Source organism: Euleptes europaea, chromosome 18, assembly GCF_029931775.1.
Source record: "Euleptes europaea isolate rEulEur1 chromosome 18, rEulEur1.hap1, whole genome shotgun sequence".
Classification (NCBI taxonomy): Eukaryota; Metazoa; Chordata; class Lepidosauria; order Squamata; family Sphaerodactylidae; genus Euleptes; species Euleptes europaea.
Genome location: NC_079329.1, coordinates 20,699,471 through 20,980,524, shown reverse-complemented (window position 1 = coordinate 20,980,524; position 281,054 = coordinate 20,699,471). Strand labels below are relative to the sequence as shown.

Here is a 281,054-nt window from a genome sequence, read left to right as displayed (position 1 = left end):
GCTTTATTTATACCCCACTTAAGAGCCCTGTGGCACAGAGTGGTAAGCTGCAGTACTACAGTCCAAGCTCTGCTCACGACCTGCTTATTACTGCTGTTTTTTGATTCTCCAGTACCAGTTACAGCAGACTAACCTGTCTTTTGTCAGTACCTGGAGGTTTAGCAAAAATAAAGCACCGATACTAAATAGACAAGCTGTGTGAAATAATAGTATCAAGCTAAGTTATATGCAAAAGTGTGATTATATTATATACAAGTGCAAGGAGCCAACAATGATAAGGATACATACATGAACATATATACAAAGATAGACTGTAGCTAGCAAGCTACCAAACAAGATGGTCAGTTTCAACAATTTGTTTCAACAATAGAATCACACTTTTGCATATAACTTAGTGAGCTTGATACTATTATTTCACACAGTACCTGGAGGTTGGCAACCTTATGCATGGAGGCAGCGGGGAACTCATTTCCCAAGCAACGCAGCGGCCTGATTCGGATTAGGGTTGCGGGGGGTGGGGGAGGGAAGCCGTTTATGGCAAATTATGGCCGTTTTGGTTTGAGAAAACAGCATGGGAGGGGGCGATTCTCCCATTTCATCAACAGAAAAGTGACTTGGTGGCGGGGGGGGGGGGCGGTCTTTAGAGATCGGGCCTCTCCACCAGAAGCCCCGCCGCCTTCGAGGAAAGGAAAGGGCCATCTGGATTCTTTGGAGTCTCTGGAACGGCTGCGGGATCACAAGGTCAGAGAAAGAAGGGGTGAGGGTGGCAGCCCCATTCCAAAAAAAGGATTTTTAATGGCTTTCAGTGCAGAATGAGACTGCCCCCCCCACCCCGCAGGTGCCTTCTGAGATACTAAAGGAAAAAGAGACAGTTCCTGCAATCTCTGACTCCCTCAAGTGTTTAATGGGGGAACTGCAAGCCAACCCAGGGCCAGGGCAGCCATAGAACTAGCTGCTAATAAAACACTGTTAATTAACACCACCGTGGTGTAGTGGTTAAGAGTGGTGGTTTGGAGCGGTGTGGACTCTGATCTGGAGAGCCGGGTTTGATTCCCCCCTGCTCCACGTGAGCGGCGGAGGCTGATCTGGTGAACTGGGTTTGTTTCCCCACTCCTCCACATGAAGCCCGCTGGGTGACCTTGGGCTAGTTGCACGCTCTCAGCCCCACCTATCTCACAGGGTGTCTGTTGTGGGGAGGGGAAGGGAAGGTGATTGTAAGCCGCTTTGATTCTTCCTTAAGTGGTAGAGAAAGCTGGCATATAAAAACCAACTCTTCTTTTTCTTCTTCTGTATTCCGATGCCAGGAAGGAAGGTGGCATGGTACAGCCCGATCTCATCAGATCTTGGAAGCTAAGCAGAGCGGGTAATTGGATGGGGACCACCAGTGCCGGATTTACGTATAAGCTAAACAAGCTATAGCTTAGGGCCCCACTCTCTTGGGGGCCCCCAAAAAATTTAAAGAAAAAAAACCCTGGATGTACGTTTCCAAAATATAAGATAAAAAACAAATAAAATAAAACCTACATACAGCAACAGTGTTTGTGTTGTGTAGGCTCCTATGATGTAAGTAATGGGCCCCACCTGCTAGCCTGCTCCCTAAAATATCACTGGTTTGCTCATTTCTATATATAGGGTGCCTACATTCTGCATAACATATTTTGTTATGTGCAAATGGCTTTAGATACCTATTAGGTCCATAAATTACCATATAGCATATATTCAACACAAAAAACAGTGACAATGTGTTGTTGACAAAGGACAGCTGGACATATAAAGGGCCCACTACCTTCAATAGCTTAGGGCCTCATCAAACCTAAATCCGGCCCTGGGGACCACCAAGAAAGACTCTGCAGAGGAAGGCAATGGCAAAGCACCCGCTGGTTCTCGCTTGCCTTGAAGAGCCCCTTGCTTTGGTCGCCATAAGTCAGTTGTTACATATGTATTCAGGTGTCATGAACAAATTTGCTCAGGATGAAAACAAGCTAGTAGGAGTTTCCCCTCTCTTGGGCATGGATTTAAGCCATGAAGAAGAAGAGCTGGTTTTTACATGCCAATTTTCTCTACCTTTTTAAAGGAGAATCAAACTGCCTCACAATCTCCTTCCCTTCCTCTCCCCACAACAGACACCTTGTGAGGTAGGTGAGGCTGAGAGAGTTCTGAGAGAACTGTGACTAGCCCAAGGTCACCCAGCAGGCTTCAGGGGGAGGAGTGGGGAAACCAACTCGGTTCACCAGATCAGTCCGCCACTCATGTGAAGGGGAATCAAACCTGGCTCTCCAGATTAGAGTCCACTGAACTCAACCACTACACCACGCTGGCTCATGCTGAATTAAACCCCAGTTTGCAGGCAAATAATCCCCCCCAATCTGTTACAGTGCCCCAAGTACAGACAATAACAACAAATTGTGGTTTGGTTGAAGACTTTTCACACCAGGACGTTTTTAATTTCTGCTCGATGCACTGCAGGGAGATGGGTGGGGAGCTTGAGAGCGCACCGGCCTTGCTTTAATCACAAACCAACTCTGGTTTGTTCATGGTGCCGGAACCTGCCGAAGCGAAGGAGTGTGGGTCAAAATGGGGGTAATGCTCTCTAAGCAGTTGTGTTGCACACTTGGGCATGTGCGCTTGGCCATGTCCCTCCCATGCTGCCGAAAGAACTCACAGTCCCTGGTGATGAAGGGCTGGAGACGATGGCCTTAGTCTGAGTGAACACTTTCGACTACGATGCTGGGCTTGTCCCGCGCTGGAGGGTTCTTGTTGATGTAGATGTTCAAAGTCTTCTCCTGGGAAAGCAAGAGAGCAGAAGGTCACAAGTGATTCCCCCCCCCCCCCACAAGACCCCCAAATGTCTCGGTTCCCAGTGCCCACCTCGAATCCTTCTCTGAAACCAAAAAGCCCGAACCGGGGACCCACAAACAGTTGCTCGGTGGAGGGAGCAGAAACAAAATAATTCCTAGACTAATCGTGCTGGGGTTGGAAGAGTGGCACAGAGTGGTAAGCTGCAGTACTGCAGTCCCGGCTCTGCTCACGACCTGAGTTTGATCCCAATGGAAGTTGGTTTCAGGCAGCCGGCTCATCCAACCTCGGAAGGATGGAAGGCTGAGTCAACCATGAGCTGGCTACCTGAAACCAACTTCCGTCGGGATCGAACTCTGCTCGTGAGCAGAGTTTGGACTGCAGTACTGCAGCTTACCCCGCTGCGCCACGGGGCTCATTTCAATGGGCTTAGACTGGAGTATCTCTCATTAGGAATGCGATGTTAGACCAGAAATGCCACTGAGGACTAGAATCATAGAATCATAAAGTTGGAAGGGGCCATGCAGGCCATCTAGTCCAACCCCCTGCTCAATGCAGGACCAGACTAGAGCGTCCCTGACAAGTGTTTGCCCAGGCACTGCTTGAAAACTGCCAGAGAGGGGGGAGTTCACCACTTCCCTAGGCAGCTGATTCCACTGCTGAACTACCCTTACTGTAAAAAATGTTTCCTAACGTCCAGACGGTACCTTTCCATCCACAATTTAAACCCATTGTTCCAAGTCTTACCCTCTACTGCCAACAGGAACAGCTCCCTGCCCTCTTCTAAGTGACAGCCTTTCAAAGGATAGACTACGACAGTGTAGTCTAAGTGACAGATTACAATGGTGTGGAACATTAGTAGCTTTTATGACTGTTCCCAATGCACATTTCCTGCAGAAGTCCTAGCTAGAGTTGTGTGTGTGTGTTAAGTGCCATCAAGTCGCTTCTGACTCATGGCAACCCTATGAATGAAAGTCCTCCAAAATGTCCTATCTTTGACAGCCTTGCTCAGATCTTGCAAATGGAGGGCCATGGCTTCCTTTATTGAGTCAATCCATCTCATGTTGGGTCTTCCTCTTTTCCTGCTGCCCTCAACCTTTCCTAGCTAGAGTTACCAGTTTTTAAACTGGTCCTTTAGGTCAGTTTGATTGGCAGCTGTTCTTGGGGGACGCTGTTTACCTGCAAGGCGTGAAAAACGTCAGCTGCCCTTTTCTACACATTCGGCCTCTATTAAAGGGATCGTTTGGCTGGCCAGTTGGGAACCCTAGTCCTCACACCCCATTCTTCTCCAACCCATTATGGCTCAGGATCTCTAGGGCTGCAGCTCCCCACTTAAAGCACTCCTGATGCAGGAACCCACTTCCCCTCCCTGCCCTCTCACCTCCACCAGCTGGTGCCAGTGTTCGATGGGTTTACGTGGATTCGCCAGCATCTCGGCCCAGTGGTCTCTTCCTGGTGCGTCGGCGTCGCTGCCCACGCGGTACATCCCGATGACTTCGTTGTGCCCGATGCTGTGGACACAGAGATAACAGTGTTGCTTACCTGTAACTGTTGTTCATCGAGTGGTCTTCCTTGCAATCCCACATGGGAACTGCGCATGCACAGTTACTATTACTGTCACCCAGCAGGCTTCATGTGGCAGAGTGGGGAAATCAACCCAGTTCACCAGATTAGAGGCGGAGCAAGAAATCGAACCTGGTTCTACAAATTAGAGGCCACCGCTCTTAACCACTACACCAAAGGAAACCAAACCCAGTAGCGCTGCTCCTGGAACTTCTCACCAATCAGGGAAGTGGGGAGCACATCACAATATGCACAGTCCTTTCAAATGGCTCCCACTCCACCCATTCTTTCTAGCTTTCTGGTGCCCAGTACCCCAACTCTGTGCTTGAAGCTCCGTCCCTTGAGAGGAATGGTGGCTCGCGGCTTCGCTTCCTACATGGGTTTGCTGAAGTTTCCTTCTGACATCTCTCAGGGCCAAAGTACAGGTTAGTGTTTTTTAAGGAGCTGGGCCTGGGACGCCGGACTGGAATTCATTCCCTGCCTTTGCTGCTCCATTTGGAGTATTCCGTGTACAAGAAGTTGCAAAAATGGGGAAATAACTCCCCTACCCCAGGACTGTTTCTGCCCAGGAAAATGGCTCCTGCCTTCTCCCCTGGTAGTGGCTTTCTCAGCTTCTTTGAGAGCCACCGTGGTGTAGTGATTAAGAGCAGTGGTTTGGAGCAGTGGACTCTAATCTGGAGAACTGGGTTTGGTTCCCCACTCCTCCACATGAGCGGCGAACGCTAATCTGGTGAACCGGGTTGTTTCCCCCACTCCTCCACATGAAGCCAGCTGGGAGACCTTGGGCTAGTCACAGCTCTCTCAGCCTCACCTATCTCACAGGGTGCCTGTTTTGGGGGGGAAGGCGATTGTAAGCCATTTTGATTCTTCCTTAAGTCGGCATATAAAAACCAACGCTTCTTCTTCTTCTCTCCTCTTTTGTTCCAGAAGCCATTCCCTGCAGCTGCTGTGTGGTTTTACCGAACCCGAGTTGGGTCAGGGGAATCCAGGCCCGACTGTTTCAAACCACTAACATATAGTTTGACCCTCTGAAAAAAGTTGGAATTCCCCCCGCCGATTCAGCTTCCTGCATTCACCAGATCCCCTGCTCTTAGCAAGCCGGTGAGCCTCATCCTGGCCTCCGTTCTGATTTTGCGGCCCCGACTCCCAGCATGTCTTAGCTTAGAATCATAGAGTTGGAAGGGTCCACCAGGGTCATCTAGTCCAACCCCCTGCACAATGCAGGAAATTACAAACTACCTCTCCTCGCCCACACCCAGAAGATGGCCAAGGTGCCATCCCTCTCATGATCTGCCTAAGGTCATAGAATCAACACTGCTGACAGATGGCCATCTAACCTCTTCTTAAAAACCTCCAGGGAAGGAGAGCCTACCACCTCCAGAGAAAGCCTGTTCCACTGAGGAACTGCTTGAACTGTTAGAAAATTCTTCCTAATGTCTAGACAGAAACTCTTTAGATTTAATTTCAATCCCTTGGTTCTGGTCCGACCTTCTGGGGCAACAGAAAACAACTCGGCACTATCCTCCGTATGACAGCCCTTCAAGTACTTGAAGATGGTTATCATATCCCCTCTCAGTCTTCTCCTTTTCAGGCTAAACACACCCAGCTCCTTCAACCTTTCCTCATAGGACTTGGTCTCCAGACCCCTCACCATCCTTGTTGCCCTCCTCTGGACACGTTCCAGCTTGTCTACATCTTTCTTAAATTGTGGTGCCCAAAACTGAACACAGTACTCTAGGTGAGGTCTAACCAGAGCAGAGTAAAGCGATACCATCACTTCGCGTGATCTGGACACTATACTTCTGTTGATGCAGCCCAAGATCGCATTTGCCTTTTTAGCTGTCGCATCACACTGCTGACCTTGATGGCGCAGGGTCTTGATAGCACTGACCTTCCTGTTGGAAGGCCAGAATCCAAGGGTCCCTGTGGATCGACAGTATTTCCAGGACATTTGTTGGGAATCGTCACTGCTCATGCGGCATTCCACATGCTGGGGACTCCCGTACAGTCATGGTGCTGGAGGGGGCGTGGCACCCACGTGCGACTCACCAATCGTAATCCATGACTGCCAGCGTGATGCTGACGTGCTCCATGCTGTCCTGGGGGATGTCGAAGACGAGGGCCTCGTTGTAAGTGGGGTTGAGCGTGTTCTTCTTGATGGACGTCTTGCGTTTCTTCAGCCTCCTCCCTTCGCACATGAGGGACGCCTTAACGTAGGGATCTGAAGAGAGGCGGGGAAAGGGTCTCAATGACAGAGGGCAGGCCTGCCTGGGTCTACCCTTCTCGCCACCCCTACCTGTGGATATCAATACCATGGTGGCAGTTTCAGCCCCTACTGGCCCTACTGGAACCAACTACCTTTGCCTGTGGTTGCCTAGCAAAGGCAAGCTACTTCCCCCGTCACCAATGCCATGTTGCAGATGAGGGAAATCACATTTTTGGTGGCTCTGGTTGGGCAGGAAGGTGGGATATAAATGTTGTACATAACACAAATTAATTTTAAAATGGAACAGAGTGTTGCTCCCTGGACTCATCAAATTCTTCTACTTCCAGGAAGCGTTTGACACGGGGAACGTCAAAAAGTGGAATCCTCAACCCCAAACTGCGGCCTGAAGTGCTATAAGTCCACTTTACCATCTCAGCCACCTTCTGTGCCCCCCATGATGAGTTCTTCTCACTGACAGGTCCTGATCCTGTCTTACTCATCAGGAGACCATCCCACCACAAGCGCAAATCCCCAGCGTTCCCCTCGCTCGTTGGGGGTTCCGCCCACTCAACCTACTCGCTGCCACTAGCCAGGTTCCCAGGACTCATTTATTTCACTCACCATCTTCCTTACCCATAGAATCATAGAGTCGGAAGGGAGCACCAGGGTCATCTAGTCCAACCCCCTGCACAGTACAGGAAATTCACAACTACCTCCCCCACACACCTCCAGTGACCCCCTACTCCATGCCCAGAAGATGGCCAAGATGCCCTTCCTCTTATTATTTGCCTAAGGTAATAGAATCAGCACTGCTGACAGATGGCCATCTAGCCTCTTCTTAGAAACCTCCAGGGAAGGAGAGCTCACCACCTCCTGAAGAAGCCTGTTCCATTGTTCCATCTCCTCCTCCTCCCCACAGGCCCAATGCATTACCAAATGCTGATGATGGCCCTTGGCCAACCCGCTTCAGGAGCCACCCCCCACCCCGGTTTGACGCTCACCCTAAGGCGCTAACCTCTCGTCAAAACATACCACCCTCCTCATGTGCACACTCCCTCCCCTCTCTGCTCACCGGAGAAACCAGTCAGGTCCATGGCTTTGAGGTTGGAGGCCTTGATGATTGTGACGGTGAGACGCCCAGCAGTAGGCAAGTAACAGAGGGAGAAGTTCAGCTCCCCGAGATCTGCTTTTTCCTATGAGAGATGGGGGGAAAAGGACACAAAAACTTGGTCAGGAGAGCCAGCGTGGCGTAGTGGTTAAGAGCGGTGGCTTGGAGCGGTGGACTCTGATCGGGAGAAGTGGGTTTGATTTCCTGCTCCTCCACGTGAGTGGCGGACGCTAATCTGGTAGACTGGGTTGGTTTCCCCACTCCTGCGCATGAAGCCAGCTGGGTGACCTTGGGCTAGTCACAGCTCTCTTAGAGCTCTCTCAGCTCCACCAACCTCACAGGGTGTCTGTTGTGGGGCGGGGAAAGGAAGGTGATTGTAAACTGGTTTGATTCTTCCTTAAGTGGTAGAGAAAGTTAGCATATAAAAATCAACACCACTTCTTCCTCCTCCTCCTCCTCTTCTTCCTCTTCCTCTTATAGATCTACACTGAAAAGGTTCTCAGGGGAGAAGAAATCCCCAGAAACAAGGAGAAGAAGAGAGTTGGTTTTTATATCCTGCTTTTTCTTTACCTTTAAAGAGTCTTAAAGCGGCTTACAATTGCCTTCTCTTCCCCTCCCCACCACAAACACCTTTTGAGGTAGATGGGGGAAAGAGAACTGTGACTAGCCCAAGGTCACCCAGCAGGCTTCATGTGGAGGAGCAGGGAATCAAATCTGGTTCTCCAGATTAGAGTCTGCCGCTCTTAACCCTTGTCTATAGCCCTTGTCCCACATGGCTTTTGTCCTTGCAGGTCCCCAGCGCAGCCTTTTAAGGCAGTCAAAGGGAATGCCCTCCTCCCCTTTTCAGCAGGGGAAAAAGTTGACCGGATCCAACCCATGAGCTATTACTGAACACACGAATTCTCCCCAAGTGGGAAGCAGGATATTCCCCTTCAATGGCTTTTTGGTGACCATACCTGTCCAAGATCAATGTGAAGCGATCCAGACCTCCATGGCTTACCCACCCCCCATCCTACGAAAACACATCCATTAAAATGCATATCCATTATGTAATATTTGCGTAATGTCCTTCCTGGCCATTTTGTCCAGCTCCTCGGCTACCCAAATGGATTAATGTGTTCCCGTTACAAAGAGAACAAGATTTTAAACATATGCAATTATCCAACGACAGAACACAACTGCAGATCAGCAGCTGATGCGAGAAAAATAAACCCCAGCATCCATAGTACACTGTCCGTCAAATACAAGGAAAATGTATCAGTCTCTCAGTTCAGACTTCATTTCAACATATGGGATAATTAGAATATTAATAAACACATTATTATTAACCAGTTATTACTGTTCAGTCAGAGTATTTCTTCTTCCACCAAGGTGGCTTTGTTTTAAGAACATAAGAACAGCCCTTCTGGATCAGACCAAGGCCCATTAAGTCCAGCAGTCTATTCACACAGTGGCCCACCAGGTGCCCCTAGGAAGCCCACAAAGAAGACGATTGTAGCAGCATCATCCCACCTGTATTCCAAAGCACCTAATATAACCGGCATGCTCCTCTGATCCTGGAGGGAACAGGTATGCATCATGACTAGTATCCATTTTGACTACTAGCCATGAATACCCCTTTCCTCCATGAACATGTCCACTCTCCTCTTAAAGCTTTCCAAATTTTGGTGCTGTCGACTGGCCCAAATGTTCTGATTTTGCATGTCATGCAAGGATACACAGGGTTTTTTTAAAAAAATGATGCTGAAGATCATAAATCTCTGTCTGTACAGGATAAACTGTAGGCATATGTCTCCGATTTAGGACCTTGGCCTCTTGGAAAGGAGATGCAATCCTTCAACTCCTTCTTGGCTATGCTAAGCAGAGCCAGACCCCCTAGGCTGTCAACATTTTCAAGGGAAAATATGGGTTTTTTAAAGGACACGATCGCTTTCCTTGAAAACAGTCCTAAAAGTGAAGGGCGGGGATTTCGATTAGCAAGCCAGGCTGAAAGATTGACTCACGGCTGTGTGTGCACCCAATCAATCTGTCCCATTTGTTTGAGCCCAGACACATGCACCTATCGCTTCCACCCGATGATACACTTGCCACTCTGATTGTCTTCTGCCTAAAAACTAGCCTGAAATCAAACATGCGCTGTAAAGCACATAAGGTTGAATCGGGATCGTAAATCAGCCTTCTTGCTCGGCCACGGATGGATTCAAAATCCCCCCAAGCCCTGCTTTCACAATGGCTTGTTTTTCACAGGAACCCGATACTTGCGCATTTGAAACTGCCTTTTTGTTTTTCAGACACGGACCCCCACAACAGGGGAGGGGTCGGAAAGAGCTCGCTGCAGCGAAGTCTGTTGAAGAAGATAAAACTGGCCATGTTTTGCTTCTTCCTCCTGACAGTAACAGGCAAAACAAATCCCTGCACTTGCATTTTTAACCCTGAGATGCACCAGGGACCTGCCGCATTTCAGAATCTTGCTATTCTTCAAAGGATTCTCACCAAATCTCACGGGGCATGAATACAGAATGGAAGGAGGCTTTGGACTATCTTTTCAACTGAACATATGAAGCTGCCTTGCACCGAATCAGACGAATCAAACCCAGTTCTCCAGGTTAGAGAGACAGCATGGTGTAGTGGTTAAGAGTGGTGGTTTGGAGTGGTGGACTCCGATCTGGAGAACCGGGTTAGATTCCCCACTCCTCCACATGAGTGGCAGAGGCTAATCTGGTGAACTGGATTTGTTCCCCACTCCTACACATGAAGCCAGCTGGGCGACCTTGGGCTAGTCACACTCTCGCAGCCTCACCTCCCTCACAGGGTGTCTGTTGTGGGGAGGGGAAGGGAAAGTGATTGTAAGCCGGTTTGATTCTTCCTTAAGTGGTAGAGAAAGTTGGCATATAAAAGCCAACTCTTCTTCTTCTTCTTCGAGTCCACCGCTCTTAAACCACTACACTACACTGGCTCAGAGAGCAGTCCCATTACGTTATCATGCTGGCTGGATGAGAAGGTTTCCATTTTCAAAGGTCCTGCCCAAACTGGTGCTTTCCCCCCTTCCATTAGCTCCACACAGCCCCATTTAGAACCATAGAGTTGGAAGGGGCCATACAGGCCATCTAGTCCAACCCCCTGCTCAATGCAGGAGCAGCCTAGAGCATCCCTGACAAGTGCTTGTCCAGCCTCTGCTTAAAGACTGCCAGTGAGGGGGAGCTCACCACCTCCCTAGGGAGCTGATTCCACTGTCAAACAACTCTTACTGTAAAAAAATTCCCCCTTAATATCCAGCCGGTACCTTTCTGCCAGCAATTTAAACCCATTATTGTGAGTCCTATCCTTTGCTGCCAACAGGAACAGCTCCCTGCCCTCCTCTAAGTGAAAGCACTTCAAATACTGCAAGAGAGCAATCAGGTCCCCTCTCAACCTCCTCGTCTCCAGACTAAACATTCCCAACTCCCTCAGGCTTTCCTCGCAGGGCTTGGTCTCCAGGCCCTGGATCGTCCTCGTCACTCTCCTCGGCACCAGTTCGATTCTGTCCACATCCTTTTTGAAGCGAGGCCTCCAGAACTGCACACAATACTCCAGGTGCTGCCTGACCAATGCAGTGTACAGCAGAACTATGACATCTTGCGATTTGGATGTTATACCTCTGTTGATGCACTCCAAGATTGCATTCGCTTTTTTTGTCGCTGCATCACACTGGCTGCTCATATTTAACTTACGGCCCACCCATACCCCAAGATCTTGTTCACATGCACTGCTGCCCAGAAGTGTATCCGCCATCCAGTATGCAAGTCCCTCGTTTCTGTTACCCAGATGTAGAACTCAGCATTTATCCTTGTTGAATTGCATCCTGTTCACATCCATCCACCAGGGACCACCAGGGTCATCTAGTCCAACCCCCTGCACAATGTAGGAAATTCCAAACTACCTCCCCCTACATCCCCTCTGACCCCTATTCCATGCCCAGAAGATGGCCAAGGTGCCCTCCCTCTCATGATCTGCCTAAGGTCATAGAAGCAGCATTGCTGAAAGATGGCCATCTAGCCTCTGCTTAACAACCTCCAGGGAAGGAGAGCTTACCACCTCCTGAGGAAGCCTGATCCATCGAGGAACCACTGTTAGAAAATCTCTATCATTTCTATCATTTTCCCTTCCGCATCGCCGAAAGGCTTTCTGAGGGCTCAAAAACATCAGTAATTTCTGCAGCATTGTAAAGTTATAGCGGTTTAGCAATTCCCAATTAAAATAAAACAAAAAACCTCAAAAAGCATTCCAGTGGGGTGGTGCAGGAAAAAAGGCAGCTGACGGAGAAAAGTGTGCAGAAAATTCCCACGCGGATGCTCCATTGCCAGCGCACACGCCTCTGCCGTCGCAGGGATGATGAATGCGAATCAGAGAATCCTTGCCACGTGGATGCAGCGTCTGACTTCTATTAATCTATGTGAAAGGATTTGTTTTTAACAGAGGAGCTCTTTAAAAAAATATGGAGGAGTTATGTGAGCCTGCAGTATGAAGGAGGACAGCCTAGATCAGGGGTGTCAAACGTAAGGCCAGATCCGTCCCCTTGAGAGCTCTTATCCGGCTCACGAGCCAGCCACCACCACCCCAGTCCCAATGTGGGCTGACGAGGCGTGGCCCGGCCTGACCAAGTGACATTTATGTCACATCTGTCCCTCGTAACAATCGAGTTTGATACCCCTGGCCTAGATGCTGACTTGACCCATCTCAGGGGGAACGAAGCCTTAGAAAAGAGGCCGCAAAACAGAATTCTCCGGACAGAGAATGTGGCAGATCCCATGGTTATTTTATCTTCCCTGGGTTTTGCATGCTAGATTGAAAGGGGAACAGGAGATCTCTCACCATGGAGAAGCGGTGATGGGCAAATCTGCCTCTGTGGCATTTCCGCCTGCCACAGTTCGTTAAAAGCACAGAATTAGAAAAAGTTTAGGGATGCTTTCAGAGGAGAATTGCTTGGGGCTTTTCATATTCATTGACAATCTGCTTAGAACCTCCCTGTCTACACTTTGCAGATCAAGGAAAATAAGGCCTGAACATCCCCCAAGCAGACGTGGCACAAAGGCAGTGTGGTGTAGTGGTCAGAGTGTCAGACTAAGATCTGGGGAGACCAAGGTTCAAATCCCCACTGTGCCATGGAAGCCTGCTGGGTGACCTTGGGCCAGTCATTCTCTCTCAGCCTCACCTCTCTGCCGCAGGATGTGGTGATGGATGCCAACTTGGAGGGCTTTAAGAGAGGAGTGAACATGTTTATGGAGGAGAGGGATATTCATGGCTACTAATAAAAATGGATACTAGTCATGATGCCTACCTATTCTCTCCAGGATCAGAGGAGCATGCCTATTGTATTAGGTGCTGTGGAACACAGGCAGGATAATGCTGTTGCAGCCGTCTTGTTTGTGGGCTTCCTAGAGGCACCCAGTTGGCCACTGTGTGAACAGACAGCTGGACTTAGAATCATAGAGTTGGAAGGGACCGCCAGGGTCATCTAGTCCAACCCCCTGCACAATGCAGGAAATTCACAACTACCTTGCCCCCCGTGACCCCCACTTCATGCCCAGAAGATGGCCAAGATGCCCTCCCTGTCATCATCTGCCTAAGTTCATAGAATTAGCCTTGTTGACAGATGGCCATCCAGCCTCTGCTTAAAAACCTCCAGGGAAGGAGAGCTCACCACCTTCCGAGGAAGCCTGTTCCACTGAGAAACCGCTCTTACTGTTAGCAAGTTCTTCCTAATGTCTAGACGGAAACTCTTTTAATTTAATTTCAACCCATTGGTTCTGATCCGACCTTCTGGGGTAACAGAAAACAACTTGGCACCATCCTCTATATGACAACCCTTCAAGTATGGTTATCATCTCTCTGTCTTCTCCTCTTCAGGCTAAACATCCCCAGCTCCTTCAACCTTTCCTCATAGGACTTGATGGACCTTGGTCTGATCCAGCATGGCCTTTCTTATGTTCTGACCACACAGGGGTTGTTTTATGTGAGGACAGAATGGAGGGAAGGGAGAATGATTTTGCAAGTGGCTTTGGTCCCCGCTGGCAAGAAAAGCAGGAGTAGAAATAGCTAAACAAATAAACAGTCACATCAAAAAAAAAAAAAAAAAAAAGGGGGGGGGAGAGAAGCCAGGAATTTCAGCTGTTAGCCATGGGGGAGAAGAGGGTGCCAAGCCTCCCCATGTTACCAGGCGGCGAGTTGTTTCCTGCGTGAATATTTTATGCCCTTTTACCAGCTCGATCCCATTTGCAGCCTCATCAATATTAATACAGCTTTCTCCCTCCTTTCCTGCTCCCCCCCTTCCCCGAGCCCTATGGTTTGCTCTGCCAACTGACTCGTTATGGGGCAAGGGAAGGGCTTTGCTGGACGCAGGCCGGGCTAAATCCCACCGGAGCCCGAGGCTGAGAGAACGAGCAAGAGTGAGATCGGAGAGCATGACGGTGCATGGACTCATCAGAGGCAGGAAGGAATAGCTGGAGTAGAAGAAAGAGAGGGGTGTGCGTGCCTGACAAGTTGGTACCCAAAGAGAGCCAGCGTGGTGTAGTGGTTGAGCAGTGGTTTGGAGCGGTGGACTCTGATCTGGAGAACTGGGATTGATTCCCCACTCCTACACATGAGTGGCGGAAGCTAATCTGGTGAACTGGATTTGTTTCCCCACTCCTACACATGAAGCCAGCTGGGTGACCTTGGGCTAGTCACAGCTCTCTTAGAGCTCTCTCAGCCCCACCTACCTTATAGGGGGTCTGTTGTGGGGAGGGGAGGGGAAGGTGACTGTAAGCTGGCTTGATTCTGCCTTAAGTGGTAGAGAAAGTGGGCATATAAAAAACAACTCTTCTTCGTCTAATCTGGAGAACAGGGTTTGATTCCCCACTCTTCCACATGAGCAGTGGATGCTAATCTGGTGAACCGGGTTGGTTTCCCCACTCCTACACATGAAGCCAGCTGGGTGACCTTGGGCTAGTCACAGCTCTCTTAGAGCTCTCTCAGCCCCACCAATCTCACAGGGTGTCTGCTGTGGGGAGAGGAAGGGAAGGTGATTGTAAGCCGGTTTGATTCTTCCTTAAGTGGTGGAGAAAGTCGGCATATAAAAACCAACTCTTCTTCTTCAAAGAGGCAGGGATGTAGGTAGGGTCTCTGGGTGGCATACGTTATTCCTTGATGTACTTCATTTTATAGCCCACCATTCTCCCTAATGGGGATCCAAAATAGCTTAAATTGTTCTCTTCTACATTTTATCCTCACAACCACACTGTGAGGTAGGTTAGGTTGAGTACGCATGACTGGCCCAAGGTCATCCAACAAGTGTCCACGGGGATTCGGGGCTGGGTCTCCCTGATCCTATTCCAACACTCTAGCCACTATGCCGTGCTGGCTCTGATCAGAATAAATGAGCCCAAGGCACTCAAGGCAGCAGACGCCACTTTCCTCATCTTATTTTATCCCTGCAACAATCCTGTGAGGTGGGGCAGGCTGAGAGAGCAAGTGGCCCAAAGTCACTCAGCACAGTTGATGGTCAGTGATTCCATGGCAGAGTGGGATTCGAACCTGGGTCTCCCAGATCCTAGTCTGACACTCTGATCACTACACTAGGCTGGTTTTTAGCACATAGCCTAATATCAGGCTCAACAACCGCCTGCAGGGACAAGAACAATTGCAAAAAATGTTATTGATGTACCCATCAGTGGCTGCATTTGCTTCATGTAGGAAAGTCTCCTTTCTCTTGCCCATCTAATTTGCATGCCTCACCTATAGAAAGGCTATAACAGAGGAGCAGTGAAACTGACCAGATTTCCCTCCTTCAGAGGTGAAACTGGCAAGGTTGTTTTTTAAAAAAAAGCCATTGTGAAGTTTTACCTTTTCAGTGAAGGGTGTATATTCCTGACTCATTTTAGAAGTAGGAGGAAAGCTTCGCCGTTTCTAATGTCTAAAGACCCTCTAGATTCCCAAAGGTAGGCAGTGGAGCAGAGGCTGGCCATGCTTCAAGACACAAGTTCAAGATCGGCCAGGATCTTTAAGGCCCGGGTGTAAAATGAAAACGTGGACATTTCTTCCAGTCAGCTTCTCTCCACAATGGGGGCTGCAATCTGCCCAGGCTGTCCAGCCCTCTGGCTTCTACACCTTTCTGGCACCAGCGAGAGGAGAGATTGTAGGCAGGAACACAGCCAAGGAGTCAGGCTCAATAGAACGCAGGCTGCTTCTTGCATTTTCCTCCCCCCACCCATTCATAAGTCACAGACTTGATTTTAAGGGAGAAACAAAAAAACAACCATCCCTAAAGCAGCATCAAATTTCATAGCTGCAGGAACCCAATAAAAGCTAAAATGACTAAACTGTGGCTGTGGCACTTTGGTCACATTATGAGAAGGCAAGAGTCAAAGACAAGAAGACAAGAGTTATGAGTTAGACAAGAGTTATGAGAAGACAAGAGTCACAAGACAATCATGCTAGGAAAAGTAGAAGGCAGCAAGAAAAGAGGAAGACCCATCATAAGATGGATTGACTCTATAATGGAAGCCACTGCCCTCAGTTTGCAAGATCTGAGCAAGGCTGTTAAGGATAGGACATTTTGGAGGACTTTGATTCATAGGGTTGCCATGAGTCAGAAGCAACTTGATGACACTTAACACACACACACACATATAGTCTCAGTACTCCTTACAACAGCCGTGCAAAGTGGGACCTTGTTACTTCTATAAGAAATGGCATAAAGAGCCTTGTTCACCCAGTAGAAATGGCTGGCAGCAGATTCCAGATGAACAAGCAGACGTTCTACTGAACTCCACTGGTGGTTGACCTGTGGAATTCATTGCCACGAGATGTGGCAATGGCCACAGCTGTGTGGGTGTAAAGTGCCGTCAAGTCGCAGCGGATTTACGGTGTTTCCTTATGGGGTTTTTACAGCAAGACTCTAACAGAGGCGTTTTCCAGTGCCTTCCTCTGCACAGCAACCCTGGTCTCCCTTCTTGGTCTCCCATCCAAGTACTAACTAGGGCTGACCATGCTTAGCTTCCGAGATCTGACGAGATTGGGCTCTCCCACGCTGCCTACCCTCCCTGGCCACGGTTTTAGGAGGGTTTCAAAGAGGGTTGATTACAGGTGTCTGGCTGGCCAAGAGCGGAATAAAGCCTCCAGGTTCCGGGCATTTTTGGACTGCTTCTCTGACTGACAAGATGCCGGGAAGCGTCTGAATGACAGATGCTGTCGCCAGCCAGGCCCTCTGCTTGCGGCCTTCTCTGTCTGGCCACTATTGGAAACTGGATGCCAGGCAAGATGGACCTTTGGTCTAGCCCAGCATGGCTGCGACTTTTATGTTTTTTATGCCCAGAAATATTCTCATGCACGAGCAGCTCTCTTCTTTCCTTTCCCTCCCTTCCTCCTCTCTCCTCTCTATTTCCGTTCCCTCCCTACCCTTTTTCCCTTGTCTTTTTCCTCTTGTCTGCCCATCTCCTCCCGCTTGAAGTATAATATAAATCTGGATGGTTGGGTCAAGGTTACCTTGTAGAAACATTCCTCCCTCTGGTAAAATAGGGGACACGGTGGCAGCCATCCATAGGAAAATGTGATTGGTTAGCATTGTTTTAATTGTACTTTAAATTCGCAGTTACTGGGTATGTATATCTATGATGTTAGCTGCCCTGAGCCCAGTTCTGCTGGGGGAGGGCAGGGTATAAATCCTATTCCTATTCCTAATCCCATTCCTTGGCATGCTTCCCCTTGGAACCCTCTTTCTACAACGCCTAACCCTGGAGAGGAAATTGTGGAACTCCCTGCCCCAGGACGTGGTGATGGCTGACAACTTGGAAGGTTTTAAGAGGGGAGTGGATATATTCATGGAGGAGAGGGCTATTCACAGCTACTAGAGCCAGCATGGTGTAGTGGTTAAGAGTGGTGGACTCTAATCTGGAGAACCGGGTTTGATTCCCCACTCCTCCACATGAGCAGTGGACACTAATCTGGTGAACTAGACTGGTTTCCCCCACTCCTCCACATGAAGCCAGCTGGGTGACCTTGGGCTAGTCACAGCTCTCTTAGAGCTCCCTCAGCCCCACCTACCTCACAGGGTGTCTGTTGTGGGGAAGGGAAGGTGATTGTAAGCCAGTTTGATTCTTCCTTAACTGGTAGAGAAAGTTGGCATATAAAAGCCAACTCTTCTTCTTCTTCAAAATGAATACTAGTCATGAGACATACCCATTATCTCCAGGATCAGAGGATAATGCCTATTATATTAGGTGCTGTGAAACACAGGTAGGATAAATACTGCTGCAGTTGCTAGTTTGTAGGCTTCCTAGAGGCACCTGGTTGGCCACTGTGTGAACAGACAGCTGGACTTGATGGGCCTTGGTGTGATCCAGCAGGGCTTTTCTTATGTTCTTATGGAGATCAAGCAGCTGTCTCTGTTCTCCAACCTGCACCCTTTCCCCCTTGCTGATCCTTATCATTGACGCCCAACTCTCACCCCTAGGGTGGAACCACGGCTCAGTGGTAGAGCATAATCTTTGCATGCGGAAGGCCCCAAATTCAATCCCTCACGCCTCCAGCTGGGTAGCAGGTGATGGGAAAGACCTCTGCCTGAGACTCTGGAGCGCTACTGTCAGTCATAGTAAGTGCTGACCTTGGTCGGCCAAGGGTCCAACTCAGGATAAGACTGCTTCATGCGTCCACGTAGAGCTGTCAGAAGGGTCATCAAATGTTCCTCGGAAGGCTTCTACCCTTGGCATCTCTAGCTGAAAGGATCAAGTAGTAGTCGCTAGGAAAGACCTCTGCCTGACACCCCAGAGAGCTGCTGCCAGTCAGAGTAGACAAGACTGACTTTGAATGACTTAATCGAAGGTAGTTTCCTGCATTCCTGTCTTATTTCATTCAAGCACTTTTTTAAAAAAACGATGCATCTATTAGGCTTCTCCCAGCAGATCTTCCTCTCCTTTTTTAAATGTTTTATCTGCCCCTAACTTTAGGTTGCTCGTTCTGCCTGCTTTATTTTTAATCTCTGAACAGAACTGGTGGTTTTAGGGCCCATCTATAACTTGGAGCGGCTGTTTGCTCTTCAAAGAGGAAGACGTACTCCTGGCTCCTCCTCATTTTATTTTTGCAAACCTGCTTATACCGAATCTGACCATCAGTCCATCCACCTCAATGTTATCCATTCGGACTGGTCAGAGAAATACCGGGGGGAAAGGGTCGTGTCTCATCAACTGCTACCATTTAACTAAAGATGCCGGGGATTGAAGCCAGGACCTTCTGCATGAACTCCAACACTGAGCCACAGTCCCACCTCACCATCTGAAGCTACCTTACACTGAGTCAGACCCTTGGTCTATCAAGGCTGGTATTCTTGACTCTGACTGGCAGAGAGCAGAGCTCTTTCCAACACTTACTACCTGCTCCTTTTAACTGAACATGCCAGGGATTGAACTCTGGACTTTTTCCGCAAAAAGCATGAGCTTGGCCACTGATCCTCTCCGTCTGGGCTCGGGCTGCCAGCAGGCCTAGAGAAAAATGTCCTGTCCCTTTGAACATGTGGAAATAGGCTGCCAAAGCTTTTTGTGGCATGGAGGCTATTAACATGGCATGTGTAAAGCACTGTCAAGTCGCGGCCGACTTATGGCAACCCAGCAGGGTTTTCAAGGCAAGAGACTAACAGAGGTGGTTTTGCCAGTGCCTTCCTCTGCACAGCAACCCTGGTATTCCTTGGTGGTCTCCCATCCAAGTACCAACCATGGCCAACACTGCTTGGCTCCTGAGATCGGATGAGATCAGGTTAGCCTGGGCCATCCAGGTCAAGGCAAGAGACGTTCACAGGAGGTTTGCCATTGCCTCCCTTTGTATAGCAACACTGGACTTCCTTGGTGGTCTCCCATCCACGTCCTAACCAGGGCCAACCTTGCTTGGCTTCTGAGATTTGACGAGATCAGGCTAGCCTGGGCCATCTATGTCAGGGTGGTTACTAACATTACCTGGTAAATAACACCCAATTAAAGAGGCAGGACACTTTTTTTCTCCAGGCAGTTGGCAATCCTAGTTTGGGCCAGGGCAGAAGGCTCCACTAGCCCATGAAGACATCCAGCAAGCTTCTCTGCAGAGAAGGTGCAGAAAAGAGCAACCAAAACGATTAGGGGACTAGAGCAACTGCCCTATGAAGAGCGGTTAAGACGCCCAGGGCTGTTTAGCTTGGAAAGGAGGTGGTTAAGGGGAGTCATGATAGAGGTCTATAAAATTATGCACGGTTTGGAGATAGTGGACAGGAAGAAGCTTTTCTCCCTCTCTCATAATACTAGAACACTGGGTCATCTGCTGAAGCTGGAGGGGGAGATATTCAAAATTTATAAAAGGAAGCATTTCTTCACACAACGCATAGTTAAATTGTGGAACTCCCTGCCCCAGGATGTGATGATGGCTGTTAACTTGGAAGGCTTTAAGAGGGGAGTGGACATGTTCATGGAGGAGAGGGCTATCCATGGCTACTAGTCAAAATGGATACTAGTCATGATGCATACCTATTGTCCCTGGTATCAGAGGAGCATGCCTATTACACTAGGTGCTGTGGAACACAGGCAGGACAATGCTGCTGCGGTCGTCTTGTTTGTGGGCTTCCTAGAGGCACGTGGTTGGCCATGGTGTGAACAGACTGCTGGACTTGAGGGGCCTCGGTCTGATCCAGCAGGGCTTTTCTTATGTTCTTAAGCTTTTAACCTTGACAGCAATGCACACGGAAGAGGCCATGTTTGACACACACCGCATGTATCAGTCAACTGCATTTCAAGGGCACACTGCGCCACAGTGGAGGGAAAGGGATTTTCTGGCACCTTGCAAGCACGGAGGCCACATCGTTCTCGCCTTTCTCAGAGGAAGGAATCGAAGCATGGAGATGGCAACATAGCCTCTTCCAAAAGGCAATACGCAGCACCCCTCTTATTTTTTTTAAAAGGTCCTAAAATATTGATAAATTGATATAGTGTTGTAATGATAATTTTAATGCCAAAGTGATAATTTTAATGACAGTGCCAGAGTAGTCTATGTGGGCCAAGTGACCTTAATGGAAAATCCATTCCGCATTTTCTTTGCAACTGTTTTTGTGCTGTAATGTATTTCAATGGAGCCCATGCAAGTCAATTGGCAATCCTGGCTCCCATGATCTTCAATGGGCCTTCCAGCCTCCCCCATTGTTCCCAGTGGGCAAACCTGTCATTCCTTTTAGCACATCCCTTTGCATACTACAGGCAATTACAAAGCAGTGTTTTCAAGGGGCAGGGACTCAAGTACTCTGGGTTTGTGGTGGTGATTCTGCCGCACAGAAACTTACTCCTGATACTCCAGGACTTTCTTCAGGGCAAACAACCACCATGCAAATGATTTTGAGAATTCAGATCAGAAAAGTGTGGGTCAAGGGAGTGTCGAACCCAAGGTAAAATTCCCATTTCCTTTCCTGCTTGTTCGTGAAAACCCTCTCCACTCTTAACCACAGGTGTGTCTCATCTCCAGACGGAGGCCTGCGACCAAAGCCCTGTGTACGCTCTTCTCTAAACGAATCAAACAGCCAATGCCTGTTCCGCGGCACATCAAAATATTTAAATGAAGGAAACTGCCATAAACGTTCCATATTTAGCACCGTTAATCCTTCGTTTCTATTTTTATCCTGCTTTTGCAAGTCACGGAGCTGTGCGGGGCACTGAAACCCTGCCTTGTGGAAAATGTAGTTCGCAATGCCGGCGTTCCTCCCTCCCTTCTTTCAAACACACGGCATGAGGGCTAGGAACCCGAGGCACAATCTAGCCAAAGTTAATCATTTTATTTGTTTAGATCTTTCTGGACCTGAACTCTCCCTAGAAGCTGAAATGGCTAAACTGAATTTATCATCGTTTGGTCTCATTATGAGAAGACAAGAGTCACTGTAAAGACAATAATGCTAGGAAAAGTTGAAGGCAGCAGGAAAAGAGGAATCATAGAATCATAGAGTTGGAAGGGATCACCAGGGTCATCTAGTCCAACCCCCTGCATAATGCAGGAAATTCACAACTACCTCCCCCCACACCCCAGTGAACCCCTACTCCATGCTCAATAGATGGCCAAGATGCCTTCCCTCTCATCATCTCATGCAACTTGACGGCACATGCGACTTAACACACACACACCACGTTTCTCCCCAATGGGAAAACAAAACAGTTTACAGCATTCTTTACGTGTCCGTTTTATCCAGCGACAGGCTCATGATCACCCATCAAGCTCCCATGAAAAAGTAAGGATTTGAACCTGGGTTTCACAGATCCTAATATGACACTCTAACCACATCGGGTCTCTCTTTTTTGTCCAATTGGATTTAGCACACGGGAGTTTGTGCATGCTGAGCTTTACCCCTGTGGTCGATGCCGCAAACAAGCGCTTGAATCTTCAGCTGGATCGAACCCTTCCTTTTAAAAGATTAAATTGAAACATACACGCATGGCTTGCGTATTTGACCAATCCATTCCCTAGCAGGGACTCTATGTGCTCGTCACTGGTATGCCCAGACACGCACATTCAAGGGATCCCCCTTGCCCCTTCAAACGGAGTCTCAAAAGGAGATGCTAGAAAACCGGTTCCAAAAGCGACTCAAAATAAATCAGTTTGGCACACCACATCCTCGAAAACCGGCTTCCCCACAAGACATATTTCGCACCCCCCTTGCCTACACAGAAGATTTTCTCATAATACCAGAACACAGGGTCATCTGCTGAAGCTGGAGGGTAAGAGATTCAAAACTGATAAAAGGAAGTATTTCTTCACACAGCGCATAGTTCAATTGTGGGACTCCCTGCCCCAGGATGTGGTGATGGCCGCCAACTTGGAAGGCTTTAAGAGGGGAGTGGACATGTTCGTGGGGGAGAGGGGTATTCATGGCTACTAGTCAAAATGGATACTAGTCATACTGCATACCTATTCTCTCCAGGATCAGAGGAGCATGCCTAATATATTAGGTGCTGGAGAACACAGGCAGGATGGTGCTGCTGCAGTCATCTTGTTTGGGGGCTTCCTAGAGGCACCTGGATGGCCACTTTGCGAACAGACTGCTGGACTTTATGAGCCTTGGTCTGATCCAGCATGGTTTTTCTTATGTTCTTACAGGTCTGTGATAGTTAGATGTTGTCTCAGTTAGTCTCATTTGGTTTTCAGAAGCTGCCCTGTCTGATCACCTGGGGGAAGACCCTTATTTGCCACTGGTGACAGAATATGACTATTTACAAACTTGAGCTAAACTCTGACATATACAACCTCACAGGTCCTGGACATGCCCAGCTCAACACCCTCTTGAGATTCAACACTCCCCATTATTTATTTGTTTAGAAACTTAACACCTTGCCTTTCTCCCAACCCAAAGCAGCTTACAATACCCCTTCATCTATTTTGTCCCCACAACAACCACCCGGTAAGGTAGGTTAGCTCGAGACAGAGAGTGACCTGCCCAAGGTCACCCAGTGAGCTTCTATGACAGAGTGGGGATTTGAACCCGAGTCTCCCAGATCCCTAGACTGATACTCTAAGAAGAAGAGTCGGTTTTTATACGTGCACTTCCTCTGCTACTTAAGGAAGAATCAAACCGGCTTACAATCGCCTTCCCTTCCCCTCCCAGCAACAGGCACCCTGTGAGGTAGGTGGGGCTGAGAGAGTTCTAAGAGAGCTGTGACTAGCCCAAGGTCACCCAGCTGGCTTCGTGTGCAGGAGTGGGGAAACCAACCTGGTTCACCAGATTAGCGTCCGCCGCTCACATGGTGGAGTGGGGAACCAAACCCGGTTCTCCAGATCAAAGTCCACCGCTCTTAACCACTACACCACCTGGCTCTCTGACCACTATACTACACTGGCTTTTGCCACTTTAGAGCTATTAGAGGCAACAGGAGGCTGGAATTGGCTTTACTTGGGTAGTGGGTCAGCCTCCACCTCCCCCATTCCGGCCACCCCGCTGACAGAGCTTCCAGTGCAAAGATCTACAGTCTTCTTTACATTCCTCTTCAGTTCTACCGCTCCAAAACGGAAAAAAAAATCAGCTGATTTCCTGGAGCTCCATAATAAGATCACGATCGATTACAATTACATTCAATTTAGGGCTTTGATGTGGGGGGAGAGAGAGAAGGCGGCCACAGGTTCGGATCAGGTGGGGTGGAGGGAGTCATCGGAAGGGCTGACGCAGCCAGGGGAGGAAACACAAGGTTGAGAAGGGTGATCTTGCCAGGTGTCGTGAAGGGCCGGGGCCAGCGACCGCCGCACACCTGACTGCCCTAATTAGCCGCCCGTTTCACGAATCGCAAACCCAGCTAAAAATATTCCCCAGAAGGGGACCAAAAAAAAAAAGAGAGAGAGTCTATTCGTGCCAACGGCGTCTCTTTGAGCTCCAGAAAAAGAAAAGAGTGGCTGGCAAGGGGAGGAGGGGAGCAAGGAGAAGCCGACAGGTACGCAGGTGGGTGGGTGCGCAGGAGGAAACGGAGCTCTCTACAACTCCCTGGAATTCTTGGCACTTTCCTGCGCCCTCCCCGATGCCAGAAGCATCTCCACCCCACCCACATCTTCCCCAATAGCTTCGCCTGCCAGCTCTTCTTCCCATTCACACATGAACACACGAAGCTGCCTTATACCGAATCAGACCCTTGGTCCATCGAAGTCAGTATTGTCTACTCAGACTGGCAGTGGCTCTCCAGGGTCTCAGGCTGAGGTCTTTCACATCACCTACTTGCCTAGTCTTTTTAAGTGGAGATGCCGGGGATTGAACCTGGGACCTTCTGCATGCCAAGCAGATGCTCTACCACTGAGCCACGCCTCCTCCCCAAAGACATGAACACATAAAGCTGCCTCATAACGAATCTGATCCTTGGTCCATCGAAGTCAGTATTGTCTACTCAGACCGGCAGCAGCTCTCCAAGGTCTCAGACAGAGGACTTTCACATCACTTACTTGCCTAGTCCCTTTAAGTGGAGATGCCGGGGATTGAACCTGGGACCTTCTGCATGCCACGCAGGCATTCTACAAACTGAACCACAGGCCCTCCCCAAACACTATACTCCACCTCACAGTCATGCTTCAACAGGCATGCTGTCGAGCAAGCAATATCTTTGACGGTGTACTGTGGCTCAGGGGCCAAGCACACATAACCTTGCAGGCACCAGGTCCCGGGGATTCAATCTCCAGTTTAAGGATCTCGGGCAGGCAGGTGCTGCAAGGCAACCCTGAGACCCTAGAGGTTGGCTGCTAGATAGACCAATCATCCAACTTGGGCCAAGGCAGCTTTTAAGCTGTCTCAAGGAGGAGGAGGAGGAGGAGGAGAATGAAGTAGAAGAAGGAAGAAGGAAGTAGAAGAAGGAAGAAGAAGAAGAGTTGGTTTTTATATGCCAACTTTCTCTACCACTTAAGGAAGAATCAATCCGGCTTACAATCTCCTTCCCTTCCCCTCCCCACGACAGACACCCTGTGAGGTAGGTGGGGCTGAGAGAGCTCTAAGAGAGCGGTGACTAGTCCAAGGTCACCCAGCTGGCTTCATGTGGAGGAGTGGGGAAACCAACCCAGTCCTCCAGATTAGCGTCCGCCGCTCATGCGTAGGAGTAGGGAATGACACCCAGTTCTCCAGATCAGAGTCAGCCGCTCCAAACCACCACTCTTAACCACTACACCATGCCGGCTCTGGTAGCCATGAATAGCCTTCTCCTCCACGAAAATGTCCACTCCCCTACACCACCTTGGCACTCCCATCTGCAGTTTTGGATGGGTGATGCAAAAAGGTCCCCTAAACCACAGGTTGAAATTACAGAACATGTTTTGCTTTGTTGCCCTTTTTATCAAGAGGTTCCTTCTAAGTTTATTGTTCCCTTGCTGAGCAAGTATCCTGGTCAATCAGACTCAGCTTACGCTCATATGTTACTTATTGATGAATTCAGCATGCGCTGCGAAGTTCTGTGCGGCAGCCTATAAAATTCGACAAACGCTGACCGTTGGAATTTGTAAATATTACAGAACTTTCTAACAACCTTATTTGTTATTTCATTTAACTTGATTTCCTCTTAGAGTATAAGCCAATTTACGTGTGGGAGTTAAAAAATAATAATTATTTCTTTCACTAATTTTGCATGTTGCTGTGATTTGTGCTGGTCTATGGCCATATCAGGAGCCCCGTGGCGCAGAGTGGTAAGCTGCAGTACTGCAGTCCAAGCTCTGCTCATGACCTGAGTTCGATCCCGACGGAAGTGGGTTTCAGGTAGCCGGCTCGAGATTGACTCAGCCTTCCATCCTTCCGAGGTCGGTCAAATGAGGACCCAGCTTGCTGGGGGTAAAGGGAAGATGACTGGGGAAGGCACTGGCAAACCACCTCGTAAAACAAAGTCTGCCTAGTAAACGTCGGGATGTGACGTCACCCCATGGGTCAGAAAGGACCTGGTGCTTGCACAGGGGACCTTTACCTTTTACCTATGGCCGTATCAATAATAAATAAATGGGGTAGGGAGAAGCTTGTACATCCCCCAGAAATTTTCGGAGGAAGGGTGAAATAGAAATGTACTAGACAGACAGACCATACTAGGATAGGTGGAGGAATGTTCTGACTTGCAGCAATTCACGCTCATTATTAGATGTGCTCCAGCAAATAAAAGGATGAACGGAAAGCGAGATCTTCAGGAGGTCTTTCATCCCCTTGGACAAACCCAGTGTGAAACCAGGCCTCATTATCGTTGAGGGCAATTTAGGAAGTTGAGCTGACTGCTCGGGTACACTGTGACTTTTTTATGCATTATCGGGATGTGTTGTAGCGCTGGACTGAGTTAAAATCACTGGGTTGTTCTGTTCTGATGTTAAACAGTCCGTTATAAATGCTGCCCTGAAAAAATGTCTGCAAGAGAACGGTGTTGGCATGAAAAGGGGCGGGTTTTGCTGGGGCAACAGATAAGTTTTTGACCCTCTCCCTCCCCCCCCCAGCTCTGCCGCTTCAATACCATTTTGTTATACTTGATTTTACCAACCAGGATCTTCCTTCTCCGGAATTGTGACCTCGTCACGTAACCAAGCCGATCTAGCTAAGTGACAATGCCCTCGAGGGCAATGAATCCTCCTTCATATTACCTCCCCCTGACTGGAGACACACATGAAGCTGGCTTCTACTGAGTCAGACCTTTGGACTGTCAAGATCAGTATTCACAGTGGGTAGCCGTGTTAGTCTGTCTGCAGTAGTAGAAAAGAGCAAGAGTCCAGTAGCACCTTAAAGACTAACAAGCTGTGCCAACTTTGTCCTCATATAGATTCTAGGAACATCATCTCTGGACCCACCAGTGTCAGCCATACTATCTCAGGTTCATACTCCTGCTCATCTTCTAATGTGATTTATGCCATCACATACCAGCAATGCCCTTCCACAATCTGCATTGGACAAACAGGTCAGTCTCTTAGACAAAGATTAAATGGACATAAGTCTGACATCAGAATCCACAATATTCAAAAACCAGTGGGAGGACATTTCAACCTTCCAGGACATTCTGTTGCAGATTTAAGAGTAGCAGTTCTCTTAAAAAGGAATTTCAAAGGGAGATTGGAAAGAGAAACAATTGATATTCAAACTAAAGACAATGCATTTACCTGGGCTGAATAAAGACCTTGCATTCATGTCTCATTACCAATGCTGATTTTTCCACACCCATCTCTCCCCTGGACATCACAGACTCTTCTGCATACCACACCTAATCCCATCACACCTGCTATTCACATTTACATACTGTTAACATTTACATACTAATGCTTGTCTGAATTCACTCTCCTCTACTTAAAGACAGATGGATTCACATTCTAGCTGTATCTGAAGAAGGGAGCTGTGACTCACGAAAGCTCATACCCTGCCAGAAAATATTTTTGTTAGTCTTTAAGGTGCTACTGGACTCTTGCTCTTTTCTGCAAGCTCAGTATTGTCTACTCTGGCTGGCAGCAGCGCTCTAGGGACTCGGGCTTTCACAACCTCCGCTGCTTTCTCCTTTTTGACTGGACGTGCTAGGGATTGAATCTGGGACCTTCTGAGAGCCAGCGTGGTGTAGTGGTTAAGAGTGGTGGTTTGGAGCGGTGGACTCCAATCTGGAGAACCGGGTTTGATTCCCCACTCCGCCACATGAGCAATGGAGGCTAACAGGTTGGTTTTCCCACTCCTACACACGAAGCCAGCTGGGTGACCTTGGACTAGTCACAGCTCTCTCAGCCCCATCTACCTACCGGGTGTCTGTTGTGGGGAGGGGAAGGGAAGGTGATGGTAAGTCGGTTTGATTCTTCCTTAAGTGGTAGAGAAAGTCGGCATATAAAAACCAGGTCTTCTTCTTCTGCATGCAATGCAGCTGCTCTATCACTGAGCCATGGCCCTTCCCCAGATGAGAAGTGGCATTTCCTGAATGACACCAGGGAGGGAAGCACAAAGAGGTGCTATGGACAGGAGCACAGCTGTGCTGTGCATACTTCTGACCCCCTTCCCATATACTGACAGAAAGGGGATTCTTTTCACGGAGTATGCAAGAAGTGCTTTGCTATTTCGACTTAGCCCCTAGTTGTAGAATCACTGGGGTAGTCTGTGATAAAGTTCATTATTTTTTTCTAATTAGAAACATTTATTCTTATAATAAAAGGAAAAACCTAGATATATCATTACTTTGAAAAAACCAAATACTGGTGATACAAATTATTTAAAAAAACAACTAAAACAGCGCTAATATAACTAAAATACCCATAGCACTTAATCAAATAATACTCTATTTGTGTATTTAACTAAAATCCGCATTATTATGATAAAGTTCATTATTTGTAGCTGAAGGCCATCACAATCTATCATACAAAACATTAAAATAACATTAAAATAACATGAAATAACATTTTATACTTAATTGTATACTCTGTAGGGGCCCTAGTTTGTTCATAAGGGATTTGTGTGATCTGTTTTCGATCGTGATAATCTGTATGAGCTGTCTTTTGTACTATGCCTATTGTCTGTGTGTGTGTAAAGTGCCGTCAAGTCGCAGCCGACTTATGGTGACCCCTTTTGGGGGTTTTCATGGCAAGAGACTAACAGAGGTGGTTTGCCAGAGCCTTCCTCTGCACAGCAACCCTGGTCTTCCTTGGTGGTCTCCCATCCAAATAATAACCAGGGCTGGCCCTGCTTAGCTTATGAGATCTGACGAGATCAGGCTAGCCTGGGCCATCCAGGTCAGGGCACTATGCCTATTAAAGGTATTGAATTGAACTGAACATTGAAATAACTTTAAAACAGCCTGACCCCCAAGAAGCTAGTAATTAAATTTGTTCCCAGATTAAAAATAACTTTTGCTCGGATTTTCTTGGCTGCTACAGCAAAGAGTGACGCTCTGAAGGAAACATCAGGATTGGCGGCTGATAGCAGAAAGGGCAGCTTCTCTGGATCTGGAAAAAGATTTAGGCCCTTCAGAAATGCTCCAAGAAATTTAAATCTGGGTTCTGTATAAAGCGGGCAGAATAAGGTGTAATGAATTAGGTCCTCTGGAGCGATTGGGGTAGTCATGATTATCAAGCTGAATGGCTTCGTAGGGCCAGTTTAATTGACAGACTGGGCTGACTGCAGTGGATTTAAACGTCAAGTTTACAGAGTCGGGTTGACAAACTAGAGAGGGCTTAATTGCCTGGCTGATCGATGGGGCTGGACGGACATGACTTTGATGCGATCGCTCCAGAGACCGATCCCGTTCCTCCCCCCCACCCCAGTATAACCTCCACTCACCGAGCTGGCCTCCATGATGTCTCGCCAGAGGGGCGAATCGCACTCCCGCTCGGCGAGCTCCAGCAGGTTGTCCAGCACCACCTGGCCAATGAGGTCGTGACGGGTGAAGCGGTCGAAGTCGTAGACGCTGAAGTGCAGCTTCCGCGAGGGCAGTTCGGCAAAGGGGACGTTGAAGTTAAAAGTCTCGTTGAAGACGGGGTTCAGGGTCTTGCGGTGCACCTTGGTCTGGAATTTCTTCTTGCGGTCGGGCAGCAGGTACATTTTCACGTAGGGGTCGGAGAAGCCGTTGGCGTCTTTGGCGGGCAGGTCCACCCCCCGGAGGATCCTCACCACCAGCTGCTCCGTGCTGTAGGCGTAGCGCAGGGCAAAACTCAGCCGCCCACAGCTCGCGGCCTCCCCTTTCTTGGAGTCCGACTCGCCCGAGCGCTGCTTGTATAACTCCGGTTTGATCTGCCCGATGCTGGTCACCTGCTCCACCTTCTCCTCCCCGACGTGGACGCCAGTGTCCGGGCTGCTCAACTGCTGGGTCATGGGGCGTGGCAGTGTATTGTACCTGCAGGGAGAACAGACGTCAAACCGGTCTCTCGCGCAATCATCTCCATCCCCTGACCGGCCAGGCAGGGGAGGAATCCTGCATCCACAGCGAAATGGGCATTATTTAATTACTTTTAATCTGGCCCTGAGCCCCGTGGTGCAGAGTGGTAAACTGCAGTACTGCAGTCCAAACTCTGCTCATGACCTGAGTTCGATCCCGGCGGAAGTCGGTTCCAGGTAGCTGGCTCAGGTTTGACTCAGCCTTCCATGAACACATGAAGCTGCCTTATAGTGAATCAGACCCTGGGTCCATCAAAGTCAGTATTGTCTACTCAGACTGGCAGCGGCTCTCCAAGGTCTCAGACAGAGGTCTTTCACATCACCTACTTGCCTGGTTCGTTTAACTGGAGATACCAGGGATTGAACCTGGGACTTTCTGCATGCCAAGCAGATGCTCTACTACTGAGCCACGGCCCCTCCCCAGTATTGCAGTCCAAGCTCTGCTCATGACCTGAGTTCGATCTCGACGGAAGTCGGTTCCAGGTAGCTGGCTCAAGGTTGACTCAGCCTTCCATCCTTCCGAGGTCGGTAAAATGAGCTTGCTGGGAGTAAAGTGTGATGACTGGGGAAGGCAATGGCAAACCACCCCGTCAACATAGTCTGCCTAGTAAATGTCGGGATGTGACGTCACCCCATGGGTCAGTAATGATATGGGTCAAATTTTCTACACTCCTATGTAGAAAATGGCCTGCATCCCATTGCCAATGACAAAGGCACATGGGGCTATTTTGTCACAGGTAAATGGCATAAGACGTTGGTTCCAGGCAGCCAGCTCTGGTTGACTCAGCCTTGCATCCTTCCGAGGTGGGTAAAATGAGTACCCAGCTTGCTGGGGGTAAAGGGAAGATGACTGGGGAAGGTAATGGCGAACCACCCTGTAAACACAGTCTGCCTAGTAAACACTGGGATGTGACGTCACCCCATGGCTCAGGAATTTACTATATATTATTCCCCAAATCACTTGTATCGATATTATAGAATCATAGAATCATAGAGTTGGAAGGGACCACCAGGGCCATCAAGTCCAACCCCCTGCACAATGCAGGAAATTCACAACTACCTCCCCACTCCACACCCCTAGTGACCAGAAGATGGCCAAGATGCCCTCCCTCTTATCATAAGCCTAAGGTCACAGAATCAGCATTGCTGACAGATGGCCATCTAACCTCTTCTTAAAAACCTCCAGGGAAGGAGAGCTTACCACCTCCCGAGGAAGCCTGTTCCACTGAGGAACCGCTCGAACTGTTAGAAAATTCTTCCTAATGTCTAGATGGTTTCATGTTGATTCCTCTTCCTTGGTGGTCTCCCATCCAAATAGTAACCACGGTTGACCCTGCTTAGCTTCCAAGATCTAATGAGATTGGGGTAGCCTGGGCCACCCAGGTCAGGACCCCCGCACAACAACCTCCTGCATTTCACATACAACTGAGCATTCATATTTAGAAAAAAACAAAACACCAGATGTTCCCCCATCGTCCCGCTCACCTGGGCGTGGGTGCCAAGCTTGCAACCTGCTGGTGGGAGTGGGCATTGGGCATGTTGCCCTCCTTGGTGGTAACCTGGCCTTCCACGGGCAGGTCGGGGGAGGTCTGGCTGACCTTGAGGTTGGCCTCGGGGTAGGAATCCATATCGAGGTAGGACCTCTCCGGCATCTCCGGCCCCAGCTCCACCCGCTCGGCCAAGAGGTCCCCAAAAGGTGAATGGTGGAGGTGAGCGTGGAGGAGGTGCTCCTTGCGCTGGGTCTGCGAAGAGGAGCCTTTATCCCGCCAAGGGATCCAGCAAAGTTTCCACGAGACAAAGAGGGAGACGCCCAGCAGTACGATCCCGCAGAAAGTCACGATCACCGACAGGAGACTGACCAAGATTTCTAGAAGGGACAAACAGAGAGGCTCCAGTGTCCCACCTTCGTTGTTGAGACATGGCAGCTCTCCCTCCAGCGTGGTGTAGTGGTTAAGAGCGGCAGACTCTAATCTGGAGAACCAGATTTGATTCCCCGCTCTGGGTTTGATTCGCCGCTCTTCCACATGAGCGGCGGACTCTTATCTGGAGAACCGGGTTTGTTTCCCCAGCTCCTCTACATGAAGCCTGCTGGGTGACCTTGGGCCAGGCACAGTTCTCTTAGAACTCTGTCAACCCCACCTACCTCACAAGGTGTTTGTTGTGGGGAGTGGAAGGGAAGGCAATTGTAAGCCGCTTTGAGAGTCCTTAAAGGTAGAGAAAGCAGGGTATAAAAACCAATTCTTCTTCCTGCTCCATCCCAATCCTGCTGTACCCCACAGACATGAGGTCCTCTCTGGCATAAACCTGGTACCCTGAAAATTCCCCTATTTCAGAATTACGGTCTGACCTGAACTACCCTGAATGCAAGAACTGATACATTTTCGTTGCAGAGTCAAACCATTTACCACAGATATCCTGGCACGTAGTCCCCACCAACAGTGAGGACTAGAAACATCTCCCTTTCTAGAATACCATAAAAATTCAGACTGGCAGGATCCTGTAGAATAATACCTTTTTTTCACAATTTATGGGGCAACAGGAGCCATGATAATACTCTTTGCCTGCACACTAGCATGGAAGAAGAAGAAGAGTTGGTTTTTATATGCCGACTTTCTCTGATACTTAAGGGAGAATCAAACCGGCTTACAATCACCTTCCCTTCCCCTCAACAGACACCCTGTGAGGTAGGTGGGGCTGAGAGAGCTGTGACTAGCCCAAGGTCACCCAGCTGGCTTTGTGTGTAGGAGTGGGGAAACAAATCCAGTTCACCAGATTAGCCTCTGCCGCTCATGTGGAGGAGCGGGGAATCAAACCCGGTTCTCCAGATCAGACTCCACCGCTCCAAACCACCGTTCTTAACCACTACACCATGCTGGCTCTCTTGAGAGACTTGAGATAGTACATGGTTTGGGTTTTCCTTGTTAACACACGTGATGCCTCCTACTGAGTCAGACCACTGGTCTATCAAGGTTGGTCTTGTCTGCTCTGACTGGCAGCAGCTCTCTAGGGTCTCAGGCAGAGATTTTTGTGTATAAGAAAGAAGCTATCTGGCCTTGAGAGTTTCACGCCCTAGGGAATTGAAACGGGGATGGTTTTGGGAACAGCTGAAACGAATGAGCATCATATGGTGCCAAATTTGGCCACATTAAGTGGAAAAGGGAGGTTTTCTCACAGAGGGTAGCTTTCAGGTTTTCGTCTTTTGCTACATGGACTGGCAGTAAGAGTGAGTGGGATCAGCTCTGCATCGTAAGTACCGGTAGTTAGAACAGCTATTTAGCTGTTGGTTTTTTAAAAAAACTTTCTTTTTTACTGCCTGTGATGACATGAGAGTTTGCTTTTCTTCTACTCTCTCTGAAATCAATAAACTTTGTTGAATTATTTAAGCAAAAGGTGTGAAGCGACTTTGTGCGTGGCTCTTCCCCTCCTAGAAGAAGAAGAAGAGTTGGTTTTTATATACTGACTTTCTCTACCACTTAAGGGAAAATTAAAGCAGCTTACATTCACCTTCCCTCCCCCTTCCCACAACAGACACCCTGTGAGATGGGTGGGGCTGAGTGTGACTAGCCCAAGGTCACCCCGCTGGTTTCGTGTGTAGGAGTGGGGAACAAATCCAGTTTACCAGATGAGTGTCTGTCGCTCATGCAGAGGAGGGGGGAATCAAACCCGGTCCTCCAGATCTGAGTCCACCACTCCAAACCACCACTCTTAACCACTACACTACACTGGCTCTCACGAACCTCAGGGCTGGAGTAGTAAAGCCTGAGCATCGGGAAATGACTGGGCTAAAACAAAATAGGTCCAGGACTCTCTCTCTCTCTCTGGTCTGTGGAGTCAAGGAGAAGAAGAGTTGGTTTTTATATGCCGACTTTCTCTATCACTTAAGGAAGAATCAAACCAGCTTACAATCACCTTCCCTTCCCCTCCCCACAACAGACATCTTGTGAGGTAGGTGAGGCTGAGAAAGTGTGACTAGCCCTAGTCAACCAGCCCGCTTTGTGTGGAGGAGTGGGGAAACAAATCCAGTTCACCAGATTAGCCTCCGCCGCTCATGTGGAGGAGTGGGGAATCAAGCCCTCTCCTCCATGAGCATGTCCACTCCCCTCTTAAAGCCTTCCAAGTTGACAGCCATCACCACATCCTGGGACAAGGAGTTCCACAATTTAACTACACTCATAAGGAATGTGGAGGGGGGACAATCTAGAAATCCCCCACCCCCAAAATCTCCCCTCCAGGATTCTTGCACATGTTTCCCTCCTTCCAATTGTTCTCAACAGAGTATCAGACCAAGGCCTATCAATCCAGCAGTCTGTTCACATAGTGGCCAACCAGGTACCTCTAGGAAGCCCACAAGCAAGATGACTGCAGCAGCATTATCCTGCCTATCTCCGAGGTATGCTTGAATAGACTTACCTGAATAAATTAAATCATAGACTCATAGAGCTGGAAGGGTCCACCAGGATCATCTAGTCCAACCCCCTGCACAATGCAGGAAATTTACAACTACCTCCCCCCCACACACACCAAGTGACCCCCACTGCATGCCCAGAAGATGACCAAGATGCATTCCCTCATCATCTGCTTAAAATTATAGAATCAGCATTGCTGACAGATGGCCATATAACCTCTGCTTAAAACCTCCAGGGAAGGAGAGCTCACCACCTCCTGAGGAAGCCTGTTCCACTGAGGAACCGCTCTAACTGTTAGAAAATTCTAATGTCTAGACGGAAACTCTTTTGATTTAATTTCAACCCGTTGTTTCTGGTCCGACCTTTTGGGGCAACAGAAAACAACTCGACACCATCCTTTATGTGACAGCTCTTCAAGTACTTCAATAATTAGAGATGCTGGGAATAATTAGAGATGCTGGGAGCTGAACCTGGGACCTTCTGCATGCAAAGCAAACACTTAACAGCTGAGCCACGACCTCAGCAACTTTGGAGAGCAGGACATTATTCCTCTTCCACCTCTTTCTAGATCAGGGCCATCTCCTACCACCGACTACCTCCAGGCTCCTCACCTGAATTGATGGGACCCACATGGCCGGTCAGTTCCTGACACTTCTCCCGTTCCTGGGCAGCACATGTGTTGGAGCACAGCACCTGAAGGAGCTCCATCGCTTTGCGGTGCCTCTCTTCGTCGTAGTCTCCAGACATGGTGCCTAAAGGGAAGGCAGATTACGTAAGAAAAGCCCTGCTGGATCTGACCAAGGCCCATCAAGTCCAGCAATCTGTTCACTCAGTGGCCAACCAGGTGCCTCTAGGAAGCCCACAAGCAAGACGACTGCAGCAGCAGCATCCTGCCTGTGTTCCACAGCACCGAATATCATAGGCATGCTCCTCTGATACTGTAGGGAATAGGGATGCATCATGACTAGTATCCATTTTGACTAGTAGCCATGAATACCCCTCTCCTCCATGAACATGTCCACTCCCCACCTGAGAGCCAGCATGGTGTAGTGGTTAAGAGCGGTGGTCTGGAGCGGTGGACTCTAATCTGGAGAACCAAGGTTGATCCCCCACTCCTCCACATGAGTGGCAGAGGCTAATCTGGTGAACCGGGTTAGTTTTCCCACTCCTACACATGAAGTCTGCTGGGTGACCTTGGGCTAGTCACAGCTTTCTCAACCCCACCTAGCTCACAGGGTGTCTTTGTGGGTAGGGGAAGGGAAGGTGAATGTAAGCCGGTTTGGTTCTAGAGAACCACTTAACCACTACACAATGCTGGCTCTCCAGAAAAGGATGAAGGGTTATAGGCCCAGCAGATCCTCAAGGGAACCAGGGAAACACCCGCCTCCTCACCAGGAAGGGAAAAAGGAAAAGGAACACAGCAGGCCAGTAACAGCAGACTCTCCGGGTGAGGAGCTGGAAACTTTCTTCTATTCCTGAGTAACAGAGCCCCTCAAAACCCCTCTCACCTGGTCAGCAACTGGTTCAGGATATGGCTGTCAGGTTGCTTCTGTACTGCTGAATCCAGGATGCCAACCGGTCCAGGTCAGTGCCACGCAGGAGAGTAGCGGGAAGCCAGCGCCAAAATCCTGGTGAGCCAAGTCCGCGCGTGAGCAGCAACCAGCTGGGAGCAGGGCATGCAATCTGCCATCCGGCAGGGTGAGGGCAGCAGAACCCTCTGCTGGATGTTTGAGGGAATGATCTGCAGGTGGGGCCACCAAAGTGGAGTCAGTGGTTCTGGCTGGCTTTGTGGGACCGCGGGGGGATGACCCTGGAGGGCTTCTTCATGGCGACAGGGAGCAGTTTCCTAAATCTTCAAGGAAATTGCTTGCCAGAGGATCCTTCTCCTTCTCCCCTCCAGAGTTACGCGGGCAGCTGCAGTGGAGGGAAAAGCCAGTTAGATCTGGGCCCAAGATTGCCTTTCATGCATTTTCGTCCTCATTTGATAGGCTTGCCAACCTGGAGATCTCCTGCTATTACAACTGATCTCCAGCCGATGGAGATCAGTTCACCTGGAGAAAATGGCCGCTTTGGCAATTGGACTGTATGACATTGAAGTCCCTCCCCTCCTCAAACCCCACCCTCTTCAGGCTCCACCCCTAAACCTCCCGCTGGCTGCAAAGAGGGACCTGGCAACTATCATTTGAGGGAACAGATCATACAACACACACACACCGGTCATCCTTGATCTAAAAAACCACTAAAGAGCCTATGGAGGGGTTATCCAAAGACTGCCTACTAAATCTCTGAATACTGGTGCCAGGAGGTGACTTCAGGGGAAGGCCTCGGACTCTATGCCCAGTTGTTGGCTCTCCAGAGTTTCTGGTTGGCCGGGCAAGATGGACCACCAGTCTGATCGGCAGGGCTCTTCTTACGTTCTATGAGCCTATTTGTTCCGCAAAGTCATCGCTGGAGACTCTCAGATGCCACCTCAGTAGATCAGAGGTCATGGCAGATGGTTACCAGAGATGGGAGTTCTCTGTGGAACAGAAATCTTGCTTTTTTAAAATTACGAACGTATCTATGAAAGTCAGCAAGGTGTAGCGGTGATTCACCATCTGTGGAAGCTTGCTGGGTGACCTTGGCCCAATCACTCTCTTGCTCAGCCTAACCGATCCGATGGGATTGCTAATGGGAGGATCCATCGGAGGAGGGGAGAACAGTGTTATAAGGCACTTTGGGTCCCCTTTGTGGAGTGGGGTATAAGTATCTAAATAACACAATAGAAACATACGAAGTGTTTAGGTAAGAGTCAGACCAGTGGTCCATTTCCAAATGGCAGTAGGTCTCCAAAGTCCCAGGTAGAAAAAGTTCTTCTTGCTGTGCTACCTGCTCTCTAAGACGCCTTTTAAAATTCAAAACAGCAGCAACTGGACCTGGGACCTCCTCCTCTGAAAGCCTTTCTCACATGTTAAAACTGTTTTATTTGCAAGAGATTTTTTTTATGACGCATAACACGTAGGTGTCCTGACATGGATGGCCCAGGCTAGCCTGATCTTGTCAGATCTTGGAAGCTAAGCAGGGTCAGTCCTGGGGAGTATCTGGATGGGAGACCACTAAGGAAGTCTATGATTGGCCCTGATTAGTATTTGGATGGGAAACTACCAAGGAAGTCCAGAGTTGGTAGGCAGAGGGAGGCAATGGCAAACCACCTCTCTTCATCTCTTGCCTTGAAAACCCTGTGGGGTTGCCGTAAGTTGGCTACAACTTGATGGCACTTGCCACTACCAACTTATGGGTCCTTCTACCACAATTATCTGTACCTTTTATTTAAAAAATATTGAATTGCATTTCATATATTATTTGTTTGTAGACCATACTGTGGAAAGGCAAGATATAACGTTTTTTAAAGATCATCAGCAGTGTATCCCACTCAAAATTCACCACCCCTGAAGACTGCCAAAGGAAGCGGTGGTCTCCAGGACACCTGGGATCCCTGGGGAAGGGGTGTTGTAGGGCTGGGTGAGGGGCAGAAACCCTGGATCTCTCAGTTCTCTGTGAAAAAAACTGAACATAGAATAGGATGATGATGATGATGATGAAGAAGCAGAGTTGGTTTTTATATGCCAACTTTCTCTACCACTTAAGGGAGACTCAAACCGGCGTGCAATCACCTTCCCTTCCCCTCCCCACAACAGACACCCTGTGAGGTAGGTGGGGCTGAGAGAGCTCTTAATAGAGCTGTAACTTGCTCAAGGTCACCCAGTTGGCTTCGTGTGGAGGCGTGGGGAAACCGACCCGGTTCACCAGATTAGAGTCCACTGCTCATGTAGAGGAGTGGGGAATCAAACCTGGTTCTCCAGATTAGAGTCTACTGCTCCAAACCACGCTTTAACCACTGCACCACGCTGGCTGGCTGGGTTTAGATTCTTGGGAGAGAAATATTATTTAGAGATGTAGAATAATGAAATGGGAGCTCCTGCTAAGAGCCATGTTCTCTCTATTCTTTTGGACAGGTGTGTGATTTATTTTATGTATTTATTAGATATTTGTTTGTTCATCCCATCCTTCCTTCCAGGATCTCAGGGCTACAAACATGGCCCCCTCTCCACTTTCAATTGTCACAATAACCCTGTGGTTTGATTGACCCAAGGATAGCTTTGTGGCAGAACAGGGATTTGAACCTTGGTCTCTCAGCCATAGACTGCCACAACACCACATTTGCTCCCATAGGTAAGCAATAATTTGGGCTAGAACTGAGGACATTTTTTACTTCTTTGAGTAGGCAATAAGGCAGATCAAGGAGCACCTGGAGGCTTGGATACAAGAAGCTGCTTTCTACTGAGTCAGACCCCTGGTCTACCAAGTTCAGTATAGCCAACTCTGACTGGCAGCAGCTCACCAGGGTCTCAGGTGAACGTCTTTCCCATCACCTGCTACCTGATCCTTTTAACTGGAGGTGCCAGGGATCAAACCTGGGATCTACTGCACGCAAAGCAAATGCCCTACCACTGAGCCATTACCCTGCCCTAGTCAATCCAGAGGTCATGGCTCTTAGCAGATGTTAACAGCCTGCCCTCCCCCAATATGTGGAGGTACCCATAACAGCTGTCATGGAAAGTCCCTTCTTGCCAGATCTCCTAGACTGGGTGAGTAGGCAGTGTGTGATAATGGCCTGGAAGCATTAACTTTGTAAAAGAGGAACCCCCCCTCTTTTTCTCCTGCTCTGTCCTTTTTGTGGGAAAGAAATCGCAAGATGTCATAGTTCCACTGTACATTGCATTGGTCAGGCCACACCTAAGAATATAAGAAAAGCCCTGCTGGATCAGACCAAGGCCCATCAAGTCCAGCAGTCTGTTCACACAGTGGCCAATCAGGTGCCTCCAGGAAGCCCACAGACAAGACCACTGCAGCAGCACCATCCTGCCTGTGTTTCACAGGACCTAATATATTCGGCAGGAGCCCCATGGCGCAGAGAGGTAAGCTGTAGTACTGCAGTCAAAAGCTCTGCTCACGACCTGAGTTCGATCCCGACGGAAGTCGGTTTCAGGTAGCTGGCTCAAGGTTGACTCAGCCTTCCATCTTTCTGAGGTCGGTAAAATGAGTACCCAGCTTGCTGGGGGTAAAGGGAAGATGACTGGGGAAGGCACTGGCAAACCACCCCGTAAACAAAGTCTACCTAGTGAACGTCGGGATGTGACGTCACCCCATGGGTCAGGAATGACCCGGTGCTTGCACAGGGGACCTTTACCTTTATCTAATATATTCGGCATACTCCTCTGATCCTGGAGAGGATAGGTATGCTTCATGACTAGTATCCATTTTTACTAGTAGCCATGAATACTCTTCTCTTCCATGAACATGTCTACTCCCCTCTTAAAGTCTTCCAAGTTGGCACCCATCACCACATCCTGGGGCAGGGAGTTCCACAGTACCTGGAGTACTGTGTGCAGTTCTGGAGACCTCACTACAAAAAGGAGGTGGAAGGAATCGAGCCGGTGCAGAGGGGAGCGACAAAGATGATCAGGGGCCTGGAGACCAAGCCCTACGAGGAAAGGCTGAGGGAGTTGGGGACGTTCAGTCTGGAGAAGAGGAGGTTGAGGGGGGACATGATGGCTCTCTTCAAGTATTTGAAAGGCTGTCACTTAGAGGAGGGCAGGGAGCTGTTCCTTTGGCAGCAGAGAATAGGACTCAGGGGAGGGGCCATGCCTCAGTGGTTAAGCATCTGCTTGGCATGCAGAAGGTCCGAAGTTCAATCCCCGGCATCTCCAGTTAAAGGGACTAGGCAAGTAGGTGATGTGAAAGACCTCAACCTGAGACCCTGGAGAGCCGCTGCCAGTCTGAGTAGACAATACTGACTTTGATGGACCAGGGGTCTGGTTCAGTATAAGGCAGCTTCATGTGTGTGTTCATGTGACTCACAATAAAGGGTTTAAATTGCAGGAGGAAAGGTACCGACTGGATATTAGGAAAAAGTTTTTTACAGTAAGAGTTGTTCGACAGTGGAATCAGCTACCTAGGGGGGTGGTAAGCTCCCCCTCACTGGCAGTCTTTAAGCAGAGGCTGGACAAGCACTTGTCAGGGATGCTCTAGGCTGCTCCTGCATTGAGCAGGGGGATGGACAAGATGGCCTGTATGGCCCTTCCAACTCTATGATTCTATGATGCCAATGGAGACCTACGCGGTCCTGAACCCCAAGAGAGGAACAGGCTGCAGAGGCAGGGGAGAGGCTAGTTCTTGCGGCTCGGCCCGCCCCGAAAGCTTCTGCAGCCTCCTTCGCTGCCATCGCTGCATCCCTGCTGGAGTCGCCAGCGTTAGTTCCTGCCCAGAATAACAAGTACCAGGGCTGGGAGGCAGCGCACAGACAGCCTCCTCTCTCTCTCATCGTCTCTTTTTCTGGGCAAAATTATCCTCGTCGGCCTCCCCTCCCAAACTCAACGCGGCCTCTTTTTGCTCCCCCAACAAGCGATGTTATTTTCGGTTAAGTAGGTAAATGTGACAGCCTTTTGAAAGGAGGGAGAGGGAAAAGTCTGCCCCCACCTGCTCCTGTGCCCCCCCCACTTTCCAGAAATATGCTTTAAAGGGCTGCCCTGGCTTGTTAGCATCTCTCTCTGTGATAACATTTTTATCCTGCCCTCTTTCCTAAGAATTCAGGGTAGCATACAGAGTTTTCCCTTCCCCATTTTATCCATGCAACAATCCTGGGAAGTAGGCTTTTAATTCTTGCGAGAATCCTGTAAGGTAGGGCTAGGCAGAGAGAGTGAGAGCGAGAGAGCGAGAGCGAGAGAGATTGGCCCAAGGTCACAAAAAGAGCCTCATGACAGAGTGGAGATTTGAACCTGGATCTCCCAAATCCTAATTCCATAGAATCATAGAGTTGGAACGGACCACCAGGGTCATCTAGTCCAACCCACTGCACAATGCAGGAAATTCAAAACTACCTCCCTCCTATAGCCCCCCAGTGACCCCTACTCCATGCCCAGAAGATGGCCAAGATGCCCTCCCTCTCATGATCCGCCTAAGGTCATAGAATCAGCATTGCTGACAGATGGCCATCTAGCCTCTGCTTAAAAACCTCCAGGGAAGGAGCGCTTACCACCTCCCAAGGAAGCCTGTTCCACTGAGGAATTGCTCTGTTAGAAAATGCTTCCTAATGTCTAGACGGAAACTCTTTTGATTTAATTTCAACCCGCTGGTTCTGGTCCGACCTTCTGGGGCAACAGAAAACAACTCGGGACCATCCTCTATATGACAGCCCTTCCAATACTTGAAGATGGTTATCATATTACCTCTCAGTCTTCTCTTCAGGCTAAACATACTCAGCTCCTTCAACCTTTCCTCATAGGACTTGGTCTCCAGACCCCTCACCATCGTCGTTGCCCTCCATCTTCGTTCCCCTCCACACTCTAATGACTAGATCACACTGGCTATTTTTTCCTTATTATCATCCCCTCCTCTCCACCCAATTCTGCTGGTTCCTCCCCACCTCCCCATTGACAGCTTGTCCTTTGTCCAGGCTAGAAAGTTCCCTCTTGGCTGTAGCAAATCTTTTGTACAGCACCTAGCTTTTTAAAGGGTTTCACAATACAAAAACAAAACCACCTCTCTCTTTCTACCCTCAATTTTCGCCGGCGAATTTCCACAGTGCACACTCCCTTTCTGGATGTCGGTCATCAGACCCACAGGGAATGGCTGTGCTCGGCTATAGGGAGAAGGGGATCGGGGAGAGCATCTCCCAGATGCCTCTGGGACGGGAGCACACCTGCGGGCCAGGATCTTTCTTCCAAATACAATCTCCCACAATGCCAAGCTCTTCACAGGCCGCCTCACCCGGGGGGGGGGGACCCGGAAACCTCCGCTCCCTCTTATGAAGGAACTGCAGGGCCATAAACAAGGGAGACCGAGCGAGCCAAAGGGATCCCCGAAGGAATTCGGCCTGGCCTGGTTACCGCTCTGGAAAACCCTCTCCCCCACGGCCTGGGTCAAACCGCCATGTCAGTGCCAGGCATCCAGATGCTTGCTGCCACATTGTGTTAGGGAGCCCAGCGCAAACAAGGCTGCAGCCTGCCCAGCCTTCTGGCAGCGTGCTTGGAGATGATGCCGGGGCAGAAGAAGCATGCAAAAAAAAAAAGTGTGCTAGCAAGCCAGCTGTCTCCAAAGCTAGCAGAGATCCTCTACCGACACATACAATCCACAAACACACACACGCTTCTCGAGCAGGCACCCATACAGATGGCGCAAACAAGCGTTTGCTGCAAAACATACATGCTTACGTTCCAAACATGTGCGCTAATTGATGCGCTCGCCTGTCCAGTATATCTCGCAAACATGCACACTGTTGTTGTTTTTTGGCCAATCCGGTATCTACCGGCTCCGGAGCACCGAAGCGCAAAAGTGCACGACCAGAGATGCTCGATTGGGTTGTCACCCAAACCAGCTGCGAGCTGGGAGAACACCAAAGAACAACGTGTGCCGCTTCATTTGCGCAACACTATCTACAGAGCGAAATGAATGTCAACATGCTTCACGCAGGCAGACAGCATTAATTTTGGGAACGGAGGGCACGAGGTCCATTTTCTCCGCTCGTTGTGTTCCCTGTCCCAGATGCCCACAGACATGGTAGCAGGCTGCGGCAATGGCCCTCTGCACATGATCAGAAGCAACGTTCTCTTCGGCCAGCCTGCCGATGCGGTGAAAAATGATCCCAGATCATTCACAATGTTAATGACACCATTTCTAGAGATAGCCAGTGACATTTAAAGTAATTTGTAAGGCCTGGCTAAAATGACGCCTAGCTTAAGAAAAACAACCCTGGTCCAGTAGTGTTCCACTGTGAAAGTAGTGAGCCCACATTATTGTAAAAGGCTAACAATGTGACCTGAAGAGAGCGCTCCCCTTCACACTACTTATACATTTATCAATTGAAAAATAAATATAATGAAAATCTCTCCTCGGCCATAAACTCAGTATGTGGCAGGCAAACCAGCCTCAATTTTCCCCATCTATAGTGCAAGGTTTATCGTACTGGCCTACCTTACAGGGCTATTGTGAAGATTACTGATATTGCGAACAACAGGCTTATCGTTTGCCCGGTTATGGCAGGCAATTGCTTGCCAATTAACCGGGCTGACTGCTGCCCCTCAGCTGACCAGTGGGAAGACCCAGGCTAGCTGAAGCGTGGGGGCCATGATCTGCGCGACGCGATGACATCACTTCCAGGTTTCCCCCCAGAAGCGCCAGCATCACGCTGGACGCTCTAGTACTCAGTTTTGGAAGACAGTGCTAGAGCGTCCAGCGTGATGCCGGCGCTTCTGGGGGAAACCAGGAAGTGACGTCATCGTGCCGTGCACAGGCGGATTACCACCCCAGCCCCACCCCCATGAAAATCCCACCGATGGTGAGGGGGAACCTGGCAACCCTGGCGAACAATGGCTGACTGTTCCAAACGTTTCATATAAACGCTAAATATTACTCAGTAGGCTTTAGTTAACGCACAGTTAAACTGTGGAACTCCCTGCCCCAGGATGTGGTGATGGCTGCCAGCTTGGAGGGCTTTAAGAGGGGAGTGGACATATTCATGGAGGAGAGGGGTATTCATGGCTACTAGTTAAAATGGATACTAGTCATGCTGCATACCTATCCTCTCCAGTATCAGAGGAGCATGCCTATTAAACTAGGTGATGTGGAACACAGGCAGGATGGTGCTGCTGCAGTAGTCTTGTTTGGGGGCTTCCTAGAGGCACCTGGTTGGCCACTGTGTGAACAGACTGCTGGACTTGATGGGCCTTGGTCTGATCCAGCAGGGCCGTTCTTATGTTCTTAATATTCTTCCATCTTGCTCATGTGTCTTCAGAAGAAACATTGCTCTTGAATGCATACAGGGATTCAGTTCTATTCAGTTTAGCGTTCCCCGAAACCCAGCATGAAGGTCAAGGATTCAACCCACAAGTCTTCTCTTTCATGTCCCACCCCCAGCAGAGACCCAAAGCAAGCTCAGCTTGTTTCTTATGTGACATGCAGCGAGGGGAGGGGTCGACACTACGGAGCAGAGCCCGGCTTCGCAGGTTCAATCCCGGACATCTCCAGCGGAAGGAGTTCATGAAGCAAGGCCTTTCCCTGTATGAGACCTCACAGAGCGGCTGCCAGTCAGAGTAGAGACCGCATACTGAGCTAGCTAGCTGGACCAGTGACCTGAGGGTTGCCAAGTCCCCGCTGGTGAGGGATGGGGGGAGGGGGTGAAGGGTTGCCAGATCCAGGTTGGGAAACTCCCAGAGATTTGGGGGTGGAGCCTGGGGAGGGCAGGGAACTCAGACTGAGGTACAATGCCATAGAGCAAGGGGTGTCAAACTCAATGGTTACGAGGGCTGGATACAGGGTTGCCAGCTCTGGGTAGGGAAATACCTGGAGATTTTGGGTGCGTAGGGTTGCCAACCTACAGGTAATGCACAACAAAATAACAGCAGTAAAAAGGTGTGCTACACACAGAATTTTTGAAAATGCTATATCATATATCAAACAAGTTGCATATATCAACATATTACATATAAAAGAAATTCAAGCAATGACCATGGCTAGTGCCATAAAACTCCTTGAGACCAAAGTCCATGAGGCTGATCTCCCCAGAGTAGACAAATAAATGCAGGGCTTCCAATCAAGGTACAATGACCACGTAGTGGTATCGATAAATCCTAGTAGGATTGGTATGGTAACCTCCAGGTAATAGCAGAAGATCTCCCGCTATTACGACTGATCTCCTGCCAATAGAGATCAGTTCACTTGGAGAAAATGGCCACTTTGGCCATTGGACTCTACGACATTGAAGTCCCTCCCCTCCCCAAACCCCACCCTCCTCAGGCTCTGCCCCCCAAAATCTCCCGCCGATGGCGGAGCCTGAGGAAGGAGGGTTTGGAGAGGGGAGGGACTTCAATGCCATAGAGTCCAATTGACAAAGCGGCAATTTTCTCCAGGGGAACTGATTTGTATCGCCCGGAGATCAGCTGTAATAGCAGGAGATCTCCAGCTACCACCAGCTACCACCTAGAGGTTGGCAACCCAAGCTGGATAAATGTCACTTGGTCGGGCCGGGTCATGCCTTGCCAGCCCAGATTGGGAGTGAGGGGGGTGGCTTCCTCGGCTGGCTCGTGGACTGGATAAGAACTCTCAAGTGGCTGGATCCAGCCCGCGGGCCTTATGTTTGACACCCCTGCCATAGAGTCCGCCCTCCAAAGCGTCCATTTTCTCCAGGGGAAATGATATGCGTAGTTTGGAGATGAGCTGTAATCCCAGGAGACCCCTAAATCCCACCCGGAGGTTGGCATCCCTAGGCCTGAATTACTCTACAGCAGCTTTGTACGTTCGCACGGGCCCCGGTTTGAATCCAGTTCAAAAAACCGCTAGGCTTTGTTAAATTATGGGGGTTTGGGATGGAGCTCCGTTAGGCCAAGCCAGCTTGTCGAGGTTGATTAACACCTCTCTCACCAAGATTACTCTGGCCTGTTTTGGCCTCATTCTAACAAGGCTTAACATCTTCTGAAAATCGGGCCGGCTGCAGAGAAAGCACAAAAGATGAGATGGAGATCGGAAGAGCCCACATGAAGCTGCCTTAAACTGAATCAGACCGTTGGTCCATCAAAGTCAGTATTGTCCACTCAGACCAGCAGCGGCACTCCAGGGTCTCAGGTTAAGGTCTTTCACATCACCTACTTACCTACCCCTTTAACTGGAGATGCCGTGGATTGAACCTGGGACCTTCTGCATGCCAAGCAGATGCTCTACCACTGAGCTACGGCCCTTCCAGGTTGGGAAATAACTGGAGATTTTTGAAGTGGAGCCTGAAGAGAGTGGGGTTTGGGGAGGGACTTCAATGCCACAGAGTCCAATTGCCAAAGTGGCCATTTTCTCCAGGGGAACAGATCTGTCGGCTGGAGACCAGTTGTAATAGCAGGAGATCTCCAGCTACTACCTGGAGGCTGGCAACCCTACCCAGAACCTCTATCGGGGGTCTGGCTTTGCCTGCGAGGTGACCCAGTGACGGACACCTTGCCAAGGGTCACCCAAATCTGAAATTGGTCTGGACGGGGAAGGCTCTTTGCCCCGCTGCAAAGCACTTTGTGCCGTTTAGAGCTGGTCACCGTGAAGATACGATCACAATAATCACCCTCTTTTCTCATTGTCTGCTAGATATTCACCAGATATGGCAGAGATAACATTCTCAAGGCAAATTAATGTTTCTGTCCGCTACAGGCATTCAGGAAATTTCAAAGCAAGGCAGTAGAAAGATTGTCTGCTGTTTTCTTAGCATTTGGGCAAAAATTAAGATCTGAGGCCCCTAAAAGATGAAAAGGTGACTGGGCTATGTGTTTGCACAGCCAAAGGTGCCAGGTCATCTGACCGGCCTGAGAAAATTTCCATCCCAGTATTTCTGTTAGAAGAAGGAGGAGAAGGAGGAGGAGGAGGAGAAGAAGAGTTGGTTTTTATATGCTGACTTTCTCTACCACTTAAGGGAGAATCAAACCGGCTTACAGTCACCTTCCCCTCCCCACAGCAGACACCCTGAGAGGTAGGTGGGGCTGAGAGAGCTCTAAGAGAGCTGTAACTTGCCCAAGGTCACCCAGCTGGCTTCATGTGTAGGAGCGGGGAAACAAATCCAGTTCACCAGATTAGCCTCCGCCGCTCTTGTGGAGGAGTGGGGCATCAAACCCGGTTCTCCAGATCAGAGTCCATTGCTCCAAACCACTGCTTTTAACCACTACACCAGGCTGGCTCTGTTAGTGTGGGAGAGGCCACAACTCTCTCTGCGGCTTTTGCGGCAACAGATGAACATGGCTACCCACTCTGGAATGTACTTCTTAGAAATGATCCTTCAGAGATTTGGGTACCATTCCAACGTCAGCAGAGAGAACAATAGGTTCTCTCTGTGCATTGGCCAATTTCCACATTTTTTTTTAAATCGTGGCATTTGGATTTCTTTTCTTTTTACAGTTTTGAGAACCGCACGGTTTAATTGGTTATATTAATCATTTAGAGATTCGTGACCTACTCGAAACGTGCCCCCAATTAATTACACTGCAGAGCTTTTAAAATTGTGCTCTTGTTGGAATATAAGAACTGCAGGTAGCGAGACCGCTTTTTAAAAAGAGGCATGCGTTCCATCCCATGGGGCATGCAAGAAGTGAGAGAACGCCTCTTCTACCATGGTACCTACTTCAATGCATGTGAACCACCTCGAGGAACACTTATGCTCTTTTCATAAGAACTATGGTGTACATATGCAGATGTATGCAGATTCAACTGCTCAACACAGACGAATACAATGCGTCGACTAAGGAGGCCTTTAATTGGATGACAGCCCTAATTATTATTATTAATTTTGAAATCACCCTGAACGCGCAAAGGGTTATTTATCTCGTTCAGTCACACAATAACCCCTGACAAAGATCACCAATGTTCCTACTTCAGAGAGAAAGAAGCGAGGCCAGAACGATGCCTCTCGCTGAAAGCAACCCAGAGTTTTAGCCTGACCGACTTGTACAATTGCCTCTTCACAAATTAAACGGTAAAGGCAGTCCCCTGTTCAAGCACTGGGTCATTCCTGACCCATAGGGCGACATCAGATCACAACGTTTAGTGGGCAATCGATGTTTACGGGGTGGTTTGCCATTGCCTTCCCCAGTCATCTTCCCTTTACCCCCAGCAAGCTGGGTACTCATTTTACCGACCTCGGAGGGATGGACGGCTGAGTCAACCTGGAGCTGGCTACCTGAAACCAACTTCCGTCGGGATCGAACTCAGGTCGTGAGCAGAGCTTGGACTACAGTACTGCAGCTTACCACTCTGTGCCACGGGGCTCCTTCACACATGACCCACTACGTAGGTCAGGTCTTGGGTCCCCACCCTGTGTGGTACTTGCCACACTCACACGTGGTGCAGGTTCTCCACAATTCCGGAATGTGCTGTGGAATAGGACCACGGCACACATATAGAAAGGGGCTTCAGCTTTCTGCCTGCACCAGTACCCACCCCCTCTTGTTGACGAGTATTCTGCACCCCCTCCTGAAAATGTAAGAATCACCTTGTTCGATCACACCAAGATCCATGTAGGGAAAGATTTCGTTTTCAACACCGGCCAGGCAGATGCCTCTGCAAAGTCACAAGCAGAGAAGAAATCCCCTGTTGTGCGCCCCCAAGCATTTGGTACACTGATGCTGTTCACATCGCATCACAGGTGGCCCCATGCTCATAACACACATGCTCATTTGCTATTCAGTATCCAACGAGCACGGAAACGCACCTCCATCATTCAGCCCCACCTCTCCCAGCATTTCGCCACAGTCTTTGCGCATTCACCCACCCATCCCCAAAATCCTGTGCCAATGCCCAGGCAACCTGGCACAGACACTTCACATCCATACCTCTGGCGTCAGCCTCTCTTGGTCAACCTGCACACTGATTTCACATGCAATTTCACACAAGCAGCTTGCCCGCATACCCCAAAGTGCAGCCGCTGCAAAGATTTCACACCCCAATTTGATGTGCAAAGTTGCAAAAGCGCATGGCGCGCATGCTTTCGGACCCACACCTGTGGCACGCTCCTCGAGCCTGTACCTGCTTCCCAGCCTGTTGGATAGGAGACAGAAGGAAGACAGCCAAGCAGAGAGGGGTGTGAGCGAGCAGACGCATGGGGAAAGACACCAGGATTTCAGCTCTCCGGCTCCCCGCATCAAATCGACTCGCCACTTCAATCACTTGCCATTCCCCACCCCCGCACACAATGAGTCACTGTGCAGTGTATGGAGGAGAGGCGGAGGAAGGGGGGGTTCAAGGGAACCTCCAGGAAGGGGGGGATCTGTGCTTTGAGTGCCACCTCCATGCTGGGAGGAAAGCACAACACAAAAGAAAAAGATCCCCCCCTCCCAGGGCTCTCCAAGGTTGAGGGAGGAAGGGAAGAGGGAGAAAAACCAGCAGAAGCTGAAGTCAATCAAAATAGCTTTCGTTTGAATCTGTGAAATGCAAGGACCGTTTTCTTCCAGCCCAGTGAAGGAGGGGAAGCAAGGATAGGGAAGGAAGGAGCCGACGCCATAGATCAAACACCACGCCGACGACAGAGAACATAAAACGGCGGGAGTCTCTGCCCCAGAGGCCTTGCAATTCAGGCAAATTCGGCGGGAGCGGCTTCTCTGCTTCGGCGGTGCCACAACCCCTATGCTCAGCTTGAAGAAGAAGGCATGACTCATTGAGACGAGACGGGGGACTCCCCAGGCCTCTTCCTGCGGGGAGGAGGGAGGAATAAAAGGATATACCTTCATGGAGTCAGTGAATCACATCAGCGGAAATAAAGAACAAGGGGCCTGAGTTGGTGGGAACTGCCACCCCCCCCCCCCGCTCAGGAAAAGGGGTATTAGCAGGCAGGCAAACAAGATGGGGAGGGTGTAACCCCCTCCCCCGCCCACCCACACTAAACTCTCTTCCTAGTTCCTCCTAGCTCTTCCTAGCTCCTCCAGCCTAACCTTTCTCCCCATCCCAGGAATTCTGGCTCTTCTGATTCACTAGAACACTACCCATCCGGCTACCCGATCCTACCCAGGGCCCATCTTCAATATCAGCCTGCAATATGGGAGCTTTTGGGCACCACAATTTAAGAAAGATGTAGAGAAGCCGGAATGTGTCCAGAGGAGGGCAACAAAGATGGTGAAGGGTCTGGAGACCAAGTCCTATGAGGAAAGGTTGAAGGAGCTGGGTATGTTTAGCCTGAAGAGAAGGCTGAGAGGGGATATGACCACCATCTTCAAGTACTTGAACGGCTGTCATATAGAGGAGGGTGCCGAGTTGTTTTCTGTTGCCCCAGAAGGTCGGACCAGAACCAACAGGTTGAAATTAAATCAAAAGAGTTTCCGTCTAGACATTAGGAAGCATTTTCTAACAGTTAGAGCGGTTCCTCAGTGGAACAGGCTTCCTCAGGAGGTGGTAAGCTCCCTGGAGGTTTTTAAGAAGAGGCTAGATGGCTGTCTGTCAGCAATGCTGATTCTATGACCTTAGGCAGCTCATGAGAGGGAGGGCATCTTGGCCATCTTCTGGGCATGGAGTAGGGGTCACTGGGGGTGTGGGGGGGGAGGTAGTTGTGAATTTCCTGCATTGTGCAGGGGGTTGGACTAGATGACCCTGGTGGTCCCTTCCAACTCTATGATTCTAAGTCCCACCGAAATTAATTACCAAATACCCCTCTTTCTCTCTCTGGTAAGGCAGGTTGCCAAGAGACGCAGGTGCTTGCGCTGTTAACAGTTGTGCCACAGAGGTTTTTTTGTGTGCGTCAAGGGCGACTTCTCGCGCCAGGGGTAAGCACAGTAGCACCCGCCAGAGTCCCGTATTCCACAAAAAAATTTCCAGGCACAAGACCTCCACCTGGTTTTGCATCTGGTCATTCCCCCCTCCCTTTCTCCAACTCTGTCACTACAAAATAGTGGTGGTGCCCCAGATAGGTGGCTGGCAACCCACGGGACTAAACTCCGAGACAGAACTCTGAGCATAGTATAGTGCAGAGGTTCTCAACCTTATTCTGACCGTGGCCCCCTTCCTTCCCCCCTGTCCTACCAGTAGAAAGGTAGCTATTTAAATGTTTTGTTTGCAAATAGCCAAGGAACAAAGAAGCATAAACAGCCGCACAAAATGCACTCATGCAGTTCTTATTGGGAAACTGAAATTTACAAAAAATACCCCACAAAAAGGGAATACAACACACTAATACACAACAATGTTCACATACAAGGGAGAACAAAGCCTCTACCACTGTTTTCTATTTTCTTCACTTCTCTGTTTTCTGTTTTCTTTTCTTGGTCACTTCTCTGTTTTCTTCACTTCTCACTTTCCTCTGTGGCCCCTAGTCTCATGCCATGCCCCCCCCCATTTATGCAATTTTCACCTGTGGCCTTCCCCCGGAATATCGGGGGGGGGGGGCGGGGGGGGCATATGGTTGAGAATTACTGGTATAGTGGATAATGTCCAAATCGCAAGATGTCATAGTCCCGCTGTACACTGTATTGGTCAGGCGGCACCTGGAGCACAGTGTGCAGTTCTGGAGAACTCACTTCAAAAAGGATGCGGACAGAACGGAGGATGGCCAGGGCGCAACTTTCTCTTGAACTGTCTCTGTCTGATCACAAAATGCTTTACTGATGGTCTTTTTGTGCCAAGTGTGCTAGGATGGAGACAAAGGATTCCAAGAGGACCCTGGAGATTATTGTACCAGAGTTTGTTTTTTATGGGAATGGTCGTTGCTTTAAACCAGAAGGCATCTTTCACCTTGGTCTCAGACCTGGTGATGCTATATAGGTGCTGGATAGCATGTTTCCTCAGCTGGTCACCCTCAGCTGAGGGACTTGGGACTTGGCTGAGGGACTTGGGGATGTTCGGTCTGGAGAAGAGGATGTTGAGGGGGACATGAGTGCTCTCTTTAAGTGTTTGAAAGGCTGTCACTTAGAGGAGGGGAGGGAGCTTTTCCTGTTGGCAGCAGAGAACAGGACTCACAATAATGAGTATAAATTATGGGTGGAAAGGTACAGGCTGGGCATTAGGAAGAATTTTTTTTACAGTAAGAGTAGTTTAGCAGTGGAATCGGCTGCCTAGGGAGGTGGGGAGCTCCCCCTCGCTGGCAGTCTTCAAGCAGAGGCTGGACAAACATTTGTCAGGGGTGCTCTAGGCCGATCCTGCATTAAGCAGGGGGTTGGACTAGATGGCCTTTAGGGCACCTTCCGACTCTATGGTTCTGTGATTCTGAGTGTCAGACTAAGATCTGGGAGACGCAGGCTCGAATCCCCCCTCTGCCATGGAAGCTCGCTGGGTGACCGCAGGCCAGCCACGTGCTCTCAACCTAACCTACCTCACAAGGTTGCCGTTGTTGTGAGGATAAAATGGAGGAGGGGATAACAGTGCTGTGAATGGCTTTTGGTCCCCACTGGGGAGAAAAGTGGGGTATACGTATCTAAATAAGCATACAACAATTCCCGGGAACTCCCTCACTCCTAAGCAATCCCCCTTCCCCAGTTGTCAAGACCTTCAGCGGGGAACTAGACCCCCTTCAACCCACGCCCCCTCCACACCTCTGTTCACTAACCCATTCCCTAGGATATCAGTTGAGAGGCAGCATAACTCATTAAGAACGGTGGACTCTAACCTGGCGAACTGGGTTCGATTCCCCACCCCTCCACATGAAGCCTGCTGGGTGACCTTGGGCCAGTCACAGTTCTCTCAGAACTCTCTCTGAGCACGCGAAGCTGGCAATGGCAAACCACCTTTGAACATCTCTGTTCTTGAAAACCCTCTGGCCTTGAAAACCCTGTGACTTGATAGCACTTTACACACACACACACACACACACACCACAGAGAGTTGTCTGGAGGATAAAATGTGGTAAGCGAGAACCATTTATAGCAACGGTGTTGAGCTCAATTATTATGAGGGCCAGTTACGACATAAACGTCACTTGGTCAGGACGGGCCATGCCTCGCCAGCCCAGATTGGGGGGAGGGTGGCTGTCTCAGCTGGCTCATGGGCCGGATAAGAGCTCTTGAGGGGCCGGATCCAGCCCTCAGGCCTTATGTTTGACCCCCCTGATTTACAGTACCATGAGCTCCCTGGAGAAAGGGCAGGATTAAATGGCATGGATGGGTTAGATGGCCATCTGTCAGCAATGCTGATTCTATGACCTTAAGCAGATTATGAGAGGGAAGGCATCATGGCCATCTTCTGGGCATGGAATAGGGGTCACTGGGTGTGTGTGTGGGGGGGGAGGTAGTTGTGAATGTCCTGCATTGTGTTGGGGGTTGGACTAGATGACCCTGGTGGTCCCTTCCAACTCTATGATTCTATGACTCCAGGATTCTTTAGGATGGGTAACACCCGACATCCCTTACACATACCCATTTGGGGGCCCTGGCTCCCAGCTAAACCACATGGCCCCGTATGTAGAGGAGGCAAAACCACTCGGACCCTTTGTAGCCAACCCACTGCGTCTTGGTCCCTTCCTTCAAGTCCCAGGGATCTGCGTCTGCCAGCACACCCTGGCCGAACACCTTAGGCCTCAGACCACAGCTGGAGCAGCCAGGCCCCTGGTTTCCTTGCCTCTCCTGCTCTTCCCATTAACTCAGGCTTCCTGGGAGCCCTCCCTCTCTAGCCATTCAGGCCTCCAGCCCCACAGGACTGAGCTGGGACTTCCGCCTCTTCCTTCCTTCCCCTCCCAATTCCTCAGCCGTCTTTCTCCAGAGCTGGCATCTCTGGGTAACATGAGCCAGCCCTGTTGTGACCACAGCCATGTTGGGTCGATAGGACGTCTTGTCACGGCTCGGAGGAGGAACTCCATCTCCATCCCGCAAACTTTTCCCGCCACCCTCAACAGAGAAGAGCCCCGACTGATCGTCCCAATGAGGGGGGAGGCCGTCCCAGCTACGGCAGGGTTGAAGAAAGGGTCCGCACTTTCAAATATTCTCTACCGCGCTATCCTTTACTATTCCCTGGACTTTCCTTCTCCCCACTTCAGCGTATAATTTTTTTGGTTTCACCCCTCCCATAAAGGATTCCTTCATCCTCTGAAAGGAAATGGAGAGGAAGAGGAAGAAGAAGAGGAGGAGGAATTGGTCTTTATACCATGATTTTCTCTACCTTCAAGGAAACTCAGGCTTACAATTGCCTTCCATTCCCACAAAAGACACCCTGTGAGGCAGGTGAGGCTGAGAGAGCTCTAAGAGAGCTGTGATTAGCCCAAGGTCACCCAGCTGGCTTCATGTGCAGGAGTGGGGAAACCAACCCGATTCACCAGATAGGAATCCATCGTTCATGTGGAGGAGTGGTGGGGAATCAAACCCGGTTCTCCACATTGGAGTCAACCACTCTTAAGCACACTGGGAGCAATTGGAGCTAGGCATAAGGGGGAGGCATGAGGGGGAGGTAAGAACCAAGGGTTGTAGGATACCTAGTAGGTTAACTGAAGGGGGCAGTGATACCTAGTGGGTTAACAGAAGGCGGAGAGCAAGAGCGACCATTAGCACATAGGAACGAAAGGAGGTCTAAAGCCAAGCTGAAAGGGGTGGGCCTCGGACCAAATCCCATTTTCTTAACTGATTGGGGAACATTTTTCCACTGGTCTCTTTTGGTCAAAATGTCCAGCATCATGCTTACAGGCCCAAATCAGAGCATCCCTCTCCAGATATGAGACAATGCAATGGGAAGAAGAAGAAGAAGAGTTGGTTTTTATATGCTGACTTTCTCTACCACTTAAGGAAGAATCAAACCGGCTTACAATCACCTTCCTTCCCCTCCCCACAACAGACACCCTGTGAGGTAGATGGGGCTGAGAGAGCTCTAAGAGAGCTGTAACTTGCCCAAGGTCACCCAGCTGGCTTCGTGTGGAAGAGTGGGGAAACAAATCCAGTTCACCGGATTAGTGTCTGCCGCTCACGTGGAGGAGGGGGGAATCAAACCCGGTTCTCCAGATCAGAGTCCACCACTCCAAGCCCTTGGACAATGTATGCCATACTTTCTTCAAAGTGTTTAATTAATTAATTAAGGATATTTTTACTGCTGCCTTTCCACTCAGTTAGGGTCCCCAAGGCAGTCTAGGGTCATCCAGGTGCACTAACGCAGCTTGCACGCAAACGTATGTACAAGCGCACAAAGCAAAAACTCAAAGGTCCCAATGACGCACAGATTGACAGGGACACATCAAAGTGTGGTTAACGCAAGACCCTTTCCCCAGGCAGATACTGCTTCTGCATAGGAAATGGTGCATACTGGACGTGTATACTTGCGTTGAAAACACGTGTCCATTTGGCCCTGTGGTGCAGCCAGTCCAAAAAGGGCTTCCTATGCCATTTAAAGGTAGAGACAGTCCCTTGCGCAAGCACCAGGTCATTACTGACCCATGGGGTGACATTACACCATGATGTTTACAAGGAGACTATGTTTACGGGGTGGTTTGCCGTTGCCTTCCCCAGTCGTCTACACTTTTACCAACCTCGGAAGGAGGGAAGGCTGAGTCAACCTTGAGCTGGCTACCTGGAAGTAACTTCTTATGCCATTTACCTGTGGCAAAGTAGGCCCATATGCCTTTGTCACTGGTGATGGGATGCAGGCCATTTTCTACCCAGGGGTGGTATTTGTGCCAGAAATCCGTCATGTGTGAAATGACCATTAGGTACTCCATGGGAGCACCTCTGACCCCCCCCCACGCTCATTTCAAAGCACAGGCTGGGTATGAAAGCCACTGCTCTACCACCTAATAAACTTCTCACATCTCTACCGGTGAGCTGAGGTGCCGCGCCACTAGCACACAGAGTGTTACTAGAATCCCCGTCAGCCACGCCGTCACGCTCTGCCCTGCTCCCAATCCCGGTGCCAGAGTGTTACACACGCGCCCGTCGCCAGAAAGCCTTGCACGCAGGTCTCCCGCCCCCACAACGTCAGGGGCAACAGCGAGGTCCACGAATGCTCCCCTTGATCCGCAGCCCCCCTTGCACAAAGCGCCTCCTCCCGTCTGCTCTGAAGGTGAGAGCGCACACCCTTAGAACACACACACACACACACGAAGCTGCCTTATACTGAATCAGACCCTCGGTCCATCAAAGTCAGCATTGTCTACTCAGACCGGCAGCGGCTCTCCAGGGTCTCAGGCAGAGGCCTTTCACATCACCTACCTGCCTAGTCCCTTTAACTGGAGATGCCGGGGATTAAACCTGGCCTTCTGCATGCCAAGCAGATGCTCTACCACTGAGCCACAGCCCCTCCCCATGGCTCTCCAGGGTCTCAGGCTGAGGTCTTTTAACATCACCTCCTGCCTGGTTCCTGTAACTCACTGGTTCCCAACCGGGGGTCCGCGGACATCCAGGGGTCCGTGAGAACTAAATTAAGGTCTGTGAAACAAAGTTATAAACCCATAATAAATTAATATTTTCAATTAAAAGTTCTCTATTATAAAAATATATTCAAATATTATTCTAAGTTTAATGTTTAACTAACAGTTATGATTAAAGATTATTTTCAAGTTCTCAGAATTTTTGTTTTGAACCTTGGGGTCCCTGCACCGAACAAAAAAGTCCTAGTGGTCCCTGGTCAAAAAAAGGTTGGGAACCACTGCTGTAACTGGAGAGGCTGAGGATTGAACCTGGGACCTTCTACAGGCCAAACAGATGCTCTACCACTGAGCCACAGCCCCTCCCCTAATAAACACATGAACACATGAAGCTGCCTTATCCTGAATCAGCCCCTCGGTCCATCAAAGTCAGTATTGTCTACTCAGACCGGCAGCGGCTCTCCAGGGTCTCAGGCTGGGGTCTTTCACATCACCTCCTTGCCTGGTCCCTTGAACTGGAGATGCCGGGGATTGAACCTGGGACCTTCTGCATGCCAAGCAGAGGCATGAGCCATGGCCCCTCCCCAACATTGACCTTTCTCTCCCTAGGCTCTCTCGCACACCCAGTCCCCCCTCTGCCTCACACGTGCCCCCCATGCCATCTTACACACTCAGACACGCGTGCCACCGCGTGCCACGGAGGAGGCCGGGGGCTGGCTAGGAGATGCTCCCCCTAATCACATTAGCAGTGTGTTGGCACAACAACCGCCCCGGGGGGAGGCATGGCCATTGTCTGTGCCCTGACAGTGCCGAGCCCTGCCAGCCGCCTCCTAATTACACCCTGCGCCAGGCGAGGAGCGGGTGGGTGGGGGAGGCCCCGTGCAGTGAGCAGCGCTGCCCCCCCCACAGCTCTGCCCCCCCCACCTCAGTGCCCCTGATGCTGCTGACAGCATCCCTATGCAGTTCCACAAGCGCAGGCGGGGAGCCCACCTCCCTCCTCGAAAGCAGAGCAGGCTGCGGGGGGCAGCCGCACCCCCTGATCCCCTGTGCCCCCTCCCGGATCCATCTCCCCTCCTAGGATCCTCCCCCACACCCCTCTCCATCCACCTCCACCTGTGCCTCGACCCCCCCCCCCACCGGGCTGCAGCCCGGCTCCCCGCATTTTTTTTTTTGCCAGCTGCCCTTCTCCACCCCATGCCCCCAGCTTCCCCCCTCTCCTTCCTTCCACCTGCACCCCCCCCCATCCAATGCACCCCCTTTTCCAGCCGCCCTACGCCCAGCCCTTCTGCATCCCCCTCCGTCCTCCAGCCCCATCTGGGCGCCCCCCTTTCTGGGCACCCCCCTTTTTCTCCTCCCCGCCCCCCAGGCCGGGGATCAAGGCCAGGCCCGCTCCCCCCGAGGCGGCTCCCCTACCTGCAGGAGGGGGGGGGAGACCGGAGCGAAGGGCGGGCGGGCGAGCGAGGCAGGCTGCCGGTTCGCCGCCTCCCTCGCCGGCTGGCCCCGGGAGCGGCTCGGCGTTGCGGGGCGCCGCCGCTAGAGGGCGCTCCGGCCCGGGAACGGAGGAGGGGGCCGGGAGGAGGGAGCTGCGGCAGCCCCCCTCCCCAGCCCAGCGGGGAGGGGTCTGGCTGGGAGGGAGGGCGGCGGCGCTTGGGGAGGGGGCCGAGGAAGGGCCGGAGGCTGCCGGGGAGGGGCGTGCATTTGCTGGGGGGGCTGAGCAATAACCCCCCCACACCCCCCAAACCCAGGACGGCCGTAGAGGGGAGCCCGGGGATGCTGGGGGTCTGGGGAGAGGGGAGGTGCGTGCATTTCCTGGGGGGCTGAGCAATACCCCCCCACCCCCCAAACCCAGGACGGCCGTAGAGGGGAGCCCGGGGATGCTGGGGGTCTGGGGAGAGGGGGGTGCGTGCATTTGCTGGGGGGCTGAACAATAACCCCCCCACCCCAAACCCAGGACGGCCGTAGAGGGGAGCCCGGGGATGCTGGGGGTCTGGGGAGAGGGGGGGTGCGTGCATTTACTGGGGGGCTGAGCAATAACCCCCCAAACCCAGGACGGCCGTAGAGGAGAGCCCAGGGATGCTGGGGGTTTGAGGGGGGGCGCGTCCTGGAGGGGCTACGAGGTGGGTGATCGGCGCGGCTGCGGGGTGGTTGCCAACGTATGGAAGGGGCCCTGCCGCTGTGCCTTGGATCGGCGAAGGGATGCGAGGAGACGGCGTTTTCTTGTAGTGGCCTGGCCTCAGGCAGGTGCTGACAGTCACCTGGGCCGGCTAGGCCGAAAGTCTTTGCCTCCTTTCCAAGCCAGGTGGGCAAACCCATGCAAATGCAAAGGAAATTTGGGGGGGGGGGGTTGTGCGTAAAGTAGGTAGGTAAATATTTTTTTGTAGATAGCCAAAGGCCTTTACAAAGTATATTAATAGCGCTTAACGTAGCCCTTTCCCTTTGCAGCTTTGCACAGTCGCTTTGGCGCGTGGGGCCTGGATATATTTATTTTTAGGGCCGTATCCCCCCCCCCTTTAGAATCCTAGGCCATTTATGCACGGGAGGTTTTGCCTTGGATTTGCCATTCTTTAGATGCACATTTTCCCCATCCGAATTCTCAAAACTCTACATGGGGGGGGGGCTTTTTGTTGCGTTTTGAGAATATGGGTGGGGGGAAAGTGCATCTAAAGGGTGGCAAATCCAAGGCAAAACCTCCCGTGCATAAATGGCAATAGAGTTGGAAGGGATCACCAGGGTCATCTAGTCCACCCTCCTGCACAATGCAGGGAATTCACAACTACCTTCCTCACCCCACATACCCCCAGTGACCCCTACTCCATGCCCAGAAGATGGCCAAGGTGACCTCCCTCTCATCATCTGCTTAAGATCATAAAATCAGTGTTGCTTCCCGTCCTCCAAGGAGCTCAATGTAGTAGCAGGTCAAGCTTTTCCGGGAATCAAGTCCTGGGTGAAAGCGTCATCTTGCAAAAGCCAAGTTGGTTTTACAGGTGGAGGGGGGGGGCGAAAATGGGGAGGGGCACCCCGGTGTGCACAGACCGCATTTGGGGCCTGGCTTTGCTTCCAGAGGATTAAGGCCAGCTGATTTGGGCTGCCAACTTCCTTTTTAAAAAAAATCTTTGAACAGCTTAATCTTAAACCATTAGCAGGTAACAATGCTTATCTCGCTTCTGGGAGAAGAGCTTCATTGGATTAAAGTCACTGTTAAGGACAAGCACCTGTTCTCCCCCCCCCCCTTTTCTTTTTCTGGCTTGTCGATCACTCTGAGTGGGAAGAACCGTGCCATCCAGGCCGTGCAATTTAGGGTCCCTTGCAGTTTCACAGTGGATGCTGCGAATGTACCTTTTTAGATCATGTGTTGCTCTGCTGACATTATCTAAAAAAAATAGTGAATGCACCCAAATAGACTCGGATTTCGCCCTGGATCCTTTGGTAGAAGAAGACGACTTGGTTTTTATATGCCGACGTTCTCTACCTGTTAAAGAGAATCAAACCGGCTTACAATAGTTTTTCCTTCCTCTCCACAAAACAGACACCTCATGAGGTGGGTGGGGCTGAGAGTTCTGAGAACTGTGACTAGCCCAAGGTCACCCAACTAGCTTCATGTGTAGGAGTGGGGAAACCAACCTGGTTCTCCAGATTAGAGTCCGCTGCTCTTATCCACTATGCCACTCTGGTAGAGGATGATGCTGCCTGATAGGACGCAGAGAAGACAAGGAAAGCTGAAGAATGTGTGCTGAACACATACGTGCAATGTTCACCCCTATCCTAGAAGTGGCCCCCAAACGTGGTTCCTAGAAAACAGGATGGCCCAGGCTAGCCTGATCTCATCAGATCTCAGAAGCTAAGCAGGGTCAGCCCTGGTTAGTATTTGGAGGGGAGACCACCAAGGAAGTCCAGGATGCTGTGCAGAGGAAAGCACTGGCAAACCACCTCTGTTAGTCTCTTGCTATGAAAACCCCAAAAGGGGTCGCCATAAGTCGGCTGCGACTTGAAGGCACTTTACACACACAGAAAACAGGAATGCATACATTGTACACCAAATATTATTTATTTAGAGCATGTGTGTCTTGACCTTTCTCCAAAACCAGACTCAAGAATAATAAAAAAAATTAAGTGTTTTTTTTAATAAATCCTAACATCGAACAAACATCTGAACAATTAGGTGGCTGAGTCAAAAGCCCTCCTGTATTGTTCCACTGTGCACAACTTAGCAAACCTCAGCGAAGCAGAACCAACAACTTCAGGAAGGCTATTCCATAGAATAGGAGCCAACCTGAATATTCCCTAGCTTGTGTAGGGACCACACTATCAATACTTTTTTTTTTTTTGCCGTCAAGTCACAGCTGAATTATGGCGACCCCATAGGGTTTTCAAGGTAAGAGATGCTCAGAGGTGGTTCACCATTGCTGAACTGGGGAGATCTGAGGTCAAATCTCTACCTGGCCAGAAAGTCTCTGTCTTTTTTTTTGCTGACTTATGGCAACGACGTAGGGTTGTCAAGGAAAGAGAGGTGGTTGGCCAATGCCTGCCTCTGTGTCATGCCCCTGATATTCCTTGGAGGACTCCCATCCAAGTACTTTCCAGGGTCGAGGCTGAGAGTGTGTGACTGGCCCGAGGTCACACAGCAAGTTTCTATGGCAGAGTGGGGGGATTCGAACCTGGCTTTCCCAGATCCTAGTCCGACACCTTAACCACTACACCAAGCTGGATCCAACAGGGGATTCATTGGCGTGGAACTGTCACACAAAGGCGGTCCCGGAGGTCGGTGGATCCCCAGGTGTGAAGGGTTTCCAAAGTAACAACCAGCACCTTGAACTGGACTTGGCAACAAATCTGCAACCATTGCAAAGATCTAAAAAATGCCTCGGGCCCTTCCAAATGATTGGGCTGCTGTATTTTGCACCAGTGACAGTTTCTAAATTTCAAGGGAGCCATTGGCATGGTTTGGAGAGAATGGACAGGGAGAAAAGCTTCTCCCTCTCATAATACTTGAAAGCGGGGTGATTTGCTGAAGCTGGAGGGGGAGAGATTCAAAACAGATAAAAGGAAGTATTTTTTCACACAACACATAGTTCAATTGTGGGACTCCCTGCCCCAGGATGTGGTGATGGCTACCAACTTGGAAGGCTTTAAGAGGGGAGTGAACATGTTCATGGAGGTGAGGGGTATTCATGGCTACTAGTTAAAATGAATACTAGTCATGATGCAGACCGATTCTCTCCAGGATCAGAGGAGCATGCCTATTATATTAGGTGCTGTGGAACACAGGCAGGATGCTGCTGCAGTCATCTTGTTTGTGGCTTCCGAGAGACACCTGGTTGGCCGCTGTGTGAACAGATTGCTGGACTTGATGGGCCTTGGTCTGCTTCAACAGGGCTTTTCTTATGTTCTTATTTATTTACTTCATTTATACTCTGCCTTTCCCAATGGGAAGCTTTCAACGTTTCCCTCTCCTCCATTTTATCCTCCCCATAACCCTGCGAGGTAGATCAGGCTGGGAGTGTGTGACCGGCCCAAGGTCACACAGCGAGTTTCCACAGCAGAGTGGGGATTCAAAGCCAGATTTCCCAGATCCTAGTCTCTCTAACCACTAAAGAAAGCTGCCTCTCCTCTTCATAAATCCAGTTCCAAATTTAAAATCTCTCTTGTACAACCTATAGAAATGATACAGTGATCAAATGTGCAAAAGATGTGCATCCTGTTTTTGCACAGTTGATTACATTCCAATTTTGGTACCTATGGGGCAATATGAGGAATTGACCCTCCCTCAACCCAATGGAAATTTAATTCAGCTCCCCCCCACCTTTCTGCCTTCCAAGATTTCAACAGACACAACCATAAGGGCTAGGAACTTTCTCTTTTAAAGGAAAGGGGGAAAGAGATTCCGAAAGCTGAGTTTGGTGCTATGTTCTGTGAGAGTGGTTAAGAGGGGTGGAGTGGAGCGGTGGACTCTGATCTGGAGAACCGGGTTTGATGCCTCACTCCTCCACATGAGCGGCGGAGGCTAATCTGGTGAACTGAATTTGTTTTCCCACTCCTACACGTGAAGACAGCTGGGTGACCTTGGGCAAGGTACAGCTCTGTTAGAGCTCCCTCAGCCCACCTACCTCGCAGGGTGTCTGTTGTGGGGAGGGGAAAGTTATTGTAAGCCGGTTTGAGTCTCCCTTAAGTGGTAGAGAAAGTCGGCATATAAAAACCAACTCTTCTTCTTTTTCTTCTTCATTGATCAGTATTTGCATAGGAGGAGGAGCCCCATGGCGCAGAGTGGTCAGCTGCAGTACTGCAGTCAAAAGCTCTGGGATGAGTTCGATCCCAACGGAAGTTGGTTTTAGGTAGCCAGCTCAAGGTTGACTCAGCCTTCCATCCCTCCGAGGTCGGTAAAATGAGTACCCAGCTTGCCGTGGCTAAAAGGTGGATGACTGGGGAAGACAATGGCAAACCACCCCGTAAACAGAGTCTGTCTAGTAACCGTCGGGATGTGATGTCACCCCATGGGTCAGGTTAGATGGCCATCTGTCAGCAATGTCGATTCTATGACCTTGAGCAGATGATGAGAGGGAGGGCATCTTGGCCATCTTCTGGGCATGGAGTAGGGGTGGAGGTAGTTGTGAATTTCTTGCATTGTGCAGGGGGTTGGACTAGATGGCTCTGGTGGTACCAACTCTATGATTCTATGATCATGAGAGGGAGGGCAACTTGGGCATCTTCTGGGCATGGAGTAGGGGTCAATGGGGGTGTGGGGGGGAGGTAGCTGTGAATTTCTTGCATTGTGCAGGGGGTTGGACTAGATGGCTCTGGTGGTACCAACTCTATGATTCTATGATCATGAGAGGGAGGGCATCTTGGGCATCTTCTGGGCATGGAGTAGGGGTCAATGGGGTGTGCGGGGGAGGTAGCTGTGAATTTCTTGCATTGTTCAGGGGGTTGGGCTAGATGGCCCTGGTGGTCCCTTCCAACTCTATGATTCTATGACCCAGGGCTTGCACAGGGGACTATCTTTAACTTTTTTTAGGAGACTGCCAAGAAAGCCTGGGGTTGCTACTTGGAGGAAGGCCATGGCAAAACACCTCTGCTCCTCTCATGCTTGGAATGCCCCTTGGAAGGGTTACTATGAGTCGTTTTCGACTCAACAGCACGTTCTTTTTTGTTTGTGCTGCTGGGAATTGCAACACACAAGAGAAATGGAAATCCTATTACTTATATTATTCCTTACAAAATGGGGAGCAGAGAAGGGGGTTGTCGAAATGATATATATATGAATTCTTAATCATTCTCTTGATACATTGTGTTGGAAAGGCGGTAAAAAGGGAGGAAAAGGTTTCAATATATTGTGGCTGGATCACAATAATATGTGAATTTAATTTTCAACACTTGGGAAGTATTTTTAGAAATTTATAATAGTAATCACTGCTGCAAGTTTTTAAACTGTATTTCATTTCATTACAGTTCATCTTATAATATTGTTTAACATCATTATCAGCTTAATCAAGTATTGGATAGAGTATCCTGTGATTTATGCTAAGATTATTATGATAATCACTATTTAATGCTTATTATATCACCGTTGACTGTACATAACTGCTATTATCATCTATTGTTTATATCGTTGTTTACTATATGTATTTTCTTGTTTTTGCCTTTTGATAGAAATGTAATTTTTTGGGGGGTTGGGGGGAAACATACACTGCCCTACAAGAGACTTGGTATGTAGTTCATTGGTGTGTAGTACAAAAGAGACTTTCGTTGTTCATTGTGAATCGCCTTCCAGTAAAATTGTAGTTTGGGACAAGTCCACCAAACATGAGTTATGCTATATAATATTGTTTTTCCCTATCATCAGACGGATTTCCCTCCCCTATTCCCCCCATCCCTCTTTTTCCTTCTGTAACCATACAAAAAAGACAAGTAATAAAAAAAGAGACTTGGTGTGCATATGGTGTGTGTGTGTGGGGGGGGCAACCACCTGTGCTACCATCGCATGCTGCACTTTTGTGACATGCTGAGATGACACCAGCGTGTCTTTACGCCATGGAACAAGCTGCAGTTAGTGTTTCCCAGCAGGGAAGGTGTTCTCAGTTGCCTGCTGAGAGCCCGGGAAGCAGCAGGCAGTGGGAGCTCAGCATCTGCCCATGCACAGCCAAAGAAGGTACAACACACGTGTGAAGGGTGCGTGGACCCTGGCCTGGGAGGCATGTGGCCTTTCGTATATCGAGACTCCACAAACATACAGTTGATTCTTCACTGGACACAGTAGGAAATGCATGCAGGTTCTTTATATGTGCCGGTGTGTATGCGCCTATTCATTTGTTTAAAATTACATTTTTATTTTCATTTTCCTAACAACATAAAATGACACGTTCAGCATACAACATACACTCCCTATCAGTGCTCCATGCCTAAAACAAGATCTTCATCCACGACCCTGTGAGTGGAGAAATATCCTTCTATACTATCTAGCATTAATCTTTAAATCTGAAAAGTAAATAAGTCTCTAAACAAAATGAGGGCTATATATAATTGTCCTCACACCTCAGCAGATTAACATAATTACAAAACTTGATAACTATTGCATTATACTCATATATCTTACTATATCATCTACTGTAATATCTAAAAAGTAACTGATTATACAAATTTGGGTTTGCTCCCATTTTCCACCTCGTTGACCCATATTTATTAGACTACTTAACATTATTATATATTAGCAATAACTTTTCCTTCTGAAAGCTTACTACATGGGCACTAGTTTGTTGTGTATGTGCCTATTCAATGTACATCTACCCCTTGACACTGCATTGTTCACAGGCTTGTTCATACTGGATAAGTCAACACCCAGAGTGGAATCTAACTTTTCTACAGTCATTCAGGAGGGGTATCCATGTTAGTCGGTAACAGCAAAACAGAACAGGAGTCCAGTGACACCTGAAAGACTACCAGCATTTATTCCGGCATACATTTTAATTGTTCACACACACACACACACCCGCATCTAAACTGCATTGTTCGTTGGATGTACTATACTGTCTTTCTTCTCTGATTATTTAATCCAATGTTATTACGTTGCTTGTTGTATCTGTTTATTGGTCTTTATTACAGTTTTAGGAGCCCCGTGGCGCAGAGTGGCGCAGTCCTGCAGTCCAAGCTCTGCTCACGACCTGAGTTCGATCCCAACGGAAATTGGTTTTAGGTAGCCGGCTCAAGGTTGACTCAGCCTTCCATCCTTCCGAGGTCGGTCAAATGAGGACCCAGCTTGCTGGGGGTAAAGGGAAGATGACTGGGGAAGGCACTGGCAACCCACCCTGTAAAACAAAGTCTGCCTAGGAAACATCGGGATGTGACGTCACCCCATGGGTCAGGAAAGACCCGGCGGTGCTTGCACAGGGGACCTTTACCTTTACCTATTACAGTTTTATAATTTTGTGATCCGCTTAAAGCCTCCATGAGAAAGGCAGACGCACAAAGGAAAAGAAAATACATGGATCCGTGCTCATGTCAGCAGGTACCAGACCCCATTTTTTGGGTGTGCTTGACCAAGTGGGCTGTGGTTCAGGAAAGCCAACACCCTAGAAAATATCTTTCTCTTTACATCGCTGCAGGACTTTATTGCTTCAGCTTCAACTAACATACACATCTGCTCCCTGGGGATCAATATATATATTTACCACACTAGACATACTGCCAAGGCACCCTTGCCTAACTATACCCTGCAAAATACGGTTGCCAGCTCTGGTTTGGGAAATACCTGGAGATTTGGGGGGCTGAGCCTGAGAAGAGCAGGATTTCGGAAGGGGAAAGGCTTCAGTGGGGCAAAATGTTATTGAGTCCCCCTTCCAAAGTGGCCGTTTTCTCCAGGTGAACTGATCTCTGTTGCCTGGAGATCATTTGTAATAGCGGGTAATCTCCACCTACCATGTGTGTTTGCATATATGAAGGAGAGATATGAAAAGTAACTGAAGAAAACCTCAAAACGGAATATAATAATCTCGAGAAGAACCGTCTTCCGGATTCTCCTGGACCTTCTCCTGGATGTAAAGAAAAGAAAATGGAACATTATAAGTGTGGACTATTGGTATTATGAACTCGTTGTACTGTTGAGCTTATGACTCATATGGCTTATTTTGTGTATATAATTGGGGTTGAGATTCTTTAATTTGACAATATATAGAGACTTTAGGTATCTTTGCCATTCTGTGTTGATTTCAGGTTTAGCTATACTTTTGAACCCAGAGGTGCCATATTTTGTGTAACCACCTGGAGGTTGGCAGCCCTACTGCAAAACCGTCCATCTCCCAAAGTAGCTGTTTTCTCCAGGGGAACTGATCTTTGTCGCCTGGAGATCGGTTGTAATAGCGGGAAATCTCCAGCCACCACCTGGAGGTTGGCAACCACACACCAAAAGCTGCCTGCCCATTTGATATGCGCACAGCCTTTCCGTGCATACTTTCCACACTCAAGCGCTGCAAATTGCATCGGCTCAAACTCATGCTTCATCCCCTTCCCCGCTCCTCCTCTCCCCGGTGTCAGCTTGCCGTTCCCCATGCTAGGAACATTTAAATTGTAAGCTCCTCGAGGCGAGGACCTGTCTCTTCCCCTCATGTAATGCTGTGCGCTGATCGTGCCGTAGCAAAAAAAAAAAAAAAAATCGGCCGAGCAAAGCAAGGCCTTGTAACATGCGTGCCTGCTTCCGGCTGTAGGCCTTTTGACTTGCCTGTCACTTTCTTCACTAAGGCAGCAATAGCACTGAATATGGCAAAGCATGCAATCATAGACGTGCTTATCTAGAAGTAGATCCACTGAGCATTGTGGGACTTTGCTTCTGAATAAACATACATTGGACCAGGCCCTCAGTATAATTTATTTACAAACTGGGGGCCTGTGTGTGGGCCGTGGCTCAGTGGTAGAGCATCTGCTTGGCATGCAGAAGGTCCCAGGTTCAATCCCCAGCATCTCCAGTTAAAGGGACTAGGCAAATAAAAGGTAAAGGTCCCCTGTGCAAACACCGGGTCATTCCTGACCCATGGGGTGACGTCACATCCCGACGTTTACTAGGCAGACTTTGTTTACGGGGTGGTTTGCCAGTGCCTTCCCCAGTCATCTTCCCTTTACCCCCTGCAAGCTGGGTACTCATTTTACCGACCTCGGAAGGATGGAAGGCTGAGTCAATTTTGAGCCAGCTACCTGAAACCCACTTCCGTCAGGATTGAACTCAGGTCGTGAGCAGAGCTTGGACTGCAGTACTGCAGCTTACCACTCTGCGCCACGGGGCTCCTTACTAGGCAAGTTGATGATGTGAAAGACCCCTGCCTGAGACCCTGGAGAGCCACTGCCGGTTTGAGTAGACAATACTGACTTTGATGGACCCAGGGTGTGATTCAGTATAAGGCAGCGTGTGTGTGTGTGTGTGGGGGGGAGGGATGACAATATGAACATAAGAAAATAAAAGCCACACTGGATCAGACCAAGGCCCATCAAGTCCGGCAGTTTGTTCACACAGTGGCCAACCAGGTGCCTCTAGGCAGCCCCCAAACAAGATGACTGCAGCAGCATTGTCGTGCCTGTATTCCACAGCACCTAATATCATAGGCCTGCTCCTCTGATACTGTAGATAATAGGTATGCATCATGAATTGTATTCATTTTGATTAGTAGTCATGGATAGAGGAGGGGCTGTGGCTCAGTGGTAGAGCTTCTACTTGAATGCAGAAGGTCCCAGGTTCAATCCCCAGCATCTCCAGTTAAAGGGACTAGGCAAGTAGGTGATGTGAAAGACCTCAGCCTGAGACCCTGGAGAGCTGCTGCTGGTCAGAGCAGACAATACTGACTTTGATGGACCGAGGGTCTGATTCAGTATAAGGCAGCTTCGTGTATTCATGTGATAGCCCTCTCCTCCAAGAACATGTCCACTCCCCTCTTAAAGCCTTCCAAGTTGGCAGCCATCACCACCACATCCTGGGACAGGGAGTTCCACAGTTGAACTATGTGTTGTGTGAAGAAATATTTCCTTTTAACAGTTTTGAAACTCTCCCCCTCCAGCTTCAGCAGATGACCCCACATCTTGGTATTATGAGAGAGGGAGAAAAGCTTCTCCCTGTCCACTCTCCATACCATGCATAATGTTATAGATCTCTATCGTGTCTCCCCCTATCTGCCTTCTGTCTAAGCTAATATGGAAATCCGACCCCCAAGTTCTCCCCTTCTAGGATCCTCTCTAGGACCCCATACCCCCCACCCCAACTGACTCTGAGCTGCTTGCAACATTTCATGCCTCCTGGAGCAGATTCGGTTTTCATTAGGCCATTTTATTTGTTTTCTGCGGGTTAATTTACAAAGGCAGATTTCTCTGCATACTTGAGTGGGTCTCCCGAGCGCGACTGTGGTTGGCCGGATGTCGCTGCTTTCGTGATCATTAATGGGTGGCCAGGCAATTTTTCTATTAGGAGAAGCAGTTTGTTCAATTTTATTTTTAATCCTGCCCTTTCTGCCGAGGCATCCACGTGGGCTTGCCACTTAAAATATTGTGAAGTACAAAATTAACAGAAGAAGAGTTGGTTTTTATATGCCGGCTTTCTCTACCACTTAAGGGAGACTCAAACCGGCTTACAATCACCTTCCCTTCCCCTCCCCACAACAGACACCCTGTGAGGTAGGTGGGGCTGAGAGAGCTGTGACTAGCACAGCTGGCTTCGTGTGGAGAAGTGGGGAAACAAATCCAGTTCACCAGATTAGCCTCCACCGCTCATGTGGAGGAATGGGGAATCAAACCCGGTTCTCCAGATCACCACTCCAAACCTCTGCTCTTAACCCCTACACCATGCTGGCTCCCCAGAAAACCGTGAATGCACTCCAGCTCTTGGTCATTCCTTAGGTGAAGTGAGCTCCCTGGCCTGGCCTTCTGTTCTTTGGCCTTGTCACAGGGCATTCGTATTTATTTAGATATCTGTTCCCTGCTTTTCTCCCAAATGGTGATCCAAAGTGGCTTACAACATCCTTCTCCATCCTTCTCTGGTGTGGTGTAGTGGTTAAGAGTGGTGGTTTGGAGAATGGGGTTTGATTCCCCATTCCTCCACATGAGTGGCGGACTCTAATCTGGTGAATCGGGTTGGTTTTCCCACTCCTACACATGAAGCCAGCTGGGTGACCTTGGGCTAGATACACTCTCTCAGCCCCACCTACCTCACAGGGTGTCTGTTGTGGGGAGGGGAAGGTGATTGTAAGCCGGTTTAAGTCTCCCTTAAGTGGTAGAGAAAGTTGGCATATAAAAACCAACTCCTCCTCCTCCTCCTCCTCCTCTTCTTCTTCTGGACACAGTTATAAATGTTCAGATCCAGGTTCGGCCCCCTTGTTTGGTTTTCAAGAGAGCCAAGATGTCCTCTGTAACATGTTTTGCTTAGATAATGCTATGTGTGTTGTCTGTACACCTATTTGTGCACTATAAGCAGCTCTTGCCTTGTGAGCCAACAAGACATTGTCAGATCCTTGCAACATTGAAATCCTTATGTGCATGCCTACACATGTCTTTTGTGTTTGTTCACTCACACGCACTGTGGATCCACTTTGGATATAGCTCTTATAATGCATGAATAGTTTCAACGCAGATATGTATTTGCAATTCTAACTGGCGCAAACAGACCTATAGGCACTTGGCAATGTACTCTGCCCCCCTCCTCATACATGCGCCATTGCTCTTTATGTACAGACGCATCAAATTGCACTCCCTCATCTATCCACAAATGCCATATCCATCCATTTCCCTTCAAATGTCTCTCTTATGTAATCTGCCTTTATTTCCATTTATCAGATGTTATGGGTATCCAATGTATTCTTCCTAGTGATCCAGGAACATACATTGACCTGTGATTTTTCTGAGCCCGCAGAGCAGATGAGCTATCCACTAGCAATTCATGGATCTTTCTACAGGTTTGTGCCTGTATGTACTTAGAGGATGAAACTATGTATGTGGTTAGAAATTCTATGATCCTTTTTAGCCTACAGAGTGACACATACATGTAGGTAATAGAGGAATCCTTTCTATGATCATGCCTACACAAACATGCTTGCAGAATGTTACTCTTCCACAAACTTGCTGCATGAACACAGAAATGATATATTCTCTTTGCATCAGCACAATGCAGCCATGTTAGATGCTCTCGGCTATATGTACATTCATATATCTGGGTCTTATGTATAGTCTAAGCAAAATGGCTTAGCTCATCTCCTCCAAAGAATCCTGGGAACTGTAGCATTGTAAAGGTATTGAACATACCCATTGTTCTTTGAGGTGTGCCCAGGACAGTTACACTGGTGTAAATTCCTCACAACACAAGATAACAGACATCTTGTAGAGATGTGCACTTGGAATATAATGAATCAAAATCTGGGTTGAGCAACCAGTATTTGTTCCCTTTGGAAGGGTAACTAATCCAAATGAAATTAGCTCTAGTTTTGGGGCCTAAACTGCTTAGGCCAGGCTTGTCCAAACTGTGGCCCCCGGGCCGAATGCGGCCCAGAACGGCTATGAATGTGGCCCAACAAAAAAATTGTAAACTTACTTAAAAAATTATGAACCAACTATTGTTAGTGTTAGTGTATTTTATGTGCGGCCCAAGACAATTCTTCTTCCAATGTGGCCAAGGGAAGCCAAAAGATCGGACGCCCCTGGCTTAGGCTAAAGCTGTGCTTTGCTTTCCATTTCCCCATGCTATCTGTAAGTGTCTGTTTCCCAGGGTGGCAAGGGGTACAGAAAAGGCACTGAGTTGGGAACATGACTCAACAGATAGGTGCCTGGCAGCAACCTTGTCCAACCAGAGCATTTAGCTCATGTTCACACCAAACAATGGCCCTGATTGGAGTTTCTGTGCACCCCCCCCCCAAATCACAGTGCTACCTTGGTAAGAGCTGTAGTCCTAAAAGAAGAAGAAGAAGGGTTGGCTTTTATATGCTGATTTTCTCTACCTTTTAAGAAGAATCAAACCGGCTTACAATCACCTTCCCTTCCTCTCCTCACGACAGACACCTTGTGAGGTAGGTGGTGCTGAGAGAGTTCTGAGAGAACAGTGACTGGCCCGAGGTCGCCCAGCAGGCTTCATGTGGAGATGTGGGGAGTCAAACCCGCCGCTCTTACCCAGTGCACGGTGTGGCTCCAGAAAAGAGCGCTTCTAAATATTTTATTTCTTTAGAAAATTTATATGCTCTCCAGAGACCAGCTGGAGGCAGCATATACGCTGGCATTCTTCCTGTAAAATAGGGATAGCGGCAGTGCTGTTTAGTGAGGCGGCTAAACTGCAATAGGCCCGTCTTGCCGTATTCCATTCCTCCCTGCGTTGTAACAGGCAAGCCGCTTGCTTTTCAGAAGGGAAGCCATTGAACTTCCATCCTCTAACTAAACCCATCAGGATTCTGGCAGGAAAGGATGGAGAAAACTCAGGCTCATTCCACTGCATCTGCGGCCCGTTTTACGAGGCGGAATTTTATTGGCCTGTAAAATGGGGGCACTTTCTCCTCCCTGTGATTTGGTATGGAAGCCAGCGTGGTGTAGTGGTTAAGAGTGGTGGTTTGGAGCGGTGGACTTTAATCTGGAGCGGTGGTCTTTGATCTGGAGAAACGGGTTTGATTCCCCACTCCTCCACATCAGCGACGGAGGCTGATCTGGTGAACTGGATTTGTTTCCCCACTCCTACACACGAAGCCAGCTGGGTGACCTTGGGCTAGTCACAGCTCTCTCAGTCCCACCTACCTCACAGGGTGTCTGTTGTGGGGAGGGGAAGGGAAGGTGATGGTAAGTCGGTTTGATTCTTCCTTAAGTGGTAGAGAAAGTCGGCATATAAAAACCATCGCTTCTTCTTCTGCATGCAATGCAGCTGCTCTATCACTGAGCCATGGCCCCTCCCCAGATGAGAAGTGGCATTTCCTGAATGACACCAGGGAGGGAAATGTGGCCACCACAGCACAAATAGGTACTATGGACAGGAGCACAGCTGTGCTGTGCATACTTCTGACCCCCTTCCCAGACCATGACAATTTCATCCTAGTTGGGTATGGGGCAAATTACAGGTGGACATGTTTCCTTCCTTCCAAGGTTGCCAACCTCCAGGTACTAGCTGGAGATCTCCTGCTATTTCAACTGATCTCCAGCCGGTAGCGATCAGTTCACCTGGAGAAAATGCCACTTCGGCAATTGGACTCTATGGCATTGCAGTCCCTCCCCTCCCCAAACCATGCCCTCCTCAGGCTCTGCCCCAAAAATCTCCAGGTATTTCCCAACCCAGAGCTGGCAACCCTATCCGACCCCCAATGAAACCAGTATAAACAACACCGGATTGTGATAATGAACAATATTTTTAACAAATAAAACAAGCCAAAGCGAAATAAGATTCTGCGTACATTTTCTGTGTGGATTTCCAGTGAAACACAGAGCATCCTTTACATGCACGCGATTATCGTGTTTCTCAGTTCTAGATACTTATACACATATGGTTGGATCCAGCCAGATTTTAACAATCAGACTCACCCAATATCCCTCTTAACAATAGCCCCCATTCTGCATGCCTTTAGTATGTGCAGGTCTCATGATTAGGGTTGCCAACCTCCAGGTTATAGTTGGAGGTCTTCTGCTATTACAACTGATCTCCAGCCAATAGAGATCAGTTCCCCTGGAGAAAAAAGCTGCTTTGGCGATTGAACTCTATGGCATTGAAGTCCCTCCCCTCCCCAGACCCTGCCCTCCTCAGCCTCCACTCCAAAAACCTCCTGCCAGTGTTGAAGAGGGACCTGGTAACCCTACTCATGATCCCCAGCATGGTGGTCAAAGAAGGTCCCTTCTTCCTTTTTTCACCACTGGAAAAACCAGTTGGATCCAACCCCTTCTCAACTCATACGCATACCAGTGCATCTCATGCGTGACGTTCACAGTGCATGGATCTACGTCAGTAGGAGCTAAATTCTATTGGAAATGCATACACTGGGTTCAAGTAAAGAAAGGCGAATTCTTCCAATTAGATCCAAATTTTACCACCAACGCTTCAGTTTCGTCCCAAGATTGAATCCAGATTTTGAGTTTTAAAATATACAGACAAGATCAGAATTTCTCACGTCCCAAACATTCTCAAATGTTCCATCAAACACATCTCCCATCTGCGTACAACATTTTGAATATTGTCCTTGATATTATGAGTTTCAGTCTTGAAATTTGGAAGGTTTTGGGGGGGAACTTTCATATTCAAATTTGTAACCTGGAGTGTCCTTTTTTGAAGCGGTTTCAGCTCTATTGCTGCCTAGAACACTCATCACGCACATGTTCAGCTGGAGAGCATGCTTGCAGCTACACTACGCATGCATCCACTGTTTCTTGGCATGCACAGGCTCACTGGAAGCATCTCTCGCTCATGGTTGTTCTGTCACTCCTCACTCGCTTGCACGACAGAGCTCCTGGCCTGTGTTGACTCAGAACATATGGTCTAGCTGTCACCTGTACACTCTCTGAAGTTATGCACTTTGTTGTATCCAGAAGACATCCTCATAGGAGGCACACTTCCTAGGAAAGGGGGACCCCTCACATTCCCATTGGCAATGTTTCTGCATGCATGTGCATATTATCTAGGGTTGCCAACAGACCTGAAGAAAAATGACCTGTCCGTTTAAGAGAGGCATAATGTGTATGCATGGACATAGCGTTGCCAATCTCCAGGTGGCACCTGGAGATAGGGTTACCAACTTCCAGGTACTAGCTGGAGATATCCAGCTATTACAACTGATCTCCAGCCGATAGAGAACTCCCTCCCCAAACCCGTTCCCCCCTCAGGCTCCGCCCCCCAAATCTCCAGGTACTTCCCAACCCAGAGCTGGCAACATTACCTGGAGAGCTCCCGTTATTACAATGGATCGCCACATGATCAAGATTGGTTCTCCTGGAGAAAATGACTGCTTTGAAGATTAGAGTCTATGGCATTTTGCTGGGGGAGCTGCTTGGAGCTGCCCACCGTGCAATCCTAAATAGAGTCACACCCTTCCACGCGCATTCACTTCAATAGACTTAGAAGCATAGAATTCTCCTTAGGATAGCACTGGTAGGCAGGGGATGAAAAACTTTCCACAGGCTTTGAGTCTAAACTCTTCCTAAGGAGGAGGGGGGGTTTAATTGGTGGTGTTAATGTTGATGTATAGCTCACCCTCTCGCAAGGGCTCATGGGGGAAGTTAACGATCTTTTCAATGTCTGAAAGAAGTTTCCAGGGCTGTATTCTCATGCCGTTAGCGCTACTGAACTCTGCTCACTTCATTTGCCCGGTTCTTAATTGCAACGGCCCATCTGCAACGGCCTCATTTCTCAACAGCTTCTGGATCATCGATTTTCATTCCGGGTACCTGACAAAGGGAACATTGGCGGAAGGAAGGTTAGGCCCAGGAAGAGATCTAAGTAGGGTTGCCAACCTCCAGGTACTAGCTGGAGATCTCCTGCTATTAAAGCTGAGGGAGAGGAGGGACTTCAGTGCCATAGAGTCCAATTGCCAAAGCGGCCATTTTCTCCAGGGGGACTGATCTCTGTCGCCTGGAGATCAGTTGTAAAAGCAGGAGATCTCCAGCTAGTACCTGGAGGTTGGCAACCCTAGTTCAGAGGGAAAGCTGAAGCCACCTCCCTTCACAAGCCATGGCCTGGATCCAACTCAAGCCCCTGAATGCCTGGGAAAGAAGAAGAAGAAAGAAGAAGAAGAGTTGGTTTTTACATGCTGACTTTCTCTACCACTTAAGGAAGAATCAAACCAGCTTACCATCACCTTCCCTTCCCCTCCCCACAACAGACACCCTGTGAGGTAGGTGGGACTGAGAGAGTGTGACTAGCCCACAGTCACCCAGCTGGCTTCGTGTGTAGGAGTGGGGAAACCAATCCGGTTCACCAGATCAAGTGGGGAAACTTGTACAAGTGGGGAAACAATTCCAGTTCACCAGATTAGCCTCTGCTGGTCATGTGGAGGAGTGGGGAATCAAACCCCGTTCTCCAGATTCACTGCTCCAAACCACCGCTCTTAACCACTACACCCAGTATGGAACTCATAGAATCATAGAGTTGGCCATACACCCCATCTAGTCCAACCCCCATCTCAAAGCCTAAAGCATCCCTGACAAGCGTTTGTCCAGCCACTGCAACCAACAGACTCATTTTAAGGACTGCTGACCGGGAGCCAGCATCCTGTCCTTTTAAATAGAGGCTTAATGGGATGTGATTGACCAGGTGATGCGATTTACCTGCTATGCCATGAAGAGCTTCAGCGGCCCGTTTCCCTGCCTCCGTGAAAGGGACAGGACATTTTGCTCCAGGCTTGTTGGCACCTCTAATTCTGGAGGTTATGCAGAGGGGGTGGTTTGGACCCTCAAGGAACACCTGCCCAGCCTCCGCTCCTAAAGACCTGCCCTAGTGAATCGGCAAATCCGCCGCATATGTTCCAGTGAGCAAGTATGGCCGTGACTGCAGGCCTGCATAATTCCAAGCGTGCATAAAACCATTGTGTCAGAAGAGGGGGCAGCGAGCTGACTGGGGGGCACCCGCCTGTCACGGCCCTTTGCTGTCATCGTGGCTGCCTGGCACGCTGTCAGCCTGTTGCGGGCTAATCCCAGATGACAACCATGCCTGACGGGCGAAGCCACACCGGAAAGAGCAATTATGTGGATCACGCGCGGGAACGCCGGGAAAAGCCAAGGGACGGAGCGTAGCCGGGCCCAACAGGACATGTTCAGATGCAGGGTGCAAAAGCCTTGGAAGTATTCCGAGGATTTTCCCTTGGAGCTCTTAGAGCTTTCTCAGCCCCACCTACCTCACAAGCAGTGCCGGATTTACATATAAGCTAAACAAGCTATAGCTTAGGGCCCCACTCTCTTGGGCCCCCCCAAAAAAAATTTAAAGGAAAAAAACAACTGGATGTACATTTCCAAAATATAAGATAAAAAACAAATAAGATAAAACTTACATACAGCAACAGTGTTTTGTTATGCGCAAATGGCTTTAGATACCTATTAGGTCCATAAATTACCATATAGCATATATTCAACACAAAAAACAGCAACAATTTGTTGTTGACAAAGGACAGCTGCACATATAAAGGGCCCCATTACCTTCAGTAGCTTAGGGCCTCATCAAACCTAAATCCGGCCCTGCTCACAAGGTGTCCGTTGTGGGGAGAGGAAGAAGAAGTTAGGGTTGCCAAATGAACTGCAATAAAAGGGATCTGATCCGCTCTGGTACTTTTAAAGGAGGAGGAGGAGAAGAAGAGTTGGTTTTTATATGCCGACTTTCTCTACCACTTAAGGGAGACTCAAACTAGCTTACAATCACTTTCTCTTCCCCTCCCCACAACAGACACCCTGTGAGGTAGGTGAAGCTGAGAAAATGTGACTAGCCCAAGGTCACCCAGCTGGCTTCATGTGGAAGAGTGGAGAAACCAATCCAATTCACCAGATTAGCCTCCGCCACTCATGTGGAGGAGTGGGGAATCAAACCCGGTTCTCCAGATCAGACTCCACTGCTCCAAACCACCGCTCTTAACCACTATACCACGCTGGAAGGGAAGGAGATTGCAAAAGGTATTTATTATGGTCAAAGGTATTTATTTTGGCCCATGGCCAGCAAATACAGTAAAAATATTAAAAAATGGGAGCAATTAAAAATAATCACAGTACATATCAACCACAAATACAGATAGACGTAATATATTTAACATATTAACACTCCTTAACGAATACTAAATATAAAAACACCCCAAGGATTTAAAATCTGTACCACTCTTTAGATTAAGAACACTTCTTAGTTTTTTTGAAGTTATAGACCTGGGCACAAAACCTGGCAACCCTTCATGTCATTTGATGTTTTTTATCCAATAGGAGATATTCTGATTTTAAAATTTTGATTTTATTAGATCTCCCTGGATTCCTTAACTGGTAGAGAAAGTCGGCATATAAAAACCAACTTTTCTTCTTCTTCCTCTCCCTGCTCTAGCTCCTTTAGATGCTGTCTATCTCCAGGTAAGCCTCCACCGGGGACTAAACTTAGGGCCTTATTTGTGCAAAAGCACAAAGTTTGAACCCCCGTTTTGCAGGGTGACATTAGGCCAGTCACACTCTTAGCCTAGCCTACCTCACAGGGTTGTTGTGAGGATAAAACGGAGGGGAGGAGAACAACGTAAGCTGCTTTGGAGACTGGTGGCATTTTGTGATATTTATTTACAAATAGGCAAATCTAACTTGCCCTGACCTGGATTGCCTAGGCTAGCCTAATCTCGTTAGATCCCAGGGGCTAAGCATGGTTGGCCCTGGATAATATCCGGATGGGAGACCACCAAGGAAGTCCAGGGTTGCCATGCAGTGGCAGGCAATGGCAATCCACTTCTGAACTTCTCTTGCCTCGAAAACCCTGGGATGGGTTGCTATAAGTAGGGTTGCCAGGCCCCTCTTCGCCACCGGCGGGAGGTTTTTTGGGCGGAGCCTGAGGAGGGCGGGGTTGGGGGAGGGACTTCAATGCCATAGAGTCCAATTGACAAAGTGGCCGTTTTCTCCAGGGGAGCTGATCTCTATCGGCTGGAGGCCAGTTGTAATAGCAGGAGATCTCCAGCTAGTCCCTGGAGGTTTTGGTATTCAATAGAACAACTAGTGTTCAAGACAGAGTTTTGGAAATCAAATACAGAACACTTACGGCATGCATGTGCTATTAAGCCTAATACAAACTGTTAGACAAGGCAGTATTACGCAGCAATTTTATAACAAGTTTTCATAGAATTACACAAAGTTCCAAATTAAGCAAAATTCCACAAAATTCCACGTGTGGAATTAAGTACCTGGAGGTTGGCAACCCGAGCCATAAGTCAGCTGTGACTGGACAGCAAAAAAAGAAAGAAAGACTAACTTATGGGAAAGTAACTATTCGCTCTTGAAAGTGGCAGATCCACCATCCCACATATGAACCCCAAACAGTGAGGGAGAAATAGGCTATGCACGCCAAAATGTTTCCCCTCCAGCTTACTCACAGCTGTCTGCTTCTCTCTCAGTTCCCAAACCCAACGTGCTGTTCCTTCTCTCACTCATTCACCTATGTCCCTCTTCTCCAGCTAGTGGAGAGACCTTCTCCAAACACTGGCGGAGAAAGGCCTGCGGCTCATGGGTAGAACGTCTGCCTGGCATGCAGAAGTTCCCAGCTTCGATCTCCAGCCTCTCCAGTTTAAAAGGATCAAATCGTCGGTGATGTGAAATACCTCTGCTCGGGAGGCCGGAGAGCAGCTGTCGGTCAGAGGAGACTCGCCTGACCTTGATGGACCAAGGGATTGACTCATTAGAAGGCAGCTTCAGGGGAATGTGTAGAGTCCTTGAACGGAGTTATGAGAAGCTAAGATTAGCTCCCGTGGAAGAAGCAGCAGCCAACCGTTCTGGGCTGGGAGCCTAACACAGGGACGAGCAGCCAGCCGGAACAGCTCAAGATCCCCAGCTCCTCCTGTTCCCTCCCAGAAGACCCTGCTCCTTTGCAAGGAAAGCAAACGTTCTGCTCTCTGTTCCTTTGGACCCCTTTCTCCACCCCAAACTCCATTTTTGAACACACGAAGCTGCCTTCTACTGAATCAGACCCTTGGTCCATCAAAGTCAGTATTGTCTGCTCAGACTGGCAGGGGCTCTCCAGGGTCTCCGGCAGAGGTCTTTCACATCACCTACTTGCCTGGTTCCTTTAACTGGAGATGCCGGGGATTGAACCTGGGACCTTCTGCATGCCAAGCAGGCACTCTACCACTGAGCCAAAGCCCCTCCCCTCTCCTGCCAGTCCCATCCCTTCCCTCTCCCTCCCGCCAGTCCTTCTGTTCAGGCTTCTTTTGGAGCCTCTTTAATTTATTGCTCTGATCCACGGCAACCAGGCCGTCCTCCCTGCTCAGAATACCAAGTTCTCGGCCCTCCTCCCGCTGTTCATTAATTCATTTGCTCCTCTCCCGGCCCAGAGGGCTGCTCACCCCCCCAACCCCCCCACGCCCTTGCAGCCCGAGTCCATTCCTGGAAGGAGCAAGCATCAAGGGGCCAGGGCAGGAGTATGGATCCCTGTTTCCATGGTAACAGTATCCATGGCGATGGACCAACGAGTCAATCACTGGTCCCCATCTTTATTTGGCACATCTGGCTGATGGGGATAGGGAGGGGGGAGCCCGGGTGGGCAGGATGCTGTCCTGTGCCATGTTTGTAATTGGGGGGGGGGATCATCTTCAAAGGATCAAGAGGTGGAGGCACTTTTGCGCCCGAGAGAAGCGAGAGGAGCGGAAGCAGACAGGCTGTCAGAGAAGTGTGTGTCTAAGACATCAGAGACAAGAGCCGTACTAAACAGAACGGTACCACGTGGCTACTGGAAAGCATTAACTAAGGGAGATTGGTTGCTAGGGTTGCCAAAGCTGGCTTGGGAAATTCCTGGAGGTTTGGAGTGTGGGGATCAAGAAGGTTGAAATTAAGGGAGGGGAGGGAGTGCAACAGGGATGCGATGCCACAGAGCTCACCCTCTGAAGCAGCCGTTTTCTCCGGTGGAACTGAACTCTGTAGTCTGGAGATTAGTTCCCAGAGAACTCCAGGCCCCACCTGGAGAATGGCAACCCCCATCGGTTGCTTACCAGGTAGGGGGTTCGGGCTGCCCTCAAATGTCCAGCCTGAGTGGGGAAACGCCCTTCTGAATGTCCACTGAAGAAGGGAGGGGCTGTGGTTCAGTGGTAGAACATCTGCTTGGCATGCGGAAGGTCCCAGGTTCAATCCCTGGCATCTCCAGTTAAAGGGACTAGGCAAGTAGGTGATGGAAAAGACCTCTGCCTGAGACACTGGAGAGCCACTGCCAATTTGAGTAGACAATACTGATTTGTGAGGGGCTGTGGCTCAGTGGTAGAGCATCTGCTTGGCATGCAGAAGGTCCCAGGTTCAATCCCCGGCATCTCCAGTTAAAGGAACCAGGCAAATAGGTGATGTGAAAGACCCCTGCCGGAGACCCTGGAGAGCCGCTGCCGGTCTGAGTAGACAATACTGACTTTGATGGACCAAGGGGCTGATTCAGAATAAGGCAGCTTCATGTGTTCATGTGTTCAAGAGTATTACTACGGAGAAGCAATATTTTGTAGTGGTGTGTTGGGCTAGGATCGGGGAGACCTGGGTTCAAACCCCCGGCTGCAGTGACACTCACTGGGTGACCACAGGCCAGTCCGTCTCTCTGGCTCTCAGCTTAGCCTACCTCAGAGGGATGTTGTGAGGATAAAACGAGGTGGGAGAGAACAACGTATGCTGCCCTCAGCTTTGTGTAGGAATAGTGAGATAAACCTGCATAGATGGTGGAGAGAGAGCAGCACCGAAATGGGTGTGTTGAGACAGTGGGTCAGCAGATCCAAGCCAAGTTGTGCAGCACAATTGCAGAGATAGGGTTAGGGTTGCCAGCTCTGGTTTAGGACATTCTTGGAGATTTGAGAGTGACCCCTGGGTGGGTGGGTGGGTGGGTGGGTGGGTGGGTGGGAAGGGGAGCCATAGAATCCACCCTCCAGAACAGCCATTTTCTCCAGGGGAACTGATTTCTGCAAGCTGGAGATCAGCTGTAATTCCGAGAGATTGCCTGTCCCCACCTGTAGACTGGCAACCCCAGATGTACCCCAGGGTCCCTTACGATAGTGCAAAGGATGCTGGGGCGGAATGCCACGAGTTCAATCCCAGCATCCTCTGCAGTACAGAAAGGGAATCTGTTGTGTGCTTTACAGACTGCTTGATTGACACCCTGAAAAATATTGTCACCCTGAGCAACAGCTTGTGTGTTCAGGCGGGTGGGCCCGATCTGCCGGCAGGCGGTGAAATGCCTATGTGAGCCAGCGTGGCGCAGTGGTTAAGAGCAGGGATTTGGAGCGGTGGACTCTAATCTGGAGAACCGGGTTTGATTCCCCGCTCCTCCACATGAAGCCAGCTGGGTGACCTTGGGCTAGTCTCAGCTCTCTTCAAGCTCTCTCAGCCCCACCTACCTCACAGGGTGTTTGTTGTGGGGAGGGGCAGATGACTGTAAACCAGTTTGATTCTTTCTTAAGTGGTAGAGAAAGTCAGCATATAAAAACCAACTCTTCTTCTTCTTCAAATGTTGTGCAGGGGCAACTGTGCTGTCAGGCCTCTGCCTTCCAGCAGGAGCAAGGGCTCTTGACATGAGCTAGGCCAGGTTTGGCTGCGAGTCATGTCCTTGGTTCTCATGCCTTTGAACGCCTGTGTACAGTTTCGCTCATCCTGCTTTCTGCTGCTGAGATAATGTTTTGTCTGCCTTTCCTGGTTTATGTCGGGGTTTCTTAGCAATGTTTACTTTTTCAGTCCGCAGTGTCTTAAGCATGTAACCTGTCTGTTTTCCCCATTACTGGCCTCATCTGCGTAGTAGGCAGTCAGTTCTTTAATCTGTCTTTTTGCTCCTAATAAAGTATTACTGCTTCAGAGCTACCTGCCTGGATGCGTTTGCTTTTGGGATGCTAGGGACAGATGCCTGATCCTGACATTTGCCTTTAGCGCCATCCAAAGTGGGCCAAACAATGTCCTGGCAAACCTGGGTCCTCTTGCGAGCCGGCCACACAGAGAAAAGTCGTGCAATCACCTCCATTGTGTGTGCGACTCGGCACAAATCCACTAAGGCTACGTTTGCGACATGGGGATTCAAGACGTGAGTTGGCTTCAGCACAGAGTGGTGAGAGGTAAAGTTGGCAGCGGGGGAAGAGTTCAGTGCCAGCAAATTACACTTGATCAATAGGACACAGGCTGTTGCTTGCTACGGGGCGAAGCAGGGTTGCCAACGCCAGCTCGGGAAATCTTTGGGGATGGGGCAGGTGGTGCCACAGGAGGGCTGAGTTTAGGAAGGGGAGGGTGTTCAATGGGCATGTGATGTCACCACATTTTTTTTGCCGTCAAGTCACATCTGACTTTGAACACATGAAGCTGTCTTATACTGAATCAGAGCCTTGGTCCATCAAAGTCAGTATTGTCTACTCAGACCTGCAGCGGCTCCCCAGGGTCTCAGGTAGAGAAGAAGAAGAAGAGTTGGTTTTTATATGCCGATTTTCTCTACCACTTAAGGGAGACTCAAACTGGCTTACAATCACCTTCCTTCCCCTCCCCACAACAGACACCCTGTGAGGTAGGTGGGGCTGAGAGAGCTCTAAGAGCTGTGACTAGCCCAAGGTCACTCAGCTGGCTTCATGTGGAGGAGCAGGGAAACCAACCAGGTTCACCAGATTAGTGTCTGCCACTCCTGTGGAGGAGTGGGGAATCAAACCTGGTTCTCCAGATCAGAGTCCACCGCTCCAAACCCCCGCTCTTAACCACTACACCATGCTGGTAGAGGTCTTTCACATCACCTACTTGCCCAGTCCCTTTAACTGGAGATGCCGGGGATTGAATCTGGGACCTTCTGCATGCCAAGTAGATGCTCTACAAACTGAGCCACGGCCTCTCCCTTCTGGCGACCCCGTAGGGTTTTCAAGACAAGAGACGTTCAGAGGTGGTTTGCCATTGCCTGCCTCCGCGTCATGCCCCTGGCGTTCCTTGGAGGTCGCTCCTCCGAATACTGGCCAGGGTCAGGTCTCACGTAACCCCCCTCTCTCCCCTTGGTTGCTCTTCTGTCCTGTCAGAGCACTCAGACATCCCCGCACCCAGGCTTTTTGGCACGGAGACCAATGGGATCAGGACTGTGGACATTAATTGGGTCTTTAAATAGCTCCCTGTCTCTCAGGATTGTACATCTCAGCCTGAGTGGAAGGTGGTGCAGCAGAGTCAGACCCGTCCAAAGCTTAATTCAGTCCTATGCAGTCTTAGCTAATGGCCGGGAAGGAGATGACCTTCCCTTGGCTGGGGTTGTCTGGAGGTTGTAGGGGTGTGTGTTACTGAAAAGGGAAATAGATATGTTCCAGCTAGGATCGCCAACTCTGAATCGGGTTGCCAGGCTCCTCTTTGCCACCAGCACGAGGTTTTTGGGGCTGAGCCTGAGTAGGGCAGGGTTTGAGGAGGGGAGGGACTTCAATGCCATTGAGTCCAATGGCCAAAGCAGCCATTTTCTCCAGGGGGGCTGATCTCTGTGGCCTGGAAATCAGTTGTAATAGCAGGAGATCTCCAGCTAATACCTGGAGGTTGGCAACCCTAGGGTTGGGAAATACCTGGAGTTGAGGAGTGCCTGGGGTAGGGTTGCCAGCTCCAGGGTGGGAAATACCTGGAGGTTTTTGGGGTGGAGCCTGAGGAGGGCGGGGTTTGGGGAGGGACTTCGATACCATAGAGTCCAATTGCCGAAGCGGCCATTTTCTCCAGGTGAACTGATCTCTATTGGCTGGAGATCAGTTGTAATAGCAAGAGATCTCCAGCTAGAACCTGGTGGTTGGTAACCCTAGCCTGGAGAGGGACCTGAGCAGGGTATAATGGCACCGGGTCCACCCTCCAAAGCAGTCATTTCCTCTAGAGGAACTAATCTTCATTGGAGATCAGCTGTATTTCCAGGAAATCTCCAGGGCCCCACCTGGAGGTTGGCTTTCCAGCAGGGGGGAAATATAGCGATACCAACTCCAGCTTGAGAAATTCCGAGAGATAGGGAAGAGGAGCCTGGGGGAGGACGAGTTTGGGGAAGGAGCTCAGCAGGGATGTGATGGCACTCTAGGACTTCCATGTCTCCAAAACTCTGTAGTGTACCCTAGCGCCCTCTCTCTGAAGCTGCCATTTTCTCCAGGGGAACGGATCTTTGTAATTTAGAGAGAATCCCAAGCCTCACCTGGACGTTGCTAACCCTAAGAACCTCCTCCTCCTTCCTCCGGCGGGGATTCAGAACCAGAGTTCTGGAAGCTTGGTTTGAATTGGGGCAGTTGGCCTGCAGAAAAAGCAAAATCCCTCCTCAAAAGGAGCCGCTGAAGTGAAGTGGTAGAGAGACTCTAACTTGGAGTAACAAGAAAAGGACTGTGTGGAGCATCTATATTCAGAGGGTACCAATTTGTGACGGGGGATTGAACGCGTCAGAGAGACAGCAGGGAATGCCATGGAGCGGCTTCTACTGTGCCTTCTCCCTGTCTAGGGTTGCCGGCTCCAGGTTGAGAAATACCTGGAGATTTTGGGGGTGGGGCCTGAGGAGGGCGGGGTTTGGAGAGGGGAGGGCCTTCAATGCCATAGAGTCCAATTGCCAAAGCGGCCTTTTTCTCCAGGGGAACCGATTTCAATCGCCTGGAGATCAGTTGTAATAGCGGGAGATCTCCAGCCTCCACCTGGAGGTTGGCAACCCTACCCCTGTCCCCACTGCTTTCATTTCGTGGCCATGGCTTCCTCTTTCCAGGACCCAGAATGGGTAACTTCCCCAATCAAAGAGCTAAAGAAAAGGAGAAATTGGAAAGGGTGACCTTCCCAAAGCGGCTGATTCCTGCCATAACATCTGGATGTATGTATCATGTGGCTCAGGGCCATCCTATTGAGAGTTTCCACACGTGCCCTCCTGGCTGCTGAGAAGGTGGAAGATTCAAAGAGCCATGGCTGTCATCAACCACCTGACGACTACTCCCAAATATGAGGTGGGAGGGGGAATTGGTTGTGCAGAGAGGATAGGGTTGCCAGCTCCAGGTTGGGAAATTCCTGGAGGTTTTGGAGGTGGAGCCTGAGGAAGGTGAGGTTTGGGTAGGGGAGGCATCATGCCAAAGACTCCACCTTCCAAAGTGGCCATTTCCTCCAGGGGAGCTGATCTCTGATGCCTAGAGATCAGTTGTAATCCAAGGAGATCCCCAGACACCACCTGGAGGCTGGCAATAAAAAAATTGTTTGGTGGGTATAAAAAAAGAAAAAAGAGAGTTTTTGGGCAAAAGTCTTATGCAGATTCAGGGTTGCTTGGGTGAAGGAGACAGAAATCAAGCTTATGAAACATTTTTTAACAGGGATGGATTAAGACACACTGAGGCCCTGAGCTGTGTCAAGTTTAAGAGCCAGCATGGTGTAGTGGTTAAGAGCAGTGGTTTGGAGCGGTGGACTCTAATCAGGAGAACCGGGTTGGATTCCCTCCTCCTGCACATGAAGACAGCTGGGTGACCTTGGCCTAGACACAGTTTTCTTAGAGCTCTCCCAGCCCCACCTACCTCACAGGGTGTCTATTGTGGGGAGGGGAAGGTGATCGTAAGCCGGTTTGATTCTTCCTTAAGTGGCAGAGAAAGTCGGCATGTAAAAACCAACTCTTCTTCTTCAAGAGGCCTTTCTGCATTACCTCCCCAAAATGTGTATTATTCCAACAGGGTTATTTTTGTATTTACAGGCCCTTTGTAATCACCTGTGCACAAATTCGGAGCTGATTTTTAACTATCTCCCAGGATGCAGGAAGAGGAGACGGATGGTTCCAAGCTGCGGTCTAGTTCCAGCAACCACTGGGAATCAGGTCAAGATCCGGAGAGACAGAATCCTCCTCCCTGGCTTGCCGACCCCCTTTGTGGTTTGGGACTGCCAGGCCCCACACCCTCTCTTTAACCCCCCGCCCCCGCCCCACTTTTCTCCTGCACCATCACTTTCGAAGATGCTGCTGCCAGTACGGGGTTTTAACATAATTAGCCAGTCAAATGGAGTCGAGCTTGAAAAGATGCCAAGAGGGGGGGAAAATGCGGGAACGAAACAAGGAGAAGGGAGCAGGCGGGGGAGAGAGCAGCTATTCTGCAGGGCTGGAGGAGAGGCGGAGGCTCATTCTTGGTCCCCAACCCCAGGCCGCAAGCAGCCTGCGTGACAATGCAGCATAGAAATGGAGAAGGCACTAGGGGTGCCAGCCTCCAGGTGGAACCTGGGGATCCCCCTAGGGTTTCCAGCTCCGGGTTGGGAAATACCTGGAGATTTTGGGGGTGGAGTCTGAGGAGGGTGAGGTTTAGAGAGGGGAGGGACTTCAATGCCATAAAATCGCAATTGCCAAAGCGGCCTTTTGCTCCAGGGGGACTGATTTCTATCGCCTGGAGATCAGTTGTAATAGCAGGAGATCTCCTGCCACTACCTGGAGGTTTGCAAACCTATGGGTGACCTTGGGACAGTCACACACCCTCAGCCTTGATTCTGGCAAGTATTTGGATGGGAGACCTCCAAGGAATACCAGAGGTGTGACATGGAGTCAGGCTAAGGTTGCCAACCTCCAGGTACTAGCTGGAGATCTATTACAACTGATCTCCAGCACTGATAGAGATCAGTTCACCTAGAGAAAATGGCCGCTTTGGCAATTGGACTCTATGGGAGGGCATTGAAGTCCCTCCCCAAACACCACGGAGGGTGGGAGGGCATTGAAGTCCCTCCCCAAGCCCCACCCTCGTCAGGCTTTGCCCCAAAAACCTCCCGCCGGTGGGGAAGAGGGACCCGGCAACCCTAGTAAGAAAAGAATCAGGGTTGCCAACAGGCCTGCAGACAAATATCTCATCCTTTTAATAGAGGCTCAGTGGGTGGACAGGGGCAGCTGAAGTATTTCATCCCATGGAGGCCACCTAGGCAATAACGTCCCTGTAATCCTCCTCTCAACAACCCTGTGAGGTAGGTTAGGCTGAAAGAGAGTGACTGGCTCCACATTATGTAGCAAGCTTCACGACAAAGCAGAGATATGACCCCCGTTTCCCGAGCTCCAGTCTTCATAGAATCATAGAGTTGGAAGGGACCACCAGGATCATCTAGTCCAACCCCCTGCACAATGCAGGAAACCCACAACCACCTCCCCCCTACACCCCCAGTGACCCCCACTCCATGCTCAGAAGATGGCCATGGTGCCCTCCCTCTCATGAGCTGCCCAAGGTCATAAAATCAGCATTGCTGGCAGATGGCCATCTAGCCTCTGCTTAGAAACTTCCAGGGAAGGAGAGCTCACCACCTCCCGAGGAAGCCTGTTCCACTGAGGAACCGCTCTAATGGTTAGAAAATTCTTCCTAATGTCTAGATGGAAACTCTTTTGATTTAAGTTCAACCCGTTGGTTCTGGTCCGACCTTCTGGGGCAACAGAGAACTACTCGGCACCCTCCTCTATAATGACAGCCCTTCAAGCACTTGTTGCATGCTAACCACTACAACTCGTTCTCTTTTTTAAAAGTGGTTGCAGAGCAGAATACTAACAGCCCTTCTTCTCTGCAGTCCCATCTGTGCCGGAACTGGAGGCTGAGGAGAGAACCTCGTCCCCTTTCCCAGAACTGGAACAGCACTGCCCACCGCCACGGAAAACCTCGTGAGTAGTTACTGCTGCCGGCTGTGAAGGGGGCCAGCTGGGGTTGCCAGGTCCCTCTTCGCCACAGGCGGGGTTTTTTTGGGGCGGAGCCTGAGGAGGGCAGGGTTTGGGGAGGGGAGGGACTTCAATGCCATAGAGTCCCATTGCCAAGCGGCTGTTTTCTCCAGGGGAACTGATCTCTATCGGCTGGAGATCAGTTGTTTATTTGATTTATTTAAATAAAATAAATAAACGAAAAGGGTAAAAAAAACCCAGAATAATTATAATCTAAGAGAGCTTTCACCGGAGGCCAACCACTGGAGGAGGGGGTGACTCACAGGAGATGGGGGTGGTGGGTATATTCTATATTTCATTTTGCTTTTGCTTTTGGATATAATATTATAATGTATACTAAGTTGTTATGTAAATGACTTTTATATAGATAAATTATAGGTTATTATAAATTATTAAATAGTACAGATGATAGAGAGTTGAATTAGACTCTAATCGGGATAGAAATTGTTAAAAATATCAAATGACGTTATATTGTATCCTATACTTATCCTTTTTCTTTTTTTTGTTATCACTTTTTGAAATAAAAAAAAATATATTTTTTAAAAAAGACCAGTTGTAATAGCAGATCTCCAGCTAATACCTGGAGGTTGGCAACCCTAGCAAAATGTCCCCTATTAAGGAGCCTGGCTCCCATCTCTCACTGAAGCATAATTGCGTGGCCAGGAAGGAATGGCTTAAACCAGTTCAATCTAATTTTGTTCATTTAGAGCCGCACAGAGGCCTTTCCCCTTCAGCTAGGGTTGCCAGGTCCCTCTTTGCCACCGGTGGAGGTTTTTGGGGCGGAGCCTGAGGAGGGCGGGGTTCGGAGAGGGGAGGGACTTTGATGCTGTAGAGTCCCATTGCCAAAGTGGCCATTTTATCCAGATGAACTGATCACTATGGGCTGGAGATCAGTTGTAACAGCAACCAGTGGCGGACCTACATTTTTGGGGCCCTGAAGCTTGAACTGTTATGGGGCCCTCTTCGCAACCAGCAACAATAGGGCAACATCCAGCAAAGGGCCTGACTGCCCTCGCAAGGACCTTGAGGCCCAAATGGGTGGAGAACATGGTGGTGGGGTGGAGTCCTTGAAAACGGGCCATACAGTGACAAAATAAAACTACAGAACTATTAAGCCGTGCATCAACGAAGGATTTGAGGATCCAGTTGCCCAAATGTAGGCTGTGAATAGATTCTGGTGAGCTCAGTGAGCCCTTACAGCCGGGGTTTCGAGAGCTGCAAGCCCCAGAGAAAATTTTGAAATTTGACCAATTACAGGGACATTTTCAAGCCACGTGAAATGGATTTTGGAGCATATCCTGAAGTCAATATTAACTACTTCCACCCATTGGCTTATGATTCTATCACTAAAAAACTCCCATGTTGAGAAATTCACTCATTAAAAAATGTTGCTTCCTGGGCCCCCTCTGGGATCAGGGGTCCTGAAGCTTCAGCTTCATTAGTTTCACAGTAGATCCACCTCTGGCAGCAAGAGATCGCAAGCTACTACCTGGAGGTTGGCCACTTTCAGACCTTTTCTCTCTTCCAGAAGGCGTCAATACTTGAAGAAAATCATTGCTGAATATGAGGCTCTTGACATGGAAATGCCTTGTATACGGAAGTTCCCCAGGCCTCCACCTGCCCGCCCCCTTTGCCTCTGTATGGAGATTCCGGTCAGTTGGGCTTTAATGCTGGGAAGGAGAGTTTGAGGCATTTGGCTGAGGTGTGTGTGTAGAAGGTGGTGGAAGAGGCTCAAGACCATGATGTATAGAGTCATAGAGTTGGAAGGGGTCTCCAGGGTCATCTAGTCCATCCTCCTGCACAATGCAGGAAATTCACAACTACCTCCCCTCTCCCCACCTCCAGTCAACTCTACTCCATGCCCAGAAGATGGCAAAACACTACCCCAGGATTCCTGGCCAATCTGGCCTGGAGGAAAATTGCTTCCTGACCCCAAAGTGGCGATCGGCATTTCCCTGGACATGCATGAGAGCCAAACACCGACACAACCCTTCCTGCCCTCACTCTCATGATCTCACCGGGTGACCTCAGGACAGTCCTGCTTTCTCAGCCTAACCTACCTCACAGGAGTGATGTGCAGATAAAAAGGGGGAGGGAAGAATTGTGTATGCTGATCTGAGCCCCTGAAATGAAGGGCAGGATGAAGAATGTGACAGATAATGAATGGGTCTATTTTAGACGTTTATCCACGATAGTTAAAGGAAACCTCTGCTTTCCTGAACCTCTGCACATGATCAGAGGATGGGTATCCTGTTTGTGAATTTGATGAAGGACACCAATTGGTTGCTGCTAGATGCAGAAAACTGAACTGGATACATCTTGGCCTGATTCAGCCAGCAGTTCTTCGCTCCTTTTTAACCTTCCTTCCTTCCTTCCTTCATCCCCACCACATAGGGTTGCCAGCTCCAGGTTGGGAAACAACTGAAGATTTTGGAGGCGGAGCCCGAGGAGGCCATTTTCTCCAGGTGCACTGATCTCTATCAGCCAGAGATCAGTTGTAATAGCTAGTACCTGGAGGTTGGCAACCTTACCACCACGGTTTAAGCACACCCCTGAACAGCTCTCAAACGGAGCTCGGGAGTGCAGTCCTTAATTCAACCAAAGGCTGTGGAAGAAGGTTCTTTTACTTCCCCATCATGTAGAGGAAGTCATTCCTAGTGGGTGGGTTGGGGGGGGGTTCAGAAGCCTGCGTGATGAGCGAGCGTGGTGTAGTGGTTAAGAGCGGTGGTTTGGAGTGGTGGACTCTGGTCTGGACAACCGGGTTTGATTCCCCACTCCTCCACATGAGCGGCGGACGCTAATCTGGTGAACTGGATTTGTTTCCCCACACTCCTACACATGAAGCCAGCTAGGTGACCTTGGGCTAGTCACCGCACTTTTAGAGCTCTCTCAGCCCCACCTGGCTCACAGGGTGTCTGTTGTGGGGAGGGGAAGGGGATTGTAAGCCGGCTTGGCTCTTCCTTAAGCGGTAGAGAAAGCTGGCATATAAAAACCAATTCTTCTTTTCTTTTTCTGCCGCCAGCCTGAAAAGGAGATGACCCACGCCGAGGTCCTTGCGGCTGTTGAGGTGGCCATTCCCGATGCCTTTGAGGCGGGCCTCTTGCGCAGCATCCAGTTCGAGAACACCAATGTGATCTGTGGGACAGCTGGACGGAAGAACAGGTTAGACCTGCCCCAGCCTTAGACTTACCAGGTTGCCCACTGCGGCGGCAACCTCCTGACCTAGGGTTGCCAGCTCCGGGTTGGGAAATACCTGGAGATTTGGGGGTGGTGGAGCCTGAGGAGGGTGGGGTTTGGGGAGGGACTTCGATGCCAAAGAGTCCATCTTCCAAAGCGGCCCTTTTCTCCAGGGTAACTCATCTCTGTCGCCTGGAGTTCATTTGTAATAGCAAGAGATCTCCAGCCACCACCTGTAGGTTAGGAAATTAGTACAGGAGCGAGAAGCTAGTAAGCAAAAGTGCAAAAGTGATTTTATAAGCTACTCAATTACATACAAACACATTAAAGTGAACATACATAGACATGACCTACAATCTAACAGACAAATAAAGTGACTGATGTGCAGATCTGCTACACAATGTATCCTTACCCCGTCAGGGACGTGTGATGTAACCTACAACCTATTGATGAATGCATAGAAATATAAGAAGATCATTGTTTGAAGGACTGATGAAGAATTATTAATTAAGAATTTGAAACGGCCGTATCCTCATCAAGATTCTGGCTTCTACAAGACATGATATTTAATTTCAAGAAAAATTACTGTACTCTTTCAATAGACATTTTTGAACTTTTCATCTGCACTGCACATTAGTCACTTCATTTGTCTGTTAGATTGCACTTTTGCTTACTAGCGTCTCGCTCCTGTACTAATTTCCTAACCTTTTGATACCAGTACAGTGGTGCCCGTCTTCTCCCCACCACCTGTAGGTTGGCAACCCTATCCTGACCCCATGCTTGGCCTCAGTCATTGTTCAAGGGAACAACAAGAGCCAAAATGTGTGTGTGTGGGAAAGACGATGGTGCTTGCAGGAGTGAGAACTCTGGGTTGGGTGATTCCTGGAGATCTGGGGGTGGAACCTAGGGATGGTAGAGTTTGGGGAACGAAGGAGCTCAGCGGGGGCACGATAACATAGAGTCCTCCCTCCAAAGCTGCCATTTCCTCCAGGGGAACCAATCTCTGTAGTCTGGAGATCAGATGTAATTCCAGGGGAACCCCAGGCCCCAACTGGAGGGTTGCCAACCTCCAATAGACCTGCTAACACGACCTGTTGGAACACTGACTGGTGAACACGACCTGTTGAACCTGTTGAACATGACCCATTTGAATTCTTATTGAATTGCACCACCTGTTGAAAACATACTTGTAAGATTACTTCATATACTGTTCTATGAGCGGATTTTGTATGTTATATCCACTGTTTATTTTTGTATATTAGTTGTGTTGAAATATTTTTTGATGAATATCTAACGGTGAGTTATAACCTACTTATGTTGAGCTTATTTAAAAGATCATATGTTTATAATCTATGAGTGTTGTAATATTTTATTTTAGGAGGTGCTATCTGACTATAAGAGCCCCGTGGCGCAGAGTGGTAAGCTGCTGTACTGCAGTCCAAGCTCTGCTCACAACCTGAGTTCAATCCCAACGGAAGGTAGCCAGCTCAAGGTTGACTCAGCCTTCCATCCTTCTGAGGTCGGTAAAATGAGTACCCAGCTTGCTGGAGGTAAAGGGAAGATGACTGGGAAAGGCACTGGCAAACCACCCTGCAAACAAAGTCTGCCTACTACATGTCGGGATGTGATGTCACCCCATAGGTCAGGAATGACCCGGTGCTTGCACGGGGGACTACCTTTACCTTTTATCTGACTATAGTGTGTCTAACCTCCAGGTTCTAGCTGGAGATCTCCTGCTAGTGCAACTGATCTCCAGCCGATAGAGATCAGTTCCCGTGGAGAAAATGGCCGCTTTGGCAATTGGACTCTATGGCATTGAAGTCCCACCCCTCTCCAAACCCTGCCCTCCTTAGGCTCCGCCCCCAAAACCTCCCACCTGGGGCAAAGAGGGACCTGGCAACCCTACCCACCTGGAGGTTGTCCAGTGACTTGCTTTTAATGACATTGTGGTGATTTCAATTGTAAGCGGCTTCCAGCAGGATTCTAAAGAGGCAGCATAGAAACCCCATCCGTAAGAAAACGACATTCCAAACCCATCTCCTTGGAGGCGGTTCCCCTGCCAATTGTCAATGTCTCTGTCCCTGCTGCCGCTTTCTCCCCTGGGCCAGCTTCTTCAATGAATTTGGCACTTGTCGGCTCTTTGGCCACTGACACACAGAGGCGGCAGAGCTCTGCCCGAACGGTGATAAGGCCACCTCACTGTTCCACCCGTCCCCCACCTCAACGGGGTTGCCAGCCTCCAGGTACTAGATGGAGATCCCCTGCAATTGCGGCGGATCTCCAGCCGATAGAGATCTGTTCACCTGGAGAAAATGGCCTCTTTGGCAATTGGAGTCTATGGCACCGAAGTCCCTCCCCTCCCCAAACCCCGCCCTCCTCAGGCTCTGTCCCAAAAATCTCCCGCCAGTGGCACAGGGGGACCTGGCAACCCTAGCGTTGAGTAGGGGGTCGCTGGGGGTGTGGAGGGAAGATAGTTGTGAATTTCCTGCATTGTGCAGAGGGTTGGACTAGATGACCCTGGTGGTCCCTTCCAACTCTTATGAGTCTATGAATGGTATTACCCAGAGGAGGTAGGGTTGCCAACCTTCAGGTAGCAGCTGGAGATCTCCTGCTATTACAACTGATCTCCAGCCGATAGAGATCAGCTCACCTGGAGAAAAAGGCTGCTTTGGCAATTGGACACTGAAGTCCCTCCCCTCCCCAAACCCTGCCCTCCTTAGGCTCTGCCCCAAAAACCTCCCATTGGTGGCCAAGAGGGACCTGGCAATCCTACATCTCGATCTCCCAATGCAGGTGGCTGCTCAATGTGTCAGATTTCCGGACCCGGAACCAGCTCCTCCAAACAGACTTGATGGTGGAACAAGACCACTTCCCGCTGAGACGCTGGGACGACCTGGTGATGGAGGACTATCGTATGCACCTCCGAAGGGCACTGGCGCGCCAGCGCCTTCTGGACACTCTCAGCGACTCCTGGGAGGCAACCAATTTGGACGGACTGTGAGGTCCAGTTAAGAGTCAGCAGCGAAGAGAAACCTGTTGCTGATCTGTTTGTATGTCTTTTGTTTGATTTTAGAAGAGAATGCCTAGGCCATTATACCCACTGGACAGGATGGGGGTAGGATCCAGCCCCAATGGCCTTTCCTTCAAGAGTTTACATCCAATCTGGGTCTTTTGAGGATGCAAATATGGGGAGAGAGTGCCCCCTAGAGGCAAGTCAAGGTACTTCCTCTAACATGTTACAGGTTGGATCTAGCCATTTTTTCACTAAATCTTGCCCCGTTCGTCCGATTACTGCAGCCCCCACTACACATGGCTTTTCTTTGTACAAGTCCTCATCATAGCCTTTTTCACCAGACTCCCTTTTGTCACTAGGAGAAAAGCGGGCCAGATCCAATCCTACATTTGTACCGTAGGATATTCTGGGGAAGGGAGTGTAATTTTGCAACGGGAGAGGCCCTACAGCTCAAGACGGTATAGTCTGCAAGCCATTTCTCCCCATTCTAAAGGAGAGTCAGTTTGTTGTGTTACTTATGGGATCAGTGAAATGCAGATGCACTTTTCCTTCTTATTGCTGCCTGTGTTCTCTGGCCCGGCCCTGCAAAGAGATTCTGGGACTAAGCCTTGGGATACTTTAGTTGAGAGAGCGCTTGACCTCCCAGGAGAGATATTGCAAGTCACTGCTACTACCACCCTTGCCATAGCGATCCTGCCTCTTTCCCTGAAGAATGTTTGGTGCACCAGAACATGTCATGGAGTGTCTACGTTTCCCTCATTGTGTGTGCCTTTTGTGCGCCCTGTAGCAGCACCTTCTTCCAAAAAGCAGCAAAAAAACCCCCAAACCATTATGGCAGCTTGCAACCAGCTGTAGAACTCTGTGACTTAGCTGAGGGCACTGACACATGGATCTGAGACCGTCGGAAAAGACAGGACTGAATTAGGCAGTCTTACTGGGTTGGACCCAGCCCACTTTTCTGCTGTTGAAAAAGGGTTCCCCTTTGACCATCCAAAAAGGCTATGCTGGGGATCACGGGGACAAAAGCCACATAGCACAAAAGCCATGCGTGGACGAAAGCAGTATGGGACGGTGGCTGTAGTAAAGGGGTGGGGGATGCTATTAAGCGAGATTGAATGAAAAAGCTGGCGGCACGATCCAACCCATGATAAGGCACTTTGCTTGACGGCAGGGGTGCCTAGCGCCGCTCCCGACACCATTGTCTGAAAACGAATCACCTAACATGCCCAACTTCATGGTGCCCAGGACCCCCCAGGTTTTGTCCCCCGACACCCTTGTTAGTTTGGTATCTTCCTAGGCTTCCCTTAAAAATAACACCTCTTGCAAAAGCTGTGAGGGCACACTTCACAATACCAGAGAAAAGATGCCCCATGTGTGTGTGAAGTGCCGTCAAGTCGCTCCCGACTCATGGCGACACTATGAATCAATGTCCTCCAAAATGTCCTATCTTTGACAGCCTTGCCCAGATCTTGTAAACTGAGGGCTGTGGCTTCCATGTATTCCATGCCCCATGTATTCGGTGAATAAAGGGGGTGAAGACAAGAACTTGGACTTCAGTCATCCACAGTGTGACAACCAGGAGTCAGAACCCAGAAGTCACTAACTGTACATCTGCCAGGCGCAAGGGATGCCACTGTTGCCCACGAGATGCCCCGGGTCAACTGGGACATCTTTATAACCCTTGCTGGTTGGAACAATGGCTGTCCTGGATGGGCAGAGCCTAGCAACCGTTCACTGCCCAGGGAACATCCTTAGCCATAGCTCTGGTAGATCATCCTATATGGGGCCACGGCAGTCTGAAGAAGAAAAGTTGATTTTTATATGCCGACTTTCTCTACCACTTAAGGCAGAATCAAACTGGCATACAATCACCTTCCCTTCCCCTCCCCACAACAGACACCCTGAGAGGTAGGTGGGGCTGAGAGAGCATGACTTGCCCAAGGTCACCCAGCTGGCTTTGTGTGTAAGAGTGGGGAATCAGACCCAGTTCACCAGATTAGCCTCTGCCGCTCATGTGGAGGAGTGGGGAATCAAACCCGGTTCTCCAGATCAGAGTCCACTGCTCCAAACTACTGCTCTTAACCACTACACCATGCTGGCTCTGTCTGTTCTAGTCTGGATGGTTCCTGATGATAAGTTATGATGTCGGCGCTGGGAGGACTGTGCCCCACCACATCCAGCTGGCCACTAAAGGACTAGAGGTGTGCTCTGTCCTCAAATGCTCTCCTTCCACGTTTGGATCGAAGCAGCCCGATCTGCAGACCCACCGAGTGGGCAGAAAAGCGCGTCCAATCAGATGCAAGTCCCAAGGATGCCAGCTGACCAGATGAAAAGCCTACTTGGTCTGCTGCTCTGCTGAAATCAATAAGCAAAGCTTTTCACGGCACAGATCTTAAGCAGTCATCACTTGATTTGATGTGTTTGCTGTGAAAGGGACAGCTGGGGGGCATGGCCCAAAAGTTGGCAGCCCCCAAACACAACAGTCCTGGCTCTGAGTGACAAAGCTGGGTCCAGATTAATGACGACATACGTCGTTCGCCGAAGACGCGCAAGCAATTATTGAACTAAGTAATGGGCTTAGTATTTAGGACAGTGTGGGCTTTGCGAAGGCCCAAGAACCCACCTGAAGGACTGGGCTACTGGGCAGCTCCCATTTCCCTGCCAATCTCGTTGGGAATGTGGTGTCGATGGAGTGGGACTGTGGCTGTGACAGAGCATCTGCTTGGCATGCAGAAGGTGCCAGGTTCGATCCCTGGCATCTTCAGTTAAAGGGTCTAGGCAAGTAGGTGATGTGAAAGACCTCTACCTGAGACCCTGGAGAGCTGCTGCCGGTCTGAGTAGACAATACTGACTTTGATGGACCAAGGCAGTACAAGGCATCTCCGTGTAATTAATTCTGGTCCAATCCAGGATAATTTGGTTGCCATCCTGTACACGTTGTTCTCTGAGCAGCAGTTTGTGCAGTCATACCTGTAGGGTTGAGCCAACTCAAGGCACAATCTTCTAGAAAGCTCTAAAGGAGACGCCAATCTCTGCCCCCCTCCTTGGCCACGCACCCAGAGCACAAAACCCAGTTCAGTAGTTTCTCCCAGCGGGTGTATATGGCTTAATTCCAAGGAACCCTGGGAATTCTAATTTTGTCAGGGTGGATAGGAGTCCTTAGCATTATTCTCCTTGGGTTCCCATGGTCAGGATGTTAGGTGAGGTAGGCTGGCTTTACACAAGCAACATGAGCGAGAAGGTAAAACCCATTCTTCACAAGGGAGATCTATATTCAAATGTGAGCTGGTTGTCACCGTTTGGAAGTGGCTGTGTGGTGCAGTGGTTGGAGTAGCAGGCTGGGAAACCTGCATTCCAATCTCTCTTCTGTCATGGAGCTCAGTTGGTGACCTTTGGCCAGTTTCCCACCCACCCCAGCCCAACTTACCTCACAGGGTTCTTCTGAGAATAAAACGGGGAAGGGAAACTCATCTGCGCTGTCCTGAACTCCTTCGGAGGAAGAGCAGGATAGATAGGATGGTAAAGAGACCCCAAATATGCTGCCACCCCCCCTAAAATTTTGTTCCTGAAATGGCCTCCCTTCTGAATTATGGCAGGGAAGGATTTTGGGTTCAACTGTGGTCATTTATGAGTGGGTACTTTCACTCACTTTCACCCCCGGTCTGTCTCAGTTGTTCCTTGGAGTTAGGCATGAGTTTTCCGTCCATTAGAGATGACCTCGCTGCCAGCCCTCACAAATCCCAGACCTTCCAGTTCCTCTGTTAACCCGATTCTTTCCTCTCCTGAGCTCAGCCCTGGTGAAATCCCCATGCATAAGGCAAAGTGTGGGACATGCAAGCTTGGTTTCCCTCACAGCCAGTTACAAAGCAGCGTGAAAAGAGGTGGGGATTCAAATGTTCCCTGCTTCCTTGGAGCTCTTTCAGAGCAGAAGAAAGGCTTTTTAAAACTGAGACTTGGATTCCCCCCCCCTTTCAGCTTGCTTCATTTTTCTTAAAATGCTTTTTTATGCAGCCATTGGGTTTTAGGGGAGAATTTTCTCTCACAGTAAGCTCTACAAAGTAAGCCAATTACATAGCAGCATTTCAAGGGGCAGGGACTTGATTTGAGCTTGGAGACGGCTGGCGCATAGATTCCCAACAGGAAAGTGTGGGTCCAATCAGCAACGAACCTCAGGTAGAACTCCATGCATAAATGACCTGTCTGGGAAAAAAGAGAGAGCATCGCAACCACTTGATTGTGGGCGTGGGACAGATCCTGCGGCTGCATGGCAGACGACAACGAAACCCAGTCGCCTTTCCCCTCTCGAATGACGGTGGTGTGCCCACAGGAGAAACTGGCAAAACTCCGGCAGGCTCTCACCAAATGCTCGCCCACACCTCTTGCTTTCCTTCAGGACCCGTAAAACTCTCGCCGGCCCGAGAATGGCAGAGTCCTTCCTCTGCTATGCTCGTTGGAAGTCATTGCACACTCTCTCACTCTGACACACACACATACCAGAGATCCAAAAGCACCTAGGAAGGGTCTCTGTATCCCATAGAGTTTATATTTGCAAATAAAATCATTAAATTACATTAGTTGCTCTGCACAGGCATTGGAGGCAAAGAACGGGCCTCCGGCCCAGGACAAGGGGTTCGGTAGAGGAAGATACAAGGGGATGGGGTGGGGAAAAGTGTTTGTGTGTCTGGGAAACTTAGGCAGACCTGCCCGAGCGCCATAGGGTGGGCTTAGGCAACACAGGGTTTGTTTACATTCATCTCCAGAGCTCCTGCCCACCAAGTGAGGTTTCCTAGAGGTATGGTTTCTTGCCAGGCGAGGGAGGGGCATGGACAAGAGAGGAGTGGGAAGCGGAGGTCACAGGATTCCTGGGTTCAGGAGCCCCTCTGGGTTTTAAAGTGCAGGTGGGCGTGGAGAGCCAGCCGTTCCGCCAAGAGGAAAGGACTGAGCTGGGTTCTAGAGCAGGGTTCCGGAACCACACGCTCTACAGCATGTGGGAGAGGGACAGGGTTTCTGCAATGACAGGGTCTGGTCCTCCCAGGGTAGAACCCGATGGGATTCTAGAGCAGGGACTATGGGGCAGCGTGAGAGATGGGGAGTGGACACTACAGCCTCTAGGACCAGGAGCCAAGCTGTACTGTAGAGCAGAGATTTGGAGCCAGGCTGGGTTCTGGAGGACGTGGGGATTTGGGTAGGCTTCTAGAGGGGCGGTGGCGGGGGGGGGGGTCTATGCCTCTTGGCACAGGAGCAGCTGTGGGTTCTAGAAATGGTGGTGGTCTCGGCCGGAGATTAGGATCTTGGAACCGGACCTCCTGGGTTCTCTCCAAGTGTGTGTGGGGAAGGGGGGGCAGGAGGGAGAAGTCTATGATACATCACACCCGGGTGCTACAAGGCCGGGTGCCAGGGCAAGTATAACCTTGGGAGACCCACACCATAGGAGAGGGTTCAATGGGGGTGTGGGGGTGGGGAGAGTACCGACCCCCTTCCCTGTAGCCCGTTCCACCCAGCAACCACAAAAAATCAAAACACAACCCTGTCGAACGCAGGCATTACCATCCCCCCTCCCGCCCACCCCCACCCCATAATCATTCCCAGGGAACGGGTCCCTGAATCACAAAGTCAACGTCACATACTTCAGTTCGTTTCAGGACATTAAGGCAAGAGGAGTCAATGCTGCGGTTCTCGATTCTTCCTGGACCAGCCTCCACCCCCACCCCCCCGGCTCACGCTGGGTGACTGACGTACTGCACTACTCTCCCAACCCATTAGACGTCTCCTTAACCCTCTCTCGGAGAGCACAGGAGTCCTGCCTCCCTCTCTACCCCCCCATCAACCCACTAGACCAAAATATCTAGCATCATAGAATCATAAAGCTGGAAGGGACCACCAGGGTCATCTGCCTGCCTCATGATCTGCCTAAGGGCATAGAATCAGCATTGCTGAGAGATGGCCATCTAGCCTCTTCTTAAAAACCTCCAGGGAAGGAGAGCTTACCACCTCCCGAGGAAGCCTGTTCCACCGAGGAACTGCTCTACCTATTAGAAAATTCTTCCTAATGTCTAGACTGAAACTCTTTTGATTTAATTTCAACCTGTTGGTTCTGGTCCGACCTTCTGGGGCAACAGAAAACAACTCGGCACCCTCCTCTACATGACAGCCCTTCAAGTACTTGAAGAAAAGTCCTTGGCCAACTCCTAGATCTTCTTGATTTGATTGACAACCGCTTGACGTTGACGTTCTAGAACGCCTCTGGTCTGGCCCACAGATGTCTTAGATTCCACCCTCAGTGCCAAAACTTCAGATTCTTAATGACAGCAGCAACGTCCCCCCCCCCCATATTTCACCTAACAAGCTTGAAGCGGCCTTCTACTGAATCAGATCCTTGGTCCATCTAAGTCAGCATTGTCTACTCAGACTGGTGGCAGCTTTCCAGGGTCTTAGGCAGAGGTCTTACCCATCGCCTACTGCCGGAAACTTTGACTGGAGTTGCCGAGGATTGAACCTGGGACCTCTTGCCTGCCAAGCACATGCTCTGCCAGTGAGCCACAGCCCCACCCTCCTGCTAGGAATCTCAGGAAATGTGCCCTTGGCTTCCTAGGGTTTCTAACCCCATTCCTGTTGTCCACTATTCCTTACCTCTCCCAGTGCTGGGACAGGGACGGGCAAGCTCTCTCCCCTTAACTCTAACCTTAACCCTGCAAGGGAAATCTGTTAAGAGCGATGTCAGTAGAGACTGAGCACTCTGCCGAAGGTGTAGCCACATAGAGGGGCTTGATGCACTGATCTCTTCCCCTGTTGCACAATCCAGAAAACAATTCTGTGAGGTACCAGGACTAATGGCTTTGAGAAATTTTAATATGGTGCACAGTAAAGGTAAAAACATAAGGCCTATATCATAGGCGAGTCATTCAGTCAATAAATACCTATAGAATCATAGAGTTGGGACCACCAGGGTCATCTAGTCCAACCCCCTGCACAATGCAGGAAATTCACAACTACCTCCCCCCACACCCCCAGTGACCCATACTCCATGCCCAGAAGATGGCCAGGATGCCCTCCCTCTCATCATCTGCCTAAGGTCATAGAATCAGCATTGCTGACAGATGGCCATCTAGCCTCTTCTTAAAAACCTCCAGGGAGCTTACCACCTCCTGAGGAAGCCTGTTCCACTGAGGAACCACTCTAACTGTTAGAAAATGCTTTCTAATGTCTAGACGGAAACTCTTTTGATATAATTTAAACCTGTTGGTTCTGGTCCGACCTTCTGGGGCAACAGAAAACAACTCGGCACCCTCCTCTATATGACAGCCCTTCAAGTACTTGAAGATGGTGATCATATCCTCTCAGAAATTTTAGATGGCCAAGATGCCCTCCCTCTCATCATCTGCCTAAGGTCATAGAATCAGCATTGCTGACAGATGGCCATCTAGCCTCTGCTTAAAAACCTCCAGGGAAGGAGCACTTACCACCTCCAGAGGAAGCCTGTTCCACTGAGGAACTGCTCTAATTGTTAGAAAATTATTCCTAATGTCTAGACGGAAACTCTTTTGATTTAATTTCAACCTGTTGGTTCTGGACTCATACACATTTGATGTAAAATCGTACAATGACCAAAGCAGGACCAAACGCGTTTCAGCCTCAAAAAGGCCTTCTTCAGTGGTCAAATTAGAATTGTAGTCTGGTATACATCCTAACAATATAATATCATAATGCATGGTAGACTACAATTCTATGTCTGACCACCGAGGAAGGCCTTTTTGAGGCCGAAACGTGTTTGGTCCTGCTTTGGTCATTGTATGATTTTACATCAAATGTGTATGAGCTTCATGTTTTTATTGACTGTGAATGACTCACCTATGATATAGGCCTTATGTTTTTAACTTTACTGTGCACCATATTAAAATTTATATATTTGTAATTTTAGTATTTTCTAGCTCAACCTTTTTGGTTTGGATTCAACATTTTGGTTGAGTTTAATTTGTCCCCCCCTTTATTGTTGTTTGAGAAACAAGCCCCACCAACCAACCGCTCCCCTTTCCTGCTCGTCGAAACTATTCCAAGTCCTCTCTGCAAATCCCACAAATTCGCCAGCCCTCCTTCGGTGATCCTAAGGCATCTGTCTGGCAACTTCCTTCCAAAGCACCAGTCCTTCTACTCAAGAACCCAGGAGATCGGGCATTTTCTCCACACCTCCATAACCCCTGGCTCTCCTACCCCGCCCCCTAAGAAGTCCTTCCCCTCTCTCCCCAACCTCACAACGCTAACCTTACATCTTTCCCCAGAATAGGAACACGGATTCATGAGGCTGCCCGAACGAAGAGCAGAGAACAGCAGCACAGGCCCCGGCCTGTAATGGAGAGGAGAGCGTGTTTTCCCACCTCCCGGCAACATCGTCATTTTGGAAGACATTCTAAAGTTTTTTTGTTTCATTTCGCTCCCTCGTCGGGGGGTCTAGGAACGGGAGGGGCCGGCGTGGCCAGTCCGAGGAGACGAGACAAAAGCCCTTTTTTTTTGTTTCTTTAAAAAGACGGCTGCTCAACCCGCAGCGCTCAGGCGCCACGTCGGCAGCGCGTGTCATCACCACACAGTGAGGTGGGAGGGGAACGCCACGCGGCACTGCGGTGTGGCGTCGGTGGCTGTCAGGACACAGGGGGGGGGCAGGCGACAGCCACGGGTCCGAAACTGGGGCCTGGGGAGGGAGGCCACGCGGTACTGAGTTGTGGCTTCGGAGGCACAGTGGGAATAGCCACGTGGCACGTCGGGATGTGGCGACGACAGAAGAGGGGCACCACGGGAGAAGGGAGGGCAGGGGGGATTACGTGGCAAAGAGGCATCCTGAGAGGGAGGCACAAAAAGCCACGTGGCACACAGCCATGGCACTGGAAGGGTTAACCCAGCCATGCAAAGAGGGCATGGACGCACAGCTCTGTTCAAAAAGGTCGGGAGCCCTCCAGTTGGACAGTGCCTGCGGCACAGGTACTGCCCAATCACCCCTTGACGTTTATGGAATCTTTTACACTTTGCCCAGGCTCTTGCACCCAAACGGCTCGCTGGCTGCTTCATTCAGTAAGACCCACTTGTAAACCTACTCTTATGTTTTGGGACCCAATGGGCTTCTGGGTGATGGAAATAGTTTCCCCTTTTGACACTCCCTGTCACTGGGGAAAGGAAGGGGGGTGAGAGAGGCTTCTCTCCTAGCTTAGGAGTTTGAGCCTCATGACCCACATGGGAGTTGCAAACCGCTTTTGGTTCACCAACCACAGTTGGGGTATCACAAGCAACCCCTCCTATCACCCCCTCACCTGCCTCTATCCCTCGGCGGTTGCTGCCATCTCCCTACACTCCTCAAGTCCTCCGGGTTCAGATCCTGCACCCTCGAGGTCACAAACAGCCGCGTCTTTGGCCTACCTGGGACTCTCGTATTCTGAAGTTGGGAGAAGGGCAGCAGGAATGATTGCTGAGAAAAAGGTGTGCACAGGGGCTCCCCCTTGTGGCTGTGACCTCCCGCGGTCTCGACTGCATCTTGCGAGAAACGTCGCTCCCCCACCCCCGATAGCGAAGGGCTAGAGATCCCCTTGGTTTGAATAAAAGCAAAGTCAAAACTTCTTAAGGTTCTGTGAAATATCCTGGCTGCCCGCGTAAACTTTATTTGCCTGGGGCCTACCACCAGTTTTTTTTAAAAGTTAATTAATTAATATTATTTTTTTTGCATGCCTGGGTTAATCTTGTGGTCATGAAGGGAAAGGGTACATTGCTGGCCTTGACAAGTGTCAGATTTGCAAGGTAACCCGATGGGGAGCGTGGGCACATGGGCGACGGGAGCCACGTGGTACGGGAAACGTGGCGTGGCTCAGAGAAGCAGCGTGCTGCGCCCCCATGGTCATGGGAAGGAAAAGGGCTGAGCTGTATGGCACAGAACTACGGTTTAGGGGGAGCGCGGCTGGCTGTGTGGCACAGCCGTGGGGGGTGGGTGGGTTGGCGGTGGCTAGCTGTAAATCTAAGAGTCACAGCACAGGTGAACTGGTGGTCGGGGGGCCAGCCACGAGGCCTACAGTCGGAGGATGAGCCCCCCGGCCTACTTCCCCACAGCTCATAGATCCCTGACGTAGAGATTCGGAGAGGGAAGGGGGTCAGGAACGCTCCCCCTTTCCACTCCCCTTGGACGGAGCATCACGCCGAGGACCCCCGACAACAAGCAGCAGGGAGAAGCCCTCCCCTCCCTGGGTAAAGCAGTCTGCGAACCGGGCCCTGGCGTCCAAATGGCTGCGACGGGGAGGGCACATTGACAGAGCGTTCCCATTTGATGCTGAGCTCTTTTTGTTTCTTTGGCAGCTGAGCACTGGGGGGGAGGGACAAGGGAAGCTCCATCCACAGCACAGGTATGGTCAGTACCCCAAGAACCCTCCCCCCACAGGATCAGGGCCAGCAGGGGCGCACGACAACGCTGGCGGCAGGAGAGACCCAGAGTGAGGGGAGCACCTATCCGCGGCTTGCTCTTCCGCGCTCCCACCCCTCTCGGCACGAGCCAAGGTTTTGGGGGGCCGGATCGTCCGTTTGCCACCATCTCTACCCAGCAGAAGAACCTAAAAGAAGCTCCCCAAATTTGCAAAAGAAAGGCTCTTTTGCCCGCTCCCAAGGGACAGAGATAAGGGCTGAGCGTGTATATACCTGTTGACGCATGGAGGCCGTGAGCTTCTAAAATGAGGATAAATGAAGCTTGTTGTGAAACCTGAGCATGGAAAGGAGGTGCTAGCATGGATCAGCAAGCATGTATGCGTGGACCACGCTATAAGTGCGAGAAGCCATAAATGCGAGGAGCATGCCCCGGGGCTGTGTGTACTCTGTGGCGGAATTGAGGGCCGTTTGATCCTCAGAGGCCTGACCGGCAATGCGATTCTGTCTCTTCCACAAGGAGCTGGGGCGACCCAAACTATCTGGCTCTGCCTCTAAGGGAATACCACCAGCTACTTTCCTGCACCACGTGTTATCGCAGAGACAGAAAAACACTCAAACGACATGCCGCTGTTAATCCCGCTTGGCATTTTTGGACTTAAAACGGATTGCTTAACTTTCAACACAAAGCCTAGAGGTTTTTCACCAGAGACGGCGAGAGGTAGACACCCACACCTGCGCTAATGGAGAATAATGACCAACAGCAGCTGACCGGCTCAGGCTGTGCACCACTCGAATCTTTCTCCCTGTGGCGTGAAAATGCAGGCTTGCAAATAGCTACTTGCCTGGTTGCCCGTGGAAACTATGAATCACTTTTGGCTGTCCAAGTAAGAGCACCTCTGCAAACGTAAAATGTTCCGAGTCTTCTTTCAGGGCTAATCAAACAGAAGTCCAGCAGTACCTTTAAAGACCGCCAACATTTGTTTCTGTGCAACCTTTCATGCATCACGGCTAGCTTCGCCTGAGGCCCAAAGGAGATGCTGGACTTCTGTTTGGTTTCGCTGCTGCAGCCGAACTCAGCCACCCAATCTTTTAGGCTGCAGTTGCACATGTATCTTCGGTGGGGGGGGGGGACAAGACTTTTTTTTGTAAGTTGATCCCTTTCCAGGAAGGCTAAGAGTGCCCGACCCTGCTCGGCCCAGAATTTTAGAGTGTGGCTAAGCAAACTTTCCGGTGCCCTGCCGTTTGCATTCCACTTGATACACCCAACATGAACACCATTGTCTTTGCAAGGTCGCCCCTGGAAGCCTAGTCAAAAAGGGATCTTCAGAAACACACAAGGTTGGATCCCATCTAAAAGTCCTGTGCGCAGAAGGGCTTTTGTGCATGGAAGCATGACTCCCCTACACCCCATAACCCAAAATTTTGCTCCTGGGGAACAAGAGATCCCACGTGAGGGGGGCAGTTGGAAGGCTGCCACGTGAGGGGGGGATCAGAAAAATCCTTGCATGCGTGGTCCTTTTTGATGGGATCCAACCCTGACTCCCACTCCTGCTTTTAACACCTTTATTTAGTCTGATTATAAGACAGGGGAGGGGATTCTGCTCATTGACTTTCTCTTTGTTGGCCCTGTGTACCGGATACTCCACTGAGGAGAGCCCCTTTTTTTGCATTTATATATTGATTTATTCTGATTTCGACGATTATTTAGGGGGCTGTTTTATTATTTTACTATTTTTGTTATTATACTAATGGTTTTAATGTATTTATTGAATTTCATGCGTTTTGGTTTTATTGTGAGCTGCTCTGAGCCCAGCTTTGCCGGGGAGAGCGGGTTATAAGAATGATAAATAAATAAATAAATAAAATAAAACAATCCTTGAAACTTGGCTTTGGTGGACTGACTAAGTGGGCTAAGCTACTTTACCTTGAAAGAACAAAGCAGCCGTGCTAATGAAAGGTTACTAGAGAGCGAATAAGTGATTCAGCTACTGCAAATCAGCCCTGGACTCATCTGAAGAGCGCTCGCCTGTTCCCACCAACCTCCACCACCTGCAAATAGCTCACCAAATGAAGAATCAGGGTTGTCATCTCTGGAGCCACCTGCAATGTCAAATCCTGAGGAAAGGCCATTGCAGAAGTAGAGATGGTCCATATGGATGACCAAGGAGGGGCCTCAGGCATTTTCCAACAATAGGCAAAATGGCAGCATTGGGGGGCAGGGAGTGAGCCATTTTCTGCTTCATCTCAAGGACCCAGGAGTACCAATAGGGTTGCCAGCCTCCAGGTACCAGCTGGAGATCTCCCGCTATTACAACTGATCTCCAGCCGACAGAGATCAGTTTACCTGGAGACAATGGCTGCTCTGGCCATTGGACTCTAAGGCATTGAAGTCCTTCCCCTCCCCAAACCCCACCCTTCTCAGGCTTTGCCCCAAAAACTTCTCGCCGGTGGCAAAGAGGGACCTGGCAACCCTAAGTACCACTATGTTCAGAATATAGACGTATCATGCTATTTCTTTTCACAATCTGTGCTATGTCCTAGATCTAACAGGCATTTCCCCATGAAGCACAGGATGTCTACTTGTGCTCTTTTCTCAACACAATATTTGGGACCATTTCCAAAACTTAAGATGGGTGCAAATGATCAAATGCCAGAGTGATGTAGTGGTTAAGAGCATGTAGTGTTTAAGAGAGGTGATGTAGTGGACTCTAATTTGGAGAACCGGGTTCGATTCCCCACTCCTCCGCATGAAGCCCACTGGTGGACCCTGGGCCAGTCACAGTTCTCTCCGCCCTCTCTCAGCCCCACCCACCTCACAAGGTGTCTGTGGTGGGGAGAGGAAGGGAAGGCGATTGTCAGCCGGTTTGAGACTCCTCAAAGAGAAAACTGGGGTATAAAAACCAACTCTTCTTCTTTTTCTGGCTTTCTCTCTGGGCCTAACCTACTCCCGAGTCCTCGAGATGAAACAGCAGTAGAAGATCACTGAGCAAGGCTCTCTCTCCCTCTCTTCCTGAGTTGTAGAGCTGTGAAGCTCCCACAAAGCATATTGCTGGAAAATGCAGTATCTGTTCCAACAGGAGCTGCCGCTGACTAAAACTATGCTCACACAGTGGAGTGGGGAGTTAAGATTGCAGGGAGGCTGCAGTCACATTTATAATGTTCTCCTGTGTGGTATCTTGTCTCCCCCTGAACACCATTAAGCATGGATCTAACCTAGTCCCTTGTATGCTGGGCTAGTTTCCCATCTACAGGTCATTATCGATGCAGGAGAAGGGCCGTGGAGCATCTGCTGGGCACGCAGAAGGTCCCAGGTTCAATCCCCGGCATCTCCAGTTAAAGGGACTAGGCAGGTAGGTGATGTGAAAGACCTCCACCTGAGACCCTGGAGAGCCGCTGCCGGTCTGAGTGGACGAGACTGATTTTGGTGGACCGAGGGTCTGGTTCAGCATAAGGCAGCTTCGTGTGTTCAGCTCTGAAAACAGTAACCTCCCATCTACAGTTGGAAGTGGTACAGTTTGTTCCACCATTTCGTTCTGAACTGCGGTCCTAAGCAGAGTTACACTCTTTCTTACACTGTTAACTTCCATGGACCCAGAGGGGCGCAACTCTGCTTAGGAACGAGCAGCAGGCCTATCGGGGTCCGTGACTAAAGCGATTTCCTATGCAAGATTTTCTGCTTTGGGAAGCCAGCTGCCGCTCCACCATACGGGCCCCACTGCTTGCCTCTGGGTCACGCTGGAGCTTGCGTGCGAATAGAAACTACAGCAAGCAATGGTCCCTTGAGCCATTGTCTGGCATGAGCTGCCACTCAGGTCTACCTCCCGATTCTTTTTCTGGTAGGCCCCGGAAATTGCTGGGCCGAATGGGGCAAAATAAAGTCAAGTGGGGTATAGCCAATTTGTTCCCTGAGCCATCACCTGATAGCTCCAGCAGCATGTCTTATGCTTCCCCATGATCTGATTTCCATGCAGCTGAAATTGCTGGGGCAGGTTGATAATGTGGGTACCACTCGTGCTTCTAGAAGAAGAGTTGGTTTTTATATGCTGACTTTCTCAGGCACTTAAGAGAGAATCAAATTGGCTTACAATCACCTTCCCTTCCCCTCCCCACAACAGACACCTGTGAGGTAAGTGGGGCTGAGAGTGTGTGACTAGCCCAAGGTCACCCAGCAGGCTTCATGTGTAGGAGTGGGGAAACAAATCCAGTTCACCAGATTAGCCTCAGCCACCCATGTGAAGGAGAGGGGAATCAAGCCCGGTTCTCCAAATCAGACTCCATGGCTCCAAACCACTTCTCTCAACCACTACACCATGCTGGCTCTATTGTGTACCTTTGCTGTAGCAGTGAATAGCAACCTTGCGGCTGAGGCAATGCCCATGCGTTTCTGGCCTTTTAATGCCACAGATGTGGGATCCAGCCATGTGATTGGGGGTCATGCCACAGCTCCTGTAACAGAGCCTTACATTGGCAGAGCAATCTGTGAACTGTCTGTGGGATGAATCAGCTGGAGAAGTCCTCTGCCACTTGAGCCAGGATTTGCCATTAACATCCTGTCCTAACACAGTCATGTGAATCAGGTGCACCTTTGAGGAGTGGAAATAGGAAGCTAGTGCGCAACATGACAGCTGCAGGTGGTACCCAGCTGACATAACAGAGCAAGCCATTAATTGGCTCAGGTCCATAGACCATTGCCCTATAGAGCAATCCAGCACCTTCAAATATCTAGGGGTAACGTTCAATGAAACTTTAACCTGGAGGGCTCATTTGGCAATTACTAGAGCCACAGTCTTAAGATCCATAGGGGCTATTCCGAAATTTTATTATACAAAAGGAGGAGTTTTGATTGACCCAGTTCTGAAACTTTATCAAAGTAAGGTGGTTCCCTAACCTTTGTATGGTGTAGAGGTTGGGGTTGGAAGGATAGCCTGGCCACAAAGCTGGAAACGATCCAAAACCACTTCTTGAGGAGAATTCTAGCCTTACTCAGAGGCACCCCTGATGCGAGCAGAATTCGGTTTGCCTACTGAAAATCTTCGCTTTAATTTCTAAAAACGGACTGCAAGTTTCTAGCCCCTTTGACTGCGAAAAGCTCGGAAGCTTTTCGGGAACGAAATCTCTACAGCCAGGCCGAAATTTATGCAGGTAAACCGAATTCAGCTTTGCTTGGGTTTTGTTGTGGTTGTTTAAAATGCAGAGTACTTAACAACCCTGGGTAATTGCGAATATGCACAGGGCAAGCTGTTACTGCGGCTGGATGAGTTTTAACGCGCAAGCACGCCTGAACGGCAAAGTGTGAAATGATGGCCACGAAGCGACGTGGTGGGGCGGGTGTAAGCTGCCGTACAGTTTGAAGGGGGGAGGGGAGGACTGACACCGGTGATACAAGCAGCGGGAGTGTGGAAACAAGCTGTTAAGCTGATGGGAGAATGGATTCTATCGAGAGTGCCTGGGAAATGACGCTATGCACACAGGTCCGTACGCTGTGCCGGGGGCCAGCTACGGGATGAGCAAAACCAGCAAACTGCTACATGGCGACGCGAGACGAAAGTGCGCAGAAGTGAGGGCGCGCAGGCAGGCTTTGGTGAGCTTCTCAAAGCATCTTTCTGCCAAGCAGGGGGTGGGGGGATCCTTACCCTGCCCTACCTCACCCTCACCCACAGGGTCTCTCCTTACGGCTTCCCCCGTGCCCAGCCCCGCAGCCGCATCCCCCTCCACCTCGTTATTTCTGTTCTCCCCGGCGGTGGAGGTCCATTGTACATTCAGGCGAGAGGCTCCCCCAGGGCAGGGCCATTTCCCCCATCACCTCTCCAGAAAGAACTTGAGGGCTCGGGCGATGTTCATGCGGTGCCCCACTCGCGTCACGCCCAGGTCAATGAAATCCTCCTTGGTGAGGGACGGCAGGTGGGAGCCGTCAATTTCGTTGTCCAGGAACCGATCCCGGTGCTCCCCCAGCTTCAGGTACTCCAGCCAGTCGGCCACATCGTACTTGGTCCAGAAAGGCAGAGGCTTGGAGCCAAACGGCTTGTCCGTGGCGGGGGGCAGGAAGTGGGTCGGAGACAGGGAGCGGCTGCCCGAGGGGAAGCCAGGGAAAGGGTGCTCGCCGCTGGAGGTGGGCGAGCCACGGAGATCAAAGACGCCGGTGTATATGGGCACCGAAGGCAGGATGGGAAGGGAGGACGGCCGGGGAGCAGGGCTAATCTTGTGCTCACTGGGCAGGGCGGCCGGACTCGGGGCACGCCGCAGGGCTGGGCGGATGTCAAAATCCACACTTTTGGGGTGCTTGCCCTGGGGGGACTTAGGCCAGTTGTGGAAAAGGCTGCTTACAGGCTTGGAGGAGATCAGTGATGGGGACGTCTCATCGGGGAGCCTGTAGGGAAAGAGATAAGGAACAAGAGAGCATTAGAACCCACAATATTCCCTGCTGGAAAGGTCTGGAGATGGAGTAATCCTGCACGCTACCTTAAGCCAACATTTCCTTTCTCCTACAACACAGCCAAGTATGATTATGGTTAAGAAAAAAGTACAGGATGCCAAGCATATAATAAACTCACCACAATTATATTACTTACACTATATAAACCCAAAACTTGCATACATTACACATATGATAGAGTGAAAACTCAGCAAAACATGGGATAGTTATCGAATGTACAGTCCATATATAGTCCAAAGAAGAGTCTTCCAAAGCAAAGTGTAGCTTGGATGTTCAAAACAACTATGGTTATTTCCAATTTGAGACGACCTCCATATACAATGGTAAATATCCAACCACCACAAGTCCACTGCACAGATGGTGATCTAGAAACAATTGCTCTCTTAGAGCTCTCTCAGCCCCACCTACCTCACAGGATGTCTGTTGTGGGAAAGGGAAGGGAAGGTGATTGTAAGTCAGTTTGATTCTGCCTTAAGTGGTAGAGAAAGTCAGCATATAAAAACCAACTCTTCTTATTATTATTTACACCCATCACAGCGAGTCCTATCCTCTGCTTCCAACAGGAACTCCTTGTTTTAAAACAGTTTATTTTAAGGTGCCTGAGTCCTCATGCCTCAAGCTTGACCAGAGGGTGGTTCGAAAGGGTGAAGGATGGGGGATACTCTGGGCTCTTGTTGGTTCGAATCCCAAACCAGAGTGGTGGCAGGTAGTTAAAAGACCTTGCCTGCTCCAGAGCTGAAGGGGACAGTAGGATGTGTGTGGGGCTAGAGGGCTTCTGGGAAGGGTTGCCCATCTTAGGCTCCTTGCACCCGTGACAAGTGATCCCATGTGACCCCTCGCACCTGTGGCAGGGGGCAAGAACACCCATGTAGGCTTGGCGGATTTCATCCCCGGTCTTCCCTATCTTTGTCCAACACTTAAACACTACACTGCTATACTGGCTTTTCCTGCAAGTGCTAACAAACTGCTTCTCATAGAAGGTGCCATGTAAATTGTGGGTAAATTTGTAATTTCTACAGCTCCTAAAGGTAAAGGTGCAAGCACCGGGTCATTCCTGGCCCATGGGGTGACATCACATCCCCATGTTTACTAGGCAGACTATGTTTATGGGGTGGTTTGCCAGTGCCTTCTCCAGTCATCTACACTTTACCCCCAGCAAGCTGGGTACTCATTCTACTGACCTCAGCAGGTCGGAAGGCTGAGTCAACCTAGAATCACCCTGAAACTGACTTCCGTCGGGATCTAACTCAGGTCATGAGCAGAGGTTTTGACTGCAGTGCTGCAGCTTACCTCTCTGCGCCACGGGGTGGCCTCCTTTAATTGTACTTAGAAAATGGTCAGAGCTCTCCAAGGTGCTGATTCTGTTGGCAAAGACCCATTTGGTCAGTTTCACCTCCGTGGCTGAACTACCTGGGGAACTGCATCTGGTTGGAGCAGCTCCCACGCAGCAAAGCATGTTGCGTGAGGACAGCCTTGTATTTCCCAAGGTTGGGATTCCATTCAGAAACGTCTTGCTAGTTCCCATGATGATCCTGAGCTTTGCCTCAGAGAAGAAACAAGAGACGCTGGGTCAAAACAAGGCCTTGCAAACAGGGCACCGACCCGGGGGCTTTCCTTTGATTGACCCCCAGCACCTTCTACTGAGATAGCCTGCTATGGAACAGGGATGTTTTAAGTGTCTTGGCTCACAGCCAACAGTCCCCTTTGTCCTCCAAGAATTGGTCTAAAAAAGACACAGAAGATGGCTATTGTCACTACATGTGGTAGCAAATTCGACAAACTGCATACAATGTGGGACATTCTTCCCACACTGTGTTGCCTGGTGGCTAGTACTTTTAAATTTTAAGAGCCAGGCAAAAATATTTCACTTTTTGTTCGTACTGATGTATTTTGGGATCAAAATACTGTTGTTTTTTGCAAGACTTTTTTTTTTTTTAACCACGGAGACTGTTGTCAACTCCCCATGGAATTGGCTGTTTGTATTTGTTTCAGGCTATTCTTTTAGCCTGCTTTTTCTTTATATTCCCCCCCCCCCCAATGTTGTTGTCAACCGTTTTGGGCATATTTTATGGAGAAGCGGGGGACAAATGGACTAAATCAACCAAGATGTACTGTGTGAAATTGTTCTGTTCACTGTAGGGCCTGAAATGAGTACTACCAACTTCCTTAGATATTCCTCAACTCTAGTGGTAACAGAGGGAGAAAAAGCTTCCTTGACTCTTTCCTCCATCCATTTCTTCTTTTGTAAGACTTTGTCACACACACACACACACCATTTAATTACCTTTCTTATGTAACGAAAAAGCCCAAATCGTTTCAACTTTTCATCACTGAAATGTGACCAACTTTCTGCATTTTGTTCAGTTCTCCAACCTGCCTTTTTTAAGTGGGTGGTTGTTCGCAGCATCCTAAGGGTGGCCGTGATACAGATTTATGTAGCCTTATTCTTGATTTTATTAAACTTGTATTTTGTATTCTTACTATTCAAAATTGCCAATGTAGAAACAAGGCTGGTCTGGAGAGTGGGATATTAGCCTTACACAAGAGCACATTTATTTTTAAAAGTTTTCTCCCACAAAATTAAACATTTCTCCTTGAATTTTTGATGACAGAAATTACACTGAAATGGTCAGAAGAACAACAGAACTAGGATGTATTCAGGTCGCACATAACTGATATGAAACCAACATGTACATGATCCCACGCATACCTCCATCCTTCTCTCCTGCATGGATCTTTTTGCTAATAACTAACCCATTACCTACGACATTCAAACTTAGGTGAATGAGTCAAACTGAGTTAGAATCCCACACAAAACCTAGATGGAAGTCTCACAGCATCCCGATTGGCATGTGTGAGAAGGGAAGGCATTCTAGTTCACTTGCGCACCCGTGTCTGTATGTAGCCAAACGGGACTGGCAGCTGTTGGACCCGTCTGCAAACTCATCTCATGGAGACACCAGCAGGATATAACACAGTGGAATTATCAAAACCAGTACAACCAAGAGAGGGATGCATTTTTAAAAGCATATTTTTCAGAGCTGGAAGCCTTGTTTTGAATTTTGGGGGGAAACAGAGCTGCACATGACATTAGATCCATTCAACCATGCCTCATTTTTGTAACTAAATAGAAAAAAATTGAATTGTACCCATGGGATTAATTTGGAGATTGTTAAGGTCACAAGTTTGTTAAGGTCACAAGTTTGTTTATTTGCTTTATTTATGTCTCGCCCTTCTCCCCTATGGGGACTCAAAGCAGTTTTTTCTCCTCTGTTCTAATGTCTTTGCGATACTGTTGTTACCGTTTTGTTGTGATGTTTACTCATTTTATTTCTTCATAATAAATATGAGTTGGAAAATAAAAGGAGAAAAAAGTGACAAATATTGTGAGATGTTCTAAGTTGTAACTTTTTTTCTTTTGGGAATTTTTTTTTAAAGAACTGAGCTGTTTGGACGAAGGAGATCTACCAGGTGGCCTCTGGGGAAAAAAAAGACAGGTTACAGGTAACAGATTCCTGCCTTCCCCTTTCTGCTCCAACCAACGCATGAAGGTTTCTTCTCACTTGCCTAAGTTCAGGTGTTTCCCACTCCCACTCCAGAGGACCTGCTTCTAGCTTGCTGTCATCTGTTCCTCCATCTCAGAGAGCCCAGGAGTTATCATTCTTCTTGATAAAACCCACTAATCCTGAGGCTGCAATCCAAAACACACTCACCCTATTGAATGAAATGGGACATTGCGTAGACCTGCCTAGAATCGGTCCGTGTTATCTTGTTTTCTCTTTTCACACACACAGCTCCCTCTCTTCCCCAAACAATGTACTAGACCATGGGTTCTCAACAAGAGGGGAATTCCCCTCCGGGGAAAATTGGGACCACTATTCAGCAAAGTGCAATGTTCTGTAGACTAGGGATAATCTGGAAAATTGTAGTTTTTTTTAATTTAATGTGCAACATTCAATATCTTGGGAAGGGGGGGAATTATATTCTGAACAATGGTGAAAGGGGGCGATGGAGCAAAAACCGGTTGAGAACCCCTGTACTAGACCATACCCTCCATTCACTTTCCCAAAAATTACTGGAGACCCAGCCAAACTCACTGCCCAAACACAAATCGCTTTGATTACACGGGGCTGGTCATGGACGTCCCAGCCTCTTCTTGCCCAATCCCACTGAATCTGGAGGAGCAGCAGCCATTTCTCCTGGTGGCACAGATGGAGCTACAGATGAATGACGGAATGGAGCAAATAAAAGTCAGCAATGGGGCTGTGTTGAATGGAGGGGGCCGTGAACCCACACTGCAGACACCTGCCTGCCAGCACGGGTATCATTGTAGGATCATGGACACATGCAATGTCTACGGCTCAAGGAGCCTGCCCCGGCCTGCTCTGGGGGTGCAGGATGCCAAGATGCAGCAACCACAGCAAGGAAAAGACAAACATGGCCGTGGTACAGACAGAAGGGTGTGTTGCGTGTAGGACTTTGTAAGGTTGATAAATAGCAGGGGAGCAGACGACTCGATCCCAGACTTTCTCAATCCAGCAGACCGCACGCTGCTCCTTTCCCAGGGAGCCTCAAAGACACAGGTCCTCAGGGCGTCACCCATTTGGATCAGCGGTTTTTCAGGTTTTGCTCCGGGGAAATTGAAACCAATCGAGGATTTCTCAATGCAGAGAGCAATAATGGACACACTTCCCTCATAAGCAAATCAGTCAGTCATTAACTCTCCCCTGTAACAAGCAGCTTCAGGGAAATTCTGGAAGGTGTTTTAGAACTTATTATTCATTTCTGAGAGTTGCTGGCAAGTCCCCGAGACCCTCTCCAAGACCCTACAGAACCCTGCGCCAAACACGTACAGATGCATACCTTGGTGACAAGAGCATATAGCACAACTACCCAGGCAGACCAAATTCTTTTTACGCTGCCCTTCTTCTTGCCGACTGCTTGAATGAAACTACCCTTAAGGTGGCAAAATGTTGTTCACTGGCATGTCTAATAAGGTTGTAGAAGGTAGCCGAAAGGTAAAGGTCCCCTGTGCAAGCACCGAGTCATTCCTGACCCATGAGGTGACATCACATCCCGACGTTTACTAGGCAGACTTTGTTCACGGGGTGGTTTGCCAGTGCCTTCCCCAGTCATCTTCCCTTTACCCCCAGCAAGGTGAGTACTAATTTTGCCAACCTCAGAAGTATGGAAGGCTGAGTCAACCTTGAGCCGGGTACCTGAAACCGACTTCCGCTGGGATAGAACTCAGGTCGTGAGCAGAGCTTTTGATTGTAGTACTGCAACTTACCACTCTGCACTACGGGGCTCCTGAAAAGGTAGCCTAAGTATTATTATTGTTAAATTCTTAATTTAAATTTTAATGGGTAAATTCTTTGTGTATTTAAATGTATTTTTTGTTAATATCCAGTATAAATGTGTGTGTGTTTATGTCTCTAATGTTGGAGTAGCACTTAATAGCCATGTATTTAGATCAGGGAGTTATCATTTTATTGTAGTAATAATATTTGATAGCTTTAACATGTTTTTGGTATTACATCAGATTTTGCAGGTCTTTGACTGTAAATAAATTGAATTGAAAATTGAATTGACAAGAGCATATACCACAAGCAGATTCCGCCTTGGGTTTAGTCCCTGGTGTGCCAAGCCAAAAAGACCTCCGGTACAGAGCTCTGACGGAGACTTGGGTTATATTCTGATACGATTACAAAGCCTGTGCTGATCTGCTTTTGGGGGAAGGGACATAAGCTTGGTGGCAGGCCACAGACTTTGCACACAGAAGGCGCCAGGACGTCCCTGGCCTCTGCAGTTTAAAGGGACCCGGAAAGACATTTCTCTCCCCGAGACCTTGGAGAGCTGCTGCCAGACAAGGGCAGAAATTATTGAAACACATGGACAGAGGGACCAAACCAGCTTCACACACATGACCATTTGGTTCTCCAGCAGACAGATCTGCGCAGAAAAGATTCCCTGGCAAGGATCTGGAAGGCCACTGAACCAGATGGTCTTCCCTTTCTAAAGGAAGTGCTCGTTCTAAGTCCGATGTTTGGTTCTAATGCGGACCCACCCCACTGGTGACCTGCTAGAGCAAGTGCAGCCCCCACCTGGGCGAGGTGGCCCAACAAGTCCTGTCTTTGCCACCTGCCTAGAAACAGGGGGGCTTTCATGCCCCTTGTAGGACACAGTGCTGAGCTCTGTTTAGATTGGTGGGTCACAAGCCATGCATGTGTGTGTGTGTTAAGTGCCGTCAAGTCACTTCCAACTCATGGTGACCCTATGAATCAATGTCTTCCAAAACATCCTATCGTTAATAGCCTTGCTCAAGTCTTGCAAACTGAGGGCCGTGGCTTCTTTTAGAGAGTCAATTCATCTCATGTTGGGGCTTTCCTCTTTTCCTACCAGTGTGGTGTAGTGGTTAAGAGCAGTGGTTTGGAGCGGTGGACTTTAATCTGGAGAACCGGGCTTGATTCCCCACTTGTCCACATGAGTGGCGGACGCTAATCTGGTGAACCGGGTTGGTCTCCCCACTCCTACACCTGAAGCCAGCTGGGTGACCTTGGCCTAGTCACAGCTCTCTTAGAGCTCTCTCAGCCCCACCTACCTCACAGGGTTGGGGAAGGTGATTGTAAGCCAGTTTGATTCTCCCTTAAGTGGTAGAGGAAGTTGGCATATAAAAACCAACTCTTCTTCTTCTGCTAATGCCTTCCACTTTTCCTAGCATTATTGTCTTTTCCAGTGACTCTTGTCTTCTCATAACATGACCAAAGTATGATAGCCTCAGTTTATTCATTTTAGCTTCTAGGGACAGTCCAGGCTTGAACATGCCCTGCATCTGCTCTAAACAAAAAGACTATTTTGGTCACCAGCCATCTCAAATTGACATTGGCAATCAACAACGCACGGTTCCTCCTCTCCGACCACAAAGGCTTAGGGTCTCGAGATAAGCCTAACATAAGCAATATTCTGGCACAGGAAAAATCACTTTGAAAAAGGGTAACCCTTGCAAAAAGAGATCCATAAAAGCACTTCCTTGCTTGGCCTAGCACACAGTTCTCAAAAGTCACAGAATCATAGAGTTGGAAGGGACCACCAGGGCCATCTAGTCCAACCCCCTGCACAGTGCAGGAAATTCACAACTACCTCCCTCCAATGCCCCCAGGGACCCCTTCTCCATGCCCAGAAGATGGCCATGGTGCCCTCCCTTTCATCATCTGCTTAAGGTCATAGAATCAGCATTGCTGACAGATGGCCATCTAACCTCTTCTTAAAAACCTCCAGGGAAGGAGAGCTTACCTCCTCCCGAGGAAGCCTGTTCCACTGAGGAACCGCTCTGTTAGAAAATTCTTTCTAATGTCTAGATGGAAACTCTTTTGATTTAATTTCAAACCGTTGGTTCTGGTCCAACTTTCTGGGGCAACGGAAAACAACTCAGCACCATCCTCTAAAATGACAGCCCTTCAAGGACTCAACCTTCATATGGAACGATCTGAGTAGCTGACCATGAGACTCCCCTGCATCTCCTGCTGATTTTGCTGTTTGGACGAGGAAGCTGATTGCTGACTCCCCCTTTCCCATTCAGAACACATGGCCACGTGCCTTCCTCTTCCAGTTACGTTTGAGGACAGTGTTAAGGGCCAATGAAAAACCTCTAACTTTGTCCCTTGCACAAACCTCACTCTGCTAAGGGCACTTGAAGAAGAGTCGGTTTTTATATGCTGACTTTCTCTACCACAAGGACGGATCAAACTGGTTTACAATCACCTTCCCTTCCGCACAACAGACACCCTGTGAGGCAGGTGAGGCTGAGAGAGCTCGAAGAGACCTGTGTCTAGCCCAAGGTCATCCAACTGGCTTTGTGTGTAGGTGTGGGGAAACCAACCCGGTTCCCCAAATTAGCGTCCGCCGCTCATGTAAAGGAGTGGGGACTCAAACCCGATTCTCCAGATTAGAGTCCTCCGTTCCTAACTACCACTCTTAACCACTACACCACGCTGCCTCTCTTGGCAGGCCCAAGCTGAGCCAATGCTTGCCAGGTCTGAGCAAGGGTGCGAGAGACCGAGTATCTGGCATGCACCACTTTGTATACGTGAACACACATGTATATGCCTTCACAGTCTCTACACAGTTTGGAATGTGAAAGCAGAGAAAGGCTAAAATGTGCACCTAGTGGGGGAGTTGATCTGTGTTACACATGCCCACAGCTGGGGGTATACGCAGAATGGTCAGCGTGTGTACATGGGCGTAAACCAGAGGTCCAGTGGGCATATGCATAAAGAGGAGGTACCGAAACTGCGTACCGCCTCTACCTTCACCTGCGCATGAAACGTGAAGTGCGGTAGGCATGGCGATCCCTTCCCCTGGTACTTGCCGGCACACCGAACAATGTAATGGTGGTAAAAAAATAAATCATAAAAAAAAGCAAGCATCGACGGGAGAATGAGAAAAGGAGACAAACCCAACTGAAACACGAGATGCAGCATGCACGGAGCTGGCTTCCTGCTTCCTGTTCCTCCTCCTCCTGCTCCAGCCGCCTAATACCTTTGCCTCTGCAGGGAGCTGGGTCTCTCGGAACCGAAGGGGGCTGCCGCGTCGGGCGGCCGCGACCAGGACACCCCACCCATCTGCTGCAGCTTGGTGCTGAGCTCGCTGATGATGCTGGCCTTCATGGTGGAGATGGGTGTGGCCTTGGGCTCCTCCCAGGGCAGTGTGGGAGACTTCCGCTGCAGCTCTTTCCCCGGCTCGGCGGTGGCCGGCTGCTGGTGGTAGGGCGGGGCCGGCGTGAGGGCGAACATGTTCTCGCTGCACGCCGAGACCGAGATGGTGGAGCTGGTGGGGGTGGCCACCGGCAGGCGGCCCGGGAACGGCCGAGAGCGCAGCTTGGTCTGCAGGGGGCTCTTCTCCGCGCCACCCCCACCTCCTCCTCCGCCGCTGCCTCCTCCGAAGGCCTGCCCGTCCAAGTAGGTGATGTAGGTGTCCAAGAGTTCGGTGCCTTCCCCGGACATGCTGGACAGGGTGGAGACACTGCTGATGGTCTCCAAGTGGTGGTCGCTGCTGCTGCGGCTGTCCACTTCCTCGATGCCGGAGTCGGTCACGGCTTCGGGGGCTTCCGCCGCGGGGATGGCGATGGACGACACGACGGAGGAGAAGTTGACGTGGGGGGATTCCTTGGTTTCGGCTGTCCCGGCTTGGGTCAGAGTGGCCACCTCGCTGTCGTAGGACGTCAAGCTGGAGGCGGTGGAGTCTAAGGCGGCGGGAGCAGGGGGAACAGCCGGCGGGGCCGCCGCTGGGGGCAGTTCGTTAGTGGCTTTGGGAGGCGACTCAGGCTTATCGAAGCTGTTGGAGAACTCAAGGGGCGGCGGGAGCGGCTCGGTGAAGACGAATTCGTCGTCAACGTCGATGGATGGGGCGGGAGGGGGCAGCACCAGCAGAGGGAGCCCGTTTTCCTCTGCGATGCGCTCCTGTGGCGGCGGCGCTGCCGCCACCTCAACGTTTCCACCTTCGCGAACCCCTTCCTTCTCCTCCGTCGGATGGCAGTTCTCCACGAAACGCACATGGAGCTCCAACTTCTCCCCTTCCTCAGGCCGTTTCTCCCAAGGAGCTGCTTTGGCAGGGGTCAGAGGCTGCTGCTCAGGCAACGGATGCCGGGGGCTCTCCAGCTCTTTCCGTGGGGAGGCTGGCCGCTGCTGCTGCTGCTCTGGAGTCCCCCAGAGGCGCAGGATGGAACTGCCAGGAGACTCTGGAGTTTTCGGCGCCTCGCCGAAGCGCGGCGAGGATGGTCGCGAATGCCTCTCATCTCGGCTCTGCTGCTGGGACTGGGATTCTTTCAGCGCCCGTTCGCGAGCCACTAATGCCAGCCCCAAGGGGGAGCCAGGGTCTAAAATCTTGCCCGTCAGTGGGTGAATGAGAGGAGTGGAATGGGGCTGGAGCTGCGGCAGGAAGCTGGAGCACACCGAAGTGAAGGCGCTAGTGGTGCTGGCCCCGTACGCTTTAGCGGCGCGCGACTGGAGGTAAGCGGAGCTGCTGCCGGCGCTGCTGGCACCGCCGTAGCCAGGCACCATGTTCAGCTGGATGTATGGCTCGCTGGAGAACATGCCTTCGTCGATGGACTTGGAGTGGCGGAGGCGGGGCATGGGGGTCTGCTGGGATTCGTCGTCCGGCTGCTCGGTGGAGAGGAAGAGGGCTGACTTGCGGCGAGCCTCGCTGTACCACTCGCGGTCCCGTCGGGCGGCCCCAACCAAGGCTGCCCCGAACTGGCTTGTGAAATCCATGCTGTTGTGGAGCTGCAGCGAGGGCACGGGCACCGCTGGCTCCGGCTGGCTCTCCGCTTCCATGCTGCTTCCTTGGCTGCTGCGCCCGCTGCTGCTGGTCGAGGGGGCCTTGATTATGATGGTGGGGATGGGGATGGAGCTCTTCTCTGGCGGAGCGGACGAGGGGGGCTGCGCAGACGACGCCTGCAGCTGGGCGGCGGCGGCAGCACTCTGCTGCTGACGCTGCTCATCCTCCACTTTGGTCTGCTTGACCAGTGGCCCCTTCCTGCGCATGGGCTTGGTGGGGACATACATGGCGGTGTTGGTCGCCCGTGGGGGCAGGTTGTAGTAGCGGAGGTCGGGGGTGTGGCCTCGCCAACCCCGGGCGGTGGACCCCTCGGCCCCCTGCTCGGATTCTTGGCGGTAAAGGGAAATCTTGTCACGGGCGCTGGCCCGAGAAGGGGGCTCGTACGACGACTCCTGGTGCAGAGAAGCTGAATACAGCTTGGCTTCGGCACTGGGGTTGAAGGTGGAGCGGGCCGAGGGCGTCACGCGTCCGGATGCTGAAGGGGGCGTGCTGTACGGGGGTTCGGGTGGGGAGGTGGTAGGAGGCGGGGGGATGTCATCGGAGCCAGGGACCGAAAGGCTGCGGCTAAACTTCATGGCAGGGGGAGTGAGGTAGGGCTTCTCATCCTCAGCGGCTCCTGTGGAGGGAAATAAAAGCTACCGTCATGGAATAATTCTTCACGAGGGGCCACAGCTCAACAGTAAGGCACGTGCTCTGCGTGCAGAGGATCCCATGTTCTATCCTTGTCGCCTCCAGATCTCAGGTACACATGAACACACAAAGCTGCCTTAAACTGAATCAGACCCTTTGTCCATCAAAGTTAGTATTTACTCAGATTGGCAGCGGCTCTCCAGGGTCTCAGGGAAAGGTCTTTCACATCACCTACTTGCTTAGCCCCTTTAATTGGAGATGCTGGGGACAGAACCTGGGACCTTCTGCACGCCAAACAGATGCTCTACCACTGAGCTATGGCCCTTCCCCAAAAGACTCACGTGAATACATGAAGCTGCCTTATACTGAATCAGACCCTTGGTCCATCAAAGTCAGTATTGTCTACTCAGACCGGCAGCGGCTCCCCAGGGTCTCAGGCAGAGGTCTTTCAGATCACCTACTTGCCTAGTCCCTTTAACTGGAGATGCTGGGGATTGAACCTGAGGCCTTCTGCATGCCAGGCTGATGCTCTACCACTGAGCTATGGTAGCGGTGAAAGGAAAGGCCCTTTTCTGCTTAAGACATTCAAGAGCAGATACTCATCAAAACTGACAATACAAATGGCGGACTAATGATCCAGCTTAGCAAAAGGCAACTTAATGCGCCATCCCTTCATTGACTAACAGAATCTGCTCTTCTCTCCTGGCTCTCCCCATCAGACTCACTTCAAGTACTAGAAGCAGCTCTGATGTTAACCTACTACCTGTGTCACAATAACTTCATCACACAGAAACCTTTTCTTGACACTGATCTGTTGCTCACGCGTGAACAAAAGACTGCTTCAGTGAGCCCCGAGGGGTGAGCATTGCAAACAGCTGGACTATCGTGTGGTCACCGTTGTTCCATGAATAACTGGGCCGCTTCGCCCTAGACTTCTTCTCTCCCTAGAGAACCGAAGGGAGAGTTGGCTCTCCCCTTGTTCTTCAGTCTCCTTGCGGAGTCTATTCCTCCCCCTCCAGGCCCCGTCTCACCGATAGATTTCTGGCGGAGCATCATTCCTGGTGGATGACTGGCTGGTAGGTATGACGGGCGCTCGTAACTGGGTTGGCCAAGGCGGTGCTGATCAAAACTGGGCTGAAGGAAGAAGAAAAAGAGAACTAATAAGAGGGGAAAAACCACTGTTTGGGTATATGTGTGTGTGTGTGCGTATTAAGTGCCGTCAAGTCGCTTCCAACTCACGGCAACCCTATGAATCAGTGTCCTCCAAAATGTCCTATCTTTGACAGCCTCGCTCAGATCTTGCAAACTGAGGGTTGTGGCTTCCTTTATTGAGTCAATCCATCTCTTGTTGGGTCTTCCTCTTTTCCTGCTGCCCTCAACCTTTCCTATCATGATTCTCCAGTGACTCTTGTCTTCTCATAATGTGACCAAAATACGATAGCCTCAGTTTAGTCATTTTAGCTTCTAGGGTCCTTTCAGGTTTGATTTGATCTATAATCCACTGATGTGGTTTTTTGGCAGTCCACGGTATCCGTAACACCCTCCTCCAACACCACATTTCAAAGGAGTCTACTTTCTTCCTATCAGCTTTCTTCAATGTTCAGCTTTCACACCCATACATGGTAATAGGGAATACGATGGCATGAACTAACTTGGTCTTAGTGGCCAGTGACACATCCTCACATTTAAGATCATTTCTAGCTCTTTCATGGGTATATGCAGACATAAAATACCAACCAATAAGCATTTGCATGGCACCTTTCTTTTTAGTTACTGCCTGTATGTACATTGCTCTGTAAGCACAACAACCCTGAAAGGTGGATCACAATTCATATCCTTTATCTTGCAGACGGAAGGAGCTGAGGCCACCTTTCAATGCCCTGTTTTCCTATCCTGAGTTGAGGTTGCTGCAAAGTCAAGAATGCAAATTCTGGGTCACCGAAGGCCCTTTGGCACCTGCCGTCCCAGCATCCTGCAAGTGCAGCTCTGCTCTGGCGCAGAGCTTCCACGGATCTTTCTCCTGCAGGAAAAAATGCAGCACCCTAATCTTACGCAATTGAGAGGGGGAGGAACCAAGGAGGGAAGGAGAATAGTTACGCTACTGTTCACAACCCTTTGAAGGAACTTGCTGTGAAGGGGTAATTATTGCACTCTTCAATTCTGACAAACAACACCCAGATCTAAAAGTAAAGGTAGTCCCCTGAGCAAGCACCAGGTCATTCCTGACCCATGGGGTGACGTCACATCCCGACATTTACTAGGCAGATTGTTTACGGGGTGGTTTGCCAGTGCTTTCCCCAGTGGTCTACACTTTACCCCCCAGCAAGCTAGGTACTCATTTTACCGACCTCGGAAGGATGGAAGGCTGAGTCAACCTTGAGCCGGCTACCTGAAACCGACTTCCGTCGGGATCGAACTCAGGTCGTGAGCAGAGCTTGGACTGCAGTACTGCAGCTTACCACTCTGTGCTATGGGGCTCAACCCCCAGATCTAGCTAGGGACTAAATTCCATAAAACAGAGTTCACAAGGTGGGGACCCCAAACCCAACTTGTGTATGATCATATGCTGACTTTTTGGGTTGCGCATGCAATGTTCCTGCTCTAGAACGGTTCTAAACAAAGGTGAGCCTTTCCGATTTCTTTGTGCTGATAGAACTGGACCAAGAAAGGGTAGCTAGCGGGCCTCTGCAAAAAATCATGTGGTCCTCCATAATGGGCCAAATCCTTTCCTGTCCTTTTTCTGCTCAGGATAACAACATGGAAGAATTTCAGAAGAAATGAGAGCTTTATTTTGAGTATATAAAGCAGAAATCATAATTTGACAAAGAAGGGTGGAGGTATACTAATAATAAGGAGAAGAGTTGGTTTTTATATGCCGACTTTCTCTACCACTTAAGGGAGACGCAAACCGGCTTACAATCACCTTCCCTTCCCCTCCCCACAACAGACACCCTGTGAGGTAGGTGGGGCTGAGAGACTGTGACTCGCCCAAGATCACCCAGCTGGCTTCGTGTGTAGGAGTGGGGAAACAAATCCAGTTCACCAGATTAGCCTCCGCTGCTCATGTGGAGGAGTGGGAAATCAAACCCGGTTCTCCAGATCAGACTCCACAGCTCCAAACCACCGCTCTTAACCACTACATAAGTAAAAGAATAGTAATATAAGAGCAGCAGATTGATAGTGTATATGAAATAATCTAGTTTAGAGCAACAGATGAAGAATAAAAGTAAAGCACAGAATGGGTAATATGAATTGTATTAAGTATTGTATTGACTGACAGTGTGAAGAGCAGTGGAAATATAAAGGACTTAGACAAATTATTAATTAAATAAATTAAACAAATATCCACTATGATATGAACGTTTAAGGAGGGAAGGCAGCATGGTACAGCCCGATCTTGTCAGATCTCGTAAGCTAAGCAGGGCCAGCCCTGGTTAGTATTTGGATGGGAGACCTCCAAGGAATACCAGGGTTGCTGTGCAGAGGAAGGCACTGGCAAACCACCTCTGTTAGTCTCTTGCCATGAAAACCCCATAAGGGGTTGCCATAAGTCGGCTGCGACTTGACAGCACTTTACACACACATGAATGTTTAACTCAAAATGTACTCCCTGGAAGACTGATTATACTGTACACAAGTGTGTGATTGAGTATGTCATGTGTGTTTTTCTTTTTTTGAAAATCTTTAATAAAAAATTTTTTTTTCCCAAAAAGGATAACAGCGTGGGCAGTGGGAAAGCCTGGAGCTCATTCTGCGCTGCAATATGGTTTGGATCCGGAGCGGGGGCACAGTGCACACCAGAAGAGAAAACACAAGTGACCTATGACTGTGGTGGAGTGCACAGATTAAGTCCAGGGTCTCCAACGTCTGATATGCTGTGAAATTCTGCCTTGTGGAAATTAACCCCGGGATGGATAGAAAAGGAAAGCACAGCCTCCCAGAGAAGTTTTATTTTTTTAAAGCTGAATTTTATTTTATTTTAATAAGAAAATTCAACAGGATAACAAAATGATATGGTACTGTGCCGCCCCCTTCTGCGTTTTTTTTTAAATCTCAAAGACAGAGGAAGGCTCCGGTTGTGAACCTGGTTGTCTTGTCCTACCTCCGAGGAGAAATAATTCTTGGCAGGGCCCCGGGACTTCCCCAAGGAAGGAAGCCCTCCACTTCCACACCCGTCCCCAACGCTGATGGTCTGTTGAGCCGCAGCCAGGATCTCGTCCAGTTTGTCTGTAACGGGAAGGCGGAGAAATAAAGGGGGCAAGAATGGCGCCATTCCACTATGGTCCCTAGAAAGAGAGCATGCACCTCATTTGACTGATACATCTCGGAGCCAGCTACTTGAAACCGACTTCTGTCAGGATCAAACTCAGGTCGTGAACAGAGCTTGGACTGCTGTACTGCAGCTTAACACTCTGCCCCACAGGGTTCCCCCTCCTTCCTCAAGAAACCCATACATTCGTACACTCAATGCTCTTGCTCAAACCCACTTGTTTCATGACAAAATTCTGGTGTTAAAAGCAGGACAAGAGCTAGTCACGCTTTCTTTTTTGCTAGACTTCACGACCACCTTCCAAGGCGGGGATAAGGAAGTCAAGGCAAAATGGCTTGCACGAGATCATCATCGCCCCGTGAACCCAATGCCACTGGGGTGAGCTACAAAAGAGTGGCCATTTATGCAGGGTCAATTTTGAAGCTCGCTCAAAGCTCTTTTTTTTAAATGCGACCTTTAAAATTACTATTCATAGACCTGACACAAAAGGAGAAATTCCACCCCCCTCCACTCGCCTGCTCCTTTGTTCCTTCCATTAGCAACCTCCATTTGCATAGCTAACGCTCGGCTGTCCTTTTGCATGGTTCCTTGAGGGGATTCTTCAGTGTGGGGGGCAGAGCAAACACAAAAGGTCGCGTTAAAAGGGCTCTTAAGTTATGCGAAGCAGGTAGGCGCCGGCTTCACAGTCACTTCCTGAACTATGGTTCACCATGAGAAACTCAAAAAAATAAGTGGGGCGCTTTAGCCTGGAACGGGCTGCTAATTACCAAGCATAAATGGCCAATGTCTTCCAGGTAACTTTCTCATACACTTAGCTAGCAAAAGCCAGATGCCAGGAGGCAGGGCTGCCATTTGACCGGCATAAGCCAAACGTAGTCCACTGCCTAGATAAATATTTCCAACAGTCAAGTATTTAAAATATTAGAACGACTCATGGACAGAATTATGTTAGGCTCCCTGTGGAAAACTTGGCTTACCTTGCAAATAGCCTAGTTTTTCCGAGCATCCTTGGAGGACGGTCAGAAAAAAAACTCAGGTTGTTTCCCCCTAGAGTTTGTAATGGTGCCATCCCCAGGGGAGCAGTCTTTCTTCCCCAGAAGATACCATTGAAAGAGTGGGGGGCAGGACTTAAAGCAGTGAGGCTGGGAGCTTCCATTGCCCTGGGGCTCTCAACGGCTCCTGGCTCAACAGACTATGTGGAGTGCACCTAACTGCTTCCCCCAGGATCCTCAGCATCCACAGAGCCTAGGTTTGAGTGTCCAGAAGTTAAAAATGAGGCCTCTGCTGAAAGTCTTTCCCTTGCTGGATACCTCCACTCTGAAAGAATAAGTCTGAAGCAATGGGGAGGCCTCCAGGAGTCTTTCTGACACTTCCTCAGGCTTTCCCTTTATTTCACAGGTTCAACACCCCATCTGGACCTGCCTGCAACATCCTAATTTGCCACTGTTCTTCTTGGAACCAAGCTATACCCTGTTGCTCCCCTGCCTCCATTCAGCCTGAACAGTCCAATAACTGATGCTTCTGACTCCTCTTCAGCTTCTCCAGATTTAGACAGCTGCAGGATGTTACCAAATAATAAACTTTCCCTACAATGAGGACCGCCTCGCTACCCTGGCCACTGGGCATGCTGGATAAATCAGTATCAGCCAAGTGAATCCAGGGGAGCTCACGCCCAACCTCCCCTCTTGGAGAATCCAGCAGTCTTGGGCTCCAGGAAATCCCCGCCCCCCGTGCTGTGAAATATTGGCCCGCATCCTACCGCTCCACTGAGCAAGACATCCTGAGGCCTAGGGACCCTTCCTCCAGCTGAGGGGATTCTTCCACCAGAGGAAGAGCCACTTCAAAGGGAGGAAGGCTTCAAGCTTTGCTGAGCAAAGTGGTCAGATAAAGTCCCTCAGGCCATTTATGCAGGGTCAATTCTGATGCTCCCTCAAAGCTCCTTTTATAAATACAACCTTTAAAATGCCTATTCAGGGTCCCGATGCAAGAGGAGAAATTCCACCCCCACTCGCCTACTCCTTCATTCCTTTGTCTGCACAGCCATTAGCAATGCCCCTTTAAATCTTGGAAGCTGCGGCAGCAAAGAGGGAACGATATATCGCATCTTCAGGCGGGACTATCCTATGATATATCTATGGACATTGGATTGAACTGTCATCGTAAATATGTTTAGCAGAGTCCCAACCTCTATGTTCCAGTCTTATGTATATAAGAATGTACTGATCAGATTATATATGTACGTTGTTATAGTTTCTCAGTTGTGATAGGTTATAGATAGTGTAGTAGTAGTGTAGTGTATTTTATAGTGTGGCATTTTGGCTTCACAATATATTGGGTTAGCATTCATTACCTTGTGTGATTTTTTATATGACGGGGTCATAGTGCTGTTCTCTTCCGCTAGCCATTAGCAATGGCAGGTTGCATAGCTAACGGGCAGCTGTGATTTTGCACGCTTCCTTGAGGGGATTCTTTGAGGCAGGGGCGGAGCTAACACAAAAGGTCGCGTTAAAGGGGGGTCTTAAGAAATGCGAAGCTGGTATGAGACGGCTTCGCAGTCACTTCCTGAATGACGGTTCAGCATGAAAAACTCAAAAAAAAAAAATGTGGGGCACTTCAGCCTGGAATGTGCTGCTAATTACCAAGCATAAATGGCCTCAGAGTTATTTTCAGACCCAGCAGAGTCCCAACTCCCTAGACTTCGTCCTGACCTGCCCCAACTACTGTAACCAGCAGGCAAAGCCCATTTCTCTTACTCACTCAAAGCCATCTGATATACCGTCCGCTTCTTGTCGGGGCCCATCGCCGGCTCGTAATCTGCAGAGACAACAGGAGGGGAGGATAACGGGGGTGTGGGGGTGGACCAGTGATGGCGTGTCCGGGTGGAGGACAGGTTTCGGGCTCTCCGCGAGGAGGGTGGCGGTGGCAGCAACGGTGGGGGTGGAGGGGAGCATCGGTGAGAGAGTGCAGAGCGGGGTGGGTGGGGTGCAGGGGGCAATGGGAAAGAAGCAGGCAGGCCGGGGCATGTGCGGAGGGGGTAAGGAATGTGCGAGACTCACCTGCTTTCTTCTTCCAGGGGGAGACTGAACGGTGGGAGGGAGATAGCAAGAGGGGAAGAAATTAGCACCTCGACATATGGGAAGCAGGCAGCTGGGAAGGAGGCCTGGAGCCCCATTACCATCATGGGCCTCTTGCCTATGTATTTGTGGAGCCGCTCCAGAGGACCTGATCCATTACACCTTATTCTGTCCTCTTTACACAGAGCCCAGACTCAAATTTCTCGGAGCGTTTCTGAAGGACCTAAATCTTTCTCCAGATCCAGAGAAGTTGCACTTTCTTCTACCAGCTGCTCTTTCTCCTATCAGATGCCAATCCTGATGTTTCCTACAAAGTGTCACTCTTTACTTTAGCAGCTGAGAAAATCCGAACCAAAGCTGTTTGTAATCAGGGAACTTAACATATTTAAATACTAGCTTCTTGGGGGGTCAGACGGTTTTAAAGTTATTTCAATGTTATTTTATGTTATTTTAATGTTTCGTATGGTGGATTGTGATGGGCTTCGGCCGCAGACAATAAACTTTATATCACTGTGGCATGGCAGAAGGAATCAGGTGGAGGGGGGCGCTTGTGCACTAACGGCGCGTACCACTTTGTACAACTTCAGCGCTGAGGCTGCTGGGCAAATGCGCTCCCTATAATGTGCACACAAATGCCTTATTTCCCCCTGGATTGAGTTTTTGGTTTTCAGCAAAAGCCAGGCATGCTCAGCGCTGGTTGGCCGGGTCTTATGTCAGCCACGAAACCACCTCCCCACTCTTCTCGGTGCAGGGTTGTGTGCACAGTTGATTGATATAAGGGCCGGCCAAGAAGCTACCACCTCTTCTTCTTAGGTCAGCACTGTGCGAGATGCTGAGCGGTGGGGCTCTGTCTCAGTCCCACAACCCACTTCTTTCATCCAGCAGGTAGGTGTGTAGTGTCAATATCTAACCCTTCCGTCAATTACAAAACCACCTTGTCCCTATTTTAACATTAATGTTTTTTCCTAAAGTGTTGGAGGGTGGGGAATGAAGCATCAAACAAACATTCGACCAGATAATCGAAGAAGAAGAGGGAGAGAAAGAAGAGTTTGTTTTTATATGCCGACTTTCTCTACCACTTAAGAATCAAACCAGCTTACAATCGCCTTCCTTTCCTCTCTCCACAACAGACACCTTGTGAGGTAGGTGGGGCTGAGACAGTTTGGAGAGAACTGTGACTAGCCCAAGGTCACCCAGCTGGCTTCATGTGTAGGAGTGAGGAAACCAACCTGGTTCACCAGATTAATGTCTGCCGCTCATGTGGAGGAGCGGGGAATCAAACCCAGTGTTCTGGATTAGAGTTCACCATTCCAAACCACACCAGGAAATCTGGATAGACAACCTTTACTTAAGCAGTAAGGTATGAAACCCTTCTGTCTTCATTTTGCAAAAATGGGAAGGGGGGTGTTTGTATCTGAAATTAATAGTTGTATTACTGGAGCAATTGGGGTGGAAGAGGAAGAGAACAGGTACTCACCTTTCTCTACTGTGATTGTCCAAGGTTTTGGGAGTCCCAGGCAGCAGTGGATGGACAAAAAGAAAAAGAAAGATGGTGGAGAAGAAGCAAAAACATACCATCCCCTCATTAACTTGTAGAGCTGTATTTATGCTTTCATAAATGCTCTTTGCTAACCTACCTACCCAGCATTCTGCCATCTGAATAAAAAACATAGACTTAGCATGTGTGACTATTTTTTAAGGTTGAATTTTCTGAATTTATTCTGACCACAAAAGCAGAACCGGGCTGACCATGACTTTCTTGGGGAATATTGCTCCTCTGTTTTTTGCAAACTCTACCTTCTGTTCCATGCTATAACTAAAGATCTTTCTTTAGTTGAATTAGATGGACCACTGGTTTCATACTGCATGGCTGGTTTTATGTTCTAATGTACTGATGGACCTGGGATATCCACTGATCCAATTGCAGTTTCCTGGAAGCTACTGCTACAATTGTGGTGGCCCAGTTTTTGTTTTATCTGATGCAACTGATTCTAGGCAAATCTGCTGCAAACCTCTGCTTTGAGTAGAATTTAAGGGCAAATTTGGGGCTCCCCACTGGGGGAAGGGGATGAAGTAACAAAAGAAGATCCCTCAATATTCCACTCTCAGTTTTTCCATAGCAGAATCCTCTCACTGCCAGTTGCGCTGGAAGGAATGCCTTCTTGGATCCTCCCAAGATGGCACCATTCACACACCCAGGCCTGTCCAGGGTCGTTTATGCATGGGCACTTTCACTCAAGTTTGCCCCCGGTCTGTCTTGGTTGTTCCTTGGAGTTATGCATGAGTTTTTCTTCCATTAGAGATGACCTCGCTGCCAGCCCTCACAAATCCTGGGACTTCCCATTCCTCTGTTAACCCGATTCTTCCCTCTCCCCTGAGCTTAGCCTGGGTGAAATCCCCTAGCTTAAGGCAAAGTGTGGGACATGCAAGCTTGGTTTCTCCCACAGCCAAATACAAAGCAGTGTGTAAAAAAGTGGGGTTCAAATGCTTCCTGCTTCCTCGGAGCTCTTTCTTAGCAGAAGAAAGGCTTTTTAAAAACAAAGCTTGGATCCTTCTTTTAGATTGCTCCGTTTTTTGTTCTTAAAATGCTTTTTTATGCAGCAATTGAGGTTTTTTTGGGGGGATTTTCTCTCACAGTAAGCACTCCAGAGTAAACCAATTACAAAGCAGCATTTCAAGGGGAGGGGACGATTTGAGCTTGGAAACTGCTGGTACATGGATTTCCAACAGGAAAGTGTGGGTCCAGTGAGCAATGAACCTCAGGTAAAACTCCCATGCATAAATGACCTCAGACACACTTCTATGCACTCTTTCCTCCAGCCCACACTGTCACCACAGGAATTAGGACTCCTCAGCTACTGGGTAGAAGTGGAAACCACAGATAGCTGCAGTCGTACACTTAGATGGCTTGGGTTACACATTCTCCACCGAAAGGGATTTTTGGGGACAGCTAAGCTATGTTTGGCTGGAGATAGCCGAATGTCTGAATCTGCTTTCAAGTGGCAGGTATCCCTAAAATTCTGCAGCTCGGAAATGCAGGTTCTGTGCATTTTGGATGAATTCAGCAAAAGTACATTGCACAGAGAAGATCCACCCTTGCTCATCTTTTTGCGCATCTTCTGCATTAAGAGAACGAGACGTACTTGTGTTTGAACCCTACCATTGTGGAGTGACCCAGAAGCTACTCAATAAATAAATAGCAGCAAGAAAAGAATTGTAGTCTATGCCAAACACCATGCCATTCCCCAAAGGACCACAGACAGACACAGGTGTAAGCTGTACAGTCATCAGATATGGATTAGGAACACCAGTTCATTGGTGTGACTGTTGGCCACGCTGTGCTTCTGGTGCAACCTCCCCTCCTCTATAGGGCGCACACATATCAGTAACCTGCCATGACCTGGGCAATTCCCTCTATACCATCTCTCTGTTTGTGTTAAGTGCCATTAAGCTGCTTCCGACTCATGGTGACCCTATGAATGAAAGTCCTCCAAAATGTCCTAGCCTTGACAGCCTTGTTCAGATCTTGCAAATTGAGGGCTGTGGCTTCCTTTACTGAGTCCATCCATCTCTTGTTGGGCCTTCCTCTTTTCCTGCTGCCCTCAACTTTTCCTGTCATGATTGTCTTCTCCGGTGACTCTTGTCTTTATTGAGTCCATCCATCTTGTTGGGCCTTCCTCTTTTCCTGCTGCCCTCAACTTTTCCTGTCATGATTGTCTTCTCCGGTGACTCTTGTCTTCTCATAATGTGACCGAAGTACGACAGCCTCAGTTTAGTCATTTTAGCTTCTAGGGTCAGTTCAGGCTTGATTTGATCTAGAACCCACTGATCTATAACCATCTCTACTGGCAATGATAACCTTGTGGACCTTCCGGGGTAGAGACATGGTCTAAAGATAGATGAAATAAATGTTTATCACCCTTACCCATTTCCTCCAGCTCAGATGTCATGGATTTGGAGCGCAAGGAGATGGCGGGTGGGGGTAGACGCCTTGTTTGCTGTGGTGCCGCTAGAGTTAAAAATAAAAGAAATGAAAAGGAGGGGCCGTGGCTCAGTGGTAGAGCATCTGCTTGGCATGCACAACGTCCCAGGTTCAATCCCTGGGATCTCCAGTTAAAGGGACCAGGCAAGTAGGCGATGTGAAAGACCCCTGCCTGAGGCCCTGGAGAGCTGCTGCCGGTCTGAGTAGATAATACTGACTTTGATAGACCGAGGGTCTGATTCAGTATAAGGCAGCTTCATGTGTTCATTGGTACACATCAGAGGAATGATCACTCCTGCTTCTGAGCACCATAGGTCCCATTCACGCCCTAGAAAAACGCAACCCCTTCCTGTTCTGTACACCCCAGAGAACGTACTCCTGCTGAAGAGCTCCCCTCCATGCTCAGACAGCCAGAAACTGTGTTCCAGAGTGCATCGGGGGTACCTTTCTTCCTCATGGCCTCCTCCATCTCTGGGTTTCGGGTCACCATGACGACCTTCACCATCAAGTTGTTACCGCCCTGCCGAATCATGTTGACAACCTGCCGGTGGCCAACCTTCACCACGTTCTGCCCGTTGACCTGGAGAAGAGGGCTAAAGGTAAATTTGTGCCACAGTGGGGATCAGGACAGGGCTGCCATAGCCAAACTCTATGCCTCTACCCCCAGAGAGCCTCTAGCCTCAGTATCTCTCCCTCACTTCTAGTGACATGCCTCAACTCCTACAAGAAGAAAAAGGAGAAGAGTTGGTTTTTATCCCCCACTTTTCTCTACTGAAAGGAGTCTCAAAGTGGCTTACAATCTCCTTCCTTTCCTCTCCCCTCAACATGCACCTTATGAGATAGGTGGGGCTTAGAGAGAGCAGAAAGAACTGTGACTAGTCCAAGGACACCCAGCTGGCTGTATGTGGAGGAGGGGGGAGCCAAACCCGGTTCTCCAGATTAGAGTCCGTGGCTCGTGCGCAGGACAGGGGAGCCAAACCCGGTTCTCCAGATTAGAGTCCGTGGCTCATGCGCAGGAGAGGGGAGCCAAACCCGGTTCTCCAGATTAGAGTCCGTGGCTCATGCGCAGGAGTGGGGAATCAAACTCGGTTCTCCAGATTAGAGTCCGCCGTTCTTAACCACTTCCCCACACTAGCTCCAAGTGTCCCAGTGGCTGACTTGGGTAGAGAAAAGACTGCTGGGTTCTAGCTCAGTGGCAGAGCACCTGCTTGACAGGCAGACGATTCCAAGTTCAGTCCTTGGCCTCTCTAGATGAAGGATCACAGATAACAGAAGTTGGGAAAGACCTTTCACGGCCTCAGACCCTGGACAACTGTGGCTAGTTAGAGTAGACAATGGTGAGGTAGACAGACCGATGATTCGCATGCGTGTGGGAAGGGGGTCGCACCAATGAAAAACCACACGTTTGTAGCAAGTGCCATTAAACATAAGATTGAAAATAATGTTTGTTTTGTTTTTGTAAAAAGAAGTTTCCCAACTGCAGTACACTGTATTTTTCTAGGCTTAGAGCCCATTTGTAATGAGTCAGAGTGGGCACCCAAGGTTGGGTGAAAGGAAAATATATATAAGTCTATGTATAAATATTGAAAGTATAATTTATTAGAAGCGCTATATAAAAGTTAAAATTATTTAAAAGCATTAAAATAGCACAATGGCATTTCTTGAGGTTGATAACTATAACCACATACCAAACGCGTTTCTGCCTATGGGGCCTTCATCAGTGGTTAATTAAAACCCTTTGTAAACCTGCACACATTTACAGAAATACATTAATGAATACAAATACAAATACAAACAGTTCAAACCCAACCAGGCATGTTTATATGTTGTAAATTCTATTCTCAATTACTCAAATCTGGTATAATAGGTTCTTGTTGTAATACTGGTTAGTATAAGTCTCTCAAATACTATGTGTGCAGGTATCAACCTAGTAAAGCAGGTTTACAAAGGGTTTTAATTAACCACTGATGAAGGCCCCATAGGCCGAAATGCGTTTGGTATGTTGTTATAGTTATCAACCTCAGGAAACGCCATTGTGCTATTTTAATGCTTTTAATTAATTTTAACTTTTATATAGCGCTTCTAATAAATTATACTTTCAATATTTATACATAGACTTATGTATATTTTCCTTTCACCCAACCATGGGTACCCAGCTTTTGTTTTTAGGTTGGGTTTTATTCCCCTCCTTTTTTCTTCCACATGAGTCAGAGTGGTTCATAGTATGGGTAAAAGGGTCCTTATTCCGCTGGGTCTTTTCTCAGCTCTGTGGGAATTGGAGACCTTCTTATAGATTCCTGGGGGGCCTCACACACCATTTAAAAGATCCACAATAGAACCCTGGTTACAACGATTTGGCCTTTTACATCAATCTATAACCAAAGGAGCCCCATGGCGCAGAGTGGTAAGCTGCAGTACTGCAGTCCAAGCGCTGCTCACGACCTGAGTTCAATCCCGACGGAAGTTGGTTTCAGGTAGCCGGCTTGAGGTTGACTCAGCTTTCCATCCTTCCGAGGTTGGTAAAATGAGGACCCAGCTTGCTGGGAGTAAAGGGAAGATGACTGGGGAAGGCAGTGGCAAACCACCCCGTAAACAAAGTCTGCCTAGAAAACGTCAGGATGTGACGTCAACACATGGGTCATGAATGACCCGGTGCTTGCACAGGGGACCTTTAATTTACTTTCTTATAACCAAAGAGAGTTTAATAATTCAATTTCTGCTCGAGGATAAAAATCCTGCTATATCTTACGATGTAGCTAAATTTTGTTGGAAGGCCAAAAGGAATGCTCAAAAGAAAAGGGTTATATTATTTGCGATGCATCAGATGACGAGTGATGGTTGAAGCAAGGTATAATGTTTTCGTTTTGTTTCCCCTCTGGGTATTTGGTATTTTAATGTGCTGATAAATGTATTCTAATCTGTCCATTTTAGGATATCTTATTTTATTCTCTCTCTTTTTATTTAGTGTTATAATGTTATATATGTAGCCATTGTTTTATAATTCTATGCTGGCCATTGGCTGTAACAACAATAAACATAAACGGCATTTTTCTAGGATAAACAGTGGACAGCGAATGAAGTTTCCAAAAACTGGAAATTAGGACCAATCCCCTAACAGCGTGGCTACATTTTAAAATGCAGCAACCCAGTGCGGCTGCCCTAGTATGCCTCAGAGTCGTCAACCCAGGTGGGGCTCGGAGTCCGGCCAGAATTACAACTGGTCTCCAGGTATCAATTTTAAGGTGATAATTTTAACTAGGGGTTGTTTTTATTGATCTTACACCTTTAATTGTACGGGCAGTCTGTGATTCTGCGGTGCAAAACCATTGAGTCGGGAAATTTTGATGTGTTGGAATGTGATTGGCCAGTTGACCGAATTAATAGATTTGATTTGATTTGAACTGGTCTCCAGGCTACAGAGATCAGTTCCGCTAGAGGAAACAGCAGATTTGGAGGGGAGACTCCGGCCATTTATACTGGGCTGTTTCCCTCGTGGTCACCCCTTCGATTGCTTCAGGACTTCTTCTGGATTATGCATGCCTTTCCCGACCGTCAGAGGTCACCTTGTTCTCCCCGCACATTTCTGCGAGTTTTGCCTGCATTTTCCGGATGCTGTTTTAACCAGAATCTGGAAAACGCGGGCAAAACATGCAGAAACACGTGGGTCAGGAAAGGCATGCCTAATCAAAAGGAAGCCCCGAAGCAGTCGGTGAGGTGACCCTAAAAGCCTTCCCTTTTAGGAGAAGGGCTGTAGCTCAGTGGTAGAGCATGTGCTTGCCCTGCAGAAGGTCCCAGGTTCAACCCCCAGCATCTCCAGTTAAAAGGACAAGGCAAGTAGGGGATATGAAAGACCTCCACCTGAGACCCTGGAGAGCCGCTGCTGGTCTGAGTAGACAATACTGACTTTGATGGAACAAGGGTCTGATTCAGTAGAAGGCAGCTTCGTGTGTTCATGTGAAACAGCCCTTGCATAAATGGCCTCTATGTCATTACATCCCTGCTGAGCTCCCACCCCTTCCCAAACTCTGCGTTCCCCAGGCACTTCTCTACCAGGAATTCCCACAAGCTGGAATGCTTGGCATGCAGAAGGTCCCAGGTTCAATCCCTGGCATCTCCAGTTAAAGGGTGATGTGAGGCAAGTAGGTGATGTGAAAGACCTCCACCTGAGACCCTGGAGAGCCGCTGCTGGTCTGAGTAGACAATACTGATTTTGATGGACCGAGGGTCTGATTCAGTACCAGGCAGCTTCGTGTGTTCATGTGAAACAGCCCTTGCATAAATGGCTTGGCATGCAGAAGGTCCCAGGTTCAATCCCTGGCATCTCCAGTTAAAGGGTGATGTGAGGCAAGTAGGTGATGTGAAAGACCTCCACCTGAGACCCTGGAGAGCCGCTGCTGGTCTGAGTAGACAATACTGATTTTGATGGACCGAGGGTCTGATTCAGTACCAGGCAGCTTCGTGTGTTCATGTGAAACAGCCCTTGCATAAATGGCCTCTATGTCATTACATCCCTGCTGAGCTCCCACCCCTTCCCAAACTCTGCGTTCCCCAGGCACTTCTCTACCAGGAATTCCCACAAGCTGGAATCGGCAACCCTAAAGTCCTTGTCGACCACACCCTGCCCTTGTAACGGGTGCGATGTTTCACAGGAAGGCCCCGAAAGGAACTTCGGACTGGGCCTGCTGAGCTGTTACCTCAATGAGAAAGTCTCCCATACGTAGACCCGCGCGCCAGGCCACGCCTCCTTCATCCACCGACTCCAGATACTGCAGGGCAGGGAAAGCGGGTGTGGGTGTGAACTCCTCAATGGGGGTCTGCGCTGTAGGGAGAGAGATGTGTTAGTGACATTGCCGGAGCTGAGAAGTGGCCAGGGGGAAGGCAGGCAGGGTTTGGGATTTTCTACTTTTGCCTGGTGCTTCCTTTCCTAGGGCCCTCCTGACAGACCCAAGCAAGGGTTGATTTCAGACCCCAGACCTTTTTTGTCAAAGCAAGGGCACTTGCAAAGTAGGACTAAAGTTAGTGCCTCTGGGCACGTGGAAAGCACCTTTCTTTCCCTGTGAAATCACAGCAAGCCCTATCCCTTCCACACTCACCTCTGGGATTAAGAAGAGGAAGAGTTGGTATTTATACCCCGATTTTCTCTACCTTTAAGGAGTCTCCAAGCGGCTTACAAACTTCCTCTCCCCACAACAGATACCTTGTGAGGTATGTGGGGGGTGAGAGAGTTCAGAGAACTGCGACTAGCCCAAAGTCACCCAGCCAGTTTCATGTAGAGGAGTGGGGGAATAAACCCGGTTCTCCAGATTAGTCTGCCACTCACGTGGAGGCGTGGGGAATCAAACTTGGTTCTCCAGATTAGGGTCCCCCGCTCTTAACCACTACACCACGCTGGAGATACAGGTCCTCCAGGTCAAGGGCAACGAATGTGAGCCCCAACACAGCCTTCATTTTGGAACAGGGGCTATGCCCTGCCCCTCTAGTTGACTGCAGGCCAACGATTCAAAGAGAGGCTGGCTTTTGCCAAACTCACCACTTGGGCCTCATGGTGCCTTCTTCCCCAACAGAAACTGTCTTCCGCCTGTCCACTCCCAAGCAAGAAATGATGGACTTATTTATTCATTTAGATAGTGATTTCCTGGTGTCCTCCTCAACGGAGAACCAAAGTGGCTTACAACGTTGTTCTCCTCTCCTCCACATCACCGTCCCAACAACCAACCTGTAAAGTAGGTTAGGCTGAGAGCGTGTGATCGGTCACCAAGGTTACCCAGTGGAGCTCCCATGGCAAAGTGGAGATTTGAGCCTGGGCTTGCCAGATCCGAGTCTGACCACAGCATCACTCTGGCATGGTTTGAGGCAGCAGTTTCCAGCATTCATTCCTCCCTGGGCCCGTCCTTTAATCATAGAATCATAGGGTTGGAAGGGACCACCAGGGTCATCTAGTCCAGCCCCCTGCACAATGCAGCAAATTCACAACTACCTCCCCCCCCACACCCCCAGTGACCCCAATCCATGCCCAGAAGATGGCCAAGATGCCCTCCCTCTCATCATCTGCTTAAGGTCATAGAATCAGAATTGCTGACAGATGGCCATCAAGCCTCTGCTTAAAAACCTCCAGGGAAGATGAGCTTACCACCTGCTGAGGAAGCCTGTTCCACTGAGGAACCACTCTAACTGTTAGAAAATGCTTCTTAATGTCTAGACTGAAACCCTTTTGCTTTAATTTCAACCTGTTGGTTCTGGTCCGACCATCTGGGACAACAGCACCATCCTCTATACAACAGCCCTTCAAGTACTTGAAGATGGCTATCATATCACCTCTCAGTCTTCTCCTCTTCAGGCTAAACATACCCAGATCCTTCAACCTTTCCTCATAGGACTTGTATTGGACCCCTCCAATACAAGGGTGGTAGGAGTCTCAAAGCGACTTACAACTACCTCCCCCCTGCACACACACAACGCACACCTTATGAGGTTAGGTGGGTCTGAGAGAGTTCAGAGAGAACTGTGACTGGCCCAAGGTCACCCAGCAGGCTCCATGTGGAGGAGTGGGGAATCGAACCTGGTTTTCCAGAGTAGAATCTGCCCACTCTTAACCACTACACCATGCTGGCTGGTGAAAAGGAGGTGAAGAACTCGCTAATGGGGTCTGAGCGTGGACCAGCGTGACCCTCCAAAGCAGAAGACAGCACCAATGAGGGGAGGAGGAGGAGGAGGAGAAGAAGAGTTAGTTTTTATATGCCGACTTTCTCTACCACTTAAGGAAGAACCAAACCGGCTTACAATCACCTTCCCCTCCCCACAGCAGACATTCTGTAAGGTAGGTGAGGCTGAGAGAGCTCTAAGAGAGCTGCGACTAGCCCAAGGTCACCCAGCTGGCTTCATGTGTAGGAGTGGGGAAACCAATCCAGTTCACCAGATTAGCCTCCGCTGCTCATGCGGAGGAGTGGGAAATCAAATCCGGTTCTCCAGCTCAGAGTCCACTGCTCCAAACCACCGCTCTTAACCACTACACCTTGCTGGCCACTGGAAGAGGTGACCGGTCAGTGCAGCCCTAGGCTCCTTCCCAAGACTCCAACCAAACTGGCTGGCCATTGATCTCCACCCACGCCTGCCTCCTCTCCCTGCCAAGGCTTTCCCCTCCTCACCCTTGGCTCCTCTCAGCACAAAGCCAAATCCTTCGTTGTCCTTCTTCTGCAGCAGCACCGTCTTCTCTTTAATGATGTAGTCACTGCAAGGGAGAGAGACGACAGGGCGTGTGAGGGGCCAGCCCCATTCCAAAGGGGATTCCGGAGGCAGATGCTCTCCTGATGCACAGAAAGTAACAGGCGCATAAGACGCTGCCCCTGCACTACTCCGACTGCAAACGTAGTGCCGTGCGTGCAAGGAGACCACAGTGCCAGCGCCGAACCTCTCTTTCTCCCCATTCCTGTACAAAACCCTGGCCATCGAAACACAGCGCATGTAGTCTAAACGCAGCACGAACCACGGGGCGAGGCGACCCAAGGCCCTGAAAAAGGGAACAAGCACTGCACTGCCAGGAAGCGCTGCGAGGGCTCTGCTGTGCTCAGCTTTAGCAATGCAAATCTAAACCTTCCCTGGTACACAGGATTTGGGTACTGGAAGTCTTGCACGTGCGGCACAACCCCCCCTCCCCTAAAATGTCAGGGCATAAGGTAAACACACTAAGAACACAAGAAAGGCCATGCTGGATCAGACCAAGGCCCATCAAGTCCAGCAGTCCGTTCACACAGTGGCCAACCAGGTGCCTCTAGGAAGCCCACCAGCAAGACGACTGCAGCAGCACCATCCTGCCTGTGTTTCACAGCACCTAATATAATAGGCATGCTCTCTTATCCTGGAGAGAATAGGTATGCATCATGACTAGTATCTATTTTGACTAGTAGCCACGGATAGCTCTATCCTTCATGAACACATCCACTCCCCTCTTAAAGTCTTCCAAGTTGGCAGCCTATTTGTACAGACTTCGCGCATTGCTCCCATTTTTCTTAAGATCATAAGAAAAGCCCTGCTGGATCAGACCAAGGCCCATCAAGTCCAGCAGTCTGTTCACACAGTGGCCAACCAGGTGCCTCTAGGAAGCCCACAAGAAAGACGACAGCAGCAGCATTGTCCTGCCTGTGTTCCACAGCACCTAATATCATATGCATGCTCCTCTGATCCTGGAGAGAATAGGTGGGCATCATGATTAGTATTCATTTTGACTAATATCCATGGATAGCCCTATCCTCCATGAACACGTCCAGTCCCCTCTTAAAGCCTTCTAAGTTGGCAGCCTATTTATATAGACTTCTTGCATTGCTCCACATTTTCCTTAAGAACTTAAGAAAAGCCATGCTGAATCAGACCAAGGCCCATCAAGTCCAGCAGTCTGTTCACACAATGGCCAACCAGATGCCTCCAGAAGCCCACAAACAAGACGACTGCAGCAGCATTATCCTGCCTGTGTTCCACAGCACCTAGTATAATAGGCATGCTCCTCTGATCCTGGAGAGAATAGGGATGCATCATGACTAGCGTGAAGAAGATTTGGTTTTTATAAGCCGACTTTCTCTACCACTTAAGGGTGACTCAAACTGGCTTACAACCACCTTCCCTTCCCTACAACAGACACCCTGTGAGGTAGGTGGGGCTGAGAGAGCTCTAACAGAGCTGTGACTTGCCCAAGGTCACCCAGCTGGCTTCATGTGTAGGAATGGGGAAAACAAATCCAGTTCACCAGATTAGCCTCCGCCACTCACGTGGAGGAGTGGGGAATCAAACCCGGTTCTCCAGATCAGACTCCACCTCTCCAAACCACCGCTCTTAACCACTACACCATGCTGGTATCCATTCTGACTAGTAGCCATGAATACCCCTCTCCATGCACATGTCCACTACCTCTTTAGAACACACTGCACAGTACTCACGATCCAGGTTTGGGCAGTGCCCACACAGAGACCGCCATAGTGCAGGCCTCCCAGTGAAAAGATATTCTACAGTGTAAATCTACCATAGAGAACAGTTCTCTAGGAAATGCAGAAAACATTACACAGGAATCCGCTTCCAACAGAGCGCCTGCTCCACAGGCTTCATTACAAGCAGCTCTGTGTGTAAAGTGCCTTCAAGTCGCAGCCGACTTATGGCGACCCATTTCGGGGTTTTCATGGCAACAGACTAACAAAGGTGGTTTGCCAGTGCCTTCCTCTGCATAGCAACCCTGGTATTCTTTGGTGGTCTCCCATCCAAATACTAACCAGGGCTGACCCTGCTTAGCTTCTGAGATCTGACGAGATCAGGCTAGCTGGGCCATCCAGGTCAGGCTCTACCACGGGGTAAATAAGTGTGCAACACACAGCAACAGCCCTGCAATGTAAAATGCACCATGCATGCTCAGCAGCGCTGCACTGGGCCGGGTGATGCACAACACCACAAAGAACCCCGGGGCTAGAGGATTGTGCGTGCAAATGCAGAGCCCAGGGCAACAGGTAATGAAAACTGAGGACCACGTCGACTCCAGAAACATTGCGTGCGACCACCTCCGGCGCAAGCAACCTGGCTGCAAGCACGGCATGTTGCACAGGCTGCATGGGCCTCTGACGCTGCAAACGGAACTGGTAACAGCCACCACACCCTGCAACGGCAAATTGCCGTAAGGTTTCAGGAAATGCCCAGGCTCGTAAATGAAGTTCACTGTCGAGGATGGAAGTACACTGTAGGCTTCCCGGGCAGCCTGGACCGGCACTGTAAGAAGCAGCAAAACACAAGAAGCCGATCTGGGAAAGGGCAGCAGACACCAGACTGTGCGGCTGGCAAGCCTCCAGTTTTCACCACCAATCGCAAGCAGCACCGCGTTTCGCATGAACACATGAAGCTGCCTTAAGACTGAATCAGACCTTGCTCCATCAAGGTCAGTATCATCAGGGGAGGGGCCATGACTGAGTGGTAGAGCCTTTGCTTGGCATGCAGAAGGTCCCAGGTTCAATCCCCGGCATCTCCAGTTAAAGGGACTAGGCAAGGAGGTGATGTGAAAGACCTCTACCTGAGACCCTGGAGAGCCGCTGCCGGTCTGAGTAGACAATACTGACTTTGATGGACCAAGGAGCTGATACAGTATAAGGCAGCTTCATGTGTTCATGTGTTTGGGGAGGGGCTGTGGCTCAGTGGCAGAGCATCAGCTTGGCATGCAGAAGGTCCCAGGTTCAATTTCCGACATCTCCAGTTAAAGGGACCAGGCAAATAGCCGATATGAAAGACCTCTACCTGAGACCCTGGAGAGCCGCTGCCTGACTGAGTAGACAATACTGACTTTGACGGACCAAGGGGCTGATTCAATATAAGGCAGCTTCATGTGTTCATGGGTATGTGTACTCAGACTGGCAGCAGATCTCCGGGTCCCAGGTTGAGGTCTTTCACGTCACCTACTACGTGATCCTTTAAACTGGAGATGCTGGGGATTGAACCTGGGACCTTCCGCATGCCGAGCAGATGCTCTACCATTGAGCCATGCCCTCTCGCCACCACCATCAAAACTGCAGACAACCATCCGCTCCTCCCAATCGGCACAGATTCCCACGAGTTATGCGTGCTGTTTCACAGGCCTTCCACTGTGTACAGTTAACAATTCCAACAAAGAGGCCAGTGCAACCCGTGAACCACCAAGCCAAAGGCGGGTAGCAAGCTCTCAGTGAAGGCCCGCGAGGTGGGGTGGGGGGCTTCATAAGCCTTCTGATTTTGCTGCCCGCCCAGGACTACAAAGAGAGAAAGCACTTGGTGGGAAACAATATGTGGTTTGCGTGGCTGTATTGTGTTTGGTGACTTTTACGGTGTGCAAACATCTACCATAACACAATGCTTGCTTCGATCTACAGCAAAGCACACAGGGTGCATAATGTAGACCCCCCAATGTCCTCAACATAATGCACCCTTGCGTATGTGTAAGAAGGAGAGGCGTGCACGACTCCTACGTGACACAGTTGGAAAGGCACTCCAAACTCTTTTGAGCGCGTTTGCTCAGCAGATGATCGAACGGAAACAATGCACCATGCGCACGGGTGTGCAGTGCAACCACACACGCCCCTAGATGGCTATTGAAAGCAACAGAAGGTGATCTCCCTGACACACAGAGCATTCACATTACTGGACCAAACCAATATATTACCATCCCATACAGATCATGTTTTGCTCTCAAGCAAAAAGTCGTGCCCATGCGCCCTTACATCTACGCCCTCTAAAGTGTGCATGGATCATATATGAATCCAGTTTCCATCTAATACAGAACGGTGCTCAGCATCCCAAAGATTTCCAAAATACAAACAAGTACGCATCCAAACCCTGTTTCCTCCTTCATGCAGTTCCCTACCAGGGAGCTCCGAGAATCCTGGATAAACAAAGAACCCCCCAGGAGCCAACTGGGATAGACCACAATGCATTTCCGTTGTGTTCAAACGCTGGCGCTTTATGCACCCATGAAAAAAAGGCACAGAAAGCACTTTCCGGAGGCAAAGCCAGCACCCTGCAATGGCTCAGAACCATCTTGGAAGTTCTGGAGATCTTCACAGAACCAACCATCAACGACGAAAAGGCAACAGGGAGTCCTCCTTCCATTTGTTCCAAGTCCCACCTTCCAAAGGAAAGGGACTTATCAGAAAACTTGCTGTCATTCGTGAGGGGGCAACAGCAAGTACACTCTTGAAAGGAAGTTAGTGGCATTAGTTATAATTTTTTAAAAAGAAACAAACCAACCTGGCGTCTTGAGGCACCCAAGCCCAGCATCCCAAGTGAGTCACTCCTAACTGGAGGGCTCGCCTTCCTTTTCCAAGGAAGACATTTGCACAAGTCCTCTAGAGAAAGGATTTTGGAATCATCCCATTTTTTAGGTTCCTAATCTCCAGGGCCCAATTCTGGACAACACTGAAGCAGGCCTTATACACGCTGCAGAGATGACAACTGGAGCTTACTGTAAAGGGGAGGGGCTGTGGCTCAGTGGTAGAGCATCTGCTTGGCATGCAGAAGGTCCCAGGTTCAATCCCTGGCATCTACTAGGCAGGTAGGTGATGTGAAAAACCCCTGCCTGAGTTCCTGGAGAACCACTGCCGGTCTGAGTAGACAATACTGACTTTGATGGAGCAAGGGTCTGATTCAGTATAAGACAGCTTCATGTGTTCATGGGATTTGGAAGCCTCAAACTTCCAATTAAAACAAACAAAAATGAAAGCGGACCCATTAGGAACAACACAACGCTTGCAAAGACTGGCTTGTGTATTCATGCGATAACATGTGTGTAAAGTAAGCACTACTATGCACGGAAACACAGGTTCATGCTCAAATGTTTATGTCAATCAGGACATATGTGTATCAGCGAAGACAGTAACTTGCATGTACTACGTGGACATATGCACTTGTACTCAAATATGTCCACGTGCATACATTCCAACATGCAATCAACCATATCTTTACACAGGTACAAAAGTACATATGAAATTCACATTTAAAACACACCACAAATATAAAGGTAAAGGTCCCCTGTGCAAGCACCGGGTCATTCCTGACCCATGGGGTGACATCACATCCCAATGTTTACTAGGCAGACTTTGTTTACAGGGTGGTTTGCCAGCGCCTTCCCCAGTCATCTTCCCTTTACCCCCAGCAAGCTGGGTACCGCAAATATACAGTGCATTATACTGTATACAGGGCATTATACTGTATGTAGGTATTATACAGTGCATTATACTGCATGTAGACAGTAAACATGTATGCAGGCACACAGATCATTCCAAAGATATATACCTGCACAAAGACACAAAGCATACCTTACAAACAGCTATCACATCAAAGATAAACACATGCAAAGCAGCACATAACAACTATACACAAGGCCCGACAGAGATAAAATATGCATCCACATACAAATATACATAAACACGAAGACTTTCCACCCATACACTGTACAAAGACGTATAGCACAAATGTTCTTGCATACACATGGGTGGACCATGGGGAAGGGCTGTGGCTGAGTGGTAGAGCATGTGCTTGGCATGCAGAAGGTCCCAGGTTCAATCCCCAGCAGCTCCAGTTAAAGGGACTAGGCAAGTAGGTGATGTGAAAGACCCCTGCCTGAGACCCTGGAGAGCCGCTGCCGGTCTGAGTAGACAACGCTGACTTTGATGGACCAAGGATCTGGTTCAGTATAAGGCAGCTTCATGTGTGCTCATGGGTAACCAACACAAGACAGCATATTTTAATACATGCCTAGAATTGCGCTATACCGTGCCACAAAGGCTTGCTGCTTGGGGTTTGAGGTTCTTCCGCAAAAGATAAAACAATCTAGACAGCATTCATGTCCTAATCAACACGCAAGTACGTATACATACAAACACAACTGACACATGCACCCCAGAAAGGCAGGGGAGCACACACGTATACTCAGGGCTTGCTTCTCCGGGAACCCCTTCGCCACTGTGATCTCGGAAGCGGATGGCACCCGACGCCCGCCCGACCACAGCCACACACTCCCAGATGCCCACATACCCCCCAAGCCTTCGCAGACGCTTGGCAGACGCATCCCAGCACACTCTGCAGCACACCCCCACGCCGAAGGCTCTCTCGTGCACAACCATGCCTGCGCCCAACCCCAAAAGCCCTTCCCGAGAAGGGACACACTCTTGCCTGCGCAGCGCACCTATCTGGAGGCCCAAATTGCTCAGGGCTCCCAGGCTCGAATGGCACAGGCGTGCACGGGGCACGCGAGGCCCTGCATGCAGAGACGCATCTGTACGTACACACACAGAGCTCGGATGCGCGTGCACACACGCCACACACACACACAAGCCCTCGCTGACGCACACGCGCGAGCCTCTTCAAAACAAGACGCACGCCTCTCCCGGAGAGGCACGCGAATCTCCCCCTCCCTTCCCACTGCGCGCGCACACCCACCCGAGCCTCCCCATCGCCCCCTCGCCAGCGCCTGGGGCGCATCGCACGGACGCGCGCGCGCCGCCAGGCCCCCGTCCCCCCGGGGCTGCCTCTCTCTTTCCCTCCCCCCCCCCCCGCCAGCCACAGACCCAGCCATCAATCCGGACGGGGGCGCGCGCAGGGCTGAATGGCCGGCCGCCTGGGGGAAGGGGAGGGCGCGAGCCGGGAGCCGGCTGGCTGGCAGGCTGCATGAATGGCGGGCGCGCGGGCGGTGAATGGGCTGCGGGAGGGAAGGCGGGCGCGAGGCGGAGGGATGAATGGGGCGAGGGAGGAGGAGGGGGGGGCGGCCGAGGCATGAATGGGGAGAGCGCGGGGGCAAGAGGCGGCTCGCCTGGGCTGGGCGGCGGCCGCGCGAGGCCGGCCCGTCCTCCTCCGGCCGTACCTGTAGATGTACCAGACGCTCCGGCGCCGGGGCGCCAAGGCCGGCCAGCTGGACGAGAGGGCCGGCTGCTGCTGCTGCTGCTGCTGCGGGGGGCTCCCGCCGGCGTCGTAGCGGGCCATGGCGCCGCCGATCCCCGGCTCCCGGCCGCCGCTGCCGCCGCGGGGCCCAGCCACATTCTAGGGGCGCGCGGTGGGATGGGGAGGCGGGCGAGGGGCGCAGCGGCGGCGGCGGGCGGGCTGCACCACACTCACATCGTGGCACGCCGCGGGAGAGGGGAGGAGGAGGAGGAAGGGCGAGAGGAGCGGGGCGGGGGGCTCGCGGGCAGGGCCGGCCGGCCGGCCTGGTTCCTCGGCGGCGGGCAGCCCGAGTCCAACGGCGCCGCCGGAGCGAGCGGGAGAGCGCACGCCGACCAGCCGGCACGCTGCCTTAACCCCTTGCGCGCACAGGCGATGCCGCGGCACTGCAGGAAGCTGGCAGGCCGGCTGGCTGGCTGGCTGGCCCGGAGCGGCGGGAGGGAGGAGGGGAGGGCGGAGGCCTCTGAGCATGTGCAGAGGGCCCGGCCCAGGGAGCGGGGTAGGCGCCGTCAGGAAGCGCGCGCGCTCACGCCCAGGTCGGGCATGAGATCCGAGCTGGGGTCGAGTTCCCTGTGCCCACTGGCTTAGACTGAAAATACTCCCGTGTAGGATATGGAGATACATAGAGAGATACATAGAGAGATAGAGAGATAAATAGATAGATAAATAGATAGAGAGATATGGAGATATAGATAGATATGACTATTATATATATGACTGTGTGTATGTAACTATTATATAGCATGTAACAGACACACACACATGTAGCTATACATGACTGTGTATGTAGCTATTATATAGCTATCGTATAGAACTATTATATATATATTATATAATAGTATATATATATATATATATATATATATATATATATATATATATATATATAATATATAATAGTTATATACACGATAGCTATATAATAGTTACATACACACAGTCATATATATACCCAGTCATATATACATGACTGTACACACAGTCATATATATATGTGTGTGTGTGTGTGTGTGTGTATATATATGTGTGTTATATGCTATATAATAGTTACATACACAGTCATATATATAATAGTTATAATCCCTCAAACATTAGATATATGCTGCTCAAGATCAATGGATCAAGGAGCTTCTAAGGGGTAAAGGAAATAATATAATAGTTACATGCTATATAATAGTTACATACACACACAGTCACAAAGATTCTGTTTCCGTTTCACTCCCTGGCCAGCGCATGATGACCCGATCTCATACATACATACTGTGGGCATGGCAATCGTCGCACCAGAGATGGATGTATCCCCGCTCCATAGAAAAGTGTTGTATTGTGGGGTTAGGCCCAGGGGTCGCCTTCTAAACACTCCCTTTTCAAAGAATTGGCATCCCATCCCAATACCCGAGACCGTTTGTCAAAAGACCTGCCCCTCAGATTTGGAATCAAGGTGTGAATGCGCTTCCCCATGGGGAGGGGCTGGGTTAGAGATCAGGGGAGGCAACTCTCCATGAACAGTCACTGAAGAAGAGGAGGGGCCATGGCTCAATGGTAGAGCATCTGCTTGGCATGCAGAAGGTCCCAGGTTCGATCCCCGGCATCTCCAGTCAAAGGGACTAGGCAAGTAGGTGATGTGAAAGACCTCTGCCTGAGACCCTGGAGAGCTGCTGCCGGTCTGAGTAGACAATGCTGACTTTGATAGACCAAGGGTCTGATTCAATATAAGGCAGCTTCATGTGTTCAACTACTTCTGGAATTGAGAGAACTGAAATGTCTAGCAGCATTTGGGGCTAGACCAGACATATTTCTCTGAATGTCTGCTTGAGTTCTAAAGCCAATCCCATCTCCTCGGTGCTATGGAAGGCCAAGGGCCCCTGCAGAAATAAATAATTTTTGGGGGGAGGGGGGCATAGTCTGTTAATCCTAACAGCTAATCACGTGATGTGGATCAAAAAAATCTAGGATTTGGGGGCAAGCCCCTCCTTGCCCCTGCCTGTGGACATCCATGCGAGGAAGGAACTTCGTTTTTAAAATAACTACTGAGTGGGGCAAGGGCAGGCCAAAAAGGAAAAAGACTTCCCCTGACATTTATGATGTCTGCAAGTACGATTCTATGAGCATCAGAGCGCACCGCATCTTAGATCTTGTTGCATGCTGCCACAACAGAACTTGTTATTTGAATCTACCCTTCGTTTTGAGTAAATCATATTCTCCCAGCGCCCTCCATGGGATTTACTCCTAAATCAAGCGTGGGTTGGATTGCAGCCTACAGCCCTCACCTTAGGCATGTTGAGTTGGAACTCCATACCACTTGGCTGAATGAGATATATTTGTAAAAGGAGATGGTACACAGAATTTGCAGCCATGGGCTACAAAGCTATGCCAGCTGATTTAAGAACATAAGAAAAGCCATGCTGGATCAGACCAAGGCCCATCAAGTCCAGCAGTCTGTTCACATGGTGGCCAACCAGGTGCCTCTAGGAAGCCCACAAACAAGATGACTGCAGCAGCATTATCCTGCCTGTGTTCCAAAGTGCCTAATATCATATCCTCAGATCCTGGAGAGAATAGGTATGCATCGTGACTGGTATCCATTTTTACTAGTAGCCCTGAATAGCCCTCTCCTCCATGAAAATGTCCACTCCCCTCTTAAAGCCTTCCAAGTTGGCATCCATCACCACATCCTGGGGCAGGGAGTTCCACAATTTAACTATGGGTTGTGTGAAGAAATACTTTCTTTTATCAGTTTTGAATCTCTCACCTTCCAGCTTCAACAGATGACCCCACGTTCTAGTATTATGAGAGAGGGAGAAAAGCTTCTCCCTCACCACTCTCTCCATACCATACATAATTTTATAGACCTCTATCATGTCTCCCCTTAACCACCTTCTTTCCAAGCTGAACAGCCCTAAGCATTTTAATCACTCCTCATTTAAGAATAAGCCCCAGTGAATTCAATGGGACACGTAAATCGGCCTCACAGAGATGGTTAAATTTCACTTGCCAAACCACAACACGGTCCCTCCTGCTGTTACTATTCTAGCTGTAAAGCTGTTGTTCCTGTCACATACAATATGACTCTCTCACAGATTCTCCACAGTCATACACAAAAGTAAGCCAATTCCAGATCTCCTGCATTTCTTGTAGGTGATCATGCAGAATTTTACCGAAACTGCTTCTTTTTTGAAAGAGTAACATACTACGTGTGGGTACACAGGGCTAGCATCCCGCATGGACTTAATTTGCAAGGCTGCACAAAAAGTTCCTCTTTACATCTACTGAGTCCCAGAATTCATAAGACAATAAAACAAGGGAAACTACGTATTTCTTTGTCTACCTATGAGCATGCGTTTGTTGAAAATCCACAGGCGTCTTTACCAGGCAGAATGGGCAGATACAGGTACCTAGAGCAAGCTAGGGTTGGGTGGAAGTGTTATGAGCCGCCGACACCCTGATCCTAAATGACGTTTAGTTGGAAAGAAGCCCCGGTGGGACATTTTGGGAGAAGCTTGCTCAAGCAGCAGGCTGTGAGACTGATAAAATGCAATGTCGCTCGAATGCATTTTGACCAAGATTTCTGCAGAACTTTAAAGTGTGCACAGTTCTTTACCCACAGGTATTGGTCTGGGGGAAGATCTCTCCTGGGCTGTTTTGATACACTGCACATTAGTCCCGTGGTGCCTTAAAGACTGTGTGTAAAGTGCCGTCAAGTCTCAGCGAACTTAAGGCAACCCCATAAGGTTTTCAAGGCAAGAAAATAGAGGTGGTTTGCAGAGTGACCCTGGATTTCCTTAGTGGTCTCCCATCCAAGTACTAACCAGGGCCATCCCTGCTGCTTTGGTTCTGAGACCTGATGACACCAGGCTAGTGTGGGTCATCCATGTCAGGGTTCTTAAAGACTTAACAACATTTATAAGAGCTTTCATGAGTCACCACTCACTTTTGCAAATATGCATGGAAATCACACCAAGAATCCTTACAACCTGCCACATTCTCACAAGGATTCTCAGAAGAATAGTTGGTTTTTATATGCCGACTTTCTGTACCACGTAAGGGAGACTCAAACCGGCTTACAGTCACCCCTCCCCCTTCCCACAACAGACACCCTGTGAGGTAGGTGGGGCTCTGAGAGCTCTAACAGAGCTGTGACTTGCCCAAGGTCACCCAGCTGGCTTCATGTGTAGGAGTGGGGAAACAAATCCAGTTCACCAGATTAGCCTCCGCTGCTCGTGTGGAGGAGTGGGGAATCAAACCCGGTTCTCCAGATCAGAGTCCACCACTCCAAACCACCGCTCTTAACCACTACACCATGCTGGCTCTCAGTTTGACTTTCACATGTATCTGAAGAAGTGAGTGGTGACTCGTGAAAGCTCATATGAAATATGTCACTGGACTTTTGTTTTATATTGCTACAGCAGACTAACACAGCTACCCCTTTGCAATCAAGATATACCACATGCCTGCTGATAGGCATATCACATATGTTCATGTAACATCTATAGAACATGCATACCGGCACAGGGACAGTAATGTGTGTGCATTCAACCCACGTTATTAATGGTATTGTTTCTAGGGTCGCCAACCTCCAGGTACTAGCTGGAGATCTCCTGCTATTACAACTGATCTCCAGCCGATAGAGATCAGTTCACCTGGAGAAAATGGCTGCTTTGGCAATTGGACTCTATGGCATTGAAGTCCCTCCCCAAACCCCTCCCTCTTCAAGCTCCGCCCCAAAAACCTCCCACCAGTGATGAAGAGGGACCTGGCAACCCTAATTGTTTCCCTTACGCTATTACGAACAAATGACACATGGAACACAAATGTGAGTCATGAATCTTCATATGTAGATAAAACCAAAAGCAGATTTGGGAAGAAACCATTTTGAGCTGAGAGGCTGGGGTGGGTGGGGAGGAGAGAGACAGAAAGAGAGAAGGGTGCTTAACCCTTTCACCTCCGGCCATTTCTCTGCTCTGAATGGCCTTCCCCCCCATTCCAAGTTGTGCTTCCTCTTGTAGGGTTCCCATTACCCGTTTGCCCTTGTAAACTTACAACCTGGCTCTAAACCGTGGCTAGAGGTGATTCACTTAGAGGTCAGCAAGAATAGCCTCCAAGGGAAACCGTTCTCTCTTGGTAACGTTGCATGGAAGCCAACAACAGTTGCAGTATAAAACTATTTTACCCCTGCCCTGTCCTAGATAAATGGGACAAAACACAAAATTGCACAATAGTCCCCATTCTTTCTGCCAGACGTGGTTTGCACGGTCCTCAATAATCTCTCATTGGCAGGGGTGAGCTAGCAATGCAGAGTCCAATGTACAAGAAAGCACACAAGCTCTTCAAAAGGCTATTACAACTTATATTTTTCCTTCTCTCTCTCTCTCTCTCTCTCTCTCTCTCTCTCTCTCTCTCTCTCTCTCTCTCTCTCTCTCTCTCTCTCTCTCACACACACACACACACACACACACACACACACACAACACACTTTCCTCTGCAGCTCTCCTCAATCCTTCCATTTGCCCTTACAACGTCTTCTCCGTGAGTCTCAGGGTCAGAGTTTTTCTCCCCGTCTCCTGACCCCCACGTTCCCCCACTCTCACTCTTAACTTCTCTTCAAATACATTCCCACTACAGAAGCAGATGAAGATGTAGCTGAAGAGAAATGGATCCATATCGCCAAAGGGAAGGACCCCCCCCCCCCGGAGATGCTCCCTTCTGGAACGTCCCACCCCCGAGGCCCCCATGGCCCCTCACAATCCCCTCCCCCGTGCACACGCGCCTCCCCCCTTGGCTTTTCTAGAACCCACCCCACACCCAGCCGCATCTGGCCCCATGGCGCTGCCCAGCTGGCTCATGTGGCAACCGCTGCTCCGATATGTCCCATCTTTACCAGCTGGCGGTGGGGGGACGGCGGCAAAGGTCAAGTGCCCCAAGGAGTTCTGGGCCAATCCAGCCACCGGCTGCCCAGGAAATCGTGCAAGGCCACAACGCAACAGGCGCTCGCTCAAGGGGTGCGCAGATCCCACTGCACCTCTGTCGAAACCACTGGGTTGAGCAGTCCCAGTTTCCGGACTCAAAAGGCCCCTCCAAACCAGCCCAGTCCCGGACGCGCCGCTCGCTTGCTGAGCTCAAGGACGTTTGCCGAAAGCATGGAGTACAGCGCAGTGCGAATCGGAGCATCGCAGGCACAGACGCCCGGAAAAACTGGGTCTGCTGGGGAGGGAGAATGAAATGAAAGGATCCAGGGCACTGGAGGAGGGGAGCCCCAGGTTGAGCTGTGGAGGACAACGGGCTGGGTTCAGGATCATTGGCAAGGACCCAAGGGAGTTGACAGAGGAAGAGGGGAGGAAACGTAGAGTTATCCATGACACATAGGTCATGAAAGAGGTCAGCGTTTGGTCATTGGGATTGGGGGGCAGAATTCCACAGGAAATGGGGGACATAGCTTAGAATTTAGGGGTATTGAGGGGAACTAGGTACAGGACTTCGGTAACTGGGAATGGGTCTCAACTGATGGCACCTTGGCCATCTTCGGGGCATGAAGAATGGGTCACTGGGTGTGTGTGTGTTGAATTGAATTTTATTTATGGTCAAAGGCCAATAAACACACACTATAGATAACAATCTTACAGCATTTCAAATAAAATAGGATATAAAAATTTATCAAAATTAAAATCAGATTACCGCAATTAAGAGCCCCGTGGCGCAGAGTGGTAAACTGCAGTACTGCAGTCAAAAGCTCTGCTCACGACCTGAGTTCGATCCCGATGGAAGTCGGTTTCAGATAGCCGGCTCAAGGTTGACTCAGCCTTCCATCCTTCTGAGGTAGGTAAAATGAGTACCCAGCTTGCTGGGGGTAAAGTGTAGATGACTGGGGAAGGCAATGGCAAACCACCCCGAAAACAAAGTCTGCCTAGTAAATGTCAGGATGTGACATCACCCCATGGGTCAGGAATGACCCGGTGCTTGCACAGGGGACTACCTTTACCTTTTTAATTTGGCAATTATCTATTTCCTATAAACAAAACAGCTGTCCGGTTTCTCCACTTTTGACATCCAGTAGTTTAAGCTCAACTTTATCTGCATCTTTGCTTTTTAATTTACTACGTACTTTAATCTCTGCAACACAAAATTTGGCAACCTGTCTTGTGGTCGAAGGGTTTTCATCCACCAATACTTTCCCAAGTTTATATTTGTTAGAGCGTGGTGGTGGGGTGGGGGGAGGTAGTTTGGAATTTCCTGCATTGTGCAGGGGGTTGGACTAGATGACCCTGGTGGTCCCTTTCAACTCTATGATTCTATGATGAGCATAGAACTGGGCACAAAGCGAGTGGGTTGGGTTGCCAGCTCTGGGTTGGGAAATACCTGGAGATTTTTTGGGGGGTGGAGTCTAGGGAGGGTGGGGTTTGGGGAGTGGAGGGACCTCAGCAGGTTATAATGCCCTATAGTCCACTTTCCAGGATCAGGAGAATGGTGCTGCAGCTTCTTCTCTGTTCCTCCAGGCAACGGAACGGAGGCCTGAACTACCCATCGAACTGGAGTTCCACGATCATAATTTGACCCTGAAAAGCAGCTGTGGGGAGTGGAGGATGTGTAATGGGGCTGCAGGGCGAGTGAACGCCAAAAGGGCATTAAGACCAGGGTGGAGAGAAAGACAGGTCGTCATATTATACCTGCTTCTGTTTCCTAGCCTGTCCTGGTGAAGAGCGGAAGGGCAATTTGGTCCCAAGTAAAAAAAAATGGCTCAGAGAAATCCACAGTCTTCAAAGGAAGGACAGAGGGCTCGGTTTGAATGCTGTCTAAGGCATAGGAGGGAGGGCAACTTTTGGACGGGAGTTGCAAAGAAAGGAAGAGCGTGAAGACCATACTCCTGCAGTTTCTGAGAAGGGAGTGATTCCAGTTGATTTGAGCAAATGAGTGGGACTCAGGGTTACAGAAGAACATAAGAAAGGCCTTGCTGGATTAGACCACGGTCCATCAAGTCCAGCAGTCTCTTCACAGGGCTAGCAACCAGGTACCTCTAGGAAGCCCACAAGCAAGACGACTGCAGCAGCATTATCCTGCCTGTGTTCCAAAGCACCTAATATAATAGGCATGATCCTCTGATCCTGGAGAGAACAGGAACCCAATTTGTTATTCAGTTGTGATTTATATTCTTCTATAAGAACTTCTTTGATTACTCCATTGATTTCTCACTTTCCTGAATGTTCTCATTACTACCTGGAATAGGTATGCTTCATGACTAGTATCCATTTTTACTAGTAGCCATGAATAGCCCTCTCCTCCATGAACATGCCTACTCCCCTCTTAAAGACTTCCAAGTTGGCAGCCATCACCACATCCTGGGGCAGGGAGTTCTACAATTTAACTATGGGTCGTGTGAAGAAATACTTCCTTTTCTCTGTTTTGAATCTCTCACCCTCCAGCTTCAGCAGATGTCCCTGCGTTTTGGTATTGTGAGAGAAGGAGAAACGCTTCTCTCATCAATCTATACTTCTATACATCAATCTATAACCAAAGGAGCCCCGTGGCGCAGAGTGGTCAGCTGCAGTACTGCAGTCCAAGCTCTGCTCACGACCTGAGTTCGATCCTGACGGAAGTTGGTTTCAGGTAGCCGGCTCAAAGTTGACTCAGCCTTCCATCCTTCCGAAGTCGGTAAAATGAGGACCCAGCTTGCTGGGGATAAAGAGAAGATGACTGGGGAAGGCACTGGCAAACCCCGTAAACATAGTGTGCCCAGTAAACGTCGGGATGTGACGTCACCCCATGGGTGACCCAGTGCTTGCACAGGGGACTACCTTTACCTTTTTACCTACGACTGGTACAGAATATGCAGGCCCAGTGGGATAGGAGTTACAGAGAGAAATGCAAATCCAAGTAATGGCTGGCAGAGTGGTTAAACTGGGGAAGCCTGGGCTCCTGTCCCAACTCCCTGAATGGCCCTGGGCAAGCGACAGGCTCGTCTCCCAGTCCGGTCTCTTGCAGGCTTCTTGCAAGGCCAATCCAGGTAAAGATAATAAAGCACTCCAGGCATTGTAATTGCCGCTTAAATGATTCACGACACTGGATTTGGAAACAGAGGGTGCTACCATAATTAGCCTAATAAACGAGCTGAAAAAAATTGGCCTCTTCCGCGAGTACGAAACAGAAGCGAAGGCATATTTGCCAGTCCCCGAGCAGCAGACGTCTGTGCCCTTAGAACAGAAGGGCATTTCCCAGTGCACTAGGAACTTCCTAGCAGGGACCAAAAAAAGCTGGCCTTCCGGTACACAGTGACTGCTGTACTGTCCGGAGCTCGATGAAGCTGCGGCTTGCCAGATTCTGAATAAAGTCACATGCAAAGCCTGGCTAAGTGGCTTAATGTTCTTGCCCCAGACTTTGCAAGCACAGGGGGTTCTTAGCCAAACTAGACATGCTCCACAGACAAATCTTCCCGAAGGGCTTAGAATATTCTGAAACTTGATATAAATGGGGAAAGTTGTCGTGGGTAATACTTTCAGTATTTATCCTGCCTTTCTTCCATCATGGAAGGAAGAGAAGGAGGAGGAGGAGGAGGAAGAAGAGTTGGTTTTTATATGCCAACTTTCTCTACCACTTAAGGAAGAATCAAACCAGCTTACAATCACCTTCCCTTCCCCTCCCCACAACAGACACCCTGTGAGGTAGGTTGGGCTGAGAGAGCTGTGACTAGCCCAAGGTCACCCAGCTGGCTTCGTGTGGAGGAGTGGGGAAACAAAAATCAATTCCACCAGATTAGCCGCCGCCGCTCATGTGGAGGAGTGGGGAATCAAACCCGGTTCTCCAGATCAGAGTCCACCACTCCAAACCACTGCTCTTAACCTCGCTGGCTCTCCAGCTAAGATCTTGCTCATAAGCCTGGCTCTCTGTACACCCCTTCAGAGGTGAGGTTTATGTAGGGCCGGTGCCAGTCTTTTTTGCGCCCCAGGCAAGGCTAACTACTTGTGCCCCCCAATTGCTAACCAATTTTCAAAAACAGATGTCTTGTAGAAAAAATAAAAGCCTGATGCATTCCTACAAAACTTTTTATAAGATGTTATAATTAATTATTTCCCATAGCACTGTTGTGGAGACAGGGCTTTTTCGGTGATGGCATGTTACCTATGGAATACCCTCTTCCCCTTGGCGCTGACCTACATTTTTTTTTAGGTGCCAGGCCAAAATATTTCCTTTTAGTCAGCCTTTTAATTAAGGTGTTGATCTGTTAACATTGTTAGTACAGTCTGCCTCTAAACTGAGAAGTGTTTTATGTGATGTTTTACGTTGCTTTTATGTTTTATGTTGCTTTTATGCCCTGGCTGTGTTTTTAATGGTTAACAACATTGGTGGTTTTATGTTTTGACTGTGTTTTATTTTGTAAGCCACCTTGAGCAGGTTTTCTGGAGAAGTAACATTGAAATTCTCAAAATAAACCAGGAAATAAATGATCACTAGTAAAGTGTCAGTTTAAGACTCAACCAACAGAGCCCCAGAATCTGTAAATTGGAAAAGACCAGATAAAGCATCACATCTAATTTTTTTCTGTGCAACGGCATAAATCAGACATAAATCAGACCACTGAGTACCAAAAGCAGGCTGCATCACACCACAATGTCTTTTAGGACAATCATTTCAGATAACTCAAGAAAGTGAGCCAAGCCGTAAACTACCCGAGAACATGAGAAATAACCCGAGGCCAATTCCTTTTCAATACAGAAAATGATTAGATTCTGACCATGAATCAAAACTTCAATCGTTAAGCCTCTCTTAGAGGAAATTTCCTAGGGGCGCAAGTGAATGCCTCCAACATTCTGTACCAAACAGTGGCTGCCCTCTATGGGACAGCAGAAATTAAAAAAAAATAACCTTAGATAGGGAAGAGAAGAAACAAAAACACAATAAACTACAACTCTAATAAACCACAACTGAAGCAGTGGAACAGCAGCGACAATAATGACAAAAATATTCATAAGAGAATCCAGTTTGTTTTGAACCTGGGGATATTCTGAATTTTACACTTCAAACAATTAAAGTAAATAAATGATCTACAATTAGCTAATTAGCAATACTGGTATTTTGCTCTTAGACTATCTTCGAAATAGCTGAATGGATTGCCCCTATAATAGTTCTGTTCTGTTTGAAAGTGAACACAGTGGATAGGATCCAACCAGCTTTTCCACTGATGAAAAAGGCAGGAGGGATCCCTTTTGACCATGCAAAAAGGCAACACCGGAGATCACTGGACCTCCATGGACAAAAGCCATATGAAATGAGAAGAATTGGGAGAAACCGAGTGGAAAAGCTGGCTGGATCCCACCCATTGATTTGCTCTGGGCCTGACCCAAAGAGGCAGAAAGTAGTGACTACTAGCAGTCAAATACGTCTTTATGAATGAGCCCTGAAGACCAACATGCCGGCACTGAGGAGGCCTAAAATGCATGCAGGATACTACCAGAAGAAATGGGGATCTTTATGCTTTTCATGCACTAGGACCGTTGCACCCGTATGCGTCTTTGCGCAGCCACGTTTCCACACAACCATTCCTTGCCTGCCACAGCAGATACCGCCGAAGTCTTTTGGATTCTTGGCTCACCTGGGGGCATCAAAGCTGTCGTAGGAGCCCACGGTGTAGTGCCGGAAGAGCCGTTTGGCTTTGTCGCTGCGGCTCTCTGAAAGGCAAAGGAGAGGGGCAGCGGCGATCAGAGCGTTCAATTCCGCAGGGCGTGTAAGAAAGAGATCTTCCACCAGGCATGTGGTTGAGGACAGCAATGGTTTGTAGATCAGCTGGCCCTCCCTGCCCCTTCCCCGACCTCCCCCTTTTCTTTCCCTCCCCTTCCGCATATCCCCTGTCCTACCCTTCTTGACCCTTTCCTTTCTGTGCCTTCTCCATCTCTCACACTGCTGCCCTCTGGCCTTGGCCAGCAGTAGGGTTGCCAGGTCCCTCCTCATAACTGGAGAGAGGTTTTTGGGGTGGAGCCTGAAGAGGACGGGGTTTGGGAGGGGAGGGGCTTCAATGCCATAGAGTCCAATTGCCCAAAGCGGCCATTTTCTCCAGGTAGGGTTGCCAACCTCCAGGTGCCAGCTGGAGATCTCCTGCTATTACAACTGATCTCCAGCCGACAGAGATCAGTTCACCTGGAGAAAATGGCTGCTTTGGCCATTGGACTCTATGGCATTGAAGCCCCTCCCCAAACCCCGCCCTCCTCAGGCTCCGCCCAAAAAACCTCCCGCCGGTGGCAAAGGGGGACCTGGCAACCCTAGCATAGGGGTTATTGAAACAGGGTGCCTTCTAAGTTTTAAATGGAGTCTAGTCTTATCATTTTAATATTGTCTGTTTTAATTGATGTATTTATGGTTGCGTATTCGTTGGAAGCTGCCCTGAGCCCGGCATTGGCCGAGGAGGGTGGGTGGGGTATATGCTTAATACATAAATAAATTATAAATGGGGGGTGCCTTTTAGGAGCATTTCCTTTTGACTTGGGGCCCTCCTGCGCTTTCTGGCACTTCCTCCAGCAGCCACTGAGTGGCAGCGCAGGCTCGCTGGAGCGGTTGGCATGCCGTTGGGATTTGCCCATGCCAGAGTGGCAAAGGGTGGCTGGGAAGACGAACGGGTCAAATCAGAGCAGCGGGAAAGGAGCGAAACAAAAACAGGGAGGCTGGTTGGAAGACAAATCCCGAAGCAGCAGAAAACTGGCTTCCTGCGAGTGGAACATGCAGTGAGGCCGCTGAACGGAATATGCCCAGTTCAAGTCCATCTGGGTCTCCTGAGTTTAGGCTTACCAGGTCCCTTTGCTCCACTGGTGGGAGCTTTTCAGCAGAGCGCAACGTGCTCGACCTGCACAATGCGTGCGCGCATGACGCACCTACGTCACTTACGGGTTTACTCGGAAGCAACGCAGACGCTCTATCAATCTCTGCCGAAACTCTATGGTGGTCGGCGAGCAGCCCGGTGGATTGGTGGGATTTCACCTGCCACCACCGGGCACTTGGCAACCCTATCTGAGTTGCACGGGTCTCATCGGAGATTGCTGTCACAGAAAGGATCGTGATAGCAGTAGGACTTCTTTGGTCGGTAAAAGTGTATGCAGCTGGTAGATGGCCTCACATTCCATATTCTAAAAAATCTCAGATTTTGAAAATAAACTCTGCCATAGGCGGGGGGCTTAACCCCCTTCATTAAGCATACAGTTTCTCAAACCCACATGTTCGATTTTGGTTCTGCCTCCATTTTCTGGCCTCTTCTTTTCATGTGTTTTGTAATGTGCAAGAGGGAAAATGGAGCTTCCAAAGAGGCCTTCATGACTTATTCATCAATGCTTTGCATATATGCAAATGTAATTATTGCCAATTAACTAATGACGCTGAAGGGGGGGGAGAAAATTGGCAACAAAAATGGGAGCAAGAATGAAAGAGGCCTGTGAGGAAATCGGAACTGATAAGGGATGTGGATAGGGTTGCCAGATCCCTCTTCGCCACCTGCGGGAGGTTTTTGGGGCGGAGTCTAAGGAGGGTGGGGGTGGGGGAGGAGAGGGACTTCAATGCCATAGAGTCTAATTGCCAACATGGCTATTTTCTCCAGGTGAACTGATCTCTATCAGCTGGAGATCAGTTGTAATAGAGGGAGATCTCCAGCTAGTACCTGGAGGTTGGCAACCCTAGATGTGGAAGTAGGGCTGCCAACTCTGGGTTGAGAAATTCCTGGGGATTTGGGTGGGGGTACATGGGGAGGGTGGGGTTTGGGGAGAAGACGGACAGTGGGGTATAATGCCATTGAGTCCGCTCTCCAAAGCAACAATTTTCTCCAGGAGAACTGACCTCTTTAGTACGGAGATCAGTTGCAATTCTGGGAGATCTCCAGCCCCCACCAGGAGGCTGGCAACCCTATGGGGGAAGACAGGAAGTGTCTGGAACACCTACCTTGTTTCCCGTCCTGTGATTTGTTGGCCACTTCCTCCACGCAGTCCGAGGGGAACCAGCCTACGCGGTTCTTGATCTGCCCCTCCCAGAAGCCACCTTCCCCGACACTCAGAACTGCAATAGAGAAGGGCATGGTTAGGGGCATGAACGTACTAGGAGATGAAAATGGCCACCATTTTAAGAGTCATCACTTAGTCGAACACTGTGTGGCACAGGGGGACAGAGTTCAAATCCTTCATAGCCATGAAATTTGCTGATTGACCATGGGACCACAGGCCAATCGCTAGCCCTAGGCTTCCTCACAGAGAAGAAGAAGAATTGGTTTTTATATGCTGACTTTCTCTACCACTTAAGGGAGAATCAAACCGGCTTACAATCCCCTTCCCTTCCCCTCCCCACAATAGACACCTTGTGAGGTAAGTGGGGCTGAGAGTGTGTGACTGGCCCAAGGTCACCCAGGTGGCTTCATGTGTAGGAGTGGGGAAACAAATCCCGTTCACCAGATTAGCCTCCACCGCTCATGTGGAAGAGTGGGGAATCAAACCCAGTTCTCCAGCTCAGAGCCCACCACTCCAAACCACCGCTCTTAACCACTACATCACGCTGTCTCCCAAGAGACAGCCTTGATTCAGCCATCACACAAAACCATGGCTTATGCTATCTACGGTTAGTGTGGTCCTCTACACATAGACCACTCTACTAATTGTGGTCAGATAAGGTATGTCAAGACAAGGATCTGGAACCCAAGTTGGAAGCGGGGTCGTTAAGTACTATTGGTGTTATCTACGGTTTCACAAAGGGAGCCGGCGTGGTGTAGTGGTTAAGGTGTCGGAGTAGGACCTGGGAACCCCAGGTTCAAATCCCCACTCGCACCACGGAAGTTTGCTGGGTGACCTTGGGCCAGTCACACTCTCTCAGCCCTGACCCTGGCTAGTACTTGGATGCGGGAATTCCAAGGAATACCAGGGGCATGATGTGGAGGCAGGCAAAGGCATATCTGAACGTCTCTTGCCTTGAAAACCCTACGGGGTCACCATAAGTCAGCTGTGACTTGATGGCAAAAAAAAAAATGGTTTCACTAGATGTATTAATGCAGACATCCTAGCTTCATCCTGGTTTGTCAATGAGCATCACCTTCCCAGAAGTGCTGGGAGGTAGGGAAAAGAATGAAGACAAGCATTTGTTGAGACAGTCCAGGAGCTGAAGAATCACCTGAAAGCTGAATCCTGGTTTGACAAATTAACTATAGTTAAAGTAATCCATGCCCTGACCTGGATGGCCCACATTAGCCTGATCTCGTCACATCTCAAAAGCTATGTAGGGTCACCCCTGGTTAGTACTTGGATGGGAGATCAAGGAAGTCCAGGACAGCTACACAGAGGCATGCAATGGCTAACCACCTCCGTCCATTTCTTGCCATGAAAACTCTACAAGGTTGCCATAAATTGGCTACAACTTGATGGTACTTTCCACCACCAAAGTAAACCACAGTTTCATGTTATGTCTGAACTGAGTCTTCATAATAAATACTTAGCATTTGTATGCTATACATGGTTGGATCCAGCCTGCTTTTCCACTCGTTCTTACCCAATTCTCCACCTTACTACATTTCCCTGTCACAGATTACTTTTGTCCACACCGGCCCCATGATACTGAGCCTAGCCTTTTTGGGTGGTCAGAGGGGACCCCCTGATTTCTTTTTCATCAGCCAAAAAACTGGATGGATCCAACCCATTAACTCGTTGTAGCGACAATCCTGTGAAGTCAGTATTACTATCTACAAATCACAGCTGAGGCACTCAGACTGGTCAGTTTGCCTAAGACAACACCGTGAGTTTGTGGCAAAGAGGAGATAATATGAAGGAGGGACTTCCCGATTCGCCGCTCAATCACTTAACCACTAGGCTACCCTACCCGCACTGGCTGTAATGAGGAATAGACTCCACAGAATAACAACTGAATTAAAGATTGCATGGTTAGTTTTTAAAGGCCGTGCACCTGGAATCCCGCCTTCAGGGTTTTCAGATCCCCGTTGTGTTTGGGCAGAGCCAGCTAGGGTGGCTTTTCTACTTTTCCTGCACCATCTTCTAAACGCACCTGAAGATTTGCTGGCCTTATCTACAGGGAAGAAGCTCAGCGATCAAGCACAGGCTTTGCATGCAGAAGGTTCCGGACGGTGTCCTTAGTATTACCAGTTTTAAAAAGACAACCTCACGTGAACACATGAAGCTGCCTTATACTGAATCAGACCCTTGGTCCATCAAAGTCAGTATTGTCTACTCAGACTGGCAGCGGCTCTCCAGGGTCTCAGGCTAGAGGTCTTTCACACCACCTACTTGCCTAGTCTCTTTAACTGGAGATGCCAGGGATTGAACCTGGGACCTTCTGCATGCCGAGCAGAGGCTGTACCACTGAGCCACAGCCCCTCCCCTCAGGTAGCAGGTGATGGGAAAGATCCTTCTCTGCCTGAAACCACACTGAGCTAGCTCGGCCAGTGTTAGAAAGCAGCTCTCTGAAAGGCTATGCCTTCACATAATCTAGTGTTCCCCTTCATCTTTCTTTGTCTTCCTTCAAAAGGAAAGTCTACAGAGCCCACTGACCAGCGGAGGGGCAAGGGTAAAGATTCCATACAAACCCCCCCGCCCCCGAACACCAAAGAGAATTCACAAGACGTAGTCTAGAGGAAAGACTGTGGTCCACCAATGGTCTGAGTGAACTTTGAGATGGTCCCTAAGATAACAGCCCAAATAACAGAGGATGTTCCTGAAGGCCTTTTCCGGAACGAACGAAAATAAAGACCAAATTTAAAGTCCTCTCCTTCTGCAATCCAGTGCAGTTATTCATATCGGGTGATTCACACTGGAATAACAGTTTCTCGACTGACGCAGTTGTGTTTTGTGTAAACCCTTCCCATTGAGAAACAACACCCATATAGTGCTTTAAAACTAACACCTTCAACCAAATCAAATCCCTTTCTTGAGAAGAGTAGGATGTTTTTTTTGTTTTTTTAACCCAGTCATTTGTACTGGTAAAATATCTCAGCTCTAGCTTTCTGGCTCCTTGAGATCTCGGCGTAATTTTAGAGATCACTAAGTGCTGAATTATTTGGGGCTTTTTTGAAAGGTCACGCTCACATAAGAACACAGAACAACAATTCGCAGGGAAAGCGCCTTCAATATTTAATCAACCAGCAGGATCCTTTGAAGAATAGTTACTTTTGTTTATAACTAGCAGGGCAGTACTATGCAGAGTTATTGCAATAGGCATAGACTGGAGCAATGGTAAGAAAATACTGTACTGTAAATCTTCATGAAACAGGTTAGCTGACCAGCTTCTCTTGAGCAATGCAATTTAGAGTACTTGGAACACTGAACTTGATATTTGTCGATCCTGGGTAATTTAGAATTACCTGCTCTAGGTTGGGGGGAAAACCTGGAAATTTTGGGGGCGGAGCTTGATGAAGGGAGGGGCTTCAACGGGGCACAATGCCATAGAGTCCACCTTCCAAAGCGGCCATTTTCTCCAGGGGAACTGATCTCTATCAGCTGGAGATCAGTTGTAATAGCAGGAGGAGGGGAGGGGCTGTGGCTCAGTGATAGTGCATCTGCTTGGCATGCAGAAGGTCCCAGGTTCAATCCCCGGCATCTCCACTTAAAGGGACTAGGCAAGTAGGTGATGTGAAAGGCCTCTGCCTGAGACCCTGGAGAGCTACTGCTGGTCTGAGTAGACAATATTGACTTTGATGGACCAAGGGTCTGATTCAGTATAAGGCAGCTTCATGTGTTCATGAGATCTCCAGCTAGAACCCGGAGGTTGGCAACCCTATGTATTATGCCTCCAGCAACTCTGTCATACAAGTCTCAGAAACCTTTCTGAAAAAGGGGGCAACCTAGGGAAAGGGATGCTTAAGCACTATAAGGATAGCCAGCTTTCAGTAATTTTACCTGCTTGTAGGTCATCCCCAAACATCTGTGTTTTCTAGAATACACATTTATTCAATAAAAGCTTTTAAAACCCTGATCTTTGGCTTTAGGAAGAGACCTCTTGGATCAAACCCCACAATAATGAATTCAAATTCAACACTGGAAACCCGAGATTGACAAGTCATTGGATATTGTGCTATTGTAGTAATTCACCATTTAGATTTGGAAAATCCAGAAGATCAGTGATTACAGCAGTGTGATATCCAGTGGCATGCAGATCCCCAGACTCTCTGGCAGAAGGATATTGTTTTCAACTCTTTCCAGTATAACTGCATGGGAGTGCAGAAGGAACTTTCTAAAGCGGTCTCCCACACGGCAGCTGTAATGGTTGAGAATGCGGTTGTCCTCAAAGAACAAGCAAGCCAGAACCACAGTCTAGAGTACAACCAAGCCCTAGAGAATCATAGCAACAAAGCGACACAAAACCATCGGACGTAGCGGGGTAGCTGTTTATCACCGTACCTCCATCTCCAGTTGAATAGAACAGATGAATCTTAGTTTGCCAAGACCATGGTTTAAAAGGATCCCTGTTTTCCAGAATGTTTAGCTGGCCACTCCACTCTGACATAAACTTGCATGCATGAACCAACTATATAAGGATGACAGCACATGCACGGAACGCTCCAGGCAAAACCAGAGTCTGTACATCAAACACACACAGACACACACGTATAAGCCACGCCTTGCCACTGCCCTGACCCTCAATTCCAAATATACCAGCTAAGTCCAGGATTCTCAAAGTGTGAGGTAGGTGGTAGCTTCCCTCTAGAGAAAGATCTAGGGTCCTTCCTGACTCCCTACCCGTGTGACTCACGTAGCTCTTGAGCGAGCGTATTGGCTTCCAATTCTGGTGTCGCATGCAGCACAACTGGAAGTTGTAGCCCCTCTCAGACATTATGTCCATGGGTACCAGGGAAGGGGAAATGCATAGATCCCATATGCACAGCCACAGTGTTGTCTGAACGGGAAAGAGCTCCTTTGTGCTCGCCAAAGCTTTATGTGCATGCAAAATCCACACACTGCCCCTTGCTCGTACAATATGGAGACTGTGAAGATGGGGGTTATTGAATGTAGCTCGCACTCCCAATATGTGTGGTTTCTGGGTACCCAGTACTCATGAAGCTCCCAGTACTCATGAAGCTTGTGTTGTCAGAAGAGGTATGTGAGTATGTGGGGCATATGGGGCCATTCTGTACATTGGCAGGATCTTTTCCATCATGCTGGAGTCCTTTCTCCCTGTCCCTTCCAACTGGCCATGTTTCTTCCATTTCCCACAAATTTGTGTTCTCTTCTGCCTGGTACCAAATGGGATACTATCCTTATACTGTTTGTATAGGGAGAATGGGCATAACAACACTTGAGAATCCCTTTGTTAAGTCCACCAGTCTTCCACAAAGGACCCCGGCATCCTGGGCTCAGGGAGGGTCCCCGGCTAATCCAAGGGTGTGCGCAGAGATCTACGTACCCTTGATCTTTTCGCCCTTGCTGATGGAGAGCTCACCCTCGGCCTGGGCCTGGTACGGTTTCACAGCCATGAACGTGCGGCCAGGCACAGCCGAATAGAGTTTCCGCTTCACCCCCCGGCTACTCAATGTGCTGCCACCAGCCGACTCCTTCTGGTAGCCACTGGAGCTGCCAAGATAAAGAAAGACAAGCAAGTATGATTTATGAGGGCTGTGACTCAGTGGTAGAGCATCTGTTTGGCATGCAGAAGGTCCCAGGTTCAATCCCCGGCACCTCCAGTTAAAAGGACCAGGCAAGCAAGGGGATATGAAAGACCTCTACCTGAGACCCTGGAGAGACACTGCTGGTCTGAGTAGACAATACTGACTTAACTGGAGATTCCAGGGAGGGGCTGTGGCTCAGTGGTAGAGCATCTGCTTGGCATGTAGAAGGCCCCAGGTTCAATCCCCGGCATCTCCAGTTAAAGGGACCAGGCAAGTAGATGATGTGAAAGACCTCTACCTGAGACCCTGGAGAGCCACTGCTGTAGAGAGAGACCTGTACAGCCACTGCTGTAGAGAGACCCTGGAGAGCCACTGAGTAGACAATCCTGACTTTGATGGACCAAAGATCTGATTCAGTATAAGGCAGCTTCATGTGTCTTTGATGGACCAAAGGTCTGATTCCATATAAGGCAGCTTCATATGATGACCAAGCAATTTATTATTATTATTATTATCATTATCATTTATAGCTTGCCTTTCTCACTGAGGCTCAAGACAGATTACAGTTTTGTAAGGCAAAGACCTCCAGTAAACAATGACGTAAAACTAGGATTACAGAACCGGAAAACAATGCCAACAAAAAACTGTCTAAGGCAACCCAAACTGTCTGAGGCATGACATACTATTTTTATTTATTTGTTTGTTTGCTCGACTTTTATGCCGCCCGTTCCCAACTTTCAGGTCAGGCTCAGGGCAGCTTGCAGCATTTCAAGGCAGTTAAACTCCCCAAAGTTTTCCATTTTAAAACTACAGCATCCTATTAAAATAACCACAGGCACCCTAAAACCATATAACAATAAACAACAACGGGAATCGATTCAGAGTGGGGAAAGGAAGGGCAAACAATAAGATAATATCACTAAGAAAAAGATGGGGGTCTAAATAAGTAGGATGTAGGTAAATAAAGCAGGACTACAGCTGAACATCAAGAAAACAAAAGTAATGACTACAGGAGAATTACACAACTTTAAGGTTGACAATGAGGAAATTGAAATTGTTCAAGACTTTCTATTCCTTGGATCCACCATCAACCAAAAGGGAGACTGCAGCCAAGAAATCAGAAGGAGATTGAGACTGGGAAGGGCAGTCATGAAGGAGCTAGAAAATATTTTGAAGTGTAAGGATGTGTCACTGGCCACCAAGACTAGGTTAATTCATGCCATCGTATTCCCTATTACTATGTATGGGTGTGAAAGCTGGACAGTGAAGAAAGCTGATAGGAAGAAAATAGATTCCTTTGAAATGTGGTGTTGGAGGAGAGTGTTACGGATTCCGTGGACTGCCAAAAAAACAAATCAGTGGGTTATAGATCAAATTAAGCCTGAACTGACCCTAGAAGCTAAAATGACTAAACTGAGGCTATCGTATTTTGGTCAGGTCATGAGACGACAAGAGTCACTGGAAAAGACAGTCATGCTAGGAAAAGTTGAGGGCAGCAGGAAAAAAGGAAGACCCAACAAGAGATGGATTGACTCAATAAAGGAAGCCACAGCCTTCAATTTGCAGGATCTGAGCAAGGCTGTCAAAGATAGGACATTTTGGAGGACTTTCATTCATAGGGTTGCCATGAGTCGGAAGCGACTTGACGGCACTTAACACACAAACACACACACACAGGTAAATAATAAAAAAAGTGAAGAAAGGGGGTTACAAAGGTAGAGGACAGAGCGGTAAAAAAGGGAGGGGGTACATACAGTAATCATATGCTTGCCCCCCCATGGGTATTTTAACTTCAAAAAGCAACTGTGGGTGCAAGGGGAATACAGATGAGGTCTGCAGTGCAGAGAAAAGGATTTTCTTCCCCTACCCCCATTTTCTCAAATTCTCTCCCCCCGCCCCCACATTTCCTCAGCTGAATATGCCCCCTTCTGGAATGGTGTATGGAAAAAAGACAAGTCTAATGTGGGTCCCTGTCTTTTTCCCCTAAAAGCAGTCTAGGTGGGCCCATTTTTAATCAGGAAACAGGATACATAGGAAGGATTAAAGCGATTCCCTTTTGCTAGCAGCTGCAACTTCAGTCTATATCAGCACCCCCACCCCCACCCCATGGCCGTTTTTTTGATGCTCAATTTCAGATCAGGGGATCTAATCACAGCTCTCCAATACTGGGTGGTGTCATTTGGCCCTGAGCCAACTCCATCTCTCCTCTCTTCATTTTAACCCAATAGATCGCACTACTCTCAGAAAGAACCTAGAAATCCTGGCTTCCAGTGAACACTACTGAGGGAACTCTTCAGCAGGAGAGGGGCTGTGGCTCAGTGGCAGAGCATCTGCTTTGCATGTAGACGGTCCCAGGTTCAGTCCTTGGCATCTCCAGTTTTAAGGATGAGGTAGAAGGTGATGTGAAAGACTTCTGCCACAGACCCTGGAGAGCCGCAGCCAGTCTGAGTAGACGATACTGTCTCTGATGGACCATGGGTCTGATTCAGTACAAGGCAGCTTCATGTACTCCTGTGAGTAGGGAACTAAAACATTTAAGGTGTAAACGGGAAGGATTCATTGACTGTTTATACATTTCTGCATTCATTGAAATGTTTTCCTGGACCTGGCAATGTAGCACAGGGTTACCTGTGCATTCCAGGATCATCTGTGCTTTCCAGTGCTGGCCTTCCTGTTGACTGTCAGGCCTTTGCTGGTAGCAGGAGTAAAGGCTCTTGACATGAGTAGGCCAGTTTCTGGCTACACGTCAAGTCCTTGGTTCTCATGCCTGTAAACTCTGTGTACAGTTTCGCTCATTCTGTTTTCCACAGCTGTGCTCTAATGTTTAGTCTTCCTTCCTGGGAATCACTTATGTCGGGGTTGCTTAGCCATGTTTACCTTCACAGCCTATAGTGCTTTTAAACCTGAAACCTGCCTATGTTTCACCATTACCAGCCTCACCTGCCTGTAGGCAGTCAGTCCTTTAATCTGTCTTTTTGCTCCTAATAAAGTATTACTGCTTCAGAGCTACCTGCCTGGATGAGTTTGCTTAAGGGATGCGAGGGACAGACGCCTGATCCTGACATTGACCATCTACATGCAAGACAGATGCCTGAGTATGTTAACCAGTTTTTCTTAACAAGATTGAGTAGCCGAGCTGATGAGAATATGTATCTGAGCTAGAATAATTGTAAGCTTGCTCAGGTTTAAACAATGGTCATTTATGCATGGGTACTTTCACTCATGTTTGCCCCCAGTCTGAATCAGTTGTTCCTTGGAGTTATGCACGAGTTATCCATCCATTAGAGATGACCTCACTGCCAGCCCTCGCAATGTCCGGGTCTTCCCATTCCTCTGTTAACGTGACTCTTCCAGCTTCCCTGAGCAAAGCCCGGGTGAAATCCCCATGCAGAAGGCAAAGTGCGGAACATGCAAGCTTGGTTTTGCTCACAGCCAATTACTAAGCAGCATGTCCAGAGGTGGGGATTTAAATATTTCCTGCTTCCTGGGAGCTCTTTCTGAGCACAAGGCTTTTTTTTTAAAACAGAGGCTTGGATTCCTCCCCCACTTTCAGATTGCTCCTTTTGTTGTTGTTCTTAAAATGCTTTTTTATGTGGCAATTGGGTTGGGGGGGATTTTCTCTCACAGTAAGCACTACAAGTAAGCCAATTACAAAGTAGCATTTAAAGGGACGGGGACTTGATTTGAGCTTGGAGACTGCTGGTGCATACATTCCCAACAGGAAAGTGTGGGTCAAGCCAGCAAAGAACCTCAGGTAAAACTCCCATGCATAAATGACCAAAAACATTTTTGATAGTTTGAACGGAACATAATTTTCATCCCTAAGGACCTAGGCATACATCTCCTACTCTGGGATCAGGCTGTTCTTGTAAAACAGTTTCCCTTGTACAATGTAAATGCTTAAGACTCTGTCAATGAGCAATAAAGTTTGATGATACTCTGGAATGCAAATAATCTAAGCTCTTAAAAGTACCTGGGCCGACCTCGCTGTTTTTTGGCTTCATCTGTATGGCGTCCCCGTGACGGAGAGCGGCTTCGAGCTCCACGGGGACTGCTGGAGCTACGCAAGGTCCCCGTGGTGATCTTCTGGCCCTGCACAGCCACGGTGGCAGACGGCGTGGAAGGGGGGGCGTAAAGCATCCAGTCGGGAAGGTTCATGCTGGTGTCGCTGTTGGCCCGTAGCAAGGTGTGCGGCACCATCAGGCTCTGAGACCCATCCCGTCGTCGGCTGGCATATTGCGGGGTCTCCTGGAATGGGACTGAAAGGGGGCGGGAGGTGGCACCACAGAAAATAAAACAGACGAGGATCAATTATTGGGAGCGCCTGCGAGTAAATGCCATGACATGGACCAGACTTTGGGGCTGGGGAGGAACTGTTGACTTGAGATTATGGCATGTGTGTGATTGTGTATGTATTTCCATCATGCTACTAGCAGTAAAAATGAGCAAGAGTCCAGTAGCACCTTAAAGACTAACAAAATTTCCGGCAGGATATGAGCTTTCATATCTGAATTTTCTCGCAGGGTATGAGCTTTCATATCTGAATTTTCTGGTAGCTTTCATATCTGAATTTTCAGACAGGGTATGAGCTTTCGTATCTGAATTTTCGGGCAGGGTATGAGCTTTCGTATCTGAATTTTCGGGCAGGGTATGAGCTTTCATATCTGAATTTTCTGGTAGCTTTCATATCTGAATTTTCGGGCAGGGTATGAGCTTTCATATCTGAATTTTCGGGCAGGGTATGAGCTTTCGTATCTGAATTTTTGGGCAGGGTATGAGCTTTCGTATCTGAATTTTTGGGCAGGGTATGAGCTTTCATATCTGAATATTGGTATCTGAAGAAGAGAGCTGCGGCTCACAAAAGCTCATACCCTTCCAGAAATTTTGTTAAGTCTATAAGGTGCTACTGGACTCTTGCTCTTTTCTACTGCTAGTGGCAGACTAACACGGCTACCCATCGTGATCTATCATCATGCCACTGAAAGTCTTGGAAGGGTATAGGGAGAGCTGGGTCAGAGTTGTTGATGTGGGAGTCTGGGGAAAAGGCTGCATGTGCTATTGGATGCAGGTAGAGGGCCTTTTCACACAGAGCTTTTCCTGTAATTCTGGTGCTGACCTGTAGCAGTTTTTGTGCATGCTTCCTCATGTCTTTGCTTTCTGTCTGTTGTCTTTCCATGTTTTCCTCATCATTTCTCCATGCTTTCTCAGTCCATGTTTGATCTGATTTCAGAAAGCAGAGAGAGATGACCAACAAATCATGGAAGGACAAGAAACGGAAAAAAAGGACGTGAGGAAGCGTGGAGATATATTTCACTGCTGGTGGGTACCAGGCCATTTATGCATGGCTGTTTCCTCGCGGTCACCCCGCTGACTACTTGGGGGCTTTGCTTTGATTATGCTTGCATTTTCTGACTGTCAGACGACACCTTGCCCATGCATTTCCGCAGGTTATCCCTGTGTTTTCCAGCTGCTGGCTAAACACAAATCCAGAAAATCCAGGAAATGTGCGGGGAGAGCGAGGCGACCTCTGACAGTCGGAAAATGCATGCATAATCAAAGCAAAGCCCCCAAGTAGTCAGCGGGGTGACCGCGAGGAAACAGCCATGCATAAATGGCCCCTATGTTGAGAGAAATATTTTTAAATCAGTTCATCTGTCTTAGCACGCTCCCCCCCCCCAAGGTCCCTGGAAATTGTAGTTTTGTCTTGGTTCTGAAAACATAGTTAGAATTCCTTAGCCTCCTTAGAGAGCTACAGTTCCCAGATTTCTTGTGTGTGTGTGTGTGTGTGTACAAGAAACCTTGACAACTTAAATCAATTTGCAGTTCACATTTATAGCACAAACATTCTTTACCCTTCCCACCCCATATCGCACTCACCTACATCTGAGTCCCGGTGGCTCTTGATCAGCTCTCCCAGCTCAAAGTTTCCTGCAATGACCGCTACCTAATGTGGAAGGAATATGCGCATACAAAGACAAACGCACACACACACACACACAAACACACATGTATATCAGAGATGAATCCTTCTCCATATGCTGACAGACCAACAAGAAACCGAGGATTTCTCTGTGGCGATTGGGCTTGTCTGAGGAATGGTTAATGTTTACAGCGATATAGAAACCATTAAACGTTTGATATTTTACATTCTTAGCAGTGAGGGGAGGGGTGGAAAAGGGCAAGGTTTTGCTCCAACCATGGCATGCTCCATATTCTGCAAAAAAACAAAACAAACCAAGCTTCTCCCTCACACTTGTTTATGTGTGAAAGCACAGACACTTGAGTAAATGTGGTCAAATGCTCCTTTTCACATTTATACAGGGGCCAGCCTACGGTCACCCTGAACCTAACATATGCTTGTACTGTCTTGCAGGCTGACCGTTAGGGTTGCCAACTCAAAGTTGGGAAATACCTGGAGTTTTTTTGGTGTGTGTGTGTGTGTGCCTGAGGAGGGTGGTGTTTGGAGAGGGGAGGGGCTTCAATGCTGTAGAGTCCAATTGCCAAAGCGGCCATTTTCTCCAAGGGAACTGATCTTTACCGACTGGAGATCAGTTGTCATCGTGGGAGATCTCCAGCCACCACCTGGAGGTTGGCAACCCTACTGCCAGTAGACATCTGCTTCAGTTGGGCCTAAAAGAGGTTTACAGATTGTTTTTGCTTTCAAATCACAGCTGACTCATGGCGACCCTGTAGGGTTTTCAAGTCTAGAGATGTTCAGAGGTGGTTTGCCATTGCCTTCCTCTGCATAGTGACCCTGGTATTCCTTGGAAGTCTCCCATCCAAATACTAGCCAGGGCTGACCCTGCTTAGCTTCTGAGATCTGACAGGATCAGGCTAGCCTGGGGCTATCCAGGTCAAGAGGGAAGGGTTTGGACAAGGGAGGGACTTCAATGCCGTAGAGTCCATTTGCCAAAGCAGCCATTTTCTCCAGGGGAACTGATCGCTATCGGTTGGAGAGCAGTTCTAATAGCAGGAGATCTCCAGCCACCACCTGGAGATTGTATCAAAAAACAGTAGTAGGCTCTAGATACAAAATGACAATGTATTAATGGAATAAACACAATCAGTGAAGGACAATATATACAAAAGCAGTCAATGAAATTGACAAAAGAGTAACAAGCCTCAAGCAAGCAACAACGTGTACCCAAAATAGTAAACAAGAGCAATACAAAGTACTTCAAACATGCAAACTATGCTACACAGCAGAAAACAGCTCATGCGTGCTCAACAAAGCTCCTTCAGAGTGGTACTTAGCCCATTATGGGAGCAGCAGAAGGAATTTCAAAATTGATAAAATAGTTGCAGATTTAAGAGTAGCAGTTCTCTTACAAAGGAATTTCAGAGGGAGATTGGAAAGAGAAACTGTTGAATTACAGTTGATATTCAAACTAAAGTCAATGCATTTACCTGGGCTGAATAAAGACCTTGCATTCATGGCTCATTACCAATGCTGATTTCTCCACACCCATCTCTCCCCTGGACATCACAGACTCTTCTGCATACCACACCTAATCCCATCACGCCTGCTATTCACATTTACATACTGTTAACATTTACATACTATTGCTTGTCTGAATTCACTCTCCTCTACTTAAAGACAGATGGATTCACATTCTAGCTGTATCTGAAGAAGTGAGCTGTGGCTCACAAAAGCTCATACCCTACCAGAAAATATTTTTGTTAGTCTTTAAGGTGCTACTGGACTCTTGCCCTTTTCTAGATTGTGAATGACTGTATTTCTTTAAGGCTGATAAAGCCACTTTTTAGTGGTGAAAGTGCTGAGATTTATCCGGAAAGGTGTTTCCAACATTTCTTGCCTGACGAACTTTACCAGGAAAAGCGTCCAGCCAAGCCGAAACCCACGGCTTTTTGAGTGGGGTTTTCCACTCTGAAGGAACTTTGTTGAGCACACATGACCTGTTTTCTGCTGTGTAGCATAGTTTGCATGTTTGAAGTACTTTGTATCGCTCTTGTTTATTATTTTGGGTACACCTTGTTGCTTGCTTGAGGCTTGTTACTCTTTTGCAATTTCATTGACTGCTTTTGTATATATTGTCCTTCACTGATTGAGTTTATTCTATTAATACATTGTCATTTTGTATCTAGAGCCTACTACTGTTTTTTGATACAGCTTAGCTTTACAGTTTTAGTGAGTCTTTCTTACCTCACCACCTGGAAATTGGCAACCCTAACCCCAGGCCACCTTCTGACTCTTGCTGTGTGTGTGGGGGAGCATGGCTTTCACCAATGCCCCTTCAGATTAGGTTCAAGGAGATGGTAGAGACCCCAATGTCCTCGTCACAGCTTTCCTTCCCCCCTTCATCATATCTCCGGTGCATTAAAGATAGGGCCAGGCTGAGGTGAGGGAAGGCAGCATGGTATAGCCTGATCTCCTCAGATCTCTCAAGCTAAGCAAGTTTGGTAGAAAAAGAAGAAGAGTTGGTTTTTATATGCCGACTTTCTCTACCACTTAAGGGTGAATCAAACCAGCTCACAATCACCTTCACTTCCCCTCCCCACAACAGACACCCTGTGAGGTAGGTGGGGCTGAGACAGCTGTGACTAGCCCAAGGTCACCCAGCTGGCCTTATGTGTAGGAGTGGGGAAACCAATTTGGTTCATCAGATTAGCCTCCGCCGCTCATGTGGAGGAGTGGGGGAATCAAACCCAGTTCTCCAGATCAGAGTCCACTTCTCCAAACCACCGCTCTTAACCACTACACCATGCTGGCTCTTGGAAAGGAGACCCCCAAGGAAGACTCTGCAGAGGAAGGCAATGGCAAACCACCTCTGCCTCTCACTTGCCTTGAAAATCTCTTGCTGTGGTCGCTGTCAGTTGGCAGCGACTTTATGACATTTCACACATACACCCTGCAATGTTGGAAGAAAGGGGATAAAGTATGCGTCTCTGTGTGTGGGGGATCTTAGTACCAGATCCCATGCTCCAAAAAACATGGTAAGAAATGTCGAAAGAACATAGGAAGAGCCCTGCTGGGTCAGACCAGTGGTCCATTTAGTCCAGAATTCTGTTTCATGTGAAGGCCAACAAACCGGGCACAGAGGCCAACGCTTTTCCTGATGTTGCCTCCTAGCGCTGAGTTTTAGAGGTTTACGGCCTTTGTACATCAAGGTTCCCTTCAGTTACCATTGCTGGTCCACTCCTTAAGGGAGGGGCCATGGCTCAGTGGTACAGCATCTGCTTGGCATGCAGAAGGTCCCGGGTTCAATCCCCAGCATCTCCAGTTAAAGGGACTAGGCAGGTAGGTGTTGTGAAAGACCTCTGCCTGAGACCCTGGAGAGCTGTGGGGAGGGGCTGTGGCTCAGTGGTAGAGCATCTGCTTGGCATGCAGAAGGCCCCAGGTTCAACCCCCAGCATCTCCAGTTAAAGGGACTAGGCAAGTAGGTGATCTGAAAGACCTCTGTCTGAGACCCTGGAGAGTCGCTGCCAGTCTGAGTAGACAATACTGACTTTCATAGAATCATAGAGTTGGAAGGGACCATCAGGGTCATCTAGTCCAACCCCTGCACAATGCAGGAAATTCACAATTACCTCCCACTTTGATGGACCAAGGGTCTGATTCAGTGTGGGGCAGCTTCATGTGTGTTCATGTGTTCACTCCATCATGAACCTAACACCCTTTTAAAGACATGTCAGCTGAACTGTAATGTTTAGAAGGCCACTGCATGTTTGAGAGATTGTTTACACTCCTGGTCCCTTGTGAGATATATAAGAAAATGTACCATGGGTCCCTGCAAAATGATAAACTGGAGGTTACTCCTAAACATGATCTCTAGCACTGAAGACAGGCTCTTAGGCTCAAATGGGGGTCAGCATGCCCCACTCTCTTCGGAACCCCATTCGCCACGCACCTGGAACGCCGTCTGACCATGGTTGTTCTTGATTTCTTTGTTAGCTCCCCGGTAGAGCAGGATACGGGCACAGCTCTCCTGGGGGTTGGGAGAGAGATGAGGAATAAACAAGGTACAACATCTACCCACAACACCCTGAACGAACAAGTGTGCACACTTGGGGACTCATGGAGATGGGAGCTGTGCTGAGAATGCATTTACATTGGCAAAACCCAAGTTCAAGTAGACAGTGTGATTTCACTTCTCTTCTTACACAGTCTCAGTGAGGTAGACAAAGCACACCATTCTTCCCATTGCATAGATGGAAAAACTGAGGGAAAACTGCACCTTCTCAAGCTCAGCAATATCCTTTTTTAGGGGCGGTGACCAGAACTGTACACAGTATTCCAAGTGTGGCCTCATCATAGGTTTGTATGAGGGCAGAATAATAGCTCAAAACTCTCTCCCTCGAATGTCTCTATAAAGTAAATAAATAAATAAGTGCCCAAACCCTGCAGAAATTCCTGCAAAACCCCCCCCCAAAGGCCATTTAGGCTTGGTGATTAGCAGTGTGTTCCAGGCTGAGTTGTTTTGAGTTGTTCACGCTGAACCGTCATTCAGGAAGTGACTGCAAAGCCGGCGCATACCTGCTTTGCATTTCTTAAGAGCCCCTTTAACGCGACCGTTTGTGTTTGCTCCGCCCCCGCAGCGAAGAATCCCCTCAAGGAAGCATGCAAAATCACAGCTGCAAGGTAGCCATAGGCATTTTAAAGGTCACATTAAAAAAAGAGAGCATTGAGCGAGCATCAGAATTGACCCTGCATAAATGGCCTCTAAAGTGTTCAATCCGGATAATGCTTGTAGAAGAAATACACAATGCAGATGTTGGTGTTTCTGCAAGCCGCATTCCAACGACAGGATTTTGGATATTCTGGCAGAATAGGGCTTCTTTCTGCTAAGTGTTCATATCGGAAAGGTGCAGGGTACAGGAGCTCTGTGGTCTTGAAACAGAGCTCACGGCGGACTCACAGGCTGCTGAGGCAGTCTGGCTTCTGCCAGCTTTGTGACTGAAATGACGGGTGCGTCCACCAGCGAATTGAAAGCTCGCTCAGCCATCCACCTTGCCCCTCCCACTATGCTTTAGGAAGGCTCTCTGCATTGTTTAATTATTTTAAAGCACGATATGAATATTCATACACTGCTCTGTTCATTCATCATCTTATCAAAATGGATTTTCCCCCAACCCCCATTATAAAGTGCAAAACCGCTCCAGGGATGGGTGGGTGGGCTGTTTCTTAGTGACAGGAAAGGGCAACCAACCAGCACGGTGTACAGCCAGCTTCTATTTTAATGCTACAGAAACGGTGGGAGTTCTCGATCCTGGGAGAGGCAAGGTATGTTTGGACTTGAAGAAGAAGAGTTGGTTTTTATATGCCGAGTTTCTCTACCCCTTAGGGCAGAATCAAACCGGCTTACAATCACCTTCCCTTCCCCTCCGCACAACAAACACCCAGTGAGATAGGTGGGGCTGAGAGAGCTCTTAATAGAACTGTGACTAGCCCAAGGTCACCCAGCTGGCTTCATGTGTAGGAGTGGGGAAACCAACCTGGTTCACCAAATTAGCATCCGCCGCTCATGTGTAGGAGTGGGGAAACCAACCCGGTTCACCAGATTAGAGTCTGCCACTCATGTGGAGGAGCGGGGAATCAAACCTGGTTCTCCAAATTAGAGTCCACCGCTCCAAACCGCCACTCTTAGCCACTACACCACGCTGGCTCTTCTGAAGGCGCTTCTGAAGGCGCTTCTGGACCACCCTGGATGCTCTAAAAACGTTACATGTGTCATCATGCTTACCTACCTTATTGTAGAGTGCGCAGATGTGCAGTGCCGTATTCCCAGATGCATTCTGCGCCCCTGGCTCAGCACCATAGAACAGCAGGTGTTCCAAGTGCTGGGAATGCCCATGTTGGCAAGCCTGGTACACGGAAAAACAAAATTCAGGAACTTGGGGAGGGGCGCATGTGTGAAACAAACAATCAGATGCAGGACATAGCTACCCCCCTCAGTTGTAACAGTGCATTCATGAGCCTGAAGGGCGAAAGCCCTTAGGAGGCCAGGAAGGCACAGCGCCGGCGTCCAGCCCCCCTGTGCTGGCGTCTGAGCAGCCTACGCCAGCGTTAATGGCCACAACGCCGGGGGGAAGGCCCGGACACCGGTTGCCGGTCGCTGCCATGGCAGCACCACCCCAGGATGCTAACGGGGCCTTCCGCTGGCATCCCTCTGGCATCACAAACCATGCCGGCATTCTGGGAGGCATTCCCGGAGCGTTATGGCATCCCAGGAGGCGTTCCCGGGGCGTTCCGACACCGGGCCGAGGGAGGAGCCACCTTTTGGGCCGGGAATGCCCCTTTTTATTTTTGAAGGGTTTCACAGATTTTTATGCCGCAGGGAGGTTTTGGTTTTCCTCTCAGGAATGCACTGTAAGCCTTGGAACCAATCCTGACTGCGATCAGTCCTTTTGGTTTTCATTATCAGCAGTCGGGAATATCAGAGGCGCTCTCACCTGGTGTATCTCCTGCCACCCATTCTCGTCAGTGGTGCCGATGTGGGCCCGATTGTAGAGCAGAAGCTCGCAGCAGCGTGGGTCGCCTCCAACCATGGCTGTGTGGTAGAGCGGAGTCAGCCCACGGCGGTCCTTGTAATTGGGGGAGCCCCCCAAATCCAAGAGTGCCTGAGGGATGCAGGCGGGAAAACATGAATGGCAAAGGCATTTGGGGGGAGGGCTGGCTTAGGCAAATTAAAATTTTGCTCCCCCTCCCGCCAGTGGGTTGCATCCATATGAAGTGCTTCTGTGGGTGCAAAGATTTCCACCCAAGGAGAATGATTTTCCTGCCTCCCCACTCCTGCGGCAGTCCAGAATGCCTCCTGAAATCCTGTCCCTGCCTGTCCCCTTTCCCCAAAGAGCAGAATGTGGGGAGGGCTGGAAGAGGAGGGAAGTGGGGGAAATGACACTCTGTGGATGGAAATCTTCAAGCCCATGGAAAGGTCGAGGCTGGATACAAGCCAGTGTCTTATATACACAACATTAGCACTGTTAAATGATCAAGAGTTCACTGGGGCATCACATATGAAATTCTACACTTGACTCCACAGTGCGGATCAAAACATTTGCACAGTGGGGCCAGGTACCCAAAGGCAACCCAGAAGATCTGCCAATGGTGCAAATCTTGGCAGTAGGTAGGTAGGTGATATCTGACAGTATCTACATGGACTATTATGCAAGGACGTCCCCACCCCCCGCGGTCAACCCTGCCTACTGCTTCAGGGCTTCCTACTGATCATGCATGCCTTTCGCGACCATTAGAGGTCGCCTCGCTCTTCCCACACATTCTGCCCGTGTTTTCCAGATGTTGTTTTAGCCAGAATCTGGAAAATGCCAGCAAAACACGCTGGGAGAGCGAGGCGACCTCTGACGGTCAGGAAAGGCATGATAATCAAAAGGACGCCCCGAAGCAGTCGGCGGGGGTGACCACGTCCCCGCATAAAAGGCCTAGATGTGTTCCCTTCGCATCACCAGCAACTTAACTCTCAACTTTATTGTGGCGCCAGAGGACTAAGCAAGCAGTATTACCATCAGGGCTGCGTAGTGGTGCGAGCACACAGCTTTGTGCAGCGCGGTGGATCCATCTCTGGCCCGAAAGTCAATGTGGGCGCCACCAAGGCACAGCAACCGAATCACATCGATCGTTCCATCCAGCTGCACTGCTAATGTCAAAGGTGTTTCTGCAGAGAAAGCCCAGGGGGTCACTATTGCAGGAGGTTGTGCGACCAGCGTCCGAGGTTCCCCTTCCCTCCCTCTTTGTGCCCCCCCAACACTTACCCCCAGTGTCCGAGTCGTGATAGTTGGGGTCAAGCCCTTTATCCAGAAGTCGAGCCACTTTCTCAGCCGCTCCGTGCTGGACGTACTCTAGGAACTTCTTCAACCCCGTCTGGAGAAAGATTTGCCAGTGTCATTTGCCAGTGACAGCCATTGGGGGGCAGGGAAGGGAGGGGACAGAATACTGCGGGTTGAAAAGAGGAACACAGCAGAGCTGGGCCTGGTGCTTAACGGGGCCACCCCAAGCCAGGTTACACCCTTCTAAGCCCAACGACTTCACTGGAAGTAGAAGGGTGTGACTGTTTAGGATTGCGCTGTAAGGGCGAAAACACACGGTCGCTTTAGCCTCCTTCATTCCGTTTCAGCCAGGATCGAACGCATGCGTTTTCGCCAAACGTGCGTTCGATCCTGTCAAAATCCTGGCTGAAACAGGCAATGAAGGAGGCTAAAGCGACCGTGCGTTTTCACCCCAAGCCACCCAGAACTTTGGGATGGGCATAGGATCTTCAGCGTGAGCATGGAGCCCCCCTGCCCGCAACATCTCCCCCAATCCATTTCAGCGGAGGAGAATCGGCATTTCAGTCAGTGGGGTGATAGAGATAAATGGGCAACGCTACAATTGGCAAAGGTTGTGGCCCGGGTTATAAAGATTCAGTTCAAAATCCTCTTATGCAAAAAGAGAAGGGTTGGTTTTTATATGTCGACTTTCTCTACCCGCCGCTCATGTGGAGGAGTGGGGAATCGAACCTGGTTCTCCAGATTAGAGTCCACCACTCCAAACCACCGTTTTTAACCACTACAACATGCTGGTTTGGTCCTGGATCACTCATTATTATAGGAACAGTAAACTATCGTTAATTCTGCTTCTTTTAGCTATAAAGCCTGTGTTTTATTCTGTAGTTCAATCTTCTAATGGATATTTAATTGATTTTACTTGATGCTGCGATTGTCCTGTTTTATTTGCTTGTCGTTTTGATTGTTCTGCTAGGGCTTTGAGCGAATGCAATAAAACTGTTACGGTTCTGGTACAGTGGTCAGAATTGGGGTGCCAACCTCCAGGCGAGGGCTGGAGTTCTCCTGGAATTACAGCTGATCTCCAGACTACAGAGATCAGCTCCACTGGATCAGCTCCACTGGAGAAAATGGTTTTGGAAGGTGGGCCCTATGTAGGGATGCTAGCCTCCAGGTGAGACCCGGGGATCCCCTGGAGTTACACCTCATCTCCAGATCAGTTCCCCTGGAGGAAATGGCTGCTTTGGAGGGTGGACTCTGTGGCCTTGTACCCCACTGAGGTCCCTGTCCTCCTCAGGCTTCATCCCCAAATCTCCAGGAGTTTCCCAACCTGGATCTGGCAATCCTACCCCCCATCCTCTGCCAGTAGGCAACTGGCAGGAGGTTCTTGGGGAGGAGCCTGAGGAGGGAGGGGCTTGGGGAGGGGAGGGACTTCAATGCCACAGCATCCAATTGCCAAAGCGGCCATTTTCTCCAGGTGAACTGATCTCTATCGGCTGGAGATCAGTTGTAGTAGCAGGAGATCTCCAGGTAGTACCTGGAGGTGGGCAACCCTAAGCATATGCAAACTCTGGAGTGGGAGGCTGTAAACTCATGCCATCAGAATAAATTCAAGCCGTAAGACAAGCTCTAAGTGCTTGAAAGAAGTGCTGAAAATCCCAGCTTTAATTTTCTTGTCTTGTATACAGACCATAGCTGGAAAAAGTTGCCAGTTTGGGGGGTGGGGAATTACAGTGCAGATTTATGCAGAGCATAGACTGCACCATTAAACATTAACCTCTGCATTCAGACTGGAGCTTGTGACAAGCTTAAACATGATTAATTTCCTAATCATATCCCTCCTTCCTGTCCTCCTCGTGCGTGCAGAGCCCAGACTGAAGACTTCTGGATTCAGGAAGTCTTTTGATCTAACCATACCTTGTTGCAACGTTCAAATGTATGCTCTTTCGCAAATTGGACTTTGTTTCTTGCTCACAAACTGGGATCCTAAACCCAGCTTAACATTGGTTTGGAATCCCAGTTTACGGGGAGGAAGCAAACTCCAAATTTTTTGCATCCCAAATCAGTTGAAGTGTCCAGGTTTGGACATCACAACAAACCGTAGTTAGCTCGAAGACTTCCAAAACCGATCTTAGCTCCACGCACAAGGGAAAGGGATTGGACCAAGCAAGAAATAAGGTCGTACTTGTATTGTCTCTACCAACCTACAAGGTCAGCCTTCGGGGGAAGCTGATTCTACAGGGCCAGAACCCAAAAGTCCCTGATCTGAGTTCTGGTCACCCTTGCCACCGACTGGAAGTACTTTGTACCAGAGACAGCAGGAAAATTCCTTATTGGTTATCAACTTCTAGGGCAAATTACACAATACATTTTTTGGCAGGTTGGGTCTGGTGTGAGGGGAGATGGGGCTCTTGCTCCCCCCTTCACATTATTTGCCCTAACCAAAACAGGCCAACTGTCTTCCTTTCCCTGTTGAACTGGCCTCTATCTAGGAGCCAAACATTTTGGAGGGCATTGATTCATAGGGTCACCATGAGTCGGAAGCGACTTGACGGCATTTAACACACACAATTGGTAGGGTTGCCAGCTCCGGGTTGGGAAATGCCTGGAGATTTTTGGGGTAGAGCCTGAGGAGGGCAGGGTAATGTGAAAGACCTCTGCCTGAGACCCTGGAGAGCAGCTGCCAGTCTGAGTAGACAGTACTGACTGTGATAGACCCGTGGTCTGATTCAGTATAAGGCAGCTTCATGTGTCCATGTAGGTTTGGGGAGGGGAGGGACTTCAACGGGGTATAATGCCATCGAGTCTACCTTCCAAAGCGGCCATTTTCTCCAGCTGAATTGATCTCTGTTGCCTGGAGATCAGTTGCAATCCCAGGAGATCTCCAGCCACCACCTGGAGGCTGGCAACCCTACAAATTGGGCTCCTGCCAAATTTCAAAACGACATTCCTTGCAACTGTCGTGTGGCTGCAAGGACTGGACTGACTTGCCAAAAGCCATATTGTGTAGTTTGGCCCCTAGACAGAGGCCCGTTCAACAGGGGCAGGAAAAGGCCTGGAAAAACTTTTGGAACTGCTTGCAGAAATATAGAGACCAGCTGAAAACCTGAATGTACGATATTCAATTGAAAACTGCCCCTGGCTAGTATTGTGTTTGGACTGTCTCCGTACCAAAATCCTTTGCACTGGAAAATAGAGTGAAAACCGGTTCAACATTATACCTGAAGGAAGTATGACAACTTTATTAGGACTGTACCACAGCCAATTAGAGGTCCTAGGGCTGTGCTAATGGATCCCGGCAACCAAGCAACACGTTTCTGTCTAATGCTCTAAGGCGATCTGGAATCTAGGCGACGTTCCTAATTCCATCCCCTTTCCCCGAGGCGGAGAGCTCCTGCCCCAGTTCCTAGAAAGCTGAGTAGGCTCCATTTTCGCATCAGCCAGATGGGTGAGAGAGGCGTTTGCCCTCTGTTCTTGCAAAGAACTTCAGGATGCCCTGAGATCCCTGGCGGGGGGGTCTCTGAATCTTGCTGCTGTTGCTAAGCACTGAAATGAAGCAAATTTGTACACAGCTATCCTGTTTACATAATTTATTTTCATCACAGAACATTGAGGGTCATAGGATTTGAATGCCGTGACTATAAAACAGCTAGGGTTTTTGAGAGCCACGCCTAGACTTTCCTTAGCATACAGCTTTCTTTTTGTTTTGTTTCTGCTGGAAGTGTTGAAAAAGTCTCTCTTCTTACCTTAGTATGGAGTTTCGCAAGCTGCTTCTCATCCAGGTTGGTCTGTTTGTAAACTCGGGTCTTGTAGCGGAACTGGAAGAGGGGAGACAACGGGACGTCGGGGTCCATTAATATGGTTGCATACGGGCCCTATTCTTCTCCAAAGACTTTCCCCTGCTTCTTAACCCTAATTCCACACTTGGACAGGGAGTCTTCAAGACTGCTTCTCAGAAGATAAATTTCCTACATGAAATTTCCGTGTAGGACATTGCGTACATAAATAGTTTCTGGGGTGGCTCAGAGTGTTTTATCACCCCCACCCCAACTCTGTGTCTTACCCCTGCTTCCACAGCTCCTGCCCTGGAGCCAGAAAAAGCTGCTCTCCTTATTTCCTATTGTGGTGATTTTAACAGACTTGGTGGCTGGGGCCGTGGCTCAGTGACAGAGCATCTGCTTGACATGCAGAAGGTCCCAGGTTCAATCCCCGACACCTCCAGTTAAAAGGGACCAGGCAGGTAGTAGATGTGAAAGACCCCTGCCTGAGACCCCGGAGAGCTGCTGCCAGTCTGAGTAGACAATCCTGACTTTGATGGACCAAGGGTCTGATTCAGTACAAGGCAGCTTCATGCGATAATGTGTTACAGATGTCAACCTTGGGATATGCCATTGGGCTATTTTAATGTTTTTTAAATATTTTTAACCTTTACATAGCGCCTCCAATAAATTATATTTACAGTATTTAGCTTCATGCATTAATGTGTTACAGATGTCAACCTTAGGATATGCCATTGGGCTATTTTAATGTTTTTAAAATATTTTTAACCTTTTTAACCTTTACATAGCGCCTCCAATAAATTATATTTACAGTATTTATATCTATCTATCTATCTATCTATCTATCTATCTAGATACAGATTTTTATTTTTTTTTCATTTTACCCAACCTCGGGTATTCTACCTGTGTCTTACAAAACAGTATGGAAAGCCGAACATGCCTTATAAGTAGGATTGCCAGGACCCCCTTAGCCACCAACGGGAGGTTTTTGGGGCGTGGAGCCTGAGGAGGGCAGGGTTTGGGGAGGGGAGGGACTTCAATGCCATAGAATTCAGTTGCCAAAACGGGCATTCTCTCCAGGTGAACTGATCTCTTTCGGCTGGGGATCAGTTGTAATAGCAGGAGATCTCCTGCTACTACCTGGATGCTGGCAACCCTACTTATAAGGTTTCCTGAACTCCCACAAGATTGCTTCCTCTCGTAAGAGTTTGGCCACCATTTTAGTTGCCCTAGCAACAGGTGGCTAATGGTGGCTAAACTCTGGTGGGAATTAGAAATCTCGTGAGAAGTTGGGAACCGGCTGGCTTGTATGCTGTGTGAGGGGAGTGAAGGGGAACATCCCGTCAGGTTCCCAGGCAGGGGGTGGCAATTGCGTGAGCGGCAGGTGGGCAGCTAGCTGGCTGGTGAGGGGGGTGGCTGTCACCCACCCCCAATCTGCCACCTGCCTCAGATCCCCTAATTCCTTTCCTTTCTCCCTTAGAGCAGCATAATTCTAAATCTATTGTTTAAGTAGAGGTTCCCAAACAGTGTTCCAAGGAGCACTTGGTGCTCCGCGAAACATCGGGGGTTACCGCACTTGTATTCCCAGCGATGTATTAAGAGTTTGAAAATGTTATAAAAAATACTGTTCGCGCTTTCTATGTATTCCCAGCGATGTATTAAGAGTTTGAAAACGTTATAAAAAATACTGTCCGCACTTTGTTTGGCCCCTTTAGCTGTGAAGACATCTTCCAACCATTTATAAGCCGTGGTATCCAAAAACCCTTTAAAAGTGATGGGGGTTACCGCACTTTGTATTCCCAGCAATGTATTAAGTGTTTGAAAATGTTATTTTCTCCCGGTGAACTGATCTCTATCGGCTGGAGATCAGTTGTAATAGCAGGAGATCTCCTGACACCACCTGGAGGTTGGCAACCCTAGACTCGATGGTGCTATAAGCACAGGAAGAGCAGCATCAGGGCAGCAGGGAGGGCCTGAAACCGAAAGTGGCTCTGTATCCTCACAACCCTGTGTGGTAGGTTAGCCTGAGAGAGACTGACTGTCCCTAGGTCACCCAGTGAGCTTCCATGGCCGAGTCAGGATTTGAACTGGAGTCTCTCGGACTCCAGTCTGACACTACACCATGCTACCTCCCATCTAGGGTTGCCAACTCCGAGTTGGGAATTAATTGGAGATTTTGGGGGTGGAGCCTGAGAAAGGTGGGGTCTGGAGAGGGGAGGGACTTCAATGCCATAGAGTCCAATGGGCAAAGCAGCCCTTTTCTCCAGGGACTCTGATCTGGAGAACCGGGTTTGATTCCCCACTCCTCCACATGAAGCCAGCTGGGTGACCTTGGGCTAGTCACAGCTCTCTTAGAGCTCTCTCAGCCCCACCTACCTCACAGGGTGTCTGTTGTGGGAAGGGGAAGGGAAGGTGATTGTAAGCTGGTTTGAGTCTCCCTTAAGTGGTAGAGAAAGTTGGCATATAAAAACCAGCTCTTCTTTTTCATCATCTCTGTCACCTGAGGATCAGTTGTAATAGCGGGAGATCTCCAGCCACCACCTGGAGGTTGGCAACCCTACTCCCATCCCTGAAGCTGCTATGTTACACCTATCTTTCTTCCCTCACTGGTAAGGGAACCTTCAGGAATGGGTTTTTTTTCCCCGTTTTGTTCTTTTTAATCAGGAATACGGCACAGGGGGGAAAGGTTCATTCCTTCCCGTCAGCAGCGCAGTCCCGATCGCAATTACGCATGCCCCTGCGGCGGTTTTTGGTCTTAAAGTAAACATAGTGAAACCTAATTGCAGCTCTCCTGCATGACGTATAGTTTCATTTGCCCAAGATTCTACTCTGCCAGCTGCATGAATTTACTCTGCCACGGCGTGCCCTCTGTGGATTTTAAAGCAAGAAGTCTATTATGTGTGGGGGGCAGGAACCCAGGATTGTTCTACAATATGCTGTTAATTCAAAATGAACCTCAGCAGTTGCGCCTGTGCGTCATACGGTACCTTAGAGCCCAAGTAGATGCGATGCTGGAGTTCACTGGAACTCCAGATGCGGAATCTGGCTCTAAAAGTTGGCCACACTATGTATAGGGTTGCCAACCTCCAGATGGTGGCTGGAGACCTCCTGCTATTACAACCGGTCTCCAGTCGATAGAGATCCGTTCCCCTGGAGAAAAATGGCCGCTTTGGCAATTGGACTCTATGACATTGAGGTCCTTCTCCTCCCCAAACCCCACCCTCCTCAGGCTCTGCCCCAAAAACCTCCCGCCGGTGGCGAAGAGGGACCTGGCAACCCTAACTATGTACATTAATCTGGGTGAGGGCACTGGGAAAGGGGGGGATTTAACCTCTCCCCCCATCTACCCTTTACATTTTTATTTCATTGCTCCACCAAGGACCTCAGGGCAGCGCACATTCCTCTCCCTTCCTCCATTTTTATCCTCACAACAACCCTGCTAGGTGGGTTAGGCCGAAATGACTGACCCAAGGTCACCCAGGGCATGCCGTATGGCAGAATAAGGATTTGCATCCACGTATCCCCGACCCTAATCTGACACACTATTCACTACACCACGTCATGCTGTTTCCCTGACTGGAAACACCCCCTTCTAGGCTGCCTGCAGCTCTGGTAGGGAAAAGAAAAATGACGCAGGCAATTGGAAGGGGCATTTCTGATGAGAGGGCCAGCGTGGTGTAGTGGTTAAGGTGTCAGACTAGGACCTGGGAAACCCAGGTTCAAATCCCCACTCATGCCACGGAGGCTTGCTGGGTGACCTCAGGCTAGTTGCATATTCTCAGCTCTTACCCTGGCAAGTATTTGGATGGGAGACCTCCAAGGAATGGGAGACCTCCAAGGTTGAAATTAAATCAAAAGAGTTTTCGTCTGGACATTAAGAAGAATTTTCTAACAGAATGGTTCCTCACTTTAACAGGCTTCCTCGGGAGGTGGTGAGCTCTCTTTCCCTGGAGGTTTTAAAGCAGAGGCTAGATGACCATCTGTCAGCAATGATGATTCTATGGCCTTAGGCAGATCATGAGAGGGAGGGCATCTTGGCCATCTTCTGGGCATGGAGTAGGGGTCCCTGGGTGTGTGTGTGGGGGGGAGGTGGTTGTGAATCTCCTGCATTGTGCAAGGGGTTGGACTAGATGACCCTGTTGGTCCCTTCCGACTCTGTGGTTCTATTCTATGATTCCATGAACACCAGGGTCGTGACACAGAAGCAGGCAATGGCAAACCACCTCCAAGGGTCTCTTGCCTTGAAAACCCTGTGGGGTCACCATTAGTCAGCTGTGACTTGGCAGCAAAAAACAACAACAACCAATTCTGATGAGGAAACAGTGTGTTGGTTGGAAGGGTATTCCGCTTTCTCCTTCCCCAGGGCCAGGGCTCCCGAATGGATCAGGTCCTCCTATGGCTGTTCTTGAGGATGAAATTGCAAATCTGAAGATTTTGCTGTGTTGTTTGCCCCACAATGTTCAGGCGTCTCCATTATATACATATTGATCAGATATATCCAGCTCCTCCACCCATCACACTGAACTTGCACATCTCTAGAAGAGAAAGGAGCCCAGTGGCACAGAGTGGTAAGCTGCAGTACTGCAGTCTAAGCTCTGTTCACGGCCTAAGTTCGATCCTGATGGAAGTCGGTTTCGGGTAGCCAGCTCAAGGTTGACTCAGCCTTTCATCCTTCCGGGGTCGGCAAAATGAGTACCCGGTTTGCTGGGGGTAAAGTGTAGATGACTGGGGAAAGCAATGGCAAACCACCCCGTAAAAACAAAGTCTGCCTAGCGAACGTCAGGATGTGACGTCGCCCCATGGGTCAGGAATGACCCGGTGAATGCACAGGGGACTACCTTTACCTTTACTTTTAGGAGAAGAGGGCCAAAACCTAGTCATTCACACATACAATTTTATTTGTAAAGGTATCTCCAAAATCTCCCCTGAAGGCAAAATGGGGACGTGTCTGATAAAATAGGGAGCAGATGTGCCATCGGCGGCTTGTAGATCCACCTCCCAAACCAGGGCCATTTAGAGCTCCCACAATATTTCCTTGTAGCTCGTTTTGTTCAAGTTCATCACTCTTCGGTCTTCATCCAAAAAACATCAGTAGGATGAATGGTAGATATTGGTCTGCCAGTAATGCAGCTATCTAAAAAGTAATGGATCCAGCCAGATTTTCATTAAATATAGTTCAATTCCTCTTTATTACAGCCTCCGTCATACATAGATTTTGTTCATGCAGATTCCCTGATCCCCAGCATAATTCTTTTGGTGGCTAAAGGGGACTCACGCTTCCCTTTTGCACCAGCGGAAAAGCTGGCTGGATCCAACCTACTGTCTGCAGGGTTGTCCTGAAAGTGATGAGCGATTTGTTCTTCTATTGTTAGAAAACCCTAGCATGGCAATGCCCTGATAAGACCAGAGATTTCCCCCCAAAAAAGTGTTGAAGGTGTGATGGTAGACCTATCATTGCTTATGAGGTGCACGCTCGTCTCACTAATGTTTCTGTTCAAACAGGTTTTGCAAGTTTCTGTAACGTTTCTAAACACTGCAGCACCTGTTTGACCACAGATTATTTTATTTATTTATTTATTTGTTTGTTTGTTTGACTTATAACCCGCCCTCCCCAGCAAGCTGGCTCAGGGCGGGTAACATCATTTAAAAACACAAACAATCAATAGATATAATCCTTAATAAAACCAAACAACTCTAAAACCCTAACATAATGGCACACAAATTCTAAGTAAACTGTAGGTGCCATACAGGTGGCAACCCTTCAATTTATATTATTCCCATTCAAGGGAGGGAAGGGGCGGGGAGGCCAGTAAAGATGGTCTAAACTGATATAAGCTGATATAAGCGGCTGTCCTCAGTTGTAGGCCTGGTGGGAAAGCTCTGCCTTGCAGGCCCTGGGGAATACTTTCAGATCCTGCAGGGCCCTGATGTTACTAGACAGAGCATTCCACCAGGTCGGAGCCAGGGCCAAAAAAGCCCTGGCTGTTGTCGAGGACAGCCGCATGCTCTTAAAGCCAGGGACCACCAGTAAATTCTCATCAGACGATCTTAATGTCCTTTGGGGGTATACCAGGAGAGGCAGTCCCGAAGATACGAGGGTCCCAGACCATGTAAGGCTTTAAAAGTAAAAACCAGCGCCTTGAACCTGAGAGACAAAGGAATAAAAACAGGGGTGATACCATAGGCCACGGTAGCTCTCTTATAGTCTCTTCAGAAACTGTTGTCTTTAGGCTCAAGTTGCTGGTGTTTGGACCAAACGAAGGAACATGCCCTGTCAACATCTGTTTGAACAGCTTTACCCTTGCTTACACCCCTGTAATGGCAGAAGTAGCACCCAGAGCATGGGTTAGATCCAGCCAGCTTTTGCTCCAAATCTTGCCCAATTTCCTGCTTTATTACAGCCGCTGTCACACGTGGCTTTGGTTCATGCAGATTCCATTATCCCCAGCAGAGTAATATAGGCCTTTTATGCAGGGACGTTTCCCCGCGGTCACCCCCGCCGACTGCTTTGGGGCTTCCTTTTGATTATGCGGGCCTTTCCCGCCCGTCAGAGGTCGCCTCGCTCTCCCGCGCGTTTTGCCCACATTTTCTAGATTCTGGCTAAAACATCGTTTGGAAAACCTGGGCAAAACGCGCGGGGAGAGCGAGGCGACCTCTGACAGGCGGGAAAGGCATGCATAAGCAAAAGGAAGCCCCAAAGCAGTCGGCAGGGGTGACCGCGGGGAGACGTCCCTGCGTAAAAGGCTGTAAGTGGCCCAAGGGAACCTCCTCCTCCCTTTTTTGCCAGTGGGAAAGCTGGCTGGATCCCACCCGACATCTTCCTGCCCTACCACTACGACAAGGCCTCCTTTCTCTCGGCGCTTTCCCCGAGTGCGCTGGGGAATCAGCGGAATTACCTCCAGGTAGGGCACGCCCTTCTCGAAACTCTGTGGGTATTCGCGCAAGAGGCGTTCTTCATCCAGGAACTTGGCATCGCGCCCGTTGGTGGCTGGCTGGAAAAGCCCATAGTTCAGCACGTCCTTGAGGCTTTCGTTGAGGGTGCAGAGAATCTGTTGCTTTGCCACCCAGATGGCTGCATCGGGGTTGAAACGAAGGCATTTCTGAAAACGGGACAGGGGGTTGAGACCTAAAAGGAGGCGTCACAGCAGCGCAAAGAGCCCTCTGCCGTAAAGCAGAGCAGCCATACAGATGGTAGTGCTACCAAACCACTGGCAGTGTGTGTGTGTAGTTGGAAGATATGGACGTTGGGTACCCAAAACGTTGGGTGAAATAACATTCAATTAAACCATGAAATATATTTATTACAAAGGGCTCATGCATATATTAGAAACAAGCCCTTATGGCAACCAATACAGGGTTGTTAATCTAAACTACATGCCAAACAAGGTTCAGCCCCCAGGCCTTCTTCTTTGGCCCCCAGGAGAGCCAGAGTGGTGTAGTGGTTAAAAGCGGTGGTTTGGAGTGGTGGTTTGAAGTGATCTGGAGAACTGGGTTTGATTCCCCACTCCTCGACATGACTGGCGGAGGCTAATCTGGTGAACTGGATTCGTTCCCCCACTCCTACACACGAAGCTAGCTGGGTGACCTTGGGCCAGTCACAGCTCTCTTCGAGCTCTCTCATCCCCACCTACCTCACAGTGTGTCTGTTGTGGGGAGGGGAAGGGAAGGTGATTGTAAGCCGTTTTGATTCTTCCTTAAGTAGTGGAGAAAGTCGGCATATAAAAACCAACTTTTCTTCTTCCTTGGACACCACTGAAGAAGGCCTAGGGGCCAAAACGTGTTTGGCATGTGGTTTTAGATGATCAACCCTGTATTGGTTGCCATAAGGGTTTGTTTTTAATATATGCATGAGAATTTTGTAATAAATAGAATCCATTGTTTAATTAAAATTATTTCACCCAACCTTTTGGGTAACCAACTTGGTTTTTAGGTTGGGTCATTTCCCTCTCTGTTTTGTCTGAAAGATACGGATGACCAGATACCCCAGGATGAGAAGAAAGGGTAATTTGGTCATCTGTATGAGGTTACTGCCTTCGTTCTTTTTAAAATCTACCTGGACATTGAGATTAATACTGCCCTGCCCTTTGCAATACAGGCACATGACAAGTAGGGTTGCCAACCTCCTGGTAGTAGCTGGAGATCTTCTGCTATTACAACTGATCTCCAGCCAATAGAGATCAGTTCACCTGGAGAAAATGGCCGCTTTGGCAATTGGACTCTATGGCATTGAAGTCCCTCCCCTCCCCAAACCCCGCCCTCTTCAGGCTCTGCCCAAAAAACCACCAGCCGGTAGTGAAGAGGGACCTGGCAACCCTAATGACAAGTGATTTGTTTTGGGTAAGCCTGCCAGTGGATCAAACAGTTTTGAGTTGGTGAATTATCTGCCTTTTGATTTAGTCATCAATTACAGTTTGATCAATTTGCGCATTATTAAGACTCCCTCCTTTTCAAGAGACTGTAAAATAGCTTATGGTATACTAAGTGACAGCTATTGTTAAAAGAAAAGGGCATTTAAAAATATTTTATTTTCCATTCCCTGTCATGGTAACACATGGGGGGAAAAACAGCTTTAAAGAATCAACAAAGATGCCTTTAACTCACAGCTGCCAGTGAATAATCAACTACAAACTGAGCAGATTAATTGATGGATTGAACCCGGCAGCCCCAATTTTTAGTGATTCTGAATCACAGAACTCCAGGTAAAAAAAGCTGTTAATTGGTACAGAAACTTAACAGTGGCTCTGTGGTAGAGCCTCTGCTTGGCATGCAGAAGGTCCCAGGTTCAATCCCCGGCATCTCCAGTTCAAGAGTCTAGGCAAGTAGATTATGTGAAAGACCTCTGCCTGAGACCCTGGAGAGCCGCTGCCGGTCTGAGTAGACAATACTGACTTTGATGGACCGAGGGTCTGATTCAGTATAAGGCAGCTTCACGTGTTCATGTGAACTATTGAGAATGTTTGTTTTCAGAAGAACTACAACATGGTTGTGGGGGTGTATCTGTAGGCAATTTAGGGATGGGATAGATCTTCTGTAAGGCAGCATGCCCTCTCCTCATGCCCTTCAGGTATACACTCTTTAAAATTGTCTGTGCTTCTTCCTGCCATAACACAGGTATGCTGCTCCAGATGGAAACAACTAGATTTAGCATAAAGCATGCACAGTTGATTACTTTGATGTACATTTGCAGAAGGGGTATCTAAACAGCATGACATAAGTCACTGACCTGAATGGCCCAGGCTAGCCTGATCTAGTCAGATCTCGGAAGTTAAGCAGGGTCAGCCCTGGTTGGTATTTAGATGGGAGACATAGGTCACTTCTGCATGGAAGGTTGTTTTGGGTCTCAGACATGTTCCGTCAGTGCTTACGCCAGACCTGCTGGCTACTATGTACAATGCTTATGGATTACTGCCTTGCCACACACAGCATATGTTGAAAATTTGTGTACAGCAGTGGTTCCCAAAGTGGGTAGTACCACCCCCCTGGGGGGGGTGGGATTACCAAGGAGGGCACTAAGAGGCAAGAGGGCAGCAGGGGGTGCTAGAGGTGGGCCCCTTCGACTGTGTTGTACACTAATATACATTTTCATCTATTGTTACGGCCATTGGCCAGCACAAAACACTAATATACAATAGATCAAGCTATGGCACCATGTGGGCAAATTTGATGGAAACTATTAGAATTTCCCCCCAGACTTTGAGGAGCTGGTACCACTGGATCAAGTTCATCAGTTTTGTCGAATAAATTTCAACTAAAAAGTTTTAATTTGATTTTGAATAATGTGCAATTAATTGTTGCTGCTTTGAAATTTTATTGCTATTATCTTCTTTAGTGTGTCATGCAAACTCCTATTTTGAATAATGCTTTTTATAGGATAGGGTAGGGGGCGCTGGAGTTGAGTTTGTGGAACCAAGGGGGCAGTGGCCTGAAAAGTTTGGGAACCACTGGAGTACAGGCAGCGTGAAACACCCTGCAATGAGGGTACAAATTAAAATCCAGGTGTTTCCTGTCCTTCTGGTTGAGAAGTCGAGTTTGCACAGGGAGTGGGAGAAATCTTCCCATGTGGACATGATCTGTTTTATTAGGGTTGCCAAGTCCCTCTTCGCCACCAGCGGGAGGTTTTTGGGGTGGAGCCTGAGGAGGACAGTGTTAGGGGAGGGGAGGGACTTCAATGCCATAGAATACAATTGCCAAAGCGGCCATTTTCTCCTGGTGATGTCTATTGGCTGGAGATCAGTTGTAATAGCAGGAGATCTCCAGCTACTACCATGAGGTTGGCAACCCTATGTATTACACACAGAATTTGAATGTCCATGGTGTAGAATATGCACCTTGTGGCATTGAGTATCAGAAGCCCTGTGGTGTAGTGGCTAAGAGTGGTGGTTTGGAGCAGTGGAGCCTGATCTGGAGAACGGGGTTGATTCCCCGCTCCTCCACATGAGCGGCGGAGGCTAATCTGGTGAACCAGGTTGGTTTCCCTACTCCTACATACGAAGCCAGCTGGGTGACCTTGGGCCAGTCACTCTCTCAGCCTCTCCTACCTCACAGGGTGTCTGTTGTGGGGAGGGGAAGGTGATTGTCAGCCGGTTTGATTCTGCATTAAGTGGTAGAGAAAGTCGGCATATAAAAACCAACTCTTCTTCTTTTGGGTTGCTGATGACATAGATTTGAAATGAATGGGAACTGAGTTCCTTGCCCTTGACTGTCACTATAGATCTCCCTGTGGAACCCGCAGTACATCTTAGCTCCATTCTAGAGTCTGGCCTCCTCTCCTTCTGACTTTTCTAGTGGCCCCCTTCCTCCTTCCTTCACTCCCTTCCAACTCCAGGGTCAGATGAGGGGTGACGGAGGGGCAAATCCGCCAGACACACGCTGGCAGCTCCATCCCTGTTTCCATGGACATGACAATTTGTGATCTCTAGCAACCGTTTCCATGGTTGCCCCTGAAAATAGAAAAGGGGACCCAGATGAAGGGGGAGCATCACTTTAAAAGAGCAGCAGAATGTTTGGGGTGGGTGGATGGGTTAGGACCGTCATCTGTACAGGTATGCAGACTGACAAAACCTGGTTGGGGGAGCAATTTTATGGGGTCAGGGTCTGTGTCTTTTAAACCCCTGCCCCTAACAAAATTTAGCATGATCCTCCTGAGTGGGAATTCATTTGCAGATCTGATCCTGTCAGACTCGGTCTCCAACCAATAGAGATCAGTTCACCTGGAGAAAATGGCCGCTTTGGCCATTGGACTCTATGGCATTGAACAACCTAAATTATCTATCCTACTATGTACAATGTATATTACAACATATATGGCATCATCTCATGGCAACGTCAGTAACCCCATTTAAAGCTTGAAGAGGAACCAAAGACTTCCTTGTGAATATAACCTAAGGACTATACCTATACTTTGAATTTTCAAGTCTGGTTTGTTCCAACTTGATTGTTGTAATATACATTGTACATAGTAGGATAGATAGTTTAGGTTGTTTGTTCAATAAGTATATAGTTGTGACTCTATGTTATATGTTGTAGCAATTTATATAAATATTTGCACTTTGTTATATTCATTCGCTCCTGTGCTGATTTCCAAACCCTTCAGATATACGCACAGTGGTGTCTTTTTTCTTTTCAACCACCAGATATTAGCTGGAGATCTCCTGCTATTACAACTGATCTCCAGCCGATAGAGAATAGTTCCCCTGGAGAAAACGGCCGCTTGGCAATGGGAAGCGATGGCATTGAAGTCCCTCCCCTCTCCAAACGCCGCCTTCCTAAAAAACTCCCGCCAGTGGCAAAGAGGGACCTGGCAACCTTACTTCGTAACCCGCAGGAGGTTTTTGGGGTGGAGCCTGAGGAGGGCGGGGTTTGGGAAGGGGAGGGACTCCTATGCCAGAGAGTCCAATTGCTAAAGCGGACATTTTCTCCAGATGAACTGATCTCTATCAGCTGGAGGTCAGTTGTAATAGCAGGAGATCTCCAGCTAGTACCTGGAGGTTGGCAACCCTAATGATTAGGTGAGCATTGCATGTATCTGATCAGTCAAGTCTTATTTTTTTTGAAAAAAATTGTTAGCCTTTCCGTTGCCACAAGACTCTATGCTGTTATGTTCTTAAAAGTAAGTGGTGTACATGCAGGAGAGAGAAATCCCCTGGCCAGGCATTACTAGGGAGCGTGTGTGTTTTGAATATGAAGATAATGGAATAGAACTGAAGACACGGGGAGGGCGAAGAGAAAGGAAACAGGCCAGTTAGCAGTAAATTGCAATATAAAAGTCAGAAGTGCTCTGTTTTTTTCCAGAGGCGGGATGAGCTCTGGGCTCCCCTCTGCATCAGATGCATTTTACTTGATTGGAAACCTGCAAGTTCGGGCCCTATTAAATTAAATTTTTGTTTGCCACCTAAGATCACTGTAGAGTTTCATGAATGGATGTAACTCCTAAACTCTGTGCCTTTTTCTTCTCAAATGTGAGGCATGTGAAGGTCCTATAATAGGGCTGCCAGGTTCCTCTTCGCCACGAGCAAGAGGTTTTTGGGGTGGAGCCTGAGGAGGGCGGGGTTTGGGGAGGGGAGGGACTTCAATGCCATAGAGTCCAATGGCCAAAGCAGCCATTTTCTCCAGGGGAACTAATCACTATCGGCTGGAGATCAGTTGTAATGGCGGGAGAGCTCCAGACACCACCTGGAGGTTGGCAACCCTAGACTTGATGGCACTTTCCTCCACCACCACCACCACCACCACCAGGGACCATGTGTAGGGTTGCCAGGTCCCTCTTCGCCACCAGCGGGAGGTTTTTGGGACGTAGCCTGAGGAGGGCGGGGTTTGGGGAGGGACTTCAGTGTCAAAAGAGTCCAATGGCCAAAGCGTCCGTTTGCTCCAGGGGAACTGATCTCTATCTGCTGGAGATCAGTCGTAATAGCAGGAGATCTCCAGCTAGTACCTGGAGGTTGGCAACCCTAACCATGTGCGCAGCCATGCAGGGACATTGCAGGAAGGGTGGAGGGAGACAGTGTAGACTGCATAGGTCTGCAGTCGGCTGCTTGTATCAAAGGGTCGCTGGATGAAAGGACCAGTTGCTGGTGGCGATGTTTGTGCGTGTCTTGCCGAGTGTCCTGGTTTTACTGCTAATGAAGAGAGGGAAGGAACCAGTTCTCCTTAGTGCTGAGCTAAGGATGAATCCAGTTCTGCATTAATTACCCCTCTGGGGACTGAGGTGGGGATGGGGTGGAGGCACAGACAAGAAGGGAAGCCTTGGTTTCTTTCGGCCCATCAGAAACTGCCCTTCCCCTCGTGTCTCATTAGGGTTGCCAACCTCCAGGTCCTAGCTGGAGATCTCCTGCTATTACAACTGCTCTCCAGCCGATAGAGATCAGTTCCCCTGGAGAAAATGGTCGCTTTGGCAATTGAACTCTATGGCATTGAAGTCCCCTCCCCTCCCCAAAACCCTGCCCTCCTCAGTCTCCGTCTCAAAAACCTCCCGCTGGTGGAGAAGAGGGACCTGGCAACCCTACGTCTCATTCTATTCCTGGCATCTGTGTTGCAAAATCCAGGATCGGAAGGACGCCTGGTGCAACGCACACCACTGTCTGTTAACGCTCTTCCCTCCTAATTGAATTCATTTGGACAGAGGTCACAGGTGGCTCAAACGCACAGGGAGCCTCCAGCAGCTACTTGCTTCGGACTTATAGTGGGATGGGCTAGCGTCATGTGTTTGACTATCCAGTCTCAGATTAAAATATTGTGAGATAAGAGAGGAGCAAACCAAGAACATTCTGCCCATGTGTTAATCCCCAATGTCTCTCCAGGATCAAAGGAGCAGGCCTATTCTATTAGGTGCTGTGGGACACAGGCAGGGTGCTGCTGCTGCAGTCATCATGTTTGGGGGCTTCCTAGAGATGCCTGGTTGGCCGCTGTGTGAACAGCGTGCTGGACTTGATGGGCCTTGGTCTGATCCAGCAGGGCCTTTCTTGTGTTCTTACGTTAATGTCACCTGCAGACCACAGCAACCGTGGAGAGAACAGGGATGAACAAGAAGCCCCAGACCAGACAACCCCCACACGATGGGGCCGAGTTGTTTTCTGTTGCCCCAGAAGGTCGGACCAGAGCCAGTGGGTTGAAATTAAATCAAAATATATTCTGTCTAGACATTAGGAAGGACTTTCTGACAGTTAGAGCGGTTCCTCAGTGGAACAGGCTTCCTCGGGAGGTGGTAAGTGCTCCTTCCCTGGAGGTTTTAAAGCAGAGGCTAGATGGCCATCTGTCAGCAATGCTGATTCTATGACCTTAGGCAGATCATGAGAGAGAGGGCATCTTGGCCATCTTCTGGGCATGGAGTAGGGGTCACTGGGGGTGTGGGGGGAGGTAGTTGTGAATTTCCTGCATTGTGCTGGGGGTTGGACTAGATAACCCTGGTGGTCCCTTCCAACTCTATGATTCTATGAATCAAGGAACCAAGCCAAATCTTCAGGGCTGCAACATTAGGGTTGTCAGGTGCCACCCCCCAGCCATGCCAGATCTATGTTGGGGAACTCCTGGAGATTTTGGGGTGGAGCCTGGGGAGGACAGAGACCTCAGTGGGGTACAATGCCAGAGAGTCCACCCTCCAAAGCGTCCATTTTCTCCACGAACTCTGTAGTCTGGAGATGAGCTGTAACTCCGGGGGATCCCCAGGTCCCACCTGGAGGCTGGCATCCCTATGCAACACTGCGTGGATTAATCAGACTAATCAATTAAAATTGTCTGATCATCAAAAAAGGTACCCTGATTAATCAGGCAACAGATTTTTTAAAAAAATGAGAATTATTATACCCTGCTTTCCCCCCTAGCAGGGACCAAAAAGCCACTTACAGCATTGCTCTACCATCCTGCATTTTATCCTCACAACAACAACCCTGCAAGATGAGCTAGGCTGAGAGAAACAGCGGCTGGCGCAGGGTCACCCCATGAGCTTCTGTGGCCGAGCTGGGATTTGAACCTGAGTCTTCCAGATCTTAGTCCAACACTCTAACCCCAGCATCTTGCTGGCTGTCTTTTAACTGCAGGCGCTTACAAATCAGCAAGTGACTTCTGAGAAGCGGCCTCTCTCTTTCTCTCCCATAAAGGAGGGAATGTCTCTTCAGGCTACACATTTATGTTACCCTATGTCAGAACTGGCTGAAATTTATCCTGCTTGAATTTTTAGCAAACATGCAATATGTAAGCTGGAGATATTACATGATGACTGATTTTTGAGGGACTGATGAAGAAATTTAAAGCCAAAGAATTCGAAACGGTCGTATCCCCTCTTTAATTTTTGGCATCATCTCATGGTGACATCGTTTTCGATAACGTCAGAAATACTATTTCAAAGCTTGAAGAGGAACCAAGAACTTCCCTGTGATGACTGAAAATGACCTAAGGACTAAACCTATACAATGAATCTTCAGTCTGGTTTGTTCCAGCCAGATTGTTGTAATATACATTGTATATAGTAGGATAGATTGTTTAGGTTGTTAGTGTCAGTAAGTGAATAGTTGTGACTCTGTGTTATATGTTGTAGCGATTTATATAAATATTTGCACTTTGTAATATTCATTCGCTCCTGTGCTGATTTCCAAAACCTCCAGGTGGTGGCTGGAGATCTGCTGCTACTACAACTGATCTCCAGCCGATAGAGATCAGTTCCCCTGGAGAAAATGGCCGCTTTGGCAATTGGACTCTGTGGCATTGAAGTCCCTCCCCTCCCCAAACCCCGCCCTCCTCAGGCTCCGCCCTCAAAATCTCCAGGTATTTCCCAACCTGGAGCTGGCAACCCTAGATCCAGGACTGGGTCTCCCAAAGTCTTCTGTTTTCTCAAAAAGCAACGTCTGGATCAGGACAGTAGGGCTGATGCAGAGCAGGCTTACCCCCTCCCCCCACACTTTCCCCACACTCTTTCCCTAAGAGAAACCCCCACCTCCCACACTTCTTTGATCCCTGGCAGGTTACAGAAGCAGAGAGACCCAAGCATAGATCCTCCATGCCTTGTTAATTCTTCAGAGATGGGTGGAGGGGGTGTTGAATCCAAGCAGCTTCCTATCAAAAAAGAGAGGAGGGGGCCCCCTTTGGCTACCCAAATAAGCTGTGCTGGGGATCACAGAACCTGCATGGACAAAAGCCTTGTGTGACATGGGCTTTAGCAAGGAGGGGAACCGGGCAAGACGGAGCCCCGAATCCCCACGTGTGCCTTTTTGAAAATCAAAGAACGGATGCCTTTCCTTTCGAACTACTGTTTTACTCACGTGCAATCTTAATCAATTAAAACTCCCACAATGAATTTACGATGGTTTTGTTAATCGAGTGAAAACCACCCAGATGGCCCAGTCAATGGAACCAAAACACACACACGCACAAAAGATGCATCACGATGGGTAGCTGTGTTAGTCTGTCACTAGCAGTAGCAAAGAGCAAGAGTCCAGTAGCACCTTAAAGACTAACACAATTTCTGGCAGGGTAATGAGCTTTTGTGAGCCACAGCTTGCTTCTTCAGATCACAGCTAGAATGTGATTCCATCTACCCTTAAGTAGAGACCACAAAGGCAATGTAAATGTCAAAAGCAAGTAAAGACATTAGCAGGCGTGATTGGTGTGATATGCAGAGGGGTAGTAGGCGTGGAGAAATCAGCATTCTCAGACTATGCATTCTCCAGGACTTAATAGAGATCTGGGATTCCTGTCTCATTTCCAATGCTGATTTCTCCACGCCGAGTGGTAAGCTGCAGTACTGCAGTCCAAGCTCTGCTCACAACCTGAGTTCGATCCCAACGGAAGTTGGTTTTAGGTAGCCGGCTCAAGGTTGACTCAGCCTTCCATCCTTCCGAGGTCGGTAAAATGAGTACCCAGCTTGCTGGGGGTAAAGGGAAGATGACTGGGGAAGGCACTGGCAAACCACCCCATAAACAAAGTCTGCTTAGTAAATGTTGGGATGTGACGTCACCCCATGGGTCAGGAATGACCTGGTGCTTGCACAGGGGACCTTTACCTTTACCTTACCTACTACCCCTCTGCATATGACACCTAATCCAATCATGCCTGCTAATGTCATTTACTTGCTTTTGACATTTACATTGCCATTGGGTGTCTAATTCAGTCGTCTCTACTTAAGGATAGATAGAATCACATTCTAGCTGTTATCTGAAGAAGTGAGCTGCGGCTCACGAAAGCTCCCACCCTGCCAGAAATTGTGTTAGTCTTTAAGGTGCTACTGGACTCTTGCTCTTTTCTACTGCTTGTGATAGACTAACATGGCTACCCATCGTGATCTATTCCAAAGAGCGTTTAAGAGTAGCAGTTCTCTTACAAAGGGATTTCAAAGGGAGATTAGAAAGAGAGACTGTTGAATTATAACTAATAATGAAGCTCAAGACAACGCATTCTCCCGGATTGAATAGAGATCTGGGATTCCTGTCTCATTACTCATGCTAATTTCTCCACATCTACTACCCCTCTGCATATCACACCTAATCCAATCATGCCTGCTAATGTCATTTATTTGCTTTTGACATTTACATTGCCATTGTGTGTCTAATTCAGTCTCTCTACTTAAGGATAGATGGAATCGCTTGCATTCTAGTTGTTATCTGAAGAAGTGAGCTGTGGCTCACAGAAGCTCACACCCTGTCAGAAATTGTGTTAATCTTTAAGGTGCTGGACTCCTGCTCTTTTCTACACACAAAAGAGAAAAGAAAGGGGGGTGGATTAAAAACAAGAAACTTGACATCCTTGGTTCGGTTCCAGGGGAACTTTCTACCCTGATCAGACCAGGAAATCTTGCCTACCACCTCAGCTAAACCTCAGGCCACTGCTGACCCTCCGCGTCCTCCCGTGCCTTGCCCGTCCTTCCACCCCCCATCCTCCTCACCGTTTGGTGCAGGTCAGGAATGCCAATTCGGAAGACCATCATACTGAAGTGGGCGTCTTCAGGTACCGTCATGGGGTGGTTATGGCCCGGGTTAGCAGGGCTGGCCGGGGGGCTGGCCCCCTCGCGGGAGCTCTCCGAGCCCGACTCCCCCTCGGGGCACTGGGAGAGGTGCTCCTCCTCCGCGCTCGATTCGGGGCTCTGGGGCATCGTCAGGGGTGCCGGGCACCATCACTGGCTACGCTGTAGGGGGGGGGGGAAGCAGAGAAAGAGATGGTTGGATGACTGAAAAGAAGTATCCAGAGTGGTTAAGTGGGTGCACTGCTCCAAACTCCAAACAACAGACAGTATCTCAGAACCATAGAGTCGGAAGGGACCACCAGGGTCATCTAGTCCAACCCCCTGCACAATGAAGGAAATTCACAACTACCTCCCCCCCACACCCCCAGTGACCCCCACTCCATGCCCAGAAGACAGCCAAGATGCCCTCCCTCTCATGATCTGCCTAAGGGCATAGAATCAGCACTGCTGACAGATGGCCATCTAGCCTCTGCTTAGAAACCTCCAGGGAAGGAGAGCTTGCCACCTCCCGAGGAAAAGTTAGAGGAACAGCTCTAACTATTAGAAAATTCTTCCTAATGTCTAATATCTTCTCATGTACATACATGCCCATACAGAATATGCACCCCTCATGGATGGAAATGCTAATTGGGACACATCAAAATAGTAGAATCATAGAGTTGGAAGAGAGGAAGGCACTGGCAAACTAGTCTCTTGCCATTAAAACCCCAAAAGGGGTCACCATAAGTCGGCTGCGACTTGACGGCACTTTACACACAGAGTTGGAAGGGGCCATACAGGCCATCTAGTCCAACCCCCTGCTTAATACAGAATCAGCCTAGAGCTTCCCTGGCAAGAGTTTGTCCAGCCTCTGCTTAAAGACCGCCAGTGAAGGGAAGCTTCCCCACCCCAGGTAGCTGATTCCACTGTTGAACAACACTTACTGTAAAATGTTTTTCCCTAATATCCAGCCGGTACCTTTCCACCCACAATTTAAACCCATTATTGCGAGTCCTATCTTCTGCTGCCAACAGGAACAGCTCCCTGCCCTCTTCTAAGTGACAGCCCTTCAAATACTTATAGAGAACCATCATGTCCCTAACCCTAACCCTCAACCTCCTCTCCTCCAGACTGAACATTCCCAAAATGTCCACCCGTGCACACAAATTTACCCGCAAGGCGGGGCGAAGCAGATCTTTTCCTTCTCCCTGCTATCAACTTTCCCAACACTAACCAGAAAGGCGGTGGTCATCTACCTCTCCAGACCAGGAACCCCCTGGGGCAGCATAGGACCCACTTAGGGTTATCAACTCCATGTTGGGAAATTCCTAGAGATTTGGGGGTGGGGCCTGGGGAAGGTGGGGTTTGGGGAGGTGGGGTTTAGCATTATACCTCAGCAGGATATAATGCCATAGTGGCTACCCTCCAAAGCTGCCATTTTGTCCAGGTGAACAGAGCTTGCGTTCTGGAGACTAGCTGCAATTCTGGGAGATCTGCAGACCTAAGGTTACCAGCTCCAGGTTGGAAATTACCTGGGGATTTGGGGGTGGGGAGCCTGAAGAGGGCAGGGTTTGGGGAGGGGAGGGACTTCAATGGGGTATGATGCCGTAGAGTCCACCTTCCAAAATGGACTTTTTCTCCAGGTAAACTGATCTCTACTGCCTGGAGATGCACAGACTTTAGGGTTGCCAACCTCTAGGGAGTAGCTGGAGATCTCCTGCTATTACAGCTGATCTCCAGCCTATAGAGATCAGTTCATCTGGAGAAAATGGCCGCTTTGGCAATCGGACTCTATGGCATTGAAGTCGCTCCCCTCCTCAAACCCTGCCCTCCTCAGGCTCTGCTCCAAAAACCTCCCGCTGGTGGCGAAGAGGGACCTGGCAATCCTAACAGACTTTCTCTTGGCCTCAAAGTACCTCCAGATGGGGATTTCCTTACTTCTCCAATCCTCCTGCTCCTCTTAATTTCTGCAGAGCCAACGTGGTGTAGTGGTTAAGAGCAGTGGTTTGGAGCGGTGGAGTCTGATCTGGAGAAATGGGTTTGATGCCCCACTCCTCCACATGAGTGGCGGAGGCTAATCTGGTGAACTGGGTTGGTTTCCACACTCCTCCACGTGAAGCGAGCTGGGTGACCTTGGGCAAGTCACAGTTCTCTTAGAGCTCACTCAGCCTCACCTACCTCACAGGATGTCTATTGTGGGGAGGAGAAGGGAAGTTTGATTCTGCCTTAAGTGGTAGAGAAAGTTTGCATAGAAAAACCAACTTCTTCTTCTTCTTCTGCATTTCATTCTGATCTTCCACCTGCCTTTGCCCTGTCACTCCCCTCTCAATTTCCCCTAGATGTGCTTTCCCCTTCCCCATGGGTGCAAATGCCTCGTCTCGGGTCCTTGTCCCCCTTCCGTCTCTGCCGAAGGATCCCTTCTGCCCTACCTCCTACCCCAGTCTCCTTCACTGACTTTTCGTGCTCCGTGTCCCAGTTTCCAGCCCGCCCCAGGGCCCAGGCAATCTGGATGCGAGCGGCACACAACGTCCCAGAAAGCAGAAACGGTCCTGGGACGCTTGCCCCACATTTGGCCTATAATTAGCCCAAAAGGACACAGTTCTCCCTACATGTGTCATTTCCACATCCACTTTGGCCTGATATCTTAGACACGTCTGCCCTGTGCAAGCAGAGCTCCTCCTAGGCATGAGTAGGGGTCACTGGGGGTGTGGGGTGGGGGGAGGTAGTTGTGAATTTCCTTCATTGTGCAGGGGGTTGGGCTAGATGACCCCTGGTGATCCCTTCCAACTCTATGACTCTATGGTGTCAAGGTGTGGACCCATTATACAAAAATCCCGTGTGGCTTGGTGAAACACCTCGTTTTCATCCCACCTTCCTTCCTGCCATCAAAACCATGGGCTTCTCCCCTGCCCCTTCCTCTGAGGTGCCACAATTGGAGACCACTACACTGCTGGCTAGAATGCTGGCCTGGGATCTGAAAGGCCCAGGTTCAAATCCCAACTCTACCATAAAACTCATGAAGTGACTTTGCAGCAGTCCCTCTCTCTTGACCCAAACTTCCTCACAATATACTATCCATGATACAAGATGCTACCCATGCACAATTGATAGGAAGTGGGTTGAAAGCAGATACACTGACACACTATAAACATGTGGTTTCTGATTCATGCACAAGACTGGTTAAGCTCTGCTGATCCAGCGTCTCTTCCTTGCCCTTACATCAACTAAAGGACTTGAATTACAACATTGGAGAGCTAAATGCCCACCACCGGTAAATCAATGGATTGAGGACCTTAGAACCTTATCAATACTTGAAAGCATGGCATATAGACCATTATTGCATATGGACTTATTTTTCTGGTATTTGGAAACTTCTTATAGAAACTTGTGTAGACCAGTGTTGTTATATTTTTGTCTCTATAATTACTCTTTCCCTTTTCTTTCTTTTTAATCATTCTATTTAGTTGCTGGCTTTTGAGTTTTTTTTCCCCCTCCTGGTTCTTTTTTTTTTTTTTTTTTTGCTTGTTTGTTTTGAAAGACATAAAGAAGAAAAATCTCCCGTGCACCACAATGGTTTGAACATCCGTGGATATTTACTGCTTGATACTGTAAATAACTCCAGATGGAAAGGAGTAACAGGCGTGTTCATACCGTTTAACACAAGAGTTAAGAACGCCTTGTAACATCTCAGTTAACAATGATTCCAAAACTCCATTGCATGGGGGAAATCAGACACAGAAGACACAAAGGCTTGGTACAGATGTAATGAGCTCCCTTCCCTTCCGGTTGCACACAACCAGCGAATCAGAGATTTCTGCTTCCCCAGAAAACAATTCCTTGCATAGCCGATCCAGAAGAAGAAGGTTGGTTTTTATATGCCGACTTTCTGTACCATTTAAGGAAGAATCAAACCGGCTTACAATTACCTTCCCTTCCCCTCCCCGCAACAGACACCCTGTGAGGTAGGTGAGGCTAGTGTGATGCAGTGGTGGGAGGGATGCCTGTTAAGGAATAGGGGTCAAGAGGCTTCTTCTTTCTCCCTGAAGAGAGAACAAAACTTTCCTGTTGCCTATGTGTTTGTTTATATGCATGGAGACTGAAAAGAGCTTTTTGCCTAGCATGCAGGCTTTGCTTTAAACAGGAAAGGGCTGGGTGACCCAAAATCCAACCCTGAAGAAGAGGAAGAGCTGCTTTTTATATGCTGACTTTCTCTACTTTTTAAGGAGAATTAAACCATCCTGTCTTGTTTGGGGGCTTCCTAGAGGCACCTGGTTGGCCACTGTGTGAACAGACAGCTGGACTTGATGGGCCACGGTTTGATCCAGCATGGCTTTTCTTATGTTCATCTTACAATCTCCTTCTCTTCCCCTCCCCAAAACAGACACCCTGTGAGGTAGGTGAGGCTGAGAGAGCTCTAAGAGAGCTGTGACTAGCCCAAGGTCACCTATCTGGCTTCAAGTGGAGGAGAGGGGAAACCAACCCGGTTCACCAGATTAGTGTCCGCCACTCATGTGGAGGAGTGGGGAATCAAACCCAGTTCTCCAGATCAGAGTCCACTGCTCCAAACCACCACTCTTAACCACTGCACCACGCTGGAAGGTGGACTCTATGGCATTATACCTTGCTGAGAACCTTCCCCTCCCCAAACCCTGCCCTCCTCAGGCTCCACCCCCAAAATCTCCAGGTATTTCACAACCTGGAGCTGGTATCCCTAGCCAGTATACTTGTGTGTGCTCTCCCTACCCACACTGTCAGCTAACACGTGGATAGGTCATCCATTACAGCGTTTTGGAGTTCCGTCTTGCTCGGCAAGTGCAAACCCTAGTTGGTCATTTTGTATGTAATCACTGTGGTTAAGAGCGGCGGACTCTAATCCGGAGAACTGGGTTCGATTCCCCACTCCTCCACATGAAGCCTGCTGGGTGACCTTGGGCTAGTCACAGTTCTCTCCGAATTCTCTCAGCCCACGTGGAGGCAGGCAATGGCAAACCACCTCCGAATGTCTCTTGCCTTGAAAACCCTACAGGGTTGCCCTAAGTCAGCTGTGACTTGACGGCACTTTTCCACCATTACCAAGAAACCCAGCTCTCTCTCTTTTTTTAAAAAAAAGGAAGCGGCTGTACTTCACTACCCAGAATAGCTCCCAGACCCTCCTCATAACTAGAAGCAGCAGAATTAAATACACAAAATGTGAAAAGGGCAGAATCAATTATGCAAAACGAAAGCCGTCATGTCAATTTGCATAATTTATACCAGCTACAAAAATCCAGCTTTTGATATGGAATTTGGTTTGCCTTGGTGCAGATTTTTCTTTTTTAAACAAAATACAGAATACACATCGCTCAAAGTGACGCTGACAGACCTGTACAAGGTTTTAGCATGCAATGTGAGATATGCGCGCAGCTGCACCAAAAGCAGCCGAAGAACATTTCAAGAACAAATTAGGCATTGTCCTAGCAAATGTACAGTTCCAAGCTTCCTTTCCCCAGATGAAGGGGGGGGGAGAGATCTTGGGGTGGGAGTACAGTTGCCAACCTCCAGGTACTAGTGGGAGATCTGCTACTACAACTGATCTCCAGCCAATAGAGATCTACTACACCACACTGACTTAGGGTTGCCAGCTCCAGGTTGGGAAATACCTGGAGATTCTGGGGGTGGAGTCTGAGGAGGGCGGGGTTTGGAGAGGGGAGGTATTTCAATTGCCAAAGGGGCCATTTTCTCCAGGGGAGCTGATTTCTATCGCCTGGCGATCAGTTGTAATAGCGGGAGATCTCCAGCCACCACCTGGAGCTTGGCAACCCTAAGCGAGCTCCATGTCAGCACGGGAATTTGAACCTGGGTCCCCCATATGGTAGTCCAGCACCCTCACCACTCTCTGTGTGTTAAGTGCCGTCAAGTCGCTTCTGACTCATGGCGACCCTATAAATCGATGTCCTCCAAAATGTCCTCTCCTTAACAACATTGCTCAGATCTTGCAAACTGAGGGCTGTAGCTTCCTTTATTGAGTCAATCCGTCTCTTGTTGGGTCTTCCTCTTTTCCTGCTGCCCTCAACGTTTCCTAGCATGACTGTCTTTTCCAGTGACTGTTGTCTTCTCATAATGTGACCAAAATACGATAGCCTCAGTTTAGTCATTTTAGCTTCTAGGGTCAGTTCAGGCTTGATTTGATCTATAACCCACTGATTTGTTTCTTTGGCCATCCACGGTATCCATAACACTCTCCTCCAACACCACATTTCAAAGGAATCCATTATTACAAGCAGACGCCTATTACAGATGCCTATTACAGACGCCTATTATAGCTTCCCCACCTAGTTCTGGTCACCACATCTAAAAAAGGATATTACAGAGCTTGAGAAGGTGCATAAAAGAGCAACCAAAATGATTAGGGGGCTAAAGCAACTATCCTATTGGGAGCGGTTAAGACGCTTAGGGCTGTTTAGCTTGGAAAGAAGGCGGCTGAGGGGAGACATGATAGAGGTCTATAAAATTATGCATGGTATGGAGAGAGTGGACAGGGAGAAGCTTCTCTCCCCTCCCATAATACTAGAACACGGGGTCATCTGCTGAAGCAGGAGGGTGAGAGATTCAAAACAGATAAAAGGAAGTATTTTTTCACACAACACATAGTTAAATTGTGGAACTCCCTGCCCCAGGATGTGGTGATGGCTGCCAGCTTGGAGGGCTTTAAGAGGGAAGTGGACATATTCATGGAGGAGAGGGGTATTCATGGCTATTAGTTAGAATGGATACTAGTCATGCTGCATACCTATTCTCTCTAGTAGAGGAGCATGCCTATTATTTTGGGTGAAGTGGAACACAGGCAGGATGCTGCTGCTGCAGTAGTCTTGCTTGTGGGCTTCCTAGAGGCACCTGGTTGGCCACTGTGGGAACAGACTGCTGGACTTGATGGGCCTTGGTCTGATCCAGCAGGGCCTTTCTTATGTTCACTCGCTCGACGTGGAAGACCAGCGGAGGGAAGCGGGGGGCGGTGGTAACCTTCCGCAAGAGCCATTGGCAGTGGCTGGGTCTCCCTCCCAGGTAGACTGAGCTGCCACATGCTGAACTCTCAACTGATTTGGTCTCTCACCACCAGGACAGCCAGCGTGACGTTGCAGTTAAGAGCGGTGGACTCTAATCTGGAGAACCAATTTCCGGCTATTTTTCTCCTGCTGGCCTGTGAAGTGTCCACGGAGGCTAGGAGAATCCCCAGGTGGCCTCCCGGTGTAGGGGGAGACCAGGGAAATCAAGAGGGAAGGAGAAGGAAGGTTTCTAGCAGCACTTCTAAACTGAGTTCCCACTGGAAACTCACAGAGGCTGTAAGTCCCCACGGCAAGCACATGATAGGTGTAATGTGTAGTTTGGCCCTCAAAATGTTTTTTTTTGAAGGATTAGTCAAATTGAAGAAGGGTATCTCTATCAAAAGTAATAATCCCATTTACCTAAAAGTCTGGATATTTTTCCACATATGCCATTAAGAAAAAGAGGGGTAATCTCTAACATTTGTTACCTACAGTAATTTAAAACTCCCCACCTTTTCCCAACTTTGATATAGACTGGAGGGTATGGTCAGTATATATAAATCAATGTTTTAGGGATAAAAAAATGACCTTAGGTTTTAGAACATAAACTTATTAAACAGTAGATGAAAGATGAAAATAGCTAAATAATAATTAAAGTAAAAACAGATTAAATCAAAGTTATTCACAAAAGAAATAAGATATATAATACTCTGTTCTATATGAGGAGAGTTGGAAGTCAGTTTCTGTATTGTTTTATATCTCACTTTTTCTTTTCTTTTTTTTCTTCACTTTTTTCTTTTTGTATATTATGGTTTTTGTATATTTTGACATATTCTGTAATATTCTGCATATTTCAGTAAAATTTAACAAAAACACCTTTTCGCATATAAATTTTTGATTTTAGGGGGATCGCCTTACATTCAGGGTCATCTTCCTTTCAGGTAAATACGGTTACCTTAACCACTTAATGGAGCTTCCATGTGCAGCTGCAGTCTACGTCTGAGTACTGTGATTAAGCACCATGTCATCATGACCTGTTTGTGTACTCCCAGCGGGATCTGGCGAGCTGCCATTAGAAATAGAACAGTGGACTAAATTATTGTTCATTTGCATCTATTAACGCAGACTCAATTTGCCTGCTGACCAGATGGCAATTAAAAATTTACTCTTGACACGAGGTCCTATGCCTCACTCCTAACAGGTCGGTGTGTTCTTGGCTGATGCCTAGTACCCCACAGATCTCCTGGACTCGGAAAGGTCCTTTTCCACTTGGGTATTCTGTGATGCCTTCGCGGAGGTTTTTTAATCAGAGGCTAGATGGCTATCTGACAGCGATGCTGATTCTGTGCACTTAGGCAGATCATGAGAGGGTGGACAGGAAGGGTTGCGTCAGTGCTTGGCTCGCATGGGCTTTTTTTACATGCTCAGGGAAATGCCCAGGGGGAGGGGCTGTCACTCAGAGGTAGAGCATCTGCTTAGCATGCAGAAGGTCCCAGGTTCAATACCCGGCATCTCCAGTTAAAGGGACTAGGCAAGTAGGTGATGTGAAAGACCTCTAGCCTGAGACCATGGAGAACCACTGCTGGTCAGAGTAGACAATACTGACTTTGATGGACCAAAGGTCTGATTCAGTATAAGGCTCCTTCATGTGTACAAACGCCAATCGCCACTTTGGGGTCAGGAAGCAATGTTCCTCCAGGCCAGATCAGCCAGGGATCCTGGAGGGTTTGTTTTGCCATCTTCTGGGCATGGAGTAGAGGTCACTGGGGGTGCGGTGGGGGAGATAGTTGTGAATGTCCTTCAGGTTGGACTAGATGACCCTGAAGGTCCCTTCCAACTCTATGAGTCTGTGAGTCTCTATATCTAAGAGTTAAGTAGGTTTGCCGGCTCCAGTTTGGGAAATACCTGGCGCTTTGGGGGCGGGGCCTGAGGAGGGTGGGGTTTGGTGAGGGGAGGGGACTTCAATGCCATAGAGTCCAGCTTCCAAAGTGATAGTTTTCTCCAAGGGGAACTGATCTCTGTTGCCTGGAGATCAGTTGTAATAGCGGGAGCTCTCCAGACAGCCCCTGGAGGCCAGCAACCCTAAAGTTAAGTAACTGGCAGCAAAACCAGGCTCCCCACTGGGAAGGATTCTTTACATACCTGAAGGATTCCCCAGGTATGCCACAAAACCCCCACTTTGTAATGTGGGTGTTCACTCACTGAAGATGGTCCTTCTGCCATTGACCGTGCATTCTCTATGGCTGCTCCCACCTTATGAAATGAACTCTCCAAGCAGGTTGGGGAAGGTGCAATCCTTGGAAATCTTCAGCAGGTGCTGAATGGCTGTTTTATTCTACAGAGCTTTTAAAGGATTTTAATAAAATTTTAATGTTTCCCAGCATTTTGTAAATCTGGGACGGGACAAGTGGAGGTTTCATGGTTATTTGATATAACGTAAGCCCCGTGGCGCAGTGGTAAGCTGCAATCCTGCAGTCCAAGCTCTGCTCACAACCTGAGTTCGATCCCAACGGAAGTCGGCTCAAGGTTGACTCAGACTTCCATCCTTCCGAGGTTGGTAAAATGAGCACCCAGCTTGCTGGGGGTAAAGGGAAGATGACCAGGGAAGGCACTGGCAAACCACCACCTAAACAAAGTCTGCCTAGAAAACATTGGGATGTGATGTCACCCCATGGGTCAGGAATGACCCGGTGCTTGCACAGGGACCTTTACCTTTTTAAGCTGTCTTGAGCCACAGGGCATAGGTGGAGTATAAATGTTTTAACAAATAACATTACCCCCACCCCAAAAAAATCCTCCATAAAAAAAAAGAGAGAGAGAGGTCTGAACTGAAAAGGTGAGAGCCAGCTTGGAGTAGCAGTTAAAGTATTAGGCCAGGATTTGAAAGACTTTGTTTCAGAGTCCTGCTTTGCCACGGATAGGATTGCTTGGTCCCTCTTCACCACTGGTGGGAGGTTTTTGGGGTGGAGCCTGAGGAGGGTGAGGTTTGGGGAGGGGCTTCAATGCCATAGAGTCCAATTGCCAAAGTGGCCATTTTCTCCAGGGGAACTGATCTCTATTGGCTGGAGACCAGTGGTAATAGCAGGAGATCTCCAGCGAGTTCCTGGAGGTTGGCATCCCTAGCCATGGAAGCTCAGCGGGTGACCTTGGGCTACTTCTCTCTCAGCCTAACCTACCTCACAAGGTTGTCGGGAGGGTAAAATGGAGGATGGGAGAATGACAAACGCTGCCTGGGAGGAAGGGCGGGATAAAAATATACAGAATAAATATGCGCCGGGAGACGCAGGACAATGGGATCAGGAGAGAAACATTTAAATAGGGAAAAGGAGGGAAGAGAAAATTAGCATGCTCAAGCTCCTGAATGTTAAAATCCTGGGGGAAGAGGAGAGATTTTGGGATTGCAGTGGGGTGAAATTTCCAAGTTGTTCCTCCCTCCCCTGATTCCTTGTGGACCCCTGGCTTGTTAGGACAATATTACATCCTTAAACATACACAGATTTTAAATATCTCACGCAAAAGTCCTTGGAAGAGTCCACTGAAGTCACGCCGATTTTGCCGCAGAAAGACATTTTCTCATGTGCTTTCCCACAAGCGCTTTGATGTTCAATCTCCTTTATCCGGCTCACAGCGCATGCTCCCCCACCCCCCAACTTCTCTCACATTTACCAGTCTACCACATTCAGCGCACAACTTCTGATAGACACCTTATACATACTTGAATAGAGTGGTACCTTCTGCACTTTCTTCCTGCAAGCATGCTATCCTCCCCCAAACCCCATGAGGTACTTAGTGGTGGCAACATTTTGGTAAAGCAAAGGAGAAATTCCTTCCCCCACCTGTGATGCATTCCTTATGATCACCTATATATTTTGGGTGTTATGAGGTACTGAAAAGTAGCCATAGCACATACACTTAAAACAGACCTTTGGGGGGAGAAGAAGAAGAAGACTTGGCTTTTATATGCCAACTTTCTCTACCACTTAAGGAAGAATCAAACCTTGCTTACAATCGCTTTCCTTTCCCCTCCCCACAACAGACACCCTGTGAGGTAGGTGAGGCTGAGAGAGCTGTGACTAGCCCAGGGTCACCCAACTGGCTTCAAGTGGAGGAGTGGGGAAACAAATCCAGTTCACCAGATCAGCCTCCGCTGCTCATGTGGAGGAGTGGGGAATCAAACCCGATTCTCCAGATCAGAGTCCACCACTCCAAACCACTACACCATGAAAGTATTTACCCTATGTCCGTCTAATATATGTTCATTGCGTCCTTCCTCCAAAGAGATCGTAACAGTGTACATGGTTCTCCCCTGCTCCGTTTTATCCTCACAACAACCCTGTAAGGTGGGTTTGGCTGAGAGACAACTGAGTATCCCGAGGTCACGTATATGGTACTCAAGCACAAGGAGCATGCCTGTTATATTAGGTGCTGTGATTAGGGTTGCCAGCTCCACTGGGGGAGGCAACCCTATTAGGATCTATTGGCATCTTGGCCATCTTCTGGGCATGTAGGGGTCACTCTGTGTGTGTGTGGGGGGGAGGTAGTTGTGAATTTCCTGTATTGTGCAGGGGGTTGGACTAGATGACCCTGGTGGTCCCTTCCAACTCTATGACTGTATGATTCTAGGATGACACCGTCAAATAACTTGATGGCTACATGGGTATCCCCAGTCCTATTCTGAAGTTCTCGTCGCCATGCCACACTGGCTCGGAACAGATAAATAAAATGGCCCATTTGGACATCCTGCTGAGTGACAGTGCTCCCCCCACCCATACTGAGCGATCGCTGAGCAGAGATTCAATTCTACCTTTTTACAACCAAGCCTCTTCCTCTAGGCATTACATCGCACCAGCTCTTCTGCCTGAAGCATCATAAAATCATTCCCTGTGGACGCTCCAATCTACTTTCCCAACGTTCTCTCCCTCTTGGGTTGCTGTGGATAAAAGCTCCCTATTTTAACATGCTATTAGCTTACTGTTGTTCTCCCCTCCCCTCGCATAAGAGCAGGGGAGAAGCGTGTGGCAAAGGAGGCTTGTGTTAGGGCAGGGGTGGGGAACCTTTTTTCTGCCAAGGGCCATTTGGATATTTATAACATCATTTGCGGGCCATACAAAATTATCAACTGAAAAATTAGCAGACCAATACGTTTCTCCATGGCCCGGGTGGGAAAGGGTTAACACAGTTTCTTGGGGGGTCCTAGCAGCTCCATAGCTAACGACTCTTCTGCAAGGGGGGGAAAGGTTCCTTTTCTCGGCAAAACAAACTCACGCCTTGAATAGAGGCTATTCCTGTCTGCGGGAGGGTGCGGATCACCAGTCTTAGATCCTTCTGAGCTAGAGATCTGCCAGGACCCACAAAGGGCCAGACCAAATGATTTTGGGGGCCTTAAACGGCCCCCGGGCCTGAAGTTCCCCACCCCTGTGTTAGGGGGCCAAGGGTCTCTGTGCCCACCCTCTGGCCTCTTGGCAGCAGAGGAATAATCCAGGATAAAATGGTTTTGTTTTGTTTTTAAAGGATTTCGGTCTCCAGATCAGGGCTAAGTCAGTCAACCATATAGGCAGGTTCAATCCCCAGCATCTCCAGTTTTAAAAAGATCAGGTAGTAAGGAGGTGAGTGGAATGGCTTAGAATAGCCTGATCTTGTCAGATCTCATAAGCAAATTTGGGTCTGTACTTGGAAGGGAGACCTCCAAGGAAGACTCTGCAGAGGAAGGCAATGGCAAACCACCTCTACTTTATCACTTGCCTTGAACCGCCCACCTAGGGGTCGCTATAAGTCGGCTGCGACTTGGTGGCACTTTACACACACTTGAAACATCTCTATTCTCAGATGGAAGATCAGTGCCCAAGCATCAGCTTTCCTCCCCATTCCAAATTTGTTAAAGCCATTTCACTGCCTGGCAATACAGCGTTTTTCATTTATTCTGCAATAACCGTGTTCTCTACTGGTTTTGAAGCCAAGGAGGGTATGGCTGTTTTTGGTCAAAGATATAGCAGAAAAACCTACAACATATTATCAGCCTCAGCAGCTGCTGGGTGTGATACAGGAGGCTATGCGCTGCACAGTGTCCTTACTGTTTACACACACACACATTTTCCAGTGTGGGGTAGTAGCCAATGTGTCAGACTAGGAGCCAGGCAACCCATGCTCATTTCCCCATTTTTCCACGAGGCTCACTGGGTGACATTGGGTTAAAAAGGTAAAGGTAAAGGTCCCCTGTGCAAGCACCGGATCATTCCTGACCCATGGGGTGATGTCACATCCCGACGTTTCCTAGGCAGACTTTGTTTACGGGGTGATTTGCCAGTGCCTTCCCCAGTCATGTACACTTTACCCCCAGCAAGCCGGGTACTCATTTGACCGACCTCGGAAGGATGGAAGGCTGAGTCAACCTTGAGCTGGCTACCTGAAAATGACTCCCATGGGGATCGAACTCAAGTCGTGAGCAGAGCTTGGACTGCAGTACTGCAGCTTACCACTCTTTATCCTGATCTACCTCACAGGGTTGTTGGGAGGACAAATTTATAGGGGGAGGGGACCATGGAGGGAAAGGCAGGAAAAAGATAAGGAATAGTTGTGCACTACAGGAAACATACATCCACTCTCCTACCCTGAGGTTTAGACAGTCTGGGTAGGGAGTAGGGTTGCCCGGTCCCTCGTTGCCACCGGCGGGAGGTTTTTGGGGCAGAACCTGTGGCGGGAGGGGTTTGGGGAGGGGAGGGACTTCAATGCCATAGAGTCCAATTGCCAAGATGGCCATTTTCTCCAGGTGAATTGATCTCTATCGGCTGGAGATCAGTTGTAATAGCAGGAGACTACCAGCTAGTATCTGGAGGTTATATCAAAATAGACACTACTGTGTACAAACAAGTCCAACCCAAAGACACACAGAATATTGACTTATATAAACATAACCCAAAATGTAATGGGGATCAAAATATAGAATACAAAGGTATCATGGAATCAACAATGTACCGAAAAATGGTGTTCCATTATATGTTACAATTCAGATATGTTGACCAGGTAAGTATACAATCAATCACAACATTTCATATTAATATCATAAATCCTCAACATATCTGAATTGCAACATATAATGGAACACCATTTTCCGGTACATTGTTGATTCCATGGTACCTTTGTATTCTATATTTTTATTCACATTACATTTTGGGTTATGTTTATATGAGTCAATATTCTGAGTATCTGGAGGTTGGCAACCGGTAGTGAGAGCTCTTCCAACTGTACGGGAAGGGCTGTGGCTTACTGGTAGAGTATCTGACTCCTCTGCATCTCCAGTTACAAAGGATCAGGAAGTAGGTGACGTGAAACACCTCGGCCTGAAACCCTGGAGAGCCGCTGCCTGTCAGAGTAGATCATTCTGACCTTGATAAACCAGTGTTCTGACTCAGCAGGTGTGTGTGCGTTCAACAAGGCATTCCCCCAAAAGCCGAAAAGGAGAAACCCTTAGTTTGCCAGAGACAGATCCCAAGAAAGAGGGAATGTCCGTGGTAAATAGGCACTGTTAGAACAGCATATAGGATGCCTAGTTCAACTAAACGATTACGTTACAGATTACACAGATCATGTATGTTCTGAACACACTGAAGCACTATATAAATGCTAGGTATTACCCATTGTCTGGCAAAGTTGCCAGTGTTCACAGGAAATGTTCACCGTTTCTGCCTCCTGCATGACTGCCTATATCTCCTCCGTGGCTTCTGGTCATGCTCCATTCCCCGCACATCTGTACAAGCCCTCACTTTCCCAGCACTCTTCCAATCTACTATCACACTGTTCTATTACAAATCCAGAGAGAGAGAGAGAGAGAGAGAGAGAGAGAGAGAGAGAGAGAGAGAGAGAGAGAGAGAAACACCTTCAAATATCGCATTCAGAACACAACATGAAAATAGAGCCAATTTATTCCAGCGAAGCAAATATATCTCAATTTGATTGTTTTTGGCACAACCTGCTTTGGAGGCAGAATTTTAATTTTCTGAGTGAAGAATGTTGTCTTGATGCAAAACAGGAACAGCTAGGGTGGGATGGGATTGAATTAGCAATGGTGAGACGGGTTCTTTGTATACCGTTCATGAGATAGCACAAGGATATCAGCCCGTTTTGGTCATTATAATCTTGATATTCCTATTTTGCATACTGGGAGACTATAAACTTGGCCATTATAATCTTGATGTTCCTATCTTGCATACTACACACGGTCCTCCTGATACATGCATTTGCCATTTTGTGTGAACAGGGCAACCTATATATCTTCCATCTTTAGCACATAAAAACATGTACCCTCAAAAATCTGGGTTTCACTTGCATGCACCAAAGCTGATAATACTTTTGGGGCTCTGTTCACACAAAATGATGACCGTGGCCATTTGTGCACGGTTTCCTCGCGGTCACCTCGCCGACTTTTCCGGGTTTTGCTTTGATTATGCATACATTTTTCCAACCGTCAGAGGTTGCCTCGCTCTCCCAGTGCATTTTCCCCACGTTTTCTGGATGCTGGCTAAACACTAGGGCTGCCAACCTCCAGGGGGTGGCTGGAGATCTCCCGCTATTATAACTGATCTCCAGGCGACAGAGATCAGTTCCCCTGGAGAAAAGGGCCGCTTTGGCAATTTGGGTCTATGGCATTGAAGTCCCTCCCCTCTCCAAACCCCACCTTCCTCAGACTCCACCCCCAAAACCTCCAGGTATTTCCCAACCCGGAGCCGGCAACCCTACTAAATACGAATTCAGAAAATGCAGGCAAAACACACAGAAACGCGGGGGGAGAGCGAGGCGACCTCTGACGGTCAGAAAATGCAAGCATAATCAAAGCAAAGTCCCAGAGTAGTTGGTGGGGTGACCGCGAGGAAACAGCAATGCATAAATGGACCGTGTGTATCAAGAGGATCACACTTTCCCAGTGTGGGAGAAAGGAAGGAATACCCAAATGACTGGGAAGGACTGAACTGAGAATGTGCTCTCTGTGTGTGTATATATATATATGAAGTGCAGTCAAGTCACAGCTGACTTATGGCAACCCCAGGAAGGGGCTTTCAAGGCAAAAGAGATGCAGAGGTGGTTTGCCATTGCCTTCCTCTACAGAGTCTTCCTTGGTGGTCTCTCTTCCAAGTACCAACCCTGCTTAGCTTTCGAGATATGATGAGATTGGGCTATACCCTGCCGCCTTCCCCTCCCCAATGTACTCTATAACTCCCCATGAAGTTGCTGAAGATTCTGGAGTATGTTTTTAGTCATTTAGAAGCTGGAATTCCATATACGGCCCTCCAAGTGTCCCTCTTTGCCACCGGCAGGAGGTTTTGGGGGCGGGGCCTGAGGAGGGTGGGGTTTGGGGAGGGGAGGGACTTCAATGCTAGTACCTGGAGGTTGGCAACCCTAGGATGGCAGCAGGGAACAAGTAGTCTTGCTAGCTATCTGCTGGCAACCCCTGGGAGCCTTTGGGGGCAGGGCTGGGTAATGTCAGGGTGCTAACCATCGAGATCTGGGGAGTTCTTAGAATGTCACCACGAGGCCATGATGTCACTTCTGGGTACATAGACAGAAGGGAATCACTTTCCCCTTCCTTTTCCTCCTGAAGCCTGGCTGCCCAAGAAACACGTCACCCTTAACCCCGGATGTCCACTTCCAAGCATTGCATGAAACCATCACTAAAACTAACTGTGGTTAACAAACCAACTTCAAACGATGACTTCAGATCCTACTTTGACATACGAGGAGCCCCGTGGTGCAGAGTGGTAAGCTGCAGTACTGCAGTCCAAGCTCTGCTCACGATCTGAGTTCGATCCCGATGGAAGTCGGTTTCGGGTAGCCGGCTCAAGGTTGACTCAGCCTCCCATCCTTCCGAGGTCCATAAAATGAGTACCCAGCTCACTGGGGGGTAAAGGGAAGATGACTGGGGAAGGTAATGGCAAATCATCCTGTAAACAAAGTCTGCCTAGTAAATGTCGGGATGTGACGTCACCCCATGGGTCAGGGATGACCCGGTGCTTGCACAGGGGACCTTTACCTTTTAACTAATCATAGTTAGCAGCATGGCCTGCATTCAGACAGTCACACGCCTAGTTGCACGGTTTCACACCATGTCTGAACCAAGCCCAGCTCTCTGAGACGGTGGCACATTATGATATTTTGGTCAATGACTCAGAAAATCCAAAGGGTGCTTTGCCAGGGTGGAAAAACTATTTTAGCGACAACAAACTAAAAAAAAAAATTAACAGCTTGCTTCCGCATCCTAGTATACGCAAATCTGCCTCCTGAGCTGGGCAGCCTCACCCTGTTTTAACGGCACGTCCAACCCTCCTGTCGGATGGTGTGTGCATAGGGTTGCCAACCACCAGGTACTAGCTGGAGATCTCCTGCTATTACAATTGATCTCCAGCCGATAAGAGATCAGTTCACCTGGAGAAAATGGCCGCTTTGATAATTGGACTCTATGGCATTGAAGTTCCTCCCCAAACCCCGCCCTCCTCAGCCTCCGCCCCAAAAACCTCCCGCCGGTGGCAAAGAGGGACCTGGCAACCCTATGTGTGTGCCATTCCAAACGGGGAGGTAGCCATCCAGTGACAACGTGGCTGAGAGCCAGATTCAGCCCCACGGGAGCTGGAATGACCAAAGGGGTAGGCTGGCATGCAGACTACCATGATGTGGCCTTTAATTGCAGTCTCTCAGGCTTTTGACAGAGGGATTGAGCATAGCCTAGCATGCCATGTGTTTCCTGTGCGCTTAAGAGGTGTGTGTATTGCCAGCTGTACTCTCACAGAGCACTATCCAAAAGGAAGGTCGAAGAAGAAGAAGAAGAAGAAGTAGTAGTAGTTGGTTTTTATATGCCAACTTTCTCTACCACTTAAGGAAGAACCAAGCTGGCTTACAATCACCTTCCCTTCCCCACAACAGACACCCTGTGAGGTAGGTGGGGCTGAGAGGGCTCTAGGAGAGCTGTGACTAGCCCAAGGTCACCCAGCTGGCTTCATGTGTAGGAGTGGGGAAACAAATGTAGTTCACCAGATTAGCCTCCGCCGCTCTTGTGGAAAGCGGGGGATCAAACCCAGTTCTCCAGATCAGAGTCCACCGCTCCACATCACAGCTCTTAAGCACTACACCACGCTGGCTCTCAGAAAGAGGGACTGAAATAATTCCGAGCAGCTCACAACAGTTTCAATGGGGTTTAAGCAGGAGAAGTTCCCAGTGCATGGTGACCCAGCTCTTTCGTGCACATAAAATGCTGGCTAACCTGAACATACCGCACATTTCCTTGAACACACCCCCTTCGCACGTGGGTGAAAATCTAATACTTATGTTGCATTATTCCATTTTTATCCTGTCCTCCAAAGAGCTCCGAGCGGCGTATATGACTCTCCCTTCTGTTGTGTCTCCATCGCAACTCTGTTGTGAGGTGGGCTAGGCTGCGAGAGGGTGTGGTGGATCCAAGGTCACCCATAAGGCATTATGGCTTGAACCCTGGTCAACCAGGTCCCAGGTCAAATACTCTAACCACTACACCACTGCCTTTTTCTCTCTGAGCTAAGCAGGGTTGCCAGGTCCCTCTTTGCCACTGGCGGGAGGTTTTTGGGGCAGAGCCTGAGGAGGGCGGGCTTTGTGGAGGGGAGGGACTTCCAAGCCATAGAGTCCAATGGCCAAAGTGGCCATTTTCTCCAGGTGAACTGATCTCTATCAGCTGAAGATCAGTTCATAGAACCATAGAATCATAGAGTTGGAAGGGACCACCAGGGTCATCTAGTCCAACCCCCTGCACAATGTAGGAAATTCACAACTACCTCCCCCAGACATCCCCAGTGACCCCTACTCCATGCCCAGAAGATGGCCAAGATGCCCTCTCATGAACTGCCTAAGGTCACAGAATCAGCATTGCTGACAGTTGTAATAGCAGGAGATCTCCAGCTAGTACCTGGAGGTTGGCAATCCTAGAGCTAAGATAGATTCACACAGGAAAAGCTCCATGTGCTCTCTCTCTCTCTCTCTCTCTCTCTCTCTCTCTCTCTCTCTCTCTCACACACACACACACACACACACCTTTTCACACAACCCTTCATCCTTTTCTTACTCTAGCCCAACTGAACAGAGAGCATACTGTGCAATAATAATTCAGACCAGATGTGTGTTTACAGTCACATAAATGTGGACATGTTAGTCCCAGCAGATGCATGAGCATCTTCGGACTAGCACACGTAGCAAGTCAAATAGGAAGCATGTACCCAAGAGATAGACAGATGTGCACATCATCACATAGATGTCCATTATCCCTGAAAACGATTCTGGCTTTCCCCCCCACGAGCCTATTTTCACAAATATAGGGGCATGCACATGCTTTACTCTGCTCTGGTTAGACCTCACCTAGAGTACTATGTTCAGTTTTGGGCACCACAATTTAAGAAAGATGTAGATAAGCTGGAACGTGTCCAGAGGAGGGCAACCAAGATGGTGAGGGGTCTGGAGACCAAGTCCTATGAGGAAAGGTTGAAGGAGCTGGGTATGTTTAGCCTGAGGAGAAGACTGAGAGGGGATATGATAACCATCTTCAATTACTTGAAAGGCTGTCATATAGAGGATGGTGCTGAGTTGTTTTCTGTTGCCCCAGAAGGTCGGACCAGAACCAAAGGCTTGAAATTAAATCAAAAGAGTTTCCGTCTAGACATTAGGAAGAATTTTCAAACAGTTAGAGAGGTTCCTCAGAGGAACAGGCTTCCTCGGGAGGCAGTAAGAGCTCCTTCCCTGGAGGTTTTTAAGCAGAGGCTAGATGGCCATCTGTCAGCAATGCCGATTCTATGAACTTAGGGAGTTCATGAGAGGGAGGGCATCTTGGCCATCTTCCGGGCGTGGAGTAGGGGTCACTGGGGGCGGCGGTGTTGGGAAGATAGTTGTGAATTTCCTGCATTGTGCAGGGGGTTGGACTAAATGACCCTGGTGGTCCCTTCCAACTCTATGATTCTAAATACAAAGTCTGGGAGGTACTTACGAGCATTTTGACACGTATGAAAGGAATGCACAGGGATACACATCACACATATACAGTCTCATAACCCTTGACACATGCCCATTTTCACTCACTCACCTCCAGGCAGATGCCTACCTGTATGCAAGCATGAACCCTTGTATGTACACATGCTCCCATGCATCTGTATGGGCAATGTGCATGCACTCTTAATCATTTGCCCGCTCGCACATCTAGAAACACGTGTCCAGGAACAGACGCACGCACACACACATGCTGTCTCCTAAGCATGAGCTCACGCATGCCCACACATTCTGACAGTCACAGGGAACGCGCGCCTGCACACTTGCACAGAGAAGACGCTCTTGCACACCCAGAGCCGGGCATGTGCCTGTTCCCCTCCTCCCTCTCCCACCGCAGTAGCCGTCCTCTCTCTGCACACCCGGCAGAAATACTCTTAGAAGCATGAATCAAAGAATGGAGAGCTAAGAATAGCCAGGCCCAGCTGGGCGGGGGAGAAGGCAGCGCAAGCGCCGTTTGGAGGTACGCCAGCCACAGAACGGCGGGGCAGGGAGCCGAGAGAAAGCGCCTCCCCTGCCAGAAAGCCCGTCTATGGAGGCAGAGAGGGCGCATGGAGAGGGGAGATGCCTGCTCTCCCCCGCCACCCTCCAGAAGCGGTTCTCATCCGTTGTCAGGCACCCAGAAGCGTAATATCTGAGAACACAACCTGGAATGCACAATTTAATTAAATTGATAGATGATGGAGGAATGGGTGGGGGAGGGGAGACAGAGATGGGAAACCGAGGAAATGAAAACGGGGGCGGGGGGAGGACAAAAAGGGTTGCTTTGGTTCTTCCCCCACACCTTGCTGACCTGGCCACTGTCCTCTTCAGAAGCCCAGCCTTGCAATTAAATTTCTCCACATGAGGGAAGGAAGTGGGACGTTGTGTGCAAAGAGGTTGCAAGCCGCTAGGCATTAAACTGGCGGTGGGGGGGGCGGTGGGGAGAGCTTTGTGCATGCACACATAGCACATGGGCAGATCTGGCACATGAGAAAAGGTCATCTGCACAGGCTGCAGAGTGCCGGGCCTGGGGCAAAGCTGACCCCGGAGGCGCCAGAATCATGCGTTGCTCAGCATGTGTGTGCGCTCTTTCCCACTGAGCTTTCCTGCAGCCCTCTATTGCCACGTGCAGTGGGTGTGAAATGAGGCCAAATGAGGCCGGCTCTTCCCCGGTGTCACCCATTCCCACTTGCCTGCTTACTCTCTCTGTCTCTCTCTCTGTGTCTCTCTCTCTCTCTCTCTCTCTCTCACACACACACACCCTCTCACTTGAGTAGGGTGGCCAACCTCCAGGTGCTAGCTGGAGATCTCCTGCTATTACGACTGATCACCAGCCGACAGAGATCAGATTACCTGGAGAAAATGGCCACTTTGGCAATTGGACTCTATGGCATTAAGTCCCTCCCCATCCCAAACGCCACCCTTCTCAGGCCCCGCCCCCAAAACCTCCCTCTGGTGGTGAAAAGGGACCTGGCAACCCTACACTTGAGGATATTTAAATACCCCCATGCTCTCTGGAACACACATTGGGGCTCAGTTGTTCATGCCAATTCATGCTGACTTGAGCATCTTGACATGGAATCACACCCAAATTTTGGCGCAGCCATGTAGTCAGAGGTCTGAATTGCTGGAGATATCTGTGTTCAGTTCCGAAGAATTAACTGGGGAGGGGATAAATTTCCCTCTGGGAGAGCCAGCGTGGTGTAGCGGTTAAGAGTGATGGTTTAGAGCAGTGGACTCTGATCTGGAAAACCAGGTTTGATTCCCCACTCCTCCACATGAGCTGTGGGCACTAATCTGGTGAACTGGATTTGTTTCCCTGCTCCTACACATGAAGCCAGCTGGGTCACTTGGGCTAGTCACAGCTCTCTTAGAGCTCTCTCAGCCCCACCTCCCTCACAGGGTGTCTGTTGTGGGGAGGAGAAGGGAAGGTGATTGTCAGCAGGTTTGATTCTTCCTTAAGTGGTAGAGAAAATCGGCATATAAAAACCAGCTCTTCTTGTTGTTGTTGTTCTTCTCTCACTTGAGGATATTTAAATGCCCCCATTCTCTCTAGAACACAATTGGAGCTCAGATGCTCATGCAAATTCATGCCAAAGTGAGCATCTTGACATGGAATCACACCCAAATTTTGGCACAGCCCATGTAGTCAAAGGTCTGAATTGCTGGGGATATGAGTTTAGTTCCAAATAATTCACTGGAGGGGCTGGGGGCATCTGGGGTAAATTGCCCTCTGTCAGTTTCTGTAAAATGGGAGGAATGGCGGCTGGGATCCAGCAATGCACAAGCGGATACATAAATGGACAGCGCAGTTCTGCTTACCCAAGACCTTGTGCTACACATAGCACATTCACCCCTATATATTATAGTGCCCAGAAACTGGCAGCACAAGATCATGCGCAAGCAGAAACATGAGTGGGGAGATAATAAGTCTAATAGTCTAACAGAGCAAGCGGCTCCTGCATTTTTTTTCTTGCATTCCCATGACCTCTAGCGCAAGTGGGAATTTTGCAATGGATCCAGCTCAATGCACCATTAAGCAAACTTGTTACAACTCCAGACATTATCTTTGGCTAGGGTTGCCTGCTCTGAGTTGGGAAATACCTGGAGATTTTGGGGGTGGAGCCTGTGGAGGGCGGGATTTGGGGAGCGGAGAGGCCTCAGCAGGGTATAATGCCATAGCGCCCACTTTGCAAGGTGGCCATTTTCTCCAGGTGAACTGAACTCTACCTCCTGGAGATCAGTTGTAAGGGCAGGGGATCTCCAGCCACCACCTGGAGGTTGGCAACCCTACCTTTCATGCATCCAACCTCACAAAGCGATCCTCCCTAGACATGTGATCTCCATTTCGTCTGATCATGGGCACCATACATATTTTCTTCTTCAGTACAAACTACACCAAAACCTTTGGATTGATGTAGCATGAACTGAAGCAATAAACAGGCACAGTGCTTGTTTCAGCTGATGATGAAGAGTTGGTTTTTATATGCTGACTTTCTCTACCATTTAAGGCAGAATCAAACCAGCTTACAATCGCCTTCCCTTCCCCTCTCCACAACAGGCACTTTGTGAGGGGCTGAGAGAGCTGTGAATGGCCCAAGGTCACCCAGCTGGCTTCCTGTGTTGGAGTGGGAAAACCAACCTGGTTCACCAGATTAGCCGCCGCCGCTCTCGTGGAGGAGTGGGGAATCAAGCCCGGTTCTCCAGATTCGAATCCACCACCCCAAACCACTGCTCTTAACCACTACACTATGCTGGCTCACTGATGACCATGCGTATCCAGAGGGTCGCAGATAATGTGTGCACAGTTGGTAGGCTTCTGAAAAGGTCTTGTGTCACTGGGGTATGGTTTGCAGGGGGAAATCAGCATGTGTGCTTAACCCTCTCCCTTCCCACTAATTCTCTCCTGCCACTGCCCTCCTTCAGGCTGTTTTTAACCTGTTGTTCACAACTAGACTCCAAGGCCAGAAAAGGCTCAATAAAGGGTTCATCCAGTCCCTGACCAGTGGCACAATAGAACAGGGGCTATCGTAAGGAGGGTAATTTGTTTATTTGCTTGCTTCGTTTATACCTCGCCTTTCTCCCCAGTGGGGACCCAATGTGTAGGGTTGCCTCTTTGTCATCAGTGGGAGGTTTCTGGGGCAGAGCCTGAGGAAGGTGGGGTTTGGGGAAGGGAGGGGCTTCCATGCCATAGAGCCCAATGGCCAAAGTGGCCATTTTCTCCAGGTGAACTGATTATCTATCAGCTGGAGATCAGTTGTAATAGCAGATCTCCAGCTAGTACCTGGTGGTTGGCAACCCTACTAATGTGGCTTACCTCATTCTCCTCTCCTTGATTTGACCCTCGCAACAAACCTGTGACATAGGTTTGGCTTCAAGTGTGTGACTGGTCCAAAGTCATCCAGCAAGCTTCCGTGGCAAAGTGGGGATTCGAACCTGGGTCCCTGATCCTAGTCTGACACTCTAGCCACTGTACCACAGTGGCTCTCATGAGCAAACCTGAGTAAAACTGGGCAAGGCCTGAGCTCAACAACGGCCTGGATCAAACCCCTTTTCTTTGCAAACCGTGGGACTAAATGAACCCTTGGCTTGATACACCAGGGCTCTCCTAGGGTTGCCAGCTCCAGAGTGGGGAATACCTGGAGATTTTGGGAGTGGAGCCTGAGGAGGACAGGGTTTGGGGAGGGGAGGGATCTCAACAAGGCATAATGCCATGCATGCCACCTTTCAAAGCAGCCGTTTTCTCCAGGTGAACTGATCTCTGTCACCTGCAATAATAGCAGGAGATCTCCAGCCCCCGCCTGGAGGTTGGCAACCCTAGGCTCTCCAGTTGTTCATTTTTGCATCCAGCAAGCATCTCGAAGGAAGATCTAGGCCATTTATGCATGGCTGTTTCATCGCACCCTGCCAACCACTTCGGGGCTTTGCTTTGATTACGGTTGCATTTTCCGACCGTCAGAAGTCACCTCGCTCTCCCCGTGCATTTCCCCCGTGTTTTCTGTGCTACACTCATGCTTGGAAATGTACATCTGAGCGCACATGGGTCTTAAGATGACCCACAAAAAGGAATGCAAAACCATCTCTTTGAGTAAGCATTATTATTTGGGTTACAAACCCCCAATGGATTTAAAAAAATGACAATCTTCGCTATATTCTTTGCTGCATAGACTTAGTCCTGCCTTGGGGACCATTACACCTGACTACCATCCAGATATTATGCTAGATTGTGGCTAGAGTGTGGCACCCGAGGGTGGCACATGGGACTGAGAATAGTAGAAGTGTTCGTTAGCCAGAGATGTTCGCTAGCCATAGATTCTCTGGGAGGCTTTAGGAAAATCCAGAGCAGCTCTGGGCCTCACTTTCTCATCCGTACAATGGGAACAATAGTCACTTCCCTAATTGGTCATGAGAATTATGAGAGAAGGATCTCAAAACATTTTGATCGCTAAGGCTGTATGCTCCTGTGCTCACTGGCTTGGAAATAAACCCCAATCACACAAAGCCTGACTTCGGAATAAATATACAAAGGATTAGGCTCTAAGGCTGCAATTTGATGCACGTTTACCTGGAAGAAAGTCCCATTAAAGTCAGGGAGATTTTCATCCGACTAAAAATAGCATCCGGCTGGGCTGTAGTATTGCCATAACCTCCCGCTACTAATAATGTATGAAGAAATATAAGGGCCTGACCAACCTATCACAGAAATAGCATCACATGTAATGCATGTATCTAAAAGGGCACAGGGAAGAGTGCACATCTTTCTCATGCATGGTAATTAGTATGGCATAATGTGACTATTCTGAGACAGAAAGACACATAGCAGAACTCACCTATGAAACATTAAATAGAAGAGCGCCTAGGATTTTGCAGAGCACAAGTATAAAGATACTCTGAAACTGGGAGACAGAAAACATGACCGAACTATAGAACTAAGGAAATCCAGGTAAGTTTTCTACTGCCTGTAACCCCAGGATTGCACAATGCTCAGACAGATGTATTGTGCATACAGCTCAATGCTGGACAAGGATTCATGACGGGACATCATGTCACAAAAGGAGAGCATCGAAGCCCCACTTCCATTACAGGCCCATAGAGCACAGTGGGAAAATTATGCACGCATGCGCATGCGAACACACAGCTTGCACGCCAGCACCTCAAAAGCCACATGGAGATAAATTTACAGCCCAGCATGCATTTTGGCTGAGAACGAGCGCCAAAGGGGCAAATCACACCAAGAGCCATGCAGTGTGCCCGCGCACTGATGGACTGGAGTCGCCACAGCGCAGATATCGTGTGACGGAGATGAGCTCTTGCAGATCTCATGCCTACACCCACACCATATGCAAACACATAGATCAGTGCACATCGAGTAAAGGTGACCAATTCAGGGCTGTGTGGATTCTTTTCACAGGTGCACACACACACACACATCCATATGATATATGTCCAGAACACGACAGTGAATCTGCAGAGATCCGTATCATTTGCCAAATGGATTCTATAATTATGATAAAGAATTTGGATTTTTTTTCTTTTTTGCAAAGGGGAAAAAGACAAGGGGGTGGAGTGAAAGAAGGACATGCAGCTGGGATTGGGGGGGGCAAGGAGAGGAGTATGCAGGGCACTGAAGCCCCACCCATTTATAGAATGCCCTGCTCAACCCCATTTCTCCAGCTACTCTTCATGCATTCAATGCACCGTGCTTCCACAACCAGCCATACTAGAAACTTGCCTGCATATTCCATAGGAAAGCCAGAATGATTGAAATGCTCAATCCCATGGCCAAAAGGGGGAAAAGGCAGGCTCTGCACTTATGATGTGAAATCACACATGCACAGAGATTCAGAGAAACCCTCGTGCACATGTCTAGTATCATGCACTCAGGGCTCAGTAGGTTTATTTATTTATTTGGCACATTTTTAGATGGATCCAGATACTATTAAAAGCCTTGACACCCGTCCATTCAGATAAGCATGCCCGCACAAGTGCCCGTCTACCGATTCACAACTGCAAACCGATACACACACACACACACACACAGGAAAAAATGTTCATGCATGTGCATGGCATGCATTCAGAAGCTCAAATGCACACGCATGTATGCATATGCATATGGACACCCGTGTGGTGTGCATAAGCCATATGCAGAAAAAGACATTTGCATGCATGCACACACACACACACAGAGAGAGAGAGAGAGAGAGCTAGGAATGTGCATGCATGTATAAAATGACAGCTGCACATTAAGCTTCTCGGAAGGGACGCTTGCATAATGGGGCACATGACGGCATGCCCAAACACACAGGGAGACCCATGTACACCCTAAAACATATGGAACACCTCTTCTTTCCATGTCCCCTCCCTCTCCTTTCTCCAACACATGCCTGCCGACACTCCTGAAGGCACCTGCCAAAAGGCACACGACCCCCCGCCATACGTGCACCTGGTCAGCCTGCACATGTGTGTGCACATGGGGGGGCACAGATCCCACCTGCTTCACCACGCTCAAGGAAATCCACGTCCACGCACAACCGTCTGCGCCCCAGATTTTGACCCCTCGGACCTGCAAGTTGCATGGGTGGGCGAGGAAGGCGAGGGGGTGAAATCAAAGCGCCCCCCCCCACGCTTCCTCGCCCGCCAGTACCCCATAGGCGTCGGTCCCCCACCCCCAGAGCATAGAGGGAGACCCCACACGGGATGAAAAAGGGCCTCCAGAGGGGGGCGTGGCAGGGTCCACCCATAGGTGGCCGCACACTATGGCTACCCAGTGTCACCTCCAGCGGCCATGCGTCCCCCCCCGTCGGAGCAAGATGCCTCCCCCCCTCCGCGGGAACCCCCCAGCTCCCTCCCCCCCCCGGAGATCGAGGGAGCTCCCCCACCCACCCACGCCCGAAGACCTGCCCTCCCCCCCAACCGCCCCCCCCGACGGTCCACCCACGCGCGCCGCCCTTCCCCTCCGCGCCCCCCTGCCCGTTACCTGCCAAGGACGGGGTCCGCTCAGCACATGCTCTCCTCGGGGGGGACCTTCCGGATGGTCCCCCCCCCCTCCACGCGCTCCGCCGTCGCCCCTCTTCGGAGGCGCCCTTGCGGTCCTTCTAGGGCTGGGGGGGGGGGGAAGGATGGAGGTCCAGAGGTTTGCTCGGGGAAGGGAGGGCGGGGGAGGACGGCCGGGCGGATCGATTGGGAAAAGGGGGGGGTCTGCGAGCTGCCGTGGCGTGTCCCCCCCCCTCCCCTCGCTGCCTGAGATCAGCTCAGTCTCCCATCTCCCAGGGCGGAGATGCTGCCAGTCGCTCCCGCCCTGCCTGCTTCCCTCCCACCCTCTCAATGCCGGGAGGATGCTCTCTCTCTCTCTCTCTCTCTCTCTCTCTCTCTCTCTCTCTCTCTCTCTCTCTTTCTGCCCTACCCCCACCCTGCTCCCTTTCTGCTGTTCAGGAATGCATGGTTTTGCCCCTCCTCCCCCCCTTCCGAGCTCATTCATGGCGTCACGTGGGTGCGGGGAGGGGGGGGAAGCATCTGACAACCACACCCCCATCTTCGGTCGCCAGCCCCAACCCTGCATCTGCCCCCCCCACCCCACACTCTGCTCCCCTCCCTCCTGGCTTCCCACACGGCCTCGGGGTACCCGCCCCACCCTTCCTAAAGCATCCTGCTAATGTCCCCGTTGAGCCGTTTGTGACAATCCTGTATCCTTGGGTACCAGAAGGGTTCCTGGGGAACCAGCCTCGTTTCCATCCCACAGTCCCTTTCCCGGAGTCTTTAAACGCTCATTCCCATAACCGGCCTCTCTCTAGAGGCAAGCCGTCCCCCCTCCCCGACTGGGTACTTAGGATGCTCTCACAAGTGAGGCTGGAAATGAGTTTCAGCTGAAAAATCTGCCCACGGAGCGGATGCACAACCTAACTTGACTGAAACAAACACACCCAGTTTCTCCTCTTCTTCTCTGCCCTTCCTTCTGTCACGCCAACACCTATAGAGAGCTGTATGTTTCACACATCCCTCCATGGCGGCCCCCTCCTTACAGCTCCTCCCCGAATCCCAGTCTGATTTCCTCCAAAATGTCTAGCATCTCTAGATGGCAGCCGGATACTAACATATGTGGGTACCAGCTGTGCAGCCACCTCATCCCTGGGTACCGGTCCTATTTGCATCTTGGGTAGAACATCATCACATGAACACGCCTTACACTGAATCAGACCCTGGGTCCGTCAGACTCAGTATTGTCTACTCAGCCCGGCAGCAGCTCTCCAGGGTCTCAGGCAGAAGTCTTTCACATCATCTACTTGCCCAGTACTTTTAACTGGAGATGCCCGGGATTGAACCTGGGACCTTCTGCATGCCAAGCAGATGCTCTGCCACTGAGCCACGGCTCTCCAGGGTCTCAGGCTGAGGTCTTTCACATCACCTGCTTGCCTAGTTCCTTTCACTGGGGATGCCAGGGGTTGAACCTGGGGCCTTCTGCGTGCCAAGCAGAGGCTCTGCCACTGAGCCACGGCCCCTCCCCATAAAAACCAAACCTATGGATTTTGTTACACTCCCCCCCCCCATACTCTGGCACCCATTAGATTCCAAGCCTTGAAGTACCAACCCTTAGTAATGGTGAGGTGGGGTATGGCTTGCTGGACCAGTGGCATAATACATTTAAGAACATATGGGAACCATTTTAAAAATGCATGAGATACACAGTTGCACGCAGCTGTATATGGATCTTGGCGCATGTACAATGTTGAACTGTTTTTATGGCTTTTCGTGCAACCAGCATTCAGGCACATATTCATTAATTTATGAACTTAATGGTTTTTCTAGTCTGCCTTTTGGGCTGAGACTCAAGGCACATTGCAAAATTAGAAAACAGTGCAATTAAAAGTATAAGACATACCACAACAGTGCAAAAACCAGACTGCAAAAATTAGAGAACAAGATAATGCATGCAATAAACAGTGCTATAAACTACAGCCCTATTCTCTTTATAAAAGTCCCCTTCTGAACAATTCCATTTTACACATTCTGTGGAATGACAGAGGTATAGGAGCCTTCCTGACCTCCTCAGGTAGACCATCCAATAGGTGGGAGTCATAGAAGAAGAAGAATTGGTTTTTATACCCTGATTTTCTTTATCGAAAGGAGTCTCAAAGAGGCTTACAATCGCCTTCCCTTCCTCTCCTCACAACAGACACCCTGTGAGGTAGGTGGGGCCAAGTGAGTTCAGAGAGGAACTGTGACTAGCCCAAGGTCACCCAGCAGGCTTCATGTGGAGGAGTGGAGAATCAAACCAGGTTCTCCAGATTAGAATCCACCACTCATGTGGAGGAGTGGGGAATTGAACTCGGTTCTCCAGATTAGAGTCCGCGGCTCATGTGGAAAAGTGGGGAATCGAACCCGGTTCTCCAGATTCGAGTCCACTGCTCTTAACCACTATACCACGCTAGGTGCCTGGGTATGCATGGGTATGGGCAACTGTGCATAAATACTGGGCGTATCTCAGACATAGAAACACACATATTGTTGTGAGGCATATAAATTTGGCAAATGTGGGATGTCAAATACAAATATATCCATGCAAAATATATATATATATATATATATATATATATATATATATATATATATATATATATATATATATATATATATATATATACACACACACATACACATACACACACACACACACGGAGACTGCAATTTTATATCCATGCGACATGCATATGTCATGATGGAATGTATAATTTACCAATTATTTGGGGGGGAGGGGGGAGGGTTCTCCCCTGTTGGAGATCTTCTGGCAGAGGCTGGATAGCCATCTGTCAGGAGTGTTCTGGCTTTAGATTTCCTGCACTGAGGAGGGGGTTGGACTAGGTGGCATAGAAGGACCCTTCCAACTCTAGGAGTCTACAACTTGAGATGGTTCAGACAGGTAAACTCTCAAATAAAATTGACTGGACGTGTCCGGGATGGGGAGGGGAACTCCTAAAAATCAATTCCATAATGTTATGTCATTAGAAGGTGTATAATTTGAGATGGATGGAACATGCAGACAGTGGCGGACCTACATTTTTGGGGCCCTGAAGCTTGAACTGTTATGGGGGCCCCTTTGCAACCTGCAACTATAGGGCAACATCCAACTAGCCAGCGTGGTGCAGTGGTTAAGAGCGGTGGTTTGGAGCGGTGGACTCTGATCTGGAGAACCGGGTTTGATTCCCTACTCTTCAACATGAGCAGCGGAGGCTAATCTGATGAACTGGGTTTGTTTCCCCACTCCTACACACAAAGCCAGCTGGGTGACCTTGGGCAAGTTACAGCTCTGTTAGAGATCTCTCAGCCCCACCTACCTCACAGGGTGTCTGTTGTGGGGAGCGGAAGGGAAGGTGATTGAAGGCTGGTTCGAGTCTCCCTTAAGTGGTAGAGAAAGTTGGCATATAAAAACCAACTCCTCCTCTTCTTCTTCTTCAAAGGGCCTAAAAGTGTGCGATTGTCTTCAACAAGGGCCAGGGCTTTTTTGGCCCTGGCCCCAGCCTGATGGAAGAAGAAGAAGAGTTGGTTTTTATATGCCAACTTTCTCTACCACTTAAGGGAGACTAAAGCCTGCTTACAATCACCTTCCCTTCCCCTCCCCACAACAGACACCCTGTGAGGTAGGTGGGGCTGAGAGAATGTGACTTGCTCAAGGTCACCCAGCTGGTTTTGTGTGAAGGAGTGGGAAAACAAATCCAGTTCACCAGAATAGCCTCCGCCGCTCATGTGGAGGAGTGGAGAATCAAACCCAGTTTTCCAGATCAGACTCCACCGCTCCAAACCACCGCTCTTAACCAATGCACCACGCTGGCTCCAGCTTGGAATGCTCTTCCAAGTAATATCAGGGCTCTGTGGGACCTTCAGAGGTTCAGCAGGGCCTGTAAAACGAGCTATTCCACAAATCCTACAATGGAGGGCAACCACAGATTGTCATTGTTACTGGCCTCCCTCCCCTCTCCTTCCCCTTGGGGTCCTCATTTGACCGACCTCGGAAAGATGGAAGGCTGAGTCAGCCTTGAGCCGGCTACCTGGAACCGACTTCTTTCGGGATCGAACTCAGGTCATGAGCAGAGCTTGGACTGCAGTACTGCAGCTTACCACCCACACATAAAGATCTTGCTTCTCATGAGCAGTGTATGCAAATACATGTCCATAGGTTACATGTTCAAAGACAAGAACACAGAACAGGTCAATTTGTTACTGGGAAGAGCAAACACGTGCATTGTTCTATGACAAGAGGCACACACCAATGTACGCCAGCGGCATTGTAGTACGTAGAATAAGTTTACAACCTCTCCCAGGGCAGAGTGACGGTCAGAGCAAGTGACAGCATCCGCCTATGGACCCTACACTAATTTGGTTCTAAAGTTAAAGGCAGCCTTTGTCTTTCAGAGAGCCAGCGGGGTGCAGTGGTTAAGAGCGGTGGTTTGGAGCGGTGGAGTCTGATCTGGAAAACTGGGTTTGATTCCCTGCTCCTCCACATGAGCGGCGGAGGCTAATCTGGTGAACTGGATTTGCTTCCCCACTCCTACCCATGAAGCCAGCTGGGTGACCTTGGGCAAGTCACGCTCTCTCAGCCCCATCGACCACACAGAGTGTCTGTTGTGGGGAGGGGAAGAGAAGGTGATTGTAAGCCTGTTTGAGTCTCCCTTAAGTGGTGGAGAAAGTCGGCATATAAAAACCAACTCTTCTTCTTCTTCTTTCACAAAGGCTAATTTAATTAAACAAAACAACCCGGATTCTTTTATCTAATAAAGTATTTTTAAAAATTACTCAGTTGGGCAAAAGTAACGCTCATGAAAAACCCACTCCAGATTGAAACTGGGAACGTGACAACCCTGCAGGCCGTCGCAATCCAGTCTGGGTGAGGCCTTGGCCGGCCCATGTTTTAACATCTGGATTGGATTAAACATTCCGGCTTCTGGCTGGCTAAAGTCCTGTTCCCTCCCCCCCCCCCGTTTCTGCCCCAACGTCGTCTGAGTGGGCAGACAGCAGTAAGTTTTTGCGGAGAGACACCGTGTTTTCTGGAGTGGATTGGGAAAATCTTGGGAAATCAAGGCCCTCCCTACTTCATTCGTACGCCAGATCCAGAAGGAAAAGGGGAAATACCATGGAGCTTTGGGTAACGTTGCAGCTTCTGCTCTTGGGGGTACTTCTGAGGACGGCTCAGGGACAGAGGGACGAGCTAAGCTCCGAAGAGGAAAGAAAAGCGTTGATGCTCAAGGTGAGAGAATCTTATTTTCCCTGGCACCCCTCCATCTTGTAACTTCAGCACAGTCCAATTGTCGGGGCAGTGCAGACAGATCTAGGGGGTGGTGGTGGTCTGGAACAACCTCTGGCAAAACCTGCCAGAATCCTTTGAAAAAAACTTTGGGGGTGAGGGGGTGCCCATGCTCTGCTCCCGTTGAGACCATAGCAGTAAAAGAACTCTAAACCCTGAAACAAACCTTCAACATCTCCTTCTTAAAGGACTCTCTTTTCTATGCGTCGGTGATCTCTAGGAAACGCATGTAGTTGCTTTATATAACAGAACAGCCTCGTTGGCCGGTGGTCATTCACCACTAAGTTTGGCAAACAACGAAAGAACCAGAAGTCCTGGTTTATATTTAAACTCTCTTCTCTGCCAGGAGAGCCTAGGCGTTCCAGATTCTGCGCGAGGACTCCCAAGATCCCCCTCTTGCTTTCGTTTGAAGAACCAAATGGTTGTAACTCTTAAAGCTGCTCTGTTGACCCAGTAGGGTTGCCAACCTCCAGGTTCTACCTGGAGATCTCCTGCTATTACAACTGATTTCCAGCCGATAGAGATCAGTTCACCTGGAGAAAATGGCCACTTTGGCAATTGGACTCTACGGCATTGGAGTCCCTCCCCTCCCCAAATCCCACCCTCCTTAGGCTCCACCCCCAAACCCTCCCACCGGTGCTAACTGGCAGATTTTTGAAAACTCTGATTGAACAGAGTCTGCCCATGTGGAAAGGCAAAGACAGAAACACTTACCTCTTTTTTATTCAGATGTGATTTATCTTCTTCTACAAGATCTTCTTTATTACTCCTTTGAGTTCACATGTTCTTGTATGTTCTCATGACTACTACTTTTTCTATCTGATGTCTGGTAATGATAAGGCTGTTACTCTACCAGTATTTTACTACTTAACAGCCACTTTGAAGATAAGCCAAAAGTTACAATCAAGTTACACCTAAGAGAGCCAGAGTGGTGTAGTGGTTAAGAGCCGTGGTTTGGAGCTGTGGACTCTGATCTGGAGAACCGGCTTTGATTCCCCACTCCTCCACATGAGCAGTGGGAGGCTAATCTGGTGAACCGGGTTGGTTTCCCCACTCCTCCATATGAAGCTGGCTGGGTGACCTTGGGCCAGTCACAGTTCTCTTAGAGCTCTCTCAGCCTCACCTACCTCACAGGGTGTCTGTTGTGGGGAGGGGAAGAGAAGGGGATTGTAAGCCGGTTTGAGTCTCCCTTAAGTGGTTGAGAAAGTCGGCATATAAAAACCAACTCTTCTTCTCTTCTAAATGCTCATTTGCATACAGGCACTCTTTGGGGGATGCCACTTGACTTAAGACCTCTGTTGTTAGCTGCCTTGAGACTCTGGGGGGAAAGGAGGGGTGTAGATCTTCGAAATAATTTTTTAAAAAATACTATATCTCATTATGAAGCCCCAAGAGAAGGTCTCCTGCCCCCTGTGTTATTCAAGTGTGCTGTCAGATGGAAGGACATGGAGTGCCGAACTTACCCCACGGGGTTATTGTGAGAATAAGGCAGAGGGGAAAGGAACAGTGTTGTAAACCTCTCTGGGGTTCCCAATGGGATATAAATAAACGAAAAATGAATGAAAATAAAAACTCACAAGCGCTAAACTTTGACTTGGCCAAGAACAGAAGGTGCTATGCCAAGTCACAAAATTGCGTTATTGCCTTAAAAGTGCTCGGTGTCTTTTTAGTCAAATAGGATTCAACCATCCAGGCTTTGGGGGTTACTGCATTATGTATTCCCAGCGATGTATTAAGACAGGGGTGGGGAACCTTTTTCCTGCCAAGGGCCATTTGCACATTTATGACATCATTCAGGGGCCATACCAGGTGTAGATCTCCCGGTGGGGGGGAAGAGGCTAGGGTTGCCAGGTCTCCAGCCACCACCTGGAGGTTGGCAACCCCAGGGGAGGCCACACAGAGAAGGCCTGCAGGGTGCCCCCACTCCCCCCTCCCAGGCAGAAGGGCAGCCAGCAGTGGGCCCGAGCAAACGAAGTGCCAGGGAGGCGCAGCCCACAGTCGATCGGCAAGGGAGGAAGGAAAACAGAGAAAGAGGAAAAGGGAGGGAGGGAGAGAAAGGGAGAAAGAAATGGATAGAGAGGGAGAAAAAAAGAAAGAAAAGGACAGAGGGAGACAAAGAAGAGGACGGAGGGAGACAAAGGAAAGGACGGAGGGAGACAAAGAAAGAGGCAGAAAAAGAGGGAGAAAGAGAGAGAGAAAGGAGAAAGAAAGACAGAAAAAGAGGAAGAAAAGAGAGAAAAGCCTTCCCCCACACACACACACACGCTGGCCCCGCGTGACCGGGCCCCAGCCTCCCCTGCCCCCCCACACATACATACACACACACACACACACACACACGGTGGCGCACAGAGCCCCACGCGACCGGGCCCCAGTCTCCATGCCCTCTCCTCCCCAGTCCACAAAAGGGCCCCCCTGAAGCCCAATCGGCTCCTGCATATGCTCTGCCACCGGGAGCCGCCAGCCTCTTTCCCCCTCCCTCTCGCTGCTCAACAGCCGACAGTCAGCGAGAGGAGGTCGAAAGGGCGCTGCAGCGCCGCTGTAAGCCATGACGCCAGGAACACCCTCTGGGAGGGCCGCCCTCGCCCCACCTCTGCACCAGGGCCCCGGAGCTCCCGAGGGCCACAAAAAATGTCCTCGGGGGCCGCATACGGCCCCCGGGCCTGAGGTTCCCCACCCCTGTATTAAGAGTTTAAAAATGTTATAAAAAATACTGTTCGCACTTTTCTATGTATTCCCAGCGATGTATTAAGAGTTTGAAAATGTTATAAAAAATACTGTTCGCGCTTTGTTTGGCCCCTTTAGCTGTGAAGACGTCTTCCAACCATTTTTTAGCTGTGGTATCCAAAAACCCTTTTAAAGCGATGGTTTTTATAACATTTTCAAACTCTTAATACATTGCTGGGAATACATAATGCGGTAACCCCCTTTGTTTCACACTATATTTGTGAGAATGCAGCATCGATGGCATCTGGACAACTGGCAATTGAGCAAGAGACAAAAGCTTGCTCAAATCAAAACATGCCTTTAAAAAGGAACGACCGCGAAATGTGTTTTTGACTTCCTAGCCTCAGTGGTTTCAGCCAGTCTCTGTCGTTCTTCCTTGGAGTCCCGAGGGCCTATTAAACATGAATTGCAGAGACACAAAAACAGATCTAAATTCCTTATCAAAAGCAGAAAGAGATGGCAGTGGCCAGAGTACAATCGCTAGAGCAAGGGTCTTGAACTCATCTGTTACGAGGCCCGGATATGGCAAAAATGCCACTTGGTCAAGCCATAAGGTTGCCAACCTCCAGATACTAGCTGGAAATCTCCTGCTATTACAAATGATTTCCAGCCAATAGAGATCAGTTCACCTGGAGAAAATGGCCACTTTGGCAATTGGACTCTATGGCATTGAAGTCCCTCCCTTCCCCAAACCTCCACCCCCAAAACCTCCTGCCAATAGTGAAGAGGGACCTGGCAGCCCTATCAGGCTGGGCCATGCCTCGCCAGCCCAGATAGGGAGCGGTGTGTGTGTGTGTCTGCCTTTGCTGGCTAGCAGGCAGGATAAGGGTGTTCAAGGAGCTGGATCCAGCCTAGGGTTGCCAACCTCCAGGTACTAGCTGGCCTTGCAGAGGACCCTCAGTCCAGACCTGGCCAGTAGCAGTGGCCCACCAGGAAAGTTCCCTGTAAGTTAAGTGGCCAGTCCACCCCTAGGCACTACGGCTGGGTTTGCCAGGTCCCTCTTTGCCACCAGCAGGAGGTTTTTGGGGTGGAGCCTGAGGAGGCTGGGGTTTGGGGAGGGGCTTCAGTGTAGAGTTGCCAGGTCCCTCTTGCCACTGGCAGGAGGTTTTTGGAGTGGAGCCTGAGGAGGGCGGGGTTTGGGGAGGGAAGGGACTTCAATGCCATAGAGCCCAATTGCCATTTTCTCCAGGTAACCTGATTTCTATCGGCTGGAGACCAGTTGTAATAGCAGGAGATCTCCAGCTAGTACATGGTGGTTGGCAACCCTACTTCAATGCCATAGAGTCCAATTGCCAAAGCGGCCATTTTATCCAGGGGAACTGATCTCTATTGGCTGGAGATCAGTTGTAACAGCAGGCGATCTCCAGCTAGTACCTGGAGGTTGGCAACCCTAACTGCGGGGAAAGATGTGTTGCCTTTCCTGCTGTGCTGTTTTCCAAATATAAGCCTCACCTCCCTCCCACCCCATCCCCAGAGCTGTTTTTGCCCCAATAGGAAAAGACATTAAAAAAAATGGATACAAAAAAACAGTTTGCACATAATGCTGTGAAAAGATCTGCTATCTCTTTTTTATACTGCCCAAGTTCCGTTCAAAAGATGAGCACCCCAAACCAGCCTGAGCATACGTGCTTTCAAATCCAATCGCCTTTCTGCCGCAAAGCCGCTGATGATACTGTTGTGCGTGCCAGCGGCTTCAAAGGTTCCTTCTTAGCTAAATGAATTTCCTGTCTGCCTAATGAGAGAGCCGCTGAAACCAACAGCCTACAAACACATTTCTCATGTCTATGAATCGGTCCCGTTTGGATCCCGCCGTGCCTCTGAAGGAGCTGAGGGTCATATATAAGACGGGCAGAAAAACTCGGTGAGCGCATTGTGCCATCTACTGATGACGGGAACTGGCCAAAGCCAGCTGCCTATCAACTGTATGGCCAGGGAGGAATGGGGAAGGCGTTCCCTTGGTGCCGGGCAGCTAGGGTTGCCAACCTCAAGGTAGTAAGCAATCAAAAATCAACACCTCTGCACCATTACCTAAGGTTAGAAAATTAATACAGAAACAGGCTGATAACAATATGTAATGACCAAAGTATACTGAATGTAACATTACGCTACCAAGCCAATTGCATATATACAACAAAGTATTTCCCAGTTCTGGGTGTATAACAATGTGCTAACAAGCCAATTGTATATGTACAACTTGTATCCCATTTGGGAACATGGAAACTGTAAATTTGTCTGTGCAACCTTGTTTCAATGAATATCCTGATGTTGGAATAGATACGCTAAAAAATACACATGGTTGCTATTTTGTCCCTAAAAGGGTGATGCTTAAAGGTCTATGAGAATTTTGAAGCTACAGAAGCTTATATTGAAATGAGTACGTTTTGAAATCAATATATAAATGGGACTGAGGAAGAATTGAAACGATTGTATCCCTTTCAACCCTTCTTCACTTGAAGACATCGACCTCGGATTGATTGTTACTGTACCAGGACTGAGAAATACTTTGTTGTACATATACAATTGGCTTGTTAGCACATTGTTATACACCCAGAACTGGGAAATACTTTGTTGTACATATGCAATTGGCTGGGTAGCACATTGTTACATTCAATATACTTTTGTCATTACATATTGTTATCAGCCTGTTTCTTTACTAATTTTCTAACTTCCAGGTAGTAGCTGGAGTCCTCCTGCTATTACAACTTATCTCCAGGCGACAGAGATGAGTTCCCCTGGAGAAAATGGCCCCTTTGGCAATTGGACTCTGTGGCACTGAAGTCCCTCCCCTCCCCCAACCATGCCCTCCTCAGGGTCCACCCCCCAAATCTCCACATATTTCCAACCCAGACCTGGCAACCCTATCCAGGCGTCTCTCTGGGCATTAAATGGGATATTGCCCTGGATGCCCTTATGACACTGGAAAGAGCTCTGGAACGATCTCCCATTCCCAATGGGAGCCAACATAGCCAAGCATCTCTGGTCAGCGGTGGGCCCTCATCCAGGCTGTGGCCTCGGCAGCTGTCCCACTGGGCCAATCCTTGACGCTGGCTCTGTTTTCCAGTCTCGTTGAGTTGGGCTCTCGGACACGGCGACATGCTGTAGCTCGCCTACAGATGTCCGCCAGTCTCCAACCCTTTCTGCGCTTCCCCTAGCATCTGCAAGAGGTCCTAGAGCTGTCGGAACATGAAGCGACCGAAGAGGAGTCCCTGCAGGAGGTGACCTTGACAGAGGCGGGGGGCTCAGACGGCAAGGAGATCCTCGAAGAAGAGCTGGAAGAGCTGGAGGAACAGCTTCCCCACCCCACCGTTTGGTCCCTGACGACAACGCCCCCAGCTCAGGAGGAGGAAGATGGCTTCAGCTACGTGTGTAAGTAATGCGGAAGGGCCAGGTTGGCTTTTTGTGAAAGGCGCACCCGTCGTTGCAAAAAGCGATGTTTTTTCCCGAGCATCCCAGCTAGGGTTGCCAACCTCCAGCTATTACAACTGATCTCTAGACAACAGAGATCAGTTAATTTGGAGAAGATGGCCACTTGGGCAATTGGACTCTATGGCTCTGAAGTCCCCCTCTCCCCAAGCTCCACCCCAAAACTTCCTGCTGGTGGTGAGGAGGGGGCAGGCAACCCTAATTGCAGCCCTGAATGTCATCAAAACTTTGCAGCACCACAGAAATCCAAAAACAAAGTCCTCTACTTAAGTACATAAGAAAAGCCAGGCTGGATCAGACCAAGGTCCATCAAGTCCAGCAGTCTGTTCACACAGCGGCCAAGCAGGTGCCTCTAGGAAACCCACAAACAAGATGACTGCAGCAGCACCATCCTGCCTGTGTTCCACAACACCTAATATAATAGGCATGCGCCTCTGATATTGTAGGGAATAGGTAGGCATTATGACTAGTATTCATTTTGACTAGCAGCTACAGATAGCCTTTCCTCCATGAACATGTCCACTCCCCTCTTAAAGCCTTCCAAGTTGGCAGCCATCACTACATACTTTTATGAGGCTGATTGTGTGCAAACCATAAAGGCTTGCTGAGTTTTTCCTGGTGTGCCCCAAGTCTGAATTCCTGCATCAGCCATGCATTGGTTTGAAGAGTGCTCCTGCGCCCTCCTTCCAAGAAGCTAAATGTTCAGTTTCCTCTAGCCTTGCCTCGCGTGTTATCCCACGCTCCGAAATGATAACGCTTTTGCTCTTCTTGGAATCCTTTCTTCCTCCTCCTTTGTCCTCAGGCGCCGAAGCCAATTACATCTAACTCAAATCAATTCCTAGCATAAATCCTGATTTCTTCGGTCTTGGCAGAGAAACAGTAATAACGCACCCATCAGTAACTTCAGCTTTATAACACTCTCTGCTTTGGGCTGCCACCGTTTCTAGCACTTTGCTGTGCTGCAAGAAATGCCCTTACTTCTCCAGAGTTCAGATTTTCACTCTGTTAATTCAGGTTTCAGGTACCAGAGTAAGAGTGGACTGTTGTTTCAAGCATCCCAGAGAACCCTGCAATAAAAATAACTGTATTGCACTGCTGGATCAGGACAAAGGCCCATCTAATTCAGCATCTTCTTTTCAGCCAGCCAGTTAAAAAGGTTTCTCCTGTATTTTGTTCCCAATATCTGGTGCTCAGATATATACTGCTTTTACACCAGGACGTTCAGCTTGTATACAAGGATGTTCGGCGTGGTATTGTGGTTCAGAGCGGTGGACTCTGATCTGGAGAACCGGGTTTGATATTCCCCATTCCTCCACATGAGCGGCGGAGGCTAATCTGGTGGAATTGATTTTTGTTTCCCCACTCCGCCACACGAAGCCAGCTGGGTGACCTTGGGCTAGTCACAGCTCTCTCAGCCTCACCTACCTCACAGGGTGTCTGTTGTGGGGAGGGGAAGGGAAGGTGATTGTAAGCTGGTTTGATTCTTCCTTAAGTGGTAGAGAAAGTTGGCATATAAAAACAAACTCTTCTCCTTCTCCTCCTCCTCCTCCTTCTTCACAAGGATGTTCAGCGTAGTGTGGTGGTTAAGAGGCGGTGGACTCTGATCTGGAGAACCGGGTTTGATTCCCCACTCCTCCACATGAGTGGCAGAGGCTAATATGGTGAACTGGATTTGTTTCCCAACTCCTACACATGAAGCCATCTGGGTGACCTTGGGCAAGTTACAGCCCCACCTACCTCACAGGGTGTCTGTTGTAAGCAGGGGAAGTTAAGGTGACTTCTTCTTCTTTCATAGCTACTGGCTTCTACAAGCTTAGGAATTTGTCTACCGGGACAATAAGGCTGCCAGATGCCCCTTATTCTGGTCTCTTTTTCTTTGGGCAAAACTCTAGTGCTATCAAGAATATCAGCAAACAACAGATTGTGAAATAGGTTCCGATGAATTCTTGCTTTGAAATAAGCAGAGAGATCTAATATCTGGGCAGCCACAGACAAATGGTGTAATCTTAAGCAGTGTTATAACCTTCTAAGTCTTTTGAAGTCAATGGGCTAGGAAGGATGGAGCTCTTTTTAGGATCACATTTCAAGTGCAATACATACTTCATTTCAGGGTCATGGGGCTATAAGATCCTGGGTTGATGCCTGGCATCTCCAATTAATAAGAGAGCTCACCTGCCTGAAACCATTATAGAGTAGTAGTAGTAGTAGAAGAATTGGTTTTTATATGCTGACTTTCTCTACCACTTAAGGGAGACTCAAACCGGCTTACAATCACCTTCCCTTCCCCTCCCCTCAACAGACACCCTGTGAGGTAGGTGGGGCTGAGACATCTCAAAGAGAGCTGTAACTTACCCAAGGTCACCCAGCTGGCTTCGTGTGTAGGAGTGGGGAAACAAATCCAGTTCACCAGATTAGCCTCCATCGCTCATGTGGAGGAGTGGGGAATCAAACCTGATTCTCTAGATCAGAGTCTACCGCTCTTAACCACTACACTACACTGAACACCCTTGTATAGAAGAAGAAGTAGTAGTAGAAGATAATCACCAGATTAGCTTATGCCACTCATGTGGAGGAGTGGGGAATCAAACCCGGTTCTCCAGAACAGAGTCCACCTCTCCAAACCATCGCTCTTAACCACTACACCATGTTGGCTCACTCCCTGTGACACTCCATGGTTGCCATGTTGTGTGAAGAGGGGCAAAGCAGGCATGTACAGCCTCGGTACATGAGACCATAAATCCTAAAAAATCCCAGTGGTCAGTTTGTATATACTGTAGCTGAATGTGCATGGTAAATCTGTGTGACACCTTTGTTCATGCAACATGGTGACTGCATGTGGTGGAAGGATCTACACGTGGTTGGTAGACTCCTGGTACACTTGACTGTAATGTCTGAAAGGGGTTACTGAGAATCTCCATGTTTTTACCACAAAGGAACAACGCAAATCCATTGTATTGGGAAGATGGACAGTTTGCCAAAAGATTCCCACAGTCTCACAGACCGCAATGGATTCCTCCTATTCAAGACACTGTCGACTGAAATTGTCTATAGCCGTGGGGTTGGCACAAATGTGTGTTACACACAGTTCCGCCTTTATTCTATAAAAGGGGATCAGATCTGATCAGACTGTTCATTTACGGCCCTTAGCCAGATAAAATTACAGACCACAATTTACAGTCAATTCACTTAAAATATCAACCAGATTACCCCTACCATTTGGGCTAAGAGAATACTCTATGATGACGTATTGTCATTGCTGACGTACAAAATTTTGAGACCTGAGAGGTAATAAAGGAGTTATCACCTTGTAGGAGCTTTTCGATCTTTTCTCTTTCTCTGTCGGGTCCCATTCTCGGTATATGGGGCTCAATAAACTTAGAGCGAGGTATTATATAAAAATTACAGTATAGAGGGACATGCTCAATAGTTTCTAGATCCCCGGATTTACAGGGGCAGAATCTCTCCGCCCTAGGTATCTTCTTAAATTTTCCCTCTAGCATGGCAGAGGGAAGGGCTGCGCACCTAACCAGGTTAAAGGCCCTTCTATATCTGTTTATCTCTAAATAACGGAGGTAGGCTGCTGGTGCGAAGATACATTTAGATTGGGGGGGAGCCATAAATTGAGGCACTCTTGCTAAATCTGCTTGTGGCTCAGTGTCTTTAACTCTTTGGCCTATAAAAGGGGTTATAACCCATAACCAGCTAAGTAAGGCTTAGAAATCTGATGGAGGCTTCCAGAAATCTCTCATCCCTGATATTGCCATAAAGATTCCCCCACCCTTCAGCATAAAGCAGACATCAGGGAGAAATGAGGGGGGATGCTCTTTAAATTGCTGGTGAACGGTGCCTGTGTCCATTCTATCACTTTAGGGTTCTTCCTCCTCAATCCCACCTCATTCTCTTGCATGTGTTAGTGGGAATATTAAGAAGATATTAAGTGGGGAAGTGGGGATATTAGCGGGGATATTAAGAAGGGAAGAAAGCATAATTACAAACAGGAGTGGGGGGAAAAGGGTGAGAGAAACAAAGCAGAGAGCTCTGTGGATACTAGACTTCCCATTTGCCTCTTCATTACCGGCAACCCCCAGTACCTCACCGTTGATAAATTGAGGAGAGGGAGAAAAAATGGCCAGAAAATGGCCTTCATAGTGACACTCTGGGTATTTCCCCATGTCTCTATGGCCTTTATCATAGAGAGTAAGGAAAATTCCTAAAGCATCAACCAGAAGTAACATAGCACACTACCCAGGAACTGTTCTCAAAATATCATAGCATTTCCTGAGGTAGTGCTGGCAACACTAGTGTGTGTGTGTGTAAAGTGCTGTCAAGTCGCAGCCGACTTATGGCGACCCCTTTTTGGGGTTTTCATGGCAAGAGACTAACAGAGGTGGTTTGCCAGTGCCTTCCTCTGCATAGCAACCCTGGTATTCCTTGGTGGTTTCCCATCCAAATACTAACCAGGGCTGACCCTGCTTAGCTTCTGAGATCCATCGAGATCAGGCTAGCCTGGGCCATCCAGGTCAGGGCAGCAACACTAGTAGATACTGTTAATCTGGCTTAATGAGTTGTATGTTGAAAGTATGGAAGACAAACCTTGCATATAAAATTATAAAATTATGCATGGTCTATAAAATTGTGCATGTTATGGAGAGAGTAGACAGGGAGAAACTTTCCTCCCTCTCTCATAATACCAGAGTGTGGAGTCATCTGCTGAAGCTGGAGGGCGAGTGATTCAGAATAGATAAAAGGAAGTATTTCTTCACACAATACATAGTTCAGTTGTGGAACTCCCTGCCCCAGGATGTGGTGATGGCTGCCAACTTGGAAGGCTTGAAGAGGGGAGTGGACATGTTCATGGAGAAGAGGGCTATCCATGGCTACTAGTCAAAATGAATACTAGTCATGATGCATACCTATTCTCTCAGGATCAATGCCATAGAGTCCAGTTGCCAAAGCAGCCGTTTTCTCCAGGTAAACTGACCTCTATTGGCTGGAGATCAGTTGTAATAGCAGGAGATCTCCAGTCACCACCTGGAGGCTGGCAACTCTACTAAAGAAGTGGCTGTGGATGTATATATAAAGGGGACGTGTATAACAAAAGTAGGTAAAGGCATTTACTCCAGACTTGGTTTTTTTTTGGGGGGGGGGGGAGGTGTTTGTGTTTAAACCATGCCCCGTGCTCAAGAGAGCTGAAATTAACCTGAAATAAAATAGTGCAAATCTTATGACTGTTACTCTTCCCATTTTTGGCTCTTCGCATCTGGGAGGGAAAATGTACCACTGTGGGAAAAGAGCTGCAGCTCTCTCTCACACACAAACCCCCCTTTTCCTACCCACAACGCTGGCTGCAATTGACTGTCCTTTTCATCCCGTTTCCCCACAGTTATTCCACACTCGTTCTAGGCCAGAACTCGACGAGCAGCCATGGCCACCCCAGATTTTACCACAAGTATCGGATACATAGTTCTGGTGTCTTATAATAACCCATGTCCTCCTTTCAACTGGAGGCCACCTTCTCTCATCCGGCTCTCACTGATAGAAATGGACACCCACAGAGGCACCAAGTCACACAGACACATTCCCCATGTCACCACTAACCCAACCCCTGAATCCATCAGTAGCAGCCTATTGATTCTGTTCTTTATCCTTACTAGGGTACCAGTATTTATAAGATGGCTTTGTATTGGCATCATTCTTGAGGAAGACACCACATTCTTAGCTGCAGAGAACTTGAAAGGAACTGGCCATAGACAGTAAGGCAGCCTTGGTCTCTGCTAGGGACCAAGTGGCCAACCTCCAGGTACTAGCTTGAGATCTCCTGCTATTACAACTGATCTCCAGCCGATGGAGATCAGTTCCCCTGGAGAAAGGGGCCGCTTTGCCAATTGGACTAGAGGGCATTGAAGTCCCTCCCCAAACCCCGCCCTCCTCAGGCTCCTACCCAAAAACCTCCCACCGGTGACGAAGAGGGACCTGGCAACCCTAGTCTCTGCTGAGAAATGCTGTCAGATGATCTAAACCTGGAGGAAGCCAGATTTTGTGTTTCTGGGAACTATTTTTTACTAAGAAACTTGGGGACTACCAGTCACAAAATAGCAGCTTGGTGGGTGGACCAGTCACATAATGGCATCTTGTACAAAGTTCATCATTAGTAGAAAAGAGCAAGAGTCCAGTAGCACCTTAAAGACTAACAAAAATATTTTCTGGCAGGGTATGAGCTTTCGTGAGCCACAGCTCACTTCTTCAGATACAGCTAGAATGTAGCTGTACCCTGTAGAAAGCTCATACCCTGCCAGAAAATATTTTTGTTAGTCTTTAAGGTGCTACTGGACTCTTGCTCTTTTCTACTACTGCAGACAGACTAACACGGCTACCCACTGTAAATTAAATGTTTCAGACCAAGTCTGCAGATTGTGCTCAGGTGGAGAAACCTTTCCACTTCTTTTTTCCCAAAACAAATAGCTATGACCTCCCCAAATTGTAACTGGCCCTGCTGGGGGGAAATGCAAGCAGAAATTTGCACATGGTCTACCCACAGTCTACAATGTACAAGAACCCCAAAGACATGATTTTGGAGGTTCATTTGGGCGTGAGCTGATTTGGATTTTAGGAAATGGGATCCAAGTTGCTGGGAGTCCCCTAGAGCAGTGTGAACGTCTTCCACGATGCTTGCAGCTCTAGTAGGGTTGTCAACCTTAAGGTGGTGGCTGGAGATCTCCCGCCATTACAACTGATCTCCAGCCAATAGAGATCAGCTCCCCTGGAGACAATGGCTGCTTTGGCAACTGAAGTCCCTCCCCTCTCCAAACCCCACCCTCCTCAGACCCCGCCCCCAAAATATTCCGGTATTTCCCAACCCAGAGCTGGCAACCCTAGGCTCCACAGATATCTCGCTAGTCTTTGTCCCTAACTAAGAGAGCTCCAATCTCTCTTCCTCTGTACCTTATTAAGAGTCATCACTGCTTTTTCTCTTTCTCTGCCCGATAAACAGTCACCCGTCTGAACAACCTGGACGCAGCCGTGCATCGCCTCAATGTGCAGTTCTATCACATGGATGTGAAGGTATCCCAATTCTCCCAAGGCCTTGCTGAATTGAAGGGAGGCCTGGCTGAAGCCCGCGAATCCCTTGCTTCCCTGAACGACATTGCTATCCGCAACCAGAAAGAGCTTGGAAAAATCGACGGTGAGGACAAGGAGAACGGAGCTAGCACCATTTATTTATTTTTCTTTATTTTTCGATTTCTATCCCGCACTCAGTCCCCAGCTAGGCCGGCTTCAAGTCAGCTAACAACAAAATATTTGGTACAATAAATACAATAAAATAAGTATAAAAGATAAAAAAGCAATTATATAGCCCCATAAAGTCATTATATTAGGAGTAAAAACAAATAGGGATCCTTATTGAAACATATAGGGCCACTATAAAGGTAAAGGTCCCCTGTGCAAGCACCGGGTCATTCCTGACCCATGGAGTGACGTCACATCCCGACGTTTCCAAGGCAGACTTTGTTTGCGGGGTGGTTTGCCAGTGCCTTCCCCAGTCATCTTCCCTTTACCCCCAGCAAGCTGGGTACTCATTTCACCGACCTCAGAAGGATGGAAGGCCTGGAAATAGGTACTAGCTGGAGATCTCCTGCTATTACAACTGATCTCCAGCCGACAGAGATCAGTTCACCTGGAGAAAATGGCCACTTTGGCCATTGGAAGCTATGGCACTGAAATCCCTCCCCAAACCCCGCCCTTCTCAGACTCTACCCCCCAAATCTCCCGCGGGTGGCAAAGAGGGACCTGGCAACCCTAATCTAGCTCCACAGGCCACTAGCTGCCTACTCCTGTTATAGGGAGAGCTTGTTTTTCAGGAGGGCACTTTTATAAAGGGGAGAGGGTGGCAATAAAAAGGGCAATTTTGGGTAAAAAGGATTGTAATTTTAATGTCTGAAAAAGAAAATTAAGACAGTTCCCTCCTTTTATATTGTTTATTGGATGCATTACACTGTTTTTATTTTATTGTTCTCTAACTTTGCAATTCAGTTTTATTGGAAACTTCAATGCATGCAACATCTTACTGGCCTTGCTTTCTAATTCCGTAATCCACTTCAGGTCTCAGTGAGAAAAACAGACTATAAAACGAAGTAAATTCTGCCTGTGATGGGGCCATTTTGAGAGAGCTCAAATTTCATATGCTGCTCAGAGCTGAAGGGACAAAAACAACCTCGCTTCTTCCCGACTGACTCTCTCTGCATTGCCTCACGCAAGGAGATTAGGCCTGCCTCAAGCAAAATGCAGGCCTTTGCGGGTGGGTGGGTTCTTCCTGAGGAAGTGAGGAGACCAGAAAAGTCAACCATGTTTAAAACTGAACACAATAGACTTTACCTAGAGTATTGTGTTCAGTTTTGGGCACCACAATTTAAGAAGGTTGCAGACAAGCTGGAACGTGTCCAGAGGAGGGCAACAAAGATGGTGAGGGGTCTGGAGACCAAGTCTTATGAGGAAAGGTTGAAGGAGCTGGGGATGTTTAGCCTGAAGAGGAGAAGACTGAGCGAGGATATGATAACCATCTTCAAGTACTTGAAGGATTGTCATATAGAGGATGGTGCCGAGTTGTTTTCTGTTGCCCCAGAAGGTCGGACCAGAACCAATAGGTTGAAATTAGATCAAAAGAGTTTCCGTCTAGAGATTAGGTAGCATTTTCTAACAGTTAGAGCTGTTCCTCGGTGGAGCAGGCTTCCTTGGGTAAGCTCTCCTTCCCTGGAGGTTTTTACGGCTAGATAGCCATCTGTCAGCAATGCTGATTCTATGACCATAGGCAGATCATGAGATAGAGAGCATCTTGGCCATCTTCTGGGCATGGAGTAGGGGTCACTGGGGAGTGGGGGGGGAGGTAGTTGTGAATTTCCTGCATTGTGCAGGAGTTAGACTAGATGATGCTGGCGGTCCCTTCCAATTCTATGATTCTATGAAATGCTTCAAGACAGATTATCTAAGAAGGCCATGGAGGGAGGTTAATTTCCCCCCCTTTCAAATGGCAGCTTTGATCATTTTTACAGATTCTAGTTCATGCACACAGTATGTTCTATAGCTATAACAGTTTTAAGTATTACTGGTGGGCTGTGCTCAGATGTGTCCAATTCTGGTTTTGTGAGCAGCTTGTAAGATCTGAGCAAGGCTGTTAATGATAGGACATTTTGGAGGACATTGATTCATAGGGTCGCCGTGAGTCGGAAGCGACTTGACGGCACTTAACACACACATTGGGAAGAAAGGCAGGATATATAAAATCTAAAGGGAGGTTATGGGGGGCAGTGGAGAATGGATTGATTGAAGGCATCACCTGAAGCAGGGAAGCTGAAGAAAAGAATGTAAAGGCCATTTATTCTCTGTGCACCATCCTAGGTTGCTTGAGGGGCCGGCGCACCCAAACCAAATGCTTCTTGATCTTCAAGCACTTCGAGACCTACGACGGGGCCCAAAAACTGTGCACAGCCCGGGGAGGAACCTTGGCCATGCCAGCCGATGCCACCGAGTTGGCCTTCCTGGGCCGATACCTACACGACAGCTTCCAGCCATACAACTGGCCAGCCTGGGTGGGCATCCACGACCGGCGTGCGGAAGGCCTCTGGCTCTTTGAGAATGGGCAGCGGGTCTCCGTCTTTGACTGGTACCGCGACCACTTGGTGACGCAACCCAACGGTGGCGCTCGCGAGAACTGCGTCAACCTCAGCTCCGACGACGGGAAGTGGTGGGACAATGACTGCGAACGGCGCATGTATTACATTTGCGAGTATCGCCTCTAATGGGCATTTCCAAGCTTAGCCCCACTGGCCTTCAAATTTGAGTAGGCCGGGTTTGGCGGGAGGACCTACAACCCCGAGAAAGCACATCGCTCCCCCTCCATCCCATAATCCCGCCTCAACACACAAAATAGCGAATGGCCCCTGTATAGGGTTGCCAGGTCTCTCTTTGCAACCGGCGGGAGGTTTTTGGGGTGGAGCCTGAGGAGGGCGGGATTTGGGGAAGGGAGGGACTTCAATGGCATAGAGTCCAATGGCCAAATCGGCCATTTTCTCCAGGTGAACTGATCTCTATCAGCTGGAGATCAGTTGTTATAGTAGGAGATCTCCCGCTACTACCTGGAAGTTGGCAACTCTACCCCTGTAGTATTTCCATAGGAAAAGCATCCTTATTTAGTAGACCCCGTAAGAACAAATAGTATTATCTGGCCTCTCTCAAAAAGAAGTAAATAGCAATTTGGTTCCTAAGGATCCACTTGGAACTGGGTTCTTTGCAGAGGCCCAACAGCAGAATGTAGTCCACAGCTGCAGAAACTCGCTTGCTCAAAGCATGGTGACTGGGGACGCTAGCTTATACCGGATCCCTCCAGGCAGCCCAGTTCAATTGAAAATATTCACTGAGCAAAGGGGAAACATAGCTATCAGACCACAGAAAGTAGGCTGGATTACCTAGTATGCAAGAGACTAAAGGTCACATGCCCTTTTCTAATGTTAAAAAGCAGTTGTGAAGATCTCCAGATTTTGAGTGGCGCTCCAGCACTAGGAAGGTGTAAAAAAAAAAAAAATTCACCTCTCTTTTGTCCCATAGTGTTGTCAGCCTCCAGGGACTCATGCTAAACACGTTGAAGAATGTACAGAAAAGTAGCACTAATGACTAAATGGAAACTGTTCAAACAATGCTTATAGCAATAAATACATAACCAAACCATCATAGTGTATATTGGTTTTATCACAACGTGCAATGTGTGCTCTTAGAGAATCACGCTGTTACTGAAGGTCACTACAAATAACACACAAGTATACAAAACATTACACCAACAACAACATAGCAAACAAATTTGCAAAAAAAAAAAAATCCCAAAGCGTACAGACGGTAACCCAATAAGGTCCAGGGCTATACAAGCATCCTCAGTTGGAAGTAGAAGCACTTAGGAAAAATCGTAGTGAGACCAACTAACGAAGGGTTTCTGGTAAAAGTCCCTTTTCACCAAGGTTTCTTCAGTCCTGGTTGCGGTCTTCCACCCCAAACCATAAACTAGTGCGGAATGCACGCCAATGAAATAGAGAATCCAGTGTCAGCCACTCTGAATGGATGGCATAGTAGCCTGTCTCCCTTCTCTTTGTTAGTTGGTCACACTACGATTTTTTTCTACGTGCCTCTACTTCCAATTGAGGATGCTTGTATAGCGCTGGAACCTGTTGGGTTACCGTCTGTACGCTTTGGGACTTTGTCAATGTCAATTGCAGTTTGTAAAGTTGTTCGCTATGTTGTTGTTGGTGTAATTTTTGTATAAAAAGTAAAGGTAAAGGTCCCCTGTGTAAGCACCGGGTCATTCCTGACCCAAGGGGTGAGGTCACATTACGAAGTTTACTGGTCACATCCCAACGTTTACTAGGCAGACAAGGCAGACTTTTGTTTTTACGGGGCGGTTTGCCAGTGTCTTCCCCAGTCATCTTCCCTTTACCCCCAGCAAGCTGGGTACTCATTTTACCGACCTCAGAAGGATGGAAGGCTGAGTCAACCTTGAGCCGGCTACCTGGAACCAACTTCTGTTGGGCTCGAACTCAGGTCGTGAGCAGAGCTTGGACTGCAGTACTGCAACTTACCACTCTGCGCCACGGGGCTCATAAAGTGCCGTCAAGTCATAGCCAACTTATGGCACCCCGCAGGGTTTTCAAGGCAAGAGACTAACAGAGGTGGTTTGCCATTGCCTTCCTCTGCATAGCAACCCTGGTATTCCTTGGTGGTCTCCCATCCAAATACTAACCAGGGCCGACCCTGCTTAGCTTCCGATATCTGACAGGATCAGGCTGGCCTGGGCCATCCAGGTCAGGGCAATTTTTGTATACTTGTGTGTTATTTGTAGTGACCCTGCGTAACAGCAAGTGTGATTCTCTAAGAGCACTTATATTGCACGTTGTGATAAAGCCAATATACACAATCGTGGTGTGGTTATATATTTATTGTTATAAGCATTGCTTGAACAGTTTCCATTTAGTCATTAGTGCTACTTTTCTGTACAACCTCCAGGGACTAGCTGGAGATCTCCTGCTATTACAACTGATCTCCAGCCGACAGAGAGCCATTCACCTGGAGAAAATGGCCACTTTGGCAATTGGACTCTATGGCATTAAGTCCCTTCCTCCCCAAACCCCACCCTCCTCAGGGTCCGCCTCCCAAAAACCTCCTGCTGGTGGTGAAGATGGACCTGGCAATCCTACCCATAGAAATCGCGGCATGGAACTGTCCGTAAGTCACAGCAGGAGGGAAAAGACAAGGATAACACAGCCGGTCCGTAATTGGGAAGGGGGGGCAAGGAGGGCAGCCGCTGCCCCCTGGCATGCAGAGAGGACAGCAGAAGTGTCTCTCCTGCAGGCGCCTCTGTGCTGGGTAGGAGAGGCAGTTCCGCCGCCCTCTCCGCATGCCACAGGGGCGGCGGCCGCTCTCCTCACCCACCCGTCCGTTAGGGCCCTGACACAGAGGAAAGGGAAACCTGTAATTAAAACGCTTAGGGCTGTTTAGCTTGGAAAGAAGGCGGCTGAGGGGAGACATGATAGAAGTCTATAAAATTATGCATTGTTTGGAGAGAGTGGGCATGGAGAAGTTTTTCTCTCTCTCCCATAATACTAGAAGGTGGGGTCACACAATGCATAAATTGTGGAACTCCCTGCCCCAAAATGTGGTGATGGCTGCCAACTTGGAAGGCTTTAAGAGGGGAGTGGACATGTTCATGGAGGAAAGGGGTATTCATGGCTACTAGTTAAAATGGATACTAGTCATGATGCATACCTATTCTCTCCAGGATCAGAGCAGCATGCCTGTTATTTTGGGTGCGGTGGAACACAGGCAGGACAATGCTGCTGCAGTCATCTTGCTTGTGGGCTTCCTAGAGGCACTTGGTTGGCCACTGTGTGAACAGACTGCTGGACTTGATGGTCCTTGGTCTGATCCAGCAGGGCCTTTCCTATGTTCCTATGGAGGATGGAGCTACCCATGGCTACTAGTCAAAATGGATACTAGTCATGATGCATACCTATTCTCTCCGGGATCAGAAGAGCATGCCTATTACATTAGGAGCCATGGTACACAGGCAGGATAATGCTGCTGCAGTCGTCTTGCTTGTGGGCCTCCTAGAGGCACCTGGTTGGCCACTGTGTGAACAGACTGCTGGACTTGATGGGCCTTGGTCTGATCCAGCAGGGCTTTTCTTACTTTCTTAATTACAGCCCCTTTCAGTGCCGAGTCCCCTCATAAACTGCACTCACCTAAACTGCACAGTGGAGGAAAAATATCAGGCATCTGCAACCTTAAGAAAAAGGACTTTTCCAAATAAGCACGACAGGCAGCACACCTTAGCCCCACATACAGAAAAATGCAGGCAGGTCAAAAACTCCCTTTGCCTGTGGGCTTTCAGATTCTCTTTCCAAACTCCCCCCATCTTGGCAAGGCCATGGCTATTGTCTGTTTTGCTGCATCGCCTTGCGGCTCCTGTGATGTTGCAGCATTGCTCTCGATCTCCCTTCAAACACTGCTAAATAAAGTTTAGCGAGAATATTGAGGTGTCCGTCGCTCTTCATGTAATGCCACTTCCTTCACCTGGGGCTGAATCATAGGCAAAGGGAGCAACCAGGTGACAGTTGACAAAAGGTTTGGGGTGGTCGAATTCATCCGCAGCTTCCTCTACAGCCGGTTACCCTATCTCGCTCCCCACAGGAGAATGTGACCTTCTGCCGTTTCTTCCATCCAAATAGTAACCAGGGCTGACCCTGCTTAGCTTCTGAGATCCAACGAGATCAGGCTAGCCTGGGCCATCCAGGTCAGGGCGGCAACACTAGTAGATACTGTTAATCTGGCTTAATGAGTCGTATGTTGAAAGTATGGGAGACCAACCTTGCATATAAAATTATAAAATTATGCATGGTCTATAAAATTATGCATGTTATGGAGAGAGTAGACAGGGAGAAACGTTTCTCCCTCTCTCATAATACCAGAACGTGGAGTCATCTGCTGAAGCTGGAGGGCGAGTGATTCAAAACAGATAAAAGGAAGTATTTCTTCACAGAAATTCATCCACAGCTTCCTCTACAGCCGGTTACTCTATCGCGCTCCCCACAGGAGAATGTGACCTTCTGCCGTTTCTTCGGGGAACAGCTCTCCTGCCGGCCTCTCCTATTCATCCCACTTAATAAAATCAGAAAGGCCTTTTTAAAAATAAACTGTCTTTTATTCCTTCTTGAAGGATTCATTTTGAACTTTTTTCTCTCTCCAGACATGAGTAAGGAAAGGGGGGGGGGTAAAGCGTCACGGCCTCTCTCTTCGCCTGCCTTCTTGAAGGTTGGTGGTGTGTGGGGTGTGTGTGAGGGAAGAGCATCATAGAAACCTTCACCGTCACCTCTTCAACTTCGTTTCTCATTAGGTCTGTATCCCTCCCTTTCCCCAATAGCCCCATTCTATCTTGGGCTGCATCAACAGAAGTATATTGTCCAGATCACATGAAGTGATGGTATCGCTTTACTCTGCTCTGGTTAGACCTCACCTAGAGTATTGCGTTCAGTTTTGGGCACCCCAATTTAAGAAGCCGAATGTGTCCAGAGGGCAACAAAGATGGTGAGGGGTCTGGAGACCAAGTTCTATGAGGAAAGGTTGAAGGAGCTGGGGATGTTTAGCATGAAGAGGAGAAGACAGAGGGGATATGATCACCATCTTCAAGTACTTGAAGGGTTGTCATAGAGAGGATGGTTCCGAGTTGTTTTCTGTTGCCCCAGAAGGTCGGACCAGAACCAACAGGTTGAAATTAGATCAGAAGAGTTTCTGTCGGAACATTAAGAACTTTCTGACAGAGTGGTTCCTCGGGAAGTGGTGAGCTTTCCTTCCCTGGAAGTTTTTAAGCAGAAGCTAGATGGCCATCTGTCAGCAATGCTGATTCTATGACCTTAGGCAGTTCATGAGAGGGAGGGCATCTTGGCCATCTTCTGGGCATGGAGTAGGGATCACTGGGGGTGTGTGGGGGAGGTAGTTGTGAATTTCCTGCATTGTGCAGGGGGTTGGACTAGATGACCCTGGTGGTTCCTTCCAACTCTATGATTCAATCCTCGCAACCACCTTGAGAGGTAGGTTAGCCTGACACAGTGAATGTGATTGGCCCAAGGTCACTCAGGGGTGGAGTGAGGATTTGAACCTGGGCTCCCTGTTCCTCATGTGACAGGCTAACCCAGGGGTCCCTGACATGGTGCCTGTCGACACCTTTTCTGGGGCTAGGAGGGGCTTTTGCCCAGCAACGCTTCTGACTGACTACTAGACATTTGATTGGCTGTGCAGATTTTTTTAAACGTTGCTTTAGCAGCAGCTGCCACCACAGCCCAAGGATCTACACTGTGTTACTGAAACTAAGCTGTGGCAATCATTTTGTGGCTGGTTCTACCTCCTGCGGCAGCCATTTTGTTGCTGGGCCGACCAATTCCAAATATGCCCACAGGCTGAAAAAGGCTGGGGACCCCTGAACTAACCCCCACGCCACACTGGTTACCCTTTTCAGTAGTATGGACATCTCAAATGCATGCAACCATGGGGTGGGAGAAAATGAGTGTATATGTGGGGATGGAGGGACGGTGGCTCAGTGGCAGAGCATCTGCTTGGCATGCAGAAGGTCCCAAGTTCAATTCCTAGCATCTCCAGTTAAAGGGACTAGGCAAGTAGGGGATGTCCAGCCGATAGACTGAGAGGTGATATGATAAACCACCTTCAAGTACTTAAAGGGCTGTTATATAGAGAAGGGTGCCGAGTTGTTCTCAGTTGCCCCAGGTCGGACCAGAACCAACGGGTTGAAATTAAATCAAAAGTGTTTCCGTCTAGACATTAGGAAAAACTTTCTAAAAGTTAGAGTGGTTCCTCAGTGGAACAGGCTTCCTCGGGAGGTGGTAAACTCTCCTTCCCTGGAGGTTTTTAAGCAGAGGTCATCTATCAGCAATGCTGATTCTATGACCTTAAGGAGATGAGAGGGAGGGCACCGTGGCCATCTTCTGGGCACGGAGTGGGGATCACTGGGGATGTGCTGGGGGGAGGTAGTTGTGAGTTTCCTGCATTGTGCAGGAGTTTGGACTAGATGACCCTGATGGTCCCTTCCAACTCTATGATTCTATGATGTGAAAGACCCTTGCTGAGACCCTGGAGAGCCGCTGCCAGTCTGAGTAGACAACACTGACTTTGATGGACCAAGGGTCTGTTTCAGTATAAGGCAGCTTCATGTGTTTATGTGGAGACACTGGGGGAAATGGAGGCAGGGAGTTGGATAGGAAGGGCTGATACTCTTTAGGATTAAAAACAAAACAAAAACCAGTTTACTGCCCCAGAAGAGCAGAACCAGAGATTCCAAAGAGGGCTGGCACTTCTTCAAGCCACCTTTATTTTTCCTGGAATTCCTTAGACTTGACAGAGGAAGAAGAGAAGATACATTCATGGAATTCACAGTGCCTGGGAGCTCCCCAGTTATCGTTGCTCCACAAGGAGGCGAGAAGAAGAACTCAAGAAGCATGTTCACAGTGGGTAGCCATGTTAGTCTGTCTGCAGTAGTAGAAAAGGGCAAGAGTCCACTAGCACCTTAAAGATTAACAAAAATATTTTCTGGTAGGGTATGAGCTTTCTGAAGAAGTATCTGAAGAAGTGAGCTGTGGCTCACGAAAGCTCATACCCTACCAGAAAATATTTTTGTTAGTCTTTAAGGTGCTACTGGACTCTTGCCCTTTTCTACTACAAGAAGCACGGTCAGTGTGTTTGCTTAAATCTCTGCTCAGTTTTCCCTTGTAGTCCGAAACCATTAATGCCCGTGCTCACTCTAACCCTGAGGAACCCCTGCCCCTGAGATCTACTTAGAACATCCCAAGCTATCTTCCCCATCCGCTCATACAGGGGCAACCCCTGATTTCCTGGAGCTTCCCCCCCATCTATAGTTTTCTTTAATCTCCCCATTTAGCCAAAGCCCCTGCTTTGCCCATCAGGCACGGAACACTCCTGTACCACCGATATTCCCAACCCAGCACAGGCCGTTGCTATTCTCAATTTTTCCCACCCACATTCTTTCCCTTTGAGGTGCAATTCCTGCCCCTGTTCTATTTTCGACTCACAGGATAAGAACCACAACGGTCTCCGTACACTAAAGCCGTATGAGCGCCACTTGTGTTCCTCTTCTCTCACATCATGCTCCCCCCATTTTCCTGCATCTCATTCTACGCCCATCTATTCCGCATGCGCCTCAAGAACCATTTCTGCGCCCAGCTCTCTCCCCCCCTCCCCGCTTGGGCTATTCCTTTTCTCTGTTATAGCGGCTACATCTCTCAGTCCAGGCCATTCTTGAACACGGACACCCCCGCCCCGGACAATGGTTTCTTCTTTCCCCCTATTCCGCTCCAGAACGCACAAACCATGCCTCTGCTTCTGGGGGAGAGAGATCAGTTATTTGTTCCTGCCCAGTCAAGGAAGCAGGGAGAAGGAGCTCTGGAAGCACTAAATGCACCTTTGTTTCATTCCCTTAAGGGGAAAAGGTCTAGGACCCTGTGGAAAGAAAGACGAAGCCCTTTCTCCCACACCCCTGTCCTAATACAGCATGGCTCGGTTGCCGTGGAGAAACACCAACATGTCGACGTGCTCGGGTGTCAGGGCTTGGCGCTTGGCCTGGATGGCGTCACCGGCGCCACTGAAGAGCCAGGCGGCAGGCACTGAAGTGGCTGGCACGCCGAGCAGCTTGCGGGCCGCCCGGGCCAGCAGAGGGTACTGGGTGTGGTGCGTCTTCCACCACTGCAGAGGTTCTTGGCCGAGGGCAGAGGCCTTGCTGGTTTGGAAGCTGGCTGTCTCTTGCTCGGCCTGCTGGTGCGCAGAGCAGATGCCCGAGGCGCCGCGGACACTGCACAGGTCCCCCAGCAGGAACTCGATGCCTGCGTCTTGCTTTGGTTGCTTGGTCGGGGGTGAGGCGACGTCAGGCAGGCCGGAGGTCAACGAGGCGGGGGTCTCGGCCAGGCGCGAGGCTTCCGTCTTGAGCAGGTGCAAGGTCTCCACCCGGTCGGAGTGGCTCAGGAAATCCAGGCCGCGGAAGCGGGGGTCCAGCGCACAGGCCAGGTTGAGGGCCTGGTTGACGTCCGGATTGGAGAAGTGCTGGCTCAGCTCCTTCTGAGCCGCGGCTTTGGCATCGTGGGCCAGGGCGGAGTCCCACTCGCTGGGCACCAAGTGTTTGTACAGGAGGCTGGTCAGCACAGGCTTGACCAGGGAGAGGCTGGAAAAGGGCTCTTTGGTAAACGTTGAGGTAGCGATGGCCATGGGCTTGAGGACTTTGACCGTATCCCGAAGCGCGGCCCAGTCCTGGGGGCGCAGCGTGGCCTCCCCGTTGGGGCCAAGCCCTGCCAGGGGCTCGCTGTGATCCAACAGGCCCTGAAGGACCATGTAGATGCTGTGCCATTTGCCCCCGTCCCTCAGGAAGCGGCCGAGGTGAGCCTGCAGGAGGGGCTCCTGGGCCCACAGCTTCTCGCTGCGGCCGGCCCCTGCCAGCGCCCAGGAGGCCAAGCGGCGCAGCCTCTCCAACGCGCCCTGCGTGGCCGGCTGGCCCAGTGCGGCCTCCATGGCCACCCGCAGGGCCTCCCCAACGCAAGGCAGGGCCGTCCAGCCAAGGGCCGTGGCAGCCTGCTGGGCGGCAGGGCTGAGGCGGCCGACGGTGTACGAGGCGCTTTCGCGCACCCCCCATTCCTTGGCCGCCTCGGCGAGGGCCTCCGCCAGGCTATCAGCACTGGGCTCCTCGGGGACGGGGCGGCTCGAGAGGACGCGGGCCCGGGCCTCGAAGCAGTCGTCCACGTAGTGCACCGTGAGGGTGAGGTAGGTGAGGGTGCCGCTGTGGCGCCACAGGTCCACGCTGAGGGAGCACTGGGGCAGGGCCCGGACGAGCCCCCAGATCTTCCCCTTCGCCTGGGTGTACATGTCCTTGAGCACTGTGTGGGCTAGGGAGGTGGCGTCCGGCGGCTTGTAGCTGGGGTCCAGGACCCCCAGCATCTGACCAAAGCCTTCCCCTTCCACCACCTCCACGGGCATCAGGTCCAGCACGATGAAGTCCGCCACGGCCCGGGTGGTCCTGCCGGGGGCGGGGGGCCGGGCGGCCCCGAACTCGGCCGCCCCCCCTTTGTCGAGGGCGGCGCTCTGGGCCCCCACCAGCTGGTTGTACTCGCAGCGGTGCTTGTAGATGAGGTGCTGCCGCAGGTTGGTGGTGTTGCCACTGTAGCTCAGCCGCACTCCGCACAGCTTGCAGATGATCTTGCTCTTGTCCAGGATGCGCCCGCAGGCATCCCCCTGGAACCCAAAAAAGGTCCAGTAGCGGCTCTGGGCCCGGCCCAGCCCCACCAGGTTCTGCGTCCCTTCGAGCAGGGGGAAGGCGCTTCCCGCCGGGGGGAGCCCCGGTTTGTGGAGAGGCAGGAGGGAAGAGGCTGTGGCATCGCCGCACAGGTACTGCGTCCGGGAGGAGGGGGCGTGGGGGGCCGGGGGTGACAGCGGGGTCTTGAGGTGCAGCTCTTGGAAGAGTTTCATCAGCAGCTCTTTCTCGCCGAATTCGTACTTAAAGTGCTCGCCTGGGGAGGGGAGAAAGAGGTGAGAGTCTCCCAACTGCATTTCAAGGGGCAAGAGAAGAAGAAGAGCTGGTTTTTACATACCGACTTTTATCTAACTTTTAGGAGGATAAAAACCAGCTTACAATCTCCTTCCCTCCCTCTCCCCACAATAGACACCTTGTGAGGTAGGTGAGACTGAGAGAGCTCTAAGAGAACTGTGACCAGCTCAAGGTCACCCAGCTGGTTTCAAGTGCAGGAGTGGAGAAATCACGTTGAAAACTCCTGGTATACACTGTTGCCATTTGGTTTGTTCCTTGTGTTGTTATTGACTAACTGTTAGCATACCAGTAAAACGTCTTTTTGTAGATTTCAAGTGTTATGTTTTGAGCCCACTGCTGTGATTTTGAGTTAGCAAGCTTCTACACAGCATAGGGTTATTATTTTGTATAGTTTGGAAAGAAGGCAGTTAAGGGGAGACATGATAAGAGGTCTATAAAATTATGCATGGTATGGAGAGTGGACAGGGAGAAGCTTTTCTCCCATAATACTAGAAGGCGAGGTAATCTGCAGAAGCTGGAGGGTGAGAGATCCAAAAGGGATAAAAGGAAGTATTTCTTCACACAACGTATAGTTCAGTTGTGGAACACCCTGCCCCAGGATGTGGTGATGGCTACCAACTTGGAAGGCTTTAAGAGGGGAGTGGACATGTTCATGGAGGAGCTATTCATGGCTACTAGTCAAAATGGATACTAGTCATGATGCATACCTATTCTCTCTAGTATCAGAGGAGCATGCCTATTATATTAGGTGCTGTGGAACACAGGCAGGATGGTGCTGCTGCAGTCTTGCTTGTGGGCTTCCTAGAGACACCTGGTTGGCCCCTGTGTGATCAGACTGCTGGACTTGATGGGCCTTGGTCTGATCTAGCATGGGTTTTCTTACGTTCTTAATAAGGTCACAGGAATCCCAGTCATACCACACAAGAAGTTATAACAAAGTTCCTCCCATGAAATAATATTTCATGACTGATATTAACCGAGATAAAAATCCAAGAAAGCCACTGCTTTACAGCCAAGGGGTATATTTAGTTACCATATGGGACCCCTAGCAAGAGAAGAGGCCCACCTTTTCAGCCTTCAGACATTATTCACCCCCAGGCATGCTGGGTAAGAAGGACAAACAAGGACTTGCTGAAAAACTGAAAACACATATTCACAGTTTTGAAAACTTCAAAACCAAGCATCTGTGACAATACCTTCTAGATTTAAAAAAATGCCCAAAATAATCTTACAGAAGCCTCTAGAAGAGTATGACATTGTGAATGAATTGATGGAATTCATTGACCAAAAAATTTAAACATTGCATGAATATATTGCTTCATGCCACACTATCAAAAACTAATCCTTATTTCACGATTTCACCTTTGGACTCTAATGTACCTTAAACAGAAAACTATCTTCAGATAGATTTTTCCTCAATAAGCATTTTTATTTTTAAAAATCTGATTTAAATTTTTAAAAATCTGATTTAAATTTTTAAAAATCTGATTTTTAATTTACCAAAAAAAGCATGGATTTTTATCCACCCTGATGTATTTAAGATATTAATCTTAGGTTTGGTTATTATTGTAGCAGCTTTATGTTCTGTTTTATTCACTGTTAGCCGCTCTGAGCCTGACCTTGTTGGGGAGTGCGAGGCAGAAAATCAAATCAAACCAATCAATCAATAAACTCCATCTCCCGTTCCCCCCTTTTGCCTACCCAAGCGCAATCCAAGAGTGCGGGCATACTCCTCTCCAATCCATACCAGCAGCTCTGTATCAGCAGGTACAGTCTGGCAGACCCGATAGTAGATGTAACCCCGGTACTGGAAAACAGTCAGATTCTGCTCATCCTCGGTGGAGGCGCATGCCACGTATCTGCAAGGAGACAGGGGGATGAGTCACACACTGTGGCTTTGGGCATGCGTCATGCTCTGCTCTTTGCTTGACGTACCAAGCGGTAACCAGCGCATTTACCCCTTGGGAAGTGCGAGCCAACAGTCTGGAAGTAAGCTTGAAATATTCCCCAGTGACCCAGGCAGAATCCGCCAAGGGGAAATTCCCAGAGACAGCGGGGGCCTTCAAAGGCCGGCTTTCTCTTATCCCAGCTAACAGCTACAAGAACGCAGGATATGCGTCAGGGTGAGATTTGCATAAATCCCCTCATTGTTTCCTCAGCCTGTCTCTCCCAAGATACACACCTCATCCAGTTGGATTTGGACTCGTCGGAGGCGTCGACGAAGAAATAGGAGCCATTGTCCCGCACCTGAACAGAGGAGGGGAGAATCAGAGGGGGATAATCCAAAAGTTCCACAACAAAGTATTACTCCCACCATAGAAGGTCCCGTGTAATTTTTCCCACGATGCCTGCTGGGAAAAAACAAACAGACATGAAGCTGCCTGCTCCTGAACCAGACTATTGGTCCATCGAGGTCAGTATTGCCGACTCTGACTGGCAGCTACTCTTTAGAGTCTTTCCCATCGTCTGCTACCAGATCGCTGAACTGGAGAGGGAGGTGACTGAACCTAGACCCTTCTGCATTGAGACCTGGTGCTCTACCACTGAGCCACAGCCCCTCCACCCTCAAGCATTTCCCAAGACTGCAAAAAAACACAATATTTTGTACCTGGCAAAACATATTAAGTTCCCAGCTTCTGTAACTGTGGTGCGGAAAGTGGCTGGCAAATCACCCCAAGCACTTGCTGGAGATGTTTCGGGACACAACAACAAGAATTAATACTGTTATATAGCTTTAGCATCGGGACGGTATGGAATTCGGATTGAGAAGGTCCCATGTTCAATCTTTGTTCTTTCCCGATAGATGCTGGAGAGCAGCTGCCAGTCTTTGCAGACAATACTGACTTTAATGGACCGAGGGTCTGATTCAGTATAAGGCAGCTTCTTGTGTTCAAGTGACCCTGTGAGAGACTTCCAGTCACAGTAAAGAACACTGAAGAAGAGTTGATTTTTATATGCCAACTTTCTCTACCACTTAAGGAAGAACCAAACTGGCTTACACTCACCTTCCCTTCCCCTTCCCACAACAGACACCCTGTAAGGTAGGTGGGGATGAGAGAGTTCAGAGAGAACTGAGATTACCCCAAGGTCACCCAGCTCGCTTCATGTGTAGGAGTAGGGAAACCAACCCGATTCACCACATTAGCCTCCGCCGCTCATGTGGAGGAGTGGGGAATCAAAGACGGTTCTCCAGATCAGAGTCCACTGTTCCAAACCACAGCTCTTAACCACTACACCACACTGGCTCACTGAGCTCAATAGACTTGATGGTCTATAAGGCAGCTTCACTTGATCAAGCAGTGTTGATCAAACGTCAAAGCAACAAACACCACGAAGGCTTCCTTTTTGCAAGCTGTTTCACTCAGAGGCAACACCCTTGTCCTGTGAATGTGGGTAAGTCGCGCATGAACGTGTGCAGCTACCTTATACTGATCAGATTTTTGGCCTATCAAGGTCAGACTTCCCTATTCTGACTGGCAGCGGCTCTTAAGTGAAGGCAACACTCATGTCACCTACTACACTGGGGACTGAAGCTAAGACTGTCAGCATGTAAAACAGATGCCCTGCCATTAAGCCACGGCCCCACCCTGCAGGTCTTTGGGGAGGGGCCATGGCTCAGTGGCAGAGCATCTGCTTTGCATGCAGAAGGTCCCAGGTTCAGTCCCCAACATCTCCAGTTAAAGGGACTAGGCAAGGAGGTGATGTGAAAGACCTCTAACCTGAGACCCTGGAGAGCCGCTGCCGGTCTGAGTAGACAATACTGACTTTGATGGGCCAAGGGTCTGATTCAATAGAAGGCAGCTTCATGTATGTGTTCATGTATGCGTGTCTTTCCAAAAAGCAACACATACACAAAAGTGGCTTTTTAAGGGCTTGCACAGGGATAATGTGAGACAATGCTCTGGAGAAGCTTAAAAGGAAGGAAAGTTTCTAGTACTCATTATTGCAATTTAAAAAAAAATTTACAATCCTACCCGACATCTGCATAAAAAGCAGGAAAAGGGTGGGCAGCATACAGAAGGGCACAGTGCCCGCTTACAGTACATTCATGGCATTCAGTCTCCTCGGGCAATATTCCATGCCCCTTGTTTGTCACTGCCCAGACTTCTACATAAATCCAAACATCCCCGACAATGCAAATCTTGTGATTTCAGCCCTAGGAGATCCATAGCAAAGAACGAGAAGTGTATTTTCAACAGCGTTTATTGCGCTCTTCATGTCATGAATATTCAAACGCTTCCTTTGCTTGGAGATGTAAAACCAGCTTACACAGCAACCGTGGAATGATTCTCTGCCAACACCCCCTCCCCAAACCTGGTTCTGATTTCCATACTATCTTTTAGAATATGCAGAATGGCGCTCACACTAAATAGGAAGGGGCCTACTGTGTGCCAGGAGGCTGGTTAATTGGATGTCCAGTTTTTTCCCGTTGATTCCTGTTAATGTATGGTGGGACAGCAGGGGTGTAACTGTTAGAGCAGGGGTGTCGAACTCAATTGTTGTGAGGGCCAGATACGACATAAATGTCACTTGGTTGGGCAGGGCCATGCCTTGCCAGCCCAGTTCGAGAGTGGGGGTGTGCGGTTGCCTCGGCTGGCTCGTGGGCTGGATAAGAGCTCTCAAGGGGCCAGATTCAGCTAGTGGGCCTTATGTTTGACACCCCTGGGTTAGTGCCAGACTAGGATCTGGGAGATCCAGGTTCAAATCCCCACTCTGCCATGGAAGTTCACTGGGTGACCTTGGGTCAGTTGCACACATTCCGCCTAGCCCACCTCACAAGGTTGTAGTGAGGATAAAATGGAGGAGAAAAGAGTGATGTTAAGCTATTTCGTGTCCCTGGTGGGGAGAAACAAGCTGTACAAATAAATACACATTGTGACATCAGAAAAAAATAATAATCCACAACACCCAGGTCTCTTAAAAACTTGCAGTTAAATGCAACTGGGATTTGCTGACTACACAGGGCGTGAAACACCCAAAGGGTTAGATCTAAGTAGCTTTTCTGCTGGTGAAAAAGAGGGGGGTTCTCCTTTGATCAACCAAAAAAGACTCTGAGGATCATGGGACCTACAGGGACAAAAGCCATGTGGAACAGGGGCTGAAGCAGGGGGATGAGATCAGAATCAGCAACAAAGTTGACTGGATGGAATGTTTCCTACTGCTTAAAAATAGATACACTGACAAATTTGTATTTAGGGACTTGGAAGAAGAGTTGGTTTTTATATGCCAACTTTCTCTACCACTTAAGTGAGAATCAGGCTTACAATTGCCTTCCCTTCCCCTCCCCACAAGATACCCTGTGAGGTATGTGGGGCTGAGAGCATGTGACTAGCCCAAGGTCACCCAACTGGCATCATGTGTAGGAGTGGGGAAACCAACCTGATTCATCCGATTAGCATCCGCCGCTCATGTGGGAGAGTAGGGAATCAAACTCTGTTCTCCAGGTCAGAGTCCACCGCTCTGAACCACTGCTCTTAACCACTAAAACACACTGGCACACAGGGGTGAGCATATCAGTGTGCATGTGTTTGAGAGTCCCTTTTCAGCATACGCCAAACGTCCTCAAGGTCTTTTGAGTTCTTGATAGTAATTCTTGCAAAAAGTGGTTGTGTTTTAGGCAAGCCCCAGGATAGGTTGCGGGAGAAGAGCCCTTCTCCTAGTGCTACTCTGAAGCAACAAGCAGCCCTTACCAGAAGTCCCTAACGGCTGAGGAATAACACTGCACTGCTAGGCTGAAAACCTCTATAAGCTTTCCTGGGAGTAAGTCTCAAACCCATCGGGAACTGCTTCTGAGATCGATTAACATTTAAAAATCTGTTAACATTCACACATATCCATATGGCTGATCTATTAACATTCTGCAGATGGTGTAAAACAGAAGCGTTGGAAAGGGAATAGAGATGTAATTGAATGGAATTGTTGAGGAGGCTGCAAGGGAATAATACTGTAATCTGTTTCACTTATTATCATATGTATTATATTATTGCATTTGTCTTTTAGTTTTGTGAAACCCATTCTTTGTATTGCTCAAGGTTGTACACAATTGTACAGTTCTTGTTTGCATTTTGTACTCCCAATCCTATTGCACTGTTTATGCAATATTATACTGTTTGATTGCATTGTTCCATAGTATGTAGTCCGCCTTGACGCTCAGTGACAAAAGACGGACTACAACATTTTGTAAGTTTTTATTTTTTTTGTTGAGTTTATCCACCAAAAGGCCTCTAAGATCGCTTACGATGGCTCTCCTTTATCAGATAAAGAATGTAAAGGGAATGTGTGCTTTGCCAAATAAATCCCCCGCACAGTACATCTTAAACCAAGTACAAATTTGAACCCAAGACTTGACCTACAGTGTTGTCCACTGGATCACGCTGGAGAACACAATAAGAGTTATAAAGGCTCGGAGGAAGGGGGTGATTAGTGTGGGTAGGTGTGAGGGGGGGGGTGTTCAGCTGTGTCTTACCGCCCAGGAATAACGGGTGCAGTCGCCGTGCTCCCGGACCACTTCCCCCTCGTAGGGCCCAAAGATGCAGCCACGAGGCAGGGCGGGAAGGGCATTCCAAACTCCAAAGCCTCCTTGGGATCTCTCCTTGACCAAAAGGCCCTCGGGCAGGGATAACAGTGCCCGCGACGGAGCCCTTTCTGGAACCGGAGAGTCAGCCACGAAGGTGGGGGGTCCGTGATGTGGGCAGGAATCCCGGAAATACAGGCGGCAGTCTTCACAGACTGTGGAGAAAGAGAGGCTTATGAAACAGAGCGGGCCTGAACTCAGGGTTGCCAACCTCCAGGGGGTGGCTGGAGATCTCCTGCTATTACAGGATGGTGCCGAGTTGTTTTCTGTCGTCCCAGAAGGTCGGACCAGAACCAACGGGTTGAAATTACATCAAAAGAGTTTCCGTCTAGACATCAGGAAGAATTTTCTAACAGTTAGAGTGGTTCCTCAGTGGAACAGGCTTCCTCAGCAGGTGGTGAGCTCTCCTTCCCTGGAGGTTTTTAAGCAGAGGCTAGATGGCCATTTGTCAGCAATGCTGATTCTATGACCTTAAGCAGATGATGAGAGGGAGGGCATCTTGACCATCTTCTGGGCATGGAGTAGGGGTCACTGGGGGTGTAGAGGTAGTTGTGAATTTGCTGCATTGTGCAGGGGGTTGGACTAAATGACCCTGGTGGTCCCTTCCAACTCTATGATTTCCAGGTGACAGAGGTCAGTTCTCAAGGAGAAAATGTCCACGTTGGAAGGTGGACTCTATGGCATTATACCCCACTGAAGTCCCTAAAGGTAAAGGTCTCCTGTGCAAGCACCGGGTCATTCCTGACCCATGGGGTGATGTCACATCCCAACATTTACTAGGCAGACTTTGTTTACGGGGTGGTTTGCCGTTACCTTCCCCAGTCATCTTCCCTTTACCCCCAGCAAGCTGGGTACTCGTTTTACCGACCTCGGAAGGATGGAAGGCTGAGTCAACCTTGAGGCAGCTACCTGAAACCAACTTCCGTCGGGATCGAACTCAGGTCGGGAGCAGAGCTTGGACTGCAGCTTACCACTCTGTGCCACGGGGCTCCTTATTGAAGTCCCTCCCCAAATTCTGCTCTCCCCAGGCTCCACCCCTACAATCTTCAGGTATTTCCCAACCCAGAGCTGGCAACCCTACTTGAACTCCACAGCCTGGCAAAGGGGACAGGACACCTCACAGAACTGTCCGCACGTCCCAGATCTTTTTTCCCAAACCTACCATTCAGCACAACAGCCTTTTACACGCAGTGTTAAGTGGGGTATGGTGATGAGAGAGTCAGACTAGGATCTGGGAGATCCAGGTTCAAATCCCCACTCTGCCACGGAAGCTTGCTGGGGGACCTTGGGCCAGTCACAAACTCTCAGCCTAGCCAACCTCGCAGGGCTGTTGTGAGGATAAAATGGAGGAGAAGGATGTAAGCCACTTTGGGACCCCATTGGGGAAAAGGTGGGATACAAATGAAATAAATAAACGAATAAAGAAGAAGAGTTGGTTTTTATATGCCGACTTTCTCCTCCACTTAAGGAAGAATCAAACCGGCTTACAATCACCTTCCCTTCCCCACAACAGACACCCTGTGAGGTAGCTAGGGCTGAGAGAGTGTGACTAGCCCAAGGTCACCCAGCTGGCTTCATGTGTAGGAGTGAGGAAACAAACCCGGTTCTCCACATTAGACTGCTCCGATCATGTGCAGGAGTGGGGAATCAAACCCACATTACAATCCACCGCTCTTAACCACTACACCACCCTGGCTTTCCAGTCAAGGGAAGCCTTTACTAACGACTAACATTTGTGAACAAGGGACACCAGAAAAGCCCTCCACGTTACCCCCCCCCCCAGATCATCAAAAAGGGATCACAGGAATCTGTGATGCAGACATTACATTCTACTTACAGAGCAGCTCGTCCTCCAGATGGGTGCAGGCATCCTCAGCTACTTGCATGGTGGGGTGGGGTTAGAGAGCCTGTAAAATCAGGAAAAAAGGGGGCGGGGTCAGGTCTCTTCACTAAAGTTAATTGCAGAACCCCATAACAGACTTCGGCTGCTTCCTCCTCTCATGAACACATGAAGCTGCCTTCTACTGAATCAGACCCTTGGTCCATCAAAGTCAGTATTGTCTACCCAGACCGGCAGCGGCTCTCCAGGGTCTCAGGCAGGGGTCTTTCGCATCGCCTCCTTGCCTAGTCCCTTTAGCTGGAGATGCTGAGATTGAACCTGAGACCTTCTGCATGCCAAGCAGATGCTCTACCACTGAGCCACGGCCCCTCCCCAGGCAAATTGCCAATAACCATAATACGGAGCTCCAATGTAACAAATGGTAAGGCCCTCCCCCCCTCTCTCCAAATGGATACTAACTGTCACATTGCCTCCCAAACCAGATTCTCCTCCAGCAGCCCCTACCTCTAACTGGTGAAGACCCCCCCCTTCTGGGGCCAGCTCCTGCCTCTTCTCTGATAGGGGGCACAATTTCAGACTCTGACCTAGAATCGTAGAATTGGAAGGGAACACCAGGGTCCTATAGCCCAACACCCGGAACAATGCAGGAAATTCACAACTACCCCCCACCTCCAGAGACCCCTATTCCACGCCCAGAACATGGCTAACCCACCCCCCAGGACCTCCTGCACTTCTTGCTACTCCCAATACAAGCTCCTCGACCTTCCCAACCCACCCCTCCCAGTTGCTCCCGATACTGGCTCCCGATCTCCAGGACAGCAAGGAGGGGACCCCAATCCAGCCACCCCACCCGATCCCCTGCCCCAGGGGGCAGCTCCCACCCTAGCGAGGCCTGCTCCCCACCCCAACCCCCCCCCCCGCTGAAGCAGACCCTTCCCCCTTTCCTCTCCCACCTGCAAACTCCACCTGCAAAACGACCCCCCCCCCAAAAAAAAAACCAGACTCTGCAAACCGAGGCCGGTCCCCCCACCCACCAACATCAAAGGCCAGCGGCAGCCCCTCCCCCCGCCCCGTTTGCAGCCTACCCCTCCCCCCAGTCGATAAGTCGCCGACGTATCGCTCCGCCCCTCGGCCCGGCTAGGGCGGAGCTGGATCGATGCCGCTGCGGCAGCTCTCGAGGCGGGCGGGCGGGCGGATGCCCTGGTGGGAGGGCTCGGGGAGGCGCATGCACGCTCCGCAGGGAGGCGACTCACGAGTAGGGAGGCGGCTTCATCCTCCTCCACCACCCCCCTCCTCTGCCCGCCGCCCCCAAGCGGGTCTCGGCAGCAGCCAGCGTGCAAAATCGATTCCCACTGGCGGGGGGGGGATCCACGATCCCTCCTCTTCTCTCCTCCTCCCCCTGGTCGGTCCCGCCTCGCCCAATCACCGGCCACCGGGCGGACGGAGCGGCCAATGGGGACACAGGCCGGAATTGGCCAATGGAGAGGACCAGAATGCTCAAAGAAAGGCGGCCAATGAAGAAAAGGGTGGGGGGGAATTCGACGGGGAGGGAGGAATGGAACGTTCCGCCCGGCCAGCTGTTTTGAGTGAGGGGCGCGGTGACCAATGGGAGAGAAGGACCCGCGGATGAGCGGAGTCAAGCCGCGTAGTAAGGGAATGAACGTGGGAGTGGGTGGGATATGCCGAGGGGGGAGGGGGGCATGGAACGCTCGGAGCCAATGGGCTGGCAACGGACGACGTGGCTGGCCAATGAGAACGTTCGAACGGAAGGCGGTGCGGCCGCTCGCCTCGAATGGGAGCGGGCGGCGAACGACCGATGTAGTGTAGGGTTGAGATGCTGCTGGAGCATTTCAAAAGCACACTATAATGGTCTGAGTCCGAAGCAATGGATGGCCAGAAAGCACAGCTTGGTCAGGCCAGCTAGAAGGGAGGGAGATGGTGGTGGTGATTGATTGATGTCAGCTTAGCCCCCTCAACACATTGAAGCACTTTGGCATTGCATGAAATTGGTTCCCCCTCCCACTGATGAAAATGTCTGACAAAATGCTACTTTTGAACTGCGGGGCCGTTTCGGAGAATAGATCATTGGTCAGATGAACAGAGATTGATATCAAGGCTGAACGTTGCTGGCTTCAATTCTAATAAATTATTGTTGTCATCAAAAGCTCAACAGTGGCATAACTGCCGGCTAGTATCCCATTTCGATACCCTACTTCAGACTGTTACCTTGAAATTCAACAGCAAACAAGTCACTGTTGTGGTTTTACGTTGTATTATCAACACTTTTGCTTTTTGCGTTTGCTCATTATTTGTATACTGTAATACATGTTTTGCAATTTCAGTGAACCTTTGTTGTTACTACTGTTTTGTAAAACTTTGGAATAGCTACAAGGGATTAGATATACGCCTTGTAACCCCTGGTGCTTTGCACATTCTTTTCTCAGTCTCCTATGAGAGGTTTCTCCTCCTTTTTCTCCCCGGATTCTTCCAGCTCTCTAAATTCCTACACCATGCTGGCTGTCCCTCATTTAAAAGAACCCTAATTTTTTCTGAATTTTCTGAATTGATCATGAATTGTAAATATCGAAAATCAAGATAAAGCTTAAGAAAAACACCAAAACGTTCATAGCACCAAAATACAATCTAAGCAATATTCCGGAAGAGTTTAAAGACCATGTAAGGAACAGATTTGCATTACTAAGTTCAAGTGAATGTAAACCTGAAGAACTATGGGTGGAAACTAGAGATATTATCAAGGAAGTGCAAAGACTATTCCTGCAGCCAAAAGAAAAGAAAAACCTCGATGGATGTCTGAGGAAACTCTTAAAATTGCCAGAGACAGACAAGAAGCAAAAGTAGAAGGTGACAGAAATAGAATCAGAAGTCTTAAGTGCAACGTTCCAGCGACTCGCACGTAGAGACAAAGAGACCTATTATAATAACCAGTGTAAAGAAATAGAAGAGAACAACAAAAAAGGAAGAACAAGAGATCTGTTCCACAAGATCCAAGAAATCAAAGGGAAATTTAAAGCACGGTTAGGCATGCTGAAAGATCAGCATGGAAATACATTAACTGGACAAAATAAAGAAAAGGTGGGAACAATACACTGAAGAACTATACAGAAGAGATGAAAGCATAAAAGATTCTTTCCAAGAAGAATCTTTTGAAGAAGAACCTACAGTTTTAGAAAGTGAAGTGAAAGCTGCATTGAGAGCAATTGGGAGAAACAAATCACCGGGAGCAGATGGGATATCAATAGAGCTATTCCAAGCCACAGAAACAGAGTCCATCAAAATCTTGACAAGAATATGCCAACAGATATGGAAAACAAAACAATGGCCCACAGACTGGAAACGATCCATTTACATTCCAATTCCCAAGAAAGGAGACATCAAATATTGCAACAACTATCGGACCATCACATTAATTTCTCATGCAAGTAAAGTGATGCTCAAAATCTTACAGCAAAGGCTGTTACCATATATGAAACGAGAAATGCCTGATGTTCAGGCTGGTTTCAGAAAAGGAAGAGGCACTAGAGATCATATTGCAAATATACGCGGGTTACAGGAGCGTACGAGAGAATTTCAGAAGAAAATCAGCTTGTGTTTCATAGATTACATGTGTGGATCATGAAAAGCTATGGCTGGTTTTGAAGGAAATGGGTGTGCCACTACATCTGATCGTTTTGATGCACAACCTGTACTCTGGACAAGAGGTCACAGTTAGAACAGAATATGGAGAAACGCAATGGTTTCCAATTGGCAAATGTGTCAGACAAGGATGTATTTTATCTCCCTATCTCTTCAATCTATATGCAGAACATATCATTAGGAAAGCTGGATTAGATTTAGATGAAGGTGGAGTGAAAATTGGAGGGAGGAATATTAATAATTTGAGATATGCTGATGACACTACATTATTGGCAGAAAATAGTGAAGATTTGAAACAACTACTGCTGAAAGTTAAAAGAGAAAGTGCCAAAGCAGGACTACAGCTGAACATCAAGAAAACAAAAGTAATGACTACAGGAGAATTACACAACTTTAAGGTTGACAATGAGGAAATTGAAATTGTTGAAGACTTTCTATTCCTTGGCTCCACCATCAACCAAAAGGGAGACTGCAGCCAAGAAATTAGAAGGAGATTGAGACTGGGAAGGGCAGCCATGAAGGAGCTAGAAAAGATTTTGAAGTGTAAGGATGTGATACTGGCCACCAAGACTAGATTAATTCATGCCATCATATTCCCTATTACTATGTATGGGTGTGAAAGCTGGACAGTGAAGAAAGCTGATAGGAAGAAAATAGATTCCTTTGAAATGTGGCGTTGGAGGAGAGTGTTACGGATTCCGTGGACTGCCAAAAAAACAAATCAGTGGGTTCTAGATCAAATCAGGCCTGAACTGACCCTAGAAGCTAAAATGACTAAACTGAGGCTGTCGTATTTTGGTCACGTCATGAGACGACAAGAGTCACTGGAAAAGACAGTCATGCTAGGAAAAGTTGAGGGCAGCAGGAAAAGAGGAAGACCCAACAAGAGATGGATTGACTCAATAAAGGAAGCCACAGCCTTCAATTTGCAAGATCTGAGCAAGGCTGTCAAAGATAGGACCTTTTGGAGGACTTTCATTCATAGGGTCGACATGAGTCGGAAGCAACTTGATGGCACTTAACACACACACAATTTTTTCTGAGTCATAAGTCACTGGAAAGGACTTTTCAATTCCCCTCATGACTCAGTGCTAAGCAGAATGACACCCCTAACTGAAGTCCATAGGCTTAGATGGCTATATCTCCACTTAGGATCACCTCTATTAGTGTGCGTGGGGTATTTCCTGGAGCAGAAAATGTATTGTCAGCCTTTCTCATGCCAAGTTTTAAGAATGTAAGAAAGGCCCATCAAGTCCAGCAGTCTGTTCACAGAGTGGCCATCCAGGTGCCTCTAGGAAGTCCACAAACAAGATGACTGCAGCAGCATCCTGCCTGTGTTCCACGGCACCTAATATATTTGGCATATATTTGGCATGCTCCTCTGATCCTGGAAAGAATAGGTATGCATCATGACTAGTTTTTATTTTAACTAATAGCCATGAATACCCCTCTCCTCCAGGAACATGTCCACTCCCCTCTTCAAGCCTTCCGAGTTGGCAGCCATCACCACATCCTAAGGCAGGGAGTTCCACAATTTAACTATGTGTTGTGTAAAGAAATATTTCCTTTGATCTGTTTTGAATCTCTCACCCTCCGGTTTCAGCAGATGACCCCGCGTTTTGGTATTATGAAAGAGGGAGAAAAGCTCCCTGTCCACTCTCTCCATATCGTGCATAATTTTATAGATCTCCATCGTGTCTCCCCTTTATCGCCATCTTTTTCTGTATCATCCTTCCATATATTTTAGAAAGATGTAGATAAGCTGGAACGTGTCCAGAGGAGGGCAACAAAGATGGTGAGGGGTCTGGAGACCAAGTCCTATGAGGAAAGGTTGAAGGAGCTGGGGATGTTTAGCCTGAAGAAGAGAAGACTGAGAGGGGATATGATAACCCTCTTCAAGTACTTGAAGGGTTGTCATATAGAGGATGGTGCCGAGTTGTTTTCTGTTGCCCCAGAAGGTCGGACCAGAACCAATAGGTTTAAATTAGATCAGAAGAGTTTCTGTCTGAACATTAGGAATAATTTTCTAACAGTTAAAGGGGTTCCTCAGTGGAATAGACTTCCTTGGGAGGTGGTGGGCTCTCCTTCCCTGGAGGTTTTTAAGCAGAGGCTAGATGGCCATCTGTCAGCAATGCTGATTCTATGACCTTAGGCAGATCATGAGAGGGAGGGCCTCTTGGCCATCTTCTGGGCATGGAGTAGGGGTCACTGGGTGTGTGTGGGGGAGGTAGTTGTCAAATTCTTGCATTGTGCAGGGGGTTGGACTAGATGACCCTGGTGGTCCCAACACTATGATTCTATGATATGTGTATTTATTATGGTGTCAGAGAGTGGGATGACCAAAATGGCCATAACTGTGTGCCGTGTACTCAGGTTGAGCAGAATCTAATATTTGTTGTAGGGTGGACCCTTTTAGGATGCAGATTTCTGGTGAAAAAAAAGGTGAGCTTTTACTATATTGATTATGGTGGCCATGATGCTGAGCATTTCCTATGGAGGACAAGGGAGAGGGGTTTGTTCCATTTGGATCTCCCCCTCCGCACAATCAATATAATTGGCTTCCTTGCTTTACTACTCTCTTTAGAATAAATGGTCAGCCGTTTTCTTTAATGGCCTTCTTCTTCTGCCAGCCCCCAGACTCTGTAATCATACATTAAACTGATTATAGCGCAAATGTGAGGAAGGATGGTCGGTGACAGCAAGGAAGGGGGACAACCAGTTATTACGCTGATCACAGTAGAGGGGGTAGAACTGATCATTTACATTTATTACAGCCAAAGGGGTGTGACTGCTTCATTGCCAGGTGGGCTGGAAATCATCACAGCTGAGGGAACGGGCTCCGTCCCTTCCCCGGGTCCAAGCTCATTTCTCCAGGCATCTGTGATTATGATTTGGTGAAGATTTGGGAAATGGAACATATCTGGGTGGGATGCCGGTCCTTACAATGGCACAAAGCAGCCAGCCTCCAGGTGGGGCCTGGCGATCTCCTGGAATCTATATTTCTAATTCCCAACTGTGCCCCCTGTCCGCAGATGCTTAAATCTGCAGACGGGGACACGCTAAAAAACGAAATAAAAGGGGTTTTAATTTCCCCCAAATTAAAAAAATAGTTTATTATGGTCCCCACTTGCTACAACTGATTTCTCTTTTCCTCACACTTTTTAAATGTGTCTTTCCGAGATAGGGTTGCCAACGTCCAGGCGGGCCTGGAAATCTCTCACTATTACAATTGATCTACCGATGACAGAGATCAGTTCCCCTGGAGAAAATGGCTGCTTTGGAGGGTGGATTCAGTGAAACTGTACCCTGGTGAGGTCCCTCCCCTCCCAAAAGCCTGACCTCCCCCGGCCTCCACCCCCAAAATCTCCAGGTATTTCCCTATCCAGAGCTAGCCACCCTATTCCAAGAGCAAAAAGACATTTTTGAACCCAACTAGAGGAAAAGCTTGATGGGGCTGGTGTAAAGCTAATTGGTATAAATCTGCAGGAGGGGGAAGGCTAAAGTGTCTTTATGGTTGCCAACTCTGAATTGGGAAATTCCTGGAGAGGTGGAGGTGGCGCCTGGGGAGGGCATGCTTTGGGGAGCAAAGGGGCATCTGCAGGGTAAAATGGCATAATGCCCACCCTCCAAACCAGCTATTTCCCCTAGGGTAACTGATCGCTGTAATCTGTTGATCTGTTGTAATTCTAGGACATCTCCAGGCCCCGCATGGAGGCTGGCAACCCTAAGTGTCCCTCCCCAGGCCCCCACCTGGAGATTGGTAACCCTAAGTGCCTTTTCTGTGCTGCAGATTCTCTGCTCTAAATCCCCACCTCTTGCACCAGCTTTTCTCTTCAATAAATGGCTTTGAGAACTCATTGGGCTGCCTGGGGTTAATCTTGCGTGTGGTAGGAAAATATAATCCATGGATGACAGCAAGCTGCAGCTTTTCTGCTGCCCAAAGGCTTTTTGAAACATGATCAAGCAGGGGTTTCATAGGAAGAGGGGCTGTGGCTCAGCGGTAGAGTATTTGCCTTGCATGCAGAAGGTGCCAGGTTCAATCCCCAGTGTCTCCAGTTAAAAGGACAAGAAGTAGGTGATGTGAAAGACTTCCACCTGACATGCTGGATTCCTGCTGCCAGTAACAGAGTACACAATACCGTCCTTGAGGGAGAAAGGGTCTGATTCAGTACAAGACAGCTTCATGCATAAAAAGAGGTAATCTAGGAGGGAACTACACTGAACCGTTTTGAATTCCGGGCCAAGAGAGAGGCCAGTTTGAATGGTAAAGGTAAAGGTCCCCTGTGCACGCACCGGGTCATTCCTGACCCATGGGATGACGTCACATCCTGACGTTTACTAGGCAGACTTTGTTTATGGGGTGGTTTGCCGTTGCCTTCCCCAGTCGTCTTCCCTTTACCCCCAGCAAGCTGGGTACTCAATTTACCGACCTCGGAAGGATCGAAGGCTGCGTCAACCTTGAGCCGGCAACCTGAAACCAACCTCCGTTGGGATCGAACTCAGGTCGTGAGCAGAGCTTGGACTGCAGTACTGCAGCTGACCAGGGAGGTTGAATGGACTCCAGTGGAATATCAAAGTGTGCCAAAGGTTGGTATTAGCCTGACACGGTTTGGCGGAGGGGGGGGGAGAGAGAGACTTGATCGGCTGTGGAACGATCGGAGGAGGCATTCTCTGCCAAGTGGTTGGATGATTATGGAAATGGGCATCAGTTGTATGCCCGGCTGATTAATCATCGATGCAAAAGATGTGATACTTTAAAAGAAACTATTTTGCATTTGTTGGAGTCATCTTGGGCCGTCTGAAAGGCAGGCTGACCTCTGCGGAACAAACCGGAACATGCCGTGCTGTGCTTGCAATTCCACGTGACCGGTTCTGTACAAAAGGGGGAAAACAGTTTGCAGCTGTGAAGACCAAGAAGGCCACGGCTGGCACATGAAACGCCAGCGGGGTGTAGTGGTTAAGAGCAGTGGTTTGGAGCAGTGGACTCTGATCTGGAGAATGGGTTTGATTCCCCAGTCCTCCACATGAAGCCAGCTGGGTGGTGACCTTGGGCTAGTCACAGTTCTCTTAGTGCTCTCTCAGCCCCACCTACCTCACAGGGTGTCTGTTGTGGGGAGGGAAAGGTGATTGTAAGCAGGTTTGTTTCTTCCTTAAGTGGTAGAGAAAGTCGGCATATAAAAACCTGAAGTTTGGGGGAAGTGCTCTAAAGGAAGATGGCTCCTCTCTGAGTATTGAAAACCCCCTCCCGATTCTTTATTGTTATTTCTACTAAATCATTAAATTGAGGCTGCACATTTTTTAGGGTCTCTCCTGTGAACTGCACTTGTGACATGCTTGGGTCCTCCTAATCCCTTGGGTGATGCTATTAGACACGTCTTTCCATCAGCATAGCTCCCTTAGGCTTCTTAACGGACCAGAATACTGTCTGAAATTTTGGCTCCAAATCTGCCATTGGAATGATGTTCTCACAGCAAGTTGGAGGCTTTCTAGAGAAAAGACAGGGCTCAACAATATTTTTGTCACATTCTGTCCATCAACATCTATACACATTTAGGAACCTTGTAAGAAGCCAGAAAACACACAAGTTAAATGATAGATGCCATAAAATAGAACCAATCAATACACACCTTGTTGCCAAATCAGCAATATTTTTGTCAGATTCTGTCCATCTACGCATATGCACATTTAGGAACCTTGTAAGAAGCCAGAAAGCACGTTAAATGATAAATGCCATCAAATAAAGTAGAACCAATCAATACACACCTTACTGCCAAATCAGAAATACTCCAGGCGGTACAATTTAAACTGGGAAAAATGGGACAACACTGGCACCTAGTGGAAAAAGAGGTTAACACCAGTATATTCACCTGGTCAAAACCGAGATCTCAGACAGCAAAACTTTGCAGAGTTGGAATGGTGTAGAGGTCAGAGGTCCAAGCTAGAAACTGGGTGACTCGCTTTCTGAATCCCCGCTGTACCAATGAAGCTTACTGGATGACATTGGGCCAATCCCTTTCTCTCAGCCTAGCCTACCTCTCTGGGTTGTTGTTCAGAGGATAAATGAAGGAAAGAAGAATATTATGAAGAAAAGCAATCACATTTTTGAGACTCATGAAGAGTTCACCCTGCCTCCCAAACTGCAACATGAGAGCCACTTTTAATTTCCTTCTTTCTCTCTTTCTGTATCCAGACAACATGAGCAAACCTATGTTCACAATGAGGAAAAATAACCTCTGAATCCCTCATTTGCTCCTTTAAGTATACATATTGATGCTCCAGCGTGGTGTGGTGGTTAAGAGCGTAAGACTCTAATCTGGAGAACCTGGTTTGGTTCCCTAATGCTCCACATGAAGCCTGCTGGGTGACCTTGAGTTAGTCACAGCTCTCGCTGAACTCTCTCAGCCCACGTGGAGGCAAGCAATGGCAAGCCATCTCCGAATGTCTCTTGCCTTGAAAACCCTACGGGGCTGCCATAAGTCAGCTGAATACCATTAAAAGGCCTCCTGAATAAATATGCCTGTGTAGTGGTTAAGAGCCACTGACTCTAATCTGGAGAACTGGGTTTGATTCCCCAATCCTCCGCATGTAGCCTGCTGGGTGACCTTGGGCCAGTCACAGTTCTCTCAGAACTCAGCCCACTGGGAGGCAGGCAGTGGCAAATCTCTTGCCTTGCAAACCCTATGGGGTCGCCATAAGTCAGCTGTGACTTGACGGCACTTTTCACCACTATTGATGCTCTACACATTTTGCCCCAATAATGGGATGCAAGGGCAGACTTGGAATGGGTTCTTTTGATCCCTGCTTTCTTGTGGTGGTGAGAATGGGAGAAGGGGAAGTTCCCTGTGATCAAGAAACCCTGGGCTAGGAAGGTCAGTGATATCTATTCTGTCTTGATCCAGAAAAAGAAGAGTTGGTTTTTATATGCCCACTTTCTCTACCACGTAAGGGAGAAGCACACTGGCTTACAATCACCTTCCCTTGCCCTCCCCACAACAGATACCCTGTGAGGTAGGTGGGACTGCCTTGGCTGCTTCACGGGCCAGGTAAGAGATCTCAAGGGGCTGGGTCTGGCCTGTGGGCTTTATGTTTAACACCCCTGTTTTAGAAGGTTGCTGTGTTGGTGTGCAGTAGAAGGGCTAGATTCGAGTCCAGTAGAGACCAACAAAATCATAGAATCATAGAGTTGGAATGGACCACCAGGGTCATCTAGTCCAATCCCCTGCACAATGCAGGACATTCACAACTATCTCCCCTCTACACCCCCAGTGACCCCTACTCCATGCCCAGAAGATGGCCAAGATGCCCTCCCTCTCATCATCTGCTTAAGGTAATAGAATCAGTATTGCTGACAGATGGCCATCTAGCCTCTTCTTAAAAACCTCCAGGGAAGGAGCACTTACCACCTCCCGAAGAAGCCTGTTCCACTGAGGAACCATTCTAACTGTTAGAAAATTCTTCCTAATGTCTTGACGGAAACTCATTTGATTTAATTTCAACTCGTTGGTTCTGGTCCGTCCTTCTGGGGCAACAGAAAACAACTCAGCACCATCCTCTATATGACAGCCCTTCAAGTACTTGAAGATGGTTATCATATCCCCTCTCAGTCTTCTCTTCAGGATAAATATAGCCAGCTCCTTCAACCTTTCCTCATAGGACTTAGTCTCCAGAGTATAAGCTTTCAAGAGTCAAAGATCTCTTCATCAGGTACCTGACAAGAGAAGCATTGGCTCTCGATAGCTTATACCCCGAAAATCATGTTGGTTTCTAAATCTAGGTGTTATAAGGGCTGCACCCCTCACCCCCACCCACCCCCATGGCTCTTCCTGCAATAATCCGGAGTATATCTTTGCTGCTGATTGTAAGCATAGCTGCTGTTGTTAATTTGCCTGGGTTTTTCTGCATTTTTATTCTTTCCTATCTTCCTGAATGGAAGCCGTACTCTGTTTTGCAAGCTGCTCTGCTTTGAGTTGAATGGCAGTATGCTAAATGATCAAATTCATGGCCTAATGAGCTGTGAAACAAACCAAAGAACCAAACAAACAAAAAGATTGGCAAAGTGGGAAAAATACACGAACATTGAAAATACAGTTGCAGGCCATAAACCCGAGAAATAACAACGGATTACTTGTAAATCAAGTATAACGTTGCATTTTTCAGAAGCTGTGGCATCCC

General features: G+C 49.0%; 5 protein-coding genes across 5 annotated transcripts; 2 read left to right on the top strand and 3 right to left on the bottom strand.

The window, feature by feature from the left end:
• Positions 1-2,668: 2,668 nt before the first annotated feature.
• Positions 2,669-36,041, bottom strand: SYT3 (synaptotagmin 3). The gene is made up of 8 exons (XM_056863876.1): positions 35,915-36,041; positions 35,018-35,158; positions 31,486-31,867; positions 29,407-29,959; positions 7,638-7,758; positions 6,409-6,580; positions 4,178-4,307; positions 2,669-2,783 (listed from the first exon to the last, which is right to left on the bottom strand). Exons 2-8 carry the CDS (start codon positions 35,151-35,153, stop codon positions 2,697-2,699), a joined length of 1,581 nt encoding a protein of 526 aa, XP_056719854.1. The 5' UTR covers positions 35,154-35,158; positions 35,915-36,041; the 3' UTR covers positions 2,669-2,696.
• A 45,821-nt stretch (positions 36,042-81,862) lies between these two features.
• Positions 81,863-98,043, top strand: C18H19orf81 (chromosome 18 C19orf81 homolog). Its single transcript, XM_056864605.1, has 6 exons — positions 81,863-81,908; positions 87,307-87,397; positions 88,980-89,103; positions 90,474-90,613; positions 93,422-93,625; positions 97,893-98,043. The coding sequence occupies exons 1-6, from the start codon at positions 81,863-81,865 to the stop codon at positions 98,041-98,043; spliced, it is 756 nt and encodes a 251-aa protein (XP_056720583.1).
• An 11,723-nt stretch (positions 98,044-109,766) lies between these two features.
• SHANK1 (SH3 and multiple ankyrin repeat domains 1) lies at positions 109,767-229,773 on the bottom strand. The gene is made up of 24 exons (XM_056863875.1): positions 229,701-229,773; positions 202,119-202,358; positions 191,146-191,349; positions 184,217-184,288; positions 180,462-180,570; positions 180,213-180,364; positions 179,145-179,312; positions 178,440-178,556; positions 176,603-176,680; positions 172,611-172,677; positions 170,707-170,992; positions 166,532-166,698; positions 161,084-161,197; positions 158,760-158,835; positions 139,900-139,982; positions 137,449-137,573; positions 133,199-133,334; positions 132,698-132,781; positions 128,755-128,778; positions 128,456-128,512; positions 125,531-125,655; positions 122,460-122,562; positions 119,002-121,414; positions 109,767-110,397 (listed from the first exon to the last, which is right to left on the bottom strand). The coding sequence occupies exons 2-24, from the start codon at positions 202,323-202,325 to the stop codon at positions 109,830-109,832; spliced, it is 5,535 nt and encodes a 1,844-aa protein (XP_056719853.1). The 5' UTR covers positions 202,326-202,358; positions 229,701-229,773; the 3' UTR covers positions 109,767-109,829.
• A 5,057-nt stretch (positions 229,774-234,830) lies between these two features.
• CLEC11A (C-type lectin domain containing 11A) lies at positions 234,831-250,960 on the top strand. Its single transcript, XM_056863893.1, has 4 exons — positions 234,831-234,959; positions 240,896-241,109; positions 248,158-248,349; positions 250,560-250,960. Exons 1-4 carry the CDS (start codon positions 234,846-234,848, stop codon positions 250,958-250,960), a joined length of 921 nt encoding a protein of 306 aa, XP_056719871.1. The 5' UTR covers positions 234,831-234,845.
• A 7,806-nt stretch (positions 250,961-258,766) lies between these two features.
• LOC130490014 (E3 SUMO-protein ligase ZBED1-like) lies at positions 258,767-269,296 on the bottom strand. The gene is made up of 5 exons (XM_056863807.1): positions 269,226-269,296; positions 267,281-267,543; positions 262,997-263,061; positions 262,516-262,673; positions 258,767-260,776 (listed from the first exon to the last, which is right to left on the bottom strand). Exons 1-5 carry the CDS (start codon positions 269,272-269,274, stop codon positions 258,768-258,770), a joined length of 2,544 nt encoding a protein of 847 aa, XP_056719785.1. The 5' UTR covers positions 269,275-269,296; the 3' UTR covers position 258,767.
• Between the last annotated feature and the right edge of the window lie 11,758 nt (positions 269,297-281,054).

Bases quoted from the DNA above. Each gene is read 5' to 3' on its own strand.
- CLEC11A (XM_056863893.1), top strand. From the start codon at position 234,846: ATGGAGCTTTGGGTAACGTTGCAGCTTCTGCTCTTGGGGGTACTTCTG. The intron at 234,960-240,895 runs GTGAGAGAATCT...CGCTTCCCCTAG, and splicing joins GAAAAGCGTTGATGCTCAAG to CATCTGCAAGAGGTCCTAGA. The intron at 248,350-250,559 runs GTGAGGACAAGG...GCACCATCCTAG, and splicing joins AGAGCTTGGAAAAATCGACG to GTTGCTTGAGGGGCCGGCGC.
- SHANK1 (XM_056863875.1), bottom strand. From the start codon at position 202,325: ATGCCCCAGAGCCCCGAATCGAGCGCGGAGGAGGAGCACCTCTCCCAG. The intron at 184,289-191,145 runs GTAATTCCGCTG...CCCCTCTTCCAG, and splicing joins AGGGCGTGCCCTACCTGGAG to TTCCGCTACAAGACCCGAGT. The intron at 121,415-122,459 runs GTGAGACGGGGC...TTCCCTCCACAG, and splicing joins GCTCCGCCAGAAATCTATCG to GAGCCGCTGAGGATGAGAAG.
- C18H19orf81 (XM_056864605.1), top strand. From the start codon at position 81,863: ATGGGGATTCAAGACGTGAGTTGGCTTCAGCACAGAGTGGTGAGAG. The intron at 87,398-88,979 runs GTGAGTAGTTAC...TCTCTCTTCCAG, and splicing joins CCACCGCCACGGAAAACCTC to AAGGCGTCAATACTTGAAGA. The intron at 90,614-93,421 runs GTTAGACCTGCC...CTCCCAATGCAG, and splicing joins ACAGCTGGACGGAAGAACAG to GTGGCTGCTCAATGTGTCAG.
- SYT3 (XM_056863876.1), bottom strand. From the start codon at position 35,153: ATGTCTGGAGACTACGACGAAGAGAGGCACCGCAAAGCGATGGAGCTC. The intron at 31,868-35,017 runs GTGAGGAGCCTG...TGTCCCTTCTAG, and splicing joins TGTGGGTCCCATCAATTCAG to AAATCTTGGTCAGTCTCCTG. The intron at 7,759-29,406 runs GTGAGTGGAGGT...CATCTCTCATAG, and splicing joins ACATCATGGAGGCCAGCTCG to GAAAAAGCAGATCTCGGGGA.
- LOC130490014 (XM_056863807.1), bottom strand. From the start codon at position 269,274: ATGCAAGTAGCTGAGGATGCCTGCACCCATCTGGAGGACGAGCTGCTC. The intron at 262,674-262,996 runs GTGTGTATCTTG...GTCTCCTTGCAG, and splicing joins TCCAAATCCAACTGGATGAG to ATACGTGGCATGCGCCTCCA. The intron at 260,777-262,515 runs GTAGGCAAAAGG...TCCCCTCCCCAG, and splicing joins CACTCTTGGATTGCGCTTGG to GCGAGCACTTTAAGTACGAA.